Source organism: Emydura macquarii, unplaced genomic scaffold (assembly GCF_026122565.2).
Source record: "Emydura macquarii macquarii isolate MOO-44397 ecotype Brisbane River unplaced genomic scaffold, CSIRO-AGI_Emac_v2 contig_1477, whole genome shotgun sequence".
Classification (NCBI taxonomy): domain Eukaryota; kingdom Metazoa; phylum Chordata; order Testudines; family Chelidae; genus Emydura; species Emydura macquarii.
In genome coordinates, this window is record NW_027131614.1 from 4,562,125 (window position 1) to 4,850,482 (window position 288,358).

At 42.3% G+C, this 288,358-nt stretch overlaps 3 protein-coding genes and 2 long non-coding RNA genes across 11 annotated transcripts; 3 read left to right on the forward strand and 2 right to left on the reverse strand.

Moving 5' to 3' along the window:
* The first annotated feature begins 18,898 nt into the window (after nucleotides 1-18,898).
* ZNF704 (zinc finger protein 704) lies at nucleotides 18,899-155,641 on the forward strand. 5 transcript variants are annotated; one of them, XR_010920850.1, is made up of 11 exons: nucleotides 18,899-19,626; nucleotides 52,319-52,566; nucleotides 119,316-119,419; nucleotides 123,023-123,255; nucleotides 126,174-126,274; nucleotides 127,429-127,693; nucleotides 130,530-130,634; nucleotides 137,259-137,356; nucleotides 139,306-140,258; nucleotides 145,620-145,667; nucleotides 153,632-155,641. XR_010920850.1 is itself a non-coding variant. In XM_067553566.1 (9 exons), exons 1-9 carry the CDS (start codon nucleotides 19,336-19,338, stop codon nucleotides 139,415-139,417), a joined length of 1,557 nt encoding a protein of 518 aa, XP_067409667.1. In that variant the 5' UTR covers nucleotides 18,899-19,335; the 3' UTR covers nucleotides 139,418-141,225. The 5 variants fall into 5 exon arrangements, 2 of the variants coding, with proteins under 2 accessions (XP_067409667.1, XP_067409669.1); XR_010920852.1 differs by lacking the exon at nucleotides 18,899-19,626 and adding an exon at nucleotides 28,888-29,023; XR_010920851.1 differs by lacking the exon at nucleotides 153,632-155,641 and having other exon boundaries at nucleotides 145,620-145,703.
* Nucleotides 69,725-80,786, forward strand: LOC137156796 (uncharacterized). The gene is made up of 3 exons (XR_010920895.1): nucleotides 69,725-69,885; nucleotides 72,130-72,167; nucleotides 80,754-80,786. It is a non-coding gene; the product is annotated as an uncharacterized lncRNA (long non-coding RNA).
* Nucleotides 130,154-179,372, reverse strand: LOC137156681 (uncharacterized). 2 transcript variants are annotated; one of them, XR_010920853.1, is made up of 3 exons: nucleotides 179,256-179,372; nucleotides 131,054-131,108; nucleotides 130,154-130,662 (listed from the first exon to the last, which is right to left on the reverse strand). It is a non-coding gene; the product is annotated as an uncharacterized lncRNA (long non-coding RNA). The 2 variants fall into 2 exon arrangements; XR_010920854.1 differs by lacking the exon at nucleotides 179,256-179,372 and adding an exon at nucleotides 131,793-131,911.
* Nucleotides 179,373-197,714: 18,342 nt separating this feature from the next.
* LOC137156679 (trichohyalin-like) lies at nucleotides 197,715-232,085 on the forward strand. The gene is made up of 9 exons (XM_067553570.1): nucleotides 197,715-197,775; nucleotides 198,098-198,210; nucleotides 207,298-207,412; nucleotides 209,007-209,191; nucleotides 218,306-218,460; nucleotides 219,716-219,878; nucleotides 225,207-225,365; nucleotides 227,226-227,393; nucleotides 228,502-232,085. Exons 2-9 carry the CDS (start codon nucleotides 198,205-198,207, stop codon nucleotides 228,667-228,669), a joined length of 1,119 nt encoding a protein of 372 aa, XP_067409671.1. The 5' UTR covers nucleotides 197,715-197,775; nucleotides 198,098-198,204; the 3' UTR covers nucleotides 228,670-232,085.
* A 4,884-nt stretch (nucleotides 232,086-236,969) lies between these two features.
* Nucleotides 236,970-276,410, reverse strand: ZBTB10 (zinc finger and BTB domain containing 10). 2 transcript variants are annotated; one of them, XM_067553572.1, is made up of 5 exons: nucleotides 274,614-276,410; nucleotides 264,149-265,049; nucleotides 247,823-247,924; nucleotides 242,008-242,183; nucleotides 236,970-239,096 (listed from the first exon to the last, which is right to left on the reverse strand). In XM_067553572.1, exons 1-5 carry the CDS (start codon nucleotides 275,598-275,600, stop codon nucleotides 238,791-238,793), a joined length of 2,472 nt encoding a protein of 823 aa, XP_067409673.1. In that variant the 5' UTR covers nucleotides 275,601-276,410; the 3' UTR covers nucleotides 236,970-238,790. The 2 variants fall into 2 exon arrangements, with proteins under 2 accessions (XP_067409673.1, XP_067409672.1); XM_067553571.1 differs by having other exon boundaries at nucleotides 247,823-247,960.
* Between the last annotated feature and the right edge of the window lie 11,948 nt (nucleotides 276,411-288,358).

A 288,358-nucleotide genomic window follows, 5' to 3' on the forward strand; every position in this document is an offset into this window, starting at 1 on the left:
GGGGAATGGAGAGACATATATATATAGCTGCATCTGAATTATTCAGTACAAAATCAAATGGTGTTGGATATATCCTATATAACAGCCCTGCAAAATCCTGTCTCTAAAGGTCACTATTTTTTTATGTGAGCAAGTAGAATAAATGTTAGGGGCTTATCTGCCTGTGCCTGGCAAGCTCCACCAGCACAAATTTTCTCCCCCTCTCCCATTTGCTTCCCCTGCTAAGTTTGGAAAATAGGCCTGAACGCCACTGGCACCACCCCCTTCACTTCCCTTCCTTATCTGCTGCCCCTGCTGCCAACTCTTATATTTGGTGTGTGTTTTGTTAAGGCCCAGCTCCTGGAGTCATGTGATATGTGGTAATACAAAACCCTGAACTGCATTATATGAAAATCTAAGCACGTATTTAAAAAAATATGTATAGCTGTCATGGTTGTGGAGAAAAGCTTGAAGGTGGGAATCCTAAAGGCGCCAAAACCAGACAAGAAATGAGAGCCCAGATCTATTATTTTTTAAAATCATGATTTTAGGGGGGCCTGATTCATGATTTGTTAATGCTTGGGGTTGGCAACACTGCTTGTTCAGCTCCCTGTCTTTGTGCTGCTCCTTCCTTCCCCATGCTAACCTTTCCATGTCCCTGAACTGGCTGCTGCTCTTTTCCTTGTCCAGGACTTAGGGTTCTCTCCGTCCAGGCCATATAACAGGCAGGGTGTCTGCCTCCCTTCTTCCTCCTGCTTCCCAGCCTGTGTGTCTCTCTGAAACAAGGGTTGAAAGGAGCAGAAGCATCCACTATGGAAAACAGAGTTTGGGAGAGCAGTGCAAGCTCCAAAGAGGAACAGGGCAAGCAGCTGCAAAGTGGTGAAGAGAAAGAAGCAAGGAATGGATTGGGAAGCAAAGGGGAGGAGGAGGAGGAAACCAAGGCACAGACCCTCATTAACAGCAAGATAAATCATTTCAGCAGGCTATGGGTGTTTGTCACACTACTGCATTTCCATAGGGATTTGCTGGGCTGCAATACATAGTAATGCTCAGGGAATAAGTTAGACCTGCTACTTTATTTGTCTTAGCTGGCCCACTCTGATCTCTTTGCAAACTTTTCTTTGCATTTGCAATGCTGATATTGGTGCATAATCTAGTAGCTCACAGCATATAAAGCTATTGAGTTTGGATATTACGTGAGGTGCAGTGATGGGGCAGCCATGAATAGAACATCTTAAGAAAAAGAAACCTGCCAGTTGCAATCCTTTGTGAGCCGGCCAAACTCCTGCCAGCTGATGATCCGCAGGAAATATGTTTGTGAGAAAGAGGTCTGAGTCCTGTGCTTTGGAGAGCAAATTAAGACTCTAACTATGAGTCTGTTTGTTTGTTTTGAAAGGCTTGCTCAGAGGAAACCTTCTAAAATGTCATCAGTAAACGATACGCTTTCAGCCTGAGTGCCAGCAAAGTGCAACAACTCAGCAACGCTATGAATTAACAATAGCCTCACTGAGGGGCAAATAGCATGGAAATCGATGGAATATTTCAGCTTCATTTGACTTAGGTAGGAAAAGGGGAATTAACATCTGTGTTGATGGATCTGAAATTTCACTAAACTAGCGTCTCTGAATTCTTCTGCTTTTTTAGTTTCTTAGGAGGGGGTGGAGGAGAAAAGGATTTACGGTCTGTGTCCAACTTCTGGAGCTAAAATTTTGCTTTCCTCATAAATGGACTTTTCTAGCTTCCTAGGGCAGCTGAAATAGAAGTCTGCTATTAGAGTCGTGTCTGGCAGTAGCAGACAAATGGTCGGGACTCCATTTGTTTTCTGTAATTCTAGCCTCATATTTTTAAAGGGTCTATAACTAGGCCTGTCTCAAGATAAAATAGCATTCCTAGTCATACCTCTCTTTAAAAAAAAACAACCCCAAAACAGAAAAGGTTTCAAATAAGCCACTTTCCGCTAGTGCTTTATTATGTAAGTATGTTCTCAGGATATTTTCAGAAGCTAAGGGACAAGCCCATAAAGTTGTGTGTGAGAAATTCAGCTGTGCAATTCTCATTAACATGAATGGGAGTCTCCTGACTAAATCCCGGTACTCCTCTCTAACATTTTGCCCCTTCACGTACAAAGGTATCTCCAGTTTCTGTGTCTCTGTAAAATAGTTACGGCCATTGAAATGGGTTAGTAAAATAAGACCCGGATTCTGTCCCAGGACCACACAGGCAGATCCCTCTACCCACGCGGATAGCCATCTACAGGATCCCAAGGGGACAGGGTAGTGCTCTCTTTTGACTGAAGGAAGGGAAGTCCACGTGTGGAGAGGTTCTCCACATGTGGATCTAAGTGAAACTGGGGAACCAGCTGGCCCTATGCTAGACAACATTATTGGACAGTGCTATTCATCAAGTTGCCATGATCATGCCACTGCCAATCAAATCTTCTAATCATATCTGGATCCATTTTTACTTTCATTCCCCAACATTTAACATACTGATGTATCTGACATGCACCTGATTCTCTATCCCCAGCACTACAGTGGAAGGTGGTTGCTAGTTAACAATCCCGGGGCATACTGCACAACTCTTCATTACTGGAGGTGAAGAAGAATGCTGTACGCAGACGAAGCTAATAAAAGGTATTTCTTCTCTGTTCATCACCATAATATCTGAGCCCCCGAAGACAAATGATAGCAAATACTGTGCACTGGTGATGGTCTTCAACTGCAAATGAAATTCTTTAAGCTAATATTTCTACAGCTTCCATGTCATATAATCTCCTGTACCTATGTCCTATCTTGGGAGGAAAAGACAATTTTTCACTATTATAGAATGTCCAATATTAAAGGTGTTTTGTTATCATTGAAGTTTGTAGGAACCAAGGATTTTATGAATCAGTAAATCCAAGCTTTGGGATGGTGAACCCCTAAAATGAATAATTCAGTTTGGAACAAAAATTGTCCCTGGAACAAAAACCATACCTGATATTATTTTAATTTGTAAGCATGCTTCTTCTCAAAAGCTTTTTAATTTACATAACAAATGTATAACATGTGCAGGAAGAAGCCAGAAAATAATTCACATCTCCAACACTTATCGGTGTCTGTAATATCTGTTTTTAAATGAATATTTACTACGAATATTACTTTAGATGAACCTGAATGTTAATAAGATTCACAGGTTACATGCTGAAGTCTGTGGTTACTGCCTCTTCATATCTGTTGGAAGTTTTTTATTCCAAGAGTGTCAGAATTCTGGGAAGGCGTAAAAAGGAGGCCAGCATTCCGGAAACAGAGGGCAGTTGAGAGCTTGTCTTCCTTACCCCCCCCCACCTCTCAAAAAAATCCATCACCTCAAAACTAGGGAGCCACATGAATATCCCAACTAGAAATCTGTAGATTAGTTCTAATGCAAGATCAAACCTCTAGCACTGCTGAAATCAATGGAGGTTTTTGTCATTTACTTCAATGGAAGCAGGATCTGATCCTGACTGAATATTTTCTTAGACACTTGAATTCTCTATATCATGTTTTTTTAAACGCTTATCACTGTTTCAATATCTCCACAATGGTGAGTGGTCCTGGTGTGTCACTGAGCACTGGTATTTTACTGCTGTTTCCCAGCAGGAAATCCAGTTGTTTTATATAGGCAAACGTTGCCTCTCTTGCTGTTGACCTATGTAGGATTCACGAACCTCTAAGTTTGCACGGTCATCCTTCATTCCCAATTTTACCCCTCAACTCTTTTCGATATCTCCTTCCCTTTTCCCTTCTCATTCTTTTTCTTCTATTTACTCTCTTTCCCCATTGTCAGGAATGAGGAAAAGCAAATAGGGCAATGGTGAATCTTCCTTCAAATCCTTCCTCAAGCCCTATGTCTGCTTGGGTGCCTACTGGAAATTGCCTACTGGGAATAGCTTGGCAGAGAACCAGTGTGATAGGGGATTGGATTGCTGATATTTTAAATTTTAATACTGATTTGGAACCATGAAGTCGTGTACATCCGCTAATCTACGTGACTGCACATCTTAATTAGTAAGACAAGGTGGCTGAGGTAATATCTTTTGAGCTCCGTAGTGGGTTTGTGGGTTTGCATAGGGCCCTCCTGTTGCTCGGGTCCTCTGCACCCATAAACTAGTCAGGGACTTCAGCTTTGTGCTCCCACCAGTGAGGTTTATTTACAGTTTGCTTGCCCACCACCTTCTATTTACAGACAGTTCAGCTTAACAGTCTCAGGAGCCTCGCAGTCATAGCCACCAACCAAGAGGAGCTCACCCCTCTCCTTACTCTGTGGCTTCTCCCTTTCTTTCTTCCTTCCTCCCTGTGAGCCTTTTGTAGCTCCTGGCTAACGAGGCCAGCAGCTGCTCCCTATTGGCCCACTAAGTGGAGGCTTACTCAGCCGGCTCCAATTCTCTTTCCTTAATTGGGGCTCACATGACAGAGGGCTGGCTCAGCTTTCCTTTGCCTAGCACTCTGTCACAAGCTCCACAAAGCCCCGACCTGAAGAAGAGCTCTGTAGAGCTTGAAAACTTGCCTCTTTCACCGACAGACATTGGTCCAATAAGAGATTTCTCCCACCTAGTCTCTCTCATATCCTGGGACCAACATGTCTACAACTATACTGCAAATATCTTTTACTGTTGCCTTTGTCCTTCCTCCTTTATTCCTTCCTATCTTTATTACAATCGTTTGCTGCAGCTTGTCTTAAACTAGACTGCAAACTTTGCAAGCCAAGGACTGTGTCATTTTAGGTTTGTACAGCCCCTAGCACAATGGGGCCAGATTCCTAATTGTCACTTCTGGGTGCTCAGGCAATACAAATAACAAAGATAAGTATATTTTTGTCACTACTAGGGTGACCAGATAGCAAGCGTGAAAAATCGAGACAGGAGCTGGGGGGTAATAGGTGCCTATATAAGAAAAAGTCCTGAATACCAGGACCGCCCCTATAAAATCGGGTCATCTGGTCACCCTAGTCACTACAGTCTGTAGATATGGCTCTAAATACACAAAAACAATATATCTATTGAGTATCTACTTTTCCGGGAAAACTACACCTAAAAACAGCAGGCGGAGGAAGGGGGCTTTCAATAAATGTTCACAAAACTTCTTGGTTAGGAGTAGTGCAAGAATAAAATAATGTAAGAAACCTTCATAATTATAAGTGATATGTGGCAATATTATTTATCATGGTTGATACATGCAACCTTATCTAACTTGGAAAATTAGAGAGACCAAAATGATGGATCTCTGTAGTGATTATGGATTACAATATGTGAACCTTTCTAATGATTCCTTCATAAGGAATAAGTTTCCATCTAGATTCGGTTTCTATTGACCTAAATGAGTAAATTAGAATAAATTAAGCCAGGAGCAGAAGTGGACAACAACATAATTTTTATGTGGTGGAGAAATCCAAAAAGCAGCTTCATGAAAATGTGTTTCTGACTTCAGACAGATGATTTAAAGAGAAGTGAACACAGTTGAAACAGTGACTGTAAATACCTGTGACAAATATACATCTAAACATACAAATGCAATCTGCATGCTGTTATCCATTCAAGAGTAATCGGAGAAGTGAGTAATGTTGAAGCTTATGAAAACAAAACAAAAAAAAATGAATGAAATAAATCTGTTGCCACCTAGGGTTTCACAGTTGTCGCTCTTCTGAATACCCAGCCGGATAAGACATGTGTTGACAGTAAGGGATATAACAAGAAAACCCCTCCTCCAAAACCTCTGGCCCCTTTCACTTAAATTGAAGGAGAATCTATGACAATAGTTAAAGGGCTTATGTCATACAACTGTAGTTATTTCCATTCTGTAGAGGGCGATAGCATACAAACACACCAACAAAAGAAAACACCAAGATAAAAAAGGTTAAATGCTAGAGTTCAATGTACAGTCCACTGTACTTACAAATCTTGGAAAATAAGACGAGGGAAGGAAAAGCTTTGAATTAACACTATTAAACAACAAGGGAAATAAAATAGCAAAGGATGGCAAAACTGCTGCTGTATTATCGATTCAAAGGGGAGAACACATAAAAAATGACTTGTGCATCCATTGTCACAAATATCCTTGAGACCAGGAAAGCAGAGCTATTTAGTGAGTTGGCACTGCTCAAAATTAACTAATCTCCCTGAGCAGACTGAGATTCAAAGCAGACCAGAGAGCAGCTCTTTGTTAATCATCATAAAGAATTTGCTGTATTCAAATGAAGTTACAGCAGAAGTGGATACATGCCAATGCAGTATCCGTGTTCCAAAAGGGAATAAAGGCAAGCTAGGAAATTATATACCCTTCATCTCAGTGTCTGCAATTTGCAAAATAATGGATACAATAGTGGAGTAAGTTTGCAAAATGCATGTGCAAATGACATATCGTTCTCTGTAAGCTAGTAGGAAATAACTAATCGGGATAGATAGTTTTGGTTAATGACCTACTTTTTTACAAAACTAGAATACACTAATAAATTGTATTTAAATATTTGGAATAATAATTCATGGGACAGACTACTTGCTTAGTTATGGGGCTTGATGATAAAAAAATTGACTAAATCTACCTTAAAAAGGAAGTAAATTTGCAATTTGTAAGAGGAACTTGATGCTTCTATGCAAAAATATTAATCTAGGTCCCAAGTCCTACAAGACTGGCATTTGCAGGCTACTTAGATTTCTGAACTGCACACAATTAGGACAGTTGGGACCACAGAGACAGAAAAGAGTGAAACTATTTGTACCGTTTTCTAAGGGCCAGATTCTGCCATATTAACTTGCATTGAGTAGTAGTTTACCCCATTAATTGTCCCATAGGAAGGGGTACAAGAATCCCAAGGGCCTGGATGCGGGGCATGGAATAAGGGCAAGGAAGGAGGCATCTGTGTGTGTGTGCAGGGTGGGTGAGTGGTCAATGGTCAGATATGAAAGGGCGATTTGGGATAAAAGAAGATAAAACAGAAATCTCTTTCCCAACTTTTCAGATGATGGAATCGTGTGCAGGCCACTGGAGAGCATATAGAGCATGCAGTAAGGCAGGGGACAGCAGGATCTGGAGAGCGGGGGAAAGTAAGGGAGACTTCCCAGGAGATTAGGAAGACACGGACGGAGATGGTCCAGGGGACTAGACAAAGACATGAAAGGGTGGCACAGAGTGTGGAGTGCAGAAACCAAGTGAGAGATGGAGGTGGGATGGCTGCTGGGGCTCAGGGGAAGCTCTGTACTACATTTCAAACATTCTGATTTGTAGATATAAAACTTCAGTGGATTAAAGTTTTCAAAATGTTTATAAAAACCTCCTGTTCTCCCACTTCAATCCCTTTCCTGCCCTCTTCCAGGTACTACTCTACCACCTCCCCAGGCCATGTCCCACCTTGTCCCTGCACACTGCCATCTATGCCTCTCCCAGTCACTGCACACATTTACAATCCCCACCCCATATTCCCTGCTCCCCTGCAGGCCCTCATATGCTCCGCTCTATGGCTTTATCCCTTACCATTACTCTTCACCGCTAATCCCCTGCACCCCTTTCCATATCCATCCTTTATGTCCCTGATCCCTAATTCCACCCTTTCATGATCTGTTAATCTACTGCCCTCCTTCATAACTCGCTCGAACCTTTCCCAGAATGCCTTCATTCTGTCTTTGTCTAGACTTGGATTTCAAGATGTGCTGTCAGAAGGTGTCCACCAATGTGCTCTGACTGACACATTCCATAAGTCTAGTGTAGACAAAGCAGTGGGTGTTTAAAGCTAGGCTCTTATTTGACCAGCTAGCAAGTGTCAATGCATCGACTGCCTTGTCTAAGGCCTTCTTACAGCACATCTTGAAATCCAAGTCTAGAAAAAGCCTCTGAGACTAAAGAACACAGCTCTGTTCCAGCCCTCTACGTGTCTCCCAATCCTGGCCCTTCCTCATTTTGCCCCTTGAGAGGGAGTATGGACCTGTAACCTAATCCCCAAGGTGTCTAGCAGGAGGTGCCAATGTGGTCAGTGTGGCCCTGTCACACATGGTGGAGAATGTGGGCACATGGTCACCCCTGATATAAGGGGAAGATAGAGGACTGAGGGGACGATTGCCTGTCACAGGGATTTGAGAGATGTTGAAGATGGACACGTTGGAGCTAGAGGGTGAAGAAGCCTTCATTGCGTAGGGTTCTTGTGACCTCCCGGGATGGACTGCAGAGTCAGTGCCTCTGCAGAAAGGGCTGACAAGCAGCAAGGGTAGTTTCAGGCCCTGTTGCTTCAGGTACTTGAAACCCAACAGAGACAGCGGGAGGCCCAGGAGTACTTGCAGGCCTACAAGGCACAGCTAGCTGAGCAGCAGTTGTATATAATCAAGCTCCTGCAGAAAGAGGTCACTAGAAACTGCAGAGAGTGAGAGGGGAAGCAAGACACCAAGGCCAGGAGACCAGGAGCTGGGATAGGGCCATGTTATGCCTGTGGATGACAGGATGAGAATGCCCCTAACGGGATGGGAGACAGAAGCCTCCCCCAGAAAGCAGGAATAAGAGAGCCCAGGAGAGTCCCACTTGTGAGGAAAACAGGGAGGGGACGGGCATGTTGGGCCTGTGGGCAACAGGGGCACCTGCAGAGGGAGTGCCTGTACACGAATAGCAGAGTCAAGGCTAGCTCAAGGGAAAGGGCAAAGCAAGGGAAGAACAGTGGGAGTCCCATGGCCAAGGAGAGGCAAAGGATTTGCTTTTGATGCCATAAGAAGGGCCATATAAAAAGACATTGCCCCCTTAGGAGCAGGTGGGGTAGGAACGAGGTGCCCTGGAATCTGGCTAGATCATAGACGTTCAGGATCGACGTGGCAGTGATGATAGTGGACCTGCCAGGGAGCCATCTCCCAACCCCGGGTAGGGGTGGTAGGAAGGCAGTAGATAAGATGACTGGGCCAGAGAGGGCCCAGGCAGACAAGGGAACCCACACAGGCGCTGAGCAGGGCTACTGTGGGGATCCAGACCCTGAATGAGGGGGTTGCCAGGTGCTCCTCAGGAACTGCAAGCCAAATTAGCAGTGGCGGTGCAGGCCCGCCTAAGGGCAGAAGGAGACCTGGCACACCTGAGGGAAAAGTCTAGGGATGTTATGAAGGAGAAGGAAGATGTGTGTTTCCAGTCAAAGGAAACAGAGAAATACCAGGATAACTTAAAGGGGCATCTCAGAGTAGCACAGAGCAGGAGCCATACCTACCCCTGAGGGTTGCAGGCTTAAGGCGGGGGGGGGGAGTGATGGGGCATTGGGCCCACATTGGCTTCTACGGAGTCAATAGAGCCTAGGATCCCCTCCCCATTCCTGCTGGGGGGGAATCACTCAGTTTTCCAAGGGAGCCGAGAAATCTGGGCTCTAACTGCCCAGCTCCAGAGCCGTGAAATTGACAAGAATGACAGCCAAGGGCCGATGTAAGGAACGCAGTGTATACACTGACACTGTGTCGCCCTAACTACACCAACAAAAGCCCTACACCTCTTGTTGAGGTGGTTTAATTGTGTGGGCATAGCAGGGGAGTTTCATCAGTGGGAGGAGCATTTCAGTGCCTACACAAAAGCTGACTTTTGTCGACAAAACTCTGTAATGTAGACCAGCCCAAGTCAATGCTGTGTACTTAACAAATCGTAATGCCTTAAGAAAAATAATAGCCCTATGAGACAGGTGGCTGTCCCATTCCCTTACAGCCAACCCCAAACATTCAAAAATCGTGAATCAGGCCCCTCAGAGTATGAGATTAGATCATAATGATTTTGAGCCATTTTAAAAATAGTTTGGGCGTTCTTTTTTTTTGCCTTTTGGTTTGTGAGACTTTATGCTTGGGTCAGATTTTAAAGCTTTTCTCCACAAGCGATGAAGGCTAGAAGCTTTCTTGTAAAGAAAGCTGAGATTTTCATGAAATCACTTGTTTCCTGGTGCTCCGGTTTTAAGAAAACAACAAATTTAGCCAGACACGTGATAAAATCGTGGGAGTTGGCGGTGCTGCATTTTACAGGTGGGGAAATGGAAGCAAGAAGAGGTTAAATGACTTGACCAGGCTTGCATAGGAAATCTGCTTCACAGCCAGAAACAGAACCTAGCTCTCTTGACATCTCAGTCTTGGCCACAGGACCATCTTCATAATAAAAATGCAGGTAGTCATAATTATTGGGAAGCATTTTAACTAGGATGATCAGATGTCCTGATTTTATAGGGACAGTCCTGATATTCAGGGCTTTGTCTTATATAGGCACCTATCACCTTCTACCACCTGTCCTGATTTTTCACATTTGCTATCTGGTCACCCTAATTTTTAACGGATCAAAATACTGTATGCTTCCACCTGGAGCTACAAACCATTCATAAGAACCCACTGCCTAATGTTCACCTTTATGGATTAAACAGTTTTATGGCTGATGCAAATATAATTTGTCATGTTGTTTTTAACATAATCTTGGAGAGCCAGAGAGAGAGAGCTGCCCGGATGACAGCTCTGAAACGTTCTCTGGGTGTATTCCTTCCTTTCTCTCTCCATAGACTGTGCAACAGCCTTGCTATTCAAGCTCATGTTTTTGTTATTGAACAAAAACCTCACTCCCAGCTGTGGCGCCAAAATCTAGTGCACACTGTAAAAGTAACTGACAGATCAGATCTGTAGTGTAGTGGAGCCCTGGAGTGGATCTACCAATGGCAAGCTCCCTTTCTCTAACTACACATTTACAGACAGCATTCTGCCGGTAGGAGGAATAGTCAGAGTAAAACCCTGTACAGGATCCTGGGCAGGAGCATGGATCGAATGCATTGTGAGTATTTGTGACACTGGCAAACTGATACATCTGCTCAAATGACTTCAAAGCTGATGCTAAAACAGTGGAATTTCAAATAGGAGGATTAAACACACACAACTGCACTCATCTTTGTAGGTGAGAATATACACAATGTCGTTTTTCTTAAATGTACAAAATAATTTCTATGCAAGTTAACTTTTCTAAAAAATTATGTGCATTCATTTTTGTGGGGTTAAAAAAGGTAAATTCAGATTCTTCCAAAGGTCATGATGTCTGAACAGTAGAACTGGTCAGGAAAAAAGGGGAGGGGAGAGGGAGAGTTTCTGTGAAAAATTTCAACAAAAGATTTTTTTTTTCTCAAAAATGTTGAGACTTGCACTGAAAAAAACCAAAGATTTTTGGCAACTGAAAAATGTTTGGAGTTTTTTTAATTAAAGCCCCCAAAATGATGAGGAAACAGACATTTTCTGTGTTAAAAAAAATCCATCAAAATATTTCAAATGATAAATTTCAGCCAGTTCTAATGAACAGTATATACTGCTGTAAAGCTCACTATTTTTATGTGACACATTTGTCCTTAACGTCTTCCTTTTTATGTCCTTTAAGGTAAAGTTGATCATATTTCTAAAACTGCCAGTATGAAAATAGTCAATTGCATCATAACTTAGCATTTATCTAGAGCTTTTATCTTCTAATGCTTAACAAACATAAATTATTCCTCAGGTAGGCAAGTTAAGTATTATACTCATTTTATAGATGGGGAAACTGCTAATGTGGGTAAAAGAACATACACTGACTTCAGATTGTTCATCAGGAAAGCCAGAATTTTTTTCCAAAGCTTAATTTTCTTACTTGAAAAGATAAATTGCTATTAAAAGCAAGGATGTAAAATTACACTGGTGTGAAGGGGCAGATTTGTTAGACAAAATGGTGCTGCTATTCTATGGGAGACTCGTGTAGGGTTCATCTCATATGCAATCAGACACTGAGGAGAATTCAAATGGTGGATTCAGCTTTCCATTGGTGTATGGCACTGGTGGCACATGAGTTATCAGGCTGATTAATTTTCCCTTCAATTCTGACACAATTGTAATGGCCACTACCTCAAGAACTGTTAGAAGTAGAACAAATGTGGTACATAATCTAAAATCTTCAGATCCCAGTTTTCAAAGGTAGTTGACATTCATTCCTAATACCAAGAATTTATGTAAATCATGACTGCTAAAAATATACCAAAACTGAAGTCAGGACATTGGGAAGGCAAGATGACAACATAAATAATATAACTTTGATGATTATTCATAGTAGTATTGTTTAAAAGTGTGTATATCACCTAATTTATTGAATTCATTATTTTGGTATTTTCTCTGTTATTGATTGATAATTGTGTAAAAATGTTTGGTGGCATCACAAACCTTATAGTGCAGTTTTACCCTAAAAGGTGAGTTTGTAAATATGCCATTGTGGGTTTCTATAGTTACTGTGTCTTACTAAACTCATGATCAGTTCTGCTCATCTGGCAAGGAAAAAAGGGTAGGTTGCTATTTTTTGCTTTTTTTAACCACTAGCCCTGAAAATTCAGCCTAGATTCTGGGACTCAAGATGAATTGTTTCCATTTCACCAGTAAAGAGAAGTTAATGGCCCCAGTCCTACAAATGTTTAAGCATATGCTTAATGTACTTCACACGAGTAGCCCTACTGAATCATGTTTTGAGTAAACATATGTTTAAGTGTTTGCAGAATCAAGACCTATAACTGTGTTCTTCCCACTCTTGGTATCCTATCCCAGTAAAGTCTGAGTGGCTGTTTTAGTCCAATGCTGCTGTTAATGTCATAGCAGTTTCTGTTTCTTGTTGGCCTAAGTAAGCTAAGAGGTGAAAGCATTGGTCTTACAATTTTCTGATTTCTCCCCTTGTCTCTCTCGTTGTGGCTCACGTTTAAACATGGAAACAAGAAGAGCCCATGATGTCAGCAGTAGCATGAGACACAGATCCCCTCTCTGGCTTTTCTAGGAGAGGAAAAGCAGCACAAATATTAACTATAATTTTTGTGAAATTATTGAAGATTTACATAGTTGACAAGAAATAATTTGGAGTGTGTGTGTTCAGGGATGACCCTTTAACTTAGATGACACCCTTTCTTCCCGGTCCAATCTATTATGATCTGCCAAAGCAAGAAACTCCTTGTAAAAATACTTTCAGGATTGGTAAACTCTTCTAAGTACTGACCTTGTACCAATGATCAGAAAGAGAAATGTTTGATTGCTGATTAAAACTGTTACTATTGACTTCATTCCAACACATGATTACTATTAGAAGCTTCTTAAAGTAAATGTAGCCTTGACTGCATGATGGAATTGCTCCACACAATAGCCAGATTCAGAAGCAATCTTATGCTCCCCATTCTTTAGATAAGTGGGCACAGGCATGTCACAGAAGTGATGACTTGTGTTACTAAAGAGAGGGTGGGAAGGTTGCCACCTCTTCTTTTGAGAAGCATCTGGGGGACAATTTACAGACTAATGTTGTCAATCATTCCCTTCTTCTTGAAGGTGCCTGACTGTCTTCCCAGCTGGAGGGACAGCTTCAGTGATCACTGCAAAGCTAAAAGAATCAGAAGTTCACAAAGGGGGTGGGGAGAAGGCAGGTCCCCAATTAAAGAAGTTGGCAGCAGCTCCAACGCCTGGGACTACCAGAGAAGTAGCAGAATACGCACATAATAAATGTATGTGCTGCTTTTAAAGGTACAGCTCAAGCAAATACACCTATATTTTTATACACTAAAATTAAGTGTTAGAAGTAGAGAAATTGGGATCATAAAGGAGTTAGGTCTTCCCCTAACCCCCGTTTTCTGTACAGAAATGTTCCCTGCAATATACTTCCATACAAATTTACAAGATATGGTGATTAACCGGGTTATAGATTAGAACAAGGCATTAGAATGAAGCAACTCTGAAAATTCATAATATAAGATTAAAATGGGGGGTTTTGGTGGAGACAAGAAGTGTTTGTTTTTAACACAATGTGGTGTTCACATAACATATATCTAGGTGGTTATGATTTATTTCTTATGCTGCTAGGTTTAAAAAAAATACAGAGAAGAATTGAAGTACAAAATCATTGCATGGGGAGCGAGCTTGTCTCTGGTGACAAAAGCCAACATTAATAACCAAGAGTTCAGACAGGTACAGATAGACTGGGAAGAATCTTGTGCTATAGGATTTCTGCTAGCTAGGGTAGATTCTCCATGGCGGGCCAGCAAGATACACGGTTGTCTGCAGCTTGCTGCTCCTGTGTGTAAGAACAAAGTGCACCCCTACCAAGTGCCCTTGGTGCTGCTGGCAAACTAGCCAACTGGATTGGCGACAGACAACCCTAATCTGCCAACCATGTCCCCTAATAGAAACAGTTTTGGGACCAGTGAGTTAACTGACTGTCTCTTAGGGCCTCCATGAGTGTTCTGGTGAGTCTCTCTCACTGCTTTTTAGAAGAAGGGGCTCCCAAGGCTGTGCACAGAAGGCAGGATTTAGCTCAAAATAGGATCACAGTATAAACGAACCAAATCTGGACTGAAGGAATGATAACTTTAAACAAATGAGTGAACAATTACACTACAAATAAGACATACATAGTTAAGAAATGGGCCTGTAATGAATTCAGTGATGAAAGTTAGAGTAAAATAACTGTGAAAAAGATGTAGTGTGAGGAAATTCTATCAATCATTTTAGCTTTACCAATCCCTGTCACGCATGCATCAGAAATACAATATTAATCATTACAATACTGAGTTTATATGCTTGTTTCGAAAGAGGCTATGCAATAATATAATAATAAAATTGCTCTCTTTAGCTGGGTGTTACCATAACACAGACTGAGCCTTTTTACCCTACCAGAATTTATTCAGAACTAAATATCTGGGGGATACATGGTTTAAGTAAAACAAGTCAGGTAAGTGTCTTCTAAGGAATCATGTAGCTAGCCTTCCCCAAAATCCTTAGGCAAACACTGTGCCTGATGATCTTTTAATAGAAGGCAGGAATTAATTATGTCTGGGGAGGAAGGATGGCAAAAAAAATGTAATGGTTTCTCCCCAAGTGTGAAAGCTGACTCTGAGGTAAGGAAAGAGTTGATTGGGAGACAATGGATTCTGTTATGCATTTGACTCCTAACACTTAGTGGACCTAGAAAAATAAAGATTTAGAAGTTCTGTGGAAGCTCTGCATTTATGATCCCAAAACTCTTATATATTTTCTTGGGGCATCTCTCTTGCTTTTTAATTAATCTCTCAGAAAATCTGTGTTGAACTGCCATTCCAGATGTTGAATGAGAAATGGGGGGAAGGGTAAATAGAAAAAATAGTTATTTCTATCCTCCAAGTATACATGAAATATTATGGGACTATAGCAAGAGTTGCTGCTCTTAATCTGGCCCAGCTGGGAAGTGCTGAAAATCTCAGACCAGTTTCTGCTGGTTTACTAGTCTAAATCCAAGGCAAGGACAAGAATTAACGAATCCACTGAATGCTTCCATTATTCTGGGGAGAAACAGTCTGACTAAAGGACTAAATACATAGAGCTGTATTCTGAAGTTACACTGAAGTTATCAGTTTTACTCTAGCTTTACCCCAGCATAAATGAGTAGAGTTTATGTAAGTATTTAAATAAATTTGCTTTCCTGAACCAGATCACTAAGTCTTTTTTCAGTCCATATTCTAGCTGTGTGGCTGCATAACCTTAGACTTGTGATAATGATGAATTCAAACTGCCTATCATTTGTTTTCCCATTTCCCTTCTATTGTATAATTATGACTAAATCATATAGGGAAAGATTTTGATCTCAGCTCCATCACTGTAAACCTTGAATAATTCCACTGAAGTTCATTTACTCAGTGAATTTGAATTCAGTGAAATCACTTCAGATTTATACCTGTGCAAATGGGATTAGAATGTGGCCCACTATCCCTCATAAAGTGTTTAGAATTTAAACTATTGTGGGCTTCCTCATATGCAAAGTCTTTTTTGGAGATAACTGTGCTCTACTTAGTCATAGTATAGCCAATTAGTTCATTTTATCATTCATTATGTGATGTTATAGTCCATTCATATGCTATTTCATATATAATCAATGTATGCTAACTAGATTTGTTACTAGGGCATTGGCTTAACAATGCTTGACATGAGTGGGTGAACTACGAATAGCCGTGTATGCCAGTAAAGTCACAAGATTACTTCAAAAGATGTGCCAATAGGTGATGTTACAAAACATTAGATTGCAATAAATGGAAATATTGTCCAAGATCACGAGACAACTGATTGTAACATCCTGGAATGTCCTGTCCTGACCACAGGGTACATGTTAGATGAAAATGATAATGAGAATAAGAGGAAGTAAGAACAACCTATGAAAACTGGGGCACCCCAATATTCATAGAGTGTGGAAGCACAGATAAGGTGTTGTGGTCAGAACAACAAGATAAGAGGTTTCCTGGTTGGGCAAATGTGGGAAGGCCCAAGGAATGACCCCACAGGAAACCCCAGCAGGAACCATCCTTCTATTGATTGTCAGTCTAGAGTTTGATAGACCTCTCAATCTTTGAGGATGTGAGTATGATTACAGTCTTAGTCATTCTGTAGGATTTCTATATGCATGGGTAATTGTAACTTTACTTATTGCTTTAATAAAATTTGTAATACAGATAAGACTTTCTACTTGTGACTGTGTCTGTGGTCACTAGCTTTGGACTTGGAGTGTTTCTAGAGTCTCCAAATTTGAGAAAAGCGCCAGAGGTAATTTTCATTCTGTTGAACTTGAAACTGTAGCAACAGGAGCTGAACTCATGGTATTTTAATACAAAATTACTAAATTAAATTTAAATTACAAAAAGACAATAATAGTGAAAGTGACCCACAGCTTATCCTTGACAGATTCTCAGAAGCAATTAAACGGTTTAAATTCACCATCAGCCTGGAAAAAACTAAAGTCCTCTTCCAACTGGCTCCCTCAACCTCTGCCACGGAGACAAACATAACCACTGATGGTACACAACCAATGAATGCCAATAACCTTGCATAATTTGGCAGTATCATCTCAAGTGATGGTTCTCCAGAGACTTTGCCCTAGGACAGAACCAATATACCATCAAACTCTCAACAAAACTGATGACATACAATGCAGCAGTGAAAGCATCCCTTTTATATGGGTGTGCAACATAGACCATTTACTGCAGCCACATCAAGCAATCTGAAAAATTTCACATGGGCTGCCTTTGCTCTCTTCTGAGCGTCCACTGGCAAGACAAAGAGTTGAACATTAACATCCTTGAAAGAGCAAAATCAATCAGCATTGAGGCAATGACTGTCAAAGCTCATCTTAGATGGACAGGTCATGTTATGAGAATGGGTGCTGATAAACTCCTGAAAACAGTCCTTTCTGGCTAGCTGAAACTCAGAAAGCACAGGAATGGTGGTCAACATAAACACTTCAAAGATACCCTTAAGCAAAATCTCAATTCATGCAACATAAATATTGATAACTCCAAAGACAAAACTAAGGACCGGCCTGAATGGAGAGCAATGCTTTGAGAGATGTGGAAAAGTGATTGGAAAAAAAAGGGTCAAGTGTCATGTCCAGTCTGCAGCAGAAGCCTACACGTGCCGATGTGACATCTCTTTGCGACCTTACTCCTTGCAGATTGGACTATGCAGCCACAAGAGATGTTGTGATATCATTATAGTATACAACAGACAGCTATGCTGTGGACTTAAGGTATTATGGAAGATCAGAAATTAGATTTGTGATATTCAAATACATGAATGTACTGTGTGTGTGGATTTGCTCAGTTTTTAATCTTTCATGGCTTGGGCATGATAGAACCCAAAAGTTAAACCTGTCTTTGGGCTTCCTTTAGAGTGTCCATTTTGCCTGTCAATTTATGTGATTAGAAGTGAAAAGAAGAGGAATTTAATTTTTTGTCTCTTTTGCAAAATCCACTCCAAAAGATCAGGACTGAGCCACTAAATACAACAGAGGTAAGAAGCTAGATAATCATATAGTATGTCAGAAAACATGCAGAGAACTGCACATCTAATCAGTGACAACTATTGTCAGACTTGTCAATCCCCAATTGAGCAGATTTTTTGCCAGTGTATCTGGCAGCATCACATAGTCGTATTACTGTATTTTGTTAAGCATGTGGTAAAGCAACAAAACAGCATTGCATTATACTTGGTAAAAGAATGAGAAACTACAGCAAAAAGTCTTCCAAGTGTTTGCAGTACCTACTGTGGGGCTCTTGGAAAAATATCTTGAATAAGAACTGCTATCTAGGAATTGCCAATGGTCAATCTATTCACAGATTTTGTCACAAATGCAGAAGGATACAGAGAAAGGTGTAAAATCCCTACCTAATTACACAGGAGCATGAGGCAGAGCAAAAAAAGAAAGTGGCTTGTATTAACAGCACATAATGAATTTAAAAGTGAAGGAGTGGAGAGACAGCAGAAGTGAGGATGCTAACAGTTGCCATGGTCCTGCAACATTGGCTAGGGCTCCAATTCTTTAGAACAGGTGTTCAAAACCCAGGGTTGTCCATCTCAAACTGCTGGTAGCTCTGATGCAGGGAGCTCTTTTAAAAATAACAAAGTACCTTGCTCTGGCAATGTTGTTGTTTAATCAATGAAAGTGCTATATCAGTTTTAATATAGGACATATCATCTACTAGGACAATATTCTATCCTCAGAGGGCTGGATTTTGGGGGAGAGGGGGATAATCTTATTGGAGCCCCCTCTCTACCTACTGTGATCCTACATACATGGAGACGCACGTTGCTGTATCATAGTTCACTGAGTCTTGATTCTTTCTGCTGTAAATAACTTTGTCACAAAATGTGGGACACCCAATAGGAGTAAAACACAGGGCGCTCTGGGACTCAGATGAATGGTGCCCCGCACCATGAGGTAAGGTGGAGAGGGTTCACTCCCGAATAATGATTGTTTTCAGAATGACAGTTTGCTTTTTTAATGGTGGAAATCTACTCCTCCTCGGTCCTATTGCGATCGACAGCATCCCTCCAGTGTCACCATGGGGCAAGTCAGGGGGCAAATGTTAACCACCGCTAATCCTCTCCCCGGGGCTGGCTCGCTCTCTCCAGCAGGGAGATCCTTTCTTCCCTGGCCGGGAGGCTGGGGCGATGACAGCGCTGGAGAAGGGCCTGGCTGCGCGGGGAGCGGGAGGAATCCAGTCCGGGTTTTGGGGCAGGGGACTAGTGGGCTGCTGCCTGCAAGAGGTTAGTAAAGCAGGAACGCACCGCTGCCGACAGCTGGGGCAGAGGGGACAGGCAGGCCCGCGCCGAGGGCAGCGGGAGCAGGTGGGGAAGCGGCGGAGCCGGGGCTGCCGAGCCCCTCCACAGCCGCTCGCTCGCTCGCACCCGGGCTCGCCTCCCCCGCTGGCCCCGATGGCTGCAGCGCGCCCACTGCACCGACTCGCTGCCCCCACCCGCGGCTCTGCCCCCGTGTGAGCGCCGCCGCCGCCGCCTCCCGAGCCCCGGGTGTCTGAGGGGCCGGCGCGGGGCCGCCGCCCTGAACCGAAGCGCATCCCGGGCCCCGCAGCATGCAGGCGCGGCGCTTGGCCAAGCGAGCCAGCCTGGGCAGCCGGCGGCGGAGCGTGCAGCCGCCAGCGCCCGCCCAGGACGGGGGCCGGGCCCCCAAGCCCGAGAGCGGCTGCTGGAGGCCGCCCCTGCGAGAGGGCTCCGCCGCGGCGCTGGAGGAGGAAGAGGAGGAGGACGAGGACGTGGTGGTGGAAGTGGAGGAGGAGGAGGAGGACGAAGAGGAAGGCGGCTTGGAGAGCCCGCCCGCGCCGCTGCCCGTCCACGCCAAGGGCCCCGGCAGGGGGAGCCTGAAGGTGCGTCCCGGCGACTCCCGGGCCGGGCTGGGGGGACCGCGCGGCCGCTCCCAGTTCGGGAGGGTCTGAGTGTCCCCCTGCCCTGGGCTCCCCCCACCTCTGCTCGGCTGGGAGCGGCTGGCGAGGGGTCCCGGGGGCCGCTGCCTTGCCACGGGGTGGGGTCGGGGTGGCGGCGGCCGCTCCCACTCAGGAGCCAGACGAGGGGCTGCGCCGAGGAGGAGGCGGGGCCGGGCTGCCCCTTTCTCTGGGGGGCTGGAGACGGGTGCGTCCTGGGTGCTGCCCCCTGCCCGGCGTGGGGCGGTCGGGGCGGGAGAGAGGATGAAGAGGGCGACCCTCAGCCCGCCGTGAGTGCCACCCTCTTCTCTGGGGTTGGGCTTGGAGAAAAAGGGGAGGGTGGTGAGGGTTATGGGTGCCACTCCCTCCTCCAGGGGTGGGTGCACCACCCTCTCCCTGCCCCACCCTGCCCCTTTCTCCATGGGGGATGTGGTGAGTGCTGCTCCCCTCTCTGCTTTGGGTGTGTGTGTCGTGGATGCTGCCCTTTTCTCCAGGCTTGGGCACAGAGGGGGCATTGTTTGTGCTGCCCCTTCCTCTGGGCGAGAGGTACTGTTTTAGCTTAAAAATGCTGTTGAAAACGGCAGTAATATATAGTCAGAAAGATATAAACAAGGGGATCTGAAAATGTAAAACAATCCCTTGGTTAGATACAAGGAGCTATGTTGTTGACTCTTTGCTGTTCCTTAGCTCTCTGAAATGGGAGAGGTAAAATCATGGGGGTAGAAAATGAGGAGCTGTTTTCCTGTGTACAACAAGTGTGATCCCCTTTTTAATCGGCTCCTCCATTCAACAAGTATTTAAAGCAATTGTGAGCTTTGCTTCACTAGTTCTCAGTGTGGTTAATAACAAAAACAAGCTTTTTTTTTAATTGTTGAGGGCATAATTTTACGGGGATTGTTGGTTTCTGAAATAGTGGGTACAGCCATTTTTCGGAAATAGGAATTAGCATTTTATCAGGGATTTGGAAAAAAACAATCAAAGTCATGGGAGTCTTACAGTTAAAATGGATGTGGTGGAGTCTTCTAACATTTTAGGTAGTTTGGAAGACTGAAAAAACAAATATTCCCCTTGTTCAACATATGTCTTAAGATTTATCTTCAGATGATGATGAGAGATATGTAACTTAATTTTGACCATCCCTCTAGATTTTTCAGGAGTAAAGCAGGACTTATAATGCCCGTGTGTCACATGAGACACATTGCCAAGAAGTGCTAGGATAAAAGGGTAGCTCTGGCAAGCTGTATTAAATGGGTGATTTTAAAATAATGATAATTGAATTTTAAGATTTACTGAATACCTAGACCAAATGTTTCCAAACTGTGGGGCATGTCCTTTTACAGGGGGGTGCAGAGGAAAGTTCGGGGGAGCGAGCGGTGACGCCAGCTCTGCATGGGCGGACTCAGCGAGAGTGTGCCAGCTCCCTCCCCTGACTCACCTCAGGAGGCCACTTAACCTTTGGGTGAATGTCAATGCATCCATGCCCAGCGCTGGCTCCACCCCCAGAGACCATTGTACACTCCTTTACCCCACCTTGAAAACCCAAAGGGTGAGGGGCAGGCAGTGGGAGGTGCAACCAAAGATTAAAGCTCCATGGGAGGCTCAGTTCAGAGTTTGAAAACCGCTGTCCTAGACCCTGTGTAGAGGCCTGATTCAAGTCCACCAAAGTCAATGTGATTGTCTCCATTAAGTTCGGTATGAGCCCTCTAGAAATGCCCTGAAAGACTTATGCACTTAAAGTATGGGCATTCTAGAAAGCCCTGAACCTGCAAAGACTTTTGTATATGCATAACTTTACTGCCATGAGTAGTAAATTCAATTCAATAGTGATTTCAATGAGTCAACTTGTGGTTAATAATAATGGTAGTAAAGTGAAGCATGTGTATAAGTCTTTGCAGGATTTAGGACACAGAGAGGCAGAGATGTTGGACATTTATATTGAAGCCAGAAAATAGATACACTTTTTAGTTTTAAAAATTCCATATAATGGTTTCTAACAAACAGGTTAACATGAGTCCTTTGAATAGCCACAGAAAAAAGCACAAGAAAAGCAGCAACAATGAAAGCTAACCCTGTGCTATTCAAGTGTTTCAATCCTTACTCAGAGGAATTGTAGAAGTGCGAGGGTAAATCCAAGCAAGTTCAATCATTGACCTGTCTGCATAGCCTTTCAGCAGATGTGCCAATTGCAGTGACACATCACTATGATCTCGATTGAGACCACCAAGCCATATTATTCAGGCTTCCAAACAGCTGACACTTTGTAACTATTTTGGCACTACAGATCTATGTGACACTTGAACTGGTAATCTAGAGATGAAGGGCTCTATGATCAATTACTAATCCCATGAATCACCCCATCCCACTGTAATTAGAATCATTAAAGTCTCTTGCAGGTGGCATGGAAAGTGAATCTTTAAAGCATATGATATGAGGCAAATTACATCTTGTATCACATGAGAGAAGGAAACCAATGGGGAAATTCTAAAATGGCATACTGTAAAATTAAATATTATGGCTTATATAGCTATAAAGTGCATACAATGTGGATTTTCTGAATATACTATTTTCTGTATTGGCAATCAGTATACACATTCTTTTGAAAAGTGTTATGTGAATACATATAAAGGTATTTAGATGTGTGGGTTTCTGTCTTGCATTGATTGTATTTATGTGCCCAGTGTTCACTGACAAGCACGTGAGCCTTATAGACCTGATCAAAAACCAAAATTACTTCTGTCATCTGATATTGTTTAATGTACTTTACTTTGTCTCCTTTGGTCTAAAGTTTATGTCTCTTTCACTGAGTAATGGCTTTCATTGAGTAGTAACATAGGTGCTGGTATATTAGAAAAGAGTATGCATAGTTGTCAAGTGCAGGGTTTTAGTGTTTTATTCTTGACTAAATATGATAAACGAAGTAATGTTATAATTTAACATGTACATGTGTATAAGTGGGAATGCGCTTATTTATGGAATGATAACATATGCACCCATGAATCCATTCTCAGGGCTTTAGTTCAATAATTTTAAAACATAACATATTAAAAATAAGGAAACAGACAAAGTGAACTCAGAATAGAAGTCCCAAGTCTCACTCTGGCCCCAAAACCACAGGAGAAAATAGACCTTGGTCCATGTACTAAAGGCCAGCAAATTTGGATTCCTGGCAAATTACAGAGCCAAGGACCCGTGACCAAAAGCATGCTACCTCTTGTTCCCAGAACTCAGAACTGGGGACTCTTAGCAAAAGTGACTCTTGACAAAAGTGGCCATCTACGAACAGACTGCGTGGGGAATGCAGGCAAAGGGGTACATTAGGGAACAGTAGCAGTGCCATATGAAAGTAAAGGAACTCTGTGAGGCATGCCACAAGGCCAGGAAGACCAACAATAAATCTGGTGATGAGCTGCAAACCTGCTGCTTTTACAACGAGCTGCATGCCATGCGTGGTGGAGATCTCACCAGCACCCCGCTGGCCACTGTGATGAAGGAGCCAGAATCCTGAGAATCCTGCTGTGAACAGTGAGGAGGGTGGGAGTGGGAAGAGGGCAGAGGAGGAGATGCTGCTGGGGGCTCCAGCCATGCTATGAGACAGGAGCTGTTTGAGATTCTGTCACAGTCTTGCCAGGGGAGCGTGGATGAGCCTGATGAAGGGGAAGGCAACTCGGGTAAGTGTGTGCATGCATTTTTCCTTAAAATGTCTAAATGTAAAGATGGTGCTCAGCCCATCTCCAAGTTAATAAGACACAGATCTCAACTTTTTATTGTTTTACTCTATGAAAAGAGGTAGAGGTACAACAAACAGAGGTAGCGTTGGTTTCTGCTTCTCAGCCCCGTGTTGGGGTAGGTGGGGCTTGGGGAATAGCCTGCAGAGCACTTTGTTTATGTACATAGGGCCCTTTTATCCTCCTCAGAAGTCTCGATGAGACTTTCATGGAGATATCCTGCAATTTTCTCCTAAAGGCTTCTATGGATGGCAGCCTTATTTCTTCCTCCATGTAGGGCTCTTTCCCACGCCACTCTGAGTTTGGCTGGCACCATTGCAGTAAACAAGCCTGGGCGTGGGCAGCTTTGGGATGCCAGCAACAGCTGTATTCTGTGTGCCTTTGTTAACCTCAGGAGTGAGATACCAGCTAAAGCCGCCATCACCATCTGTGGAAAATAATGCCAACATTCAGTGCCATTTGCCCTATACTCAGACCCATGGAATAGGGTTTGAAATTGCTTCGTGCAACAGAAAAGCGTCCCTACCCCTTCCCTCCCACCAAGCCGTATGCACTATGGCTGGGGTTGGAGGGCGGTGCTGAGACCAGGCGCTCTAAAGCTGAAGCATGAATAAGCAATTTTTATTAAAAGTGTTTATGAGAACACGGGAAGAAAGTTTTGAAACTTACCTTTCTCTTTCCATTGTGACTGTGAATCAGTGGCACATCTGCCTGTTTTTATCAGCAGATTTTGGCATGAAGGCCTGACCCTGATGAGGAGGAGAAAGAAGAGGACTAGGGAGGACATGTTCTGTGAGATCCTGCAAGTCAGTGTTGCATCAAACTATGATCAAGGGGGTTGAAGGGCCAATATGACTGACAGCATGGAGAAGGAAAGTGAGGACAGGAGAAAATCCCAGCAGGACATGGAAGGGGAAATGCACCAGGACGTAATGGATCTTCTCAGTCTGCAAACCCAAAACTGTACATCCTTGACCTACAAGCCCCCAAATCCCAGGCTCCCCTCCCTTTGCAGAACTCCATGGTCACTGCTTCCTACTCCTTCCCACACTCCATGTGCCATCATGGGCCGCATCCTTACTCTTAGCACTCCACACAAGGCGACAGCAAGGAAAACCACAGCTTCACATACACTTCAAAGGCACTCACCTGTGAGAACTGCAGGTGGCATGTGTGTAACCACAATGGACTATATTTGTGCAGTGAAATAGACAAAAATGTTTACTCCTCTTCCAGTGTTCAACTTCCACTCTGTTAATATATGTTAAAAGTTTGTATACCATTGTTTTTCGGTACTGTTTTTCCTACTCAATAAAGTTCTGTTTTTTGAGAATCAAATTGTTTTTATTATTTCACAACACATATTGCAGAATGCGTGGTGGTACTCAAAGCAAACAGTACTTATAAACATTCAGCAAGCACGCAATTCTTAGCAGTGCCCACAGCTCCACGCCTGGAGCACAGTCTAGCACAGAACACTATTGTGGCTGACAGTTAAAGTGCTCTTTCAAAGCCACCTTCAACTGCATAGCTCCCCATTGGATTCTAGTAAAGGCCCTTATATCTAGCTGTTCATGCAGACAGCTGCTTCACCTCCATCCTGGCAGCAGCTTTTCCCCCTTTGCCTCACAGAAATTATGCAGGACACAACAGGCAGTTATAACTCTTGGGATATTTTTCTTGCTGAGATCCAGTCAAGTGAGTAAACACCGCCAGCATCCCTTCAATTTACCAAAAGCACATTCAACTGTCATTCTCCACCTGCTGAGCTGGTAGTTGAATCTTTCCTTGGTACAGTCAAGGGGGCCAATATATGGCTTCTTCAGGTCCCCTAGAATTACTATGGGCATTTCCATATCACTAATGGAAATCCACTGGTTGGAAAAGAATGTCCCTGCTTGCAGCTTTCTGAACAGTCCTGTGTTCCCTGACCAGGCAACACTGATATCTGTGAAATGACCCTGATGATTCACCAATGTTTGCATAACCATAACTATCGATACACTCTGTGGCAAAGTGGGCTGGTTTCAAAATAGGGATATGTGCCCAAACTGCAGTTTGGGAACCCTATTGCTGCAAATCCATCTGTTATTCCTGCGCATTGCTGAGAGTTACAGTCCTCTGTAGCAGGATATGATTAATGGCCCTCCATGCTTGCATAACTACAGCCCGGCTGTGAATTTTCCAACTCCAAACTGATTTCCCACTGACCGGTAGCATTCCGGTGTTGCAAGATTCCAGAGAGTGACCACCACTCATTCTTCTACTGTCAATGCAGCTCTTATTCTGGTGTTCCTGTGGTGGAAGACTGGGACAAGCTTGGCACACAGATCCAGAAATGTGGCCTTTCGCATGTGAAAGTTTTTCAACCACAGCTTGTCATCTCAGACCTTCATTACAGTGCAGTCCCACCAGTCAGTGCTCATTTCCTGAGCCTAGAGGCAGCACTGCACAATCTGCAGCTACTCTGTGAATGCCAACAACCATCTTGAACTGGTTTTTTGCTATATCCCTCCATAAATTGTCCTCGATGAGATTGTCATGTCTCCCATTGTTGCAGCACTCCCTGCAGGTCTGTAGCTATAGGCTGAAATTTGCCTTCTGTATTTGTAATGTCCATGAGAACAGCGCAGAGCTCTGTGGGCTGCACACTTCTGTCAGAGATGGCGGACACCGAAAAATGCAAAGGCGGTTTGTGGGATTTAAAAAGAAAGCCATGAAAATTGTGGGATGTGGATGGCATTATGGGACAGAGAAAGTTGCATGCTTGCTCCCAGAGATCCCTGGATGAGTCATTTCTATCTCACAACACATTGCCAAAAAATCCCAAAAGGCATTTTACCAGATGGCTGCTTGTGGCACACTAGGATATCTATCCCTGATGCATTGCACTGTGCATTGACACATACATTCCTGGTGAGTATGCTCAGTGTTGATGCACGCAGCCACACATGCACCTGCCTGAGCGATGTACAAACTTCAGCAACTATACATGAACCCAACTTGCATCGGCCAAGGTTTGTAATGTAGACATGGCCATAGTTAAGTGGAAACTTTCAAACTTACACTGTTTGAATGGGTTCAGACTTGGGAAAAATGGGTTTATGCATTCCTGTTGGTTAGTTGTGTGCTCCCTCATTCAGCTTTCATGTGTGCTTTGCAATATACTTATATAAGGGGAATTTACAGGAGACAAACTTCTACAAAGTGAAAACTCTTTATTTCAGTGGGTGGGACCATGCAGCTGTTATGAACAGTGAAGGGAGCCCTAAATATCTGATTTAGCATTGTACCCCCCAATGAAACTGGCCAGAGAAAACTGAATTATATTCCTGTTGAATGTTGACTGTATAAAAATTAACAGCAGTAATTAAAATCAGTTGTGAATCAGTGTAAATTGAAATGGCACTTTATAAATATAAAATGAGACACATTCCCTTCCCCTGAAAGAAGGGTTTGTAAGTTGGTATCTTTTGCAAGGTAGGTGTGGGGAGGTATTTTTGCTGCTTGTTGATGTTTTTACAAATAGAAATTCAGGCATTGCATACTCTTGAAAACTAAGAGAACAATTAAGATTATGGTACCTGAGATGTCCAGGAAACAAAACTATTCAGACTGTTCTAATCTTAGCTTTTGTTTGCTTTTAATACCTATTTAAAATACTTTTGGAAACAGCTTTTTTTGGTTATGAATTGAACTCCTCACTTCTTCAGTTAAACAGTTTTAGTCCCTATTAGCCTGTAACTTACTGGAGGTTTTCAATTGTGTAAAACTAATATGATAGGAAAACACACCTTTTTAAATCAGTGCAGAAAGACCAGCCCTGAGAGAATTTCCAGTCTGCATTTGAGTCATTTAGGAAATGCTCCACAAAAGAGGAAATCTGACATTTTTGGTATTTCTAAGAAGAAAAACCCAAACAAGCAGACACTAACCTTTTATTTTCAGGCTGCCTTTGTACACCCAAAAAACCAAAACTGGTCACAAACCCTATTTCCCTTCAGTCTACAAGACACACACACAAAAAGAAGAGGACGAAGAAGAAATGGTGGAGGAGGGGAAGGAAACTGTGTGTTAAATTCTGTTAGTAGCTATAGACCCAATTAAGCTTTTGAAGTAAGGTGAATGAGAGAATAAGGGCAAGTTCTCACCTTTTGCTTCTTCTGTTGTCTAGCTGGAGACTTTTTTTGCTTGATTTTCATTGCATTCTTGATTTGCATCTTTGCTGTGGAAAAGACAGAAACTTTAAATTAAAATTTAGAATGTGCAAAATTTAGTACAATGTAATAAAAATTGCAGAATGATGTTAAACGATGGAATACACAATTTTTCTGCCCCAATAAACTTCTTTTGGTTTTGATGAGATTGTTTTCCCTCCCGTTTGTCTTTGGAGGATTTTGCTTTGTGTTTTATTTGAAATACTTAAATTTTCCATCATTTAAAATTTTTTCCAGGAACAACACTTACACCTACGGGGAACTCTGTCAGGCCAGGGAGGATTCAGGTGCAGTGTGGAAGAGGTTAGGACACAAGACTGGGACTTGGGAGAACTGGGTCAATTCCCTGCTCCACTGTCGACTTCCTGTGTGACCTTTGGCAAGTCGGTAGCTTCTCTGTGCCACAGATCCCCATCTGTAACATGGGGATAGCAATACTGCCCCACCTCATGGGGGTTTTGTGAGGATAAGTACATTAAGGATTGTGAGGCACTCAGATGCTCTGATGGTGGGCCATGAAAGAAATAGATATATGTTGTACAAGGGCAATTCATGAGTTTCTGCTAATAGCCTTAGTAGTTGCCTGATGGGAATGTCCAAAAGTCATTTTTCAATTTCTTGTAAGTTTAAAAAAACATTCCTTTCACCATTCACAAGAAGAGGCTCTAGGCCTCAATGAGAAATTAATATGTTTGTGCTACATTTCTAATATCAATCAGTTTGCTAACCTCAGAAATCCTGGCTCAGTGCAAGTCAATGACAAAACTCTTATTGACTTTGCTACTAACTTTATTTTTAATGTTCTATATATTTTTCAAAGGTGTGGGGAGGGGAGGGGAGGGGAGGGGAGGGGAAGGTATGTAGAGGTGACAGCAGGTTGTGTCCACTTTCCCGTAACTCAAAAGGACAGTATTTTGCTGACATTATATTTAAAAAAAAACACTACTCACCCTCCCACCTCTGTGGAAGTTTCAGAGCCAAAAGGGAATGTTTTGGAAAACTACGAATATGTGAAAATAAAGGATTGTAACTGAAATTATATAGCAGCTTTAAATACAATGGGTGCTGTAATGGAGTGTATCTGTCATCTGCCACTTCTTACAGGAGGCCCTATGATCCTACTACACCACACCCCAGGAAAGGAGCAGCGAAGGTGGGTCCTCCAGGCCTGCCTAGAGAGACCTCATAGAAGCAGCCAATCAGAGCTAGTAGGCTCAGATAAAAGGAGCTGCAGGGGGTTAGCATGTCAGTTCCTGTCTGGGATAGAGGAGTGAAAAAGAGTGCACTTCTTTGGCCACAGGACCTGACAAGTAGCCAAAGTTTATGGTTGTCTGAATGTGCACTGAGGTTGCAGAGGGAGGATGCTGGCCCTGAGATAGAGCTGGAGATAGAAAGGACCAGGTAGGAAGAGGCTCAGAGAACTAACAGTGAAAGATTGAAAGGAACAGTACATGGCTGCTGTGTGTAGGGTCCCTGGCTTGGAACCCAGAGTAGTGGGCAGGCCCGGGTTCCTCCATCACCACAGGTAAAGTGGCATAAACCCCAAAAGGGGGCCAGGGTTATTTGGCTGCTGAAACAAAGAGCTGAATTTAAAGCTGAAGACCCTAGTAAGGGCAAAGAGCCTGTTTTATTTGCTGGACTCTTTTTAATACCCTGGAAGTCAGTAATTTGTGAATTGGCTGAAGGGCCTACCCACTGAAGACTCCTCTCAAGGTCAACTGGCAACCTGCGGGGGGAGGGATGCCAGGAGGGAGAAAATGACCCAGCTATTAGAAGGCATTCAAGAAGGGAGTGCCCCCATTACATGTGCTTATAGGATCCTGCTATTCTTATAGAATGGAGTGAAATTGAGAGAGTAACTTTTTTTTATTTGATTTATTAGTTTATTTACAATCAAACTCATTTAAAAATTACTGTCGATAAACTTTTGAGACAGTGGGTAACTATATAGTAATAATTGAATAGTAATAGACATTTTCTTCACAAGTGAGAACATACGTTGTACTGGTGGTAAAAAATCCTTGAGAGTATTTCATAAAGTACAGGGATACCATATTTGTAAAGTTTCCAAAGGAGTGGTTTGTTTTTGAAAGAGCGATAAGCAGTTGGGCCGTTGCTAAAGCTTACGTCATCCAAAAGAATACTGAAAGATGGTAGAGTAAGGGAAATTCTGGCATTAACATTTCATAATTGCAATTATATGTGAAAAGAAAGTAATTGATTAAATATGAACATGATTGAATATTACCCAGTTTAGCTCTTACAGATTTGTACTGCCACTGTAGTCTGTAGCTCTCTGCAGAACAGAACATCCAAGCATTTTGCTTTTATAATGCTAATGAACAATGTATAATTTGATGACTTTCACTATTTGGCAACTTGCCAAACTTTCTAACTTGTAATAATGATTGTGATGACATTTGTCTCCCAGTATTAAAAGTACATGGGTGGGTGGTATAGGTTGTTTGACAATAAAACTAATGAAGGCAGGAAATTGACACTTTAGGTCAACTTCTGTGGCTTGAACTTTGTAAAGAGGGGAAAATAACTTTTTATACGGTCACTAATTTTTTATAGAGAAATAATCCAAGTGTGAAAATCATGATTGCAATGAAGTCAATGGCAAAACTGCTATTGACTTCAGTGGGGCCAGGATTTCACCTCTGAATATGTTGACCACCAATATGAATCCAGTACCCACATAAATTATTTTTAACAATAGCCTTAATATTTTCTATTTTAAGTGTATCTTCAAACTACAGTAGACAATTCCAAATAATCATTAGGCATAGGATTAAAGAAAAAGGTAAAATGCTTATGTGATTAATTACTGAAATATGTAACTTTATAGACAATCATTTCACAGTCATTCACTGAGATTTTTCTTAAAATAATTTGAAAGAGTTTGCTTTGAGTTTTGATAAGCAGTGTGATTATGACAAGCAATCATAAGATTGAATTTGGTATTGGATGGTTAATTAGGGAATTATCTGCTTTAGTAGATACAGTGGTTTATGCCTGCATCACACTTGCACAGAGCACACAAATTGTATGATAATCATATTTAAATCGGACATTGTAAATTGGTTATAAACTAAACATTTGATCTCCCCTGATCATTTTATACTGGATATCACTTTGGAAATAACTTGAAAAGATGAATCTTTGGATAGCTAGTGCTTGTGATTGCAGTGCTGTCCTTGCAAGCCAAGCGTCTTTGGAGTTAATTGTAACTGACCTAAGACCTTCCAATCAAACACAAATTTGAAACTAGATGTTTGCTACATATGAGCTAGAATACTCCTAAAGAAAACACTCCTGCAGGGGTACTTGCTGCTCTCTGTCCAGATAATTATCCTTATCTGATATGTACTGAGGTAGAGGAAAAAGATTTGCCCTGTGGATATTTTTCTTTTCTATATTGATAGCTTCCTCTGCTGACACATGGAAGCACCATGTACTTGATGGAATCCCTAGTGTTCTCTCTGGAAAGACAGAGGTTACTTTCTGTGTGCTTTCTGAGGCTCTCTTTCAGTAAAAATGTTTATTTCCTTCCTCCAGTTTACCAGCAGTTGTTAGGAAGAAAGTCTCTCTTTTCAGAAGCAGGGGAAGAAGGCTGAGGTCTCCCCTAGCCCTAGTGGTGGTTTCTGCAGTGCTTCCAGGTGATAACAGCAGTGTTCTGAAGTGAGATTTAAAGGCCTTGCTTCTGCTCTCAGACAATTTGTATTGGGATTCTCTCCCCCCTAAAAAAGCAGGATGGATCTTTGAGGAGCATCTCTTGGCTGTTCAGTGCTCCTGCCAGCCAGTCTCCTGACTTGTTCAACTCCCCTAAGGAGCATGCATATCTTCTGTTTGTAACGGATGTGGTCCATCAGAGAGGAGAATATATGTGTGATGTGGATCCCCTAATAGTCTCCCCATGGTGGTCTAAAAAAGGGTCTTGGCCCTGGAATCAGTACCCAGTATTGACCCTAGTACTTTTAATTGACAGTACCTGTATAAATCAGGCCATTCCAACAGTGGGACACAACTAAGAACCAGCACAGCTCCTCCCCTTGCATTGAAACTTCATTATCTAAACAGCCCCATTGATTCAGATGAAGACTGCTTTTCCTCCCTCCTGTGGGCAAGTAGGTTAAGATTTCAGACCCTCCTAAGAGGTCCTGCTTCACTTTCTGTCTCTCAGCAGGCCCCTTGCAAATTTAGATTATGTGGAAGCTCCTGGTCTCAGATTTTTGCAGACCTCTCCAGAAAGCCCGCCCTCTTCCATCTCTGTTTGCAACAGATCTTGAAGACGTATCCTCTTAGCCTTTCACCCCACACTGGAACTCGATCTGAAGGCCTTTAGAAAATAGATTGAACAGCCGAGCATTACTTGCTAAGTCAGTTAGGCGATAAAATCATGTCTGCTGATGAGGGGGAAATTTCCCACTTCCTCTGGGATCATTCTGAATTTGATGGCTTTCGTCTCCCTTTCCTGCATGCAGGGCTGGATTTACATTATACATGCCCCTGGGCACAGCCTCTTCAGCGCCCCCCTGCCTACAGCTGACCTTTGTGTTTTCTGCATGGGCATTGGGGGCCCAAGCCAGCTCCGTGCAGGGAGATGGGTGAGAAGGGAGAGGGGCTAGAGCGACCAGCTCAGCCAGGTCTGGGTTGGGGGAATATGCTCACCCCTGGGCTCTGGCTTCTGGCCTGGCCAGGGTGGTGGGATCCTGGGAGACAGGAGGAGGAGCAGGGGGTGGGACCAGACCCCCAAATTGGCTGGGGCCCCACTGGCCCGTGCGGTAATTCGTCACTGTTTAGGCTCCCCTAGAATGCCGGTGCCCCTAGGCATGTGCCTACTGTGCCTAAATGGAAATTCGACCCTGCCTGCATGCAATTATTGAGGATTCGATGGACTTTATCAATTCCATTTTAGAGACTGAAGAACCAACCTCTCGGTTTTCACTGTCCCAAAACTCCTAACGGTGATAAGTAAAAAAGACACCGCAGTTTTTCCTGTTCCTTGTGGGAAAGAAGAGAGGGCTTGAAATGGTTGAAACTGGAGAGGAAGAAGGGTAATCAGCACAGCCTCCTTAATTAAACCAGTGTAGTATACCGATGCAAAATAAGGCAATATATAAGCCAGGCTTTAACTAATGTAAGAGTATGCACACAGAGCTGCACCAATTTAAACATATCCCGTTTAGTTATACAAGCAGAACTTCTGTGTGCAGACACGCCTTAAATCAGGTACAACCAGATCAGGGTGCTACATTTTCACTGATCCCTTCATCTTTGCATCTCCCCCAAGATCACTTTTAGCTTGTGAAAGTCCTGATTTAGGTGAATGTAACAAGGTTTCCAAAGGACTTCTGGTGGCTCACAAGATAGAAAATTTCCTGAAGTGGGGCTTTGATTCTTAATCCAATGCACTACAAACAGCCACGTGATTGCAGTCCAAACTCAGGGTATATCTACACTACAGTGGCACAGCTGCAGCGCTGCAAGTATGTCATTGTAGTGTAGACACTTCATGCCTTGATGGAAGAGGTTTTCCCATCAACATAGGTAATCCACCTCTCTGAGAGATGGTAGTTATTTTTACAGAAGAAGCCTGTGCTGGGAATTAGATAGATCTAACTGCCGTGTTCAGGGCATGACATTTTCCACAGCCCTGAGTGATGTAGCTAGGTTGACCTAAATATTAGGTGTAGACCAGGCCTCAGTCATGATTAACTTATGTTGTGATCAAACATAAGCCAGAGTTAAACGATGACTATATTCAGGAATGTTTAGTATGCAAAACTGACTTTGGCAGTCACTGTAGAGGCAGAGAGAAAGGGGTTATGAAATCTGTATGCCAATAAACATGCTGTAAAATAAAAGGACTGCCACTTCCCTTCTTTAAAAGGTTTAGCTAGGAAGCCAGACTTATTGGTGCTTCAGAGAATCTCTAATGACTTTTAAAAAAAATAAAAATAAAACAAAACCGTGGCTCTGTGTGTTCATATTTAGATCCTTCCAGAGTTTGTAGGTGCAAAGACCCCCTCTTTAAATAGATCCACGTATTAGAATTTGCAGGACTCAGATGAGAAGGGGTTTTTGTGGATTTTGGTGCAGGTTATCCATTAATCCACTTTGGATCAATATAAATTCAGATACAGAACAGATGCCCAAAACTTAGATCTTTAAAAGCTGGTTTCTGATTTTGCAACCACATTTTGAGAATCTAAACATTGAACATTATTCATTAGTCATTTTCAACTATTGTGACCTGTTCTCTGGCTTCCCTGCATTCCACTGTTTCTGTTTCTGTTCATCCTAAAGAGTTTCTGACAGTCATCTTCCTTGCCTACAGGACAATGTACATCTGTGCTCATCTTCTCCTACGAACCCTTTCACTCTCTCTATGCCTTGTTCAGATTTGTCTCCTGACTGCTCCTTTTTGTCTCTTGCACTCATTTCCTTCTTCCATTTTACTCCTTGTGCTTGGAACAGCTTCCAAATTAAGGTTCCTCCCCCCCAAATTACAATAATATGTATGCAGTGTGTAGCTGGGTTGGTCCCAGGATATTAGAGACATAAGGTAGGAGAAGTGTTATCTTTCTCTCACCAGCAGAAGTTGGTCCAATAAAAGATATTACCTCACCTACCTTGTCTCTCTCATAATATAGAGACTAAATTTGTATTGTGTTAGTTTGGATGGGCAGCATTCAAATGTATCCAGTCAAGTAGGGTTTGACAGAAGGCTTCCATTTTGAATTATTCCACCTCCACCCAACCATTTTTTAGGGTTGTTGTGGGATGCTAGCATTGGTACCTGCCTATTTTTATATTTACAGCACATGTGATTATGTACCTTAGTAAAATGCCTGCTAAAATAATATTTTAGATGGGAGAAGGGATCTGTAACGTGTTTACTTTCCCATCTCAATTCCTATGTCCATAGCATGCACATGACTCTCTGGAATGATGGAAATAAAAGGCTAGTGATGTATGTGAATTATTTTTGTTTCTATGTGTCCGAGAAGGAGACTGCAGAAAAGGGCCCTAGTGGCTTTCTGTGGCCCTGAGGTTTTTCTTGGATCTAGGCTATTTTCATTTATCCTCTCTGCTGCCAGTTCTCACAAAAGGCTTTAGGCAAAGAACAGCTTCCAGTTATCTCCAGCTGCTGGCTGCCCTGCATGGGATAGGCATGTACCTAGGTAAACAATGGAGTCAAACTTCTGTTGCCCCTTTTTGACCTGAATGGCTAGTCAACATTTGGGCCCTGGGGATGTTCCAATTGGATCCTCAGTCAGCAAAGGTGCCGATGCCTTCATTGTCTTAGGTGAAAGAGAGAACTAGGGTTTCTTTTACCCTTTCTATAATATTCCATTGAATCTTTGAGAAGGATATCCCTCAAAGTAAAGTTTTCTTCAAGCTGTGAGGAAGGCAATGGGATCTGGTAATGCTCCATGAGCTTTCTTCTCCCACTAGTGTTTGCTGAAATGCAAATTGTTCTGTTTCCTGTCATCTCCTCCCCCTGCTGTCTTGATGATCATGTTTGCTACTTGTATGTAAACTGAGGTAAACACACACGTTCCTTTTTTAGGATAGACCTGTTTAACAACTTTTGCCTAGGCAGGGCTGTTTTTGAATATGTGCTAATAATATTATAGAGGGGAATTCATAACTTAACATATAATGTTGCTACATACATTTCATTATGATGATATTGACCAGTGAGTTATAAGTTTTCAAATGATACTTCACAAAGCATATTTTGTACAAAGATTATTACAATAGAGTATGGATGTACTGGTGCTTTGGGCCACAGTGGGGTTGTTGATTAACTTAACCTTACAGTTATGCTATTTGAAGGGTGCATTCATACCCATCAACTCCTGTAAGGTTTTAACTCTGCTCATGTGTGTGTACACATTCACTTGGGTACGTGCCTGCCCCCTCCCTTTCCCACACACACATCCAAAAAAGTAAAATGGTGAATGCTGATGCCAGCCCTTAGTGCTGTGGTGTGGAAAGGAGGTATATTAAACCGTTGGATGTCTGGTTAACTGTTGGATAGGCTGTATCAATAATTTCTATCTTAGGAACTGTGGGCTCCCCACTGTTTTAGTTACAGGGGTTCTTTTATGTCTCTTAGGGTACACCAGGGTCAAGACCAAGCAAAATAGCCATAATTATTAACTATGCTTATCTTATTATTAAGGAAAGAAAACATTAGACAAAACACAGAAGACTGTACACAAATGATGAACTGGTTACTTCAGCTACAATTTCTTCTGTATGTCTCTCTGTGGATAGCTTTTAACAGAGATTACACCCTTGAAAGTCAATCACCTTTAGTGGTGGGAGGGGGCGGCAGGGGGGAAACTTTGGTAAATTACCAAAGTATATCGTTACCCTCAAATTATTGTGAATTCTTTCATTAGATGTATATCCTTAAATAACTAAGCGTTTACAGATGGGCAAAATTTTGTTTCAGGGCAGATAGACCTATTGATTATTTATAACCAGCCAGTTTGTAGTTGGGTAAAGTAAACAATCTTGTCTACATTTTATGAAATAGAAGAAAATATTTAAATCTGTTACTTAGAAGAAACCATTTAAGGAGCTGCAACAGGCCAGTTATGAATATTAAAAATCTTCAATCCAATTAAATCCCACTTTTTCTCTGTTTACCAATGTTTAGCCACTTTCTCCTCTTCAGAAGTACATGGTCTAACCATCTGGCGAGTACTAGGAAAAACTGTTAATATTTTAAGTCACAACAACAATTTCATGTCCCAGTGAAATCGTTACAAGAGTTTAAATCTAATCTCTTAGCAGCATTTTAGTTAACTTCTTCTCTCCAATCAATGCTGACGTTTTGGGGAGGTTTTCCTTGGTTTGGTTTCTTCTAGAGTCTTTTCCTTTATTTGTTTGTGGTAACTTGCTCGTAGAGATGGACAGGATGAGTTGTGGGGTGCTTGCTGTTCAAGCATGATAACAGAGGGTGGGTGTGTGGGTGCATGTGCAAATGCATTCACTTCAGAGATTTTTAATACTCTTCTCTTTCCAATTTCCAGGAAGTTATAGGAAACACAATCCTTCAGGCTTGTTTGCATTTAAAGTTTGTTGCTGTCACTCTTCCATTGACTCCATGCCTCTGGGTTTGGCTAAGGTGACCCCCTTCGGCTCTTGAATATGCAGTCTACCTCATGAATATGCAACATTCTTTAATTACCTTTTCTTCCTGTGGTAGGGAGGCATCAGATAACTTTTAAAGTTAGTTTTAACTATTTTTTGTTTGTTTAGTCCATCTTCTGAAATATTCGATTTTATTAAAATTTGACAGGAAATCAAATTCTATTTTCAAAAAGTCCAAACACTCCAACTCTTATTATAGAAGTTTTTAGTTCTTAAAACAGTCTTTTTAAAATTAAGTAATTCTTAGGGAGTTTTTTTCTTAAGTTTGTTGATTTGTATGTAACAATTTTTGGAAACATGATTTTCTTGTCTTCATTGGTGGGGTGAGAGATGCTTGAGGACTGCCAGTAATAACTAATTTATCCATTAATATAAATATTTTATATTTTAAATGGCTTATGTTAGTAATTAGTTTAGCATCAAATGAACTTGATATATTTATACAAAGAACATCTTACTATTTATATAACAATATCAGGCAGTTGTTATATGAAGACTTGTATTTAGATGCAAATAATAGCAAATATAGACCTCAAAAGAAGCTTATGCCATGTTAAGCATTTGAGAGACAACAAAGGCTTTCATCTTTTAAGTAGAAACATGATTTGGAAATAACCAGTATCTTCTGGAAAACATTTTCCCACTATAAATGCTCTCCAGACTTAAAGAATGAAGAATTTAGTCTGTTTATAAAAGAAATCAATTTCAGTAAGGATACTTCTAGAATTCTTTGTGGATTCTAATTAAGGTTTTTCTTTGCAAAGATTTGCTTTTATGACTTGGTATATTGCTCTGATAACACATTATGAACATTACTTCTTTTTAAAGTTTTCCAAATAAAACACTGACTTGTTCTTTTACACAACTAGGCATCCTTCTCAAACATAAATATCTTACAAAATCTGTTTTCTTCAGATAAAGATCATATCTATAACAAACTAATATCTTATACAAGAGGGATATTGTCCTATTCTTTGATAAGACACTCTGATTGGCTTGTTTTGCTTTTTGCTACATTTACAACCTACTATTTGCAATATGTTGTTATAAGACTCTTATCAAATATTCTGTATAAAGCAAAATAACACTTATATACATCTTACAAAACATAGTATAAAAGAAAAAAGTATAGAATGTTAAAGTGAAATAGAAGTGATCAAGCTGCATTCTAGAATCTGTCTAAACACCCTTGGAGGCAATAAACATGGCTATATGGCTAAATAGAGTTTATCTTCCCTGATATTTGCTGTTTCTTGGGAGATAAACCTTCTGGGATTCTTTTGGTTAGCTTGAATATGTGCAGAGGTACTTTCCTCCAAGCACCCTATGTACGAAAATAATGATAAATCTATCATAAGCTTTAGTAAAGGCATAGGCAAGTATAATGACAAATTATTTTATTAATATCACTTTTGCATTAATGTTCACGTTTCTCTCCTACAGAGCCATAGCACTGTCTTGGGAAGCCCACAGAACATGAATTTTTTATATGTATTTAATATTAAATACTGATGACTATTGGTATTCAATCAAATAATGAAGATATGGATTTGTCCTAGCCATAGTTTAAAAAAAAAATCCAGTCCTATTTATATATTAAGAGAAAACGTAAAGTGGTCATAATAATGCATTATTTCATGTATTGTTAGAGAGTAGGAATTTACAAATGCTTAGAGTGATTAGATTAGACTGACTTGGTTTATGCGTAATGAGCAGCCACTAGTGATGCAAATAATTAAATGCAAAGTATAGTCCAAAACGAAGTAATAAATTAACATTCAGGGCAGTGCTTTTCCAAACATCATTACAAGAATCTATCTTACTTCATTGTATTCTTTGTGTGACTAGAGACTTCTGGCTGAATAGAAATTCAGATTGCACAATGCAGTTTTTTTCTTCCAATGTTGCTGCAGTCTCAGGGAGGCAAAAAGTGAGACTTTACCTCAGATGAACGTTAAGAGAACTTGAACTGGAAATGCATTAAAAAGAAACTGAAACCTTTATTCTTCCAGGAATTAATGTTTAAAGAGTCTGTTACTCGTTTGATGTTGTCTTGGTAACAAGAGGTGCCTACCCTATGCTTCTTGTTGCTACTAGTTATATTTTGCTATGAACTGTACTTCTATTTTTTTCTTATATAGAAAAAGAGAGATGGTTATTACTGACCCCAGAACACAGCTCCGTTGGCTTAGGCCCAATCTATGCCAAAAAGTTAGGTCGATCCGGCTACATCTGTCAGGGGCGTGAAAAATCCACACCCCCTGAGCGGTGTAGTTAAACTGACCTAAGCGCCAGTGTAGATGGTGCTTGGTCAACAGAAGAATTCTTCCGTTGACCTAGCTATGGCCTCTCAGGGAGATGGATTTCCTATGCCAATGGGAGAATCTCTCCCGTCAGCATAGTTAGTGTCTACACTGAAGCACTAGAACAGCACAGCTGCAGTATTTCAAGTGTAGACAAGCCGTGAGACCAGATTGTGACCTCAAATAGTTTTGCAGCTGTCTGTTGCCCTCTTTGGCTGAACTGTCCGTCCTTCTGTCCCATTACTATTATGCTGGAAGCTGCTAATGGCTGCCAGCAATTTGATCTATAGTTCAAGCTGATGGGCATGCTAGCCACCCTTCATTCAGGCTAAATGGAAGAAACAGTTAAACTCCATTATAGAGTAAGATAGCTGGAGAGAATAAGAAGGCACCACACAAGGGACTGGGCTGCATGGGAAGGCCTGAGCAACAGCTAACTCAGGGAAAATCAGAGGGGTTTCCCTGGAACTGACTGCAAATTCAGGAGCTGGGGCTTTGATTGTTTGCAATTGTGTGTATCAGAGACAGGACAATTTGCAGTAAGCAACCAAAAAGGAATGAGTGAGCAAAGAGGAATCCAGCAGATATGAGAGAAGCAGTTGTGTGCATGGCACTGGGAGGGGGCAGAGAAAGAGCTCTTTGGGGTGCAGTACTGGCTGGAAAACAGGTTTGGATTTTTGCTCCCTGTTTGTTCCTACTGTGTTCACAAAGCCTTGTTTCCCCTGTACGTTCTTGGTAAATAAAAAGGATGGCATCAGTGAAGTACCCAAGCTCATATCAATTTATGATATGGAAACATCTGGAAAAAACCTTGCAAAGCCCCGAGTATTGGTTAACCACTTGGGACAATGGGCAACAATATAGTAATCCCATTATGGTATTTAAGAATTCGTACTAAGGTTGAAATTTTAAGGAATTATTTTTTTGTCAGTTCTTGTACTTTCTGCATTATGGGTTACTGGCAAAAATTGCATGACCCCACTTCTTCCTATTACAGACCATATGGATTTTTGTTAGTAACCCATAATTCAGAGTACACTTACAAAATCTTGTCTTAAAATTTCAACTCTGGTTTGCATTCTTAAATGTGCAATACACTAATAGGACTTCCTGATTTGGTAACCAGATAATAAGTATCCAGCAGATACAAACTAAATGAACTTCCAAGGACGCAGAGAGGGGTTTGTAGCAAATGAAAATCAAAGCAGAAGACTGGGTAGCTTATTAGGGCTTGAAAAATCCACTGGAAAAAGAAGCATAGTATAGCAAGAAGGAAATCTTGGGGAGGGTCAGGGGGGAAATTTAGAGGAAAAATACGACAGAAAGTGCATGGGAGGAGGTAGAGAATGATAACAGGAATGGGAAAGAGAGAGAGAAGGGAAAGGAGGAAAAAGAAGGAAAAGGAGAAAGACACTAAAGAGAACTTGAGAAATTGTACACCAGGATCAGTTATAAGAAAGAATAAAAAGAGTGATGCCAAGAAGAGAAATCACTTACAAACAGAAACAAGAACAGTGTATTAAGTAGAGCTGACTGAAGAATATGGAGCCATGCAGTGGGTATTAGTGTTTTCACTGTTAATTGGAAGGAAGTTTAGAATGGAATCAAATAAACAGACTTTATAGTGACTCGCATGAAGGTTAAGAATCCCTGTTAAACTAGGTTGCATCTTTCTTTAAACTTGTATCCTTTTAAGGTTGTACATAAACCTGGATTTCAGAAGTAGGTTGCTGATTATTGAGCAAGTAGACCACGTTGATCTACACAAAAGAGGAGAAATGTGGCGGAGTTAGCTACCTGAGAGTCAGGGGAACTCAGGCCCAGATCCCCAAAGGGACTTAGGTGTCACATCATTGAGCATCACAACACCTAACTTTTAGGTCCCTAGGAAATCACTGGAACAACACAGCGATCCACAAAGCCTGAGTCCTGTGCTAGGCTCCCTATACAATGCATGGGGAGAGAATGTGATCCACAGAAGTCAGCATGCCTAGCCCATGGGAGATGCTAACAAGAGGAGTGTCTTAAATTCCGCACCTTCCATGGAAATAGGTGCCTGAGGCTGATCTGAAGGGGGGGGTACCTATCTTTGTTTGTGACCCACAACCAGGAACGCTTCTCCTCGAGTCAAGTGGCTTAGGCACCTAAGTCACTTCTTCTGAGAATGAGTTAGGCACCTGCCTCACTCCACACAAAATAGCAGGAGAAGGAGGAAGCAAAGTGGTGCCCACCGTATAACTTTTAGCCCACTTTGGATAAGTAATAGAAGAGGTATTGGAGCAAGAGAGCTGGACTCTAGGTCTCCCATCTTCCAGGTGAGTGCCCTAACCACCAGACTAAAGACTCTTGATCTGTCCCAATGTCTCTTTCATTATTTATCCAACGTGGAACAGTTTCAACAGGATAGATGGAGGGATCCCTCCATCAGACTATCCTATATCTCAGTGATTAGAGCACTCTCCTGAGAGGTGGGAGACCTCTGTTCATATTCTTTAGACAAGTGGGGGAATTTAACCTGGATTTCCCACTTCCCAGGTGAGTGTGCTAACCAGTGAGTAAAAGTGATAAGGTGAGTTTCCCCATCGTCATTCCCCCCCGTCCCTCCATACATGCCTACTTGATCAGGGGTCAGAAAGGTGGATGAGCACCCATCTTCCCCCAATTCATAGATTGCTCTGGGGCTTAGTCAGCAAACAGGCATCTGGATGCCTATAGTGAAGCAGCTCTGTGCATGCTCAGAGGCAGGGAACTTTTACAATGGAAATTTAGTTGCTGAGCGAAATTAGGCAACAACCATGTAGGAGTTTTGTAGACCAGAATGTCATCTAAATACATTTGTGGAGCTGGACCTCAAAGAGCAACTGAGTTTGGTTTAATAGGGGTCTTGTTGTCCCTAAGTGGGGTGGAGTAATTGAATGGCTCAATTCATCAGTGGGCTGTTAGGGCTCTGGCTAAAATGATAAAAGTCTCACCTTAGTGGCTCAGAAAGAACATGTGCAAACATGAGCATATGCACATACAAAAGTTTCCTCTAGACAGCTGTTCCCCTGAAGCATTTTCCCTAGAGGCATTTTACTCACCAGGTTTGTCTACAGAGGCTTTCCTCAGAGACTTTCTTTTTCCCCATAGATGAACTGATTTGTAGTATAACAATTTTGATGAATTTTCCAGGTATGTTCTATTTTTGTATGAAGTGCCACTTTTTTTCCCCCCTGAAATTAGCACAGAATAGTCATAGCTTTGAAGCTATCTAATTTACTCCCTGCCTGAGAAGAATTCACACTGTGTGTTGAATTGGGTTTTCTCAGACCTCATTTAGTCATGCCCAATTCCTAGTAGAAATCTGTGAATAAAGAATAAGAGATGAATTGTCCCTGGAGATCAGAGAAGTCTGTTGGCCTCACACTGCCATGGTGCTGCTTGCCAGAACATAAGCAGTGTTCTGCCAGGCTTCTATATGCATGTTTCTTCTGCATGCAGGATGCTGTCACACATGCAGTGAGGTCCTTGGCTTATGTAAAATGGTGCAACTCTGTTGAAACTACGTCAATTTACATTAGACAAGGGTCTGGTCTATAGTGACTTATGTTGCTTATACAATTGACAGTATAGCTTGATGTACTTTTATCATATATACAGTACTGTGATGCATTTTATCATTTCCATGGCTCCGTCAGTATATGCAGGACTTTACAAAGCACATTAAAGAATAATGTTCGCTGTCCCATAGAGTGTGCACACTGGGTATGTTTACACAGCAAAGAAAAATCTGTGGCTGGCTTGTGCCAGCCAACTCGGGCTGCTGTGTAGACTTCTGGGTTCGGGCTGGAGCCCGAGCTCTGTGGGACCCCCCCATCTTGCAGGGTGAAAAATCTACACCTGTGAGTGACGTAGTTACACCAAGATAATCCCCAGAGTAGAGAACTCTGTCAATGGGAGAAACTCTCCTGTTGGCATAGCAGCGTCTTCACTAAAGCGCTGCAGCGGCATAGCTGCACTGGTGCCACTGTCGCAGTGTACACGTAGACAAACTCTATTTTTAGTTGCTTATGAATTTGTCAAACTTTAATGATTTGGGTGGAAATTTTCAGTGCTGGATATCTGCCTCAGGCTGAACTTTTTGGGAAAACGTTCAGCCAAAGTGCTTCAGTTATTTCAGAGAAAGAGGCTGGGGGGGAAATGTTGTTTTGCCCCTGTTAAAAATATTCTGGTGAGTTTTTCTCTGAGAAGCTCCAGCACCTCATGTTTGGGAGCAGGAATTGGTAATTTCTCAGGGGGTGGGCCTTTGTGTTAGAAATAGGCCTTTGGCTGTCCTCAAGAAAATCCACCCAAATTTGGCCAAGTTGTAAGTCGGGAGAAAATGCAGTTTGCTCAGTAGAGACTTCTTAGATTTTTCCAAATTCCATTGCCCTGGGCATGTACTAACCTGGTGCTGAGCAGGACTTTTCCTGCAATTGCAGCTCTGTGCTGGATCCAGGTCTGGGCACCTGACCTGAGAGTAGAGAATCTCTCTCTCTCCTGTACTCTCAGTGACACTCCCCACCCACTGTTACAGGCAGCGTTGAGGAAAAAACTGTCTGTCTGATCTGAATGCAGAGGGGACAAGAGCCAGACGGGGTGGGTGCAGGACAGTAGATTGGGACAAGGAGGCTGATGGGGGAAGACTGGGACTGGTTGGGGCAAAGAGACTGGATTAAGGAGCTAGAGGCAGGACCCTCAGATTGGATGAGGAGCCGGGGATGGGAACTTGGGACCAGAAGCCAGCTGGGCTGAGGAATGTGTGTGGGGCGGGTGACTGGAGGCATGATCAGAAAGGGAGACAGATTTGATGAGTAGCTGTTGCTGGGAGGGAACTCAGGCTGGGCCAGGAGACTGGGACTGTGGTGGGGATGGGAATTAGGATGGGTGGGAGTAGGAGTTGCTGAGCAAGGAGACTGGGACTTGGATGAGAAGCCTGAGGAGTGGAGAGTGGAACTGGCTTGGTGAGGAGAATGAGCCTGGGATAAGGAGCTGGAGGTAGGAAAGAGACAGGACTGGGGTGGTATAGGAATAGGTTGGAGGGGAAGTGGCAGACGAGATCACGCTTGAAGGTGGGGGAGGGACAGAAGGGGAATGGGCAGAAGTCTGTGCTCAGTAGGTCACACTCTCCACCAGAGTCTGGAATGGAACCCAACTTTCCTGAGTCTCACCATTCCTCTGCTGTCTGCAGAGATCTGCAAACCCACTGGCAAAGTGACCTATTCCCCTCTGGTGCTGGTCCACTTTGAGGATGACAGCCTACTACTGCTGTTGCATGGAGCTCAAGTGGCAGAGGTCTGTGCATCGGATCTAAAGTAGAGGTTCCCATACATTTTTGCTGAGCCTCCCTTTGGGGATTCATGTATCATGCTTACCCTCCCACCTTTCAAGGGGATGAGGGGAGAAGGATGCCTTGTACCTATGGGGACTGGGGGGAGGGAGGAGGGTGCCCAGTACCCACAGGAGCTCGGGGTGGTTCTCACCCTGTGTTAATTGAGGAAGCCTTCCACTCTCTGCAGAGTTTGAGGTGCCAGGAGCTGGCTCCCTGCCCATCTCACTCCATCCCTGCATAGGGGAAGCGAACGGGGTCATACTGAAGGGCTGGGGTCAAGAGAGCAGTTGAAGGTTGTTGTACCCCGTGAGTATTGGCCCCCCCTGCTGGACAGAACCTCCTCTGACCCTGGCCCTCTGCACTCTCTGGCTGTATCCGGCAGGGGAAGTGGATGGAGCTCTGTGCCCTGAGGCTGTGCTGTAGGTCTGGGGTCAGGAGAGTTTTCTCTCTGGCAGAGGGGTCGGTACTCCCAGGGTACAGCCTTCTAATCCTTGCTCGCAGAGTCCCCACTGGCCTCCTCAGCAGAGGAGAGTAATGCTGGTTGGCTGCTGCTGCAGCGGTGGGGGAGTGAAACAGGCAGGGAGCCTAGTCCTGGTGGCTGAGACCGCTTTGCACAGAGCCTTGTCCACTTCCCCTGCTGAACGGAGCCTCCTGTTGCCCCAGGTTCCTCAGCGTGGCCCTGTCTGGTCCTCGCACCCGCTTTCCCCTAGGGCGTGTGCCCCATAGTTTGGGAACCTCTGATCTAAAGGTTTCCAAATCTGGGTGATGACCTTTTGTAGATGGCACTAATTCACATGTTGGAATTAGTTTTTCAGGGTGCTTTTAAAAAACTAGGAAATTACACACACACACTACATGACTAGAACATTGGTAAGGTGGCAAAGTCAAGCACTCAAGAGTTAGGAAATGCCAGGATTAAAGTCACATGTGCCATCTTAATTTGACCCCCTTGGGCATATGCATTATGGATAAAGCCTCTAATTACATGATCACGTCAGTTTTTTCCACAAGGCCCCAGCCTTATTCAGTGCACAGGGAGTATCTGTGCTGGGGATGAATTGGTTTTGTGGTGATGGCAGCTGTTCTCTGCAGGATCCCTGTCTTGTTTGTTACAGAAGTTGGAAGATGTGTAGTGAATGAGGCCGGGTATTGTAGGATGGGGAAGGTCACTGCCATAATTCTGATTGTTTAATTGAATTCTACTCCTGCCTGTGCCACAGAGTCCCTGTGAGGTCCTAATCTGCATAAACCAGACTTTTCACAGCAGGCCACTGATTTTCCTGTGTTCCTGATTTTCTGGGTGTCTGACTTGAGACACTCACCACTGCAACTGAGATGAATGGAAGCTGTGCTTTGTGAAAAATGAAATTCTAGGCATCTCAGATCGGGTACTCCAAATTAGTGGATGCTTTTGACCTTCATCTCTCTGCCTCACTTCTCCATCTGTAAAATGGGGATGATCAGTACCGCCCCTTTCACAGGGGTATTGTGAAAATAAATTCATTAATGTTTGTGAAGCACTTAAGATGCTCTAGTGATGAGCAACATAGAAAAGCCCATGAGGAAATCAATAATTATGCCTTCAGAGTACGGTTTGAATAGTGTCAAAGTAAATACGGCATGGGGACACACATTGACCAATGAGGAGAGCATCAAATAATGAATCATTGCTCATTATGTGAGCATTGTCCATCCTGTGCACTGAATATGGTAGAGGTCCCGTGGAAGGAAGAATGTGATCATGTATTTAAATACATCATAATCCTGGGGGGGGGGCAGAGAGAGAGAGGGAGAGAGAGAGAGAGAGTGTGTGTGTGTGTGTGTGTGTGTGTGTGTGTGTAAAAACATTCTGATCCGGCAGAAATATTGATGAAATATGAGGGCGCTCTCGCAGAATGAGACTCTTAAGGACAGACTTCTTGTCTATTTTTAAATGTTTTTTTAAGTATAATCACCATTACCACAATCAAATTTATACCATCTGAATCTTATTTCTTAATTCTAGTTGTTTACATGTTGAGTGTTTTGCTTTCCAAGACGGTGGAGAGGCAAATTTTCTCAGTAGCATGTCAACTGGCTGTGTGTCAAGAAGTATAACATGACTAATGCTTTCTACTATTTACGTTCTTAAAGTAACTGTTCCAGTTTTCTGTTGAAACTGCCAACAGTCCTGCCATGGAAACATTAGAATGAGACACACATTAAATCATTTGTCCTAAGTATTTATGTGCCTGTGGTGACATGTGCTTTTCATAGCAGAACAAACTTATCTTGGCATAATTATCTTTCCTGTGAACCAAAAATAACACACCATTCTCGTCTCTGCTGATGTTTAAAAACTATACATAGAGATGTTTGAGAGAGACAAACATCTCTCTGTTCTGTTGTTATTAATTTGGTGGGAGATGTTTTTGGAGGTGTAAAGAGGTAGTTTACTTAAAACTTCTAATGTAGACCTATCTTGTAAAATTTCTGCTGGCATACAGCTGCCGACATGGCTATATCACTGGAGTGCATTCTCACTTGTCTGCATTTGCAAGTGAGCCTGTCCTCACAGTGACGGGTTGTACTGACAAAAGATGTGGGTAGGTATCCCAGTGTCCCCTAATGCCAATGGCCAGTGCATTGCCTTCTGAGAAAATATTGCAGTGCATTGTGAGGTACCAGTATTCCAATGACTGAATTATGGGAGTTTTGGGGTCAAATTCTCACCAGTCCCTCTGTACCATCCTGTAACCTGCTCTTCCTTGTGCCCGTTTTCAGTCTCTGCCATCTTGCTGTGAGAAGTATAGATGCTGAGCAGCTCAGCAGAGCTGTCTTGTCTGTTTTAGAGACCAAGCAACTGGTTCTTCTGTGTTTGCAAAACTTGGACAGTTACTGTGACAGCTGGCTGTGCATTGTAGAGAACTGAGGATGACTGGATGATGCAAGCAATGAATGGCCTTTGCTAGTTGCTGCAGCCATTCACTGACCAACTGCACATGGTAGTATGGCAGTTCTGGGCCCATAAAACTAGCATGGGGAAGTGGGATTGGATTGGGATGCAAATATGGTATGATCAGCAGTGGCAGTGGGATTTGTGGAAGGCCACATTTCTGGTGGTGTTTGGTGAGCTTGTCCCAACCCTCCAGTGCAGGCACATCAGAATGAGATCTGCTTTGACAGTGAAGAAATGGGTGGCTATTGTAGTTCTAGAAGCTTGCAAACCCAAATGGCTATCAGAGGGTGGTCAATCAGTTCAGTGCTGGAAAACTCTAGGTTGGGATGGTTATCATCCAAGTGTGCAAGGCCATTAAACATGTTCTGTGGCACAGGATGTAATTCTGGGCAATGTGCAGGAAACAATTGGATGGATTCAATTAAATGGGCTTTCCTATTTATGGTGTGGTCATGGATGGGATGCATACTATGAACCATCCATTCCCTCCCTATCTTCTCCCCTCACCCCCACTTCTGAGTACATAAACAGAGAAGGGGTATTTTTCCATGGTTATTCAAGCATGGGTGGATCACCATGGACATTTCACTGACTCTAACATTGGCTGGTCAGGAAAGGTTCTTGATGGTCACATCTTTAGGAATATAGGATTTCTTAACAATCCTCAAGCAGGGACATTTTTGCCCGACTTCCATATTCACAATGGTGGGGTTGCCATGCCAATCGTGATACTCAGAGTCCCAGCTTATGCTTGCTTCCTTGGCTCAGGAAGCCGTACACGGGGCGGCAGCCCAGCAGGAAGGAAAGATTGAGTTGTTGCCTGAGCATGTGGTGAATGAGTGTGGAGTGAGCCTTTGGCAGATTAAAGGGCCAGTGGTGATGTCTAATGACGAGGCTGGAGCTTAGTGAACTAAATATTCCTGTTGTTGTTGCGTTTTGTCTTCTACATAGTATTTGCGAGACCCAGGGGGAAATGTTACTGGCAGGATGGAGGAAGAAAGTGGAAAGACTGTCTGCTGATTTTGAGCAGCCAGACATAAGGGCAATTACTAGAGCCCTCTGAAGCATTGTGCATCTGAGGGAAACTGTAAATGCAAACTTTGATAGTGAGCCGCAGCCAGACAGTGTGCTACATTGTGTGGTATTTTGGTTTACTTTGTGAATTTGCATTATCTCAGTATTATAATATAAAAAAAGTCAATCATGGTTTTCACAAAATAGAACTTTATTATGCAGAAATAACAACAAATAAATCACTACAAAAATTAAGTGCCAGGTGCTGGCTGCTCTGGGCTGCATTCCACATCGGCATACGTGTACTCATAGCAGTTCTGCTTATTGTTCATTGGAATTGAGTTCAAGGGATACAGTTGCAGGCCATGCTAGTGCCTTCAGGTGGTATGTGGCCCTGGCCCCAAGAAGAAGGAATTGTCCGTACGGGATAATGGCTGCTGTGATACAGGCTTTTGGACGTTTTGCTCCATAATGCTTTGGAGCACCTAAGTTTCCTACCTCAGGAGCTGCATGAGATCTTGGTGCACATTTCAATGCACCTCTTTGTCCTTCAGCCTTTCTCCCATATGTGTTCCCTGGTCTCACAGGCTCCAAACTTGAAACTCTAGAGAAGATCCAAGAACAGGTCCTCTCCTGTCTTTTTTTTTTTTTTTTTTTCTTCCTTCCCTCCCCAATCAAGGTCAGTCTTTCAGCAGGCATGACTGGGGTGGCCCTTAAAAATATCACAGCCGAGAAGTCATTGATAAACAGCCAGACAGGTGCCCATTGTTAGATTTAAGAGGTTAGCAGTCTGGCAAAAAATATTTCACATATAGATCTGTGTAAAAATGTGACCAGGGTAACACTCACATCTTCTTGCTTCAGGCTTGTGCACCAGCTCATGCCATGTTGAGTGTCTGGGCGTACTTTTCAAACCGTTTAGTTGTGACAGATGCCGGGGCTAGATGTTGGGGTCCAGGGTAAACGTAGGGATAGGGCAGTAAGCACTGTTGAACTTATTAGAGGCTGCTCTTCCTAGAGATGCACGGGCAAAGTCTTGCTGAAAGTTTCCCCGACAGTGTGTCAGAGGACAAAAAGCATGTTCAAGCCAAGGTAAACCAGAAAGTCTGCAAGCAGAGGAGAGTTGTGGTAGCTGACTAGTTCTGTGAGCCAGTCCAACCCCCCGAGACAGCAGCAGTTTCTGCCTCTTTCCTGAATCTAAGCACAGCGTGCAAATATTTTGTTTTGTGCTTGGATTTTCAGACATGAAAGGCGAAATACTGTGTTTATGGTCTAGAAAACCTTTATCACATAAGTTTACAAGAGTATTTCTGCAACATCATGTAGTGAATGCCCAGGTACTGGATTGCTTGCAAGCATTGTTTTGTATTTTTTTGTATATTTTTGTATATTAAATGCCCAGGTATTGGTTTGTTCATTGTGGTTTGGTTTGGTTTTTATTTAAAAAAAAAAAAAATTTTTCTTTGAAAGGCTTCCTACCAAAGCCTTCTGCCAAAGCATGTCTTTGGGAAAGCTTTTTGGTATCTTAAAGAATTTTCCATAGTTTTAGACGATTACTGCCAGTGTGTACCCTTTAAAATGAACCACCCCCTTTAAAAACAGAATCCCTTTGTTCTCTGCCGTGTGCAGTTAGCAGCCATTTTGAGAGGGAGATGGGGGGGGCAGAAAAAGGGGAGTGAAGTGTATGGGGTCATAAAGAGGATTTTAAACAAAGTATGCATTTATGGGGGCAATAAAATGTCCCTATCCCCTTCTGGCTCTGGGTCCAGCTGTATCTCAAATTGCTCCATTCTGTCTGTGGGCTCTGCATCCTCTATGTCCCCCTCCTCAACGAACTCTTTCTCTCTAGGCATTTCTGGGGTTTCTTCCTCTGGATGTTGCGAGGTGTCCACTGTCACAGGTTGGTGGTGGGGTCCCCGCTCATTATGACATCAAGCTTATAGAGACAGTTTAGGGGGGGCAGCACCAGACTGTTTGTTGCCCCACCTTTGCCCAGTCTTGGAATTAGTCCCTGTCATACCCTAGCTTCTGTATCCTTTTCAATGTCCAAATAAACATCTTTATTCCTGTGTGAATTCTGCAGTTCGGCTTGCACTGCTTCTCCCTTCCTTCCTGGACCAGGCAACAGCACAGGGTTTTGTTGTAGCTTTACATGGAGCCATTCCTGTGGGCTTGCAAAGATGGGCTAGCAGGAAGAGAGGCATTTCCAAAACATCCTGGGGATTTTAAACATGTGATAGTGGAGAGGATGGACTTCTGGTTACTGTGATCTCTGGGCAGCAGAGGACAAAGATTCAACCAGAGCACTCACATGTGGGATTATTGCTGGAAGACTGTTTGTGTTCTCCACTTTACTGATCAATAAGAATTCAAGTGATGCATAGGTATTCAAGAAGTCAGCCCCTGGATTTCTACAGTATGACCCTTGACATCTTCCTCTCTATTACAGAAGTGCAGCTACTCAGAACAGGGTGACCTATGGTTTCTACAGACTGCAACTCCATATTAAAAAGCTGTATTCTGGTTTATTTTTGCAGTCTGAGTGCATTCCTTAGACTTCTGACAAGTGACCAGTTCGTGAGCTCAGTGGCAAACGTTTGGGTGCCCTGAAGTAACATGAGCAGACCCTTCTAACTAACTCCTTGTGCCAGCCCAGCCCTGCTCCATTCCCCAGGAGTGGCAGGAGCCGGGAAGCTGAGAGAGGATGGAGGAGGAACTGGGCAGATTTGTCCGGATAGCAGGAGACACTTGTAACTGGGCCTGAGAAAGTTAATGTGTAGAGCTGGTAAGAGTTGAAGGCTCCTCCACCCATATAAACTGCTAGCATTACCCTCTGGGCTTTTTTTCCCCTGGCCCAGTTCCGTAGGGTACTCTTATACTTGGAGAGGGAGAAGTGTCTAAGGCCTCCTTTGTGTAGGGGGGAGCAGAGAGGAGGAGGATTGCAGGGCGGGAAGGCTCAGAGTGAATTCTGACCACTCTCATGTATTTAAGGGACACAACATTTTGTAACCCTGACCCATGTTGTGTGGCTGGGGCCAGGAAATAATGGCTAGCCTCTTAACAGCCCTCCTGTATGTTTGCACCATTACACTGCCAGGGTTTGAATCTCCCTGTAGAAGAGGCAGGTGGTGGCAAATTATCATAGCTGCTATGAAGCAGCCTCTTTGGAACTGCCAGCTTCCACTTAATGATCAAACAGGTTCTGGAATGTATGGTCCTGCAACCAGGAAGCAGGCACTTCTGTGGGGGATGGGAGGGGAGGGGGGGAGGAGAGAGAGAAAGAGAGGCAGGTTTAAATATGTTATCTTTACTTTCAAGCAAAAAACAAATTATTAAATGCTTCCCAGAAGCCTTCAAGTTGTTTAAAAATATACCTGGAGGTGTAAAAACACACTTTAAATTCCTTCCAAATCATAATACTTACTGTTGTGCAGTGCAATAATTTTAGTAAATATATAAAGTTTTGGTGGACTAACCATGTTGGATCATAGCAAATTATTTCCCTGTTCATGGAGAAATCCTGGTTTTTTTTCCAGTTAGCTGCTGTCAGAAGTTTTCTATTACTGGTTACATCTCTTGGTTTCATTTTTAGAAAGACATCCATATAAATTGTGAAGTCTCGTGTGCGTGTGTATGTTGCATACTTTACTCTTGGGTTAAGAATTATGAGTTATCCGAAGCTGCTTACCTTATCAAGCAGTCAGGAATTGCTTCCCAGAATGATGACATTATTGTCTAGACTGCCTTCGTCTTTTGAAGAAAAATTGAGAGCAATTTTAAAGTCTGAAGGAAAAAGAGGTGGTGGCCTAGTTCAGAGATGCTAAATAGAAGTAGTTGCCTTACAGGTGTTGAGTTTTTTCCCCCTTTAAGAAAAAAGAGGGAAAATTTAATTACAATTCCTTTTAATTTTGCAGGCTGCCAGCATTAAGCGTGAAATGACCTTCACTACATTTCAACAGGATGACCTAAAAAGTGACATCAGTCAAAAATTACCAGACCAACAGTTTCTCCTGTTGGCCATGAGGGAGGAAGATTTAAAAACTGCAGACACCAAAAAAGCAAACAGAATTCATGAGCATGAAAAAGAAAACACTCGTTCTGTCTGCCTTCTTGAACAAAAACGCAAGGTTGTTTCTTCAAATATTGATGTGCCTCCAGCAAGGTAAGGACAAATGTTTAAAAGCATGTTTAGTTTTGTTTTTTAATGGAAGAGGGGAAGAAAGTCTGATTACTGGTAGTGCTGGCACAGTGAGGCTAAGACGCATCCTCCAACAGTTCAAACTAAAGCATTAAACTGTTCTTCTGAAGTGTCTGCTGGAGAACGAAACATACTAATAACAAAAAACTGAAACAGAAAGTATTTGAACGTTACAAGTAGGTGTTGCTTCTGTTCCCTCTCTGTCATTCAATGGTTGTGCAGAGTATGGTGAATTTCAATCTGCTTAGTTGCACTACTAGTAGTGTGATCTGGAAAAGATTTTTAAAAAAAGAGTGCCAATAAAGGGAAGTGGGGGAAAGAAACATGGAGATGGAAGAGGTATTAACAGAGAAGTGGACATAAATACAGTGTTAGATTGTCATTTTACATCTAGCCCCCAGTTTGGTGTAGTGCATAGCTGAGTCACCCTAGAAGAAGCCTAGGGAAGGAACTATGCCCCTGAAGAGTTAGAGACTGATGACTGAAGAGCCCAGGATCTTCCCACGCCTGTCTACATGCTTGCTGTCCCGCACCATACCTGCACTTGCAGTCTGGAGAGGATACTCAAGGGAGGATGTGTGGTCTTACTCTCCATTACACTCCTGTGTAGGTGCCTAGGACTGGATCATAATGTGGCCTATTGAAGAGGAGGAGAGAGGGAGAGAAAGTGAATGAATGAATTGAGGAAAGTAAATATGGGGGGGATAAAGGAGGGGCGAAAGGTAACAAAGGAAAGAAAAATCTGTGTGTTCCCAAGACGTGGGATGGGGTGTGGATAGTACAACTAAAAATATGTTTTTGAGCCATTGCAGTGTAAATAGTTGTGTATTTTACTTTGTATGTTTTGTTACACCTCTCCTGCCTGCTGTGGAACTCCTGTAAATGCACAGTGAAGGTAATTTTAGCAGTTTTATTAGACAATTACGCTTTGTGTTAAGTTGCTCAAAATGAGTATTTGGAGATAAATAATTGTTCTCCAACTTGATACATGCCCAGGTAAGAATGAGATGACAGTATGATTAGTTGTATTTAAATAACAGCTAGAGAGGGAATTTCATGCTCTGTGTCTATAAAAATGTGAGTGGTTTAGAATCTTCTGGCACTTTTTAAGGATGAGAGCAAGAGAATACTTCCTCTAGAAAATTAGAATGCTAGAAAATATAACTCTCACACGTGTGTGTTTGTAAAGTTTCTGTGATGCTTCAAACTTCTCCTGAGTCTCTTCTCTATAATGGCTAAAAACCACTATAGGTAATGTTGAGGTGAATGTCCTGGGCTCCTTGTTAACCTGTAGTGTTGTTTTTGTATGTTTTTTCTTTATTTCATTTGGGCATTGAGGTATCAACTAAGGCCTTGTAAAATATCTACATAGTAAATTGATTTGTATGTAATGTTCAGTGGAATGCTTTCCAATGTGTCTAGTTGTCCAAGTTCATTTATTACAAGTTCTACCTTTGAAATACAGTGTGGGATTGGGAGTGTAAAAAGGATGACGGGATTGAGCTGCAAAGTTCATGACTGGCTCAGAGCTTCTCCAAAGTCCGAAAGTGGTGGTGTCACTGGTTTTGCTCTGGCCATTAGAGATAGAAGCCAACTGTGGAAGCCCATGGAGTTCATGAATGTCCAGACCTTGGATTCTGTTTCAGCCCCGTCTCTAATAAACAAGTGAATGTTTAAGATTTGAAAACTTTAATGTATATGAGTGTTTTCATGATACTCCTCATTGTATTATCTCAATTCCACCCAAACGTGACTGGACTAATCTCAAAACATCCCTGTGAGTAAGGCAGTATTAGTGTGTCTATTTTACAGATGAGGGAACTGAGGCACAGAGCATAAGTGCCTTTCGTTCAATCATAGAACTTAGGGCTTGAAGGGACCTTGAGAGGTCATCTAGTGCAGGCCCCTGCAGTGAGGCAGGACTAAGTAAACGTAGGCCATCCTTGATAGGTGTTTGTCCAACCTGTTCTTAAACACCTCCAGTGATGGGATTCCACAACCTCCATTGGAAGTCTGTTCCAGAATTTAACTACCCTTGTAGTTAGAAAGGTTTTCCTAATATCTAATCGAAATCTCCCTTGCTGAAGAATAAACCTATTACTACTTGTTCTACCTTTAGTGAAAATGGAGAACAATTGATCACAGTACTCTTGTAACAGCTCTTACTGTATTTAAAGATTGCTATCAGGTGCTCCCTCAGTCTTCTTTTCTCAAGACTAATCTTGCCCATTTTTTTTAACCTTTTCTCATAGGTCAGGTTTTCTAAAATTTTATTGGTTTTTTGTTGCTCTCTTCTGGACTCTCCTGCAGTGTGAGGCCCAGGATTGGACAGAGTACTCCTCTCCAGAGCTTAGGCCTCACCAGTGCTGAGCAGAGCAGGACAATTACCTCCCATGTCTTATATGTGACATTCCTGTTTATGCACCCCAGAATATTAGCCTGGTTGGCAACTGCATCACATTGTTGACTCCTATTCAATTTGTGATCCACTATAGTCCCTAGATCCTTTTCGGTAATACTATTGCCTTGCCAGCGATACCTCATTTTGTAGTTGTGCATTTGATTTTTTTTTCTTCCAAAGTGTAGTACTTTGCACTTATCTTTATAATATTTCATCTTGTTGATTTCAGACCAATTCTGCAATTTATCAAGGTCATTTTTGATTTCTAATCCTGTCCTCCAAAGTGCTAGCAACCCCTACCAGCTTGGTATCCTCCACAAATTTTACAAGTATACTCTCCACTCCATTATTGAAGTCGTTAATGAAAATTGTGAATAGTACTGGACCCAGGACAGACTCTTCCACGAACCCACTAGATATGTCACCCCATTTGACAGTGAACCATTGATAACTATTCTTTGAATATAGTCTTTCAATCAGTTTTGCATCCACTTTATAGTAATTTCATCTAGATTATATCTCCCTAGTTGTGTATGAGAATGTCATGAGGGACTGTATCAAAAGCCTTACTAAAATCAAGATAGATCACGTCTACAGCTTCTTCTCTATGCATGAGGCCAGTAACCCTGACAAAAAAGGAAATTAGGCTGGTTTGGCATGATTAGTTCTTGATGACAAATCCATGTAAATTATTCCTTATAACTATGGTATTCTCCTCTAGGTCAGGGGTTCTCAACCGGTGGTACGCGTACCACAGGTGGTACGCGGAGGACGGCTTGGTGGTACACGAGACGTACCTTGCCGCTGCCGCCGAATTCCCCCCCGCCGCCGCCGAACACCCCCCCCCCGCCTAAGACGCACAGCCCAACGCCGAATTCCCCCCTGCCGCCGCCAAAACCACCCCCCCCCGCCGAAGACGCACAGCCTACCGCCGTCTGCACCCCTGGTGCCGCCGAAACCCCCCTCCCCCCACCGAAGCCTCACAGCCTACCGCCGGCTTCTCCCCGTGCTGCTGCCGAAAAGCAACCCGGCCGGCTCCGCATGTTTGAAACCTTGCCACCGAAATGTGGTTAACGGCGGGCAGGATTCGGCGGAGGGTATTTCCCCCCTTTTTTTACTGGAGTACCACTCGGGTCAGGACCAGCGGTTCTTGACCTGACCCGACTGGTACTTTGGAAAAAAAGGTTGAGAGCCGCTGCTCTAGGTGCTTACAAGTTTGTTTTATCCTTTTGTTCCACTGTCTTTCCAGGTATCGAGGTTAGCTGACTGGTCTATATATAGTTCCCCAGGTCCTCTTTGTTCCCCTTTTTAAAGATTGGTACTATATTTATCCTTCTCCAGCACTCTGGGACATCATCCATCCTCCATGAGTTCTCAAAGATAATCACTAACAGTTCCAAAATTTCTTCAGCTTAAAATACCCTATGATGAATTTCGCCAGGCCTTGCTGACTTCTATACATCTAATTTATCTAAATATTTTTAGCCTGTTCTTTTTCCTATTTTGGTTTGCATTCCTCCCCTCTTGTTATATTAATTGTGTTTAAATATCTGGTCACAACTTAACTTTTTAGTGAAGCCTGAAGCAAAATAGGCATTAAACACCTCATTTGTCTTGAAGTCACCATCTGTTATTAGTGTTTCTTCTCTGTTAAGTAGTAGACATATACTTTCCTTAGACCCGGTGTGTTCTACAGGGTTAGATCAATGTAATCTTGCATTGACCTAGCTGTGGAAATGTCTTCGCTTAAATTTGACTCTCTATGACAGTGTTTCTCAACCTGAGGGTTTAGAGGGGTCGCAAGTGCAGAGCTGGTATTGGGGGTGGCAAGAAAGGCAATTGCCTGGAGCCACAGGGGCGCCATGAAACTAAGTTACATGCCTCAGCCCCGTGGGGGTGGGACTCAGGCTTCAGAGGTACAGTAGTTTGGAAAGGTTAAGAACCACTGCTCTATGACATAAGTGCCTCTCTACCTCAAGTTAGTAACACCACCTCCCTGAGTGGTGTAGGGTGACACAGTGTCAGTGTAGACACTGCATTGCTTACGTTGACTATTACTGGCTTTCAGGAGTCATCCCACAATGCCCCACATTGACAATACAATCGATATTGTACAAGTGCTCCTGGTGAGGACATGCACCTCCGACACAAGTAGCCAAGTGTGCACACATACACAAGCAATTTAATAACTGCAGTGGCTGTATGCTGACATAAGTTAGGTTGACGTAATTCTTTATTGTAGACATGGCCTTAGTCTTTCTCTTGTTCTTAAGATATTATAGAACCTCTTCTTATTGTCTTTGTCCCTTGCTAGGTGTAGCTCATTTTGTGCTTTAGCCTTTCTTGTCATATAGCAAGTCTGCTAGAGCAAGGTATAGAACCCCTTATTTCTAAGTGCCAGTCAAATGTACCTTCATCACCAGAAGACTATACTTCATCAGTGGGGTGGGGGTTTTCCACAAAGAAGGAAAAGAAAGAATGAATGTAATGTTTACCAGTACCTTAGCAGAACTAATTGCAATTTGAAAAAATGCGTCTGTTCATTTAGGAACCAGTGAACTCGAGATATTTTGCATGTGTGAATGCAGGATGCTAGAATTAGCTTTTGTATGACAAAGGAAAGTATTCTGATTGCCAAAATCTCCTCTAAAATAGTTTAATGATGCATTTATGCTATAAGCAAGTAAATTAGATCATTTTGCTTGCATGAGAGGATTGTTTTATGTTTATATATATTCCAGTCAAGCTAGTGTTCTAGCAGAATTAGTGAATGAAAAGGAAAACAAACCTAGGTTTCAGATCCAATATTGCAATGGTGAATACCTTGATGACAATTGCTAGAATTTTGAGGCAAATTCTAGTAAAAATTTTAATTATTTGGGAACTAATTATTTGGGAACTGATTATTTTCTTCACTTCAGACTATATTGTTGCACTCCTCCATAGTGGACAGGAAACTCTCTAAGGTTCTGCCAGGGGAAATGTCCAGTGTCTTTTTCTACAACCCTCTCCAGCAAAGTGACTGGGAGTTTGGGTCCAAATTTAGTGTATTAGTTGAAATTGCTGCATATGTGGGGAGCTCTGTGAAGTCCCTGTGCCTTTTCACATGATCTCTGTCAGCTCTCCGCTCCAGGAAATCCTTGCTGCATTTGGTGGAAGTAGAGGAAGGGGGTAATTTCTCAGAGCAGCACTCTCCGTCCAGTAGTTGCTTGTCTGTATTTGATCGGTCTTGTCTTCTCCACCTCAGGAGGTTTTAATCAATCTACTGTATGCAAGTTGTAGCAAACTAAATGGCTTGTTTATTTGCATGATGGTACATTTAGCAATCAGAAACTGGGCAAGGTTTGCAGTAAGTTTGTTTATACAAGGCATCATCCTGTTTATTTAAGATCTGCTTACAGTTTAGAAAAAACACAAACTTCTGCAACTGTGTATTAGGACTGACTATAAGGATACAGAACTCTACCGAAGAGCTGCTTATTTATTTTTTGTTTTAATATTGTAGTGGAGATGATTTAAGGGGATATAACTGAGGAACTTTGTTTTTTGTTTTTGGTGCCAAAGTCAACAATTAAAAAGAAACTTTATAATAGCTTGCCAAACAAAGGGTGGTGTACAAGGGATAAGAACTTCAGAGACACAATGATAGTAGCACAGAATTCTTAACACAGCATACAAATACCTTAAAAGTAGCTCTTTAACATAGGCTTCTTGAGAATTAGCAGTGTACTCAAATGAGTTAATATCCCTTCCTTTAAAAAAACCTAAATTAAACTCAACTGCTTATTATTTCCCCCATAATGTATATGTTATAAAGAAGTAGGTAATAATTTATTTCAGTGAATAAGAAAGGTGGTCTTGTAATGACAAAGAATCATTCTGAAAATACAGTCATTTATAAATGTCACTTGACAAAGGAGAAGCTGCCTTAGGGCTTGCAGCTTGATTATTTTGTTTGGATTATGAAACTTTAGAAATGTAAAAAAATCTTAAATCCAATCCAACAGCTGTTTGGAAGTTTAATTCTTAGGTACACTTTAGTTCCACTAGATGGCACTGCAGAGCACTTTGGTTTTGGGAAAATGTAACTTGATCTGCCCAGAAAACAAGAATTCTGTTTCATGGGGGGGGAATTGAGATTTTGAAATTTGGTTTTGTTATAATGTGGAATGAAACCAAGACCTTTCTCTTATTTTTTTCATGGAAAATTAGGCAGACAGATTCCAGAATAGCCTGTAGTTTTGTGGCTAGGGCACTCAGCAGGGATGTGGGAGATCCAGGTTCAAGTTACTGCTTAAGATCAGGCAGGACTTGAACTTGGGTCTCTCACATCCCAGGTGAGTTGTTCTAGCCACCAATTTCTGACCAGCTATCAATGTAGATAGAATAAAAATATAGTTTTGTGGTTTTTAAATCCTTTAGATTATTACATGTGAAAGAATTTAAAAATCTTACTTACATTTCAGCATTAATGCTGATTATTTACTTTTTTGCATTTCACTGAGATTGGACACTCTCTAGCTTTCAATTCATTATCATCATGCTGCAGTTTTTGGATTGCAAATGGGATTAAAATAAGAGAAAATCATAGAAGCTTTACTGTTGATCTTAGGTTTTGTTTTTGAAAATGCGGGACTTGCATAAGGTGACCAGCTAGCAAGTGTGAAAAATCAGGATGGTGTGGGAGTAAAAGGCATCTATATAAGAAAAAGCCTGGAATATTGGGACAGTACCTATACAATTGGGACATCTGGTCACTCTAGGTTTACATTAACATGAGAATTTCATTTTTAAGATTATTATATTTGTATATAACATATGTTGCCACGCTAACCTACAATGGTTTGAGCTGGATACTTCTTTCTGTTTTAAAAGTTTGTATAAATTAAGCATTAAGTAACATGGAGGGCTTTTTCTGTGCAATTTGAAGGGAGAGGAAATGCAATATTAACTCAGCAAGAAGACTAGAAAGAATTTGAGGGAACTATCAGCTATTAGCTGAATATCCCTTTCTGAAGTGTGGCTTTTTCCTCCATGTAAGTGCCTTTGTGTTTATTTCAGATTTAGTCAGCCTGCATACTTCTGCTTTTGTATGTGTATTTGTTGCATAATTGTTTTGGGGAGTCTGGGCTTAATAACAAGTTTTTCCAGTTGGTCCAGGCAAAAATTAGGGGCTCATTCATTCAGGGTAAACTTTTCCTCCACATTCTCTTTATTCAGCCTGCTGCTGCTGTAACTAGTTTTCACAATATCACTTTTGTTAAACCGTCATGTGATTCAACAGGTTACAAATTTACACCCACGGTGCCACTGTATAAGGGAGGCTGAGTATTACAAAGTGTAACTTTTTTTAGCACCTCACATCATTCTGAATTTAGCCCCTTGGGTTTTGTGCCCATGTTTTACAATGGCAGTCCGGTTCTGGCCCTCACAAAAATGACTTCTCGTGAAATTAATGAGAAAAATGTAAATATGGCAAAATAATAAATACGATCAAGTTGAACATCATGACAAAGTCTCCTATGTGTTGGCCATAGAGTTTGAGATAGTTTGATGTGTAAGGCTTCAGAAGCAGACTTAGAAAATGGTATTGTATTTATGTAATAGGTTTGCCATTCTTACAAAATTCTTGCTGTTGAACACTGAAGATGGTCTACTATGGCCCTCATCCACTTGTCTCCATCTGTAAAAGTGGTTAGCACCTTTTTCCTACCAGGTGTCAAGAAAAGAGGCTGAATTGTTTCCCCTGTTTGATTATATAAAGTTGCCAGCAGGACTGTAATATCATTACCAAACATATTCCAGGGAATTTTTCTAATGTGCACAGAGGAGAAATGTCTCTTAATTGGCAAAGAACATTTGGCACTGGTTCTAGAAGAGTTGCAATCAGTAATATTGCTGCTTTATCCATTTATCGGTAGCCATCAGAGTGAATTCATGTCTTGTTCTCAAATTTCAATTCTTCAACCAAAAAAAAGCATGTAATTTCATAATACTGCTAAACAACTGGCAATATTCAATAAAAGTAGCTTCCTTGCAGCTTGCATTAACTATCGTACAAAAATATCATTGTTGAAATGCCTGACATCTGTGCTTCTCATGCAAGAAAAAAGCCAATGGGTGTATGTTTTATCTTGTGCCTCTATGAAACTTACAAGAAAACATTACCATGTATATAGGTATGTTTAGATATGTTCATGTCTATAGTGAATTTTCATAAAACATTTTCAAATTGAAAAACCAATTGCATCCTAGATTATACAGTAGTCTCTCATGTTATATTAGGTGGTCTGCAAAGATAAGATTAGTATTCAGACAGAAGATGTTACTCTCTACATGATAGCAAAATTGCAAACAATGATCGTTTCTTTTTAACCAGTTTTTAAAAGTTGATGAGTTTCTTCATGAAATAGCAACTCTGAATATTATGTGCAAGATTCACTTTATTACAAACTGGAGTTGGGAAAGGTGACAATTGTGCATATTTATAGCAATGTTGTATCTGAGGTTTTTTTAATATGTTTTATTTATAACTGTAAGACCAAACTCTGCACTAATAAATGCCCTTGTAATCGTATTGCTTTCAGTGAGAATAGAGTAAAATATGACCAATGGTCTATATAGATGAAGGGTTACTTTTCAAAGGTCCTTTTTATTGATCTGAGTAGTAAATATTTCCTAATTACAATTGTTACAAGAAGTTTTGCATACATTAAACATCCATTAAAGACAGTTAGATACTCGGATGTTGTAGTGGTGAGGGACATACAAATCAGGCATTTAAAATAATATGGACATCCATATATCAAAGTGATTTAAGATATATAGGTAGGTAGAATATTTATTATTTAATGTTCTTCTCTTTTACAGTAGAATTCTATAAAAGGATATATTTATTTGGGGCAGGTACCACATCTTCCTCTGAATTTTGAAAGTGGCTAGCACAAATGCAAACTGAATAACAAATCCTTGTAATCATAATCATCCATTTGATAGTAAATATTTTTTACAGTAACATACAAGGCACGTGTACTGGATGAGATGAATTAGATTTGTTTAAAGGGATGCATACTTTCTCCTGAGCTGCTAGCATTTTCTTTGAAAATATCATACTCTTGTATATTTATAACACACTTGGGAGGTTTATGTATTGTGCAAATGGAGTTAGTCAAAAGCTTTCTTTTATTTTTCAGTATGAAATGCATATTCATTTTCTGTACAGATGAGTAACTTTCTCATAAGCTTGCAGTGGTTATTCTGTTTTGTTCAAGATCCTTTCAATGCATTTTACCTGCCAAATGGCTGATAATTTACCATTTTTTCTTGAGAATATAGTGGGCAACGTCTCTGGTTTTAAACATATTAGCTGAGCTCATTGCTTAAGCACTTTTAAGACTTTGCATAAGCTTTTTATTTTCAATTCAGTGAATGCTCTCCTAGTACTGTCAGTTTTTGGTCCTGTCAGTGCCAAATATATACCAAGTAACTTTAATCAAACTCTGGTTTCCAGAGTTTTGAGAAGTACGTATGTTCCATTTGTTCGGGGAAGGGCTGCCTGCCTAATTTCAACATGGCTGACATACAAGTAATAGCAAATATTGAATAATAGAATGATGGTTAGTAAGCAGCAGCTGAAGCACAGATGATGGTGGTGGTCGTGGTGGTATCTGATCAGTTCAGGCTTCAGAACCTCTTGATGTATATGGAGAAAAAGAGACAGGCCATAATTTTACAGATTTAACAGATTTCCATAATGATCTCCATATTGGACATTTGTACGTATACCTGACTATACACATAATGCAAGTACAAGATGAGAGCGTGTGTGTCCAAGTGTGTCTGAAATATCCACTTGAGTGGTTCACTTATGGGCATGAGTGCACATTAACCTTCAGCCTCTCCTTTTAGGTAGATGTTTGTTAAATCCAGGCCCAAAGAGTACAAGTCAGGGGCTAGCACCTTCTCCCCAACTTGTTTTTTTTCTGTAAGCAGTCAAACCTCTAGTCAAACCCCATCAATTTTTAAAAAATTTATGTACCATTTTCCATCAACCTTTCCCCCCGCCCCCCGTATAAGACATTCTTTCTCCCCTATTTTTACCTCAACTGAACTAGGGATGTAAAAGGTTAACCGTTTAAACGGCAATCAGCTGTTTAAACGTTTTGAACAGCTGATTACCATTTAAACTGGAGGGGGAAGGGAGCAGTAGCTGGGCTGGCTCCCTGCCAGCGAGAGCAGCTGGGTGGTTCTTGCTGGCGGGGAAGTGCGGAACCCAGCGCGGGGTAGCCACAGCTGGGCTTGGCTCCCCACGAGATTCCCCACGACCTGCGGGGAGGCGCGGAGCCCAGCGAGCTGCAGCATGGCTCGGCTCCCCGCAAGCGAGAGCAGCTGGGCAGCTCTTGCTTGCGAGAAGGCGCAGAGTCCATCCAGCGGGGGGAAAGGGGGAGCCGCAGCTGGGCTCTGCTCAGGTCCCAGTGAGTGAGAGCTGCTCAGCTACCGGGGGAGGGCGGGAAGGGGAAAGCCGCAGCTAGGCAGCTCTCACTTGGCAGTGAGGAGCTGAGTCCAGCACAGCTCCCGCCCAGCGTTTAACCGTTCTATTTTTAGAACATTTAAGATTTTTAATTAAGCCAATTTTTACATCCCTAAACTGAACACAATCCCTCTCAGTTTCTCCCTTCATTTGCTTGCTTTGCTACTGGCTGTCTCCTCTCATTATGTTTTCTAGTTTTGTTTGTTTGTTTCTCCTCCAGGTCTATTCGTTCTTGTACCTTACCAGCAGCATATTGCTCTGTGTCCTCTGTTTCCTCTTCCCATCTCAGGTACTCTGTTTTCAGTCTCTTCTCCCCTCATTCTCCCTCAGGTCCTTTCTTCTGTTCCTCATCTCTGTTGTCTCCAGTTTTCTCTCATGCTTGCAGAGTCTGTCTTCCTTTAACGCTGATGTACATGGCAAGGGAGGGTTAGTAAGAAAAGAGGGCAACACTGACTCTCTCCCCTGCACAGTGCTATTACAGGGAAGGAGAGGAAGCACTGCATCAGATTCAATGTAAGATGACTTCTTCTCTGGTCAGTTCCAGAAGGAAGGAGAGGATAACGGAGATGCTGTGATTGGCCAACCTTAATGTGAATTTTTGCTGAAAAGTGTCTGAAATTGGGAGCACTTTACTCCAAGATCTCCTTACTTGGGTGATTTCAAACAAACAAACAAACAAACATTTTTACTCCTGTTACCTCTGCAGAACCAACATAGCTACGGCCATGTCTACATGGTACTATGGAAACGCCACCTCCCTGAGTAATGGTAGCTAGGTTGAGGAAAGCATTCTTCTGTTGACCTTGCGGCAGCTACACCAGGAGTTAGGCTGGCATAGTGCTCGGGGTATTGATTTTTTTTATGCCCCTGATTGCTGTAGCTATGTCAACCCAAGCTTTACCAACAGAGCAGGCCTATACGGGAGTGAGCAGAGTTCTGTTCCCAAGTGAATAGGCCTGCGTTCAGCTTTGTTTTTAATCTTATCTTGGGGCACATGATTTGGTGTCCTTGTTACTTCCTGTTTCTTGAATTAGTTCTTCTGGATCTTTGCAAACTTCTCAGTATCTCTTTCTCGTCCACAGCCTTGTCTGACTTTTTCACCTTCTCCCTTCCACTTATGTATCTGAGATACAAGGTGGGTGATGTCATATTTTTTTATTGGACTAACTTCTGTTGGTGAGAGAGACATGCTTTGGAGCTACACAAAGCACTTCTTCATATGTAGGACAAGTGGTCCCAGTGTCACAGCTAAATACAAGGTCAAACAGATAGTTTAGTGTAAGTAGTTAGCATATATTCTAATGGACTATTTAAAATGAAGTGGCCCGTTAATACCTCTATAGTTGTGGGATAAAAAAGTGTGTGGAGGGGTTTAGTGGGTTACAGATTGTTGCAATAAGCCATAAATCCAGTGTCATTATTAAGACCATGATTTTTAGTGTCTACCAAAGTGCTTTGCTAACTTTTTTTTTTCTTTTTGTTAGACACTAAAAATCATGATCTTAATAAAGACACTGGATTTATGGCTTATTGCAACAATCTGTTACCCACTAATCCCCCTTTTTTGTCCTAGGCCTTAGAGGCATGTTAATGGGCCACTTCACCTTGAATGGTCCCTTAGTTTAGCATAAGTAGTTTAGAATATGTGCTATCTGTTTGACCTTGTATTTAGCTGTGACACTCTGACGACTTTCCCAGAACTGAGGAAGAGCTCTGTGTAGCTCGAAAGCTTGTCTCTCTCTTACCAACAGAAGTTGGTCCAATAAAAGCTATTGCCTCTCTCACCTTGTGTCTCTAATATCTTGGGACTGACACTTACAACACTGCATACACTGTCATTAGTCTTCTTCTTAAAATCTTTCTCCAGCTACCTTTCCCACTAATATGTTGGTGCAGAACAGTGAAATAGTTCAGTTGGATGGAGAACTGGAAGAGAGTGTTGCACGTAGACATTGCTTACTCTCACTAGTTCACAGGCAGCTGAATTAGTGATATCCGTATGCTGTTTCAACCAGGGTTTATGTTCTCATTATTCCTTGTTTAAAAAAATGTGGTGGTCCCCTTTTTGATGAACCAGTCCCAATCTGCATAAGTGATAGCACTATACTGCTGAATAACTGTTAAAAGAACCATAGTCACATTCTCTCTCACACACACACAATGTGCTAGACTCCAACATCTTGAGAAAACCCTTACTGTATTTTAGCCTCTGTGCCTCAGTTTTCCCTATAAACAGGAACAACAATACTTATGTACCTAACAAATATGCTGTATGGATTAATTAGTAAATATTTGTAAAATACTTTAAAGGTGAAGAATGCCATTAGAGTGTTTCTGATAGTTTACTTTTAATCATATAATTGTATTTATTTAAATGTGATTTTACATTTTGTAGTATACCTTTTTTATGATTGTAAATGTCAAGATTACAAAAAGGCACATTTAGAGCATTGCTTTTCCATAACTATTTATTAAAGCAAAAATATAGTGCAGAATAATGTCAAAATGTCTTCAGGATTTTATTAATTTTTGAGTAGAGTAAGAAATTTGAAGAAAGATGCATTGAATGAATAAAATATAATTAGTATTAAAACTAAATAAATTAACACTAAATTAAGTACAAAACCATGTAGGTTCTTTTATCTTTTTTTAAGTTCAACCATGCTATGTGGTATGAAGATGTATATTTATATTTGCTATGCACAGGGGAAGCTTTGAATTCCACTATATTGCCTGTAAATGCAGTTTAATTCTCGTCCTTACTAGTTTGTTTCTGGTTTTTATTTTTGCAAAAAAACAGTGTTACAGAAGTACAAAATATCATGAAATGGCAGAGTGAGACTGTCATTGTTATAATGTAGGAGTTGCACGGACAAACTATATGTTATGTGACATTTTCTGTTCTCTTTTTCATCCACAAAACCCCACTGAGGTCAAGTGGGATTGCATGGTTATAATGAAGGACACAAATTGGCCCTAAGAGATGAATTCATTGTGTGGATCTGGTGAAATTTAAAATCCACAGAAGAGAAGCTTTGTGTCCCCGGAATCTTTCAGCACAATTTCTGTCTCATAACATACTTTTGGGTCTGTTATTTTTTTCTCCCATATGTGATACTCAGAGTATACTTTAAATCAGTGCTTAATTTGTAAAGAAAAAGATGCGGTGGCTCAAACAATAATAATACTGCTGCTGGTGGTGGCAATCCTTCGGGGTTGATGATGATCTCTTTTACTGATTTTATTTTATGTGGGTCTTTGGTGATTGCGAGGAGTCTGATCCTTAATTCTCAGACTCATTGGCAGACATTGCAGGTGGTATTGGAAGGCAGGGTTGGGCCACTATTGCAATATGACTGTTTGTCCTTTTCTGGCATATTTCTGCGACCAGGGCAAGGCAATTTTCGTCAAAAGTAGTCATTCCTTCTCTGACAAGTCTTTGCTAGTTAGCCCTGTCTTGGGCTTCTGTCTCCCTGTGTGTGGTGTCAATGCCACATCTATTGATGTTTATCATGAGGGTGTCTTTTGTCACACATACCAAAGCATTTGTTATACGCCCAACTCACCAAAGGAGAAAGGAAATGGGGAGATCAAAAGAAACGCTTCAAAAACACCCTGAAAATGATGATACCATTCCTAGAACAAAATGGTGTCCTTCCACAAATGGTGACCTGATGCACACCTTGCATGCAAGTATAGAATTGCATGCTTTACGAAAGATGTAGCAGCGTGCCACTGACAGAAGAGGTGTCAGGTCTGTGCCTTGGCATGAAAAGAGGTGCCAGGGCTGATCCCTGGTAAAACCCAGCATAAATTAAGCTGTGCTTTAATCAGCATTTCATAGAGTCATAGAATTGTAGAACTAGAAGGGACCTCAAGAGGTCATTTAGTCCAGTCCCCTGCACTTATGGCAGGACTAAGTATTATCTAGACTATCCCTGACAGATTTTTGTCTAACCTGCTCTTAAAAGTCTCCAGTGATGGAGATTCCTACAACCTCCCTAGGCAATTCTTCCAGTGTTTAACTAGCCTGACAGTTAGGAAATTTTTCCTAATGTCCAATCTAAACCGCCCTTTCTGCAATTTAAGCCCATTGCTTCTTGTCCTATCTTCAGAGGTTAAAGACAACAATTTTTTTCCTCCTCCTTGTAATAACCTTTTATGTACTTGAAAACTGTTATCATATCCCCACTCAGTCTTCTCTTCTGCGGACTAAACAAACCCAATATTTTTCAATCTTCCCTCACAGGTCATGATTTCTAGACCTTTAAGCGTTTTTGTTGCTCTTCTCTGGACTTTCTTCAATTTGTCCACATCTTTCCTGAAATGTGGTACCTAGAACTGGACACAATGCTGCAGCTGAGGCCTAATCAGCATGGAGTAGAGCTGAAGAATTACTTCTCATGTCTTGCTTACAACACTCCTGCTAATACATTTCAGAATGAGCTTTGCTTTTTTGCAACAGTGTTAAATATGAGTCAACAACGTATCTTGTGATCCACAATAGCCCCCAGATCCCTTTCTGCAGTACTCCTTCCTAGACAGTCATTTCTCATTTTGTATGTGTGCAACTGATCGTTCTTTCCTAGGTGGAGTACTTTGCATTTGTCCTTATTGAATTTCATCCGATTTACTTCAGAGCATTTCTCCAATTTGTCAGATCATTTTGAATTTTAATTCTATCCTTCAAAGCACTTGCAATCCCTCCAAGCTTGGTATTGTCCACAGAATTTATAAGTGTACTCTCTTATTTAAATCACTGATGAAGATATTGAACAGAACTGGACCCAGAACCAATCCCTGCAGGACCCCACTCAATATGCCCTTCCACCTTGACTGTGAGCCACTGATATTTACTCTCTGGAAACAGTTTTCCAGCAGGTTATGCACCCATTTTATAGTAGCTCCATCTAGGTTGTATTTCCCTAATTTGTTTATGAGAAGATCATGCGAGACAGTATCAAAAGCCTTACTAAAGTCAAGATATATCACATCATCTGCTTCACCATAGCCACAAGGTTTGTTACCCTGTCAAAGAAAGTTATTAGGTTGGTTTGTCACGATTCCATTCTGTTACTTATCACTTTCTTACCTTCTAGGTGTTTTGCAAATTGATTGCTTAATTATTTGCTCCATTATCTTTCTGGGTACTAAAGTTAAAGTGACTGGAATGTAATTCCCCATGTGGTCCTTATTTTCCTATTTATAGATTGGCACTATATTTGCCCTTTTCCAGGGCACAGTGTTGGCTGGAGCAATGGGAAAGTTGCACATGTGGCAGGCTAAAGTAATGCCAGGTTTAACTCCTCTGACACCAATAGTTACACCAAATAGGAATTTGGCTCTGTTATTCCACACCAAATGATAAACTCCACTAATTGATGATGTCTGAGACAGTGTCTGGCCACCAGCTGGTGCACACAACAAACTTAAAACACATAGCTGTGGGTCTCATAAAAAAAAAGGCTATTGAAAATTGTGCTAGGATTGCTGAACATTTATTTTTTTCCTTGAAACCATATAAAAAATTGCAATTTACTAAAGATGTTATATTGAAGCTATTGAAGAGGAAAATGACCAAGTATGCACTGTGAATCTAGTATGCACCTGTGAATCTAATCATGTTGACATAGAGAGTTTAAATTGCAAAGTATCTTTGCAAACATTTGAACGAATCTAAAACCCCAAATTTATACCAGATCCTAACTTTTTAGGGGCCTATCTGTTTTGTTATATAGTTAATTGTTATACTGGATGATTCTGCAAACTACATCTTCTAGGAGAGAATCCAAAGCAAGCAGGTAGCATTCTTGCCAGACCTCAGATATATTGCCAGTCTTCTCATGCCATCTTCTCTCCCAAATGCTCACTTCATTATACCAGCAGCTCAAACAACCTCATTACAGAGATGAATCTTGGAACTGTTAATGCAGTGGATAATCACCATTTATATATGTTTTTGGTTGTTTCTTTTTTTAAGGGTGGGGAAGAGAGAAATTCAAGCGGGATAACAAACATTTGCTGCTATAATTACTGGGCGATCAGTCTGATATCATTGTACAGTGTCAAGGGGTGGGGGAGGAGTGCCATGTAATGTTTACTTAGTCACTCTTCACCACCTACATGTCTCCAAAATTATAATCTTTGTTCAATACACTGAATAGACTAAATGATTTCAGTGGTATGTACTCAGTCTAGGCTGGTAATGGGATTGATTGGGTGGCAGCTTATTTTTCCTCTCTCCCCTGGCAGGCCAGTTACCTCCACATTAAAGTGATGGTTCCTGTATCCCACCAAGTTTCTCCAGAAAGGAAAGATATGATGAACAAGTGGCATAGTGACAATTTTAGAAGTAGGTACAGTATAAATTATTGACAGTGCTTTAGAGGGCCAAACCTTGACTGTATCCGTTTCCTCTCTACAACCTACCAGTGGATTCTAAACAGTAGTTTGGGAAAGTGTGTGTAAGCATGCATGATAATGTTCTCTGTCCATGGATCCCTGGCAAAATTGACACACACGGCCCAATCAGCCTTCCAAAAAGCATCATCAATCAGCCACTCCAACAAAGGATAAAAATCAGTAATCAAATCAAGTAAAATCAGGGATCAAATACCCACAGTGTTCATTGAATATCATATTTGGAACTTAAATTCAGCCCTTCTTCCATTGTTCTAAAGCTAACAAGGATAATGACCTTCCTTTATTTGTGTTGGGAAATATAGTTAATATTTTAGCAGGAGTATTGTACTCAATAGTTTTAAGATTTATATAAAATAATTTAGTTAAAAACCATTCAGTATTGCACAGATATTATATTGCTAGATGTGCCCTGCTGAAAGTCCTGGGTGGTTAAATACTTAAACAATTATTTCGTCCTCCGGCCATTTTGCCTAGAGTGAGGCAGGCACCTAACTCCTTCCTGCAAGAAATGCACAAGCTTCCTGATTCCAGGAGAAGGATTGCCATTCATGGATCGCTAAGCGGAGATTGACACTTTCCTGCAGCCTATATTTAGGTGCCCATCTCCACGAGAGGGGCAGGGCTTAGCTCACACCTCTCATCACATCTCCCATTGGCTAGCATAGGCAGTTCACCACCTCATGTGCTGGACCACATTCTAAAGTCCACATTCTAAGACACTTGTCTCTCCCCATGCATTGTATTGGGAACATCGGCACCTAGCTCAGGCTTTGTGGGTTGCAGAGTGTTCCTGTGATTTTCTAGACACCTAAAAATTAGGCACCATGGTGCTCACTTTTGTAACATCTAAGTCCTTTGTGGATCCAGGCCTTATCTCTGTATACCCCATCTGTAACATGGGGAACAACAGTGTTTTGTTGTGAGGATAAATACATCAGAGGTTGTGGGGCACTCAGTTACTGTTGTAATGGGAGGTTACAGAAGTATGGTGGATGGAAGGAAGAGTGGTATTTTTCACAAGTGGATTGTTGGTCTTTCACTTTTTTGTATGGCTCAGTACTGGATCTAACCCAATTTGTTGTAGTTTGAGTGGCTGAAAGCCCAGAAATACCAGTTTTGTGCACCAAGCTTTGGCACTAAAAGTAGTTTTAGAATGGATATGAGCATTTTCCCTTGACAAAGCAACTGTCCTACTGTAAGCACTGTTAGCTCTGCAACTTAAACTGAAATATTGGGTTGGTCTTTTTATTTATTACATTGCTATGTCAGGTGGCTGGAGTTTAGAAAAAGGTCAACACCCGTTTTTCACTTCAGTTACAACCATCTTAACTATAGATATTCATTACAGAAGGCTGTTGAACATTTGCTACTTTACCTGCTGTTTTTCTCCGACAGTTTAATTATACTTCTCATGCTAGTGCTGCTGGACTACAGAGGAATGTTTTGTATATTCTGCTTTGAGCACTGGTTGTTTACAAAAGGTATAAAGCGGATTCATTGTTTAGTGCTCACCAGGAAGTGAAGGGGAATTTTGCTGGCAATTGTCCACATGTCCAGCTTTGAAACTTGATTTACCATTCATGTGAACATTGAATGTAGCTTTTCTGCACTGTATAGTTTTTGATAGTGGACTCTGTGGAACACAAAAGGGTGGTGGTGAAGAATGAAATCATTTTTCAGAATAAAGTATCAAAAGATACCTTAAGAGTCTTATCAATATGAATTTGAAAAGGCCACATCTTGAGGTGCCTTGGATGAATCATAAGGATGACTTCTGTCCCCCCACCCACCTCAAGAAGATAAAAGGCACTCTAATTGTATGCTTCATTGGAATCCTATTGAAATTAGACTTGGAGAATCCTGAATACGTGATCTCATTTGTCTCCCTATTACTGGAGGATTTTTCCCAGCTAAATACATTCCCTACTGAATATTTTCAAATGCTTTGTCCAGTTGAAACTTACAGCACCTGAAAAATAATCACTTTGATGATGGCCTTCATTGCTATTTGTGTGACTGGGCTGTAGGATCAGCTTCCTTATGCATTCCTGCATATGCATGTGTATGTTATGTGTTTTATCTGAGCATGAAAGTATATAATATTAACTGACAATAGAATTTTGCTGATAAAATGTTCTCTGTTTTATACCTGAATGTCTTTATTTTGGAATAGGAGAATGGCGATTCACTTGAAAAGAAGCTGTATTTCAGGTAGTGATTGTTTTTAAAAGATGTAGTGTCCATATTAGTACGTTTATGGTGGCAGCTCAACTAATAATGATGCCTGCAAGTGGTTCAGCATTTTGCAGATAAAGGGCTCTACAAAATGAACTAATTTCACCATACCTTAGTAAGTAAGCATAACCATTTTACAGATTTGGGGAAACTGAGGTAGAGAGATTTAGGTGGCTGCACAGTGAGATGGTAGCAGAGCCAGGATTAGAAATTGGGACTTCTATCTCTCAGCGACCATCTCTTATAGATGATTCCTCTGTCCCCTTCCAGCCCCCACAGCAGTCCATCCCTGTTGACACTCTGTCTGCTTGAGGTCCTTCCTGGAAATCCCACCATAACTCAAGTTGAAAATAACAAAAAAACAAACTCCATCTAAACCCTCTTTCCTCTCCTTTATCTCTTTCAAAGCCTCTACCTTCATTCCTCTCACACATGCTTAATTACTTATTGCAATAAAACACATACTAGTGTTCAAGATTCTTGTGTATGGGAATCTGCTTTGCCTTTTCTCTTTTTCCGTATGGGGAAGCTGGGATCCAAAGAGGTTAAGGCCAAAACTATAAAAAATGTCTATTGGTTTTGGGTGCCCAACTGGAGACATTTTGGTCCTGATTTTTAGAGATGCTGAGTGCACACAACTTAAATTGACATTAGTGGGAGCTGCAACTGCTTAGAACATCTGAAAATGAACCCAGTGTGTCTCACTCAGGACCAGTGGTGACTTTTTGAAAATGTTAGCCTAAGTGAATTGTCCAAGCCACTGAAGGAATCTGTCAGAGCTGGTAATAGCTCCAGAAGCTCCTGGCTCCGAATCCTATTTTAAACAATTGTAACAATTGTTGCCATTACATAATCAATCCTTTGGAAAATAAAGATGAGGTGTGAAGCAGTTAAAGTATGGCTACATGGTGCTCTGAGCATAGAGAATTAAGAGAAATAAATCAGTCCGTCTTATGTTTTGTTTAAAACAAGACCTTCGGCCAGAATGTCAGGTGTAGTACATCTGCTTTCGATCAGGCCATTCTTCATTATCTGTACTGCGGAAGCATCAAGCTACCAAACCAAGCAAGGATCAAACCTCATTGTATTAGGCACTATACAGACACACCGTTTAAAAAAAAAAAAGACTATTCCCTATCCCAAAGAACTTACAACCTCAGGAATGACAAGACACATTGGATTCATGACACAAACAAAGGTGAACAGTAAAACAGACTAAAAACTATAATGTTACAATTTTGGAATAGGACAATAAGCAGGAGTGTCACCTTACTACCTTTTTAGTCAGCTGGCTGAAAAGCCAGCATAACTGGCCAAAAGAAAATCAAGGCTGGGGTGATCTTCTGGTGCTCTATGCCTATCTGTTGCCTATGCCAAGGAGTCATGCTCATCCCTGTTGCCAGCCTAGAGATTGTGGCTGAGAAGCCTCCAATTTTCACCATTTCCCAGCTGCTATTTTGGCCCTTTGGATCTGTTGGCAGCAAGCATAAATTAGAAGCGCCTCAGAGCTGTTTTTGTGCTGGCTTGAGGGAGAATGGCCCAGCACACAGCAACCCCGCTGCTAGGGGAGCGCAGAGATGAGCTTTGCGCTCAGTCTCATCACTTGTGCTCCATGTTCCTTGGGCACAGTCAAATACCTGCCCCAGTGTTTTGTTGTTTTTTGCTTTGTTTTGGGTCATGTGGTGCTCATGGGCTGCCAGCAGGGATTTGTGCCACATAGTAAATTATTGTAAGCTACTTGGGGCAGGGACTGCCTTTATTATTATTTTTTTAAATCTTTTTCATCTCCAAACATGTTGGTACCTTTTTAAAAAAAAGTAGGTTTAAATGTCAGAAGGGATCGTCTATGATCACCTAGTCTGATCTCATGTACAACATCAGCCATAGAATTTCACTCAATAATTCATGTATCATGCTTCAATCTCTTGTGGTGGAACTATAGCATATCTTTTGGAAAGACAACCCACATAAAAGTTTCAAAAGCACACGAGTCTCGTTTTCTAAAGAGTTTGTAGGCACTTCAGAGCCAAAGTGTAATGGAAAGTCAATAGGACTTTGGCTCCTAAGTCACTAAGGTGCTTTGAAAAATTTACTTCCAGTCTTAATCGAAAGATTTCAAGAGCTGAAGAATCCACCATGTGCTTTGGTAAGTTGTTCTAGTGGTTAGTTATCAGAGTTAAAAAAAATTATCACCTTATTTCTAGTATGAATTTGTCTAGCTTCAACTTCTAGCCACTGGATTTTGTTATATCTTTGTCTGCTAGATTCCCCTCGATGGCTTGGATAACCACTGCATAGGATTCCCCTATTAGTCCTGTAAATATACCTCTCCTGGCCCAGATTTCCTGCAGACTTTGTATGGTTTGGTGGACTTCTAAAGTCCTTGCAAGGTTCAGTTAAGCTAAAGTACTTCACATCAAACAGAGCATTCAGGTATGTTTTAGGATGAGCAGAAAAACTTAACAGCAGAAGCAACTGCACATAGGTATCCCCAATATTCTTAGTTGTAGATTGGGTAAAAGACCGTCAGCAAATCCTTTTGTGAATGTGTATGTTTGGGGAAGGTCTATACTCAAACTTCAAAACTTCCGTATTAGTTTCCTTCAAACTTATATCTCACTGAGATCTACAAACCAAGCAAATTGTGAACAAAGTAGGTTAGTCATGGATTTTTATACATACGCAAATTTTGAAAAAAAAACATATGGGAAAAGTGGTCTGTTTTTGTACTTGCAGAACTCAAACTGCTGAACAGATTTAGCTGAAACGCAGTCTAAACAACCCACCCACCCCTTTGGGTTGAAACCAAATCTGCAAAATTTCAGGCCAAAAGAAATTTGTTTGAGGACGTTTGAGCAGCTGAAAAGGAGGGGGAGTATTTATAATGAGAGATTCATTTAAAATGTGACAATAGCTGTTCCTAGTTATTCAGTGGGAGAAGTGAGATCACAGTTTTAGCTTCACTGACAAGTGGGGTGATGGGAAAAACTCATGATGTGGACTCGGAAGTGAGCTGTAATGTTTAACCCCCATGTTCTAATCACTCACCAGAGTAGATAAAACTAATTTTTTCCACCGCACATCATTAAATACGACAGAACCATGTGGATTTTTGAAAGAAGACTCAGTGAGAAGAATACAGATGAAGAACATCTCTGTTACTTACACTTTAATATATTGGAAGCTAGTTGTCAGTACACTCAAGTATGTCCCTGCAATTGCTGTTCTCTGTTTCAACAGCTCTGATGTACAGTAGGTGCATGGACTAGAGATATCAAAAAGGTGTTTGGGCTGTTGGGAGGTGGTCTGGTTGACGGACCGGTACTGCTGAGTGTTTTTAAACTTGAAGCACAACCATTTGAAAAGACAAGTATTTCATAATTCCTTTGAACCCCCATTAAAAGTTACGGCTACACAATATCGCATAATATTTTTAGGAAGATTCCTATAGACAATACTCTGGTATGCTAGTGGCCAAGAAGTGCCTCTGCCCTGTCCCAAAAGCCTAGCACTGTGGTAAGAGCTGTTACTGATTGATAGTTGTAAATAGCCCTTGCTACAAAAAGAGCCCTTCTCTCAGCTAAGAAGCAAAAGCTGATACAAAACACATTTTCTAACCCAAGTATTACTTTGCATGATTACTAAAAACAGATTTTATTTTCACTTTCACAAACATTTTCAGAGTGCTTCCCTTATGACCTTGCAGATGCTTTGCATTTCTCTGGGTAAAAAAAATAAATCTTGTAAATGTTCTTGGCCAAGTGAAAAATCATTAGAGAGTGAAAAAGGAGTGTCCAGATGGCTTACTATTTAAAAAAAAAAAAATTTAATAACGCAGTAATCAAATGTTTTCACACTATGGCCCACTTCTTCAGATAGATCCTTTTGTGGACCACCTTCCCATCCAATCTTAATATCACACATTAAAGAGACAAGTGAAAACAAGTTCTCTTTAAAGAAACAGAGGTACGTTTTTGTGTCAGCGCTGTTTATTTCCTCTTCATTTATTAGTGCCAAATTTCCCATTGTTGTCTGCAGCCCCTCACTGCTCTAATCTCTCCAGGTCACTAATAGCTTGTTCTCAGTTTGCTTGCTACACCTCTGATTCTGATGTCATCTGCATATTTGATCCTGTTTGAATTTACACCAAATAAATATCCAACAAAGACATGAAGCAGCTTCTCAGAATACAGAGTTGCTTGATTAACTTTTTTATTAAAGTTTGTTTAGTCAAAATGAGCCTCTAGACTGAAATAGGTTGCATGTAGCAGTCATTGTGACAGAGGTAGCTTTGTGCGCCACCGTTGATTTGATGGCCATAGTCTGAGAACCATTGTAACAGTGTTTTTGAAGGGGGGGGGGGGGGGAAGAGGGAGACTTTTTTTTTTTTTTTTTAAATCAGGCTCCACACAAAGCATCTCTTCACTAAATAAATATGTCGTGAAAAATTCTCAAAAATGCTAACCACGGTGTAATAACCTTAATAAACGTGCATAAGCTATTTTAATGTGCAGAAGAGAATTCCTGAATGTAATTTTGAAGTCTGGCATTAGTCAAAAGAAGTGAAGCTACTATATTTCATACTGTAAATAATTATATAATAGGGTGGCTCGCCGAATGGAAGACCTATATTTAATAAGTTGTGCAACTAAGTGGAGAGACATGTTCCTATCCTGTAATTCTTGACTAATATTTAACTAGCATCAGGCATTAAAAGAAGTCCTGAACTTCCAAACATAAATTGAAGTATTATCATAAAGATTAGGGCTGAAAGGGACTTAAGGAGATCATCTAATCCAACCCCCTGCTCAAAGCAGCACCAACCCCAACCAAATCATTATCTTCTTGTGGCTGAAGAAATTACATTTAATCAAAACAAATAGAAATTAAACATAGAAGGAACTTGAGAGAGCAGCTTTGAAAAATTAGCATTATTTTGATTATTGTGCTGGTGTATGTCACAGTTCAGGGCAACTGCACCTGTATTTCCCCTCAGTGGTACATCAAAGGCTCTCAGGCTTCCAGCCCCTCAGCCATTGCCTACTTTGGGTAGAAACCAGTGTGTCTCTCGTTTCTGACCAGGGTACTCCTAGGCTGCACAGTTCCCTACCTTCACTGTGTTTTTCCCAGCAAAGATGGTCTGCCTAAACAGACCTGCTTGCTTTTTCTTCAGAGACTGATAAGAGGGATTGCTACAGATATGTTACCACACAGTTCTTTGTAAGCAAGCCTACTTTATTCTTAATTTAAAAAGCATTACAGAAAAAAATATTAAAAACAATAAAAGGAACCTATACGCATGCTAATAAGCTTAGTAGAGTTCACCCAAATTCCAACATGGGAGGTGGCAAGAAAAGTCTTTTAGCGCCTCATCCTAGGGATTTCTTCGTGGTTACAAGTTGATCAGCTCAGAACAGATACACTCATGACTGGTTTAGTCCACCCTTGTATACTGATTAAGGGTCTTTGATCTGGAATTTCCAGAAGCAGGTAATAAATATAGAATGGGCCTCTCTCCCCAGGACTTATCTTCAAAAGGTTGGCTTTGAAGGGGAGAAGAATTTGCACTGCTCTCACCTCAGGGTGCATCCTAGGAAATCTACTTCAGACATATTGTTCCAGAAAGTGCTAGTGCCTTCCAGAGATTGCATTAATCTTGTCTTCCAGTTAAAGAAGTTCCATACAATCTCATGATACTACATAAACTTTTGCATTTCTAATACAATGTACCCCAAAGGTATTAAACCTATTTGGTAAGGTTTAACTTAATTCAATAAAGTTTATTCAGGATATTACAGGATATTGTGAGTCTGTCACACTCTATTTTAATTGTTGTGGACCAGTTCTCAGATACCATTAAATAGTGTTCAATGGCGCTGATCAAAATATTTTGATAGAGCTACATTCTGTGCATAGGTGGTTCGTCTTCTAACTATTCAATTACTGGGCTCAGGCTACTGGTTTTAAAATGATTACTAATTTAATATTTCCCTAGCACTTTATAGGCAAATACTAGAAAACCAGCTCCCAGGCTCAAGGAGAGAAATTGTACAAACAAAACTATAAAAGAAGTTGATGGGAATCCAGAATTCCTTTCCTTCAAGAAGGGAATTTCTGAAATCCTGTACTAACCTGATGACTCTTGTACCTTGCCTGCCAGTCTCCTCTGGTGCCTCTGTGTCTTTCCCACTTCTCCCCTCCCTACAGCTCTTGATGGCCCTCAGGATCTGTACTTTTTTCCCTCCCTCCTTTATGCATTTTCTCTCAGTAACTTCATCCACCGCAGCTACTTACCTTCATGCTGCTGATCTAGTAATCTTCTGCTCTGCTCCTGAACTTTCCTCATCTGCCCCATCACACATCTCTGCCGGTCTTTCAGTTTTCTCATCTTGATTATCCCACCATTATGTGAAACTGAGTACGATGAAATATGAACTTCTCTTTCCTTTCAAAACCTCCCTTCTCCATCACAAGGCATAACGGCACTATCCTCCTATTACTGAGACTTGCAGCCTAGGAGCGCTTCCACTTCCACTTGCTTTAACTCGACTGGCTCTTGCTAAGTATGATCACTTAATCTACAGTAGAATACCCCTCCAATGTCTTCACTCAGCCTTTCTTTCCCTTTCTGACTGAGCTGCTGAAACCTGATTCAGGCCTTGGTTATATCTTGTCTTGACTTCTGCAGCCTTCTCTGTCCTGATCTCCTGCCTCACCAAAATATTTAACAGTCATCATTTCACTAACAATCACCTTCCTCTCCCACTGTTATAGCTGTGCTACTCCATTGTCCCTTAATACTTCACTGACTTCCTCTCCTGTTCCACTACAAAATCATGCTCTTCATTCTCACCTTTTTAAAGGAGTTCAGTTCCATCCCTGCCTGTATCTGTTATCCTATATCCTTTCTTACACTTGTGTGTATGTGTGTAATATTATATATATACATACTTCCTAGTCCTCCTTGATGCTTCCTTTGTTGCCTATGTCCTTTTACAGTTCTATGCTTTTCCCTATGCCAAGTACAAACTATCTTGTCCTGTATGCCAAATCATCCCTTAAAAACTCTTCTTTTGCCTGGCCTTCCATTGTGTTTGGACAACTGGCTGTTTCATCCCATATACGTAATCCTGTAACTGATTACACTACATGTGTCCATTTAGATAGTAAGGGCCGCATCCTCAGCTTGTGTAAATTGGCATGGCTCCTTGAATTGTGCCGTGTATTACTCAGATCAGGAAACTGTCTGACTAGTTATATGCTGTTGTGTAAAGCCCTTATAGAAAAGTTTTATAGAAATTAATATAAAATTATAACATTTCTATAGGGTTTTTTAAGCATACTGTAGTATTCCATAGGTAATCTAATTTCTGCTATAGAATTTCAAAAAAATGATTAAAAAGATCCAAAGGAGATCTATTACATTCTTCAGATTTTTAGAGTAATTTCTATGAAGAAGAAAACCTAGCTCTTATTTAGTGCTTTGCAAAGGAGAGCAGTTTCATGATCTTTTATAGGTGGGGAAACTGAGGCACAAGGCAGTAAAGTGACTTGTCCAAGGTTACTCCGCAGCCCAGCAGTGGAGCTGGGAATAGAACGTAGGTCGCCTTAGTCCCAGTCCAGTGCTTTATCCACTAGGCAACCCTGATTCCTTAGTATAGTGAACAGGATAGCTTTCATCCTTATTAAATGCTGTAGGACTTTTCCAGAAGGCTACAAAACTATTAATAATAAATAATCCACTAATCAAATTGGGAATTGTTTTGTGTGTTTGGTGCAAGAAGCAGGAGCACAAATCCTGCACAAGGCCAGCTTTTGAATAGTGCCAATCAGTGATACTCAGACCGCAGTAGTTCAGGAGCCAAATTAGTGATCAGCATTACCCAGAAGAGCCACAGTAGTGTGAATTCATTGTGTCATTTACTATTTATATAATTAATATATATAATTCTCACAGCAGAAGGACTGACCATGTATTATTATTTTATCAGCTGCAATTGGTTAATTACATAGTAAAAGCATCCTGACTGGCTAATAACTTAGGTCGGTTAATAACTAAGTCACACAGTGTTTTGCTATCATGTGTTGGAAAGAGCCACAGGAGACACATTAAAGAGCTGTTTGCGGCTCCCGAATCCAGTCTGAGTATCATTGTGCTAGATTGCTCAGTGTTGTGGGGTAAATAGTAGAAAGATTAAATGGTCAGTATTGATCACTGCCACAGAGATGTTCTATAACTAGGCAGAAGAATGACAGCTGAATTGTAATGACTATCACAGCAATAAAATGGCCAAATTACTATATATTGACTTTATCCCATATGCCTTTTTTCAGTATTGGGGCTTTTTCCTATTTACATATTTTTCGCTTTTTAAAGCTTATCAAATGATAGCTTTTAGCTTTTAAACTAAAATCAGATGAAAATAAAGTAGAAGGTAGCCTCTAAGTTACATTAAATCTGCTGCTTGGGTGGCAGGGAGGAAAGAGTTATCTGGGGAACAATAATTGAACAGATAAAAAATTAATTTCTAATTTCAGTAATTAAAATGTTTTTTAATCAAGGTGCAACTTCCTTAGGGAGCCATTTGGATCATGTCTTTCAGTCAGAAAGGAGGTAGAGATGGAAAAGACCTATTGATTCATCTAGTCTCTCACCATCTACTGTATATTTCAAAGTGCTTTCTCCAATGTTTTAAATGTCTTACTACTTGATTACTTTCTGGATTTTGTTATCATTTATATGGGGAAGGTAGAGAAAATGTACACTGAAAGAGTAATGTCTTCTAACTTGTGAAAGGCCCACAGGATTTGGATACTGAACATCTAAAATTTGGGGATGGGGGTTTGGATATCAGATCTTTTAAACAATTCACTACAAATACAAGGTGTGTTTGCAAAATTCTGATCCAAGTTCAGATTTTGAAGAGACGTGGACTTTAGTTAGACCCATCTCTTTCTAACATTCTGCACTGTTTGAGATCCCATGAAACTTGGAACAAGCACAGGACTACATCAACTTACAAATGACAAAATAACATAATTACTGTAGGTGAAAGAAGACTCAATGAAGAATTAACACTTCAAAGAATTAAATCTTGATACTACCATTTGTTCTGTGTTTGCACAGCACCTAGCACAATGAGGTCCTAGATTATGAATAAGGCTCCTAGGTGCTATGGTACTCCAGATGATTAACAATAATAATTAATACACACATTACTTTATTTATTCTGATTGTATTTTGCTATTATTGCCTCTTGGATCGAGCGGTTACCCAATATTCAGGGTCTTGCCAGGTTGTTTCCATTAGAAGGAGAAATTGATGATACAGGTCCAGTATTTCTTTAGTGTAATCCTGTTTGTATACAAACAATGTACACAAAGTCATGTTTCCTCAGACACAGGAGTAATTAACAAGAGTTAGTTTTCATGTTCAGAAATCAGATCTGCCTTTCTCAGCAAATACCGTGCCCTAGCTGAAGCTGAAGCTCTGGCTCTGACTCTGCATCCTCTCAGGGCCATGGTCAGTTCTGCTTCTCTCTCTCTGCTGGCTTTTTCTTGCTTTCTGGTTGCTTTCTCCTCCTGACACGCACAGACTCATCCAGTTGTAACTTATCATAGTCCCAGCCCCTGCATTTGCAGTCAGTCTCCCGGGAAACTCCTTGGCCCATATGGCTTAGCTTCTGCTCAGTCCTTGCCATGCTGGCGAGTGTCTTGGGTGGTGTCTTCTGTTTTTTCAACTTTCACTAAACAAAGAGACATTTAATTGCTCCTGCATTTATCCTGAATGATGAGTGCTTAGTACATCTATTGACTTCGTTCAAGTCTGTGATTGATGTCAGCCATTAACACCTTACAACAAAACACTATTGTTTATGTATGCATTCTGCATGTATATGTATTTTGTTGTTTTTTGTATTCTTAATCTTCTAAAATATCCTGAACTAAAATTAGCCTCAAGCTTCCACTTCTTCTTCTGGAAGACTATTCCACAGATTTGTGATTAAGGAATCTCTATTGTTTTATTTATGTTATGGTTGCACCTAAAACGTTCCAGTCAGGATGGGGTACCATTCTGCTAGACATTGTACAAACACCTATGAAGACATGGTCCTGAAGAGCTTACAGTTGGCTCCTTATCTTTCTTTGTAACATAAAATTGTGGATCATACACTTTCATTTGTTTTGAAACTCTTTTCCCCTCTTACTATAACACATGGAACATCCATGGGGCTATTCTTTACCACCTTCAACAATTGTGTTCCCCTTTCATCTGCCAGATTATTTCATATGGTTATTCCATTTGTCCGCCAGATAGATTTTTCTAATCCTCCACAGGCATTTCTCTTCAAGACTTTCCAATATTCCTTCTGTTGTGTTCCCACTAGCTTGGTGCTCACAACATTGTATCATTAGGATAGCAGGACATCGAAGAGCCCGAATTTTATTTGTGCACAATATTTTGTTTTGCTTCATAAAGCCTAATCTCAAGGTTTTAAATGCATCTGTAGCATATGTAGTTCCTTTTTCCTCTGGTGTAAGACCACTACCAAGATGTATCATGTTACAACATATTTTCTTGAGTGCTCCTTTATTTCTATTTTATTATTTTAATTATATCTGTGCCTTCATATTCTTTTAATTTTCAGGGTTATCCACTTTAGTATGTTGTTGGGCTAATGCTGCATTTCCTGATTGCAGTATACCGAGGTGTATTGCGCACACAAGATTTTATTTCATTTGTAAGACACTATTATTAACAATCCATTGTACATTTTCTCTCTACAAATAGAAGCACACTCAATTCCCTGCTAAGGATTCTGGGTAGCGTAATCCAACAGGCATTTCCTGTTACAAAAAGTTATAAAATGTATTGTAATTTAGAACTACCACTAACAAGCCTTCAAGTCACCAAGAGCCAGATTCTGTTACTGTTTCTCACATTGTGCAGTCGCTTGCCCCACTGAGTTGAGTGGGGCTGCTACAGGGCTAGAAATGAAACATCATATACTAAAACTGTGTTATTCAAGTATAGATAATGACTGTGAGCCGCCAATGCAATGTGGCTGTGAAAAAAGCAAATGCGGTCCTAGGATGCATCAGGTGAGGTAATTCCAGTAGAGATAGGCAGGTGTTAGTATCGTTCTACAAGGTGCAGGTGAGACCTCATCTGCAATACTCTGTGCATTTCTGGTCTCCCATGTTTAAGAAAGATGAATTCAAACTGGAACAGGTGCAGAGAAGGACTACTAGGATGATCTGAGGAATGGAAAGCCTGCCTTATGAGAGGAGACTCAAAGAGCTTGGCTTCCTTAGCGTAACCAAAAGAAGGCTGAGGGGGGAGATATGATTGCTCTCTATAAATACATCAGAGGGATAAATACAAGGGAGGGAGAGGAATTATTTAAGTTCATCACTGATGTGGCTGGAAGCGTTTTGGGTGGTTCTTGCCTACAAACATATCCAACCGAGCCATTTTGCATCCACATGCTCCCTGCACACAGAGCCAACATGGATCCCATCCAGGAGGAAGAATGTCTCTACTTCATTGTCTCAGTCCTATTTCGGGACACAAGATGAGCATCTGTGAGATGCTGGTGGACATTTCAGCCGCAGGTTTTGAACTGCTAAATGCATCTCTCAGAGAAGGATGCTGACGTGTCAGCTTTGAACCAGCTGATGCTCCTTATACCTGTTGTTGCCTTAGCTGCTGATTTCCCCCTATGTAGACCTGTGTTTCTGGAGCACGGCCACAAACACAGACTGGTGGGATCACATTGTCATATAGGCCCGAGATGACCAGCAGTGGGATCCAGAACTTGTGCATGAAAAGGCAAACATTCCCTGAGGTTTGATTGGCTTGGCCCGTCCCTCCAGCACCAGGACACCAACATTTAGGGCAGCCATGCCAGTCCAGAAGTGGGACACTATAATCATCTGGAAACTGGCTACCACAGAGAGGTATAGGTCTGGAGTTGGCAAATCAACTAAGGGGTCTTGTGATGGCAGAGGTTTGTGAGGTGACTGGGACTGTCATTTACCCAAAGATGGTGGGTAGTACCAATGTTCCTGAAATAATTGCTGGTTTTCAGGGAATGGGCTTTCCAAACTGCACTGGGGCCATTGATGGGACTCATGTGCCTATAGTTTGCCCACTGCAAGGAGTATATGAGTATATAAACCACAAGTACTACACCACTGTAATGCAAGCACTGGGTGACCATGGAGGCAGATTCAGGGTTGCACTGGGAGGGTGCATGATGCCAGGATGTTCTGAAGGTCAGGACTTTACTTTCATGGAGAAGCTGGGACATTATTCCCATCGAATGACATCATTATAAATGGAGGCACTGTCCACACTGTTATTCTAGGGGACCCCGCTAATCCCCTGTTGCCATGGCCTGTAAAACTGTACCCTGATTTTAGAGGACCTAGCAAAAGGAGGCACAGCTACACACTCAGTAGCTGTAGGATGGTGGTGGAATGTGCATTTGGCAATTGAAATCCCATTGGTGCTGCCTTCTAAACCATCTGGATGCCAGTGTCATTAATACAGTCTGCATTATTGTGGCCTTCTGTGTTCTGCACAATCTTTGTGAGAAGGTGAACCTTTTCGCTAGGCGTTGGCTCAGGACACTGTGAGTTACCTGATCTGGTGCACCCAGCCAGCCAGTGCAACTGTCATGACCGGTGCTGGTTCCAGATGAGCAATGGAAATCAGGGATATTTTGTGTGCCTACAGAGTCGGTTTGCATGGTCCCATGCATGAAGGGAAAGGGAATGGTATTTGAGGCTGTTCTGTGATTGACATTTTTGTAAATATGTAGGTATTGTGTATCATGAATTCTGTAAACAATTTCATGAAATATATGATGTTTTATGCATTTAATCCATATTGGCAATGTATTTCCATTCAGTTTATGGATTACTGTGATGACAGTTTGTAAATATTTTTTATGAAACTTTGACCTGGGGTATATGATGACATGCATTCAAGTTTCTGCCACTGCTATCATTACATATAATAAAACTTGTAGCCTTGCGTACAAATCCAGCATTTTATTTTACATGGATATTTAAATGCTGCAACAAACAGGAATGCAGACCAGCTGCCATTATGGCTTGCTGCATAATAGTGAGACCAGACTTTGTCCAAAAACAACAGTCAAAGGCCCATGTTCTCCTTGGCCTTTCAGGCATATTTTGCTTGTACAGGCAATGCCTGGACAGGGGTGGATGAATGCACAGAATACGTTTGTCCATTCCATGTGCTAATGTTTGCCTGTGACATTGTCTAGCCACCCTCTCAGTTGTCCAAAGGATGGATGCTCTGCAGGGCTCAGTAGTGCAGGGGATTCAAGTCATGGAACAGGAGTTACAGGTTGCTGTGGAGCCTGCAGTCTGTTCACCATCAGCTCCTGTAGGTATTTGAACAGCTCCAGCAGAACTGTGTTTTCCTCCCTGAATCTGTCTGCCACATCTCTCCTCATGATGTACAGCCTCTGTCTCTTATCCTTTTGGTAGTTGAGTTGGGCCTGCTGGACCTGGATTTGCCAATTCATTTTATCAAGCTGATCTTTTCCATCAGTTCATTTCAGACTCAGTCTCTTCCCCTGCTGTAGGGGGGTCTGCACACCCAGGCTGGTGCCGTGTGTTACCCCTGTGGAGGTGGAAGGGCTTTGAAAGGAGAAGAACAGAGAATATTATTGCCTGAGTATGATAAAATACATTTCACAATTTACAAAAGGGGCTACTTTAATTCAAGGTCAAAAGATGATACTTTTTATCTATGGGCTGTATTCTATTTTATTCAGACAAAAAACTCGGTCCACTTCAAACGCCCTTTGGAGCAGCAACAAAAACCGGCAGACATCATGGTAAGACATACATGCAAAACTCAGTTCTAATGATTTCTATTAGAGGGATATGTAGGGGTGGTTTGGTGGGAAGGGGCTGTAAGTTATGACAGGTCTGGTTACAAGCAATGATTATTCAATCCTGTCAGGCAGGGCAAGCTCTGGAGAACGTTGATATTCTGGAGATCCCTGAATGGAAATGTGAACTTCTTCTTCATGATGTGTTGCTCATGTCCATTCCACTATAGGTGAGTGCACGCCATCATGCACATTTTCCGGAACTTTTTTCCCTTTAAGAGACCCCATAGGACTGGCTCTGGTGCCCCCTGGAGCCCCGTGCACATGCCATGGTATATGAGGCACTGCCGGACCTACACCCCCTCAGTTCCTTCTTTCCGCCCATGACAGTTGCTGGAACTAGCCTTGCTCTTAGCAAGTTCTAGTCCCCTTTGATCTGTTGTTATTTGAAGTAGTTTTAAGTAGTTAAGTGTAGTTAGATAAGTAAGTCCCTCTGGGGACTTAGAGCGGCTGGGCTATGTCCCGGTCGCCGGGATTTAAGCCATGTGCCTCCTGCGGGAAGGCCTTCCCGCTCAGCAGCCCCCACGATCGGTGCCTTAAGTGCTTGGGGGAAGAGCACAGGAAAGACAAGTGCAAGATCTGCAGGGCTTTTAAACCGTGGACTCAGAAGGACCGAGAGATCTGGTTAAAAGCCCTGTTCATGGAGGCAGCTCTCCACCCGGCATCCAAGCCATCCCGCTTCACCTCGGCACCAAGCGTAACCTCGGTGCAGAGTGCACCACCAGCACCGGGCTTGACTCGGCATCAGCAATATCTCTGGTGCCGAAAAAGAAGAAACAGCGCATGGAGCTCGGACACTCCCCTGCGTCGTCGGTACGGACAGGGTCAAGTGCGGAGATGCACCGACTTCAGTCGAGTCCTCTCCGATGCCTGCATCTCTGTGCAGGGAGCCTCCCCCGACTCCTGGGAGTGGGAGAGTGCCCCTGCCGACGCCATTGACACCGGAGGCTTTTCGGGCAGCAAGAGCTTTGTTGGCCTTGCCTACACCACCTCTGCCCCCCACCTCCTCCGCCAAGGGAGAAGGGGCCGGTGTCCCGGGGCAAACCCACATTGGGTCCCCTTGAAGGGCAGGGGAGATCCCCAGTATGGGGAGGAAGATCTCCTGCTGAACGGCCACCGGGGGTAGAGTGAGGACGCTCCCCCAACAGTCGATCCAGGTCAGCGTCGTCGAGCCAGCCTGCTTTGACTCAGGCTGAGGAGTCTCCCTCTCGGCGCTGACGTCGGTCCCCGGCACTGGAGGCAGCGCAGGGCAAGAGGCAGCACCAGTCGAGGTCTGCCAGGCGGCACTCGGACAGCTCCTGTTTCAGATCCCCAGCACCGAGGAGTTCGCCTGCACCGAGGAGGTGCAGAACCCAGTCACCGTCGGAGGACCCAGCACCGAGGAGTTCGCCCGCACCAATGCAACACAGAACCCAGTCGCCATCAGAGGACCTGGCACAGCAGAGTCCCTGATACGGAACCTGTGCCGGAGTCCGGCTCAGCACCGCGGAGTTCCGAGTGGCATTGGTCTTGGTCACCAAAGGGCAAGCGGCACCACAAGTCGTCAGTACCGAGACTACACTCCGGTACCTCGAGCTCTTTGGAGCGCACTTCCGCTCGCCAGCACCGCTCGCAGTGACGGAGGCAGTCCTTGTAGTCCTCCAGGTCAGAGGCGTTGAGTGGACGGTCTCCGGCACGGAAGGGCACCCGGGACTGAGGATGTGCACGGCGCTGCTGGTCCAATGGCTTGGGGTCCCCACAGTGGGGACAGTCGTTGGGACAGCTGACGCCCCCAAAGCACCTCAGCCAGTGGTGCAGTCAGCCTTGGGTTGGCCCCAGAGTCAATGGCCGCAACAATGGCCTTATTGGGCCCTATGGGGCATCCAGATGGGGCTGGGGCCACAATCCATCCTGTCATCGGGGGTTCAGTCCATGCCTCCAGCACAGGAGAAGGCCCATACACACCACTCCTTGGACGAGGCGTCGGATCCCATGGAGGGACTCTCTACGGGTGTATCCCTTCGTCAGGTGGGGGAGCACCCACAGCATGCTCCTCGGCAGTCCTCTTCCTCCTCACTGGACGAGGCACTCTCTGAACCACATGGCACCACTGGAGGATTTCAGGGCGCACCAGGAGCTGCTCAAAAGGGTGGCCTCTAACTTGGGGCTGGAGGTGAAGGAGTTAGAGGAGGCTGATGATACCCTCTTCAATGTGCTGGCAGAGGCTGCCCCTGCGAGAGTGGCCCTACCTGTCCATGATAAGGTCCTCAACATTGTAAAGGGCCTGTGGCAAACCCCTTCTTCGGTCACCCCTACGTCAAGGATGGACGAGAAAAAGTATTATGTCCCGGCCGAAGGCTTCGAGTATTTGTTAACTCACCCGGCCTCAGGAACCAGCAGGACAGGCAAAGTCAGCCAGGTTCCACTCCCAAAAAACAAAGACAATAAAAAGCTGGATTTGTTTGGGAGAAAGATTTATTCCACAGCAGCCCTGCAGTTCAGGATTGCCAACATCAGGCCCTCTTGGGCAGATATAATTTTAACTTGTAGGACTCCCTCAGGCGGTTTGCTGAGGCCCTGCCCCAGGACCAGGCCACAGACTTTACCACCATCCTGGGCGAAGAAATCACAGTGGCTAGGGTAGCGCTCCAGACGTCCAGTAATGCTGCTGAGTTGGCAGGCAGGGCCATAGCCTCCACCATTTCCATGAGAAGGTGCTTGTGGCTGCAATCCTTGGGCCTGTCCCAGGAGATGCAGCAATCGATTCAGGATCTCCCCTTTGATGGGTTGGCCCTATTCTCCCATCAGAACGATGTGAAGCTGCATGGTCTGAAGGACTCCAGGGCCACGCTTTGCTCCCTGGGCCTTTACGTGCCCCAGGCTTCCAGGTGGCAGTCATGGCTCCAGGCGCAGCAGCAACTAAGGCCTCCGCCTAGGCCCTTTCAACCCTACAGAAATAGGGACAGAAATAAGGGGTTTAGAAGACAAAATCAGCCCCCCAGCTCATCCTCAGTGCCCCCCCAGGGGGTCGGGCAATCGGAGGAGACAGTTTTGATGGTGCGCCCGAGGGTGGCGCCCCTACTGCTTCCCTGGATCCACCCTGCCCCTTCCTAAACAGGTTAAAGCCCTTCTATGCTGAATAGGCAAACATCACGTAAGACCATTGGGTCCTTGGGATAATCTCAGGGAGCTGCACCCTACAGTTTACATCTACTCCCCCCCCCCCAACAATCCTCCCCCTCCGACAGCCTCCTCCTGTGTCAGCCTGCAGCCCATCATCTGGGGCTGAAGCCGAAGAAGTCAATGGAGATCTGTTGAAGTCTCAGAATCTGTGATCTCTGTGACCAAACCTAAACCCTTACTAATAAACGTTGGTTTTAACTGTTTGTTGTTTCCAGTTGAGCAATCCATATGGAAATGAAGGGATAAATGCCAAGCATCTCTTTTTGACCCAGGACATTGCTGCTTCTTCCTGGAAGTGAGTGGCAAGTTTTGGAATTGAAGGGCTGGAAAGCACAACCCAAGGGGATTGTGGGACAGCGTTGGCAGACTCTGCAGACCTGCACTGGTGACCTGGACTTGAGCTGTGTCCACATTGCAAAATGCCTGGGCTAAGACCTGCATCACAGCGGGATTCAGACTCTGCAGTTTTTATGTTATGTAGAGAACACATTATGATTTACTATAAAGGTTTTCTCAGCACCCATCTCCTCGATCAAACCCTTGTCTATTTCATTCCTGTATGCTGGGATAGTATAGCATAAGTCTCATTCAAGTGGAGGAAAGAAACCTAATCTTTGTCTGATTCATGGTTAGAAAGCAACATAGGAGTTAGAAGTGCATCCTGTTCTGTTTCATTTTGGGTCACATGGACTGTAACTAGCCACTGATCCATACTATTTACTCAGTTGGTGTTTTTATTAACCTATGCAGGGATGTAATAACATTCATTTCTTAAAGAATGTAAAATAGATTTACTGGCATTCTTTAATGATAGTGTATTTAACTAAGCATAATAAAAAAATAATTGGAGCTGGGCAAGTGTACACATAGCGATGTATTTGAGAACTGGAACTCCTCTTCCTGTTGATCAACAAACAGACTTGGATTAATACAGTTTAGTATGCAGTATTTGAAATGGTTTACTGAATGCTTCTTTCAAATGTGTTTCCACCTATGGGCTTTTCATTAATTATGTAGTCTTTGACTATTAGCCATTTATTATTAGTAGAGTCTGACTGCTCTTACGTTGCCCAGTATTGTTTCTACTCCTTAAGTGATAGATGACTGCAAAATTTATGGCGGAGAATAAAGAAATCAAAGAGATTACAATATGGCTGGACGAGTACTACTGTCAAGAACCTTTTGTTCAAGCACATTTGTACTAGCACTTGTGAGACTTTTTTGATTTCTGTGAACATACTTGCAAGCAAAAAGTCGCAGAAATTAATGTTTACAGAAAATCAAGTGACAAGGATAAAAATTCCATTGAAAAGTATTTGTGGATTTTATTTCAGTGCATGTTTTTAATAGTTTTTTCAGTATTTGCCTAGCTCTTCTGGTAAGTATGCAGTGTCATTCTTTTACAGGTAAAAAAAACATGTCTTTTTGTATCTGTCAAAGCTATGAGAGACGTAAGAGGAGGGGGAAAAAATCCCTGTATACAGTGGAAGGCTGCATTTGTTGCTTTTTTTCTTGTATGGAGAAAAGCTGTGTGAAGAAAAAGCAGCTGAGGTTTCAGATATGAGTTATATGGGTATAGAGCTTTATAAGCATGATGTCATTCTAATTTGCACTGCTAGGGGATGAGCTCATCTAGGCGTGGCCTTGCAGATTTACAGCTGTGCCAATTCATCACTGTTGTGATTAACATTCTCCAAGCTTCCCTCTTGAACTAAACAACAGACACTCTGTTATGAATTATTTAAAGCCCAGAGAGAGCTCCTACAAAATATAATCAAACATCAGTCAGAAGACACAAAAGAGTGAACTCTGTCTCTTGCTTGTCCTGCATTGTAAGCAATGGCATAGCTGTTGTTCCCAAAGGGAAAAACATAATTACACTCTGTTTTCACACTTTGTTTTCCTAATATTTTTGGGCCACTAGTTTTTCATGGCAATGAGACTTGCATTATGTTGGACAAACAGTGTATTGAGCTGTGTATGGGTAGTGTCTAGATGGGTCTTTTTGTTGTTGTTTTATGGAGATTTATGTGGATATTTTGTTCCATCCTTTAACTGGCATCTCCACTCTTTAATAGGAATTTATAAGAGAAGCAGAGGCTATTAAAGCTTGGACTGCCAGAAAACTAGATCCTTATATTCCTGGAAGACAGACTTAGACTCATTAGAATATGTGTTTTCCAAATAAGCCACAAGGAAGCCTTGTTTTGTTTCTTTGAGAACTAGTTAGTTTTGCACTTTGTAGTTTTATTGTGTAGTTATGACAGAAATGTGACCACAAGATAGACAAGTAGGGTAAGTTTTCACTTTACAAATAAAGAAGTTGAGATTAAATATTCCACAGAGGAGTTCTGAACAGATTTTTGCCTCTTAAAATACTCAATTCTGACCTGAGATCCAGTTTGATTTTTCCACAATGGTCATGTCACTTTACAGGTGGGCCACAGCAGCAGTTTAAAATCACATAGACTAAATGGGAGTTACTGCTCCTATGTGCCAGCTCACAGTTGGCTGCATTTTGGAAATGGAGGATGGGATTAAAGTATTTGTGTGAGGCAAAATTTTGTTCTCAGACCCCTTGGAGGAGTAGAACATGAAGGTTGAGGACTGCTGTTCAAATGTGTGAAAAGAAATTTTGACAGCATTTGTAAAATGCTTTGGGATCATACAACAGTGTTTTATGAAGGAATGCTAGATATTATTGCAGTTATTCTCCAATATCTCTTGTATCCTACTTCAGAACAATGCATTCTAAAAACACCCACTGTCTAGGAGGAAAACAGGGCAAGCTGCCATCTTTCATGAGCCCCGATGATTGTCTGCTACGTTATTTGTAGCAATTTTTTTTTTTCGGATGTGAAATAACCCAGGTGTCTGATATTCCTCTGTTCATCATTCAGGAAGGCTCCTTTCTGGTGGCAGGTGAGGGGTGTTACTTGCTGTGGTACAGTAAGCAGTGGGAATAAAATGAAACATGAAGTCAGAACATAAAAAAAAAAGTAGAGTTTGAGGAGTTATGCATGGTTTGTATTTAAAATTACCCCCTTTCCATTTTCCTTTATGATTCTGTTAGTAGTGGAGCTTGGCTGAATACATGAAAACAAACAAACAGTTAAGCATTTCATCTGGGATTTGGAAATGCTATAAGAGGACGTTCTTAGATGAAGTAATTTAATACAAAGGCCAAGCTGTTTTTACTGGTACATTCATTAAAAAGTTGCTCAATTAGAAAATTCTAACTTCCCTTTATTAGCAGCCAGTTATAATATGTCAGTGTTACACTATTTCTCCTGTCCAGAAGAAGGAAGGAAAGAATATCCTCTATATACAAGAGGACCACAGGCTATGCAGAAGATAAATTAAAAACTGAATTTGCACTTTGATCCTCTGTAAAATGGCAGAGTAAGAATTGCCACTGGAGAACTCAAGAGACTTAGTATAATTCCTCTAGTCTCCTTAAATCTAACAAATGAAGAGACAGCTTATCTTCCATGACAGTATTCTGAAAGCATGGGCAGAATTTAGAAACACTTAAGTGGCCATGAAGTACTTAAGGTTGGAAGCCTGTCAGCTTTCTCTGTCCTTTTCCTCCACCTTGTACATTATCAAAGTCTGAAGTACAGCAAATGGAATTGCAATTTGAGAGCGTAGCTCCTTATAATCAATGTTATCGTTAACAGAAGAATTGGTTACCATGTTAGCGTGTGTGGTTTCAAAATAGTAATCTCTTAATTTCACACTGTGAATGGGAGGGATGCCAAACTTTACTTATTCAGAGGTGAATTCTTCAGCAATGAAAGTATATGATTATCAACCCAGTATTTCCCACTGAACAAAGCCCATAATGCTGAGTAAATACTGTTTAGTTTCCAATATCTTACAGCAGCTTATACACAGTTACATTTTTAAATGAACTTAATGAGCAGTTTCCATTTAGAGGCAAAAAGCCTATGATGCAATTTCAAAAATGGCAAAACAAAGCCCCTCATTAACAAAACATTACAATAATCTCCAAGGTACACCTAATTTATTTTGACAAGTCTCCTCGAGAATTTTAATTTGGGAGCTAATGTAGTAGAGAAGGCTCTGCACTGGGAGTCAGGAGGAACTGGGTTCTGTTCCCAGTTCTTCTATGACCAGCTGTGTGAAGTTGGCTAGGTCACTTCACCTTTCTGCCTCAATCTCTCCATATGTAAAATGAGGGCAAATATACGTGCGCATCCTTTTATATGCGTTCAGATCAACCGATAACCATTGTATAAGCGTTGTGTTATTTTATATTTTAATTATAAGGATGTTAATTATAGGACATGCATAACCTTGTCAGTCAATAGTGAGTACTTCTGCACATGTTATTGGCCAAATGCAGGAGAGTGTATTTCTTCTTCTTAATAAGGAAATTGGCCAGATTTCATGTATATGATTTTTTAAAAACAAAACAAAACCCTGCATGATTTATTGTCTTGACAAAACTGAGATTTATTTAAAAATATCTACAAATTACATTTGGGTTAGGCTGACCTTTTTGTAAAGCTCTGTGGTTATCATTAAACCAGGCATCTCAACCAAGAGTAACTAGTTCATTTTTGTAATTGTTAATGTTACCTGTTAGAGGCAGGAGGTCATGATTTGTAAGACTGGATTTATACAAATACCCAACCCTTAAAAATAGCCCCAACCCTTTCTAATGTTTCCCTTGACTGAAAGCCGTCCCCATGCAAGGCCTGTAGGACGGAGGAGCATTGTGCACGTCACTGACGGTCACACATTTTCACGCATAGCGGTTAAAGCAATAGGCGGGTTTATGTGAGTTTGGGGGCTGGAGGGAGATTTAATGTTGCTTTCATGCTTTCAGCACTGATACGGATATGTAATTGTTTTCTGAGGAGCAACCAGAAAGTGTCCCTCAATTACAATAGTTAAGAAAGCATGTGGAAACTACAAATGAAGTACTGTTGGAAGTGGCTTGTGGAAAAGTGAGAACCATCAGTGTGCTAGACTATATCTCGTTTGTTTCCAGGTAGCTAAATTAACCTAGTTGGAGGGGATATATATTCCATTTTTAAAAAACTAAAAAAATGTGGACGTGGCTCCTACATTTTTAGCCAAAGCATACTGAATATTTTAAAACCTCTTTTCCGTCGTGGCCTTTATTTTGCAAATAATGCATGTAATGTATGCAGTGTGTTACCCCACTGCCCCCCTTCTCCCCCCCCCCCCCCCCCCCCCCCCCGTGAGATCCTATAGCTTGGTTTCACATACTTATGTGAACACAAGGTGGTGTATTTAATATGAAAGGGTTCTGAATCCTAAGATTTGGCTAACATTTCCTATGAACTTCTAAATTCCAAGTAAACACAAACTTCACCCTCTTCCTACTGCTGAGCCCTTCAACAGAATCAAGCCTTTCCCCCACATCCCTTTCCACCCATCTCATGGACTGTAAGACATCAACACCTTTAGCTGTCCTCTGGACCTGCTCAACATCCTGCAGACCTCTTGCTACTCAGTGTCTTCTGGGGCAATCAGCTGGCTCTTCTGAATTAGGGAACTAGGTAATAGGCCCACTGTCCTCAAATCCTTGGTCAGCATCATCAAGGGGGTAAATTGCCATTTTGCTCCCCTGCTCACCCGTTTTCCCCATAACCATTCAGCTGGAGTGTGAACAGCAAATATTCTTCCAGTTCTGCTTTTGTCTTTTACAGCTTCGCTTGCATCATTTAGAATTCAAAATGACCTTGACAAATTAGAGAATTGATTTCTTTTCAACGAGATGAAATTCAGTAAAGACGAGTTCAGAGCACTGTGCTTAGGGAGGAAAAATTAAATATACAAATACAAAATGGGGAATAACTGGCTACATGGTAGTGCTGCTGAAAAGGATCTCAGGGTTATGGCATAGTGGATCACAAATTAAATATGAGTCAATAATGTAATGCAGTTGTTAAAAAAGCTAATATTCTGGGGTGTATAAACAGGAGTGTCATATGTAAGACATAAGAGGCAATTGTCCTGCTCTTCTCAGCACTGGGGAGGCCTCAGCTGGAGTAGTGAGTCCAATTCTGGGCACCACACTTTAGGAAAGGTGTGGAGAAACTGAGGGAGTCCAGAAGAGAGCAACAAAAATGGTAACAGGTTTAGTAAACCTGATTTACAATGAAAGGTTAAAAGAACTGGGCATTTTTAGTCTTGAGAAAAGAAGACTGAGGGGTGACTTGATAATAGACTTCAAATATATTGAGGACTGTTAGAAAGAAAACTGTGATAAATTGTTCTCCATGTCCACTGGAGGTAAGACCAGAAGTAATTGGCTTAATCAGCAATAAGGGTTTAGGTTAGATATTAGGAAAATCTTTGTAACCATGCAGGTAGTTAAACTTTGAACAGGCTTCCAAGGAAGGTTGTGAATCCCATCTTTGGAGTTTTAAAGAAAAGGTTGGACAAACACCTGTCAGGGATGGTCTAGGTTTATTTGGTCCAGCCTCAGTGCAGGAAGCTGGAGTAGATGAGGTCTCAAGTTCATTTCCAGCCTTATATTTCTATGATTCTATCATTCTGGGGCCTGAATGCACTAAATTAATAGAAGATACCTGTATAAATTATAACTAACTGCATCTACCTGCCTTGAATGTGTAATAATATATAGCATTAACATAGTGCTTTGTGCTCAAAGCATGATATGAACATTATCCAAAATTTTAATGCTTAAGAAGATGACCATACTCACAGGCCCAACCACTTTGTGCTCCTATTTAGGAATTCAGTATTTGGGGGGCTCTCTTTTAGAACTCTACTGAAAATTGTAAGTGCACATTAATGCAACTCTAGGCTCAGTCTCGAATGCACATTTCGCTGGCGTATATTTTTCCAAAGATAGTTTTAAACTGATGGGGAAGGTCTCTTGGTTTGTAAATGTGCAGTGTTTTTTTTTTGTTGCTTAAACCATCACTCCGTTATCACAGCAGAAATTAAAACCAACTAACCAACCCACACACCAGGTTTTTGTGGCCAGTTTAATCATAATCCTCACTGTTTAGAGCTCTGCTGGCTCTTCAGCAGCAAGTGATGCCTTACTAGTCTTAGCCCCACAGCCAGGCTGACATCAGTCAATGCTGCTGACGCACAAATGTATTTTGGGTTCAGATCACCTCTTTCTGAATGGAAGGGCTGTAGCTGCACCACCGTTAGTTGTGCCTGAGGAAGTGCTTAATGCACTGATAGTTGGTCTTCACTATAAGCTAACTATGTATGCATACAGGGGCGAAAAGGGGAAGAGACCTTCCCTTATGCTTCTGCCCTGCCTCCCTGGACCTTGGGTCTGGGCATCCAGTGGGAATGTTCCCTGTTGGTTCTCTGAGCAAAGAGGGAAGGAATGGCTTTCCCCGCGCTGTGTGTACTGCCCAGCAGAGCTGAGTCACTGTGGGAGTGCAACAGCCTACTACAGATATTGATCCAGTAGCAATGCACCACACCATACACAGGGCTTGGGATGAAACCATGGTTTTCTAGGCCAATGTAACAGTGAATAAGGCGTGGAACAGGTGTCAGCACTATGTAGCTGACTTGTGAATCATTCTCTTCCATCTCATGTCAATTATTATTTAATAACTATATTCCAGTGGTGCTCAAAGGTTCCAGTCAGGTTCAGGGCTCCACTGCATGGGGGGACTATACAAAGCATGCAAAGGTATATGTCACCTACCTTTGTGGCAAAAAAACCAAAACAAACCTTTATGGCAGGCCTGCACTTCTTCATCTGCAATCACTGACAAAACTCCTAGCCAGACATGCTGAAGCACAATGATCCCTCTTGTGTGCTATTGGTATAGAAAGCGTAGAACTGTTTGCCTTTCAAGAAAGCAAAACTGAACTACTTTTTAATCCTTTTACCCTTTGCAGTTTCTATTTTAAGGCAAGTGAAGTAATAAACAAAGTAAGCTAAGGCCAGATCTTGCAGCCTTTTTTCCTGGAAAAAAAAAAAAAACCTTCACTCAAGTGAGTAGTCCTAACAGGACTTCTGTAGGAGTATTGACATGCATAAAGGTTTGTGGGATTGGGTCCTTAATCTTTATCTCAAGTATTTAAATAAAAATAAAAGTTTTTAAAGGGCAGATTTGTTCATTAATCCCAGCTCTCATATGTTATAATGTAAGATTTGCTCTGTAGAGTTCACATGTTGACAACACCACTCCTTTTTATTGTCTCCACTAGGCTATTCAGAAAGTGTATAGAATAGTCAGTGAGTGATACACGAGACCATTAACATTTAGCACATTTGGCTGAAAAACTGCACAGGGAGAAAATCACTCAGAAACAGAACCAAACTGTTTGCAGAACTACTTCCTGAGGGTTCTCTGCTTGGAATTTCTGCTGTGAAAAATTAATGGAAATTAAATCAAGTAGCAATTTACCATGGCTGTCAGCTGATTTCTAGGTAAAGCAGGTATTTATTTTCTCCTTCAACCGATAACTAAATACCTGTTGCAACTATAAGGGAATAAAACAATATTTTGCTTTTGCACATTAACAAATTGAGCTGCAGCTTGTTCAATTTTGTCAGTTTCCATCTAACATGAGAGATGGAAGACAGGATCTAACTTTATAAAATGAAATATTTCTAAAATGTGTGTGTGTGTGTGAGTGAGGGGGGACTACAACTACCCATTCTTTTATCATGACTACATTTTACTTAGTAGCACAGTGAGCTGCAGAAAATCTAAATAGAGTTTCAGCTAGTAGGTTGATCCCAATTGAGTATTGCCTGGGAAAATGCAGTCTGCATATGAAGCAATGTGACAGAATTCTCCGGTTTACACACACCCCTCCTAGATATGTAGCTTTCGAAAATGCAGTCTAAGAGCATATATGATTTGCATCTCCTAAATCTGTGTCTGAATGGTATATTTTGCCCCCCGAAATTATTTGTGGGTGAAAAACTGTACCCAGCAACTAATTGCACCCACAAATTAATCGGCACAAAACATGAAGCAGAAGTGAGGTGCCATTCAAAAACAGGGTCTTGAGCTGGAAAAGAATAAGTATCTGCCCCCAATTTCATCCAGATGTGCAGTCTTGAACAAAGCCTAGCCCAACCAACCTCAGCAATCACTGATAAATGACTGTTGTCTTTCATGTGTATATTTCCTCCCTGATTTTTGGGTAAATTGTGTTTTTATAAGAACTGCTTTTGAATGTCCTCAATATGCTGGTCATGACAATTGACTAAGATTGGCTTCAATGTTGCAGCCATTTTAGCAATATTAGTAGGTACATTATGCCTTTATTGTGAAGATGTTGTACAAAATATCTTATTTAGAGGCATGAAATCCTGAAGCTCAGCCTTTTTTCATTGGCTTACACCCTCTCTCTACCCTTCAAATTACCTGCCAGAATTTTATTGCATTCATCCCTAAAAAGATGACACAATCTATTAAAGGTTAAATAAGTTAATGTTAGTCCATTTAAAAAACTGGCAAAAAACAACCTATTCTTGACTGAGAAAAATGAACTGTGACATTTAACAATCCCTATATTTGTTTTGTAATTTTACAGTGCATCTGTAACATTCACCTTAGCAATAATATATCTCTAAAGTTGTGAAGGATTATTAATTTTAACCCATTTTAATAAGAGGTTAATTTATAACTCAAAACAACTTCTAGCCTGAAATGTGAGATGCACAGAAGCCAAATTCATCCCTGGTGTAAGAGTCCATCAGATTTTGGATGCCCTACTCAGTTCCTTTTATTGAACCTAATTTTCAGAGTGTCATTGCTCAACACTTTCTGAAAATCAGGCCTCTTTAAGATAGCTCAAGTTGAACACCCAAAATCACTGGTCACTTTTGAAAAGTTAGGCCCATGAGCACACATTTTAACTATCATAGCCTCTTGTTTTTAAACATCTTTTAAAAGTATAGTATAAAATCATGAAATTCCCATAATTACAGTGGCCTGCCTCGTTAAAATAATTTGTATAGTCATTTGAGTCTAGGTGCTGAAAGAACGTTCTTCTACTGAAGGCAGTTTTTAAATGTGAATGTTTGTTTCAAATAGACATGGTATATTACAGGGCCATTCTTTACATGTATCAGTGTCGATGCACTTCGATGTGTGTTGTGGGTGGTGGATGTGAGTGAGGTAATGTGGGGAGGGTGATATCATAGTTGTGAGTTGCAAGGGTTGCATGAAGATTTAACTAGTGATTTCCTGCCTCTTTTTATGCTTGCGCATAGTACATAAACTTTGAACAACTTTAACTGTTTTTTAACAAAGGCTTTTTGTTTGAGGGAGATATAGCTCAATGTATCTTCCGAGATTGGTACTGTATGTAAGCGAGAATCAGACCGGCAGAAATAAACTGTTTCAAATGATCTGTACATAGGTATCTCTACACAGCAGCTGGGAGATGTAATTCCCAGCTCGGGTAGACAGACACGTGCTAGCTTTGCTCGAGCTACTGCGTAAAAATAGCAGCATGGCCAAGCCAGCACAGGTGGTAACTCGGACTGGCCGCCTAAGTATAATCCTGCCCTACTCCCTGGGCATGTAGCCTGAGCTGCTGTCTGTGCTGCTGTGGGCACTGAGCTATTTTCACCATGTTAACTTGAGCAGAGCTAACATGTGGTCTGCCTACCTGAGTTAGGAATTAAGTACCTTTTCCAGCAGCTATATAAACATAGCCTAAGAGTGAGAGAGAGAGATTGATGCTTCCTTGCTAGCTTGAGGATAAACCAAATGTTTGAAAGCTCTGCATTAGATAGGGATATTACAAAGATAGGTGGAATGTTTCGGTCAGCTAATGAAAACAGATTGGAGCAAATCCTTTAAGTAACCCGTGGTTTGACTGTTGCACCAGTTGTGCACAGACAACTCCCGTTTAAGTCAATGGGAGTTTTGCATGCACAAGTGCGGGATAATGAGGCCTTTGATGGTGTTGGGAAGGCAGAAGGGAAGGAGCACTGGAGGAGCATTCTGTGTTTTAGAACAGAGATGTTGCAGGAATGAGTTATCAGGTTTTAGATCATGGATCCATGGAGTCCGTATTCCAGGCTTCCTACCCCCTCCATCTTCCTCGAAACTCCGCCCCTTCAAAGGATCCTGCAAAGGAAAGCCAGTGAGGTTAACCCTGGGAAGCACTGTGGACACTTGGTTCCCATTCTGTGGGATGGTCTGATATTGCCCATACATGGTGCTCTAGTTCAAAAAATTGAGTGATTGGCATAATGCCTGGGTTCCATTTGTTTTGATACAATGCATTACATCAATTAAAGAAATTGGTATAGCACAAACTGATTGTATAAAGTTAGTAAGGAAGACCTTTTACAATACAAACATAGGATGTGTGATGAGATTAAAGTAGTGTTTGAACTGGACTTGCTTAGCTTTCCCTTAGGCAAACAGTCAAAGCCAACAAACAAAACACAGATGGATATGTTGCATAACTACCCTGCTGATCAGCCATTGATGTATTGTTTGTGACAGAATATCCCTTCAGTGTTGCACTTAGTATGAAGTACAGTTAATAGAACAGACGGATTTTTGAATCTGCCCTTGAGTTTTCAGTTCTTGAAAACGCAACCTTTTTCAAAAAGCAAGAAAATCATTCCTACAGTATGAATTATCCTTTCAATAGTATTTTGCTTGAGAAGTAGTTTCAGTGGAGGCTGAGACAATATGTAGGCTTGGTTCAAGTTGTCTTGTGTTGAACGTGGCTGTCTAGCCATAGAACTGAAAAAATATTACTTTTTAGTAACAAGTTCTACTTTAGGATTAAATGCTGACATAAATATCTGACTTGTTCATGTACTACTGTGAAATTTTCTGTTGTGAATTCATGCTTGCTTATTCTTTTTAAAATATTGCTTTACAAGAATTAATAGCAAAAGAAAAGTATAGCAGTTTGTTATACAATACTTACCATATATTAGCATACCATAAATTTATCTAGATCATCCTAAAATTATACTCCAGGTGGAAAAAAGGACAAAAACAAAATTAATAAATAAAAATAAAAGATGAACATAGAATCATGCCATTGTGGGTAAAATTCATTTTTCCAGCAAATGAAATCCTTATGCCTTTGTTTTTGTTTCTGCCTTTACGTAAGCACCATAAGTTCCAGTTCTGCACCTTCTGAAATCTGTGGTAAAACATCGATTCACTTCAGTTTGTGCAGGATCTGCTCCATTAGGAGCCCATATTTCTTCAAAATTAGCCCAGCCTCTCCTGAAGTATATAACATCCATTCCCGTTCTGGTACTTTCAGCTGCTGTAAATGCTATTTTAATCCATTGTAGTTGGCAGGTGTGTGGGTGTCAGGGAAATTTTTCAAGCCCTGAGCCAAGGTATACAAGCTCTTTTTCTCTTTTCTATTAAGTCAATGTCTGAAGCTCATGATTATTTTTGTTGGTCCTCTCTGAGCTCCCCCCAGTTTGTCAGTACCTTTCTGATAATGTGATGCCCAAAACTGAATGCAATATTCCAGGTGCTGTTCCTCCAGATCCATGCAGAGGGAGTAGGACCTTGCAGCTCTGTACAAAGGGAAGTCTTTTGAATCATTATGTAATGTGAAAAGGCATCCAGAGTAGGCAGACAGCTATATTGTTCTGGGGTCACACTTTGTATCTGAAAGCTGTTACATTACTACCATAATGGACTACAGTTCACAGAAGAAGTCACAATTAGGATGAGAATATGGCTTTTGAGCTCTCCAGCTGAGTTCAGTGTCATTTAGCTAAAGGAATAATTTCATAAATTCAAGCCAGCATAATCTGTTAAATTACTTACTTACTTAAAACATGCTGTAAAGAAAGACATTAAGACAGATTATCTAGTCTGTGAAGGCCACTTCATGCAAGCAGTGCAAATCTGTCTTAAACTGGCTGGAGATAGCTGATGAAAAATTCCCACTACCCAGTGGAACTTTCCACAAGTGGAGAGTTGACAGGTGCAGCTTCATAGCCCCTTGTGCCAGCCAGCCCCCCCACTGTTAGTATAAGGGCAGGGAGTGGGCATTGTGGGACGGGGACAAGGAGGTGAATGAGTATTGGTGGAGTTCCACCATCAGTAGTGGTGTAATTAAGGGTTGCCCATATACCACTGTAAATTACCCTGTGCCAGATAACCTAAACCCAGGAGCCATTGCTGGTTTACTACTGCCCCCTAAGCTCCACTTGGATGGGGGGAGAATCAAAGCCTTTGTGGGGTAGGAGGAAGGAAAAAAGAAAAGCAAGACAATATATTAGTTCTTTTTAGAAAAGTAAAGAAGCATAATGAAGAAAGGAAGTCAGGTATCCCATGCTAGTAATCTCAGTGAAATAGAGAAATAAAATGTATAGCTGTAATTGAGGGTTTGAGTCTGTAGCTATAAATTCAGACCGGGGGGAAATAACCATACAAGATCTAAATTCAAGGTACTGGTTAAACAAAAATGTAAAAGTGTGAAATGCTCAGCTAATTTACCCCCAAACAAAGCTTCCCACACTGTACAAAGTCCATGTGATATATGTGCAGCATGCCAGTGTGACCTGGCCTGGAATTGGTCACCTCTGTATCTTTAATATCACAGCCAGCCAAATGTCTTTTTCAAATCATTATTCATGTAAAAGTAACTAATTACCTGTAGGCCACCTCTTCTCTATCTGAAATAGCTAAAATCCTAACCAGTCTTGTCAGTTTCTAGTGAAGGAGGGGGGTTTGCCTGGTATTGTATGGCGGACTGGGTCACAGTGGATATCTGGCAAATACAGCATGTTGACCATCAGCATCATGGAGAAAAAACTACTTTCAATCTATTAAAGTTAAAACTTTATTTTTATAAAAGTTTTGTTTATAGCCCTGAACTCAGAATTTTCATGAATTCTAGCAAGATTTGATTTTTATACTGTAGTGTGATAGTGAGGATGCGGGAGCCAGCCACAGGGAAGAACTACAATGGAGAAGAAAAATGAGGGGAGAGAGAGAGGTACAGGAAGAAAATCAAGGCAGGGAATCCACAAGGGAGGATGGAGGAGGAGTGTGTGATTTTATTCAAATGATGTAATGTTTATTCATGAGATGTGCATTGCTCTAATTTGCATAAAACCTCCAGCTCTTTGGGTCTACAGTTTTAACAGGAATGCTTTTAAGATAGTAAACTAATAAATTACTTTTCAAAGGCATACCTTCAAAAGAAAGATACTCTCCTAAATGTGTATAACATAGATGCTGAGAAAATTATTAAAATACAGATTTTAGACAGAAGAAAAATCTAATGGCCGCATCTTGAGAGATCCTGAATACTAGCAACTCCCTCTGAATTAGTGGAGATGGTAGGCACTCTGCAGCTGTCAGGATTAACAAATAAAGATAAACTGAACTATGAGGACAGTAAAGTTAGTATAAGACCGAACAAAGGGGAAAATATTATAAGATATTCTATGTGGGTATTTACTAAGGTCGTAGAAGAATTTATATATTATATTATTTGGGAAATATGTCGTCTTGTAATTAAAGTCTTTCTCATAATATCTGTGTAAAAATTATCTGAATTAAGATTACACATCCAACCATAACTTTGGCATTTTCTGATCTTGAGTCCTAGGCTTGGCAACGCTAACATTCTCTTAATATATGTATTTTTGTATGGAATATGACTTCTACAGGACACTCATGGAAATTACACTATATCCCAGTGCGATTGTGGGGGGGAGGTGTTGTGGTGGTACACCAGTATAAATCAGCTTACTTCAATGGAGCGCAGAACTGGTGCAAAAAAATGATTGGCTATTGTATTATTTTATGATTATTTTATTATGAATGATATTATGCTTGTTGATATAGCACCACTTTACAGACAAGAATGAAGATATACTTTCTACCCAATAAGAATGAAGATGTACATTGTACCCAACAGAATTTGCAATCTAAAAAGAAAAAAATTATTTTAACTAAAATACTTTTTCTCACCACTTTAGTGGATTCTACACAAAAATGTTATAATACAATATCTATAAACAGTCACAGAGCAAAAAGGAGGGTTAGCAAGGAAAACAACTTCTGTCAGTCAAGACTGAGCTAATATGGTTAGATAACTATAGGCCATGATTTATCTGGTTTCCTGTAATAAGAAATAGATTAATTTAGGCCAATAGCGCTGAACAAGGAGTTAGAATTAAACCAAATGCATTCTACTGCGAGTAGAAATTGCACCACTGACTCCATTGTTCTACACGCAGAGCGTTCAGGCAATAAACAGGCTCATATAACAAGCACAATACACTGATATGAATGTTTAATGTTAAAAGCATCTCAGAAAAACAGTTTTATAGAGAGTACCTATAAATAATCCTGGTATCTCTTTATGTGTTTTGATCCACATGGGTTGACCATTTTACCTGTTCAACAGTGCTTTACAGCTTATATTACAGAGTGCACATTTACTAGAATTTAAAAAGTTTTTGCACTGTTGTGCTTTCTAAGAATCTTTTATTTTTTTATGGGTTCTATCTTCAAATGCTAAAATTGTGTATGTATTTTGTTAAAATATAAATATATGCACTAGTTATCTTTAGCTCTAACCACATTACAAAATCTTGCATATAATGTATTTTTAATAACTATCGAAATAGAGCACTCAAATAATTTGTAGATAATAAAAAAGAACCCATTCACCCCCATTATAATGCAACTGCATCCTACCCGCCCTGTGATTTTTTTCAAAGGCTTATTACACAATCAGCACAGTTGTCACAGGAAAATATGGAGGATATTACAATGTCAGATTTCAGCTTTCAAATCCTATTCATTTTGGCTACAGAGCTGTTCAAGAGAGCAAGTGGGATTATTTTGGTTTTATAAATAATATAAAATATGGATTTTTTTCCATACTAAAAAATGTACTAAAAAATGGCTGTGCAATTTTTGTTCAAATTTTCAAAAAATATCACCTCAGGAATACCAAGGGTAGTAAATTTCAGCTGAAAATTTTCATAATTTTATGAGCAATTTAAAACAATGAGTTTATAATAGAAACAGTTATGCAACCTTACCTGTAGTGGGTCACAACAAATATTCTGCTATTTTTTTTAAAGTTAGTGCAGGTAACCTCGTAGGATTAAAGGTAATTTGTGTTTAATCTGATTGCCTCATGAGTTTGTTGGTAACTTTTCCAAGACTGAAATTTAATAGATGAAGATCGTGGAAAATCTGACAAAGACACAATAATGTTTTAGGACTGTCCCATCATGGAGATGCGTCATTATAACTTTCTTAACATACTTAAAACAACACAATTCAGGCTCTCAAAGCTCCTCTGGCAAAACAACCCTACATGCAGTGCCTCAAAGTTCACTAAAAAAGTATGTGTAGTCCAAAACTCCACCAGATGTCAGTGCTACATTTTATATTCTTTATTTCCTCAGCAAAGGCCCAGTGCTATATCCCTTCTTTGGTCCGTGAGCTTTTCAGTTTTATGCCACTCCAACAAGCACTAGCACTGCTTGACTTCATCATACCCAGACCCATAAATAAAGCATATGGGGTTTGCATAGGCAAATACCTGTGTGGAATGTTTTGATGTGCAATTTAAGGCGCAGTTTTGCAAATTTAACTCATGTAATCTAGAAAAGAAAGGCCTCCAAATGGAACATGATGACAAATGGCTTTTGAGATGCTAATGTAAATCAAATTAAGGAATTATTTTGCCATCTTTGATGATGGTAAAATCTTAATCTAAAACAAAGATTAATCATTCACATTAAAATGTGTTAGGGAACAATTCTAAATCCAGCTGGACAGCAGAATGCAGGCTATCAGTAAGTCACCATCACTGGAGTCATTAAAAAACAGGATAGACAGACAGTACAGTAGCTGGAACAATCCAGTGAACAGCTCTGTAAAATGGGAACAGACATAATGTTCCTTCTTTTTGACTCTACAGAGAACTACTAGAGAGGATCATAAGGTCCTACTTTGCCATATTCAGGATATGACAAGCCATGGATTAGTTGGCTCTATTTGAGGGAGAGAGGGTTGGTAGTGGCAGAGTGTGAATGACCCCAAAGGGTCAAAGAAGTGTTCTGAAGGCAGCCATTAAAAATAGTGTTTAAAGTGAAAAATAGAGTCTGCTTTAAAACATAGATTTGTTCAGAGAAAAACCAACGATTTTCAAGCAGCACTTTGCTTGTAACAGCTTGTAAATATATATATATTTAAAAATGAAGGATTTATACTGCAGAATATTTTTCATTTTGACTTGTTTCAGTCTGTAATACAGTCCACTTGTTTTTTTAAATGTAGTGGGCCCAATTCTCAGGTCTGCTCCAGCTTTTTTATACCACTTGCCATCTGCAAAGTGTTCAGAAAGTCAGCTTAACTGTGTCCTGAATCCCCATGTGGCATAAAGCTAGCATAGCAAAGGCCCAGGTAATCCTGTATTAACTCTATCAGACCACATACTATCCACCCCTTACTGAAAATGAATACTACTATTTTTTTAAATAACCCCATCTATTCCAGTTGGGCTATTTGAGGAGTAAGGTACTACGTTACATCGATAAGGTTGATAAAATCTGACCCATAATTGGTAACCAGCCCAAATATCTTGGCTATCATACAGTTACAATGTCTAGAAATTGCGGCATGTTTTAATACTACTCTCTTAACTTCAAAAAAGTTGGATATTTCTTGGCTCAGATTGAAAACACTTAAATGCTAAAACCTGTCAACAACCCCTGGGGTCAGTTTGGAAAATGACTCAGTCCTATTCCTCATGCTCATGTGAGTAGTACTGTACAGCTGGCCCTTTGACTTCTTGGCAGTTTCTGGACTATAGACTTGCAAATTTAAATATATATTTTGTTAAAGTGTGTGTGTGTGTTTATTTATTTATTTTTGTTTATTTATTTATTTATTAGAAAGTTTTAGCTGTTCTTCGAAACTTTCAATATTTGAAGGATCTTGGGAGAAGAAAACAACTGAATATTATTTTGAAATTATAACAGTAGCTTTCTATAGATTAAATGTTCTGTGTAGAGGTTATCTCAATGTCTACATACAATACTTCTGGACATGTTTTGGGAATGCTAAAATTAATCTGGGTCAAAGTGTCAGCTGTAATTGGGGAAAAATTGGAAACAATATACATTTGCAACCTTCTGTTAGTTTTTTGTCTCATGCTTTGGGAAAGAAAAGAATCCTTTTAAAAAACTGGGGGTGATGATACTGACCTCCTTTGTAAAGTGCTTTGAGATATACTGATGAAAAGAGCCCTATAAAAGCTAGGGCATCATCAAGATGACTTTCTGTTAGACCAGCTACTGCTAAAAGGATTATTTTGGAAGGTCAAGGAAGATTTCCTGAGAAATAATTTGAAAGACAGCATCATCATATGGAATATGGGACAGTGTGATATTCGTACTGCTCCTTTTTTATTGAACAGACTGCTGCACATTAACCAGGAGCAAGGGAGAGATAACACATACTGGAGATGCAGGATGTCTTCTCTTTTCTTAAATTCATAGATTCCAAGGCCAGAAGATACCACTGTGATCATCTAGTCTGACCTCCTGTATAGCACAGGCCATAGAACTTCCCCAATATAATTTCTAGAGTATATGTTTTAAAAAAACATTCAATCTTGATTTAAACATTGGTAGTGATGGAGAAAACAACCACAACCATTGGTAAATTGTTAAAAATTTACAACTTATTTTCAGTCTGAATTTGTCTAGCTTCAACTTCCAGCCATTGGATCATGTTAAACCTTTCTCTGCTAGACTGAAGAGCCTATTATCAAATATTTGTTCTCTATTGTCCCAGTTCTGGGGTGCAGTGCAGACCAGTAACGAGTTGTGTCACCACTTGCCCTGCAAGCCTGGGTACCTTACAATGCTGTGCTGCTGTAGCTTCCAACCTGGGATGCTCTCAACTAGCCTACCAGCATGTACGTCACACCCTGAGTGTCCATGTCCTATACAGTCCTAGTTCAGCAGCTCTGACCCTGGCAGCCTGTCTACAGTCCCACAGCTCTACTCTGGCTTCCACCAGCCTTGGTTACAACCAGCAATCTAACACACACCCCATCCCGAATTTTCCCAAAACTTTGTGTTCTGCAATGTCCAGCCCTCTCCTGGACAATTTGGAGAAATACTGAGGTTACTTTTGTTCCTTTAAAGACATAAGAGAACATCACAGCTTATTGACTTAACTGAGGGAAATACACTCTTCCCCTCAAACACAGCACCGAGTTGATTTATAGTAAAAATAAAATAGATTTATTAAGAATAGAACATAGGCAAAGTGGAGCCAAGTAATAGGAATTAAGTTAGAAAGGGTTCCAAGCAAATAAAAGTGAAACAAACGTCTAAAAGTCTAAGACTTAGACTAGTAAGGCACAGGCTTTGCTCAAGATAATTTACCAATCTTCTTTTCAGTCCTGGCTGACTTTCCCTCAGTTAAGACCTTTCACAGAAGTACAAGAAGCTGCTTCCCTTGTCTTCCTAGGTGAAAGATCTTTGCCTAAGCAGGTTTCTTACCTGTGTTTAGTTTCCAGAAACTTCAACCTCCCCTTGGTAGAATGACTCATCTTTCTCAGCCTTAAAGACATCTGTTCCCCTGTGTCTATCTACTGATGGATGCCAAAGACAGCTTCTGTCCTTGCTTGTCCAAGTTCCAGAGTGTCTTTATTTCAAGAGGCAGGATGACCTCATGCTGTTCTTCCCTTCCTGTGGGCTTCCCATCCCTCTGTATGTAAATGGAGCTTCCATTGTTTTGATTCCATCATGCTTAATTTTCATAGGAGACAGGTAAATAACTGCCATCTCTCTTGTTTTCCCCTGTTTGGCCACAGACTTTAAAGCATAATATCATTAAATATCCATATTTCCTTTTATAGTGCTTTTCCTAGTCTGATAGTGTCAAGTTTGCATGAGTTCCAGCTCTGCAGTTTCACGCTGGAGTTTGTTTTTGAAGTTTTTTTTGTTGAAGTATGGCAACTTTCAAGTCTGTTACTGAGTGTCCAGGGAGATTGAAGTGCTCTCCTACTGTTTTTTGAATGTTACCATTCCTGATGTCTGATTTGTGTCCATTTATTCTTTTGCGTAGAGACAGTCCGGTTTGGCCAATGTACATGGCAGAGGGGCAAATGCAAACTTTACATATACAAACTTGACACTGTTAGAAATAAACGAACAGGTTGTCCCTGGGGCAGACTGGGGAGACGGAACCCTTTATTGCCTGCTCGTGTCAACGCCGCAAGTTAGCAACGAGGGGGTTACTTTACAATTCTTTATACATTTACATACTGTTATGGATAAATTTCCAGCAACTCCCCATAGACCCTTATTTGGTTACACTGACACCTATAAAATGAATATTAACAACTACATGATGAATACAATTATACCTGCCCCTGTTTGTTGTTTACAGGATTACCATACAGAGGGCAGGCACATCACCTTAAAACCTATTAATTTTATACTAACATTCTTTGAAGTAAAGGTATGCCGAGGGGAAGGAAGATAATGCTTTTTTCCCACCAAGGCCTTGCGCAGGAGTGGCAATAGTGATTTTATTAGCCTCATCCCATGTGCAGATGGCCTGGAAGGGAGGAAAAGGAGAGATAACAGACTCTAATTAGAATTCACACCAATTAGTAGAAACAAGGTTTGCCCGTGCCATAACCCAGTTCCCTGTAACTTAGTCCTGACCATTTATCCAGCTTTTAACTCTTTACTCTCCTACAGACACTATCAGACTAGGTCTGAATAGAGACTGGGAGTGGCTAGTCTGCTACAAAAAATAATGTTCCCTCTTTTGACATTCACACCTTCTCATCAACTGTTGTGAACAGCCTCCTCCACCCTGATTGTATTAACCTCGTTAACACTCGCCCTCCTCACTGTGATGTAACTCACCCATCCTTCCATGTGTATATATATCTACCAAACTGAAGTTCCCACGTCATGCATCCGACGAAGTGGGTTTCTGCCCGCAAAAGCTTATGCCCAAATAGATCTGTTAGTCTTTAAGGTGCCATAGAACTTTCGCTGTTTTGCTAAAAACAGACTAACACGGCTATCGTTCTGGAACTCGTATACAATGTTGATTCAATTGCTTATCACTTGAGGTTCAGCCCCTGTCTGTATAGACTGGTAAACCTTTGAAATGGATTCTTCTGAGGGTTACCTCTCAAAGTAAAGTTTATTCAGGCTGTGAGGAAGGTAACATGGAATGTGGTGTTGAAGGAAGCTCTATAATCTTTCTTTGCTGGAGTTTGCTAAACTGCAAATTGTTCTTTTTCCGGCAATATCCTCTTCAGGTTAATTTGATGACCAAGTTTACTACTTATATGTAAACGTACTTTCTTTGTGTCTGACTGATGACTGGGCCAGTCAGAAAAGTAAACACATTCCTTTGTCTAGGGGAGACCTGTTTACCAATTCCCCTTGACATGCCTGGCTTTAAACATTTGACATATGACATAACACCAGCATATGCCCATAACTCTCTTAATATATACTGCATGCATATATTACACAAGAATATTATTTATCAGTGAGTTATTAGTTTTCAAATGATACCTCACAAGATATATTTGTACAAAGATTATTATAATAATATGCAGGGTGTGCATATAGGGGTACTTAGAATCACACACACACACGTAGATACTTATAGACTGTAATCAAGTCACTCCTTAACCTTCTCTTTGTTAATCTAAATAGATTGTGTTCCTTGAGTCTATCAAAGGTTTTCTAATCATTTAATCATCTTAATGGCTCTTCTCTGAACCCTTTCCAATTTATCAACATCCTTCTTGAATTGTGGGCCCCAGAACTGAACACAGTATTCCAGCAACGGTCACATACTACTAAATACAAACTCTACTTCTTTTACCCAAAATTCCCCTGTTTATGCATCACATTAGCCCCTTTGGCCACAGCATTGCACTCGGAGCTCTGTTCAGCTGATTTTATCCACCATAACCGCCAAATCTTTTTCAGAGTCACTGCTTCATAGGTACAGTCCCCTATCCTGTAAGCATGGCCTACATTCTTTTTTCGTAGAGGTATATATTTAGATCTATCCATTTTAAAACACACATTGTTTAAAGCATTAAAGCATCCAGCTTACCAAGCAATCACTGAGGCATTGTCTACACTAGCACTTATGCCAGCAAAATTTTTGTCAGGGGGGGGTGTGTGAAAAAACACTCTCCTGAGTGACATTAAGATTTGCCAGCATAAGTGCTTGTGTGGACAGCGCTGTCAGCAGGAGACACTCTCCCGCCGACATAGCTACTGCCGCTTATTTAGATGGTTTTATTATGTCAACAAGAGAGCTCTCTGCAGCTGACATAACGCAGCTACACAAGCACTTTGCTCAGGGGTGTGGTTTTTTTCACACCTCTAGACCTTGTAGTGAGTGGCCCAACCAGATGTTTTCCAATATACACACTAGTGTTTATAGATTTAAAATTCCCTTTCTGCAAAGTCACTACAGCATAAGCTATCCACTTCAGATGAACATGCCTGTGAATAAACTCATTTGCTAGAAAAGCAAACACAAGGAGGGAGGGAATACAAATTAAGTGAGTTAGCATAAAATTTTTAAATGATTATTGGCTGATGATTTCTTTTATTTATCCGTCTCTAGCTTCAGTGTGCTATTAACCACTATTGTTATCTTCGTGAATTGCTTTTTTGCATTAACAAGTTGTTTTAAGGATAGTTGCTATGGCACATAGACATCATTTCAATGACAGCCACTGACCATATTTTATTATTCCTTTTTAAATTGAACATTTGCCTGGGCCTAACATTTACAATAATTATCATTCATTTGATCTCTGTGTTTTGAAGTGCACTAGTTTATATCTTGTTCCTATTTCATCTTTTATAGTTGCCTTCAGGGCTCTTCATCTAATTAGCCATCCTGATAATTCAGGGCTGTTTCAAAAGCAAAAAATGTTTATTGAGTCAACTTTTCAGGTAAAAGCATAAATAAAAACTGATCATTACAGCTACAGCTTTTCTCTGTGTTGCTGAAGGTAAGTTTTCTCTCTCACTTAACTCTTCCCTTACATGAATTTAAAGGATTGTCTACTCCATTATCTCACCAGTTACCTTAAGAGCTTGATTTACTATCCTCTTTTATTTATTTTTAATGTATTGCATCTTGTACACTGGAGCGTGAGACCTGGGGCTCAGTCCTGTTCCCATTTAAGTGAGTCTGACATTCCCGTTGACTTCAAGGGAGAGGACTGGGCCTTTAGCAACCAGCATTAATAATTCTGTGTTCATAAGGGACTTTGTGTACGTGAAGACTTTGCTTACTCTAGACTTGTCTGGGGAATCTTCTGCTGTTGCACTAACACTGGTGTGGCTCCTCTGCGATAAGGGTAGTGCTAGTGTAGACCATGCACAGGCATCTGCTTCTATCGCCTTGTAGTCTAGAAAACACAGAAAAGAAAATACTGGAGCCCTGGCTATGCTAGTACTGCTGCCTTTTCTGCCTTGGTAGTTGTGCCTCCGTGGCAGTGCAATATCGTAGTGGGAGAATTCCCTGAAAAGATCTAGGGTAAACACTAGTATTCCATTACTAAGAACACAGGTGTGAACTGTGTCCCAGCAAAGCTGAGAAGGGAATGAGAAGGGACAAGAATCCAGTGGAGGACCCTTGCAAGTGTCACAGCTTGCTTGGGGGAAAGACTGGCTCCCTGGATGTCTGTCTTCCTCCAATTGGCCTGAGAGGGAACAAGCAGCAGAGGGGGAGAGGGAGACTTATATGGAAAAATCCTATAGTATTTAATAGCCAATGATAACCTTTCTATAGGTTTTGTGAGCCATCCTATAGAACATTTCTCTGCTATAGAATTCTATAAGATAGCTGAAAAAGCCATACTAAAAGAGATCATTCTTAATTACATTTGTTTGGGTTCTGTAGTCATTGCTATAGACCTATACTGTATTTTTATAGTCTTACTGGTTTCATTCCTACATGAATGTTTCCTTAAGGGTGCAGCGGCTTGCACTATTAATGTAGTTAGAGGAGAAAGACTTTGAAAAACACTCATTTTTTGCAAATTGGCTTCTCCTAGACTCTTCTGTCAAACATACTTTTCATTATAGAATATTGGGATCAAATTTGTAAATCCGTCTCTTATCCTATCACTAATTAATCATTAGGGGCACCATATCATCTTTAAACCATTAAAAATCAGGCACCATTGAAATGTCATGTGCATAACTTACTTTGATGTATTTTTATGTTAAAAGTCTCCTCAACCACTGACAGCCTGCAAAAGAATAAGACACATCAAGCTTGGGAAAATCACTCGAGCACTTGAGTAGTAAAATCTGTCATCTTGGTCAAGGAGAGTTGGAATGCTCCCTGGGGCCCCCTGCTACTTGTTTCTTAGTTCAGAGATGTGACTTTTGCAGGAGAATGTTGCTGATTTCATTATAGAGATTTTCTGGGTAACCAATTTTTAATGATTGTATGTAAAACTGCATTTAACTTAAATAGCAAAGGGATGCAGAGGATATCCATTCTACAGGTGAGTCTAAACTTGACAATCACAGGATTAACTTGGGAAGCTGTTTGACATTGGCCACTAAGAACTGAGACTAGAATCCCAGGTTTACCACAACTACACCATCTCAACATGTGTGCCTCTATATGTCAAAACACTCGTGCTTCTCTTGTTATGCAAACCATAATGCTACATTTAGCTCACATGATGTAATACCAGCCATGCTGTACTGATGCATATATTAAATCTGTGAAAACACATCCCTTTCCCTTTTGCTTTATGGGAAACTGTAACAGCTCTTATCAAACAGTGCTTATGTGTGTCACTCCCTGTATGTCTCTAGCTAATTTTTGCTTGTGTTTCTATTTGACCAGCAGCTTAATTTTTACTTTTCTTGACCAATAATTAGCAAGATCAGCTCATTTACTTGCAAACACTTTTTGCAAATAGGTTGTCTGTGACCTAATAAGATTTTAATGCAGGCTATGTAATGGATTCATAATATCTTAACACAAGCATGTGGATTCTTATGGTCCAGCAATTTGCCCAAGACAGCAGAGAAATTGCTTTTATGATGTAGCGGCAATTACTTTAGAATTCTGGGGCCATTCTAGAAAATAACCACACATTGAGTTAGACTTACTGATTTTTCAGAATGCTGAACACACACAATTAATAACTGAGTGAAAAACCACGCCACCTTTTTATTGTGCACATGAACTATGTGTATATTAAGAATTCCTTGTCCTTTCCAAAGTGCCAAATACTATGCAGATTTATGGTAATGTGAATCATATTTTTAATACGTTGAAGCCTGTAACAACATGTTGATCATTCAGCACTTATACTGTAATATAGTCATTGTAGTATTTTATATGTATATGACACCTTTCTTCCTAAAAGATTACAGAGCTTCACAAACCACTGCCATGAGGTACCTGTTGCGTGGACAACAGTAGACGCCAACACACACTGTATAGTGATATTTTGCACTTGTAAAGCACCTTTCATTTGAAGAGCTCAAAACACTGTGCAAATGTTCATTAAATCTAACAAGATCTCCGTGAGATAAATAGTCTCATTTCCATTTTATAGATGTGGAAACTGAAGAATAATAGTGGGAGACGGGGCATTTTGGGCCAAAATGCCAATTCAATTTCCTTGTAAAAAGCTCCACGGGGGGTGGAGCTGCCAGGCAGGTCATAATTAAACATCTCTTTTTCTCCAAAATTTGAGAAAAAGAGTTGAGAGAGAGAGAGGTGGCAAGTTGGACATTTGCATCATCTACTCTTGGGAGAATTCTGTGCCACTGTACACACGCAGAATACATGACCCCCACAGATTTCTTTGCTTCCCTGCAGAAGAATGACTTTCAGAAGCAAAGGAAGCTGCAGGAGTGGTCACATGCCCCTCCGCAGCAGCAGTCCTTGTGGGCGTTTGCCGGTGGAGAGGTAAATCACTGCACAGGACAGGGGCTGGGGATGCCTTGGCCAGTGCCAGATCAAACCCACTCCTAGTCCACCCAGCCTCCATGCATATGGACCCCCCCACACCCTCCTGTCAAGCTTTCCCCCCACACAGCAACCCCGGTACCGAAACCTCTATCCGGCTGAACCTCACACCACCATCACCCGCACCCATGCCTCCCTGCCAAGCCCCACTGCCCCTGCATCTGGTTCCCTGCCGAGCCTTTTCATCTGGACCCCACCCCCTGAACCCAGATGACGCCAAGCCCCACCCATGCACCCAGACCCCCTCTGCCAAGCCCCACACTCCTGCATCCGAACCCCAGCCCTTGCACACCCAGACTACCCCCTACTGGAACCCCCAGCTTGATGAGCCCCACCCCCTTATGCATCTGTACCATCCCAAGAAGCCCCCTACCCCCAGACCTAACCCCACCCCACCAAGCCCCACACCGACTCCCCAGCCAAACTCTATCCCCCTCATCCAGAACCCCCTTACTGAGCCCCAACCACCTTCACCTGGATCCCCCCCTGCAGAATTCCATTCCTCCTGCACCCAGAACCCCCCAACAAACCCCTGTCCATCCAGATCCTCCCTGCACCGGGAGCCCCCACTGAGCTGCCCATACCCTGATTGCCCCACATACAACCCTCTCACCTGACACCTGGATCCCCCTCCCCCCCACAATAAGCCCCTCCACACTTAGATGTTGCCAGGCTGAGCCTGCCTGTCCACCCCTGGTGTGGAGGGGCAGGGCCCCAGGGTGTTTCTGGGGCAGGCCTGGCCCTTGCGCTGTGTCAGGGTCAGGTGCAGCCTCACTGCCAAGTCTGTGTTTGGGGGGGGGGGGGAGGGGGGCGCGGGTGAAGGACTGCAGGGTGATCTCCAACCTCCGTGCAGCTAGTGCCCTGTGTGCCCCACTGCCATGCTGGAGCCTCCATATTTATTTATTGACAAATAAAATGTGGAGACTTGCAGAATTTTAAAATAATGTGTGCAGAATTTTTATTTTTTTGACACAGCATTCTCTCAGGAGTAACCATCATCTCCTCTTTGAATGTTCCCAGGCCTTTCAAACACACGGGAACAGAGAAGGTCCCATTGACATCAGCCTCTTAGGCAAGGTCTATATTTAAGTTTTGCTGGTATAGCTATAGCATCAAAGCCTTCCTAACATGGGCATGGTTGTACCAGAAAAAGCACTTTTTGCTGATATAGTTTGCTCTGTTTTGGTGAATAAAATAACCTATGCTGGCTAAACACTCCTTAAAACACACTTAAAACTGTGCCTACAGCAGGACTTTTGCTGGCATAATTATGCCATTAAAAAAACCCAAACCCCTAAGCAACATAGTTATGCTGGCAAAACGTTTACATGTATGCATGGCCTGTCACGTTAAATCCTGTACGTCATAAAACAGTGCCATCTGCAGGATGAAATTACTTTATAATGATTGACCTTAGCATAGCCAACTTTCTGAAAACCGGACATTGAGCACAGGCACCTCCCCTGCTCTGCCTCTTCCCCACTAAGGCCCCGCCCCTGCTCCATCTCTTCCCGTGAGGCCCCGTCCCTGCTCCCTGCCCCCCATTGCTCTCTGCTCTCTCCATCTCCTACCCCCCCACCAGCTGAGCAGGGCTCCAGAGGTGGGTTGGGTGACTGGGGCGGGGCGGGGCGGGGGGACAGGGGAGGGAAGGGAGAGCCGTCCTCTGGGGGTGGAAGGGTGACAGGGGCAGGATGGGGCAGGGCATCACGGAGGCTGAGAAGAGGGCCTGGGTGGTGAGCCCAGCCCCCGGCCCCACTCCTCAAACACCGCATGCTTCAGGATCCCTCCCCCCGGGCACCAGCCACCAATATCTCCCGTCGCCAGAGCTGGGCAGTTGCCGAGTGCTCCTCCAGCTCCAGCAGCAGCTGCTTTTCCTGCCCCCCCCCCGTCAGCAGGATGGAAGCTGATTGTGGACGGTCACTCAAATAATTGGATTTTCCCCCTTTTCGACCGGACACCTGGCATCCAAGACATCAAGAGAGTTATTTTGTGTTTTAATACACGGTAGAACCGCACTGAGCTAGATGCTTTCAAATTCACATAAAAAATTGGTCGTCTCTTCCAACTGCCAGCAAACATGTAATCACTAAGGTCAAGAGTTTTGTCACACTTATTTTTAGTAAAAGTCACAGACAGGTCACGGGTGTCCCTGAATTTTTGTTTATTGCTGGCGACCTGTCTGTGACTTTTACTAAAAATAGGGGGGAGGGCTGACAGGAGCTGACTGTGAAGCCTGAGGGGGGGGGATGAGATCCCAAGTCTCACCCACGAAGGCTGGGAGCTCCATAGCCAACAGCTCAGAGCTGCAGGGGCCACCCGTGGGAGCTGTGGGGGCCCCCCTGGCTGACAGCTCCTGCTCTGCTGCCTGAGAGCTGAGGCAGAAAATGTCACAGAGGTCTCTGGGAGCCCGTGACCTCCATGACATAATCTTATCCTTAGTAATAGCAAAGCCTTGTAATGATGTCTTGTTACCAGGAATTCATTATTTTTAAAATTAATGGCCAGAAGATTTACTAATGGTCTATGAAGTACAATAAAAATAGGAATTTAACTATAATTGGCAAATTCAATGAGCAAAGTGCATTTTGGAATGCATGAACCTTGTTTTTTATTGTGTATGCACTTGATGACTGATTTGCAAAGTCCGGTGATTGGCAGAGTCTCATTAATGTGAATTTTTGGGGTTCTCTTACTTAGTTGTGAGTTTTCTCTCTTTGCTTTTTGATAGAGCTGCTCTGTGACAGCTGAGTTCACAGCTAGAGATATGTAATAGTTTTGTTTTGGTGCATTCTACTTTCAGAAATTTCTTTCCATTATGTTTCCATTTTCCTAATTGTCTGTCTCTTCGAGTAGTTGGCAGAATGTAAATGGAAGTGCTATTTGAAATACACTGAAGTGTAAAGCGAGCCACTTTTACAGCCACAGAAATGGAACAAGAGCTCTGCCCTGAATATAAATCTGTATCTATTCTAGAGGCTTGATTCATCTCTGCTAGTGCACACAAACCATGCCTGTCTAAACCAGCAGGAGACACTCTGCCCCAGGCAGCGTTTGCATTTCTGCTAACTCAGAGGTTCTGCCAGGCAGAGGGCAGCTTTTTAAATTGAAGTTCAGGCTACACAGAAAACACACTGATGGAAGTTGCCTGGGACTCTGCTCAATCACCTGCCCTCACTCTCCCTGTTACAACCTTTATCTTGGTAGGCTTATCATCCCCTGTGCGCCCTTATGCTGAAAATCATTCTAGGACCGATTCAAGCCCCAGATTTTTCAAAGATTTTGATCTTAAAGCAGGTGCTTACTTGGTTGGTGGGTCTGTTGTATAGCCTAACTTGTCTTTTAAGCTAATGGCCAAGTATAGAGAGAGAGAGAGAGAGAGTGTGTGTGTGTGTGTGTGTGTGAGAGAGAGAGAGAGAGAGAGAGAGAGTGGAGTTGAAGTAACTGGCTTGTAAACCTGATTAACAAATTTACTATAGGCTTTCAAATAGGGTAAAAGTGACTTACTAGCATTAATCAGAAGTAACCAAATAAATAAAATCTGTCCCATTCAGTTTTAGCTTTGAAATTAAAGCGTGCTTCCAGGTATCTTGTTACTCTACAGAGAGTGCTGCTTATTTTATCTGCCCTACTTTTGCTTCTTTAGGCCTCAATCCAGAAAAGCACTTACGCGCCAGTAGTTGAAATCACGGGGCCTCAGTGGGTTAACCGAGAGATCCACGATACTACAGAGAGGTTCACAACAATCCTGACATCTTTCATGCAGACCCATTTTCCTTTCCAGTATTTTTCCCTTTGATTTGAGCTGATTTGCTAAAAGTAGTCAACTTTAGTGTACAGTAGGTGATTGACACAAGCTTTCAGATCTAGTTCTTTTCTGTTTCTCTGGTCAAGTAGTGTTGTTGCTGTGTTCTACTGTCCTGTGAAATAGGCCTGCCATGAAACTGCTGAGTATGTCAAACATTTACTGATGTGATTTTTGCCTTCCTTTCACTGTGTTTCAGAAAATCTTCAGAAGAACTGGACATGGATAAAGTGACAGCAGCTATGGTACTAACCAGTTTATCCACCAGCCCTTTGGTTCGCAGCCCTCCTGTACGACCCAATGGTAAACTTACAACATAATACTCTGGGGTGTCGAAAGACGCGGTAGGAATACATTATACTGAGAACTTGAAAGTTACTTTTCCACTCCGTGGCAGGCACTTAGCACACTTGAATAAATATGGTAGGAATAAAGTATTCTTACCTGCCCCAGGAGTAGTAACTCAACTGGAAAAGAAAAATAACTGCATGATTGTCCTGTTGTACCCATTGTAATTATCCACTGGGGAGCTAGAGGCAAGCTTGATACCAGGAGGACTGCAGTGAGAGAGTTCAGGTAAGTAAGGAGGAGAGGTGTAGAATCCTTCTCTGGAGGGGACTGTGATTTACTCTGTGTTTATACTGTGCCTAGCACAGTTGGGCCTTGACTTAGTAGAGGTGTCTAGGTGCTATTGCAGAAAAGCCCCTAAAGGAGAATATGGCTTCTGAGTGGCAGCAGAATGCTCTAGCCTCTGTAGCCCTAGCTCACCCCCTACATGGGAGGAAAGATCAGAGGAGGATTAATAGTGTTGGATCTTCTGACCCCCTGAAGTGTTCGCTCTCCAGAGGATCAGATTATTTTAATACGTACACGTGAAATCAATATGGCAGTGATTCTCAGCCTTTTCTATACTGCCTCCCTCCACCCCATATCCTCCCCAGTCAGGATCTAGTCAGGACCTACTTTCCAGTCAGCAATATGACAGCAGGGGAGTTGTGACCCCAGGAGACCTGATTGCAACTCCAAGGCTGAGAAACCGTGCAGGAGGGTTCTGCATAGGTACAGGTCCACACACACACCCCACCCCCATGCAGTTATGGTTGCAGTATTGGAGCCTTACTTCCCATCCTGTACATCTGCCTCCAGGATAATTTCTTGGAGACAACATGCAACCAAATGCATGAACCTCATAAGAGACAGTTGATTACATGAACAAAACACAAGTATGAAACAATTCATACATCTGATAAGCAATTGGTGTTTTCAACATCTGGCAATGAAATTGAAAATGTGATTGATAGTTTGAGAGGGTTTGTAAGGGCTTAAAAATCTATAGTATTATATGGCAGCGTTCCTGACACTGTGATGCACTTGCTGGTTGTTCATGTGGTGCTGATTCTTCCTCCTCACTTCCACCCGCTAACTATATACTAAGTACTCTCCAACTAGTCTGTAAACAAGTGCAGTAGTTGCAGGAGGGATATTAACTGGTCGTGAATTGGTGAAAGGGAACCGGAGTTATCCACTAAACAATGTTTCTTTTAAGATGAAGCCACACTTTGAAAGCATGTGAGAAACCCCTGCTTTAGAGGTTTCATAAGAATAGCCAATTCTTCATCTTTCATTAAAATGGTAATTTCATCCACTCAGTTACAACATGCCCACTGCCTGGGAATCTGTTTATCTAGATAATTAGATAGCCCCCTCAGCATAGTATCTGAGCACCTTCCAACTATTTAAAAACAGAAATAATAACAAAAGAGCATCAAATGCATGCTATCTAGTAGCTTTTGATTGATCAGCTCTCCCTGTCGATAAATTCTACTAAATTGTAAAATATGTAAAAGATCGTGGCTAACTGAGTTTGATATTTATTCTGATGCAGTTTTGAGTGTCCTGTGATATTTCTCAATATACAGTTTCAGTATTTTCTAAATATTGGAAAGACTCAAGGAGGAGAGGGAGGGACGGACATGATAATGGTTTTCCCTTTTCCATAAAAGGTTGTTAGAAGGAGGAGGGAGAAGAATTGTTCTCTTTAACCACTTGAGGATAGGACAAGAAACAGTGGGCTTCAATTGCAGAAAGGGCAGTTTAGGTTGGACATTAGGAAAAGCTTCCTAACTGTCAGGGTAGTTAAGCACTGGAATAAATTGCTGAGGGAAGTTGTGGAATCTCCATCATCGGAGATTTTTAGGAGCAGGTTAGACAAACACCTGTCAGGGATGGTTTAGATAATACTTAATCCTGTCTTGAGTGCAGGAGACTGGACTAGAAGACCTCATGAGGTCCCTTCCAGTCCTACGATTTTATGATTCTATGAATTCAAACATTTTTGCAGGAATGATGGGCCAAATTCTGAAGTCCTTACTCAGGCAAACTTTACTACTGCTTGAATGAGAGTTTTGCCTGGGTGAGTCCTTAGAAAAGAGTGAGTAAGGATTTAATAATCTAAATCTGTTTTAGTATTGCTGGAATATACTACAATTATTTTGATGTCAGTAATGTAAGAAACTACAAATGTAATAGTCATGAATTGATTGGACATGTGCATTTTTTTTCCAAAATAGGAAGCAACTAGCACTGTAAGAAACGGTTAGCATTTTGCTTAGTAGTTTAAAAAAATAGTTTTAGTGTTAGTAATTTAGGTTAAATTCTGCTCTTCAGTAGAGCTGCTCTGGATTTTCCTCTGTGTAAATTAGATCAGAATATGTCCCCTATTTCCCATAAATCAGTAATATTGGGTCTGATTCTCATTTACAGTTAGCCTCCTTTATACCACTCTGACAACATAAAGGGGCCTTAAAGTGGAAGTAAATTACTCTATTAAGATATACCTATTTTAAGCCTCCTTTAACACTGCTAAATGGGTTAGTGTAAATGAAAATCAGGCCCACTGTGTTTGTTTTCTTCTTCTTGTCAACCTCACTCAAGTGTTTTCTTTTGTATATTATTTTTTTCAAAAGTGTTCTTGATTAAATTTCAATCTCACTAAGGTAAAGGGAAGCTGTAAAACAAGAGAACACAAAGCACTGTGATAAATATATCAGAAAATTATATTTGAAAGTATGTTGTTTCCTTTATTTTTCTGAACAAACAGCTTTTTTAAGCGGTATTAAGTTCACAGGCTGATACCAGATGTGTGTCTTGGCTTTGTCATGAGACTGAAGTGCAAATCATTCAAAAATAGAAAAAAAAGGAGAAATGCACAGAATTTCTGAAGTTCTGTAACCACAAACTGAAACAGTTGTGCATTATATCCTAGTGTATTGTTTTGTGCTTCATCAACAATGAGCTAATTATTTGTACATTTTAAAGAAATTATGGATATCACTAACTTGCCTACATTTTGCATTCTGACCCCAGTCTCACAAACACTTAAGCACATGAGTAACTTTACACACGAGTAGTAATGGGGCTACTGAAGTAAATATAATTATACATGAGCTTAGTGTTTGCAGGATCGGGCCCTGTGTTGTGAGCTATGGATATTTTTAATAATTGCTCATGCTTTAGGGCCAGATCCAAAGCCCATGGAAGTCAGTATGTCCTAGGAATTCTTAAAGCTAAGCATGTGCTTAAACGCATTCCTGAATCCGGCACTCATCACCATGCTATCTGATTGCCTGTTATGGGTTATGGTCCAGAATAATTATTTGTCTTCCCACTACAGCTTTTTCTTTTCTAGAAAATTAGGTGCGAAATGTAAGTGCTCCAACAGAGACAAATTTTAGTAAGATGTCAGTCTGTCCTCTTTGAAAACTGAGTTCTCTGGCTTTTTTCTGCCTAAGGTTAAACTACCTGAGCATGGTAACTGAACATCAGATAAAAGCAAATGGATCTCCTCAGCTTTAATTCGTGACACACAAGCATTTGTTAACTCCTGTGGTTATTCTTAATTAACAGAATCCCTGAATGGATCTTGGAAAGAAGGAGGATTTGTGCCTTCTAGTACCAGCAGTAGTGGATACTGGAGCTGGAATGCCCCCAGTGATCAATCCAATCCATCCACCCCATCTCCGCCTCTGTCTGCTGATAGCTTCAAACCCTTTCGAATGCCCTCTCAGCCAGATGACAGCATTGATGAAGCTGAAACAAGCAATCTCCTTTTTGACGAGCCCATCCCTAGGAAGAGAAAGGTTAGCCTCATCCAGTTCCATACAGCTACGCATCTGGGATTCTGTTCTTGCTAGTTCTGCTGGGGAGGGGAGGAAAAAACCCACAAGAGACCACACAAGCAACTCTGCTGGGAGTTTCAGCTGCTAGGCAGACACTCTCCATAGCACCCAGTGTATGTGCTAACCCATGCAGCATGTGCCCATGGGAACAAGCCTAACTCCACGCTTCTGGCTAGTACCCAGGCTGCCATCAGCACCAACTGTTTGCTGGCAGATGTTGGAGACGCACGTAGCTCCTGCCCAGAGAAGCAGCAAGATACTCCCTGCAGACCCCTGTCCTCCTTTGGCAAATTCCTTTGGGACAGGCTGCAGTAGGCAGCCTTTCCCTATTCCCTTTTTGCCATCACAGGGCAGGATTTGGCCCTGTATTTCTTGTTCACTGAAAATGCTGTTTTTCTATCAGGGGCCTAAGGTGTGAAGCACTCTCAGAACAAACCTCAGGGGAGGGAATCTGATGCTTTCTGTATAGTGTCATCAGGCCAAATTCATCCCTGTTGGAATTTCACTGAAATCAGTGGTACTCCACCAAGGATCGGTGTGGCCATTCGCAACTAAATAAATGAAACTAAACAAAATGCCTTGGTTTGGTATGTAACTCCCCTCTCTCCATCATTCTGCCAGCAAGCAAAGCGCCTCTCTTGAAGAAGCAGCAGAAGGAAACAAAGAGATGGCATTTGTCCAAGCTTTCCTCACTCCTAACACAACAGGATAGATTTTACATAGCAGGATGAAAAAGAGCTCTCTGTGAGGAAAGAGGAAAACAAGGTCTTTATCCTTTCTTAGTGACTTCTCTGGATCAGACTGAAAGCGATAATTGCCTCGCCACTGGCAGGATGAAGTTTTAATGATTGTTTAAATCGGATCAGATTTATCTCTTTGCTACAGGAGTTGCTCATTTGCTGCCCCACTATCGCTCTTGCCTTTGCTGAGATGTCTTTGAGAGGATGGTATAAAACACTGTACCTCTTCGCTAAATAGAAAAACAGTATGGAGAACACATTTGTTACGAAAAATTAACAGTTAGTTAGTTATTAAAATAAATCCAGACATGACTTGAGGCGGGGAGAGGACAGAAAGAGAAAAAGAAATGTTGTGATGCTTTTTACTACCCAGTTAAAGCTGAGCTTCTCATTGTCATTCTTCTGATTGTTCAGCAATGATTAGGCAGATGGTTTTATAACTGCATTTTTACTGTTCCATTATTCATATTTTACATACGCTCCACAAACATTTTATACTTGATTTTGGTGCTTGCAGTTTTTGGCCTGTACAACAAACATCAAATTTGTATAACAAATGATATTACATAGGGTTCACCTATAGCAAATTCACTTTCTCCTATCTTTTCATTCTGTCCCTGGTTAATACTTGTCTGAGGCTCTCTCTACACTAGCACTTATGCCGGCAAAACTTTTGTCACTCAGGGGTGTGAAAAAATACCCCCAAGTGACATAAGTTTTACCAGCATAAGCACTTGGGTGGACAGCGCAATGTCAGCAGGAGACGCTTTCCTGCTGGCATCGCTACCACTGCTCTTTTTGGTGGTTTTATGATGTCGGCAGAAGAGCTCTCTCCCTGTTCCGATACAGCTGTGCCACTGTTAGTTTTATGTGTAGACTCGCCCTGACTGTGATCTTTCACTTTGGAGAAAAATATTTATGTTCTAATTACTGGTTGGTTAGCACTGTCAGACCACAAAGTGTAAATGTAAAAATAGAGCAATTGATAACTTCACCAATTAGGAGTGACAGAATGCTTAATCAGTTTGTGTCAAACTACCCCAGCTTCATGAAGTCATGTCTTAGAAAATGTCATGTCCTCCACTTCCAGTCCTCAAGAAAGTTGAATATTTATATTTTGCCATAAATTCAATCTGTTCTCCATCAAATCACTTACTTATGTCTGAGTGGGAGGGATTATTATAGAGTACTAAAGAATGATCAGACAGTCGCGTGACTGGCTTAATATTTTGTACTCACTAATTTGGAGAAGAGAAGGTGCCTATAACAATAAAACAATTCCTATAGAATTGTTCTGTTGCCTCTGCTGGGGAAAGCAGTACATTCTTGAGAATTGGCAGGGTTTCATGAGATCCAGTCTCAAAATTTATCATTCTACGAAGTTAGTGGGTTTGTTGGAGGGGGCCCTTTGTTATACTTGACACTATTTGTATGTGTGGCCTTATTTTCAAAGATGCTGAGCACCCACAGTTCCTATGCAAGTCATTGGTTATTAAGCTCCTTTGAAAATCAGGCAGCTCACCCTTTAAGTGTTCAAGAGCCAGATTCTACCTTTTCACCCCATCTAGCAGGGGTGGCTAAACTTTGGCTCATGGGCCACATGCGGCTCTTTTACAGTTTATGTGCAGTTCATGGAGCCCTCCCCATTCTCTGCCTAGGGGAGAGCTCGGAGCTTCTGGGGAGCTCAGCGCTTCTGCCCTGTGGCAGGGTGGTGGGGCTAGAGGATTCTGCCCAGCGAAGAGGGAGGTTTCAAGGGGTCAGTGAGTTTGGCCACCCTTGCCATATATGTTGACTGAAGTCAATGGGCTGCAAGGTCTTTAATTAGGGGTAGAATCTGGTCCTAAATTTTCTTGCAAAATAATCCCAGAAGTATTTATTTTATGCCAGAGGGATCCCACTTTCTGCTGTAATTACACCAGTGTAAATCCAGAGTAGCTGTATTGAATTCAGTGGAATTACACCAGTGTAAACAAGTATACTTTGGATTTACACTGGTGTAACTGGCAGCAGAATTTGGCCCAGTTTATGATGGAGTAACACATAATGATGGTATATATCTGTATTTTTTCCTACCTTTCATGTGAACATATGAATAATAGAATATTTTTTTAAAAACTGCTTTTTCTTATAACTTGTCAGAACTCCATGAAGGTAATGTTCAAATGCCTTTGGAAAAACTGTGGAAAGGTACTGAGCACAGCTGCAGGGATTCAGAAACACATCCGGACCATTCATCTTGGGTAAGAGGACAATCGTCCTTTGCAAGTCTGAAGAGATTTGGTACTAACGCGTGTTCAGATTCTTCAACGTGCACACAAGCAGGGCCAGGTGAAGGCATGGGTACCCTAGACCAGCTTCTGGAGTCAAGTGATTACATCAGAATTTAAGCTGTCATTTAAAAAACAAACAACTATCTCCCACTCCCTACACACATCTGGTCTGGTTGCAAAGAAAAGCTTGGAAATATGACGTGTGTAACCAACAGAGTGGTTTAAAAAAGGAATCATTTTATCTGCTTCTAAATCCTAAACTCTTAAATTTCCAACTTTCTTGAAAACTCAGTCTGTACACTAAGGCCTAGTCTACACTTACCTGGCAATTTGGCGGCAGTCGACAGGAGTTACACAAGCTACGCAGAGTAGTTTGCATAACTCCCATCAACTGCTGTACTTCTGTTCTACGTGGTGTCTTCACTGCACTGCACCACTTGAGGAGGTGGTTTTACTAGGTCAACTTCCAATCGATTAAGCGGATCTTCACTGTCCACTCAATCGATCCAGAAAGATCAATATGACAGTGGCGACTTTGCCACTGTCAGTGTAGACATACCCAAAGAGTAAGTGGGGTAAATTTGGTGCAGCAACGCAGTGTTTTCCATATGTAACAAAGGGATTTAATCATTTTAAAGTTGAAATTTCAACAGAGCCTTTACCACAGATGAATGACTGATGCCTGCACAGTCCATTTTGGGGATTTCTAAGGCACCTCTCATTGTAGAGTCAAAGTTCCATTCCAAGCTAATGGAAGTGGCTTTCAATACTAGTAGAAATACTGCCCACCTTTGCTATCACTTCTACTAGTTCTACCAATACTCTGCAACGGGTCCAGAGCCAAAAAAATAATTCAGCAGCAGGGTCACGAAGGCCATGCAGAAGCCTGATTCCTAGTTCCCTGCTCTAAAGACTACACAAGACTTCTCCCAACCCCTTCCCTGCAAATGAGTAAAATGTTTACATGGTGCACATCACTTTTTATAAAGTAAGCACAGCTGAAGCTTAAATTTTCATATATTTAATTTATTTGCCATGTATCCAGGACTTTAAAAATTAACCTTGAAGTTCAGCAATGTTGCGTTAGTATAGTAATACGTGTTCTGTGTCTTTTCTTGATTTAGACGTGTAGGAGAGTCTGATTACAGTGATGGAGAGGAAGATTTTTACTACACAGAAATCAGGCTCAACACAGATTCAGTAGCTGATGGCTTAAGCAGCCTTTCTCCAGGCTCTCCATCTCTAGCATCTCCTCCTCCTCCTTTTCCCATCCAAGATGCAAACCGTCCTGAAACTTCATGTGCCAAAACTGAGACTAAATTGATGACACCTCTGAGCCGCTCAGCTCCTACCAACCTCTACCTCGTACACACGGATCACGCTTACCAGGTAAAATTAGGGATGATAAACTAACCTACATAATAGAATTTAGTGATTACTCACCTGCTTTAGTTTAACAACCAATTTACCTAATCTGGATAATTTTTTTTGTATGAGAGACACTGGGGGAGACTGATACTGCCTGGCCCATATTGGATTTTTCTGCACAACGAGTCCCATGGCTGCCAGAAACCATTCCATTTTTTATTTGTCTATTGTGAGGTGGGCAGCTTTGCATATATGTGGTTGAGCAGGAAAAATAAAAAGGTTATAACATCCACTGCACTTACTGGTAATTCTTTACAAATGGCCAAAAAAAAAAAAAAAAAACCCAAGCAGATTCCAGGCTCTTTTAGAGAACTTTCCAACTTAATTCACACAGCATGCATTCATTGTAAAAATGTGCTAGAAACGAGCTTTTGAAAACTCTTCATTTTGACATGCTTTGATCTCTTGGACACCATGTAATTTCTAAGAAAAATATAGGCTTTGAAGTATTGGGGCCCATGGCCTGCTTACGGACAGGAAAAATGAATTCTTACCACATCTAATAAATGTAATAACTTTTTCATATATTTGTATTTTGCACAAACGAAAAGCCTCGGATCTGATATCTATTAGTGAGACCACCTCTAGCTGGATGTTAGCTACAAGCCAAATGGAGATAGGCTTGGTCAGTACTTAGGGTTTTCCTTGGAGGTCTCTCATAATAGAAGTGATGACACTATCTGAGAGAGCATTGAACCAGTGCTCCAGAATATTGCTAGTGGATACACCATCTTCCCTTCAAACAAGCTGTTAGCCACTTGATATGCTAATCTTGCCAATTATCTTCAGGCTTCAAAGTTTCCTTTTTTAAGGAAAATTATTGCAAAGGTTGTGATAAAGCAATTCTGGTATAATTGGGAGTTACCAGATTTCCCTGATAACTTTCAGTCAGGCTTTCAGCATGGATATGGCACAGATTGTACTGACCTCACTGGCTGATGGCCTCCTACCAATAGATAAGATGTGTGTCTGCGTTGATTCTCTGAGATATGTCAGCAGCTACTCATGTACAGACCTTAGCTGCCATAGATGTTATCGTTCACACAGTCCTGCTCCTTTTCCCTTTGTGAAATCCCAGAGGCTGGCTTTAGAAAAGTGCTTATCTGTCCTGAGGACTATCTTGTGCAGGAGTCCGCAATATTCTAGATTGTCATCCCTGCTGCTGAACATGACTGTGAGCCTAGGGAGGAAGATGCTCAGAGAACGTGAGTGGCTGCAAACAAACACGGTATTTTAAATTGATAGTGCCTGGTTGAAACAACTGAAGAATGGAAGGAAAGCTCACTTTTAAATGGTCTAAATGTAAAACAAGAACCTTTATGACGATAAAAGTTGATTCACAAGAGGCATTGGAAACCAGTGCTAAAGGCAGCCACTCATTCACCCTGCTAAGCAGAGAGGAAACAAATTGTGCAATACTGACTGTATAAAAGAAGAAAGGATTTAAGAAGATGTTGAGGTTGAAAACCCAAGAACCTCAGGAGAGTTTTATCCAGGTTCCAATAGCCCATAGGGAGAAGAGGCACCTCAAAAGAAAGACGCTTATCATCAATGTGATGAGCACATTATAAGACCGAGGTGGAAAGAAAATGAGTGAGCTGAGAGGACAGTAGTGTTGTTTTTCAAAATCTTGATTTAGCTTTATTTTTTCAATAACTGCCCTTAAATTCTGAGAATGATTTCAGCCTACTGTTTGTAGTACGGAAAGCTGTTTTTCAGCACGTTTATCTTTTCATTGCAGAATAGCTGCCTCACATTGTTGACCATTAACCATTTTTGGTATCTGAAATTTCTTTCCTTCCACTCTTTAGTAGTTTCAACCAGACAGTACATTAATTTAAAGTACTATATTTGTTTTTGCTTATTACTGGGCTTGCAGTCATTCCAGTTAAAGATTTTGTTAGTGTTTGCCAGATGCTAGTTTTTAGAACTTTCTTTATGTGGTGGGAAAGGGGGAACATACTTGCACATGTGGTGGTTGTGTCCAGGAATTAGACAGTTTTGGGAGGAAATTATTAAATAGATTCATTTTATGGCAAAATGCCAGCTTCCTAGAGATTCCCTGACATGCTTATTTAATGCTCCAGTAAAAGATTTACATTGTCAATAGAATGACAAAGTTATTTCTCTTTTTACTGGCAACAGCAAGACTTTGTGTTACACATAAAAATGGGACTTTTCCTGCTATGGAATTGTGGTGTAGTAAAATGTGGATTGTCCTTTTAATGGAAAAGCTTTCACACCAAGTACATAGACAAGAGAAGTGCCCCCCAAAAAAAAAGGATAGATATTTAGAAATTTGGTCACCGTTTTTAGTGTGCTCAGTGGAACAAGCCAGCAAGCTAGAATCTTTCGCCTGGTTCTCTGATTTTTAACCTGGTTTTAAATAAGTAATGCATGATGAAGTATGTTAAAGGTTTATTGTAATTTTGCCTTCATGAAAAGTTTCAAAAGGGAAAAAAAAAACCCTTTTATACATAGATTTCTGAGTTCATACCTAGTGTTGTTTATTATAAGACCTGAGCTTTTAAAGGTTTCTTATGGAGGCCATTTCTCGGGAGAGCTATCACCTTTTTCTGAGCCCAATTAAATAATGATTGCATATAAAGATGTTGTTCTTTCTTTGCTGCCCTATTCATGCTTATTCCCCCAGAGAACAATGGCAGAGTGGAATTGTGGAATTATTTTGAGCCGCTAAAAACCTGATTGATTTGCCATTACAAAGAGCGAAAGATCTTGTTGCAATGCTTTGGAAGAGGAACACTTCTTTTTACTGGAATATTTTCTTTTTAAACAGGCCACTCCTCCAGTGAACATTCCAGGGTCAACGAAGTTCACTCCCAATGGCCGTAGCTTTAGCATCTCTTGGCAGTCACCTCCAGTTACCTTCACCGGCATTCCGGTAAGTGGAAGATGAACAAAAAAGATACCTAAGCAATGGAAAGATTTAAAACTTACCAATAATGCTCTTATGACTGAAATGAAATGCAACAGAGTGGGAGTTAAAGAGAAATAGATAAAATCCCACAGGTCCTAATTCTCCTTTTACACCTATTTTACACTACTTTATAACTCCATTGATTTACATGCAGTTACTCCTGATTTACAATATGTAAACAAGTGGAGAATTAGGTCTTGTAGTATATTTTTCAAAGTATCTGCTTACAAAAGAATGAAGTGGATAGCTGCAGTGCCTGTAAAATCTTCTGCATTTGCCATTGCATGTGTCCATTGTTTATATTTCTAAAGGATTATTTGTAAAACTAGAGGCAACCATCAATTTGATTGTTCTGTTAGAAGGCTAATTAGAAAGGTACTTACATTTTAAAGACGCTAACAGAGGTGCGGATATCCAGGAGTTAGAACACTGCAAATTCTATACAAAGGAAAGAAAATAATTAATTTTCCTGACAAAATTGAATGGTGTAGTTTTAAGTCCTGATTCTAGCCTCAAATACATTCATGCACTCATACACTTCTGTTGATTTCACAAGGGACAATTTTGCTTTTATATGAAAAACATGCACTTAGTACATATTGAAATTAGAGTTCCAATTTATTATTAGCATTTGATTGTTAATGATGCAGTATTAGATTTCAAGTTCAACTTTGACAAAGATTATAAAATACTCGCAGGGCATTGTGGTGGTAAATTCGTGAAATTAAATGGAAATTTTGCCTGAGTAAGGACTGTTGAATCAGGCCTTTTGCTTAATTATAGAGAGACTTTCAGCAAACCCATCCAAAAAAAAATAAAAATCAAACCATAAGGATCTGAATAGTGGAGAGGGAACTAGATAATACGAGGTGTCAGGCATGTAATCCAGTGTGTATCAGAAATTAAATTAAAATCACTAATTTCTTTTTAAGATGCAGAAAATCTGCTGTTGAATAAATAGTAAATAAATAGGTCCAGTGTATTCCTATTTTAACTTTTATAGAAAATGTTAATCAGGCTTGTGATCAGATGGCAATCTGATTTATATGTTGGATATCAAAGCATTTCATTTCAAATTACACAATCAGAATTTTCACAGTTTATCACATAATGCACACTAACCATCCAGAGAGTCACATAAGGCTTTTTTTCTGACAACGTATATTAGACACGGTGATAACAGATACAGCCTCCCTCTCCTCTCTTCACAAAGTGAATCACAAAAGCTTCTTACTGTCAACCTCTGGCAAGTCTTGGAGATTTTTTGCCATGGCAGTGGTCTCCTACAGAGCTGATAAAAATGAAAGTGGCTCAATCAATTACACTGCACTCTGCCAATGAATATTTATTAAATTCCATCAAGGAACAACTAACAGTGAAAGACATCATGCTGGCAGCAATTTGAACAAGAGTGCCTCGACAGAGCCTGCCACACGTAAAGTACTCTCGGAATTCGATTTCACAACAATACAGTTGATAGAGTAATTATTAAACTAGCTCCTTTTGTGGCATAGCAGAAATTGGCGCCAGTAGTATTGGGAATCCAAGAATGCAATTAGCGACATTGTAAATCAGACACTAAAAGGAAGAGACTAGACATGTAGGTATTTAGTTGACTTCAAGCAATAACATTGATCTTGCAACTATAGTGAGTGAGTGTTCCCAAAAGAATTTAAGAAACAAATAATCATTTTCTGGGAAATTATAAGAAGATGCCAGTGATTTACAGTGTAATTTAAAACAACCTCCTAAAAACCCAGAGTAACAATGTTGAAAGCACAATCATAGGCCATTCTGGGGGCCATATAGACTGTTTTTATCCCTCTTTCTCCTTGCAATCTTGCAAATGTTGTTAGTGCAAAAAAAACCAAACAATAAAAACCTAAATCAACCACACATCACCACTACAAGGACACATTTCTCTGTTTTATAATTCTTAATAGGCATAAAATATATAATAAGGTGAAATGGACATGAATATTTTAAAGACACGGTGGCTGTTTTCCTCCTCTTCTTCCAGCTAAGAGAGCCTACAGGCTACTACTATTAAAAAAGGGTATTCCAAGCAGTGCAATATAGTCCATCATTCTTGTTCTTATTGTTGTTAATTACTAATGTTTAGCACATAATGCAGTTCAGAGGACTTTGCACACAGTGTTTTGGCCAGGCCCTAGCTAATGATTACTAGAGATTTCAGGCCAAATCCTCAAAGGTACTTAAATGCCTCTCCGGCTCTTGAGCCTCCTAAATACACCATTTAGGCGCCACTGACATTCTCAAAGCTGCTGCTTAGGTGACCACCGGTCAGCATATGCGAAGCCGACTGAACCCTGATGCTGTCCCACAGCTAAAGTGCAGCTCTGACCCTGGCTCATGCTGAAACTCCAGGGACAGGATTCTCAAATTAGTTGTGGGCGCCTGTCTCACCACTCCTCAGGGCAGACTGCCAAGGAACAAGGCACACACCTCAAACTGGTTGTCTGTTCTGTAATTAGATTTCACCAACCAAGTAACAAGCGTGAACCCGTAAAGCACTCTAACACCCTTAACATGGAGTCAGACAGTCCCCTTGGGCACTCCAGTTTATCTTGTCACTCGGGCAAGTCTGCCTTTGAGATAGTCCAATGGCGTACAGAGATGGGGGAGCGGGGGGAGGCCATGCTCCTGGGCACCGGCCTAGGGAGGGGCGCCAGCCAGGCCCTCGGAGGAGGAGCCGCCCCCTGTCGCAGGCAGTCAGGGTGTCCTCCTGGCCCCTCCACCCCTGCACTGGGCACAAGGAAAGAGCCACAGGGACCAGAGCCTATCCCGCCGCCCCCCAGCAGGGAGAGAGCGGGAAATAGACCCCCACACACACATCCTCCCTGGCGGGGCGCTGCTGATGCTGCCACCTATGGGGGGAGGAATAGGGAAGAGCGGGACATGGCCCGCAGACACCCCGTGAGGTGCTCTTGCCGACCGGGGGGAGAAAGTGGGACATAGGTCCGCAGGACCCGCCCCCCCCTCACAGGGCGCTGCTGCCAACCGGGGGGGAGGGGGGAATGGGGAAGAGTGGGACACAGGCCTGCAGACACCTCTCCCCCCCCCCCCCCCCCCAGCAAGGCGCTGCTGACGGGGAGGGGGCAGGGTGCCAATGCAAGTATGGCTCCCAGGCGCCAGAGACCCACAGTACGCCACTGAGATATTTCCTTACACCAAAAATCACAACAATATTCAGGTTACTTCCAGTCCCAGAGGACCAGTCACTTACCCAGGTCAGTTATACTTCAGATCTCAAACCAAAGACAATGCTCATAGCCAATCCTATAATACTAACTAAAGATTTATTAATTAAGAAAAATAAATAAGTTATATACAAGATTAAAGCAGGTAAACATACACACACACGAGATACAGTCTTAGGTTCCAAAAGATAATAGTAGCTGCTATAATATGCATATTCTATAGGTTCTTCAAGACTAACACAAGTCAAGCAGCTTGGGGATCCTTTGCTTATGCTTAGAAATATTGCCTCCTCTGAATTCCAAGCAGCATAGTGATAACAATTCCTCCTTGACAGGGTTTTTTTATGCCCTTCCCCCAGTATTCAAGCTGTGATGAGACAAAGGCTTGTGCACATATCCTCTTCACGGGCATGGGGGAAGCAATCAGCAAAGTTTGTGGCAACCGATGTTCTACAATGGTTTGTCTGGATGGTAGCTAATAAGCCTTCTTTTGTTGAGGAGAAGGTGACACCTCTTGTTGTAAACTAGCATTTCACTCTTAGTAATGCTTCACTATTGCCTGTGGGGTTTTATAGTTTTAGCAAACTTTTATATTTACAGAGCAAAAACTTAAATATTATCTTGTAACGTGGGATACCAATACTATAAGTCAGATTAATACATGCCGCATCCTACAAGAATTTCATGAAGTCTGAACACATTCTTATAACTCTAATATCTTTTTAACAATACTAACACACCAGTGAGCCATACTGGTTTCCAGTTACGCATTTGCCAGTGTTCAGTAAGGTCCAGGGGCCTTGGCAGGAGCTGGCACCTGGTCTGCCAACATCACATGTGCATCTCTGCTGTGTAGAATCAAACTCTTTATGCCATGAAGGTAAATCATTGCAGCCCTTTAGAAACGAGGAGTGGAACCAGAGAAAATCTGTGAGTATGGGATTTCATTGATATAGACCTTCCCTCTGGATTTTCCATGAGTACAATTCCCAGTAGAATCAGGAGCTGAAACCTTCTCTCTAAGTTCTCTTCTCCAAATACTCATGATGGAGGCCATCCCCAACAGGAGAGAAACCAGTTCTGATGCCTCCCTCCTTCTAGCTGCCAGTGTAGGGCCATTTTGGGGAAGTGGTTGGAACACACAGCGCTCTGGCAATCCCCAGCTTGAAGATCATATAGAGCAGGTGGTGTTCAGTGCAACTGCCCGGCATAATGCAACTGCATCAAGGCTGGGACAGAGAAGCAGGGAGCTATAATCATCTCCCTGGCAGCTGCATTTTTGATACACCCAGCATAAGATGGATAGTCTTCAGTAGAAGCATACTGGAACATTTCAGCATAGTGCCAACAATTTCCCAAACCATTGCGCAAAAATAGGCTACAGACTTCAGCTGAGCTGTCCACACAAGTAAAACTGTGTTTTTGTAACCAAACATCAACAGTCTCCTCTGATCCATTTGTAACAACACAGTTAAATTCTACTGAAACAACAGCTTCCCCCCACCCCAACACAACCATTTATCAACTGAGATTGTGCACTACACCTTCCTGCTTGCCTGTGTATATCGGAGCATTCTGGTAAAGTCTGAGCCTCTACCCCAGTAACTTAGCAGAACATGCAAACAAACCATCACCAGCAGGACCTGGGCAATGCACTCTGGGATGTCCTGCCACACAGGGAGCTGGGAGGAAGATGGATTGCCCAAGTCAGTTGTGCGAGCATACTTCCATCCACATGGCACAACAGTTTAACTAACTGGTTACAGAATAGCAGCCATGGGCCATCTTAGGACTCCAGGAAGGGCAAACGTGGTTAGTAGGCATCGTTTTCAATCAAGTATTTACCATATTGCATATGGTGACATGCCATGTTTAGAATCAGCCACATCACTAATTGGTTGGAGTAATTCCTGATTTACACCAGCGTAACTGAGAGCAGAATCTCATCAGAAATCAGACGAAATGATTAGTTGTTCTATTGCTGTAAACCAGAGTTTTCCTTGAATAGACTGTTCTCTGCTGTGCCTGCAGGTAGATAAGAGCTTTCTGTTCAACAGATGCGAGGGAATGTAGAAGCTGTGTCTGTTATATGCCAGCAGCGTTACAAAAATTCCCTATGGGTTTGTAGCAGTGGAGTTGGCAGAAAGCAGTTAGCCAGGCTGAAACAAAGACTATGCAGTTTCCCTGCCCTGGTCAGGTCAGGTCTAATTCTTCAGAATGGATGGCATGTGAGTTCAAAAAGGCAGTGGTGAAAAATGATAATTTATAAGGGACTGTTACTTGCACTATCTGCAGTGATGTGTTGGAATCTAAGCCCAAGAGCACTGTAATCTCCATGTTCAGAAACACCTTAAGGAAAACGCATTTCTCTGTGTACACCAAACTTAGCATTCAGAGACATCACAGACATTTAACAACTCCGCCTAGGGTTCTTGTAGATGTCTTTTACGTTGATCTCCTCCACACAGGAGCAGAATAACTTCCAGAGAGGTCAGAGTTCATAGGAAAGGTTTCGGGCCAAGGTGGGTATTAAGTTATATTCCTACTTGATTTGAGTTGCCCACAGCCAGGCCCTTGTAGTAGGTTTGCTTGAAAGGGTGTGTGTGGGCAAAAGCCACCCACCACCCTGCTCTGCCAGGGGCCCAGAGCCACCCAAAGAAGGGAAGACTGCTAAGGAGGCTTTGAAGGCATGGGCAATGATGATGATTCAGTACATCTCCTTGGCAGCCTCTGCCAGGAGGCTTCCTAGGAACTCATAAATTAGAACTGTCATCCCTGGTGGAACCACTAGGGAAGGACTCTGGTCACAGTTATAGTGCTCCCTCCAGCGTGAACCCCACACTGATGCAGCTGTCCGAGGGATTCAGGTGTGTAAATCACACACTACCGTAATACGTAACACCTTCTGATCCCCTCCCCTGACTTAGGTGCCTGATCAAATGAGAAGTCATTAACTATTCATCATGACCATTCACTACTAACTGTCTCAAATAGTGAGAACTATTTAGAGCTCTTAAAAAGAAAAACTCAATCATCAGTTTTCTTTATTTCCCAAAATACACAATCATGTTGTTCTGTGCTCTGGTTTATTCTATTCATGCTTCTGGAGTTTAGGAAGAGGGAAGGAAGTTCATCACGTGCAGATAAAGCTATGAGGACACTTTTCAGAACGGACCCCCTAACTTTTGGAGGGTTAGATGTCACATACCGACCATACCTGAATATCTTTCCCACCATGCACTAGGATCTGGGATTTCCTAGGAAACAGCCAGTGGTGGACATGTCAACTGCAGTGCCAAATAATGGGTTTATATTGCATGTACATACATGTGTGCTTTATAACCTGCATTGTTGTGTGTGTTGTCAGGTCTCACCAACTCATAATCGTCCTGCAGGGACTGGAGAGCTGAAACAACAGACCCACACAGTTCTCTCATCACCACCCAGAGCATCATTTGGCTTAAGGTATGAGACCATTAACTCCTATTGACAAAGCAGTAGGTTCAACGTTGGGAGGGAGGCTGTAGGCAGCAGGAGTACAGAAGAATCAAATGCCCAGAATCAGAAGACTGGCACTGCCTGTCTTTTGGTGCATTTCCTTTTAATAGACCACAACAGCAATAGGCGCTTTTTTTTCTCTTTCATTATTACAGACAGTAAAGGTTTTGGGGGAATTTAATCACTGGGAGTTTCAAAAAACATGCTATAAGGCAATACCCCAGCTGAATCTGACCCATGAAGTTCCAGTTCAGATCTGAATTTCACTAAAATTCACTACATTGCCTTGCATTTTCCCTTGGACCCAGGGATATTTCCATGCTCATCACCATTCATGCCGTATTTTTACTTAATTCATCTAACCATGGAAAACGTATCTTACAACAGATAATATAGGTCAAGATATTTTTGGTTTCACACTTTGCTCTTGGCTGTGGGCTTGCTCCACCTCTTTTGAAGTCAACAGATGTTGAATCAGGTACCACATAAATTCATGACACCGTTTTTGCATTTTATGTTCAAAATCCTATGTTGGCATGTAAATTTCTAACACTGTAAGAGACACAAGTTAATTCCTAATAACCCCAAGTTTGATTGTACTCTGAAGAGACTTAAAATGACATAAAAGGAGATACCTTGCTTATAGTTTTTCAGGTCTTCCAGATGAAATCTGCTCTATTTACCAGACAAAAATGATTTTCCTAATTACATACACTACAAACTCAGCCTAGGATTTGGCTGGGTTATTCCTGGTTTGTGCGCTATTCCAAATAGTGAATTTTCAGTAATCAAAATGTTGCTGCCACTTGTATTGCTGATGTAGAAGGCAGAGTAGAATCCAGGTAACGCTCCTTCAGATGTTCTGAAGTATTTACAATATTAATCTTCACAGGGACAAATCTGGTACTAGTGTAATGGTTCAGCTACTTTAAAGTTACAACTGCTTACACTAGGGCTAAATGTAGCCCGCAGGATGCAAATATATTGAATAGGAAGGTGCCATTTTAACAGTTACTTTAAGCTTATCCTGACATTTATTCCACACTGTGGTTTGTTCTTTAGGATTTGTAGTCACATATCTTGAACAATCAATCCTTGCTGCAGTGTTAGCTTTGGAATATCAAGTGACTTACAGAGAGCTACAATTAAAACAAAACCAACATTCACTACTTTCTATCACGTCAAATACCACACTAGTCTGTTTATAGTGAGAGTCAAAGTAAATCCAGGGATAGGTAAGAGCATGTAGATTGTTTTCTGAATTTAGTGGCTTTTCCCCTAAATGCAATGCCTACATCTGTGCAAAATGTGTGTACCGTAAACCTCTTGCCTGATGTACTCCAGATAACACAGCAATAATAGTTGTGATTTTCTATTACTGCGTGGTGATCTGTGGCTCCAGAACTATATGTACTATAGGGATTAGTTCTGGATTGGCAGAGATGGACAACGTGATCTAATAAATCTTTCTGGTTGCTAATTTTCAGGATTCTCTGAAAGATGCATCAGTGGAACCAGAAGAATATTTTCTAATCTTAGTTTGTCATGAATAGGAGGGGAGAAGAAGGCAGACTGCCTACTCCTCTCACATGCCTTACAAAGGACTGGGGCTAGAGGCCTACTTGCTGAGCCCTTGAAGCAATATAAAAGAACAGGCCCACCAGCTACTCTCTGAAAACTATAGCAGAGGGGGGAGTGGGAAGGTGAATCATTCAATAGCAGGTTTCACTCCACTCCAAGTCAGACAACTTCAGCAGAATCCTACTAACTTGAAAATAGTAAACATCCCATTGAAAGTATCAGGCTCTTTCAATGTCATACTGCATTTAGATGATTTTGTCCCTTTTTAAAGGTTTGTGGTGATGAGGGATGGCTAAAATCCTCTTGTTAACTAGATGTCCCTTTATCTCCGACAGGAAACCTAGAGGGGAGGGCAAAAAATGCCGGAAAGTGTATGGGATGGAGAACCGAGATATGTGGTGTACTGCTTGCCGTTGGAAGAAAGCTTGCCAAAGGTTCATCGACTAAAGACTGGAAGCACGGAGGACCCAGGGATGGGGAGTACAATAACAGGATCTTGTGGCTGCAGCTACCCCTGCCTACCCTCCAATGCTGGCTTTTAAACAGATGTGTATTTCAGAACAAAGCACTTGTAGCCAAGGAGAAGCACTTATCAAAACCTGTATGGAGCAATGGAGCAATAGAGCAAAAAACCATCTTATCAAGTATTGAACCCAGAGCAGCTATTAGTGTTTTTCTTTAAGACAAACAAACAAACAAAAAAAACCCCACCTGTTGCTAACTCTGTGAACTACTTGCTCCCCGTGACTGTTTTTTAACCGTGTCAATGTCTATGCTGTGAACGTCTGTATCAGTTGAACCAAGCAAAGTCTCTTGCCCCCAAATGAAGCTTTCTTTTTAAAAGATTTTTAATTAACACTTAAGACATATAAGCTACAGTTCACTCAACAGCTGTCGTACCAAGAGTGGAGCCTGCTAAATAATTCTGCTTATGTGAATGATCTTGGTTAGATTCCTCATTTTGGGTGTTTTTTGAGGAATTCAAATCTGGATTTGCCAGAAGGACATGTAACAGCACTCCTGGATGATTTTTTTTAAAAGTGGTCACAAACCAGAACAACAGTGGAGCTAAGTTTTAAATTAGTTTGTAATGCTCCAGAGAAGAAGAAATGATGGAAAAATCACCAGCAAATCTCAGTTACAAGTAAGACCAAGATTTGAGAGAAGGAGTTTCAAGGATCTTTGAAACATATAGGAATATAATTTGGGTCCAGTATCTTTTCTTATCATCTGTCCCTTTTCCTAGCAATGACCATCTCATGATGCTGTGAAGCCCTATTAAGAACTGGTAAATGCAGCCATTTGGATTACATGTAATATCTATTCAGGGATGTGAGCCAACCCAGCAGTTCAGCTCTTGGTTCCTTTTCTCCTGTATATAAGATGGTTACTAGGTTAATGGGTCACACATTCTTTCCATTAGTAATGTCAAATTTCATTTATGCAAAAAATGTATAGAAAACAAAAACACCCGAAACATGCGCCCACTGCATCATCCCAGCAAGTGAAACACGGCAGCAGTGGAGCAACATATGTATATGTTAAGTAAAGTCTTTTTTTAAAAAAACAAAAGTCACTGAGGTCAGAAATAGCCAACTTACATGCAGAGAGCACTTTGATGAGTTTGTGTGCTTTGGTGTATTTAGTGCTTTCAGTCCGTCAGAGACTGTAAATCTAGAGAGCTGATGTTGTATCCTTAGATAAATGGGGGTTATACATCAATAGTTATTTTAGTGGAAAATCAAGTAAGGCGGAAATGCCGTATGAATGTACATCACCAACTCCTACCTGTTTAAAAAAACCAAAACAAAACATAGGCATAGGCCCCTATCATATTAATAGGGCTATACTGGCCCATTACCTGCTGGGCTTGTTTTTCATGGAGTCTGATAAATTCGATCACAAAGTCTCATGACAGCTTTACTTACTTTGCATTGCTGCCTATGCCTATTTAAAGAACAAAAGTGCACAATTTAAAACGCATATAGACTAGTGTTAAAGAAAAGGCAATACATGTTGGAATGGAAAGTACAAAAGTATAGTAAGAGCCTGATCTTTTTAAAACAAATTATTTGCTCTACTGCATGCCTAATTTGAGCGTGTTATTTCTGTGACTGTGTTTACAGATCATGTAATTTTCATGCACAAGTGGCTAGCAAAGGTCACTTGCATGCATACAATTACCTGATTTTTATGCACAACAGTGCACCGAACCTATTTAAAAAAATCAGACCCTGAAATCCAGCCAGGATAATTTATTTCATGTTTTGTTTTGTTAATACCACAGAAGGTAAAAGTTGGTGGATATACAGAGCCATCTGCACTCTATTGTTTGTGCTGACTTATCTTTTGGTGAAAGTCATATGTCATGGCTTTTATTTTTGTGATTTTTTTTTTTTTTTTTTTTTTTTTTTTTTTTTTAAGATTTCTTTAGGGAAATACCTCTTGGCAGCTTGTAACTGTTTTCTAGTCACTTCCTTTTAAAATGCTGACATTGTTGTCAGTGCCTTTACTTTGGTGGGGTGCAGAATGTGGATGTTACTCCACCGATATCCCTCTTTATTTCTAAACCTTCTCAAGATGCTTGTAAAACAACAGTTAATGACCTCTGTTGGCCCCATATTTATTATTATCGCCAACATCATTGTTCCCCTCTTTGTATTCCCCTTCTCCCATATTTGCTTTGATCTCTTGAATTTTAAGAGGATTTTTAAATTATATATATTATTGTAATTTGTGTCTAAAATGTACAGCATCATAAGCACCTTGGCAGGGGGCACTTTATAATTGAACATATTAATAAGATCATCCCATTTCCACTCCATGGGGCAAATTCTGGTTGGCACCAGGCACAGCGCCCCTCCCAGCTGTAACTTTCACTAGACACTGGAGGAAAATGAGTTAGAGAGAAGGCACAGACCTTATTAATTGCATGTATACCCAGCTCACTTTGCTCTGGCTGTTGGAAAGATCTACTTCACAGAGGGCATACTCAGAGGCTCAACATAAACATTGGCAAAGTCACTCCCGTACTGCTAACTTTATCTTTAGAAGGGTAGACCCACAAATACACTGACAAAGCTGTGTTACTGTCCAACTCCAGCCAGAGTTACACTCTTTCATTCTGTTCTTCATAAGAGTAAGATTATTTACAAGAAGCTGCATGAATGGGCTACTGCCTGGCTCAAGTGCTTGGCTGATATATGGACCACTTCCGTACAGTGATTAACCATACCATGTCACACTCCTCTGGAAGGTATATCAGGTGTCCCCTGATTTTTCAGAGGAGTCAGAATCCGGTGGCCAGTTTCCATCATGCATTCTCACGGTTGGCACTGGGTTCTTTGGTGGGTGTATACCTACACCACTAGCAGCCAGAATTTGGCCCTTAAAATATAAAAATTGAAGGATGTATATAATTCTTTTACCCATTTAGTAGAAATGATGCTGGTGACAGGAGCTGGTATGACATGTTCTTATCAGACTTTTATATCAACAGATATACCACTGGGCCCTAATTTTCGCTAAAGTGACTTTCCTGCTACAGCAAAACAAATGTCTTCTTGGGGAAAAGTAGTCTGAAACAGGAAATTTCAAGCAAAAGGGGGAAATTTTAGACAAGCAAATTTTAAACACGACTAGCTTGTCTTGCTATTTCTGTATAAAATGCCAAATATGGAAAATATATAAAATTCTGATAAGCTTATTCATACAGCTGTTTCCATCGAATGGATCTGATTCTGCATTGCCTTGCACCTTGTGCAGTCATTTACAGGTGTGCAAAGTGAGCAAAACTCTTCCATTCTGATTTGCATATTTACACCTGCTTTTCACAGATATCAGTTGCCATTCAGGCTGGTGCAAACAAGCCCAGTGGGTCTATCTGTGTGACTAAGGTGAGCAGGCTTCATACCTGTTCAGGCTGCAGGGCAGGAGACTTTATGCAATGCAATCACCTAATTGGAATATCTGAAGGCCGACTCTCTAGTGATCAATCAGTTCCCTGCTCCCCCTCTGACTGTTCGCAATAAGCGATTTGGCAAGAAGGCAGAGATCTTTATGGAACATGCATATAAACCAATGTTACATGCTGCAACCTCTGTTTTTCCAGTAGTAGCCTGGCCACCAGCTTGCATATGTGAGCTCCAAGGGTCACTCCAAACTGGGGTCCCCCAGAACCCTGAGCTTCTTTCTTTCTTTCTTTCTTCAGTCCCACTCATTTCTACTACACCCTCAAGTTTCCCCCATTCTCTCTGCTCCCTCACCTTCTACTCAATATGGTGAGAGTGACACCCTACATTAGCAGTATGGTGTCATACTAGCCCTTTCTCTATTGCCGTGGGCTGCTCAGGGACTATCTAGAGAGACCTTGCCTAAAGTTGTGGCGGGTTAAATGTACAGATGTAACCTAGAGCGCTTCCCTACAGCTCCATTGCTCTCCCATAGGTATGCTGACAGCTGCTCAGGGGCCTGAGAGAGGGATGTGAAATCAGAAGTGTCCTGGCCAGTTGGGAAGCCTTAACAGGTTATAAGATCTTATCCCCCCACCCTTGATAGGACCAAACTGCATAGCGGTCATCACTAAGAACGAATTACACTGCTTTTCATTATAAAAAACTGGCTGGAAAGAGGTTAATAAAATGGCATCTTATTTTCTATTTACACTTCATTGAACTCACCTAGCAGTGGCACGGCTGGAACTGAAATCTGAATAGAGTAATGGATTTAATCCCAGATTGCCAGGATTTGTCTTGTACAGAGTTACTGTCTGTTCTAAAAATAGTTCTAAAACATTATTGTTGTGAAGCTTCGTGTTGTTGTGGGATTCCATAAGGGTTTTACAGCACCATCAGGAAAACAATAGGAAAGTACGGCATTAGCCATTTCGGTAACTAGTCAAGCTGACAGTTTAGGTACAGAAGGTAGATGCTAAATTAAGCCACTGGTGGCTGCAGGATCCTTGTGCTTCAAAAGCCTTTTTCAAGGGTGCAAAAGTGGTGTCTTGAATTGTAGTTGATAGCACCTGCCTCCAGCATTCCCCAGCTGGTACTACAGTGGCTTTTTTACATGGACTTCTTTATCCAATTTCCATCATATACAAAAATCTTTGTATCTTGTAACTTTCAGCAGGACAATTTCTTTCACTATCTGAAAATCAAGCTGTGTTCTTTGTGCTTCATACAGTAGATCATCTCTAATCAATCCGAAGAGATTCTACAGTGAGAAGATAGCTGGCACTATTTTTGATGATGCACAGGCAGAAAGAAGAATACAGCTCACTTATCCGTACCATTGTATTTGCCACATTGCTGACAGTAGTAAGAACTCTTTTTTGTGAATAAACTTGTCAGATAACACATAAGGGAATAGACAAACATGGTGACAAGCCACATTTCAATAGAACTGCTTTCCTAACCTTAACCAATTTTAAGAAAAAAATTCTGATAAAAACCTTGCATCCAAGTTTGAGATGAGTATTGTATGTTTCCCTGAGAGAAATAAAGAAATAATAATAATATGAAAAACAAATTAGCAATAGAAATATAAATTTAGCTTTCCTAATGTATGGGACTACTCACATAAATCAGGATTGCAAGATTATGTCAAAATTCTTAAAATCTAACCCAGTGCTACAAATGAGCTCTTACATTACATATACAGATCATCTTTCCCCTCTAGAAAACTTAAGAATTTTATCTTTTATTTTACACTACTCTACTGTAGAAGATAGGGATATCCCTGACTTCTGAATCTGTATCAATGACGTTGAGTTTTCCCCTTTTGAAGACTTCTACAAAATCTTCCTTGTCAATTAGTTATTTCAGTAGCAAATAGTAATGCATTTGGTATGTAATGTTCAGATAAACAGAAATTACTAAAAGTGTACATAGAGAAATACCTTGAGAAAAATAACAAAATGATATAAATCATATGGACTTCCTCAGGGAAAATAAAAGGGCAGTAGATGCAAAAAATAGGTCTGTTTGAACCTACAATTACTAAGAATTTTAATATGTAGTTTATTTTATTTTTCTGGACAGAATTATTTAATGAAATAAGGACTATATTAGCATTTGAATTATTAAAATTAGAAATGAGTGCTTATTTGTGAACATGACCTTTTCTTGCTAACAGTGTATTTAACCCTGTGTATGCTCAAATATTAAAAGGAGAGGGGTTTTAGTTGATGTGTAAAGTAGAGGAACTGAGTTTGAACGATGACCTGATATAACAGGTGGTCTAAATATTTGTATAAAGCTTTCCAGAATGTACTGTAAACATGAAGTCTTCTTGTCGTTACACAATCACCCAGTTAAAGGTGTGTTAGTTATCTACAGCGGGATTACTGTTCATCTAAGTGGCTCACAACAAAAACTGATACTTTGTAGCATTCTAGCCTGCAACTACTAAGTACTGGGGTTTGCAAGGTGCTAGTTTCCTTATGGTGGACTACATATTTTTAACTAAGCTGTTTTCGTATCTGTTCGGGTGCCAGCTTAAATGAAACCACAAATCATGCATGCAAATTGGATTGTATTGAAATGCATGCAGTTCTCAAATTTCTCCATGTGTACATGAAGTAATAACCCATTTTTATTTTTATTTTTTAGTTTTGTTGTAATTTCTCCTTACCAGAATCTCTTTACAGAATCTGTTTACATCATGACCAGGGACCTAATTGTGCAGACATGCTCAAGTGAGTAAAATCATGCATGTGCATAAGTATCTAAACATTTTAATAAAGTTTTTAACTTTTAAGTAATTCTCATCCTGACACTGTTAATGATAGAAACTGATCTTTCTCTCTGGATGTAGGTATGGTAAATGTGCAGAGCAGGGCCCCTCCAAACTTAATTAGAGGTTGAAGAGGTGTAGTTCAGTAGCAGAAAAGCACTTAAAGCACATGAGAGTCTCATCAGTGGGACTACTCACATGCTTAGAGTCAAAATTTGCTTGCATGCTTTGCTGACTCAGGACCCTCCAGTGAGCTTATTCTTTTAGTCTTGTTTTGCAGTGTATTGCAAAACAACCTGGCCATTTGTAATTTTGTGCTGTTTGTCTTAGATCCAGAATATTTTCACACTAAGAAAAGTCTAGTTCAGATAACTGGCTTTTTAAAAAATGACATTGTTTAGAAGTTCAAAGTTGCCCAGTCCCTATCAAACTCAAAGAAAGCCTATCAGAACACAAACAGGTCACTTACCTTATGACATACAGTTCAATCTCTGCATTGCTTGTGCACCCAGTATGCCCATTGACTTAAGTAGAAACTCTGGGTGCACAGGAAACAAAGCATCAGGCCATAGTTCTTAATTTGTCAGTTCACCTAAAAACTAGCAATATGCAAATATTTTGTATCATTGTGATTGTTGTTGTTTCGTGTAGATTTTAGTGTTTTTAAGAAGTCATCATATTTGTACTGAAAAGGAAACAGACAGCAGCCTTATTCATATGGTGCAAAACTTGCTTACTAAACAAAGGGCTAAACTATAGAAACCAGTGGTGCAAAGCATGCTTTTTAAAGTTAACATCAATAACAGTAGGTTACTGCAGGCAACACTGCAGAGTTGTAGCAACGTTGGCATTATTTTATATCAATTTACTAAAAACTGTGAAACAAAACCCAGATTCCATGAGTGAACCCAGAGGGATGTTGCTTTACAGAACAACAGCAGAAGATATAATCTAAAACACCTGGAAGGAAGTTAGAAATACTGACTATCAAACACGTCTTTCTGAAAAGAAAAATGTTGCTCTTGGTAGAATAGAGATAATTTAGTCTGAAATTAACATTTCAGTGTCATGAAGACAAGTCTACTCCATGGACATGAATTCAATGTTATGAAAAGAGATTTTGCTTGGGCTCTCGGTGGTTTTACTGTGTTTATAGTCCCAGTTGTAAAGTTCTTCTTAAAACTGACAACTATTCAGCGTGAAGGAGTCATACATTTTGACAACGATTTCTGAAATGATTTCTTCTTTCAGATAAAATACTGCATCTTACCAGTTTGAGTTTGATCCTACAAGGTGACCTGCTCAAACTTCAGTGGGACCCCGTGCTAGTATAAAGGTCTTCCCAGGAAGATCATTTGCAAGAGCATTGTTCCCAGATAGAAACACTTTTCATAGCTGGAGCAATCAAAACACAAGCCTTACAGATGTTCTGGTATTATTCATCATACACAGCTTTCACTGAGTTTATTAAAGGGACACTGTCACATAGGTTAGGACCCACAATTTAGAGGTTTGAAAGGGGGGGGGGATTTACACCAAATAAAAATGTCTTTAGAATTTTAAATGTCAGTGTAAATGACTTGTTTTAACTGGATTTAAGCATCGCTTGCAGAGCTAGCAATTCATCCATCGCAGCACTGAGTTCCGGAAAGTCAAACTGATTCTGTATTTCACTCTTTAAATAATGAAATATAGTAAAGTAAAAAATTGAACTTTTAAAATCTAATTTTACTGTTTTACTAACCTGAGGCAGCAGTTACGGAAGGAACATTAATAGTTTACGAAAAGAACGGCTCTGGAGCCGGATTCTGGGCGCTGCTCTTGCGGTGCAAAGCAACCATAAAGCCAGTAGATCCAGATTCCTGTGAATTCTCCCTGGCTAGGGAATCTTTTGAGTGCCATAGAGCCACCATAGCAGTTCTTGTGCCCACCCCCCCACCGCCATCTGCTTCCTGGTATTGAAGGGTTGGAGCCAGGGGAAAGATGGCATGGCCAGGTATTCCTACCCCCCATCAAACCCTGGCTGTCAGAATCCCTCACATATGTAATGCCACTAGCATCAAAGATTGTCTGCAGCAATTCCATGAGCAGGAGTAGTACCATGGTGATGTGCTTTGTGTTGAGGAACGAAAACCAATGCACCTGAAAACTAATGAAATCCAAAGCAAGCTGGAGAAGTGTTCTCTCAGCCTAAGGACTGCCATTTTACCAAAAACTGTGCCAAGCTTCATCTTGGATAGTGTCGTAGCCTTCACAAGCCCATGCCAGACAAAAAAACTGCATGATGGCCTCAAACATCAGATATTGCCTAGTGGATCAACAATGCTGTTAGCAGCACACAATCATGTATCCACTTACCAAATAGTATTCTTCCAGCGTTTCAAAGTTATGCCAAAAACCATTCAACTGCTGAAGTAATTCATGGGAAACCCATCTTCCGACTCTGGAAATACTCCTCAAGGAAGGATGGTATCACCGGAGGCATCTAAGCATATTTTATTGTCAAGCCACATCTAACCCCCACTTCATAGTGCTGGGGAACTGCCATTTTGTCTGCTTCAAACTCACTCTGCCCCAACCACAAAGCTGTAGGCATGGCACTATTAATTGAGCCAGGAGTGCCCTGGAGCAGCTTCATCCAAAGTCAATGGCAGCATAACTCCCAGAGAAAGTAGCATTCAGGGTGGGCAAAATGACAGCTTCAGAATGATCAAGTGCAGACTCTTCATGTGGGTGAACAGGAGAATAGCCCCTCTCTGTCTCACTCTGAGTTTCCAGCAAAATAATTAGAGATTGCTCAGTGTGGGACATCGTGCAGCCTTGTACTTATATCACATTTCCTAAGCCACACAAAAGACACATTCTCCCATCCTCCAATTCATATATTTGCCTCGCTCTGAGAATCCCGATGTTAACTCAAGATTAAGATAAATAGCGAACTGTTAAGCAGAATGTTTTGTTGCTTCACATTCAAAGGAACATTATCGGGGCTTTCTTCTAGATGAAAGTTAATGAGCAGACTCAGTTATGCATGTACTTCTTGAGGAAGGCTTGAGTCAAGAAGCTACGATCTGAATCCAAATAGCCTCAGAATTGGAGCATGGTAGGATTGAAGTGCTGTCTTTGGGCCCATCTCTACTTATCGCACAAAAGCTGTGACTAATGCCTTGGGGAGGGCATAGTAGACCGAGACACCTTGTACCTTACAGTATGCAGCATGACAATCTAGTTTGGTTACGTCTGGTTAGCACATCTCTGGCCAGATACTTGTGGCCTCCTCATTGTAATCTGAGTAGAGGTTCTTGTCTCCTGCCAAAATATTGCACTATTCTCAAATAACTTTTAAGTAGAAGATTCCGTCAGTGCTCAACCCCACTTTTATTTACTGTTTTTATAATGTAATAGTCAAGAAACTTACCAAAAAAAATTATTTATTAGATTAGGTCACTTTTTTTCCTCTAAAGGACCTTAAAGCAAATGTGATTTGCATGTTTATTAAAAGGCATTACTTATTTGTATACATGTACATTTTTAAATAACTACTGTAAATTAATTCATGAAAATGAGCGTTTCATGCACAAAACATCAATATGATGGCGTTTAATATGATGTTTTGTACAGAGTATGTCAGTGAAAACAGCTACTGTGGGTTATTTTAAAATAAGATAGTGTAACAATAATTAGCACTAACATTTCTGGGGGATGCAGGGAGAACAGCACATACTGCACAGTCTCAAGTCCATATTAAACTAGAGGGAATTTTCTCTAAAGCCAAGAGGTCTGACGCTGCCGTGTCTATTACCATCACACAATTGCAGTGTATTACAGTTGTCACTTGCACAACTCATTTTTACAAATCACAATTGTGTTACAAGGCTTTATGTCAGTATCGTTATGACTGAATAGCATTGTAGCTAATTGTAGCCCAATCACGCCATCTCTTCACATGCCTACTTATGTGAACAGCCCCATTGAAGACAATGGGACTATTCATGCAAGTAAGGATTGTTAGAGTAATGGTTGCAGGATGAGGGCCCTTTGTTTTCACTTGACACTAGACATTCCTCCAGAAGTTTGTTTTTTTTTTAAAAACAACATTATGCCAAAAAGCTGGGTAAGTAGAACTGTAGCGTCTCTCCCACATTACTCTGGAAAACAGGATCTTGCTATCAGTATTTATGAGAGGAAGGATGGTCTTGAGGATAGGTATTGGACTGTGGATTTAGGAGATCTTGGTTCAGTTTTGATTTCCTGCGGGACTTTGGGCAAGTCACTTAATCTCTTTGTGCTCCTGGTGGGGATGACAATACAACCTTCCTCCAACCATCTATCTGTCTTGGCTATTTAGACTGGAATCTCTTTCGGGCAGGAGCTGACTCTTATTGGTGTTTGTACAATGCTTAGCACAATGAGGCCTAACCTTTCACCCTCCTACTATTAGTATTTAATTTGATTTGGGAAGCGAGTGTGGAGAGAGAGAAGTGAGGAAAGGAGAGTGGTTAGCCATAAAGGTATGTAAAATGAAACACATGACCACATCCTCAGCTGTGCCAGGGCTCCATTTGTCATGGCTTTGAGTGAGCAGCAAGGGTGGCTTTGAACGACCTTTGTACCCCCGATTGCAGGGGCTGCCAGCAGCCATTTGGTCCATGGTATAATCCAGGGAAGTCTAAGACGCCTCTAAATTTTGCCAGTTTGTAATGGCCCCCCATGTCCATTATGTTAGCTGGGATTATGGGAGTGGAACAAGCTATGGCCACTGGGGCTGGTGGAGGTGGCATAGAGCTAGTTACACTTGCTCTATGCGCATCTGGGATTCCTTATGCAGAGGGGACTCCTCAGCTGGCTTGTTAGTACAGCATTCCAGCCCCTCTGTACCATTAGAATGGCATAAAAGGGTATCTAGGATTGAGTCCATAATGTCATAAAGGAACAAATCTGTCCTCACCAATGTCAAATTGCACTAAGTTTCTTAACAACCCACAACGATGAAGAAGCAAATTAAATAAAAGTTCTGACCTATTCTGTAATAAAGGAGTAATATTTTAATGCACAGAAAGAGAATATTTATAATATGCAGTAGACTGGGTATGGCTTTAGTGTAAGCCAAAAGACCAAATATTAGTACAGTATCGGCCCAATCTTGCCATCCATATGCAGGCAAAATGTCTCATGAAATCAGTAGATATTTTGCTTCCATCGGGACTGCAGGATTCAAGTCCACATGTTCTTATGGTTGTTTTCTTACAATAGGAAAATATCAATCTCTGTTCAGTGTTTCTCATCTTGATGCTTTGGAGACTCTAAAGTCATTTTGAAATTTTAAAAACATGTTTCAAGAAGCAATTCAGCTTTTTTTTAAACTATATTTTTTAAAAAGTATTTTTCTCTTTCAGGCTTGGTCTACACTTACCTCGGCGATTCGGCAGCAGTCGACTGGAGTTACGCTAAGTATGCAAAGTACTTGCATAACTCCCGTTGACTTCTGTGCACCGTCTTCACTGCACTGCGCCACTTGAGGAGGTGGTTTTAGTACGTCGACTTCTGGATTGATGGAGCGGGTCTTCACTGACTGCTCAGTCGATCCAGATAAGTCGATCTGACGGCGGCGACTTTGCCACCATCAGTGTAGACATAGCCTCACTCTGTGCAAAAGAAGTGATCTTTAATTAGAGCTACTCAGCACTGCACTTCTTTGTATATATTTTTTCCAAGTTGTTGGACCACGTATTTTTTGATATACTAAACAATAATTAAGAGAACTAGATTTTTTTAAATCTTTTTATTATTGCCAGCATCTTGCAGAGCTTTTACCTATAATTTTTAGAAATTTATCCAGAAATATGGAGAAATCTGATACTAAAACATGAGTATGAGTAGTATCACAGAAGCCAATGACTACTCATGTGAGTAAACATTTGCAGGATCAGCTCTTAAAAGCTTATTGTCCTCCATCACTCCCCATGTCGAATTTTCTTTGCATTAAAAACAATATACGGCCCTAAAGCTTACATGCAGTTGGATTTAAGTTTTTTTCTTTTTTCTCTTTAAGATGAGCACCTGTTGCTTTAAAAAGCAAACAAGGATCATCAAAGGCCCCAGTGTAGGTGTTGTAGAACACACTGAAAATAAACACTGTCTAATTGTTTACCTCACCCAAATTGTGTTCATTCCAAATCATCCCTTGAACTTCAGAGCACTAGGGTCTAAAGTGACTGGAAGCCAGAGCAAACTGGCTAAGAAAAACGCTTTATTTTGCCGCCTCAGTTTCCTTCCAAGGCCAAATCCTTTCTAAATTCCCTTCCTGTATCACAACCACAACTGGCTGAGGATCACCCTACGCTCTGAAGAAGGTCTTGAGATTATAGCATGGAAGAAGAAGGAATCTGAACCCCTAATTCCTTCCAAAAGATACACACACATTCCTTCCTCCTCACCTGTACCACCTGAATAAGTAGATGATGGTACAACAGGTAGCTTCCTTTGAAGCGGAGCCTGATACTCTGCTAACTCACCAGTATTAGTTGATCTGCAAAGGCACAATCTGCAGCTGTTACCCTGGCAAACTCTGAAACCTCAGGTTTGATTGTTTTGCCTGAGTAGTAAAAACAGGATCGATCCCTACCATGTGTCATATTGCTGTTTTCTTTCCCTGCAAAGGCTAAAGATGTCTGGGAAACCCAACTTCCACTTGCCCAAGGCTGGTGAAACTTGCTCTGAACTGGAGCCCCCCTGCATGGCAGCACACAGAACAACTTTGCCACTGAGCAAGTTTCTGCAGCTAAGTTAGCACACCCAGTTACAATTAAGTTTAATGTAGATTTAACCCTCAACACACATCTGCTCACCCACTTCTATATCCATGTAAAATGCACAGCAAGCATCCTGAACTCTACAATTCACAGGATTAGGCCCATAATTATTAGCAATGCCTCCATGCATTCTGCTGCCAAAATGGTTTTAGGGCTAGGCTAAGAATGTACAGATCGGGGTAACCCGAAATTCCTTTGTGACGTTTGCTATCACTTTGTGTGAAAAATTTTTATGCAATTTTGATTCTTTGTGCCCGCATGTGCATATATTTGCATGCTAAATTCAAATATTTCCAATACACTTTCAAAGAGTCTTACGATGTGTGAGGCAACAATTCTAAGCACAAGTGATAGATGGCGCAGATGTTGGAATGCTAACTCTGCAGACTGTGCTAGTGAAGGTTCAGAGTTGCTCAGGACAATAGATAGTCTTAACAGGAAAAGGCTAGATTCCAAAGGATTAATGAAATGTAAGTGGTAAGCACACTTGGTAGCATTTTCAAATACTCAGCCATTGCCAAAAACAAATAAAAAGCAAGAAGCACTAGTCTATGCTGAGTACTAAAATTTCAGCATTTGAAATCAAGCCACTTTCTAGCAAGCTCATAACACCATATTTAAGGTCAAATTTTTCTAAGGCTTGTGTCTCCACTGTATCAATAAGGGCAGCATAGTTCTAAATCCCAGACAAAGCAGGCTAAATGCGGAAGTGTTGGCACACCTGAAGTTTAGCAAGAATCCACTATCATGGATCTGAAGATTGTATGTTCTAGTTGATCGTGTAGCCTAGAAGTGACAAAATGCTTAAAGTATCTCACAAAAAAAAAAGACAACGATGAGAGAAAAGTAGCCAACCCTTTACTCAAATAACACTGTTCAGTGACCATTAATTTGCAAGATATATGTTGGTCACTGATTTCATGTAAGCTTGTCAAAATGTAGTTTTGTTGCAAATAGATGGTGATTAACTTGCATAGCAGAAGAAGCTTCCTTTGATCATAGTGAATGAATGTATACAACTATAAACTATGCATTTTCATACAGTCATTTACTGTATTTTGTATTAATTCAAAGCCAGACTTTTTTCTATATATCTCTCATATTGCTCATGAAGGGGCCCAACTCCACTGGAGAAATGATTAGAAGGTGAAAGGAAGACATGGGAAAATAAAAAAAGGTATTGCATTTAATATTAAACTACAGGCAGTTGCTTCTTCTGTAAAACATGTCCAACCATTCTGGTGAATGGGTAACATATTTCACCTTGCAGGAGTAAAAATAAAATGTCAGATGTGCTAAGAACATTGTTGCTTTAAAGGTACAGTAAAATAATATCTTAACCAGTCTAAGCTGGTTTTTGCTTATACACAATCCACTCAAATGCAGGATAGCCATATAAATACAGCAGTGGCGATATTTTTTAATTTATCCAGAAAAGTATATGCTTCTAGGGTGTACTCAGTTACAATTTCAAAAATAATGTATTGAAATGTTTTTATTTTACGGACCAACTCACTAATTTTGTAGTCTTTATAAAGGTAGCATGAAAACTATATTTTCCCACATATTTTGCAAGTTACATACATATTCCCTCATCTATTGTGTTGCGTGTGTAATATTCCCATACCTTCTAAACCTTTTCTGTAACATTAGCCACTATAGTTTTGGTTTTTTTTTTAACCAAAGCTTGTGTCTGTTCTCCGCTATGAAAATCATTTTTCCTGTCACTACAGCGGCCTTGATCCTGCAGTGTGATGCACACTGGCCTTGCACCAACACTGAGCCCATGGACTTCAGTAAAGATCTGGGCGAACATCTTCAGCTGGTATAAACTGTCATAGCTATTGAAGGTATGACCATTTGCACCAGCTGAGGATCTACCCCCAGCAAGGGCACATACGTCTATCTCCATAGTTCCTCGGTGCAGTCAAGGGAGATCTGTGGAGACCCAAGTCTAACTACACGTATCACTGCTGGAGCAGGGCCTGTGACAAAAATAAAGAGGTACTATTACATTTTACTGCAATCTTTGGCTGCCCTTTGGTCTGACATAGCTTCCACTGCAGGCAGTGACTGCAGTGGGAACAGGTCAGGCCCTTCGTCGTCAGTCAATATCACAAAATTCACTTTTTAAATATGAGAAAAAGAGCTTCCAACCCTGGCGCTAATGGAAATATTGGCAACTTTTAATATATATTTGGAAAGTATTTGAAAAATAAATGGTCTGTCTTTTTTATATAACTTTTAGCCAAATACAAATATTCTGATAACTACTTCTGTGGATATCTATCCGACTGTACATAATCTTATAATGTTCAGGTATATAAATCTGGAGGAAAAAATGACTGTTCATCAGCTATGCGTTTTGCTAGCTATTTGGCATATTGTGTATATATCTATAAATAGAGATGGTAATGTGCTTAAATGTTGGGTGTTTTTTATTGCTGTTCCTCTACAGAAAGACAACTTTTTTTTATTTCTTGTTTTATCTTTTATGAGTTAAATGAAAAATGAGTTTTCTAACTTTCTGCAGCAGAAATGGATAAATAACTGTTGCTATGTGTATCAGGACATTAATTTCTGATTGAAAATTTGAGATTTAAACTGGCCGTAATGGGCACGCCAGTTAAAATGCACTTTTCCTGTGGCACACAGTACATTCTCTCTGAATGGGTTTTCAAAGGACCATCAAATGTTTATATTTTTTTGTTGCCCATTATGGTTTCAAACATTTAAATGGCGTCCCTGAACGTAGAGAAAGATCCGATGCATTACTGATTTACCAGCATCCCAGAATGGATCATACAGTTAGATGAAATAAGGAATTTGTACAAATACCATTTTAGTGATAGTTTGCTAACATTTGGGCTCTGATACTTTGTGATGCTTTGATGTGACAATAAATATGCTCTTGCTTAGCTAGTCTAACATCATTGTAGACCTGTAAGTTACTGTTTATTGTTATGCCATGATTTGCACTGGCTTGAATTCAGTCAGAATGCTGGCCATCCAGCCAAAAGATTCAGACTGTTATGATGTCCACAAAACATTTAATTAATGCACTTGTAATTGATTAACTACTATGGAGTATGTTGAACTATTTCATGTAATAAAAAGGCTTTGTGTATAACTTCTACTTGTAGGGTGTTTGTTCAGGCAAAGTTTAATTCTTTTATAGTGCAAGACTGACAGCATACTGAGCCCAATCCAGCTCCCACTGAAGTCACTAGAAGTGGAATTGGGTCCATTATCAGTCTGGTCATAAGTCAGATATTTACAGGTGACCTCATGGTCTACAGGAATAACTTGGGTCTTGAAATTTGGACCCAGAGTTTTAATTTTAGCTGGGGCAGCTCGCTTGAGCTCTATTCTTCCGTTTCCCCATTTCAGATTTGTGCCCTCAAAATACAGATCTCTACCTGCTGAGTGAAAGCAACAGCTCCTCCCTCTCAGCCTATTTATTAGCTGCTCTACACATGAAGAGGGCTCATAGCACCTGCGTTCCAGTGAAAGCTCCCAAAATGCAACATTTAACCTAGTAAGTCAAAGGGGCAGCTTCATTAGCTTTGCCAAGAAAGAGAATTGCCATACACAAGACAAGATCTGAGATGCCTTCCAGCAGAGGGCAGTGGTACCTAGTGATGATCCATAAAATATAACTGTGGGTAGGAGCAGCAGCATTAAATTCCCTTTTTTCATTATTGTGAATGTGTAACCTAAAGAAATATGAAAACTAACTTTGAACACTCACAGTCATCTCACATACTTCTGAGAACACAATCCCAGGATAAACTGTGGGCTGGCAACCTAACCACAGACTCCCCTACTCAGATTTTTTTTCTCCCATTTTCAGAGTTTTCCAACCAGATCTGGAAAGGATTGTCTCAAACCTCAGTCCTTTCTCTGAACCAAACTCCAGAAAGATTTAGATGAGGAAGCCCCATCCTTTCCACCCCTACAACCATCCAATACATTGCTGGCTTCCACCAACAGGCATCTGACAAGATTTCTATTCATTTTCCAACTAGCTCTCATCCTTCTAAGTGCTATTTTGCTCCTCTTTGATATTTATTTTGAAACCAGCAGGGGTCAGCTATTACTGCCATAGAAAGATGGCTATTTGGTGGCCTACACACTAAAGGAAAAATTCCACTCCTGCAGGAAAGTCTATAGGCGCTGTAGCTGGTAGTCCCAGTACAGAAGTCCAGGACTGAATGGCATGCAGAGCAAACTACCCCATCGCTCTTAAGGATGGTTCCTCTGGAGCAAGAGTGAGGTACAGCAGCTGTGCAGTGAAGGAGAAATGATTTGAGGTAACATATCTTGTGACTGCAGATGCTCTGAAACAAATGTTTGATTAAATTCAACTACAATAAAATCATCTTAACATACAGTATTTAAAAATGTATCCTGATTGTACATCATGTTCACAGTGTGAAACTGTACTTCAGTAGTTAGATTAGCCTCTGTCTTGAACCTGGGGGTTTTCGTAATTCTTCCTGTCTGTGTGCTTTGTGGTACATTTTTATGTTCTCTGATCAAGAAAGAGACATGATTCAGCCCTGAGATGTTATGCTCCATTTAGTGGATAAACTCAAGGGGTGACCTTTCTCTAGCTACATGGCACTTCTTTACTTAGTAGCAAAGATGAGGCCACCTAGCCACTTCAGAGTTGTCACTGTGGTCATCTGGATAATTTGCCACATCACCTAGGATAGAACTCTGGTCCTTCTGCTCCCAAAAGAAAAACAGTTTTGGATTCTCACTTATGCCAAAGAAGAACTTCAGTAGCACTAGCAGTGCCAAGGCCTATGAAATACATCTATGATCATATGAGTCAACCAGGTAAAGTTCAGTGATTATAAAGAATTAGCAGCACATTATAATACAGATTAATGTTACAAAGTTATTGTAATACAATCCTATTTTCCAGTAAATTTCATAATAGAAACCTGCTGCCCTGCAAGTCACAACATATTATTAAGTAAAGTTATTTCATGTAACATTATTTTGGAGCCCCCTAACTCAGATAGGTTTTGTTTTAGTTCATTTACTTAGACAACCATCTGTCAAGATTGCTAGCAATGCTCAATCTGGATAGTTTGGAACCAAATTAAAATATTTGTGGTTATAAAATTGCAATGTTGGTTTGAAGATTGAGCTACATTTCTTTGCACTGCTGCCAAACAGGAAAACATTCTGTTAAGGTTTTGAATCTAGCGCTAGAGATGAATGACAGAGAAAGCATTTGCACCTTCTAGAAGTTTCAGATCATTCCTCATCCCAAAACTATCCATGAGACACGGGAGGTTTTTTTTATATTTGTTGGGGAGGGAATCGAGAGGCGAAAGAGAGACTTTAAGCTCATTCATTGTAACCGTGGACAGGTGCGGTACAAGTTTCCCTTATAGCTCTACATCACAGTCCTATCTTGCTTACTAGCTTCCTGGCTCAGCCTCCTGTACTGTAGTTACCCGAGTGCAGTGGCTTGTTCTGAGCAGAGACTCAGCCATGCTGAACTTGGCCAGGTTGTAACGTGTTTTAGGGACATAGGAACATTTATATCAATAAAATCTACAACATGACTCTGAAGATCCAGAGTGGTACGCCAGTGAACGTTAACATCTTTGATTCATCACAAAGATGTAAACCACATTTTCTCTGTTAAAACAGATATGTGCCTTATGTTCCCAGCCGTAAGGCTTTGCAACTTTGTTCCAAAGTGCACTGAGCACCATCATGTTTATTCTTGTTTTAAAATGAGTTTGACTTCTAAATGTGGTATTTTAAAGATGGTAAAACAGCAGAAAAATTGAGAGAAAAAAAACTAAGAAAGTCTAAGGGGAGGAGGCTTAAACAAGTCGTAGTTCGCACATATTTGAGATGCATCTGTGCTACATACTTCTGGCTTTAATTTTAGAGGTGCTGAGCACCCACCAACACACTGATATCAATGAGAGCTGCAGGTCCACCGCATTTGTGAAAATCAGGCCATTCGTTATGTGGATACACCTTTATCACGTGCTGACCTCTTGTGGCATGTAGTGGATTTACAGTCTCTAATTAACGGAGTGGAAGTAGATACAATGCTAAAAGTTTTTGTGGAGATGTGTGTACAAAAAGTATATTTCACCAGGATTTCAAGCACTATAAATTGGAACTGTAACACTACTTACATAAGGTTAATAAAAACACTCCTTGTGACTCAGAAGCTAACAATGGATGCTTGTCTTCAGTCTTGTTCTCCCTATCTGTAGAAGCAGTGACTCAAGCAACATGGCAAAAAAACTACAGTAGCGATTATAAACACCCCAATGTGGGCCAACCAAAGTGTGATGTCCACTGTTAATGAAAATGTTGATATCAACTCCAATTTAGTCCCTCGGTCAGACAAACTGGTAAAAAACCCAGCTACATCATCCCCATGTCTGCCCGGGATTCCCTTGCGCCTTGCAGCATGGAAAATTTCCATGGGAAAATTCTGTCTCCTCGGCATTTTGGGAGAAGATGCCAACTTTATCAGGGACTAATGGGCCCCATGTCCAGTAAAAGGTAATGGACCATCATGGGGAGAACGGGATTGCTGGTGCTCTCAGTTACGACTGAATCCCATTCCAGTAGATATAAATACAGCCATTAAAGTCTTGTTTTTTGTCTACCAAAAAGATATGCTATTTATACAATAGTCATTTCAGAAGACGTGAATTCCTCCACAGCGAGTAAAAGCATGTTCCTAGGTACACTCCAGGCTAGAATTTCTGCTTGCTCATCACTTTCCCCATGTAAGCAAGGTTTGAGTGGCACTCCCCTTGCTCAGCCAGCTGTAGGGGGGGGGCACTTTATTTGCATGGGCTTTGTATTCGCATGAGTACAATTAAATACTCAGCATGATTGCGTTGTATCTGCATAAGCACACCTAGGTGCTGAGCATGATGGGAAGTGGTCAGCATGCCTGCTATTGGGTTACACATCACTTTTGTGTTAATTGCCGGGGTAATGAAATGTGGTCCTCCAATTGTATGAACAAATGGCAGCAGACTGTGTTTAGACTGTTCTGATAAAAAATTCACTCTCCTCTAAACAGAACTCAACAAGGGTGGCGTATCGATGCTCGAGCATTGTAAGTGGTTGGGAAATCTCTTGCTGAGGCTGCACTAGTCCTGGCAAAGGGCTACCTTTAGGCCTGGATTGACTATCTCCCTCCACTGTTAAAAGGTAGAATTCATTATTCCTTTTGGAGTCTTTTGTTTTGTTACAAGCAGGGATGTTGCTCCTGTGTCAGTAGAAGGTTTTCCCAAGAGCTGAAAGCTGAAATTTACTAAGAGCTGAAATCACTAAAGGAACTGGGAAACCTTGACAGACAACCAGCAGGGTCTGGAGATGACAGCAACCACCAGCAGGCGGCGCCTGCAGATGGCAGGAGCCAGCAGCAGAGACTCGATAAGGCCCAGAGGTGGCAGGAGAGGAGACAGCAGTGGAGGGGGCCCCAGGCAGTGGGAGCCAGCAGCAGTCAGGGACAGCAGAAGACAGCAGCGGAGGGGACGGGTCAAGCTCGCGTCTGGCAGGAACCTACAGAAGGGGACTGGCTGAGTCCCCAACCGAGAGGTGGATGCTGCAACTACGGCAGTCAATAGGGTAGGGGAAAGCGAGAAGGAAGAGGTGAAGGAGATGCCCCGTGTACTCTGGGGTGGGTTTGGCTCATTGAGTTCATGAATTCTGTTTCCCAAACCAGTGCTGTGTTACTTCGTTCCTGGCATTAAAAGATTTACTTTCTACACTCAGATTCTGTGCTTGTGAGAGAGGAAGTATTGCCTTTTGGGCACCCAGAAGATAGTGTCTGATTTCCCAGGTGACCGGGTGGGGGCTCCAGCCGGTTTGGTGTTGTATTATTGACAGGGACCCCTAGATATAGAACCTAGCCCTTACCGCTGCCAACTCTGTCTGGCAGAAGGGTTACACCCACACAACTGGAAACATAAATCAGAAACCAACCTCAGAGAACTTCTAGCCCAAACTGGCCGCACTTCTAAGATTCACAACCTTCACAGACGTAATACAGATCAAGGCTTTCCTAACACTTCTTTCCAGCCAAATGGCACAGGACCACCAGCACATCTGGTCCTTTCTGCAGTTTGGTCCAGAGAAAGGACTTAGGTCTGAATCAATCCTGACTATATTTGACTGGAAAACTCAAAAAGGGGAGAAAAATGATTCAAGTAGATGAAGCTTTCTTGCCAAGAACTGGCCCTATGTAGAAGGCTGTAAGAAAATCGTGGGCTGCAATTTTGTTGCAGAAACTGTAACTTTCAACACTCACTGCAACTTATTCACAATGCCATTCACTCAAATTTGGCCTGGCTGCCCCTCCATCATGACAGCAGTGACCTCCTGTGAGACCTCGAGGACTCTGCCCTCCCTGGCTGCCCAATGATGCCTCCAGCAGAGCACAGGGCTGATATGGGAGCCTCAGCAGTGCCAGCCCCACACGGGATCTTCAGGGGTTTCTGAGCTGAGGCTGGTTCTAGGACAGAGCTTGGAGTATCCCTCCCAGGAATCAGGGGTGTAGGGGTAAATCCAGCCCCCGGCTGGAGGTAGAGGACCCTGCTACCAACTCAACAGCTAGGTCAGTTATAAAACAAGAGTTTAGATCCTGCATGTACCCCCCAGCCACAAACACGCACCCGCACCCCAAACCGCAACTTTAACAAACTGGTCACAACTTTTGAACCAAAAAAAAAAATCCCAACTCTCGTAAAGCCTTACGTAGGTATAATTTGCTGCCTGGTCAGCACCCAGCCCCTCAAAGCAGAGAATGAAGCTCCACTCCTGATTGCCTCACCTTGCACTATCTTGGTAGCAAGACCGGCAAAGTCGACAATGCAGCAGCAGAGCCTGAGATAGCCGTGGCTCAATACTCCATCAGAAGCGTGGTCACCATAAGCCTAGCACGCACACCAGGGAGTAGACGCTCTTAAAATAACCGTGGCTAAAAAGGTTATTTTTCCAAGAAATTGTCTCTAAAATTTACAGTAGTTTTAATAATCCCAGCTGCACGGACCCGACTGTTTGACTAGCATCATAATAAGTTTCCTGCCTTTCCGTGACATGGCGATTTTACTAGACCAGTGCTTCTCAAACTTTTTAAATGGAGCCTCCCCCGCCCTGTGGACTTTTGTCGAACAATCGCGCCCTCTTCCCCTGAATCGCGCCCTTCTGAAAGGGGGGGAAAAAGGGGGCGCTTCCCACGCTGTAGGTGCTGTTTTTTTCTTGAAAGGGAGAGGTTTGGGGGAAGGGAGATGTGATTGTTGGGGGGGGGGCGCCTCCCACATTGTAGGCCCTAACAATTGCGTTCCCCTTCCCCTGAACCCCCTCCCTTTCAGAAAAACAACAGGGCCTACAGCGCGGGAAGCGCGGCAGCAGCAACGCGGGGAGCAGCGGCAGCAGGGAGCAGCAAGCACCAGCAGCAGCGCAGGAAGCGGGGACAGCAACTGCAGCGGCAGCGCAAGGGCAGCAGCAGCACAGGGAGCATGCCCAGCAGGGGGCTGCTGCTGCTGCTGCAGGAAGTGGGCAGCGGTGGCAGCTGCTTCTGTCTCCAGGGAACATGGAGCTGAACTATCTCTGTCCCCTGCCCCCCCCAAATAATCCATCTCGCCCTAAAGATGCGTATTTCCATTTTCCAGGGCCACTGGCTCATCAAAGGTCAGCCTGAGGGCCAGGTCTGATGCAATATTGCAGTGCTGTGGGCGACTTGCCAAAACCTGGGCCTGCTGGTAGTAAACGAGCAGAAGTCCACGTTAGTGCCTGTACTAATCTGTTCTTGCCCTTTGAGTCGTCTAGTACAGTCTCCTGGATCCAGAGAGGGAATGATGGAGTCTAGGGAAACCACACGGAATTTTAGCTTCTTGAGATACTTGTTGAGACGTTGCAGGTCCAGTATGGGTCTCAAGCCTCCTTTGGCTTCAGAAAGTAACGGGAGTAAAACCCCTTCCCTCTTAGACGTAAGGGAATTTACTGTACAGCTCCGACCCGAAAGGGGGTTCACATGGCCTGTATGAGAAATTGCTCATGAGAAGGGTCCCTGAAGAGGGACGGGGATGAGGGGTGGCAGGGAGGGGTAGAAATAAATAGGAGGGTGTGATGGTGCTTAGGACCCATTTGTCGGATGTTATCGCTGACCATGCAGGGAGGAAAGGAGAAAGGCAGTTTGAGAAAAGAAGCATGAATGGATCCTCTTCTGAGACTGCTAAGTCGCCCCAGGTGCACCCTCAAAAGTTCTGTCTGACACCTGATGGGTAGCAGCTCAAGGCTGGCTGAGGTACAGAGGAATGTTGACCATGACAGAGTCTAACTTTTTTATTCCTCTTTCTATAGGGTTCGCTCCTGGAGTGACTTGCAAACCATTGCCGGGGCTGAGGTCGGAAGTGCTTCCTGGATGCCCGAGGAGTGTATAACCCCAGGAAGCGTAGTGTGGCTCTGGAATCTTTAAGTCCATGCAGCCTGACGTCCGTCTGATCAGAGAAGAGGGCAGTGCCGTGGAAGAGGAGGTCCTGGATGGACTGCTGGACCTCTGCCGACAAACCAAACAATTGTAGCCATGAAGCCGTCCTGATAGATGCTGCCAACGCCATGGTTCTGGATGCTGAGTCCACAGCATCGGAGGCTGTCTGGACAGAAGCCCTCGCTATTGTCTCTCCTTCATCCAGAATGGCCCGGAACTCTGGTTTCGACTCCTGGGGCAAGGAGCCAGCAAATTTGGACATTGAATGCTGGACATTGAAAGCATATCTCCCCAACAGTGCCTGCTGGTTGGAAATGCGAAGCTGTAGGCATGCCGTTGAATACAATTGCACCCAAAGAGGTCCAGTTTCTTTGCCTCTTTATTTTTAGGGGTCAAGCTCGACTGCCCCGGTCTGTCCCTTTCATTGGCTGCTGACACTACCAACAATCCTGGAGATGGGTGGGAGTAAATACTCAAAGCCCTTCACTGGGATGTAATACTTTTTCTCTGCCCATTTAGATGTTGGGGGCAGAAAGGAAGGGTTCTGCCATAGGGCCTTCACCAATTTTCTGATCCCTTCATGGACAGGGAGGGCCACTCTAAAAAGGGGCTGCCGCCACCAGGATGTCGGCCGGGTGCTTCATCTCTTCCACCTCCAAACCCAGGTTGGCAGCCACCCATTTGAGGAGTTCCTGGTGGGCTCTAAAATCGTCCTGGGGGACTGTGGGTGGGAGGCCTGTCACTGCCTCATCTGGCAATGAGGAGGAGGATGGTGGTAGTGGAGGGGTATGTGAATGTTCCTCCATGACTTTGATTTCTTCCTCCTGGAAGGACACTGGCCTGACTCGGCTCATCGTCCGAAGCTGGGGGAGGCCGTGATATGGTCTCAGAGCGATGCTTCGAAGTCCCCGACATGGACTAGTGGGAAATCCCCAGGGGTTCCAAAATTGCCAAGGGCCAGTCCATTGTGTTGGTGGCCAGGAATGGAAGGGGGGAAAACTGCGGCAGTGGAGGAACGACCATGACCTTTACAGGAGGGACCTTAGCCTGCCTCTGACTGTGAGGCGGACGACCATGGCGACGCCGTTCTTGCCTCTGGCTCCCTATGGCATTGGGCGTGGTGTTCCGGTGCTGGGGAGCGGTGCCAAGACTCAGGCGATCAGTGCCGAGCATCTCCGGGGTGCCGATACTGGAGCAACTGATATGAGCAATTTCTAGAGTGTGATCTCGAATCAGGGAATTGGTGCCAGGACCTCTAAGTTCTATGCTGGTGTTTAGATGATCAGTGCCGTGGGACTGGCGAGCGGCCCGTAGAGCGCCGACAGCTACTGCATATTGGGGACCACATGGTCGTCAGCGACCAGCGATGAGGTGTCAGCGGGTGCTGCAGAGACAGCAAACAGCGAAGCGACACCGGCAATCCAGGTGGGGCCCCCATCATGGGTTTGCCCCTTGAACTGCTTTTAGCAGATTGGCCTGGTACAGTGTCCCGGCGCCCAGGTCTATCATCCTGGGGGATAGGTGGTACCAGGAGGGACAGCAAGTCCATGGCTGCCTGGAAGGCCTTGGAGGTGGACGGGATTGCCAGGTACCGGGGGTCTCTGCCACTACCGGGAGTCAGGGGTGGGTCCCAAGAAGGGCTGAGAGCTCTAGAGGGAAAGCCACAGCTGCCCCGGTTTCCAGGGGAGAAGAGCAGCCTGACGTGTGTCTCAGCTCATCACCCACTTCCAACTTGCTCCGTTTAGGTGGGGAACGCCCTCTGTCGGCATGGGTTTTCTTATGTCGCTTCTTTGGCACTGGTGATGGCGACCGGTGCCGGGATGAGCCCGGTGCCAATATAGGTGCCAAGGGAGTACTTCTTGTCGACGCCAATGTACTAGGTGCCGAGTCTGATTGGCCCGGGTTGGACATCGGTCTGAGTGCTGACTCCATTAGGAGCACCCTCAATCTAATATCATGGTCCTTCTTCGTGCGGGATCTGAAATTCCTGTAGATCCTGCACTTGTCTTTTATATGTGCCTCACCCAGACACTTGAGATAGCTCTGGGGAGGGTTGTTCACGGGCACTGTTTTTTTGCAGGTCGCACAAAGCTTGAAGTGCAGGGAGTAGGGCAGGCCCTGTGCCCTTGGCTACCCCGTGAAAACAGGGAACAAATAGCCCCTAAAACTACTAGGAACTACTAAAACTGTTAACTGAACACCGATCTGAACAATAAAACTATATACAGTAAAGAAGAATTAAAAACCACTGAGGAATTGCTTGCCAAGGCCAGGACGTTCCAGCACCGTAACAGGCGGTAAGAAGGAACTGAGAGGGAGGGGGACCAATGGCCCCCTATATACTGGCGTGTACGTGCGCCACTGCAGAGGGCGCTAGAGCCGGCCCTATGGACACCACTGCGGGAAAAATCTCCAGCACTGGTGCACGGCCCACACACCCACCTAACGTGGAATGGACATGAGCAAGCACTCGAAGAACTCCCCCTGATTTCAGTGGAAGTTAGACTAGGCTCTCACGAGGTTTCAAGGCTGAAATGCATTCCTAGTTTTAGCATGAACATTATGATACTGATTTTGTATTACGTGAAGAGCATAAACCATAGAGATGTAGATTCAGTCATCCCTTTTGTTTGGGATCCATCCTGCTCCCAGTGAAAACAATTGAAGTTCTGCCACTGACTTTAATGGAAACATAAGACTGGCCATACTGGGCAGACCAATGGTCCATCCAGCCCACTATCTTGTCTCTGACAGTGGCCAGTGCCAGGCATTTTAGACAGAATGAACAGAAAAGGGTAATTATCAATTGATCCATCCCGTCATCCAGTCCCAGCTTCTGGCATTCTGAGGTTTAGGGATACCTAGAGCATCCCTGCCATTGATGGACCTATCCTCCATTCACTTTTTAATTCTTGTTTGAACCCAGTTACACTTTTGTTCTTCACAACATCCCCTGGCAACGAGTTCCACAGGTTGACTGTGCTTTCTGTGAAGAAATACTTCCTTATATTAATTTTAACATAACTGCTGCCTATTAATTTCATTGAGTGACCCCTAGTCTTGTGCTATGTCAAGGGGTAAGAACACAGGACTGATGGTTAATTTATCCACTCAATTTTTTTCCCTTCATTAAAAATAATAATAATAATGTATTTTTTCTCAAGGATCAATACAGCAATTCACACAAAAGATTCTATATGTGAAACAGATTACTAAGAACAATACAGGAAATTCCAGTAATACACTGGTCCTGATCCTCAGGTCTGGCCCAGTTGTGCTTGGTCAGGACCTGGAGAAAGGTGGCTTTATACAGGCTATAGACTCCCCTTTCACCTGGGGATGCCAAGGACTGGTTTTGCCCACAGCGTAATTAGAGCAGCCTCAGGGCTGCTGTATCTTACGGTGAGTAGTAATAGCCAGGGGTTGTTTCACCAATGTGCAGCAGTAAGTCAGGCACATCTCTTTGGGGTCATGCTGTGGGCATGGCCAGAGCACTCCATTAGATCAGAAGGGGCAGGGCAGAACCAGCTATACCAGCCAGGAATTTCCCTGTGTGAGGGGGATTCACAGCAGCCCACTTAGTGCAGCTTTACAGCCCCTTTGTGTCATGGGAGCAGTGTGAAGGGACCACGGTGTGACCTGGATTCTGGGCTGCTATATCTTAAGGTCTTTGCAGTCCACATGGGTCAGCCGATGTTATGAGGTAGATTGTCACAGCCCGTACTTGAGCTGACAGTGGAGTAAGCCCAGCCCCTCTTCCTTCACTCCCGCCTGAGTAAGGGCTGCTCAGATGCAGACCCCAGATGCTGGGGCAGCTTGTTCAAATGCTCCCCAGGGAGTAAATGGGAAAGGAAGGGATGGACGGGAAAGATTTTTGGCTCTGCCCCACCTCAGCTTTCTGGCTAGCATAGCTGGTCAGGCAGCTAGGGCCAGGGGGAGTTAAGCTGCTCCATAAAAGGAGTGAAGTAACTTATTCCCTCTCTCAAGCAAGCAGGGAGCAAGGAGTCAAGCCTCTGGGGGCTTGTGCAGGGCTAGGTGCAGGAAGCACAACCTAGCCCAATGGGAACCTCGAAACCAAGTGGGAAACTCTGAGAGGCCGTCAGTTCTTAAAGGCACGGCCCTAGCATCGGAGGGCAGCTGTTTTCAAACCTTTTGAGCTGAGCCTCCCTTCTCCTCCCCTTCCCCCTTTGAGTTACAATTTTTGGTTGCGCCCCCTGCAACCTAGACAAAAATAGACAAATATGTCTGATAGCTGCCTACCCGTGAACCTATCAGAGACCTTCACACAACTGTCATCACATTACCTACCCCCGCACGTTTCAAATACACAGATACTGACCAACGGCACAGCCAAGGCTTCCTCAGCCGCAGGCAGCTTCTGGCTTGCCAATGCCTGCCCCTCTGCCCCTTCTCCCTCGGGTTTTCAGGGTGGGGACAGGCACCTGCAACAGTGTCTGGGGGAGGAGCCAGCGCTGGGTGCGGATGCTGCTATGAGGAGAAATTGGCATGACCGCAGCAGATGTTGACGCTGACCCACAGGCTGGGTGGACCTCTGAGATGAGTTAGGGGGTGGAGGTGGCGCTCCTCCTCACCCCCATTTGGGGCTGGCCCGGGCCTCATCATGCAAGGTTGGCCCGAGCTGCCAGGCATCATCACTCGCCCGCCCAGATGTTCCTCCATGCTTCCTCTAGGGGGGCGTGCCCCACACCTCTGTCGTAGAGATTACTTCAAATACTACAAATCCCTCTTCTAGATAATTCTATCCATCAAGCCCAGACCAGAGACTTCTGCCTTCTCTCACCAATTTAAAGTTACAAAACATAAAAAGAATTCGTAGCCTGGTTTTTCTTCTGAAAATAGCAAGAAGTCATTGTTTCCACTCTGCCTGGCGAGGGAATATTGCAAAGACAACGTTTCTTTGTGTTGTTTTTAAATATAGTCCAGCAACATGTTGCTTGGTATTACATGGATTCCCACATAAAGATTAAAACTGAAGTCAAATGCAAGTTGTTTTGTGGGAAATAATTTTAACTTGTCTCTACAGTTGAAGAGGCAGAGCCTGATGGAAAATGAATGGGTTCTTTAACTTATTAATTTTGAATAAATTCCTATCGAACACCTACAGTAAATCTGCAAGTTGCTAAATTAAAAAAATATTCAATAGAAATATATATTTCCCCTTTGACAGCTGAAATCAGCTGGAATGCATTTGCTAGCAATCCTCAGATTTAAACTCTAGCCCTAGGCTCTATACATTTTCCATAAGGCTTATGCTTTTCCTTCTTCTTGTGTGCAAAGTACCTGTCAATGTCCCCTGAGGTGTGTCTTCTGCCAGACTCTTGCCCACATTACTCGTCAACAGCTTCAAAAGTTGACTCCTCAGTCTCCTAATTAACTGCAGATTAACATTTCTTATAGGGATTTCCCCCAAACATTCCCCAGCTAGAAACCAGGGGCTCTAGTTATTTTACAAGGAAGTGTTCACTCCTCCCATCTTCACAATTACTTACAAAATCAAGTCACGATCCCATATTTTATTGCCCCTAATAATTTGCTGCCCTAGGTGACTGCCTCCTCTGTGGTAATGTTTTTCATTACTGATACAGAGCCAGAGTGTGCTAGGCATTCACACTCCTGTTAGCCCTGCAGCACCAACACTGGCAACCCTTCTCTTTGGAACAAGAGCCAGGGCCTAGAATGCAGCCAGCTCCCAAAGCACTGACTCTTTCCAAGCAAAATTCCCATGGATTTCCATTCTTTTCTTCCATGGGAACTTTGGATGAGTCAGCACTGAGTAAGGATCTATAGACATTAGAGATGAAAGCAAACTTTCAGGTCATCTACTTCCTCCTCCTGCTGATGCAGGTATGTTCCTCAGAAATATACTGGGTCAAATTTTGTTCTCATTTACACTGGTGTAACTCAGAATAAATCCACTGATAGCAATGGGAGTTACACTGGTTTAAAACTGGGGCAGATGAGCAGAGCATCCTGTCCATTTTCTAGTACTCTTAGTTTAAAATGTTTCCTAGGAAGAGACTTCAGCCACATAGCTTCAAATACTATATAACAGAAGATCCAGATAATTTACAAGCAATACCATGCATTGCTACAGACTGGGGACCAACTGGCTAGGGAGCAGTTCTGCAGAAAAGGACCTGGGGGTTACAGTGGACAAGAATCTGGATACGAGTCAACAGGGTGCCCTTATTGCCAAGAAGGCTAATGGCATATTGGGCTGCATTAGTATGAGCACTGCCAGCAGATCAAGGGAAGTGATTATTCCCTTCTATTCAGCACTGGTGAGGCCTCATTTGGAGTATTTGTGTCTAGTTTTGGGCTCCCCACTAAAGGAATCATGTGGACAAATTGAAGAGAGTCCAGCAGAGGGCAACAAAAATTTTTAGGGGACTAGAGCATAGGACTTATGAGAAGAGGCTGAGGGAACTGTGCTTATTTAGTCTGCAGAAGAGAAGAGTGAAGAGGATTTGATAGCAGCCTTTAACTACCTGAAGGGGGGTTCCAGGGAGGATGGAGCTAGGCTGTTCTCAGTGGTGGCAGATGACAGAACAAGGAGCAATGGTCTCAAGTTGCAGCGGGGGAGGTCTAGGTTGGATATTAGAAAAACATTTTTACTAGTAGGGTGGTGAAGCACTGGAATGGGTTACCTAGGGAGGTGGAGAAATCTCCATCCTTAGAGGTTTTTAAGGTGCAGCTTGACAAAGCCCTGGCTGGGATGATTTAGTTAGGGTTGGTCCCGCTTTGAGCAGGGGGTTGGACTAGATGACCTGAGGTCCCTTCCAACCCTAATCTATGATTCTATGCTTTCACAGTAATACAAATATTCCTGTTAAAGATCACAGACTATTAATGTTATCAAGCCAACAAATGGCTGCACGCCTGAGGGATGTTTGAGGAGGGGAAAAGTGTCAATCCAACTAAAGGCTTTCACTACCCTCTCTCACTTTAGCAGCAGCAAAAAGCGGTGGCAGAGATTCTGAGCTGCAGATGAGGTGTGCTCAGCAGAGATCAAGCATGTGTGCCAAGGTGGCTCTTAGTCACTTTTGCACTGGCCTCATCCTGGGACTCTGAAGATTGTGCCCCCTGCCCCGCCTGATCCACTGAGGAAACATGAGTCTGTTACGGCTCTTAGCTACAGTCTGAATCTCTAGCTCAAGCTGCAGAGATGCATGTGTTTAGATCTGGAGGTCTCCAATTCAATCCCTGCTGACATCAGACCAGTCCCTGGTATAAACTAGAAGAGCCCCCAGCGCCATTCCAACACCTGAGGATTGCTGGGACAGAGAGATTCCACAGCCAGGCCCCCTCTGCTGGTAGCCAAGAGGCACAGGGCCAATATAATGGCTTTATACCACTCAGCCGGTCCTCATATGCATTCTCATTCTAGTGGCCAGATCCACTCAGGCAATTTAGGACTCAGGATGAGATTATAGCAGAATCACACAGGGAGAGAGAAGTGCTCAGAGATAGACAGGTTTCAGCCTGTCATGCTTCAGAGCTTCTTCTTTTGATCTCATACCAGTGGTCACAATCTAAGTCCATCTGAAAACCCACTGCTTCACAAGAGATGGGATAATCTGGCCTAGGGTAAAGTTTGAAGTTGGGTGCTGTTGAGGTCTTACTTCTTCCAGCCAATAGGCTAAAACTTAGTCTATTTTAAAGAGAATTTGGGAATAATGTGTGTGTATATATATGTACGTACACTGACAGACACAGAGTGTATATTTCATGTAGAAGGATTTTACAGACCAGAAAGTTTTACAAACTATATATAGGACCTTCTTCACCACTGCCAACATACAGCTGCCTCAAAGGTGAAATCCAGCCAGAGTTTATCACATCACACCACTAAACACAAGAATTTACAAGGGGAAGTGAAGAGAATATTGCATCCAGCTAACTTGCAGGAACCTAGACAGGTGGAATGTAATCCAGATGGAATTTGGCCAGGATGCTGAGGCTACATATATTCCCTAATCAAAAGTTCCCTGGGAATGGGGTGGCCCATTTGTGACTGTATACAACAATCCCAAACTTCAAAGAAGGTGCCCCAGGTGGTCTTTCTCCCTTGCACACAAGAGTAACCAATATATTGTTCATATCTGATCATACGGTTCCACATGGGGAATCATTAGTTAAATTGGAAAAGATGGGGATTAATATGAAAATTGAAAGGTGGATAAGGAACTGGTTAAAGGGGAGACTACAACAGGTCATACTGAAAGGTAAACTGTCAGGCTGGAAGGAGGTTACTAGTGGAGTTCCCTCAGGGATCAGTCTTAGGACCAATCTTATTTAACCTTTTTATTACTGACCTTGGCACAAAAAGTGGGAATGTGCTAATAAAGTCTGCGGATGACACAAAGTTGGGAGGTATTGCCAATACAGAGAAGGATCGGGATATCATATAGGAAGATCTGGATGATCTTGTAAATAGGATGAAATTTAATAGTGGAAAGTGCAAGGTCATGCACTTAGGACTAATAACAATAATTTCTGCTATAAGCTGGGGACGCATCAATTGGAAGTGACAAAGGAGGAGAAGGACCTGGGTGTATTGGTTGGTCACAGGATGCCAATGTGATGATGCCATGAAAAAAGCTAATGCAGTCCATGGATGCATCAGACGAGGTATTTCCAGTAGAGATAGGGAGGTGTTAGTACTGTTATACAAGACGCTGGCGAGACCCCATCTGGAATATTGTGTGCAGTTCTGTCTCCCATGTTTAAGAAAGATGAATTCAAACTGAAATAGGTGCAGAGAAGGACTACTAGGATGATCTGAGGAATGGAAAACCTGCCGTATGAGAGGAGACTCAAAGAGCTTGGCTTGTTTAGTCTAACCAAAAGAAGGTTGAAGGGAGATATGATTGCTTTCTATAAATATATCAGAGGGATAAATACCAGGGAGGGAGAGAAATTATTTAAATTCAGTGCCAATGTGGACACAAGAACTAATGGATGTAAACTAGCCATCAGGAAGTTTAGACTTGAAATTAGACACAGGTTTCTAACAGGAGGGAAGTTCTGGAATAGCCTTCCAAGGGGAACAGTGGGGGCAAAAAACCTGGCTGGCTTCAAAACTGAGCTTGATAAATTTATGGAGGGGATGGTATAATGGGACAGCCTAGTTTGGCAATTGACTGATATTTTACTTCTGGTGGTAGCCAATGATCTTTTATTACTAGTGGTAGCCAATGGCCTCTGAAGGGATGTTAGATGGGGTAGATTCTGAGTTATTACAGAGAATTTTTTTGTAGGTGTCTGGCTGGTGAGTTTTGCCCACATGCTCAGGGTATAACTGATCACCATATTTGGGGTCAGGAAGGAATTTTCCCCCAGGGTAGATTGGCAAAGGCTCTGGGGGATTTTCGCCTTCCTCTGTAGCTTGGGGCATGGCTCACTTGCTGGTGGATTCTCTGTACCTTAAAGTCTTTAAACCATGATTTGAGGACTTTAATAACTCAGTCATAGGACAGGGGTCTAATACAGGAGTGGATGGGTGAGGTTCTGTGGTCTGCGTTGTGCAGGAGGTAGACTAGATGATCATATTGGTCCTTCTGACCTTAAAGTCTATAATCACATGAACACCCTTAATGCATAGATCAGATGGGGGGATGATGAAGCATGAACTGCAGAAGAGATTCAGGGCCCAGGAAATATTGTATGGTTTCCATAGCTGGTGATCCAGACAGATGAAAAAAATTAATGGATTTTCATTGCAGGGAAATGGGAAATTCACTGGGAAATTCAGTGCAGCTGTCTTGAGACACAGACAAAGACAGTAAAATAGAGAAGAGCAGTCAATCCCCCTGAGGTCACATTCAGGGGTTAGATAGCCTGAACAGGAATTTAAATCATTAATAAATTGGGACAGTAGAACAGAACATGTAGTATTGCATAGAGATAGACATGCTACCGCACACTTCTGCTTCAGTTTTACTGTGATATATTCCCTCTTACTAGTGTTGTCTCTCAAATCTATTTAAAACCAAATAGGTTTTAGGACTTCCAAATCTCACACGCTCAATCTCATCCTGTTTTATGATATTTCAGTTTTATTCTTAATGTGCTTTTAAAATCTGATTTTCATACTCATTTTGCTTCTTATTTTCACGTGTCTCTGCTTTTGCTGCAGATGGGAAATAAATCAGTTATCAGAGATGGATATTAATGTGAGATGAGAATCAAGTTTTAAGTGACATTAGTCCCATGGATATTATTACAGCAAAAATTAATCCAACTTATTATAGCCCTGTTAAGAAAGAATTCCTGAACTATATTCACTAGCCCAGATTTTCAAAAATAGGAGCCTAAATTCAGGCTCCCAAATCCATATTAAGGCCTTTAAAAGCCTGGTCTGATTTTCACAAGTGCTTATCCCTTGAGCATGATAGAAATTTTCTATTAAAATATTTTTGACAGAAAATGCGGTTTCCATAAAATCAAAATTTTCTGGAAAACTGAAATACTTAGTTCCAGGTCTGATCAACCCAAATCAAAATATTTTGGGTCAATTCAACATTAATCTACATTCACCTGAGCTGCCACAGTACCTCATGAGAGTTGCAGTTTAGGAGCCTTTTGTCCCCTTTTTCCTTTCTGGGTGATGCTCCCTGGCTGGACTACATCTCCCATGATGCACCACACAGTCTCCTCTCTGGGTGAACCAATGCAGCACATCACAGGAGTCATGTGCCCATCATGGGAGACGGAGCCCAGAAAAGAATGTGGGGCATGTGGCACTTGAAATGTACAACTCCCATGAGGCACCACGGCAACTCAGAAGGACACAGATTAGCATCTAATCAAGCCAAAACTAAACATTATGATTTGGGAACACCAATATTTTGGAACTTTGTATGCTGACTTGAACAAGAACAAATGCCAAAATATCAGAATTTTCTGTGGGATGGCAATTCCAATTTTCAACTTGCTCTTCTCAACATCATCTACAGCTCCCATTGACTCCCATCTCAGAGCTTCTGAAAAGTCATGTCCTAACCATACAATGTATATCACAACTCAGAGCTATGCTGAAAAATGCTGTCTCTCAAACAATACCCATGTGGTGTACAAAGAGTCAATCCCATGTAATATTCATGTGGATCTTTCCTTAAAATGCATCCTTTCTTGGAACAAACATCTTGTTTACACAAATCGCTTTAACTCCCTTTTGCACTGCTCAGGCAATAAAAAGGAAACAGAGACTTGCCACAGCCCCTTAGTTAGCAATTCTCCCTGCATGAGACAGTCCCCAGGGGCACATGCAGAACTGGCATAGAGCTTGGCTGCCAGTGTGACAAGGGCTAGATCTCATTCAAAACGCAGAACCTAAATTTGTGGTCCAAAACGGTTTCTGCAACCTCATGACACCCTTGAACCTGCACAGTAATCTGCCCTCAAGGAGCTGAGCGGGAAACAAACTGGACAGAGCACTGATTTTTGTAGGCCACCTTGTTTTGTAATAGAAAAAATAGACTTATTTCCACCTGACAAAGCAATCTTGAGGCCATTTCTCCAGGAAACTCTGAGGCTATGTTTACACTGGTGGCGGCGAGATCGATCTTTCACGATCGATTGAGCGGGTCAGTGAGACCCGCTCAATCGATGAGGGAGTCGACTTAATAAGTCCACCTCCTCAACTAGCGTAGCACTGAGCCGACGGGAACGCTTTTCCTGTCAGCAAAGCACAATGTGAACAGCGCGCAGAAGCAGTCTACTCTGCGTAGTTTGCGTAACTCCCGTCGACTGCTGCCGAATTACTGGGTAAGTGTGAACAAGCCCTGACACATTCCTCTTAAAATATCACTCAGTTGGAAAAATTAAATCTAGCAGAAGATTGATTTTTTTAAATAAGACAATGGGAGATTGAGGTCCAGAATCTATCAAACAGATTAGCAGAACTGGAGATATCCTATTGTGTGGTAGCCACTAGCACGCATCACACTGAGTGTGCTCGTATTTCCCTTCTGTTCCACATTTGACAATTCCTTATGCCACCTGGACGTACGATGTGCAGGCATTTGTGTGATCCTCCACAGGCCTGCCCTTAGGCAGGGGCAGTAAGGGGTGACCACTTGCACTTGGAGAGGTCCTGTGCTTTTGGGGGGCTCCCCATATAAACATGCACCTGTGACCAAATGACCTCGTGGCTGCTCTCTGCAACTGTCTGCTTTCTGTGCCTAGAAACCCCTCTCCATCTAAGGCTGAGAAGCTGAATCCAATTCTTGCACAACGTGGGTTCACAATGCCCCTTCTTCACTGACAGCCTGTCACCTTATAGCCCCAGGTGCCGCCCCACCCTCTGAACTGGTCAAACTGAGAGAACCTGTTCCAGCATATGGGCACTGGAGTTGCTTTATGGCAAAGGGCCAGTCACCCTGTAACAGGGGCCATTTCCTCTCAGAATGTTTTTAGATGCAAGACTCCAAAGGCTAAATGCTTAGCTACTTCAAGGCACTTACACAAATGGATGTAATAAAAGTCTGTTTGAAGTTTCTAAACGATGTCATCTAACTCCCCATGTAAATTCTCTACAATATTCATATTGGGTAACATCAATTATTTGGGAGTTTTCCCTCTTCTGAGTCTGCTAATACAGAGAAGATCGAACTAAAACTTTACCTGCTTCATTTCACTCAGGCTACAGATTCTTGCTGTACAGTAATTTTTCTGACCAGCATGAGAGACAAATGAAGTGACACTTATCTCATTTGAGAACCCCTGCAAACGTATTTGGGCCAAGGACTTGGACCATACCCTCTGTGACACAAACAGGATCAAAGAGACAAACAAACATCAGACCTGCTCCAGACCTATCTTGGACTCCTACAGCGCTTAAAGAATAATTCAGAAAATGTATGAAGACTGGGATTTTCACAAAGAGCCAACAGTAGTTATTAGGTAGGCACTCAAATCCCTCTGGAAGCTAGACACCTAACTCCCTTCGGCTCCTCTGAAAATCCCAGACACACAGAACAAATCAAACTATGAATTCAGTGCAATCTGTGCAATCTATAAACTTCTGGACTAACACCTTATCATTAGCAATTAATTACAACATACAAGTGAAAACAGCTCCCTGTAGCAAATACAAATCCGTTTCTTTAATGTCTGTGCCCTTCTGAAAGTAAAATAAGGTTAGAAGCTTGCATGTTGCTTAACTGATATATTTTTAAAGGCTTGTTATTTGGAGCAGCTGTCCACCATTTCTGCAGTACTACAAATGAACTGTTCTGGGGGATGTGATTAATGCACTAATTAGGCCTTGAATCAGCAAGTTGCTGAGGCACTTTTGAAAATCCTGAGTGACTTAGGAGCATAAGTCACAATGAAACTCAACAGAACTTGTGCTCCTAAGTCACTCAGGCACTTCTGAAAATCCCATCTTTAAGCACATGCCTTCGTTTAAGCATTGGAGTCAATGGGACTGCTCACATGTTTAAATTTAGGCATATGTTCAGGTATCTTGCTGAGTCAGGACTATAAAATATTGCAGCTGCATTCATTTTCTTATTTTTCAGACATGCAGTTTTAAGGCACTGAGTCTAAAGCATTCTTATTCCCTGTGTTCTATTACCATGCCCAAATTTCCTTTGTTAATTCTAATGTGCCATGCTTTGAAGCAGACTTACTGAAGTGCTTGGAAGTATTATCCTAGTTGACAATCCTCTTATCAAATCTTGTCACTGGCTGAGCAAATTTGACCTAGTCCTAACCTCAACCTTAACCCTGTGAAAATGTTAATAATTGCTCTCAGCCTTATTTCATAGAATAGCTCAGGATGATGTACCATGCAGATTCTTTCAAAAAATCAGAATTCTTATTGAGGTTATTTCATAAAAGGACCAATTGTTATACTAGACCTCTGCCTTCCTCTGGTCTTTTTCCCCCCATCACCACTCCTGTTATCTGAAGGCCAAACTATGTAATTTTCTAGTGGAAGATATTTGTTATACAAAATGACTATGGTAAGTGGAAAAAATTGACACATGACAAATAGGTGATCACAGATATTACACACTGTACTGAGAAATGTTTGTAAAATGCATTTATTTATTCTACACAGCCTGCAGTTACAATAATCAAAGTCTATCCATAGGTGTTGCACTAAAATCTCAAAGCTTTAAAATCCATCTAATTCTAGACATATCCTTAAAGGAGGAGCCCTGATTTTAGACAGTGAGTGGAAATACTTTTTTTAAAACCTTGCGTAAACCTTCAAACTAGAAAATTTATTTGTTTGTTTTTTAAAACCCACACAACAGTTGAGAAAAGCAGTTCCTAGTGGAAGCTAGATGCTCAAAGAGATTGCATCATTGCGGCATATAAAGTAAGATTTCAACGGTAGGTCACTGGTTCCAATTTGTCTCAAGTCAGTAGAAACTGAAAGACAATACCACTGTCCAGGGGTTGTTTGCAGGCTTGTGTGAGATAAACTAGTGGTCTCAGTCCAGAAGAAAGATCCCAAAAGAGAGATTTCTATGTCAAAAATCTACATTAACTCAGCAGGGAAGCCAAGGCTTGTGTTAACATGGAAACCATTACCCTTTCCCCCTCTGGCTCAGGGCTAAAGAATAATGCAGGGATACGGTGGCAAGCGACAAGCTTACCCTGCCATTGCCTGTGCTGTATTTGTCCTATTGGTAGACTGAAGATTTCAATTTCCAAGGCCTTTTTCACAATCTGCCACTTTGCACACGCCCTAATTTCACTTTTTCAAAAAATCTAAGTAAAAGAAAAGTGCTCAAATATACTTGATTGAATTGAACCTGTGACTCAAATCTGTTTTATGTTTCTAGAATGGACCCAATTCTGCAAAGAGCCATGGCCAACAGACCCAGGCATTCACAGAGCCTCATGGGCTTCACTGGGGGGTTCTCCCACATGGTTCGCTTTGCAGGATATGGGCCATAATTATTAATTATAGAGTTAGGCACAGACCAGAACCATGATTCACAAATTCTGGAGCATTTGGGGATGAAGCATCAAATTTCTTATGATATTTAGGATATGGGCAGCACTTCACAAGTTTGTTTGGTCACCTCAAATGAACATTCTGATAGGGCTAACTGAAACAAGTACCAAACTTGCAGAGTTAAGACCCCAGCTGGCAAGTAATGGCCTAGTGGACAGACCACTGGAGTGAGACTGGCTTCTATTCCTGGTTGAACCAATGGCCTGCTGGGTGACTGTGGGCAAGTCATTTCACCTTAATGTGCCTCAATTTTCCCAACTGTAAAATAGGGACAATTAAACTGACCTCCTTTATAAAGCATTTTGAGATCTACTGATGAAGGGCTATATAATTATTACTATTATAGTTTTAAAGGGGGGAGGGATTGTCCCCTTTTTGCTTCTTTATGATGTATAAAGAAAATTCTGAGAGGGATTTTTTTTTTTAAATGCAGGCTCATAAAGAGAGGAACAAAAATAGGCAGAGTGTGGGGAAGCAAAAAATAAAGGTGAGGGAAACACCATAGGATCCTCTGTGTCAATTTTTGGAATACCAATTACAATTTCCTGCATTTTAGAAAATTTTAGACCAATTTTAGGAACCAAAAAACCCCAAACCTTGCACCCTATTAGTCATTTTAAAATAAACTCTCACTGGAAAATCATGCTCTATTTTAAAATGTCACTGTCAAATGTAAAGAGGGAAAAAAAATCACACTTCTAAAACCTTCTTACCCACTATTATTACAAACACCACAAACTGGAAGACATTAGAGGGAACATTAAAATTCCCTTTTTTCAGTTTTGCTTGGTGTATTTGACAGCATTTTGCAGACAGTCCATTTCCCCTGTTATTTTCATGCCTCTTCCATGTAACAACAGACAAGTGTGATTGCAGAATCATGATAACAAGCCAGGCAACGCAGAGGCATCTGAAATGACCCTTACTTCAAATTGAAAGTGACCCAGTCATCATGCATTGGAAATTCTAGGGCCTGCGGCCCCCCACCTACACACACAGAGTCTCCTTCAAAGATGTGTCACCACTGGGTATGCGGTCCCATTTGATTGATCCTTTGCCCCCTCCACACACACAAGTCAACTGAACATGTTCCCACCACCTAACTGATGCTACCTTCCGCCATGCCTAGAAAACTCAGCCTGGGCCTCCTCCAGATACGATGCTCCCAAGCCCCTTCTCCCCAGGAAACTCCCTGTGTCCACCCCATAAGAAGCAGATACCGGGCTTCCCTCAACTCACCTGGAGTTACTTCCAGGGGGAGAAGAACTCAGTCAAAAGCGTCACTCCTGGGCTGCAGGGCAGGGAACTAGACTTCCCCTTAGGTGCAGGCAGGGCCAGTGGAGCACCTATCCCACTGCCTGAGGCGAGATCCCCCTTAGAATTGCTCTTGCTCCTATTTCACTGCAGTACAGCAGAATGGAGAGAGAGCTGGACTCCGGACTCTCCCCAGAGCCAAACTGCCGTGTGGGGTGCTGCAGGACACAGCAGAAAAACTCCATTTAAATCAGAAGAGCCACCTTTTGCCAAAAAGATGTTGTGATGGGAAAAAAAAGACTATTTAGGTTGCAAAATCAAGCAGTCAAAATTAGTAAATGTCAGAGTGACAGGTACCTGGGCAACTTTAATTCAACTCCTTGTGCATGCGAATCATCTTTAATTACAGGAGCATGTACTATTTCTTCCACCAGCCCCTGGCATCATTCAGTTCACAGGCAGCGCCAATTTGATATTTTGTATTACCCTCCCTGTTCGGGTGATGGCCACATGCTTTATTTACGGCACACCATTCAAACCCTGCTCTGAATACAGAATGATTCATTCCTCCAGGGGCTCTTCTATGGTGCTCATAACCACAGCGTTGCAAACATTAGTGAGTTTAAATCTTTGCAACACCCCTATGAGAAGAGGAAGTGCTAGTACCCCGAATTTACAGACAGGAATTGCTGCACAAAGAGATTAAGAGGATCCATTAATTTTGGGTGCCCAACTGGAGATACCTACAACCTGATTTTTCAGCGTACGTAGCAGTATATAACACTCTGTATGTTCAAAGCTCTCAGTGGCAGCTGTGAGCGCTCAATGCTGCTGCAAATCAGATCCCAGGTGTCTCAATTTGAGCACTCAGCAAGTGAAGAACACACCATTAGTGACCACCTGTGAAAAGTTTGGTGTCAGTGACTTGCCCAGAATGCGCAAGAATAAAAATCTGACTCTTTTTGGAGGGGTATGTTCTATTTCCCACTGTGGCATGGGAGCCGAAGGAGCTCTTGCACACTCTCCCCCCCATGGCCCCAGGGCTGGAAGAATTCTGGGCCCCCACTGATTATTGTGGGGTCCGTGCACCTGCTTGTCCTCTCTTGTGCACGCCCCTGGCTTAGCATCACACAGAAACTCTGGCAGGGGCAGGGATAGAATCCAAATCATCAGGATAGCATTCAAGTGCCTTTACCACTGACTGAGGCAGGGGTCCTGTGGAAGAATAGCATGCAATCATGTAATTAAACACTGTAACATAACATAACATAACGAATAAGGATACGATTCTGTCACAAATTCTGTGACTTTCTGGGACCTCCGTGACTTCTGGGGCAGGGCTGGAGCTGCTGTCTGCCTCCCGGGGCTGCCAGAGCAGCCGCTACCATTGCTGCCGAACAGCTGAGCAGGGGTGGCTCCCTTGGACCCCCAAACAGCTGATTGGCAGCAGCTGCCCAGGACCTTCTTGAACAACTGATTGGTGGTAGCCAGCCCTGGGGCCCCCCGAACAGCTGAGCTGACAGCTAGCCAGCCCACCTGCCCAGCCCCGCATGCAGCAAGTCCCAGCCCTACCCCAGAGTATTTTTAGTAAAAGTCAGGGACGGGTTACGGGCTTCTGTGAATTTTTGTTTATTGCTAGTGACCTGTCCCTGACTTTTACTAAAAATACCCAGGGCCAAATCTTAACCTTGATCATGCATATGCACAAGGGGGCCAACCTTACACAGGCAACCTTAATTCTGGCCTTTTCTAAATTTTGAGTGCTTGACATTGCAATCTTAATAGTATTCTTTTAACATCGTTTTTTTAATGTAACTTCCTGGGTTTTATTAAAAGCAAACTGAGGAAACAGGAATTCCATCATGTGAAATCATACTGACACCCACATCGTTCAGCAACAGGGTTGGAGCCTTTAGATCCACCACACAGACCTCTGCTATTTGAGCTAACAGAGTAACAGATAGCAGTAGTGGGTTATCACCCCTGTGTAGAACAGCACTAGAGTGGGGTGAGACGCACACTTTCCCAATGGTTTTAGCAGCTATTTGCTGACGCAAGAGGACTGGTGAGACTCAGGAATCTTGGGTTCTATTCCAGAGGTGAGGTGAGTGTGGTGTAGTGGTCATAGACCTGCCTGCCTCTCTTCCCCCATGACCTGAACCCTTCTGCCCCATCCCTTCCAATCTCTTCTCTTCCTGTCTCTTCTAGCAACGTGCCCAACATCACACAGCAGTTCTCCTGCCTCCCAGTCCAGCTCCCTAGCCACTTCCTGTCTCTTCTAGTTTCCACCCTCTGGCTTCTCATCCCAGTCCAATCTCCCCGTCTAGACAACTTGTCCATGTCCCAGGCTTCCTTGCCACCGGGCTCCTCATCTGATCTCAATCTTACCCCTCCAGGCTCCTGTCCCAGTCTTCTTGCCAAGCCAATCTCAGTTCCACTCCCAATCCCCTGGTTCATTGTCCGATCTGTCTTCCCCACTGCCTCCTAGCTTTTCCCCCTCTCCACAGGCTCCTAGTCCCCAGTCTTCTTGTCTACAGTTCCGTTTTCCCTCTATCCCTCAATCTCCTGTCCTACTGTCCTCCCAGTCCCAATTCCCACCCTCCTCCAAGTTCCTTGTCCCATTCTATTCCACAGCAGCCCTTCAGATCTGCTTCTTGTCGCCTTTGCATTTGAGTTAGGAGGCTTCCTCGCTCCTTGTTGCCTGGGCACCAACAGAAGGAGCATTGATAGTACAGAGGTCTGTCTGGTGTCACAACAACCAGGAGTAGCAATTGCAGGGAAAGTCCTGCTTAGCCCCTACAGATCTGGGATGGAGCATGCTCAGTGCAATGGAATTTATCTGCCAAATTCTATAACAAGTCTTTGCTGAGCATGTGAAAACCGAGATTTTTTCAGAAATTTATAAACTGAATAGTTTTTTCCTGGGAACAGCAAAAGGCACATCCCTGGCACAAATGCCACCCCTTCTCAAGTCTCAAACACATGCTCCAAAACATGGAGGCACCAGAGTTTCTCAGTGAAAAGGTTGTATAACTTCTTTTGACACGAAGGAGAAAAAAATTTTCATTTTCCCCCTAATCTCATGTTCAGAAATAGCAGAACAATTTTTCCTGAAACTTTCCCAAAAGTTTTTCAAAAGGCTGGCATACAATATGGGAACTTTCAGCCTAAATGGTTAAATTTCGTGAAGTTATAAGCAGCTGTGAAAAGAGGGTCTTATAATGGGAAGTGATGGGAAACCTTGAGATTGGGCCACAATATCAGCTCTGCCTATACTAGAGAAAGCAGAAAAGCTAAATAAACATGACGGTTTCAGTAATCTGTTGCCAGCTCTCATAATTTTATCGCATGTCTTGCAACATTTGGTGTTTTTTCTTAAAACCCCAGATCCTGGAGTCCTGTGATTCCATGAGAATTTCAGCTTTCATTTACAAAGTTTCTAGCCTTCATGGTTGTAGACAACCCTGAAGACTCAAATACCAGGAGGCAAATGAAAAGACCCCCAACGTTTTTTTAAATGTCATGCTTTTTAAGCCATATCTGTGATTTCTGGGGGTCTGACTGATTATTTTTTGAACTCTTGGGACTGGCAAAACTGCAGTAGTTTCCTCAGGCTGCCAAGATGTAACCAGTTTACCATGTAGCGTCCCCACTCAAAGACAGTCACAAATGGAAAGGCATAAAATCGTATTACGTAGGATCTTGGATACTCCTTTGGCAGCTGATTTTCTCCACAATCTTCCTATTTTTAATTTTCTTATTAATTTCATTTTACTGTCTCAGCCAATCAATTGCGTCCACAGTTGAAGGGGAACAATACTATTTTTTTCTGCCCAAATCCATCACAGCAGCCACCTACACTCTTCAAAAACCCTACTGCTCATTAGATCTAGTGAACTGAGCCCCCAGTGGCCAATGTAAGTGCAGCACCAGGCCTCTCTAAAGCCAGCGTCCCACTTCTATTGCAGAAAGCAGTCTGCACTGGAAAATGGTTTCTATAGCAGCAGCAAGGTTGACAAACAGGGCTGGGCAGAGACAGCAGGAGTTTCCAGCCTCCCAAAGCATTTAAGCTGTTACTCCTCTGCGCTGCTCCTTCTTCTGAATACTACATGTAGGAGATGCAGCCTGGTAAGTCCTGTCGCCCAGAAATGTTGCCTGCTTGTGTGGGAATGACTAGTATGCTGTCTGCTGGGGGAGCCTGTGGGGAAGACTAGATTGTGGATTGGGACTAGATAGAGGCAAGTTGCAAAGGAGACCAAAGGGTCATTTTACTTTATTTTCAGTCAAAAACGAGCCGTGGCGTAGAACAAAAATGCCTCCAGCTGAATCAGACCTGAAGCACCGAACAGGTAGATTCTATTTTATGAGTAAAGAAGCAGGACAGACAGTGTGGGGGAAGGGAGAGGGTGGTGAGGAAGGAGGAATGATAATAATGACCTATATTTATACTGCACCTTTCATCTGGAAGGATCCCAAAGCACTTTATTAACTTCTAGCTAATTCAGCATTGACACTCCTCCTGCACAACACAACTGAATTCAATGGGGTTTCACAGTGTGCAAGTTAGGGCCAAATTCAGCCCTGAGGATCAAATCCTGAAATCCTTCCCCACATAGGGAGTTTTGACTCAGTAAGGACTAAGAACAGTAAATTAATTAATTAATTTAAATTAATTAACTCAGCAATGTCTCTTCAACAATTCCTAGTGTAAAAGGGCAGAACTGACTGGACTGTGTCGTTTCTAATTTCAGAAACCTCAAAGAAATTCACTGCTTCAAAACTGACTCACATACGCAACCCAGCACCTACTTTCAAGTGAGTAGACCAGCAGTGTAACGTCCCTTAGAGATTCCCTGTGAATTTTGTTTCAAAAAATACTTCGGCAATATTTGGATGGACAGCACAGTATTATAGTCTGACTATATACACACACGTTACCCACTACTGGAGCCCACTTGGCTGTTTAATTGTACAAACCTGTCAGACCTTTTGCTTCCTATAAAGTTATTAACCACTCTTCCCCAAATTAATTACCTTTTAAAATTGCTTTCCTGGCATATGTGAAGATTAGAATTCCCTTAGTGTTCCTTGTTTAATAGAAAGGTTATTTATATAGCCCCAAAAGTTTGCTAAGTGCCTTTTAGACAAATGTCACAGAGTCCTTGTCTCAAAGAGCTTTCAGTCTAAGGCTATGTCTACACTAGAGACCTTACAATAGCACAGCTGTACCACTGCAGCTGCGCTACTGCAAGGTCTCCCATGTAGCCACTCTGTGCCAACGAGAGAGAGCTGTCCCATCAGCATAATTAAACCAAACCCAACAAGTGGCGGTAGATATGTCGGTGGGAGATCATCTCCCGCTGTCCACACTGGCGCTTCTGTCTATAAAACTTATGTCAGTTAGAGGGTTGTTTTTTTCACACCCCTGACTGACGAAAGTTTTACTGACAAAAGTGCTAGTGTAGACAGAGCCTTCGACAATGCAGAGGAGGAGGAGGGGGTGCTACAGAAGTTAGGAAACAAGCTACAGACTAACAGTTTGGTTTTGCAATGCGCTGAGCACTCTGGCCCTGATCTAACAAAGCAAGTAAGCATAGGCTTAATTTTAAATAGGATTAATTCCATTTGACTCAGTAACACTATTCATTTGCGTAAGTGCTTTGCTGGATCAGGGCCAGAGCAAGGATGTTAAGCTTTTTTCCCCTTCCCTTCCTATTTTTCTAAGGCCAGGTGTACATTATAAACTTACATCGGTGTAACTATGTCGCTCAGGGGTGCGAAAAATCCACACCCTGAGCGATGCAGTTGTACTGACCTAACCCCCAGTGTAGACAGCGCTGTGTTGACAGGAGGGCTTCTTGCACTGATACAGCTGCTGCCTCCCGTGAAGGTGGATTAACTACGCTGACAGAAGCAGCTCCTCCCATCCGCGTAGTAGCGTCTTCACTGAAGCGCTGCAGCTGCGCCTCTGCAGCGTTTTAAATGTAGACTTGCCCTACCTCTCCTTGATGGAGGGGAATAGGTGAGATAAGGCTCACCAAAGAAGTGTTTGTTTGCTTTTTAAGATGACAGTGGGGGTGGGACTTTCACAGTCAGTGGGAGTTCGGTGCTTAACTCCCTTAGGCACTTTTGAAAAACCCCACCTCTGCTCAGAATGGGCTTTCCGGCCATTTTTTTCCTTTCCCCCCCCCCATGACTGGAAAGGGTTAATGGGCCACTTCACCTTGAATGGTCCCTTGAAATGTGTGTGAACTCCTTAAACTAAACAATCTGTTCCACGTTATATTTAGCTATGATGCTCTGAGTACATTTCCCAGATCTGAAGGAGAGCTCTGTGTAAGCTTGTCTCCCTCACCAACAGAAGATGGTCCAATAAAACAGTGGTTTTCAAACTTCTTAGGCTGTGTACCCCTTTCCAAATAACACAGGCTACGTGTACCCCATCTGAGATAGGGTCATCATATATCTATAATCAGATCACCAAGTCTTACTAAATAAAGTGCGTTGTCTGCCATTACAGGATTTTTCTCACCTACCTCCTAATGAGAGCTCACGTTCCCTTTGGGATACCTGCATCCCAGTTTGAAAACCACTGCAATAAAAGATATTACTTCACCCACCTGGTCTCTCTAATTTCCAGCCATAGGGGAGCCCGCAGAAGAAAGCGTAAGAGAGAAAGGCGTATGTCATACAGCAGAGTCATTAGGAAAATGTTATTGTATTGTGTGCACTGATGTTGTGGTTTGTGACCCTCATCGGGGGTACCAATGGTTGTGAGGCATTTATGTCTTTAAATGAATCATTTCTCCCATAGCCTACTATCACAAAACTAGCGTTTTTCTTTTTAAGGAAGCTTGAAATTTACTGTTTCGAGATAACATTGCTGACACCTTTACACTCACTAAAAGAGGGATAAAAGAGAGGAACTTCATTTAAAGGCCTCAGATTTAGCTTATGTTTCTTTCTACAGTACTTCAGAGTAATAGCAATGTTTCCATGATTTAAAATCCCATGGAAATAGTGTTTCTTTAAGCTATTCCAGTTTTTGCAGACCAGCCATCAGAGCATTATGATAGCGTATAAATACTGAAACCGGCTAGAAACAACATTGAGACAGTTTTGTTTCTTTTCGTTGTCTAAAATAAGCATAATGCTGAACAACAGACAATCTTTCAGTACGCTTTCATTTTAATAACATACAATTAAATTAACAAAATTAGCCAGGAATTTTTTTAATGCTCTATTGGATTAGCTCACTGCCTTCTCTGCAGGAAGGGGGCCTGAGAAGCTCTGCACTCCTCCTTGCAGCTTTCTGTTGAACATCCCCTCATAGGGAAGGAGTTGAGACCCTATGAAGTTTGGGGGGGCCAGGTATATAAACCCTACCCGTGGCTCTGCAGCACTCCCGTCTCTCCCACCCATTGGTAGCCTGGCTCTGCTAGACGCTCTTACACCCTTCCACACCTACCCAACCCCGAATTATGGAGGCTTCAGGACAAGGGCGCAGGAACCTTTGTAGAAGGGAGGTGGGGGGGCCAAGGCCAAAGTGCCCCCTCCCTCTCTGCAGCTGGCTGCTCCAGCAGTGAACTAGCTGCCCTCTCTTCTGGTGCCACAACAGCACCTGGTGGGTGAAAGGTGTAATTGCAGCATCTCCTCACCACAATCTATTATTCTGCGGGGGAAAAAATAATCCGCAGGGGACATGAATTCTGTGCTTGTGCATTGGTGCAGAATTCCCCCAGGAGTGTATAGTGCATCTCGGCCTTTAGCAGCATGATCATATTTTTTCCACAGCACATATGTTTCTTTTGTTAAAAAGTGGGTGGGGGGCCTGGCCCTCCCACTTTTAAAACATTGGCAGCCCTGCTAAAACATATACATGTGCCTATACCAGCTCCCACAGCAACTCAGAATCCAAGGGAAGAGGGGTGTGTGATTACAAAGATACATGAAGTCATCTTCGCTCAGCCCCACCCCCAGGCTGTGCCTGTTGCACTGTGGTGCAACTGTAAAGTGGTGCCTCGTAGTTTAAGCTGCAGATGCAGTGACTGGATAGATAGAGGGGCCGTCAATATTGTGAAATGGTAGGTGAAGAAGTCCCAAGAGGATGAGACACAGCTGCCAGAACGACCCTTGTGGCAGGGAGGGGATGAGAATGTGACTGCAGTGATTCAGAAGAATGAGCACAGCTGAGAGAACTCCGGGATGTGGCGATCACAACTAGCAAATAGTAGCGAATGCTTAGCACAGCCTTCAAACTGTTAATGCCAGACTCTTTGTCGGAGCTTTTGAAAAGCATGGAATACGAGACATGCAAAAAGCAAGCAGAGGAAGCATTCTAACATCTCATAGGTTTAGGTTTCTTCAAGCCAACCACACCCCTCTCCCATCTACTTCATTTATTGATTGAGCCCCTGCTGTCAGCAAACTGCCACCTGAGAAGTGTGGGAATTCCAGGTTGCAGTAGGCTGGACATAAACTTGAATCAGACCCTATCTCTACACTGCAGTTAGACACCCACGACTGGCCTCTGCCCATTGACTCAAGCTCGCGGGGTTCAGGCTCATGGAGCTGTTAAATTGCAGTGTAGAAGTTCAGGCTCGGGTTGAAGCCTGGGGTCTAGGTCCCTGCAAAGTGGAAGCCCGGTCAGCCACCCGTTTTTAACTGCAGTGGAGACATACCATAAGAGGAACCATAGCCCTCAGCCTGAGGCAGAGTTGAAAGGTCTGCATGCTGGTTCCAAACAGCTCTTGAATTTGGATAGTGGAGGAGGTGGGGTTTGTTTTTGTTTCTGTTCTAATCTAAGATGGAAAAATGCTTATTTGAAAATGTGTCAGTAAGGATGGATCTCAGAAGTACATGTTCGGTTTATGCTATAAATATTGAATTGCCATAAAAAAGACAAAAAGTGAACTAAGACTGGAAGTTGCCTGAAGTACATAACCTAAAGCTCTAATATACGAGTCAGAACTAAAGGCAGAAAATATGGACTTGCATATAGATCGCATCACAAGTTTTTCTGTCCCAAAGATTGCAAACTTGTGCATTAAGGATATGATAAAATAGAACATGGCTTTGCTGAAACCAAAAGGTCTGTTCCATCTAGTGGCTCAAGGCTTATTACCCAAACACAGACATGTAGCAGTCTTTGACCTTGATTATATTGCCCTCCCAAGGCCCATTACTTGTTAAGAAGAGCCAGTTACAGAAAAGCAGAAGTTTAGACACCTAACCTTCTCCCTGTTTTTTGCAACAGGTTTATTTGCCAACTTCCATAAATGAGACAGTTACTTTCATAGGGGCTAAGGTTGATTTTTAAAGGAGCAGTGACAAACAAGTATCATGGTGGGTACAGCTTGTAAAATATTGGAATATGCTTTGAAAAAAAACTTTACCTTAGCTTTTCTTTCTCCCTCTGCAGACAAAAGGACATGCTGAGTTCAATTGAGGCAGAGTACATAAAGAATTTACAGAAGGAAGTCTATCTACTGGAACTTGAGACATCATTTCTATATCCTTTAACAAAACCAAAACTTGATTGTTTAAAGAGCCGTTTATTTTCCCTGCCAGGATATCATATTGTATTTAATAGAGAATTACAGAATGTTGCAGTATTCATTTGGGGAACCGTACTTAATTCTTCTGCTAGGGAAAAAAAACATAGCTGAAACATTTCATTTACTATAGGACAAGAAGGTGATTCCTTTTGTTTGGTGCTCCAGGAATGATTCTTCTTTGTTTGGAATGTGTGTGCAAGTCCCCTTATTTGGGAGAATACATCTGAACCTTGAAGGTTTCATGGGTATGCTCTTATCTTAGTTTGAGAGCAGACTGAATTCTATAGGGAAAGGGCTTTCTCACCATTGGGGATGGAGAATTGAGAGACTGAGATAGGATTTGTGCCAGATTGAACTTTTGTCTTGGATACAAAGTTCAGTTGCCTGTCCAGAGAGTACGGCCAAGTCTACACTACAAAGCTAGGTTGATACAAGACAGCTTATGTCAAGCTAGTTGTGCATGTGTCTAAACTAAGGCCTTGTCTACACTACAAAGATAAGTCGACCTCTGTTAGGTTGAATTACAACCATCGCATTAATTACTGCGGTGGCTGATGTCCACACTACCCTCCTTGGGTCGGTGGGGCACGTCCTCACCAAGAGCCCTTCTACCAACCTAAAAGGGGCAGTGTGGGGAGCTGAGAGCCTGATCTCTCAGCTCTGCTGGCAGCTCCCTGCCGGAAGCCTGGCTGTCCCACTGGTTCCCTGTGAGTTGCCCCTCCCCACTCCCTGTTCCCCACCGGGGGAAGCTGCCTGTGGCTTCTAACCCCTGAGGAGCAGGGCCCAGCTGCCTCAGCTTCTCCCCTCCCCATTTCCCTCTGGGAGTGGGGTCCAGCCACTCGGGGCTTTCCCCGCTCCCAGACTGGATCGGGGTCCAGCTGCTCAGCTCTCCAGGTGAGCGGGGGGCAGCTGGGCTCTAGCTGCCCAGCTTTCTTGTCAATGTCATGGCTCCAGTCCATGTAAGTAACACAGTGTCTACACTGACACCCCCTCGCCCTAACTACACCAACATAAGCCCTACACGTCTCACTGAGGTGGTTTTATCATGTCAACATAGCAGGGGAGTTGCATCAGTGGGAGGAGCATTTCAGCATGTACACCTCCACTGTTTTGTCGACAAAAGCTAGCTTTTGTCGACAAAACTCTGTAGTGTAGACCAGCCCTTAAATTGGTCTCCCACCATTGTAAGCACCTCGTTATGCTGACATAGTAACACCACCGACCCAACTGGTGTAGAGCCACGGTTAACGTACTTAGGTTAATGCAATGTGTGTGTAAGCACTGCGTTACTTATGTCAACCCTACTGTCCTCCAGCAGCTGTCCCACAATACCCCACACTGACTGCTCCGGACACCACTGTGAACTCCACTGCCCCGAGGTCACAGAGAGCAGAAACCCCGTCCTCTTTAAAGCCCTATGAATTTTTTTTATTTCTTTTTCTGATTGCCTGCCTTGGTGAACACACCTAGCAGCTCTCCATTGTTGTCCACAAGTGGCCAGCTGATCCTATTTGCTACATGCTCCAGACGCGCGCCTGCCTGGAGTAGACAGGAGATATTGGATCTCCTGCACCTGTGAGAAGAGGCTGTGCAGGCACAGCTATGGACCAATGGTAGAAACGTCGACATCTACGAGCAGATTGCTCAGGAGATGCCGGAGTACGACAGTGACCAGCAACAGTGCCACATGAAAGCCAAGGAGCTGCGGCAGGCATATCAGAAGGCCAAGAAGGCCAACAATCAAGCCAGTGCCCAGCCACAGACCTGCCACTTTTACAAAGAGGTGAATGTCATACTTGGCGGAGACCCCACCACCACCCACAACACCATGGATACCTCCAAAAAGCCTGAGCCGCAGGCCTCTGTCATGAAGAAGGAGGTGGTGAGCGAGGAAGAGGAGGAAGAGTATGGGAGACAGGTAATTGGGTGATCCAGCTGCGCAGTGAACCAGGATCTGTTTCTGATTCCATCACAGTCCAGCCAGTCCCAACAGTTGAGCATGGGTGAGGTGAGCCCAATGCAGGGGAAGGAACCTCAGGTAAGTGTGTAGATACATTTTCAGTTTCAGGAATGGCACCCCGCAAAGCAGCAGGTCACATCTTTTGACTTTTCATTAATGTACTTGTGCTAGAAGAGGTAGTGGTACAAGCAAGAGAGGTAGAGTGGCTATCTTTTCATTCCCCTCCAGAGTTAGGCAGGATGGCCCATGCAGAGCTGTTTGTTTATGCACACAGGGATGTCCCTTGACTTCGCCAGAGACCTTGATGAAACGTTCAGGGAGGTACTCTGCAATCCTCCGCCGCAGGCGTCTAGGACGGCTGCCTTATTTCTTCCTCTGCGATAGGACACTTTCCCATGCCACTCAGCGATTACTTCAGCAGGCACCATTGCAGTGAACAGGCTAGCAGCATACGGGCTGTGCTCTCTCTGCCTCTCTTACCCTCAGCAGTGAGAGATCAGCCAGAATCCCCACTGCCTGTGGAAAACAGTGCCAGTATTCAGTGCCACTGCCCTAGACCGGTGGTTCCCAACGTTTTCTCTGCCATGGCACCCATCAAGCTCCGGATGCTCTTCTCTCTACCCCCAGCTGGCAGCTGCAGGAGGGGAGTGGAGGGGCAGAGGAGCCAACCCATTGTTCACACAGAATGGGAGGAGGGGAAGAAAGGGAGATTGAACTCTGATTGGTTGCTCCGCCCCTGGAGGACGTGGGGCAGTGAGGCAGATGGCCAATCACAAAGTGGCTCCCCCTTCCCCACTCTCACATGTACTTTTTCAAAATATTCCATTGCACACCTGTTTGGGCCTGATGGCACAATGGTGGGGAAACACTGCCCGAGACTAGAATCATGCAACTGAGCTATTCCCCCCTCCTTTCCCCAACCCCTGGTGGACCATCCTCAACAGGGCTGGTGCTGTGACCGGCGCCATGCACAAGCAGTTCCAAGCAAAAGTATGTAGTGCCGGTGAAGGGATTGGTGTACGGCTTCATGACCCAAGGGAGAAAGAGGTAGGCTGGCTCCCCTGGGATCACTATTAGCATTTCAACATTCCCAGTGGTAATCCGCCAACCTGCTTGTAGCTTTCTGAACAATCCTGTTTTCTTAAAGATGTGTGCGTCATGCAGCATCCCTGACCAGCCCTCACAGATGTCAGTGAAGTGTGCCCGGTGATCCAATGCTTGCATAACCATAGAAAAGCAGCCCTTTTTGTTGAGGTAGTCAGTGGCAAGGTGGTCAAAATAGGGATATGCAGCCGTCTCTCTCTCCACCACACTTCGGGAACCCCCATTGCTGCAGATCCATCCGCTACGTCCTGCTCACTGCTGAGAGTCACAGCCCTGCGTAGCAGGAGGTGATTAATGTCCCTGCACACTTGCACAACAGCCCCCAGGGTGGATTTCCTGACTCCAAATTGATTCCTGACTGACCGGTAGCAATCTGGCATTGCAAATTTCCACAGTGTGATCACCACTCGCTTCTCCACTGACACTGCAGCTCTCATTTTGGTGTAACTGCACTGGAGGGTGGGGGTAAGCTCAGCGCACAGATCCAGGAACAAGGTCTTGCACTGCCGAAAGTTCTGCACTGCCTGTCATCCCAAACCTGCATTACGATGTGATCCCAGCAGTCAGCTCTTGGAAGCAGCACTCCAGCATCTGCAGCTGCTCTGTGAATGCCACCAACAACCTTGAGTGGGTTCTCGCTGTGTCCCACAGCAAATCTGTCTTCCAGGGAATCCTCATGTTCCCCACTCATTCAGTTCTTCTTGCGGCTCTACAAATACTCCAGGATCATGTGCCTTGTGCTTGCAGTAGTGCAGGGTGGTGCAGGCTCCATGCATCTGTCAGAGATGGAGGACAGCAAGGAGGACTGTCCGGGTTTGTGAGATTTTGAAAAAAGATGCAAAAATTATGGGATACAGGTAACATTATGTGACGGAGACAGTTGCAAACTGTGAAGTTGACCCCATGCTCCCAGTCACCCCTGTGCGACTCATTTCAGCCCCATCATGCATTGCCAAAGCTTCCCAAAAGAAAGTGGGATGCCTACTCATGGTGCACCATACTCTGCATCAATCCACGTACTCCTAATGAGTATGTGCACCATCGACACAAGGAACCAACTGTGCATGCGCACGAGCGATGTGCTAACTGTGGTGGCTGCATGGTGACGTAACTTGAGTCGATATAAGCTTGTAGTGTAGACACGGCCTACCGAATGACCACATTACTTCTCCCTACTCCCTGACAGAAACCTGAAATCAAATGAACCAGGGATCTAATGAAACTTTTATCTATTCATCTTACACACCATGAGGGGTTGGTTTACACTGAAAAAGTTACGTTGGCATAGCTACAGCTCTCATGGGTGTGAAAATCCACACCCCTGAGAGACACAGCTAAGCCAACATCCCATCCACTGTAGACAGCGCTAGGTTAACAGAAGAATTCTTCCATTGACCTACCTACCACCTGTTCAGGGTGGTAAATTACCTACAGTGATGGGAGAACCCCTCTCATCATGGTAGATAGTGTCTACACTGAAGTACTATAGTGCTGCAATTGCAGTGTTTTAAATGTAGACATAGCCAAGGTTTGATTGGGGAAAATAACACAGACCCACAAATGACGAATAATTAAGCTGGTTTAAACCAAGAGCATGGACTTGGTGCTGCATTCCATGTTCACCCAGCTGATTTCAATCAGTGTTTTAGATGATGACATTACAAGGATCAGTCCCTACCTAAAAATCTAGACTAAAGATTCAGGTCTTTACACACGGTAATTAAATAGAAGTTATCAAAAACTGGCTGAAAAAGAAAATTATTTCTTGGGGGTTGTGTTTTGGCTGCATGTTTAATTAGACTTGCAGAAGAAAATCAAGTTTCATGGCACTATAAAATAGCAGTCAGCTGAGGCACAAGGTCCTTATGTAAGAAGGGTAATAATGCTACTGTACACTTGCTAAGGTCCTTGTTTTTAATGTAAAAATGTGCTCTGGGCTGGAATTTATTGCAATTGGAGTCTTGCAAGAAAAATAATTTCTGGGGGCTCATTTGCTCCCTTCTGCTTCATATTAAGAGGGGAAAGAAAAAATCAAAGCGAGGATGTAGAAAATTGGTAACAGCACCATACAGAGGGCAAAATCTTGAAGTCTTTGCCCCCTCTGCCACATAGATATTTGCAACCCTCTTTGCCACCACAACACAAGAATTCAGCTGGACCTGAGTGTTCACCAGAGAGGGAGAAGTCAGGAAACAGCTGTTCTACTTGGCACATTTCCCTTGAAAACTGGCATATTATTTCTCTAGACATCAGAAGCTTCCCTTTTTTTGGCTTTGCAACACCCTAGAGTGGATCCTACATGCCTGGGGGACCAGCCAATGGGAGCAAAGCAAATGTGAGTGTGGGGTGGGAGGCGGGGCAGATTGCTGCAGGGCTTTTCCCTGCAAATACAGGGATCAGGGCTCTACCAAATTCATGGCTGTGAAAAACACGTCATGGACTGTGAAATCTGGACTCCCCCATGAAATCTGGTCTTTTGTGCACTTTTACCCTATTCTACACAGATTTTATGGTGGAGACCAGCATTTTTCAAATTGGGGGTCCCGACCCAAAAGGAAGTTACGGGGGGACACGAGGCTATTGTGCAGAGGTCACGGTATTGCCACCCTGCTCTGAAGGCAGTATCCTGTGAGCAACAGCAGAGAAGTAAGGGGTTGCAATACCGCACCATGCCACCCTCACTTCTGCGCTGCTGCTGCTGGCAGTGGCACTGCCTTCCACGCTGGGCTTCCAGCCAGCAGCCCTGGAGCATCCTGCGGAAGTGGGTGGGGGAGGTTCCCAGAAGTGGGTCTGACCCCTCCCTGGGAGTAGCCCATGCAGGGGAAGAAGAAGTCCTGTCTCTCCCCGTCCCAGCCAGGACTAGTAGCTGGAGCCTGGCACCCAGTAAGAGTCCCCAGCTAGGGAGCCCCCAGCCCTGCCCCTCCCCAGTTCTGGGCCCAGCACTCGGGGACTAAAGGGGCCTTCAGCTTGCTGGGGGGGGGTAAGGGGATGACCACAGAGTCCCCTGACCACGTCACTTGCCCATAAAATTGGCCCTGTCAGCCCGAAAAAGTGATGACCCCCCCATGCCATGCCAATCTTATTTCTGTGCTGCTGCCTCAGAGCTGGGCGGCCAGAGAGCAGCTCTGAAGGCAGCGCCCCACCAGCAGCAGCACAGAAGGAAGACAATACCACGATCATCCACCAATAGCCTTGTGACCCCTCTCGGACCCCTTCTGAGTCAGCACCCCCAGGGTTACAACACCCTGAGAGTTCAGATGTAAATATTTGAAACCGTGAAATTTACCATTTTAAAAACCCTATGACCGTGAAATTGGCCAAAATAGACTGTGAATTTGGTCAGGCCCTAGCAATGGTCCACATCTCCTCCTGGATCTGCAGAACAAAAGCCGTGCATCTGGGTTAGCAGGTCCTCCCTCCAGCACCATTTTACCAACACAGGGCAGGCCAAAAGGCCGTGGGCTTTAATTGTACATTATGAATAAAGTCAGTGTCCCAGTATTTGTTTAAGTTTGAGGGGGGAAGAGGCCACAGGAAGTGCTGATGCATCTACAAGACGCTCATTAAAATACACTATTTAAGATCACATGAAGGGGGAAATTCATCCCTATTATGTCAAAAGCCTATGCACCTCCTGAGTGCCACTTAGGGCCTCAAAATACAGCCTCTGAAGGACTCAGGAGGTGCATAAGCCATGTGCTGGTCTTTCTCCGTAGGGGTGAATTTCCACCTAGCAAAATAAAATGCATGTCTGGAATGGTTTAAGACATGGCACTGCACTCTGTGCTATGTTGTAGAGCCTTAGCTCCTAGCAATGACTTAAGGGAATTAGGAATCTCGGGGGGGGGGGCAGATCAGGGAAGGCAAAACATTTTGAAATGTATTTTCCCTCCCCTTACTTTTAAACCTGAACGTTTTCCATGAGTGTGAAAGACACCCAGCTGCAGAGGGTCTGTCCAGGCCTCCCACACTCCCATTTCCCCTTGTGGGACGCAGGGGAACAGGCCGTGTGTCTCTGTTCTTTACATGTGCGCCACAAAAGCAGGCCGCAGTGCTGACTAGGTGGTTCCGAGTGAACCATTATGGGTAGGCATGCCGCTAATGCCTGAAACTGGGGTAATGTCACAGTGTAGCCAGCTGCTCCTAGAAAAATAGGAGGACTCAAGTTTAATGCGGGAGTTAAGAACTCCACAATGTTACCATCTCTCACAATACTTGATGTTTTACGTGCGGCCTCTGTTCCTGGAGAGAAGTGAATACATCAGAATCTCAGCTTTCATAGACAAAGGCAACTTTCTAGCCTCAGGGTTGTGGAGAAAAGATTGAAAATCTCACCTGAGTACACCATAGAGGCTCAAAACCCCCAAAAGTCAAATAACAAATCCCCTCTTCCTCTCCCCCCAAACCACACACGTTTTTTAAAATCTGATTAAGCCAATCTCAGGATAAAAATGATTAAGCCAATCTCAGGATTTTGCAGTACTGGTGACTTCTTGGTGGAGATCCTTTAGTAGAGGTCAAATAGTTGTTTCAGTCCTTGCCTAGATTCTAAATTCAGATTTGCTATCCACACTATTTAGAGGTTCTGTTCTATCTTTGTCAAGATTACTCAGCCATCAAATAAACTTACTTTGTTGTCTCAAGCAACAGCTCTGACTTTAAAAATTCCAGCAGCTTTAAAAAAAATCTTTGCTCCAACTGTACATTTAAAAGACCCAACCCATCCTGTTCACCCAGTTGTGAACAAACCAGTGCGTGCACAGACAGTCTGCATCTCTCACTGAATGGGCAGTGGAGTGAAAGATTTGTTTTTTAAGTTTAGCACTTCACTAAAACTCAGTTTTTTAAAACTGATTATTGTAATCCTTGAGGTGAGATACTTGGGATAACTATTGGGGGGGGGATGAATTGTGAGGAGTAACATCCTATCACCATTGTGAATTTAGTTGAAATGTTACATATAATGCTAAAGAAAGAAATACATATAAGGTAATACTGTGAAATTTCCTGACTAGCTCTGACAAAGTCTGCTTTAAAATTTGCTTAAGATGGTGAAAAATATTTAGGATCAGGAAATTCACTAGTGTTGGCAACTCACAATTTTATCACAAGTGTATTGCAATATTTGGTTTGGTTTGGTTTTTTCTCCTAAAAGCCCCAGTTCCTGGAGTCATGTGATTATCTGAGAATCTCAGGTCAGTTGTTTGTTTTAAAGAAAGTTTCTAGCGCTCATGGCTGTGGAGAAAAGCTGAAAACACATCTCATAAAGGCTCACTAAAAAGTTTGGCTAAACAATGATGAGATTTAAAAAAATATTCTCATAATTTTGGGGAGCCTGACTCATTTTGAATGCTTCGGGTTGGCAATACTGTAGCTGGTACAGGAGTAGACACTAGCACTAAAATGGCAGAAGATATTACGCACAAAAAAGGAAAGGAAGTTTGCAAGTAGAACTTTAAAATCCGCAGGATTTATATTCTTAAATTCAAGAATTTGAAAGAGTAGCTGATGCTGAATCTTGGATGTATAAAATGTTGGGATAAACATACTCAAACAGGAGTTCCGGGAGCCATGCAAAATAATGCCTTCAAGTCACTATCATCTGGCACTAGTCTAACAAGCAACCACCTGTGACCAAGCTCACTATGACTACTAATTTATATAAACAACCTGTCTCTGCATTGGCTAATTCTCCCCATGACTCCCTCCCCTCCCCCATTTGTTTATTCACTTGTTGCAGTGCTGTAATGATTTTTAAACCATAGGATTGGGTTCTTTTTATTTGCCTTCTGCTCTGAGCCTTCAAAGGTGCTCCCCGGGGGTCATATTTTCAAGCTTTGCCTGCCATTGTGAGAGCTAGATTTTTTTTGTTTTTTAATGAAAGGTGAGAGAGTCTTATGAAATCCTTTGATTCTAACAGCTGCAGCTTTAAGGAAAAAAACACCAGCTACAAAGAGACCCGCAACAAAACACATGAGAGTTGGCAACACTTTTGTTGCATATTATTTAAAATCTAGATTGTGAACTCTTGCGGGCAGGGACTGTGTGTGTGGTTGTGTATGGCTAGGCCAGTGCTAGAATTACAATATATATTCTGATTGTAGTAATTTTAGCAAGAAATGAGAAACCCACTATTAATAAGCACCCAGTTATCAAATGCATGCTGGAAATACTAAAACTGTATTACTGTCTGATCTTTTGCCCAGCTGAACAAACTGTTCCTTAACCATCCTTGTAAACAAGAGAGCGGGCTAAAAAGGCTACCAGTATTCAACCAAAAATCACCACTCAAGCAGAAAAAGTGTTGCAGAAGATGAAGGTAGTTTTCTAAAGTTGTCTAGATTTCTTTAATTCCTACTCAGACTAAATCTCCTTTTTAAATACAACCCTAATGCAGCACGCTTATCTGCTTCTTCAGTTCTGCTGTCCTCTTGCTCTGGTATGCTCTGACTCCCACCCACTCCCTGTTCTTTTAATTGTACATTCCCTAGCTAGCTCCCACCCCCCACAACCAGTTTGACCAGGCAGTAGCATACAGTCACCTCAAGTCACTCCAGCGAACAGGCCTTATTTACTCTGGAACTCTGAGCTACTGCTCCTCCAGTTCTGGTTACAAAGGTTCTGTTCTGTAAAGAATCTGAAAATAAAGGTACTCACCAGTGGGCACCCACTGCATAGCCACTCCCTTATACCAAACATTAGGAGAGTTGGTTAGTTCTCTCCCCTCCTCTGAAGTGCAAAGGGGGAACATTTAGGGACTGTCCATAAATTACACAATGCATTTTGGGGTGGTTTTTCAACACCAACCCATCCCTCGCAACACTTTGAAATGCTGAACTAAACAAGCAGAATTAAGAGGCCACCAACCCCCTAACAAGTTACCTAATTCATGGATAGCCCCTTATAGCAACACAGTCCATTCACGAAAACTGCCTGCAGGGCAGTTACAGTAACCTTGGGCCCTACCTCTGCCAAATGGGCCCTACCTATGTTTTAACAATGGCTCTATCTTGTGCAATGCTTTGGCATGATTCAGGAATAGTATGGAGAGGTCTTGTTTAATACTACAAAATGGAAGCGTGTTGTTACCAGTCAGAGGACAATTTTGTATATACCGGCTCTGCTTAGGAAGCCTGTAGTATTCAAGATGCAGTGTGGGACATCCACAGAGAATAGAAAAGCAGGTGGAATCAGGAGCCAAGCAGTGATGAGTATGGTCTGTACTATGTTACTGCATTTGCTACTCATGCAAAAACTGTAGCAATAACAGCTAACAACCTAGCATCACCTAGCCCCTAATCAGCTGTTACTTAGGTACATCAATCCCCATACCCTCAGCTGTGGCATTTAAATAGGGACAGCCATTTCCTGAGCACCTAAAGAGTGGCTTTTGTCCTTGTCTTCATATGCAAATATACAAAGGACCAGTGCAGGACTCAGGAACTGGCTGAAAAATACCTACATGCAGAACTTATGTTACTGTGGCACCACCATGTTCCCACTCACCAGCCTAGGGTCTCTCTGCGAGTGAACTCTTTCCAGTGAACTTTTTAGCCATGGCCCTGTCCACTCTAAATCTAAAGGCTGACCCCATCTATGACATTCTGGGGTGCAATCCAGACCAGTGAGGTGCTGTGTACTCCAGCCCTGCAACCTGGGGTGTCTCACAATGCTTTGCTGCTGTAGCTCCCAACCTGGGCTGCTCACAAGCAGCCAGACACCATGCAGCTCACACCCTGAGTGTCTGTGGATAGCCACAGCCCTGATCCAGCCGCTCTGACCCTAGCAGCCTGTCAGCAACATACCAGCCACACTCGGGCTTCCAGTAGCCTTGGTTACTATTTGCAGTGTGACTCCACCCCACTCCCATTCCTGGTTTCCCTCCCCCAAGCAGGGCCCAAGCATAATTTTTTGGGCCCAGTACAAACTTGTAACACAGGCCCCCTCCCACACACGTATCCATGGGGGTTGCAGCCTGGGTCGGGCCCCCCAGGGCCTCTGGGCCCCGAAAAAGTGTACCCTCCCCCCCATGTGTGTTTTGCATTGTCCTGCCCTCTCCTGGTTAGTCCAGATATACATTAGGTCCGTTGCCCCTCTAAGGGGATCAACATACAACAGTTTGCTACCTTAAATGAAGTTACTCAAACAATTCACAAGACTGGATTAGTTTTAAAAAATAAAATGAGTTTATTTAACTATAAAGAGAGAGATTTTGAGTACAAGTAATGAGGCATTAAAGTCAGAAATGGTGACAAGAAAAATAAAGATAAAACACTGCACAATTTAACCCCTTTCCAGTAGCAGTTTTAAGCATAATATTTGGCCTATGTACAGTGCCTCCCATTGCAGGATTTCAAAGCACTTTATAAACATCTGTTAAGCCTCAGTACACCTGTCAAGGTATGTATTATGCCTATTTTATATTTGGGGAAATTGCGGTAGAGAGATCAAAGGTTCAGACTGGCCAAGTTTGTGGATTCCATCCTGTAGACACTTGGGCCCAGATCCACCAAGGTATTTAGGCACCTGAGTGTCAAGCTTAAGCACCTAAGTCCTAGTTTTGGCTCTTCTGCGATCCACAAAACTCTCACCAAAGCCTATAGGTGCCTCAACTCATTCAGCACCTAAGTTTTCAGTCTAAGGGCATGTCTACACTACAGAATTAAGTCAATCTAACTTATGTCGGCATACAGCCGCCACAGTAATTACATCGCTTGTGCATGTCTAAAATTGCTCCTTGTGTCGGCATTGCGTGTCCTTACCTGGAGCGCTAGTACGGACTGCACTGTCAGTGTGGGGCATTGTGGGATGGCTTGAAAGCCAGCAACAGTCGATGTAAGCAATTCAGTGTCTACACTGACACTGCATCGACCTAACTGCATCGCCATTGACTCTATGCCTCTCGTGAAGGTGGAGTTGTTAAGTCAGCATAGCATGGCAGTTACGTCAACGGGAGCAAAATTTTAGTGTAGACACTTACAAAGTTAGGTCGATGTAAGCTACCTTGCATCAACCTAACTCTGTAGACCAGGCCTAACACTTCCCTCAGCAACTAAGTTTCTGCCTCTGGCCAGGTACACTGCTGCCTCCCTTTGGGTACCTATCTCCTCACCTAAGCTCCCGAGCATTTCACAAACCGGGAAGACAGGCGTTCAGCCAGCTAACGTGTGTACAGGGCCCGCTCTAGTAGAATTGCTCAGAGGCTGTTTACGAGACCAGGTGTCAGTCAGAATCTGGCCCCCTGAGACAGAGGTAGTGGCACTGCCTGCCTTATCAGTTGCACCCAATAGTTAGTGCACTCGCCTGGAATATAGAAGACCCAGGTTCAATTCCCCCTTCCATGAGAAGAGAGACCCCTGTTAAAATCCTCTCTCCTGGCTGACAGAGAAGAGGGAATTGAACCTGGGTCTCTGACATCCCAGGTGAGCACTCTACCCAGGGAGCTACAAGTGGTAAAATGGGTGGTAGTGCCTCCTGCTGCCATTAGTTGCTGCCAACTGATTCCACAAGAAACTGCTTAGGTGCCTAAACTACCTGAATGGGTTTTCATTCAGGGGTAAATAGCAGAGAGAGGGGCCTCCCTGCAGCCTGGACTTAGGGCTGCCATGGGGAGAATGGAGTGTGCAAAAAAGGCAGCAGTTTGCCCCAAGCCCCACATTTCAGAGGGCCCCCACCCCAAACTGCGATTTGATGTATGGGGTTGCTATGCTGCTCAAATTTGGCCCAGTCACTTCTCCGTCATGAACAGGGAGCTGGGCCCCACCCTGCAGGACAGGAGCTGCCTCTGCTGGGCAGGCTTGCTCTCCAACCCTTCCCCCCTGCCTGAGGGTCTCCCCTCAGTGTTTCTGCACACTTGGGTTTTGTTTGTTTGAAAGGGTGCAGGACCCTGCAAAGCTGTGTATGGCCCTGGACTTTGGCCTCTATCTCTGAGAGAGGGGGGAGGCTCAGCACACATCCTTGTCTCAGTCTCTCCCTTTGGCTAGCTGGAGCACCTTCCTGCCTCGTGTGCTAGCTGTTGCGGATCTCATTCTAAGGAGCGTTCCAGAGGGGTAGCTGCGTTAGTCTGTATCCGGCAAAAGCAACGGGAGTTCTGTAGCACTTTAAAGACTAACACATTTAATTTCAGCAGGCATAAGCTTTCGTGGGCTTCAGCCCACTTCCTCAGATGCAGTTGGTAGAAATAATACAGCAAATATTGGCAACATATATAGGAGGCAACATATACATATCCATTCTTCTCTCATATCCATGTATATGTTGCCTCCTATATATCAATTAGCATTGATAAACATTGCTAAACATTGCTAAACGTGCTTCTTTATAACCTGAGCAGGAAAAGGTAAATAGCAATATTTAAGTTTATATTGCATATTGTAATACCATAGCTAGACTTTGTTGAGTAACCAATTAGCTTAATCGAACTGATTTGCTCCAGTAACAAAAACACTGTTACTATTAAGAGAAAAAGCCATTGCTTTTCCCTTGCAAGAGTTGGCAGCTCATAAATAAAGCATGAGACATACAAAGGGAGTAAAACACTGCCAGTCCCCAAAGCACCTTAAGGTTCATTTACTTGTCAGAAGGATTTTCCCGGTGAAGAGAATAAATTGCTCACGTGAAACAAAAAGTGAAGCAATTTACATGTGTATCATTCATTCTTTCCCATGTAATTTTTCCATTGCACTATAATTTACTGTGTCACAAGCCTTGATAAGGTCAACAGCTACGTACTGAATAGATTCTGATTACATCAGTAACTGCGAACAAGTCTTGGTTTTTCACTACTAAAGAGTAAAAGAACATGATGTATAATTAAATCTTTGAAATCAAAGATTTGTCATATAACATACCACGACCTTGTCTATACTAGAGTTTTGTCAACGCAAGTTATGACGACGCTCAAATGGCGTTATAATTCTATCATTTGTACATGGGCGGCAGGTCCATAAGGCCAGGGAAGGCTTATCTCACCAGCCTCTCCCCCATCCTGAAGTGGGATGGTGGTGGCACTTGGCCCGGCACTCTGGGGCTGGGGCTGGTGCTCCGGGGCTGGGGCTACCTGGCCCGGGCCAGCGCTCTGTGCTGGGATGGGCTGGTGCTAAAGTGGGCCGGTCAGGGTGTGGGCTGGTGCTCTGGCCAGGACGCACAGGCCTGGCACTGGGGTTGCCTTGCCTGGCCTGACACTCTGGGGCTGGGGTAGGCGGTGGTGTTCGGCCTGGTGCTCCAGGACCAGGGCCACTGGGGCCTGGGGCTGGTGATGGTGCTCAGCCCAGTGCTTCGGGACTAGGGCCTGCGGCAGCACTTGGGATGGCCCTCTGGGCCTATGGCCGTCTGGCCTGGGCCAATGTTCCAGGGCTGGGATGGGCCAGCACTAGGGCAGGCAGGCCAGGGCTTGGGCCAGTACTCTGGGGCTGGGGCTGCTTGGCCTGGCCTCACCCGACACTCTGTGGCTGGGGCAGGCCGGCGCTCTGGGGAGAGAGGCCAGGGCCCGACTCAGGCCCACAAGAGCCTGGGTGGGGTCTGGCAGGGGTGGGGGGCAGACCCTCTGCTGGAAGGGGTGTGATCAAGGGGGCTAGCCTCCCCGAATGGGCGGGTCACACACTGCCCATGCACTTGTGCATGTTCACACAAAGCTCCTTCTGTCAGCAGAATGCGTCCACAGTTAGTGCTCTAGCACTGACAGAGAGAACAGTGCCCTGTGAGTAGCTATCCCACTGTGGAACTCTCCACCTTCTGCAGCTAGGAGCTGTGGGAATGCAGGGTGGATCACAGTGCCTCTTGGGTGTGAGCTCCATGTCCATCATTCCATGGGTTGCCGACTGCATTTCACAACATTTTTTCAGTGGCCCCTGTTTACTGTGCGCCCACCATCTTTGTCTGAAAGGATGGATCCTGCACTGGTCTCCATTGTTGTGGTCACCATTCTGAACACATTGGCAGAGGATTGGCAAGTGGTTCCAGGAAAGTTTCCTAGAGATCTCTCTGGAGGATTCCTGTGAGATCTCGGTGTGTAGTAACACACTTTTCCACCACACTGCTTAGCTGCACAGGGAAATATGAAGTACACACAAACACAGCTAGTCTTGTACGTTTCTATCCCTTCACCCACTTCTAGAATATAACAAAGCAAAGGACAGCTCTACCTCATATAACCAAATAGCATCAACTAAAAAAGATTACTTACCAGAGCTCTCTTGCATCATGTGTCCCAGAGATGGAATATTGGGACTAGCTTGAACCCTCCAGGGTCAAGAAGAGGCCCTGGCTCCTCACGGTACTGGACAACCCTGTCGCCTGTCCCATCTCATCTTCCAACTCGACTTCCCGATCCATGACTTCATCCTCGGGGTTGATTCCGCTGTCCACGGTCTCCAGTGTCACTTAAGTATCTCCAGGGCTCTTGGCAGCAAAGGTGGGGTCATCGCCGAGGATGACATCCAGCTCCTTATAGATGCAGCCAATCTTTGGCGCAGCACCAGAGTGATGGTTTGACTCCCCAGTCTTCTGGTATGCCTGCCTCAGCTCCTTTATCTTCAGATGGCAGTGATGTGTGTCATGTTCGTAGCGCTTCTCCAACATGCCACAAGAAATCTGACCAGAGGTATTGAGGTTCCTATGACTGCAGTGGAGGTGGGACTGCACAGCCTCCTTTCCCCACAGAGCCAGCAGATCCAATAGCTCCAGTGTGCTCCAAGCAGGAGATCATTTGTTGCATGGAGCTGCCATGGTCAGCTGGGAAGATGCGATGTCAGGTCTCCACGCTAAGCAAATAGGATGTGGAATTTCAAAAAATCCCAGGCCTTTAAGGGGCCGGGGGGGGGGGGGGGGATGCCTGTGTACCTGGGTGCAGGGTAGTGGCGGTCATACTATTGACTCGAGTGGTCAGGTTGGGCATTGTGGGACACCTCCTGGAGGCCATTTACAGTGACATAAGCACGCGCAGCATCTACACTGACACTTTGTCGATATAACTTTGCCACAAAAAGCACTACACACCTCTTGTCAAGGTGGTTTTATTTTGTCAGCAAAGCAGGAGAGTTTTGTTGGCTGAAGGAGCATTGTAGTGTGCACACCTCCACTCTTTTGTCAGCAAAGAAGTCTATAGTGTAGACAATGCCTTAGAGGGAGAGGGCTGGGTGATGTATGTTTCTAAGGCCAGGTCTATACTCTAAACTTATATTAGTGTAACTACGTCGCTCAGGTGTATGAAAAATCTGCACCCCTGACTAACGCTGTTATACCAACCTAAACCCTGGTGTAGACCGTGCTATGTTGACGGGAGGGCTTTTCCTGTCAGCAAAGCTACTGTCTCTTGCGGAGGTGGATTATTACTCCAATAGGAGAAGCTCTCCAGTCGACATAGTTGCATCTTTACTAAAGTGCTGTAGTGGCACAGCTGCACCGGTGCAACTGCATTGCTGCAGCTTTTTAAGTGTAACCTGCCCTAAGCAACTTGCTACTGCTGAATTAGGACCCGTTCAGCTTGAAGATAACATTAAAGGAAAGCAGCAGGCTTCCAGCTACTTTTACAAGGCTTTCAGCTTTTAACCAGCTGTGGTTCTTTTTTTCTGGCGCTACCCAGACGAGAGAAAAAATACTGCGAACTCCACATGGATTTCTCCATTTAGTTTGTTGGATATTAGTAAGAAATACAATTTTCAATAGAGGTTAATGTTTGCAGTAGCTTCCCACCCTCATGTCTCTTTTTTCCCCCCTTCATCTGCTGTATTCCACTTACAATTTGCTCCTACAAGGTGCTGGCAACCTATGAGAGCTCCAACGCCCACTGAAGCTAATGAGAGAGAAAGGAATCAGGATTGCAGGGCACTGGACCCTTAAATCAGAGAGTGCAAAAAGATTTTAGCAGCTGAGTGCGAGTATTTATAGAGGGCTTCTTTTGACCCCTGTTTCCCTACAGTGATAAGTGGGAGTATAGTCTAGGGAACCAAATTCTAGCTCAGTTACCCCCATGCAATTCCATTGATTTTCAAGTGCAACTGAGCACAGAACTAAAATTCATAGGTTAACATCTACGTCATATGCCCTGTTGTTCCACACAGTTCATGCTCTAAACCATTTAAAACGGGCCCTGTCTCATCAACAGCTTCTCCTTTTGGCTTGTCATTATACATTCATCCTCCATGTACAATATCTGTTTAACCACCAAATCCAAGAGGAAGACAAATTACACTAATAGATTTACTGTATGAAAACCAGGAGCAATAACCATTGTCTTCCATTTCCCCTACCAATCCCAACGCAGTATTATCTGACAATGTAACAGAGATCAGGTTCCTGGAGAAATTTGAACAAAGCATCCCAGTGACCAACAGTTTCAATCCCCCTTCGAGCAAAGAGAGCCACACAGACAGACAGCCCTAATGCTCCTGAATTGTCCCAGTGAAATCATTGGGACGCCAGATAGGCATAAGTGTCCGGATAGGCAAAAAGATCCTTTGTGGGACTGAGGCCCTAATGACTGCAGCTTCAGCTTGCAGAGGTTTTGTACCACAAGAGACACTGGGTGCTCTTTTCAAGTTTTAGCAATATAATGAACTGGTGCAGTGAAGACATTATCACTGGAGGATCTGGCTGTTACTGTCTACCCCAGCTTCCAGAAAAAGCTTACTGAAGGACTTTCGTGTGCATAGGTGGATTTTTCTTTATTAAGCATTTTTCAAGCAGAAGTGACATCAATGGTTAGCAGTATATGGACTCATACAGCTACATATATAGCATAGGTATGTCTATAGTTTCCTGAAAGAAAGTTGTACAGATTTGTTTTAATTAATGCATCTTAATTTTAAAATAGGAAAACTAATTGGCTTTGTGTCCGTCTGCTGACTTTGTGTGTGGTTAAGTGATTTAAGTGTCTTGTTAGCTTCATTTTTGTTGAGTTTGTGGGCAGTTAAATGAGACCCCCTTTTCACACTATACTGTATAAACCCAGCAGCAGTGGATACACAAACATAACAGGTACCAAGATGGATGTGCACAGAATAAGAACTTAATTATAATGGCAGAACCCACATAAGTCTGAAGGAATCCTACTTGAAGGCCAGCATTAACGGACGATTTCCTGGGAAGCAAGAGTATTGCTAAACCCTTAGCAGCCCTCCAAAGTCCTGGTTGGCTGGTACACTTTGTATTTGGGAATCCCACAATGGAGTTGTTTGTGGTGTGGGAGTAAAGAATGGATCAAATGAGAGTGGAGTCCTTGTTTTTAATTTTAATTATTTATTAAACACTTACCCATTTTTCCCAGCCAACCTCCTTTTTCCTTGCTTTGGTTCTCAGTTTTTAACCCTTGCCTACTTTTCTTGCAGCACCCCCAAGATTAGTACATTTACATTAACCTCAAACACAAGTACATAAAATTCTTATTCCTCGTTATTCCTATCTGTAGGAATTACAGTCAGAAATAAATACTGCTCAGCTGGAACTTGGAAAGAAAGAGCGCAGCACCAAGTTTTTCGAGGCAGAAGATCAAGCCACGCAAAAACGTCTGCAAACTCTGTCAGGTACTAAAGAATCATTCTTGTGTGTGGTACTTATCCAATAGCTCATCCTAAAGATATAAACTTACTGAGCCTCTGAGCTGCACACAACAATCTTCAGAAGTTTGAGAGCTGGGATGTGCCTGCTGGAGCTTGGGATTTCAGCCCTGCAGCGGGATGGTGGGGCTAGGAGCTTCTGCCCTGCAGGGAAGGGGGTCTCAAGGCTCCAGCCCTGCAGGGCTGGAGCCCTGAGACCGCCCCCCTCTCCACTGGGCAGAAGCCCCTAACCCCTCCACCACATCACCGGGCAGAAGCCCCAAGCTTCCCCCCGCTCCCCAGTCTGGTAAGTGGAGAATGGGAGGAGGGGCCTCTGCAAACCACACTTTAACTGTAAAAGAGCTGCATGCGGCTCGCGAGACGCCATTTGGCCACCCCTGATATATACATACCTACTCTGAACAAAAGAAATGATGTATGTGAATGTGTATGTTAAATAAAATAAAATAAAATAATAAAGTAGGATGAAGTGGAAATAGCAAGGGCTTATTTTGGAATATTTGAAAATAGTCTGTCATAGAAAAAGCAAAATTGGTGCTAGAAACCAAAATTGTGCTAGATGCTGTACGGAAGGCAAGGCATCTGCCCTAAAGATCTTACTATCTAATGGAACACATGTCAGCTAGTGAGCGTAACAAACGCCATTGCCTTGGCTATGCCAGGAGAACTATCTGTTGCTGGTAACAGGTGCAGCTGAACTGGTGCGGAACATGTGGTAACCACAGATGCAGACAATTAACCCACGATTAGCACCATTTTCAGAGACCATAGTTAAAAGCAGCAGCTATTTCCATTTCATCATGCTGATTATTTTTATTTAGTAACTGGAGGTTTTAACTACACAGAACACTCCCAGTTAAGCTGTGTTGTGCACCAGCTGAGATCTACCCGTGGATGACACTTATTGTCTGCAATGGGTACGTGTTTTAGTGCTGACCAGACCTCTGGGGAAGGGGGTGAAGGATAAGGAATAGAACCTCATCGTTACTTTGTTTTGGCACATGCACATCTTGCTGGTCCCATATAAATTATTGGCCAGTCTGATTAAATTAGCTTTCTTCTTTTAGGTAATATGGAAGAGAATTTTTAGGTGGGCTTTGAATGAGAAGAGTGGTAGTTTGAGAATTCATTCAATGCATAAGAGAAATAATTTATTAAAATTTATTACAGTCTTAATAGTGACTATCTTTTAAAAAAAATCATAATGGTGTTTGTAGTTAAATTATTTAACAGTCTATAGTATATCAAAGTAAAACAGGTTGATTCTAGATCAAAACGTTAGGGAATCTTCTAGTTTTTAAACAGTAATCAATTGATGTCTTTAAACCATGATTTGAGGACTTCAGTACCTCAAGGTTAGGGGTCTATTACAGGAGTGGGTGGGAGAGGTTATGTGGCCTGCAATGTGCAGGATGTCAGACTAGATGATCATATTGGTCACTTTTGACCTTAAAGTCTCTGAGCATCCTACTAAACAGTTTCAAAACTCAGTGTGAAGATTTAAAGAAAACTGATTTTCGTTTATGGAACTAGCATCTGAAAGACTGGTGATTTCACACAGAGGCAAATGCTAGAGAAAAGCTGTTACTAATGGAGGATGTTACAAAGCTGAAGAAACTTGCTGAGATTGTCATTCAGGACATTTCACACAAAGAAGCAGAGCTACTAGGAGTCCAGCAAGAGCTACAGAGGGCCATGAATTCCGTGAAAGAAAAAGAGCATAATGTCCATCATTTGGAAAACCAAGTAAGTAATCCCCACTAAACGCTTCTTTTCAAGATTCAATTTATAAATCAGACTCTCAGATGCTTAGAAGTTATAAAGGGGAACATCTGTTAAATCTTTGAATCCACCCATGCACAACTGTTCCCCTATCTGGCCTAGTTTGAAAGTACTTGTAGGAGGGCGAACTTTCACCACTCCCTTTGAAAGACATCTACATGGTATAATTAAATCTCATTTCTCACTATCAGAATATTTCCCTCCTATATCAAAGTCTTAGTGGACAACTGAAAGTGTCAAGGAACAGCAAAACCTTGACAATCAGTTGAGATTATCATAAGCATCATCTCAGCAAGACTTCAAAGTCTGCTGACAGTTCTCCAGATAATAGACAGGCAATCAGAACTTCAGTGTCTACGTCTCTGTGCACTACATCCTGCTGAGCTCCTCAATAGTTTAGCATAATCAAGGATATGCAGACTAGTTCTGTCAGCTCCCTTGATTATCCATCTACTCTCTATGGCCATGATTCAGCAAAACCCTTAAACCACATGCTTAGTTTTAAGCATGCATGCAAGGGCTTTGATTTCAGCATATTGACCTGATTCAACAAACTTCATAGGACAAGTCTGCTTTTGGTGAACCAGGATTCAGGTCAGAGAGACTGGATTTTATTCAAGAGTTCTAAAAATTAGGGTGAAGAATCTGGAATGAAATAAGGTCTCTTTTATCTAGCAGTTATTGAAGAATCTTTGGATGCAAAGAATAACCTATGAGAGCAATGATTCGGTACTGATACATCAGAACACAATACAAACAAAAAGAAAAAAAATTAAACAAAATAAAGGAAAGTTTGGCCACATCAAGATGCGATAACTTGATTAAGAGCCATGTTAGAATTGAATTAGTCACTTAAATAAACAAGGTAATCTAGACAAAATTAAGGTTAATTCATATGGGAGTTTTAAATTGTCATCGTTAGGCTTCAATGTTAATATCTCATTAATACAAGTGAGATAGCTCATAACTTTAAAGCTATCGTTTTATGCTGCTTGTTTGCAGACTGCTGTAGTTGTTCATGTTTTGGAAGATTTATTAACGTTTTGGTTTTTTTTTTTAAAAAGTTTGGATTTTGAAGCATCAGATTCCACAGCTGTAGAAAATGGGTCCCTACATATACTCTCACATTATACAGATCTGCTGATATGAAAATCACAACATGGTCTACCAATCCAGAATATTTATTGACAGTTTCCTGAAAGACATTTTTCTCAACCTTTTGAAATTGGGTCAGTTTATTGTAAAAAAGTAATATTATTCATACTTCAAGTGAAGTCATGGGAAATTTATAACCATGTACGTTACACCAACACTCAGAAGTTCATAAATTTTCAAGTCAGATTCTAGTCTGACTTACATAATATAGACCATAGAATTTCACCAAGGGTTTCCTACATAACTTCTGGTCAAGCTAGACCATATCTTTTAGAAAGATATCCAACCTTGATTTATGTCATCATGTGATGGAGAATCCGCCACTTCCCTAGGTAAGTTGTTCCAATGGTTAATTACCCCCACTGTAAAAGACTGCTTTGTTTCGAGTCTGAATTTGAGCTTCAGCTTTCAGCCATTGGACCTTGCCTTTGTTTGCAAAATCAAAAAGACATCTACTCTCTTCCTTCTGAATTGAAAGTCCAAAACAGAATCCAATGACTTGCTGTCAATTATAAATCTAGATTTCAGTGAAGAGCTCAATGGGGTAAGTGATCTGTTAGCCATTGCCAACCACCAACGGTGGGGCTGAGAAGGCTGGAAAAAAAACATACCCAGGAAAAAAATTAATGGAAGTCTTTGCAAAGGTATTATTCCAATTCTTATTGAAAAGATTTTTTGGAAGCTTTTGTATTGCAAACCTAAGACCCTGTCTACACTTACCTCCGAGATTCAGCAGCAGTCGACCGGAGTTACGTGAGCTACGCAAAAAACTTGCGTAACTCCCGTCGACGTCTCTGCTACTCTTCTGCATGCTGTCTTCATTGCACTACGCTGATGGGAACTGCGTACCCGTCGATGCAGCACTACACCACTTGAGAAGGTGGTCTTAATACGTCGATTTCTGGATCGACTGAGCAGGTCTTCACTGACCGCTCAGTCGATCGAGAGAAATTGATCTGACGGTGGCGAATTTGCCACTGTCAGTGAAGATGTAGCCTAAGTGTTCTGCCACCCATTTTTCCCCAAACATTGCTTATCAGTGAATTGAAAGGACTTTAGAACACCTCACTTGTGGCTGTCCTATGCAAGCTGGCTATTGGCTTCTCTTTGCCACAGTTCTCTTATGGATTGCTACCGGCAGGCTACCTGGAATACACAACAATCCATTTCACTTCATAGGACATGCCACAAATTGCTGTAGCTAAGGAATTACATGCATATATGTGCCGTTACATTTTAAGGTAATATTGTTTGGGAAAAATCCATTATGGTACAATTCTACCTGTTATCTTGATTTTCCACTGCAAATGTGTTTCATATAGTTAGATAAGAGCTGATAGAAAAACAAAAACATTTAATCAAAATTTGTATTTTTTACCTCTTATATCAAAGTTCAAGAATCAGCATCAATTTAAACTCAGGATTACGTTTAATCTATATTCAAGTGTGGCAGGAAATTAAAAACCATTATTTCTGTCTTTGCCAGTGAGAAACCAACACACAAACAAAATGTAACAAGTCACCCTCACACAAAGATGAGTCTAGTTTTTCCTGAATATTAATTTTATAAAGGGGAAGCGTGGATCTGGGGAACATACAATCTTTTCACAGCCACAATCCCGACAAACAGATAAAAACAGGAAAAGGAAGATTAAAAGTGAAATCTTTGACCAAATTAAATTTTGTTGTAAATACATGCAGTCCTACTGAAGTCCATAGATATTTACCCATATAAAGCTTACAACAGGGTTAAATTTGACTCAGTCTGTCTAGAGAGCATAGAAATCTGCCTATGGTTCTCCTCAATTTCACCCTTAGGAGATATAAAGAAGTTGGTGGTTCTAAAACAGTACTCAGTTTAAACATACATCTGAGAAAAAGCTGGGTAATATTTTGCTTCTGAACACCATGTGCAATACAAAAACATTACTTTCTGTAAACAGATTTATCAAAACTGTTCCTTAAATTAGTTTGTAACCATATTCCAGCACACTACATTGTACCTTTGCTAATGCATTGTGATAGGATTGAGAAAGTTACCTTTGCCATGAGAAATAGTATTGTTTCTGGAGCACAGAATTTAAGACAATGGATACTCACTTATGTTCGGTCAGCTGTAAAAAGAAGAGCAGGTCAGGGCTAATTCAATCAAAAGTGGGACCCTTGAAAAGTCACTGAGATGGACAAAGCGGTGAAGCTGACAGCGTGCAAGATTAGAGCTGAGTGAATAATGGATTTTTTCAGTTCAGAGGCTGAACAGAAAAATAAAAAAATATTGGTTGGATTAGAAGAAAAATATTACTTACTGTAACTAGGATTCTCTGAGACGTGCTACACACATGTATTCCATGCCCAGTGCACCGGAGCTAGAGAACTTTGCCTACCAGTATCCATAGAGGGGCAGTGCTTGCGCCGCATGGCTGTAGCCCCTCCCCTGGCAATTCAAGGCGGTGCCACCCAGACCTTCCCTCAGTTCCTTCGTTCCGCATTCCTGGAAACAAGACTCTGATGCAGAGGGGATGGAGGGTGCAGTATACGGCTGCATCACATCTAGAAGAACCACAGCTACAGTAATTAACCATTTCTTCTCCTTTGAGTAGATGCATCTGTGTATTCCACTTAGGTGACTCACAAGCAGTACCCTACCCAGAAGGCTGGGCTCAATGTTTACCTAACCAAGGACTGCAGTACCACTCTATCAAAGCTTAATCTGCCCTGGAGGCTGCAGTTATGGAGTAATGGATTGTGAATGTATGTATTGACGACCACGTAGCAGCCCTACAAATGTCTAATATGGCAATGTCATTGAGGAATGCTGTGGATAGACCCCCATTGAATGAAATCACATCTGCAGAGGGAGGATAGCCGAGGCTATTTCATCTGCCACCTTGATGCAGGATGTTATCCGTTTGTGAAGAGACCGCTTGAGCCTTCATGCAGTCCACATGTGACACCAACAAATTAGATGAAGCATGAAACGATTTAGTCCTGTCCAGATAAAAGGCTTAACGTCACCTGACATCTAAGGTATGGAGACGCTGCTCCTCCATAGATAAATGTGGTTTAGGAAAAAAGCACAGGTAAATATAGCACCTGGTTCAAATCAGAGATTGCTTTAGATAAAAATTTTGGATGTGGTCGTAAAGTCACCTTGTCTTTGGAGAATTGTGTCTAAGGATGCTCTCCCATCAGAACCTACAGCTCACACGCTTTCCTTGTGGATGTTATCACTACCAGGAAAGCAGTTTTTTGATACAAGAGTGGAAAGAGACAAGATGCCAGGGGCTTGAATGGAGGACCGATCAGAGCTGCTAGGACAATGCTGGGACCTAACTGGCTCTCAGACTGAAGGATGTAGACAAAAAAAGGCCCTTTTAAAAATCTCATTGCCTTGGCACTGGAGAAGACTGAGGAAATGCCAGTATCACTGCCAGATGCACTTTCAATTAACTAAGTGCAAGTCCCATTGTCTAAAGGTGTAGCAGATACTTTAAAATGTCCTGGGTAGAAGCCAATATCAGTTGGATTCCATGGACTAAACAACCATACTGAAAACTGCTTCCATTTTGCTGAGTAGGCCATTCTGGTACAGGACTTTTTACTGTTGAGCAGAATTTATGGGACAGCCTCCAAACACTGCTCTTCCTCCTTAATCAGCCACACAACAGCTATGCTGTGAGATGCAGGAAGCTGCGTGCGGGATGCAAGGTGGGCTGTGATTCTGAGTGAACAGGTCGGGATGGAGAGACAACGATACAGGAGGCTGAATAGACACCGTTGGAAGGTTGGAGAACCAGCAATGTCTTGCCATGCAGGGGCAATGAAAATAAGTTTGGCCCAATCCACCTCGCATTTGAGGATGACCCGAGGGATGCTTGGGATAGGGAGAAAGGCATATAGGAGAGTCAACTGCCGACTGTGGTGGACAGCATCGGCCAGGGTCAGTAACACGGTGAAATGTTCCAGAACATGGAGCAGCAGTGATCTTGGAGCCCAAGGGGAATCTCCAGCCCATTAAGGGTCTTGGTACCAAAACAGGCCGCATGGACTGTTCAAGTAGGGGCTGCTTCAGACAAAGGTCCCGAGTCAGTTGAGTCTGTTTCTGAAACAATCTGAAGATCACACAACACTCCTTGGTGTGGGCCGTGCCAGACAGAAAAGCACAGCATGGGGGGATCACTTCCCCACAGGCAGGACAATGTTTAAAGCTGGAGAGGTCATCACCAAGGGAAATGGACTATTACAACTAACACTAAGGGTACTACTAACTATACACAACATGAGAAAAACTAAATTAGTTGAGAGGCTGAGCCAACACAGACTTCTGACTCCAGGGCCGCAAGAAGGAACTGAGGGCAGCACTGCCTTATGTAGCCAGGGGAGGGGCTGCAGCTAAGCGGTATGAGTGCTTTGCCTCTACAGACAGTGCTAGACAAATTTCTCCAGCTCCAGCGCGCAGGGCGTGCACTCACCTAAATGGAATATGTGGATGCATCTGCTCGAAGAACTGAAACCAATTTTTTTTTAATTTTTTGTTTTGTTTTAATCCTTTCCTTTTTTGTTTGTTTTGTTTTAATTGGCTATATTTGAAAGTGAAATGTCATTTTGGAGTGAAATGTTTAGATTTTTTCAATATTTCCCATTTTTTGCTGTTAAATCGGACCTGATCTTATGAATAATTCAGGGGCTTTGAAAAATGAATTTCTTGGCAAAAATTTGATTAGCTGAAAAACATTTTGCCCAGCTCTACCCAAGATTCAGTAGTTAGCTTCTTTTCCTGCCTCCCTCAACCAGCTCTGTCACTGCAAGCCAGGGCTCAGTTGTCAAGCGTTGGGATGATCTCTTGGGAATGTGAAGAATTAGCACATGTAGTTTACAAGAAGGAGACTGGGCATTTCAAAAGGGCCAAGAGCATAGTCTCCAACTCTCTGGGTGCTGAGGGACAGAGGCACCCACATAAAAAAAAAGTGGGTGCACAGCACCCACCAGGTGACCATCTGCCCAGGTTGGGATGATAAACTGTGGGCAGGAAGCCAGCAGCTCTTTCACACAGGCAGCTGCAGATACTGTTTGGCAGGCCAGGCCCACCCATCAGCTGTTGTTGGAGCCAATTAGCTGTTAATTGGTTTAATGTGTTTTATGAGCCCCTCTCTGCTCCAGCAGGGGCTGAGTCACTGAATCACAGCACAGTCCCCTGGGGCTGCTGCTCCAGCCAGGGACACTGAGGCAGGGCCAACTCCCAAGTCATGCCCCGCCCTCCCTTGGCACTGTGTAACAGAAAAAAAAAGGGTAGGGACAGAGTTCGGTGTGGTCCTCCTAGGTCATCAGCACGTAGGACCAGCCAACCCTTGCTGCTGCTTGCTCACCTGGGGCCACACACTGGGCCACCCCACGCCTCTCTCCAACCACCTCCCCTCACACCTGCATGAATGTGCCTCGTGGGCAGACAGTGTGTGTGTGTGTGTGTGTGTGTGTGGCTGCAACCTGCAGCTCCCCTCCTGGCACCCTCCCAGGCTCCAGCCAGGAGGTAAGTCGCAGCAGAGGGAACCTGACTACTAGGCTAGGGCGAGGAGGGTGAGTGCACAGTGGTGGCCAACATAGGGCCACTGGAAAATTGGGCACCAGCTGGCACCCCCAGCAGATGACGTCCAGAGATGGGTGGGGGGGAACTAAGCCCTGGGCCCCAGAGACCCCCAGCAGAAGCCAGAAGGGTGGAGGAAAAAAAAGCCCCACCAGCCACCGCTGCTTGGGGAAGCCACGGAGGGAAGGGGGAGCTGGACGCAACACCCTGGCCCCAGCAGAAGCCAGGCAGGCGGGAGGTGGGGAAGAAGCCCCATGGAGAAGCCATGCAGGGGGAGCTGGACCTGACCACTAGCCCCGGCAGAAGCCAAGCGGGGAGAACTAAAGCCGTGGGGAGCTGGACCTATGCAAAACCAAAAGTCAGCACCTATGGCCAAAAGAGTTAGGTACCCAATTTCCATGAATAGACAATGGGATTTGGGTGCCCAACTCCTTTAGGCCTCTTAAAATCTCCACTGGAGTCTTCCTGTGGGAAAGGAGGAAATGGGAAACCTAAACTGGGCTCTGTCCCAATACTAAGCTTGGGAGGCGATATCATGGTTCTCCAAGATGCTCAGACTGTACTGCTACAGAGAGCCGTCGGTCAGCATTCAGCAGAGAAGGATAAACATCCACACTAGCATCAGAACCAGTCCCTGCTAGGCTGAGCCCTTTCTGACCAGACGCCCCACTTCTGTGGCACATGTGGCACCTTGTCAATAACACTTCTCAAGTAGGGAATGCTGCTCCTGCCCTGAATGTGCTTCCGTAAGGGAATCTCAAAGTACGTTAGCGCATTGTTGCTCAACCTTTTAAGTAGCAAGTATCCTCTAACTTCTGAAAATTTTAATAAGGACACCAACATTCAATTTTCCATTCTGAGAAATACAATCTTTTCCCCCTTTACCACTGGATGACTGTATTTCTCGTAAAGCAGGAGAGTTCTGCAATGCTGTGTGGCTGTGGCAGATCACAAAATCCACTGCTGTTTCTACCCTCCTTCCTCCTCCCCTTCCTCCATATAGGAGCAAAGGTCAATGCCAGCCAATCACTATGGCCTGATGGCAGGGTCACCTGGTATTCTCACACAGGCAGGAACTTGTGAGGTCTGAGCAGGCACTAGCGGCCCACCAGAGTGGATAGCAGCACTCCCCATGGCCATCCCTAAGGGGGTGCGGGTTTGGAGCAAATCACACCGTGTGGGCCCCTCTTAGGATTTGTATACTGGTAAACTTTGAGGCTGTCATAGTTGTCAGTTTCACTGCTCACCTAGAGCAGTGAAATTGACAAGTAAGTCTGCTGGTAGAGCCTGGCTCTAGGACGGCCCAAGCCGCTGGGCTCTCCGCCTGGCTTTCTGGGCACCGGGCTTTGAGCCGGGGAGGGGAGCTGCCACCTGGGCAAGTTGCAGGCGGCTGCCGCCTGCCTGTCAGCCCAGGAGATGGGCGACTGCCACCTGCTCCGAGCTAGGGCGGAGAAGGCTTCTGCTCAGGCTAGGACCTGGGGATGTGGGCAGGCGGCAGGCAACTGCTGCCCATCTTCAAGCCAGGATGGAGAAGGATGTCTCTCAGCTCAGAGTCAGGGCACGGGTGGCAGCCACCCAGCTGCGAGCCCAGCTCGCAAGGCGCAGGAGGCTGTTGCTGGGCTCCCACCTGGGAGCTGGGACTGGGCAGGACATGGGTGGCTGCCGCCTGGCTTCCCAAAAAGCCAGCGGCTGCCAACCAAGCCAGCGACTGCCACCTGGTGTGCCAAGAAGCCCGCGACTGCCGCTCAGCTTCTTAGGACGGGGCGGCTGCCGTCTACCTCCCAGCTAGGAGCTGGGACTGGGCAGGAAGTGGGTGGCTGCCGCCCGGCTTCCCCAGAAGTCAGCAGCTGCCGCAGCAGCTTCCCTTCACTGGGTTTTTCACCGCATACCCCCTGCCTGTGTCTCACGTACCTCTGGGGGTACACGTACCACAGGTTGAGAAACTGTGCTTTAGTGAACATGTGCCTCACAATACCTTACGAGGTAGAATAGGTCAGCATTATCCCCATTGTAGAAATGAAAATTGTCCAGAGAACCCTAGAGCAGTGGTTCTGAGCCTTTACCATACCATGACCCCCATGTTATTAAGGAAAAGTGTTTTGTGACCCTCTTGCCTCTAATGATTAAAAGACGAGGATGGCTCCCCACCAGACCTTTCCATGATTCACAGAATGAGAACCTGTGGCCTACAGAAGGCTCACAGAAGGAGGTAACAGAGCTATTCAGAGTGCCCCTTTTGCTTCCCAGACAACATGCCTGTGCTTCCAACATTATGTTAAAAAAAATGTGGAAAAGATAGTTTTATATGCTCACTGTGTCTTTAATCACTACGTTGTGTTCAGCTCCACCAGCAGATTCAGCAACATCAGGATTTGGAAGCAAAACTTACGGAAAATAGATCAGAATGTTTAAGAGCGCAGGCGTTGCTCCACCAACTGGAGGAGAAATACCTTACTGGCTCCCAGTCCATGCAGCAGCATATTGCTAAAGAACTTCGGTAGGGACAGTTGCAAACTTACATCAGAGCTTGTGAATCACTTGTTTCAATAGTTAATTTGGAAGGGAGGAGTGGCATTGTTTGGAGGTGCTGAGCATCTGCAATTCCCGGTGGCAACAGGATCCTTGGTGCCAGCAAAATTGACATAATGGCACACGTGGAGAGCACATAATATTTATTTGGGGACATTTTAAAAATGAATTTGGTGTTCAAGAAATGTTTTTATTGATAATATTGTAAAACGATCTTCTCTTTATCCAGGCATAGCATCAGCCAGAACAATTTAAGCTTCCCCACACTGACTTCATAGGCGTGTGAGGACAGTTCATAGGCTTGCCTATTCCTTACATTGAGCGGAATTGCAATTGTCATGGAATTGCAAATTATGGCAGTGGTTTGGGCAACATGGGCACATAAGGTATATCTATGAGGCATGAGATGGAGACTATCCAGGTCTTTTCCTGGCTTAGTCCCAGAAGAGCTAGGCTTTCACCATGGAGAGAGTAACTCCTTGCTTTATGGGGCTGATGTTGCGCCAGGCTCTTTAGTGGCCAGTTCTAGAGAATACAGGCTTCTACATTGTCCTCAACCCTGGGAAGAATGAGGTTTGTATACAGGGAAGAGGTAGGACACTCACTCTTCTCTGTTGTGTCCTCATGTGTTGGGTTTGTTTGGAGGGAGTGAATCAGATCAGGAATCTTGTTGTCACTTGTTCTTGTGCTGTTGTACAGCACCAAGATGCTTTGGCTAGCGGGATTCATGCGGGCAGTGCAGTGATATAATTTATTTCAGATGGGAAATGATCTTATTTAATGGCCAAATAGTCATTTTATCATGGCAATTCTTGAGCACTACCAGACTGATTCAAACTGAGAAAGTAAAAGGTTCTTCTACTTAATCTTGTGAGCCATTCAAGCTTAGAATTGGACCCAGTATGTCTGAGAACAGCAGCACAAGAGGCATGGCAGCTCAGCAATCAGTATAAAATGGATTAGAGGAACAAGCTAGTCTGTTTACAAACATTACCAAAGCATCAAACCAACCCAAGAGGCACAATTTAGTCTTACAAAAATTGTAGTCCTGCAAACACAGAAAAAGACTATGAACTGCAAACTATCTTTTCCCACAGAAAACAGGATCACCACAATTTAGATCAAACTTTAAAGTCAATAAAACTGCTAATGTAAGATTGCTTCTTATAAATTATCATCAGCAATAATAGATTTGGGGCTAAAATTGGAACTATTTTATTTAGCGAGGAAACTGAAAAACTAAGACAGCTGCTCAAAGAAAAAGAACTTTCTGCTGATGAGGATAAATACTTACGCAACAAAATGGCAGAAGATTGTGGATATCTGACAAAAGAAAATGGTCTCCTGCAGTCTCAAGTGCTGGAAGCCACCAGGCAGCTAGATAGAGTAAGTTGGGTTTTATTTATTGTTTGTTTTAAATAAGGTCATTAAACAGCAAGTAGCAGAAAATGACTAACCTAAGTGTATAAGAACTGTTTTTAAAAAGTGTGGGTTTTTAAAATCTCTACTTTAAAAGCCACAATAGGTACAATCAGCTGGATCCAATAAGCCCAACACTCCTTTCTGAACTTACTGTTCTGCAGGTGTACTTTCCCACTACAAGTACACATTTTGCTATGCTGTACTGTGCCGATTAGTACTAAAGTTGTTCGTAGCAGCCTCACTTGGGAATGGGGTGTTGGGATTCCTTCCAAGATGTCTTTCCACTAGGCTTCCCAAACACTCAATTAGACTCCAGATTTTCCCACCCAGGTATCGTTATGTGGCATACAGCAAAGCTACGCAGAGTTGATCAGACTCACGTGTAGGGGATGGGCATACAGTGTCCCACACATCCAAAGTTACTCAGAAAACAGCTTCCTTTATATACCAGGCGTGGCCAAACCATGGCTCATGAGCTGCATGCAGCTCTTTTACAGTTAATGTGCCATTCATGGAGCCCCTCAAGACCCCCCCATTCTCTGCCTACAGTTTGTGGTGGAGCTTGGGGCTTCTGCCCCATGGGGTGTGCCAGGGAGCAGGGCTTCTGCCCCACAGTGCTCCAGCCCAGCACACTGGCAGGTGCCGCCCCACGGGACAGGTTGTGAGGCTCTCGAACTTCTGAAGATTATTGTACGTGGCTCGGAGGGTCAGTAAGCTTGGCCACTGACTTGGCCTGTTATATACGTTTACACATTACATTGCTTCACATGTTTTGGGACTGGCTGGTTACTTTGTAGGAACCCACTCTTATATAGCATGCTCGTCCATGCATTGTTCATGTATAACCTGATCTTCACATTCTGGGTTTATCTTGTCCATTGTCCCAAGCACCAGGGTGGTTCTTGCTTATCTTAGCTAGCAGGGACATCCTGACTCCAGCATACTCTTTGTTAAGGCCCTATTTACAACTTAACCTTCCATGCACCTCCCCAGTCACTCCCATTAATAAATGAGAACAGTTACTTATGTCAAGCCAGGTCTACATTTCCACTCCTTTTATTTTCTTGGGTTTTTATCTTAGTATTCATTTCATTCATATCCTATTCCAGTCTTTCTGGGCTCTTTTTCAAATTTACCAACCAGCAACATATCCACAAGACCAAAGTTGTTGCGATCATTTGTCCCACCATTAATATTAGGCTCAAAGTACAAACCAGAAAGTGCCAGCACACATCCTCCGGCAGAACCCACCAGGAAGTAATTCCACAGAATAAGTTGCTGTGCTTTTAAAGCATCCTTCAGTAATTTTAACTTTGCTTTTATTTTAATGACATTTTGAAAAAACTGGTACTATACAAATCTTTTCATTTATCACCACAGGAAATTTAGAAGCGAAACGGAGCATAGGCCAAGTAAAATCACATTCTTCGTGTCCTTACCAGAAGTAGTCCTCTTCAGCCACCACACAATACTTGTCATCACCAGCATGAGCAGTTTTTGCTTTACCAACATGCCAGTGTCTCAACCATACTGTGCAAATTTGGAGGCTGTTTCCTCCAACCCACCTGCCGGCAACTCTGACGTGACCCCTACACATACGTGTGCCCCATGTGCAAACAGCGGTACCAGTCTGGGGCTGTCATGACCTTGCATTGTCTTGCAATAGTATTTAAGAGAAAACTTCTTCCACACCATATGAGTTGTAGTGCTTTCCAGTACTTTCACTGAAAACACTCTGACCAAAGTACCCCCCGCTCCCAACCTTCATAGTAGTGGACCCTTCTAGGTTTTCTTACCCTGTACTAATGAGTTCTGCCTCCCTTGTACCAAAGTTTTAACTTTTCTGTGAGGATAAAAGAGGGCAACCTTCTTTGTTCTATGTCACATAAGGACTCTTACTTTACACAGCATATACCTTATATCATTGGTTTTAATTTTTACATTTCATGATTGGAAATTAACGATCTTGTACATTAAAAACATTTACATCATCATACCTATAAAATAGTTAAAAATTCTATGAATTAATTCTTTGCCTTGTTGATTTTCAAAGTACAATACTCTAGATGCTAATTCTGGCCGAAACACTTGCTCATGTAATGGATGTAGTACTTTTGCTGCTAGGTTCTGTTGAAATGCTTGTTCATGTTTCCACAGCATCTCTGCCAGCTTGGTTTCCGAGTGACATACCAGTCCCAAACAGCTCAGCTCCCATGTCAAGCTCCCTCTAGTTTTGTGGCTGCCCCACCTTGGCAGGCTTATGCATTTTAAAAGTTTACTTTTGTCCATAAAGTCTTTTCAATAGTTTTAAAATCATTTTTGACAAAACCCTAGTGACTGCAGATTGGTTAAATTCAATAACACTTGACACAGTAATAAACTGAATAATATTTCTTTAATAGCTTTAACCCTAAGCTATTATCTGAATTTGTTTCACATCTAGGGGCACTTCAATTTTTTATATCATGGCTCAGTTTTAATACAATTGGGTTTTTTTTTCCATTTACAAATCATCATCATACAGGTTCTTACTTCCTAATAACGTTTACCTTACACTGCAGTTAAGCAGGACTTTTGGATAAGTGTGTTAATGGTTAATCTTCATTTCTTATACTCACTGATCTTTCTTGGTGCTGGGTTGGTTTTTGCTTCCAAAGCACACAGCCATCTGAAAATCTAAAAAAACCAACCTTTTGTGGCTCCCCTTTGGAGCCTCTATAGGATTTTAATTAACTAGCCTTTCTTTACATTTGTTTGATCCCTTTTACGATATACACTACAGGTTCCAAAGGAATGCACCTTCCTTCCGTAATATAATCCTTAGCCTGTATTTGCCATGAATCATGTTCACCATTAATTTTCACATGAAGTATAACTGTTTGTTTTTGTGCTTAAAGAGTTTCCATGTTTCCATATCAAAGTCATTGTCTAAGTTCTGAGAGTCACCTTAAGGCTCCGTGTTCCTAACATGGCTGCATGTGACCACCCCTCCTCTTGCTCTACTTCAGAGGTGCACTCGCTCTAATGTTTCATTCTTGTCCTGCAGCTCTTTCAGCTGCTACCTCATTAGTACAACAGGATCCAGTCTCTTCCTATTATCCTGGTCTAGTCCCCCCTGCCACAATCACATTCTCTAGTCCTTATTTAAAATGAACTTCATATGAACGTCATAAAAACATTAAGGTAACAAAGCCAGATAACATCAGCTACCTGTGTTTGGTTTGAGAAAGGATTTAGCAAAGACGGCCAGGAAACACTGACAGCCGCTCAAAACGGGTCTGTCAGTTTTTGCAACTTTGAATGCAAGATTCAAATGGAATCTTTTTAAAAGCCAATTAACTTTAAACATACAAAATGGGATTTTACAATTTGTTTAAAACCTTGCGCAATTACACAAAAGTTCTTCATTTCTTTTAACTATTTTTCTCAACACTGCTTGTGTTGCCCTAATTATTTTTTTACACAAATGTACCCAGATTACATTATCTACTTGTCCATTCAGAGGCAACCAAGTTCAAATGGGAACCCCGTATTTCCTTTTAGTGATTTTAACTAAATTGTCCATAGTCAAATGAGTCTCATCAGTTTCGAAAGCTTATGCCTGCAAATATTAAATTTGTTAGTCTTTAAGTGCCACAGAACTTCGTTGTTTTTGCTGTATACAGACTAACATGGCTACCCCTCTGGAACTCTCTCATCAGTTTGTTTTTCTGCCTGCAGCAATCATTTTCAATTGATTATTTAAGACCATTCCTTTGGGAAAAGGGTCCATTTTCTTTCAGAATGACTGTAAAGGATTCTGGGGACATGAGTATAGTGGTGTAGTTGTTACCACCTTACCTCCTGTTGCGTAATTTGTTTGACTACCAGGGTTCCAGCAAGACTGCGCAAATTGGACTGCCATAATCAGGGATTTATTATCAAACAAGCGTTTCCCCCCCTTATTTAATATTACATCCAATACTTTTACTCCACCAACCTGCTTAGTCCCTGCAGCACTCTGTAAAGTTTGTAACATCTGTGTAAATGAACCATTTAACTCCTCACTCTCTTTAATTCACTTCTCCCTCTAAGTGACATTTCTCAGCAGATTTCTCTCGGCAGCTCTGAGCTTATCTTTGTGTTTTTCGCACTCCTTCTTTAGCTACATTTACTGTTCTCTCCATGATTGCCCATGGGTCTTCTTGTTTAAAGTTTCAGAGTCATTCCACGGACCTTTTTTTCTGTGCTCCGCCAAGCATTCTTTTACATAGGTATTCCTCTTATGTGACTGTATTTCTCTTTAGTTGAGAACAACGTGTTTTTTTTGTGTGTTTTTCTTGCATTTCTTGTCTAATATGTGCTGAAGTTCCTTTTCCATCCGATTCCAGTCTGCCCATATCACTTCCCTAGGGAATCCAAAGGAACCCCCTTTAGATCTAACCCATTCCTCCAATGCCCTGGAAATCTCCTCAAAATTAAACCCTTCCAACACCATTGCTACACTGGGTTGCTATCCTTGATAATAAAGCTATGCATATAATAAACTATACATTACCTGCACCAGACATATGGATCCGAGTCATGGCAACACTATGTTGGGAAGCCAAGTGGAAAGAGGTCTCGGTGGGACTCCCAAAAACTCACTTCAACTCCAGATTTTCTCACTCAGCTATATTTATTTAATATACAGCAAAGCTACACTGAGTTGATCAGACAAGTGTTGAGGGTGGATATAGGGCATACCACACATCCAGAGTTATACAGAAAATCTTTTCCTTTATATCCATTTACACATTGCAACACATTTTGGGATTGGCTTGGTTATTTTGTAGGAACCAATCCCTGTACAGAAAATATAACCTGGTCTTTCCATTCCAGATTTATCTTGTCCAATTTATTTTAGCTAGCACAGACATCCTGACTCCAGTACTGTTTGTTAAGCCCCTATTTACAAATGAACCTTCCATTCACCTTCCCAATCACACCCAAGTAATGAGGCCAGTTACTTATGTCCAGCCAGACCTACATTTGTCCCCTTTTAAAGTTCAGCTCTGCCTCAAAGCAAAGTGTTCTCAACATTAACAAATGTTAATAAAATGTTACTCTGATCATCTTGAATGCCAAAAGGCCAAGCTCCCCAGAAATGGTCTCCATTTGTGTTTATGCAAAATGTTTCCATAAAGTTTTCAAGCCATTATCGTTTGCAAGCACATCTGTAAAAATGGGTTTTGAGAGCGTAAGTTCTAACATCTGCACAAATCATCCAAGTTAAACTAGGTATAATAGACTTGCATGCATGATTTGCTGCAGGAGAGGCAGCTGAGAGAGGAGGAAAGCACCTGCCATACAATGAGGATTTCTGAGCTAGCCTATGAAAAAGAGAAAGAAAGACAACTTGAGCTGGAGCTCACTTACCTGAAGAGACTATTGCAGAATGAAAGACAGAAGGCTCTTACCGCACAAGAACAGGTATTGCCTATTTGTTTGGACATTTTCAAATTAATTGCACTAAATACAATATTCACCCCCCTGGTACCTGAACAGCTTTCAAGAGCTGAAGTTCAAGTGAAAGATTAATTTTGTCTTGTTAGATTTCTGATTAATATTTTTAACAAAAATTCAGAGCTCAAAAAAGAGCTTAAAAATCAAAACCTGTCCTAGGTCACTGGTAACAAGTTGCTGGGTTAGGGTTACATTGTATTAAAATAGCTCTTGTATAATGTTAGAATGGATGGCGGAGCGGTATGGAGCTCACATTTGAAATATCTAGACTCCCTAGCACAAAAATTCAAATTCCAACAAGGCTGACTCAGTCCCTTAACCTTCCAAAGCCGTTAATCTATATACACATTATTTACAAAATCTGTGATTCTTTGGTATTAAGGAAACTTTACAAGTTAAATAAACACAACGTTTCATTTGCAATTATAGCATATAAAATTAGTGCAAGTGGACTACAAAAACATATGAATATACAAAACTGTATGTACTACTAAAACTACTATAGCCCAACTGCTTGAGAGAGCTGCTCCAAAACATTATTCAAACAAAAACAAAACAAAAGTCATAAACTGAGGTATTTTTTGGTTTGCAAATCATTCACTAACCATTTTGAGCTCTGTGAATTAATCTGGCACTCCAAAGTAGTCACTGAATAATTTGTGAACAATCTGCAACTTTTCCCCTGAAAGTTTAGTTTAAACTGTCTCATGAGCTATTTACTAGTATTTGCCATGAATAATTGTATATTCTTGGTACAAATGAGAAACCAAAACAAATATTTTCATGAATACCAGTAATGTCCTCACAGTTAAGAGCAATATAGGCTCAAAAACATTTACAAGTCTTTCAGTTCTTTGACTACCTCTAGATTAGTATAATCAGATTTGCACGCTCATTAGTATAAATTTTGCCACTCTCCACTCAGTTTGAATATTATGGACCTGATTTTCATAACTCTGCCAAATCTGTGAGCAGTTGTCTTCGGTTACTGCAATTGGATTCAAATCAGAACTCACTGTGCATGCAAACATCTTTATTTGCATATATAATCATACTAATGTATGAATTAATTAGATGTTTGTGTATAATTTTGAGAGTCATTTTTAAAATCATTTGAATTGCAGGTAAAGGCAAAAGGTATAAATTCTCCCACACCAGGAAAAAAAAAGACATTCACGTAAACAGCACAGAAACACTAGTGCATCAGACAAAACTGTTTGAATTTCTGTGGGGAAGTTCTTAAATAAGGATTGCACTATGTCTAACTTATGACAATTCTGTTGCCCATCCAGCACCTTTAAATTGTTTATTTAATAAATTAAAATTAAAAAACCCATAGGTAATGCAATGGTGACTGGGCAGTACAAGGTAGCACTCCTATCTCTCACCCCCCAAAAAAGGAACCTTCATTTGTTGTGCATAGACCATGTCTTTAGGCCTGTACAAAATATAAATGAACGTTGCCCCATCGCACTTACACTTCAATACAGACAAAAGTTCCCCAGGAGACCTAGAGAAGAAGATTCTTTCTGGGAAATTTTTGATAGGGTGAGTAGCAATAATGGATGGGTAATGCATTTTCACTGGCTGTTGACTTTCTACCACCTAAGTTTTAAATTCTTGCATTGATTGTAGCTGGTCATTACATTATTCTGAATGCAAAATATTAAGATTACCTTCCTACAGAAAGAGGGTGAGGCAGACGACCATCTCTAAATTAGATTGCTGGCAATCTGAAACCACAGGAAATGAAATATGAGTTTGTTAATGCTTCTATGGTACTTTGGAAATGTAACTGCAAACTAAGTCCATTCATTATATCAATAGGTACGACGTCTCCAGAAAGAAAGAAAATCTGTAGATCTAAATGGACAGTTGCTTCAGAGCCAGCTAAAAGATTTAGAAAGGAGATGCTCAGGAGCTCAATTGGAAAATTCCAAGCTGCGAACAGAAAAAACGCATTTGGTAGAGCATATTTCTCAGTTACATAAACAGGTAAATAAATTCACTGCTTTTTAAAAAACGTGGTAGAAATATTACCCTATGAGTGAGTCACCTTCCTTCATAATGAGTATACTACAGAAAAATATGAAGTGGTAATTTAAAACTACACATAGTTATAGACAGCCAAAATTCTCTTTTCCAGACTTACATCAGTTTAATAGCTGGAATAACTTCGAGCATTTCTTATTTACACCACTGGTATTTAGTCCGTGGCCGCTTATTATAAGTGGTGCAGGCAGCTACACCTATTATTAAAGATGGCTTAAAGCTTACCTTAAGACACTGTTTTCAGTTGCTTATAATTTCACCAAACTAATGTTGTGGGTTGAACTTTTCCTGATGGTGTCTACTCAAGCTGAATTTTTTGGGGAAAATTTCAGCAGAAACAGCCCAAATGTTTCTCAGAATACGATTAGGGGAAACACCACTGTAAAAATTTAACATGGGCAAACAATTGTTTATCTGAGAAGCTCTAGTACCTCCATTCTTCACAGTAGGGACATGAAACTTGGAAAGGGCAGGGAGATGCTTAGGCAAGTGCAAAAAATCCAAGGAAGAAAGTCTGGCTTCTAACTGGATTTATACTTCACAGATGTACTGATAAGCAAGGCTCTAGTTTTTAGATCGTGTATACATTCCATTCTCTTTTACCTCATTCAAAATAAAAATTAAAATCTAGGAAGAATCTGGGCAAAGTGGTATCTTTTATTGTGTAATTCTGTACATAACTACTTTACTTGCCATTGGAGCAAATGAGATGAATTTTCCCACCCAGAACTATTTAGAAAAACTTCTGTTGTTTTACACTGTTTCCTCTTCACATAAACATGTAAACCAAAAGGCCCATATACAAAATAAGGGATCCATTATAGATACGTGCTTTGCAGCAGCTTAAAAGTAGGGTTAAATGTAGGGTTTAATTAGGGTTAAATGTTATGGCTTTGTTGAAGAAACTTTAGGAACATTTACATTAGGTCAGTTTATGTATGCTTATATATCAAGTTTCACCCTAGAATAAAATTTTAGAGCAAAGACTCTTCCTAGCCCCTAAATTATATTATACGAAAACACTAATGTCTTTTTCTTTTCAATTACCTAGATTTCTGGGAAAGAAGATGAAATCCGTCGCATGCATGGACATGTTAATACTATGTCCTATGACCTCCATAGTCTGAAATCTCAAGTGGAAACAGAACACACCTTGCAGAGAGAAAGAAGGAGAACATTCTCCAATATTCTAACAGCGTACAAGTCACCTGCAAAATGAGCTCTATTCAGGGAAGTGCTTATTGAAATGGAGCTAACCTAGTAATTTTTTTAAATGAAACTGACGCTTCTAAAAATTAGTTTCTTAACTTCCCATGGTAAAAAATAAAAGGTATGTCTTGAAGCACCTATATAAAGCATACTGCTCTTCAAAAATAGCATTCTGCATTTCAACACAACAAATGAAACTAGGCCCCATCAGAGTCACTTGGAACCTGGGAAGGTGGGCTAAGAACACTGCGTAAAGGCAGTCTCAGCCCTTGTGAAGCTGGCTTCTGTCAAGGAGTGGTGTTTCTTAATTCCAAGGGTAGTCCCATGCAGTCATCACTCCTGTCCTAACCAAGGTGGCCAGCCTTGACATGAGCCCTTGAGGGGACAAACATGCTTCTGGAATTTAACACGAACAGTGATGGATTTTCCATTTCATTTTGAATTATACAACGAGAGAGCTTTATTTAAATGAATGTCCCTGCCACACAAACACTAACATTCTCTACCAAAAACAAAGGCATCAATACGTATAAGACTATGCTACATTTCTAAAGTTAATTGTGGGAACCTTCTTGAAAGCCCGAGAAGTAAAAGTTAGTGAGCATTGGGGATCCAGGATCAACAGGAAAAATTCTCTGTTGAACTAATCGAGTGTTATCTTGCCTACAACTCTGAAATTAAGGAAGAAATGGCAAGTTCATTCTCAATTTTCTCAGAAAAAAGTCCTCTTAGGTTCAAAGTAAATTAAAGTTATTTAAATAATTTATTTAAATAAATTAAGTAAACAAAAGCTGACCATTTTGGAAGTTTAGAACAATCCATTTAGCCTTTTTCAGATGAACAGAAAACAGTTTCCATAAGAAAAACATGTTTGCACTTAATTTGAAATCTGCTTCAGTTTAAAGTGTCAGACTTCACAACTCTACACAGTTAGAGAACTGTCCTTCCCAAAAGGCAGGGAAATTCAAAAAAGTTAAAGGTTTCTATAGCAATTTTAGTTCTGCCAAACTGCAGTTACAGATGTACATCTAGCCCCAAAAAACCTTCATCACAAGAGGTATTCAAATATTCCTCAAATCCAACGGCCTATTCACTACACCATTACTGACTCCTTGGGTTGATCTTTATTAAGTTTTTCCTCTTTCATCATTTCCTCTTGGCACCAGAAAGCACTCAGATCACCAGAATTTATCCCATCTTAATTTCTCGTCAGGTTTCCAATTTCAAACTTCCCAAGCCTTTTAAAAACAAAACAAAATGACTAACCAAAAACTGGCTATTCCTGCAAAATGAGAAAAGCAACTTGTTTGCATAGTGCTCGTTTTCATGAGCTCCTACTCCGTTTGAGGTCCCTAGGCACTACAGTAGAAACGTTTTAGGTAAGATGGGAGACCCATTTTGCTGACCAACATGGAAAGGCAGTAGTCCCTTACTAACAAGGTAGGATAGACTCATAAGCTTAACTACTTTAGATGGTATTTGGTTAAAAGATTTCTTAAAACCCCAACTATAAGAAGTCTTCATTATTAAACCACTGCCATGGGTCACACAGAGACTGTATCTACTCTACAAACCATAGTCAATACAAGTTACATTGGCATACAGTAGTGTATATTACTTGGGTGTGTACATACTTGGCTGCTTGCATTGGTGCTGCACACACTCAGCAGGAGCAATTGTTTCAATACAGATGTGCTGTGGATCATGGGTAAATACCCAGTGTGCCACATGCCATTGTCTGGTGCAATTTTTTGGGGAAGTTTTTGTAACGTGTTGGATAAAAATGACTCACCCAAGGATCTTTGGAAAATAGGCAGTTTCCAGCATGCAACTTTCTCCATCCCATAAAGCCATCCATAACCCAATAATTTCCATGCATTTAAAAAAAAAAATCCCACACACCCATTCTGCATTTTTCCATCTCCACCATCTTTGACAGAAGCATGGAGCCTGCAGAGCTCTGCACTATTCTTATGAATGTTGCAAATACAGGACACACGATCCTCCTGTATTTGCAGTTGTGCAGGGAATACAGCAGCCATGGGAGACATGACAATTTCTTCAAGGACAGTCTGCCAAAGGACATAGCAAAAAATTAATTAAAAAAAAAACAAAAACCCAATGTAAAGGTTGTTGGGGGCATTCTTGGTGCAGCTGCAGATTAAGTAGAGTGCTGTTTCTGGGCCCAAGAAACTAGCACTGACTGGTGGCTTGTATTGTAATGCAAATTAGGGATAACAAGTAGTGGCTGCAGAACTTTTGGATGTGAAAAGCCACATTCCTTGATCTATGTGGCCAACTTTCCCCAGGCCTCTAGCGCTGGCACAGCAGAATGGTAGCTGTGTTGACAGTACAGAAGTGACTGGCCAATGCACTTTGGAAGCTCGCAACACCAGTTTGCTACTGGCCAATGGGAAATCATTTTGGAGCTGAAAAATCCAAGGGAGGGTGGGAGGAAGCAATTGTCATGCAAGTGCATAGGGCCATTAATCATCTCCTGCTATGCAGGACTGTGACTCGGCAATGTGCAGAATATCATGGATTTATGCAATAATGGGGTTCCAGAACTGCAGTGGAGCAATAGACAGCACAAACCTCCCTCTTTCGGAACCAACCCACCTTGCGACAGATTACATCAACAGAACAGGCTACTTTTCCATGCACATGCAAGCACTGGATAACAGGAGATGCTTCATTGGTATGGACATGGGCTTGTCATGGAAGGTGCATGAGGTTTGCATCTTTAAGAACATAGGACTGTTCAAAGTAAGCTTTAAGCGGGACATTCTTTCCTGACCAGCAGATTACCACTGGCAATATTGAAATGCCAATAGTGATTCTGTGGGACCCAGCCTACCCCTTGCTCATGAAAAGATATACACTCACCACCTCGACAGCACCAAGGAAGGATGCAGCTACCAGTACTGCAGCAGGTGAAGGACAGTTAAATATGCTTCTGGTAGATTGAAGGGAGGCTGGCGGTATTTACTCACTAGGTTGGATCTCAGTGAAAAAAATATGCTCATTGTTATACCTGCTTGTTGTGTCTAGCATAGTGTCTGAGGCAAAGGGGGAAAAGCTGCTGCCAGGGTGGAGGCAGAGCAGCTATCTGCTAACTCTGAACAGGCAGACACAGAGGCCATTACAAGACCCCCATGTGGAACTACACAGCTGAAGGAGGCTTTGAAAAAGTACTTTAACAGTGAGCCACAGTAGTGTTCTGTGCTGGACAATTCTTGGGGCATGGAGCTTTGGATGCTGTTAAAAACTGAGTAGCACTTGCTATAATTGTATAACTATGATGGGGTGTTTTCCTGAAGCTATGAATTACGTGGTGCTTGGTGTGCTTTTGCAAGTACTGGCTGCGTGGAATACTGTTATGCATTCTGCAATATTTGTTCTGAACTAATAAAGATAATTTGATTCTCCAAAAATAGAACTTTATTGACAGACAAAAACAGTGCGGAAAAACAATATGCAAAATAACCATAGGCAATAATATTTAAGTTTAATAAAATAACAGGGTGAAGCTTTAAAATTGGAAGCGGAGTAAACATTTATGTTCATCTGAATGAACAGATATAGTCTGTTGTGGCTTCGCATGCACCAACTGTAGTTCACACAGGCCAGTGTATATGAAACTGGTTTTCCTTCCTGGCTCCCAGCATAGAGTGCTACGGGTAAGGTTGCAGCCCGTGATGTCACTTGAAACATTGTGGAAAGGGAAGGGGGAAGAAAGGTGTAGTAAGCAGCAACCATGGAGTTCTCCAAGGACTGCAAAGGATAAAAAATTTGAGATTTTTGAACCCAACCAAGTTTTGCAGCATTTGTGTTTGCTGCCTGGGAAGACCCATTATGTTCTGGTGCATTTCCTTCTCCTGGTCCTGTTTCCTGTCCTCTTTCCTTATCCATACTGTTGGTCATATTAGCCCTCCAAGCTGTTTGTTCATGGTCCAATGCAGCACTGGCATGCGGGATTTCGCAGAACAAATTATTCCTGGTCCTCTTTCTCCTCTTCATCTGGATCATTAGGTTCTGCAGGTATGGAGGGGGCACGGTGGCCACACCAGAAGCTGCTGATAAAGACAGACAGTTGTGCTAATTGGATTTACACTCAGTGAAAAGATATGTTTCAAGACTCTCTTCCCTTGTTCCCATAAACACTTTTAATTAAAAAATGCTTATGGACACTTCAAGCTTTGGTGTGCCTCAGCTCAGCACCTCTCCAGCATCAACCATGGTGAGTGTGGTCCACCAGGGCAATCGTAGGATTTTCTATTGCATGAAGCTATACAATTTCGATCCCCGTTTCAAAGAAAGAATATAGGGCAATGGTACTGAAAAACTGGCATTATATTCCATAGGCAGTGGTGATTTTAGCTGATCTCTTCTGCCCCCCACTATCCCTAAAGGATCACACAGGCACAGAGACTACAGCTGCTACCAACATCCCGAAGCTGCCTGGGCCTGTATATCACTAGCCTGTTTACAGCAATGGTGCCAGCCAAACTCACCAGAGAGTGTCATGGGTAAGTGTCCTACTGCGGAGGAATAAAGCAGCTGGGCCTAGAAACCCTTGTGAGAGGATTGCAGACTCTCTCAGGAGGATAAGAGGGACATTCCAATGTACACTAACAAAATGCTCCACATGCCCCCTACTCACAACCCTGGGAATGAAAAGCAGATATCAAATCTACCTCTGTTGGTTATACCTCTACTTCTTCTCATAGGAGTAAAATCATGTGACATCTACACCTGTCTCTCGTTAATTTGGGGATGGGTGTCATCTTTAAATTTAAACGTTGTAAGAAAAAAATGCATGTATACATTTACCCAAGTTCCTTTCCCCTTCGTCAAGCTCATCCATGCTCGTCTGGCAGGACTGGCTAGACTGTGGCAAAGTCTCAAACAGGCCTTGGTGGCAGCTTGGCTGTCTCCTCCCCCTCCACCCCCCCAATGTCCCCATTCTCATCAGGGGTGTCTTGGGCTCCTCAGTGACCCGTGGGGCTCTGGAGAGGTCTCCATCACATATAGCATGCAGTTTGCTGCAAAAGTGACTAGTCTGTAGGGCAGCACTAGATCTATTGATGGCCTCCCTGACCTTGCGGTAGCTCTGGCAAAGATCCTTTGTTTTCATGCAGTACTACAAGCTGATCCCATCATACCCCTTTGCCTGCTCCCCACCTGCAATCTGCTTGTGGATGTCCATGTTTCTACAGCTGGCCCATAGCTATGCTTGCACAGCCTCTTTGCCTTATAGGCCAAGGAGATCCAATACCTCCTGTCTTCTCCAGGCAGGATTGCATCTAGTGCACAGAGCTGGCATGGCTGTTGAACACTAACCCACAACCATTAAGGGCTAGCACACATACCAGCTTATCTCAAACACACAAGAGGGGAGATGGTTTCTGTGACCTCTGGTCAGTGGACTTTACAATTGTGACCAAAGTGGTCACAGTAGCAGGGAATGGGGCATTTTGGGACAGTTACTGGAGGACTGTTAGGGTTGACACAGGTCATGCAATGCCTATATTCTCACTGCATCGACTGCAGTAGGCCGACCATGGCTCTATGCTGTTCAGGGAGGTGTTTGGGGGTTATTTTGCCTTGTAAAAGGGTGCTTACATCAGCCAGAGACCCATCTTAGCATAATCTGAGTACAGATACATGCATAAATATGTAGACGCAAAGTGATTTGTCAATCTAACTCTGTAGGATAGACCAGGCCCTAGACTGGTTCAATTAAAGACTAGATGAAAAACTGACAATTAGCAAGTATACATTCTCCTAACACTCCTGGGCAGTCTGAATAGGAACTCCCAAAACAGAACCAGGTGCTAAATTAGAGCGTATTGCTATCAAACCACTGCACACAAATCCCCCCTCCTGCAGATATAATTTGGCAATACATCTAGCTTTTATTGTAGCAGCAAGAATGTCTGAAGGGATGTCTAAGTTGCAGATTGTGCAAGCCCTGGCAGATGTGCTCATCCAATGGGCTCAGGTCTCTAGTGGAATACACTCTGAGTGTTGTGGGGAAGGGAGGGAAACTGCCTATCTGTCATATAGGCAACAACTTTCATCCATCGGTAAATAAAAGACTTCTCATTACAGGTTAAGCAGGTTGGTCACATATTCTGTTATCTAGATTATTTATGTAGAATCTAAGCAGATGCAGAAGCTTTTATGTTTGCATGGAGTTTTAAGAACCTTAGACAACAGGAATTTTAGAAGCACCAACTATACTGTTCTCTGATCCACTTGGAGGCAGTCTTTCCATCAAAATGTCCCCCCGAGCCTAGTGGTTCAGGAAGGAATCTTAGAGAAACAAGCAGTGACTGATCTCAACACCAGTTCCTTGGAGACAGATTAAGTAGGGGCCTCTGTAGTAAAGGGCCTCCCCCAACTCTGGTTAAACAGAATTAAGAGTCTGATATTAAAAAAAACAAACCCAAACCCTCTCTGTTTTACTAAGAATATTTTAGTAGAGCTCAGCGATTTAAAACCAATGTCAAATAACTAACAATACTTTCCTCAGCTGGACAGAGCTATGCCAGCTGTTGGGAGACAGGAAGTTTATTGATACCGGTGTCCAGGACTTAATTTTCTCTTATTGGCTAGTACCCATTCCCTTCAAAATGGAAATCAAAAGGTTCTGGTAGTATCAAGCTGTAAAGAAGAGCGTTGCAATGTATGTATCCATTTAGAGAGGCAAAAAAAGTGTTTTACTATTGTGACTGGTAGCTTCAACACCTGCTGCCTGGGTTATATCTATTGAGGATCAAGTGTATCAGTTTCCAGAGTGCAAAAACTAAGCTCACTTAGGGGGAGGGGAGCGGAGAGAAGGATGGATTAACTCCTACAACAAATTCTTAACTGTGAATTTCTTGTGTGATGGAAAAAAGTCCATCTTTGTGTTTAAGACATTTAACATTACAATGGGAAGATGCTCCTTGGGTACGGTATGCTATCAATATGTTGTTAAGACATTATAAATTGCTCATACATCTATGTTTTTATCTATTTTAGCTGTAGCATATCTAGTTTGATAAGGAGAATGAAATTACTAATCAAAATTGTGTTTGTTTGCATCCTATGAATTTTATCACCCTGCCTCACGAACAAGTGATTAAAAAGAAAGGACCTACATGAGCTTCTAAAGAGCAGCTATCACAGCTTTGCAAAATAAAAAACACTTTCTGCACTATAGGCAGCCTGAAAAGGGAAGGGTTCATGTTTTTTTTTTTTTTTTTTTGCTTCATGATATATAAAAGGTGGTTAAACAAACCCACTTTCTGTCCCTTTTCAATTCACAGCCCTTAATTACGTTATCATTTATTTAAAATGAAAGATACTGAGCAACAATTAACTCAGAGTATTCAGGTTTTAAACCATGTTCGAAACAAGCTCCTTCACTTCTCAGATGTGAGAACAAGCACATATCCTGTACTTACCTATTTCATACCAGATGACTAAAGAGTGCCTCATGTTACATTAAGAAAACAGAATTTCTGACACCAAACAGTTAAACATTAATAAGCATATAGAGATTGTCACAGTGCAACAGAAGAGTCTAAGGCCAATCAATTATAAGAATGTTTGAATATTTATAAGTTACACTCAATCTATAATAAACCCTGTTTTTCAAAATATAACCAGAACAAAAGCACAACAATTCTGTAGTGTACCAAGTGTATATTTCAATTTACTGTATGCAATCTAACAACAAATTTGGTCATAATTTACCAGATATACATAAATGATTTAAGTAGTAAAAGAAGATTCAGTTTCAAGAGAATAAGTTCATACCTTGAGAAAAAAGTAAAATACATTAAGAATGTCAAGCCAGGTCCAGTTTCTAAGCATTAAGTGAGCTGTATTCTAGTAAAGCAGATTTAGGTGAATTTCATTTTTATATATATATATATATAGTATGTGTATATATATATATATATATATATATATATATATATATATATATAAGGAGAGGGGGGGAGAGAGAAAGAGAGACAGAGACAGACAGATCTACCTGTTGTAAACTATGGTTTTAAAGGGGATAAATGGGATGGAAAAATCTTTATGCTATACTTACATATTCACAAAGCAGAACATTACTTTAATGTTTAAAATACTTTTCATTCATATGATCTTTGCCCAACTAATTTCTACTTTGGACCCCACCAGAATTACACATTTCAGTCTAGAACAATGATAATAAGATGTATGCTTCAGTTAAAAAAAAAAAACACAAACAAAAACTAGTAATGTCAGGTTTATAGTGCTGTGGAAACTACCAATGAAACAACTGTATCATAAAAAAAGATGCATTTTAATACCCATATAACTGTAGTTCAACTTATCTCAGTTTCATCCAGCAGAAACAGTGACTAATATTAAATCACTGTTCTACTGAAATAAAAGGACAACAGTAAAGCTTGTCTCTTTAAATACATACCAACTTTGATCAGATGGAGCACCATTAAGATTCTGTCCGACAAAGCATAGTTCAGTTTTCCACACAACTACCATAATTTAATTACCTGATATAAAATAGGAAAATATACTCATTTTAAAATTAAAACAAAGCTGAAAATATGGGGACCCTCCATTTTTTTAATACAGTACAGTCACACTGGCCTAGCTATATGTTATGATAAATGCTGTGCATATTTATTCATTGTGACATAATAATACATCAAATGCAGTGTCCAATGATCAGCTAATTCATTAAGCTAGATGAAGTGAAGGAGTTTAACCTAAAGGTGCAATACCCTCCCCTCCCTCAGGAAGAGGCCTGAAATCATTGGTACAGTATCACAAGTTTAGAAAAAAAATGTCCATGGCTACAAAAATTCAAGTTTCAATGCCTCCTCAAAAACTGAAGTAAAGAGTGTTGGGAGTGGAGCATTCTATAGGGTGAACTCAAATATCACTTTGCTTTTGGTTTTGTTTTGTTTTTTAAAAATATGTTCCAGCAAATTAAGCCACCAAGTTAAACATAATTTAACATTAAGCATTAGAAACACCCCCAGAAAATACAAAAGAATTAAAAAATTAGATCATTTGTGTTCATTTTAATGAATAACAATGGGCACAACAGCCTAGTGTCTAATTCATACTGCATAACAAAACTAGCCAAAAGCAGACATTTACGGTAAATTAACAAACAAAAAATCAGATGTCATTTAATATTTCTATGACACTCTTTCTCCATTTCTGGGATTCTTTGAGCTTTGTGTTGGACTGAGGTATACACTGGAGAAAAAAAGATGGTCAGCAGGGAATAATGCCAACAAAAAGATACCTAGAACAGGCAGCAACGCCAGAAAGTGTCTAATATAGTAAAATTTGATAAGTGGCAAGGAAAAAGTTATTCATACTCTAATACTAGGAGAATTGTGATTAGTCATTTTTCCTTGTGTGATTATTCTGCCTTTTGCGAAAGAGAAATAGCTTTCTTGCAAATTCAAAGTTGTCAAGAAAAAGTCAGTAAATTAATGCCAATATTATCTTCTCCAGTGCTTGTCACCTAGACCACAGGCTGACTTAAGGCCAACCAATATAAATCAATTTCATTAGCATGTTGGTATTACTTATACTGCATATTTAAGTTACTGAGTTTACAACCATTAAGGATAAGGGGGGGGCAAGAGTGGTATAGCAAAGCCCTATTCTTGGAAATAAGAGCCACTAGCCCAAATTAGCCTCACTGGTTCACTGAAACTATGATTGGATTTGGGGAAGCTGTCATCATATTTCCATACCAAGATTGTAATTTTCTTCATTCATGTTGACGGATACATGAATGTGTAACATAATAAGTACAGTTACCATGTTTGAATAGGACCCAAGTAGCTATATCCTATAAATAATAAAAAATACATTTTCTTTTGATAACTGACTAGATGAGAGGACTCTGTATAATTCAACCAAATAGTTGTATGCTGTACAGTCCTGTGCAAATATCATAAAAAATTTAATAATTCTTTTTTGCTATAAGGCTTTGACCCTACAGTTTTCACAGCAACATAACTACCATCCAGCCTGTACCATACTTTGCAAGCCTTCAGTCAAAAAACTCAAATTGTCAATCCACAGTGTCCAACTGCAGCATCCCTAAGCAGTACACCCTCAGTCATCTAAAGGCAAACAGACTTCCCCAGATTCATCCCATCGAGACTGGTCATTCTGCTCTTCCACATCATCAACTAGCTCTTCATCAGCTTCTCCTACTTCATTTTCCTCATATTCTTCATCCCTAGGGAAATCGGTGTCCTGCACCTGGTCTACTCCCTCTTGCCCTCCTGGTTGAGATTTATCTGCACAGTCTACACAAACTCCATAGCGTCGAGATCCATGTCTTATTCCAACACTGGCTGCTAGCATGAAGATCTTCTTACACACCATACACTTGTACTTTTTATCCTTTTTATGCACCTGAACAGGAAGAGAAATGTTATTTAGAAGCAACATATTTTCATCCTTTGGAAAAGCCTGCTGAATTTGCATGAATTGTTTGAGGTCAATTCATGTGTTGAGATTCTCAAAAGAGTTTTTGACAAAAACTTTGCTAGCTAAAGGCTGACCGGGGCGACTAATGGGCCTCTGATGGTTGAGAGTCAATGTTTTCATTGTCTTATCTGTTGCCTACAGATTAAACAGCTGGTTGGCATAAGACTGACATGATTCTTGTCAGTTTCACTGCTGTACAGAGTTTTGTATAGACCAGTGTTTCTCAAATGGTGTTCCGCGGAACCCTTGAGTTGAAGGGTTCCGCGAAGAAGCGGAACTGTGCCGCCCAACAGCTGATGGGGCTGCGCTGCCAAATCAAGGCTACACCGCGCCGCTGAAAAGAGCAAGATTTTCTTGACTTTTCGGTGGAGGGTATGGCATGGGGGCGCAAGGGTTCCTTGGGTATGGTAGGGGCGCACAAAGGTTCCGGGGTAGGAATGAAATTGAGAAACACTGGTATAGACACTTGAAAAAAGACACTATATCAAGTTACTCTTCTAAAAGAGAACCCAGTGTGTTTTTGCAATTCTAAGGGCTAGAAAGGAAAAATAAATTAGCTTAAATCCTATATAAATTAATGGCATATTCCACTTCATTCATTAGGGAAAGTTTCCCACTTCTCCATGGAGAGATTATTCTCAAGACCTGTATATGGGATTGAACTGCTTATGCATGCAATTAAATTAATGTGTTTTATAACTAGTCTGTTATTGTTTAAGGATAAAATATGAAAATATTTTTCAACAGTCACTGAAACACAATTTAAAATCAGATGGAAATTAGTTGAAGGGAAGGTATTTCACCATAACACTTAGGCCTCAATTACATGGGAATATGTTACATTGCTACAACCATACCAGCATAAACACTGATATTTATAAGAAGAATTTGTTTTTGTTTAGTTTAAATGCCTTCCCAAGCAACACAACCTAAACAAATCTAACTATTTGTTTAAATTCTCAGGTTTCCTCTGCAGACAAGAATGAAACTGGTACTCAGTCCAAGGCAATCAGAGAGGATGATGAAAAAATAAAAATCCATGCAGATGATACAGTTTCAACCCATGTGTAGAATCAGTATAGTTATCAGAAGCTCCAGATTTTGTTGTTTTCATAGTTTAGACTCATTAGGATATTGTCCCACAGATAGGGCAACAAAATCCCTTCCTCAAATGAAAATTTATTTATTAACTGCTGCTGCTGATTACAGTTAAAGCCTTGAGTGGTACTGAAACTACACCACCACTTAGATTGAAATATCTTCTGGAACAGTTATAATTTGGTATACATGACTAATATAGTATGTTCTCTTTTACTCTGAGCTTAGACTAAGCCAGTAGACAGCAGCATGGTGTACCAGCACCTCTTTCTTACTGTTTTCCTATTCCCCAGAATTTACACTTTAATTTTTTTTAAAGTTTGCTGAAATAGCATGTAAAAAGACAACTAAGTTTAACAGATGCAGCTGATGTTCGCAAAACCTGGAACTCCTCCAGCACCCACTAAAATGAATAGGGCAACTAACTCAGCTGCTCATTGACAATACTTTAAATATTGACATTGTTAACAGCTTCACTGCTTGCTGAAGCATACCTAAGGAAGGAGAGGGAGGAGAATATTAGGAAGGTTTACAAAAGACACAGAGCAACATCTCATTTAGAAATCTTGAATGAACAAATTCTTGTGTGCTACCACTGTCCCTTCCCTCATTCAAGAAACAGCCAACCCCAAGGACCTAGCAGAATGCAGCAGAACACATCTCTCCAGCCCTTGCAAAGGGGAGCTAAGCTCAAGAAGCCCAATAGGGCTTACGGGCTTGAGCGTCCCCCTCAATGAGGCTCAAACAAGCCAGTGGAGCTTGTGGGTGTATTCGGATCAGATTGAGGGGGAGAGCCAACCCCAAGTCATTCAGAGAATCTGCAAATATTCAAAATACAAATCACACAAGTGGTATCTCATGAGGGCAGTACTTAGAAAAATACCACCATTTTTCTTGCCACCAATTTGACCCTGCTTTTACTACTCCCTTAAAACTGAAATGTTAGTGCAGCTAGGATTTATACAACCCAAGGATTAAAATAAAACCTGACATGTCTCATCTCTTGTAAACTGCACAGAAAATACCAATCAAAAAGCCTAGAATATAAACACTTCTCTGGCTTCTCATCTTGAGGTGCTGTGATTACCTTGGTTCTTATAGCCATTTAGGCACATGCACATATACAGCATGTTAGTGAGTGAGTAACTGTTCAATGGCATTTTATATTAAATAAGTGTCAGAAGACAAGCTTCATTTTCAGCATCAGGTTGGAAATACTGGTCACCCCAACTTGGATTTTTAAAGTGTATATTACATCAACACATCAGATGGTCTTTGGATGAACATAGCTGCAACTTCAACACCGCACTTGGAGAAGCTGACTAGTGAGTTATCAGTTTGGGAAGAAAATGGTGAAGAAGTACAGATTGAAAGGATGTTATATTCAACTGCTGCCCTAATAAGGGAAGGTTTCTTCCAGTCTACTAAGCTTGTAAAAAAAAAAAAACCCACAATTCTGCTCTTATTCTTCTGTCACTTCCTCAATTCTCCTGAAACATCTGCCCCAAAACTCTCGTGCCATCTCCATGAAAGATTGTGGAAACAAATTTTACTGACAGAGCATTTTCCAGATGGGAATTTAAAAAGAAATATAGTTGTCCAGGCATCACAGACAAACTTGGTTACCTTACTGTAAAATAGATACTATTCACATGTCAAATCTCTTATGAAACGGTTTCTACCAAAGATTAAGAAACATTTCAAAGTTTTAAAGACATATACAGAAAATGTTACCTACCAAGGAATGTCTTTTTACATGCTCTCTTCGAGTAAACAGCTTTCCACAGATGTCACAGCTAAAAGATCTCACCCCTGTATGGATGAGCAAGTGTCTCTTTAGTGTTCTTCTGTATTTGGCTACATAATTACAGTGTGGACACTTCAGCTTGTTCATGATTAAAGCAGATGAATCACCTAAAAAAAAAAAAGTCCAAGTGTTTAGTAACAAAAGAAAATGAAACAAGACTATCCTGCAATACATTCTAGTACAGTTGAAAAAGCAAAAAAGGGGGCTTTTTCCAGACAACACACAGATGATATCAGAATCATGTGTCAGAGCAGTATTTATTGTCCCTCAGCCCTCTGACAATCCAGTAAGTGGGATGTGACTGTAGGTGCCTATCTAGTAAATATGGACTTTCTATAAAGTCTCAGTCTCATATTAAAAATTCTAGAACCTAAGGACAGACCAATTCTTTTAAACTGAGGGGAAAATCCTGTATTTTGGTTCATTAGACTAATAGTGAGTTGTATTATAATTTTAGAATAATCATAATACTTAACTTCAGTAATTCATTTCCTGACTATTGCCTGCACAGAACCTCATTTACCTTCCCTCCTTCTTCAGAGCTCAGATACAGCTTCTAGAAGTAGTGAACAATTGGGGTATCATCACGAGGTAGGAGAGCTAGTTGTACCCTAGAACCAGGGATGGTAGAGCTCAATGGCCATGCACAAACAAACTCAGAATTACAAGAAATGTTAAGATACTACACTACTATATGACAAAAGGAAAGGAATGGGTCTTATGACTGCTGTGCAGTTGGCCAGAGCAGAACTCAGGAACCATTACGGGGGCTGGCTATTCATATGTTCATACAGGATGATAGGAACTCAAGATATACACACACATAGAAGCTTTGGTGGCAGTTAGGTCTAAGGGCATGGGGCTATGCACAGAAAGGATTCTGCGCAGTGGATGTCAGGAAGAAGAAAGCAAATAATTCCATGCGTCTAAACAAAAGGTACTGTTCTCTGTGGCAAAGCCTTAATTAATTTGTACCATGGATTTTAAGTATTTGTAGTATTCAGAAAATCAGCTTGCAATAGCTGAGCACTCACACTTGCTGCATCTAACAGACCCATAACGTTAACTAACTTATTTTTATTTGCATTCTAGTCACCTTTAAGAAATCTAAACCCAGAAATGACTACATCTGTACTCTTACGCATCCAGGTATTTTATCTTTAAAAGTAAAAAGACAGTTACGCTGAAAAATGTGCCATAAAACCCCCTGAATAAAAATGATTAATTTAAAAAACCTACTACTTATGTATGTCAGCAAGGATGGGAGGGGGAGAAGCAATTAAAAAACTCAAGTGTAACATTAAGATCCTGCTTATGTAGGTCCCTATGAAATCAGTGTTTTTATTGTGGATTTATTATTTACTGATTTCATTTTTTCCATTTAAAAAAAATTAATTTAATCTCCTCTGGCTCCAGGACCATGGCGAAGCAATGTCTTTATTTTTTGGTATAGTGCTCATTTTTTTTTTTTTAGTGCTCAATTCTGTGTTATTGTTTTGATTCCATGATTCTGTGTTCTTGTTAATGCGGATTTCATAGGGCCACAATTATGTTGAGAAAGTTTCTCCTAGTAGATAAAATACTGGATTGGGACTTAGGAGATCTGCCACTGGCATGCTGGCAAATGATCATGGTCATGTCATTTCACCACATTTTGCCTCAGTTTCCCCCATGTCAGGAAAATATTACTTTCTTCCTTCATAAAACACTTTGAGTTCTGATAAGGGCTCTAAGACCTAGATATCACTACCAAATGCTGTATGTTCCTAGAACAGCCTCTTTATTGAGAAGGGATATGTTTTTATTATTAATATGATTGTTACACGAGAGTGTTTCTTTGTATAGCCTCAAAATTTTCAGAGAAGTTGTCTGCAGGTAATCTCCTAGCTAGGTCTATGTTTTGTTGTTTGTTTTTTTTTTTTGGGGGGGGGGGTATGATGTTGCTCCCAGAAGGCCAAGACCACACAACATGGATCTCAAGAGACGATGCTTTTAGCCATGCAGAAAGGCAATATGAACTGCACTAACAAAAATGTAATATGCTGAGTGACAATTTTTAGAGAGTTAATCACTATAGAATTATAGAACTGGAAGGGACCTCGAGATGTCTTCTAGTCAAGTGTCCCACACTTATGGCAGGATTAAGTATTATCTCTAGACCAGTGGTTCTCAAACTTTTTGTATTGGTGACCCCTCTCACAGAGCAAGCATCTGAGTGCGACCCCCCCTTAGAAATTAAAAAACATTTTTTATATTTAACACTATGTTCAATACTAAATTTAAACACTATTGCTTAAAATGAATTTATCTTTTCTCACTGATTTTAAATTAAGACTAGAACATTTTTATCAAATTATTGTTGTAAGCGTAAGTTATTTTTTAAGTATAATTTTATTTTACTACTTGACAGAAATTAATCACCAGAAGCAGCCAAAAATCAGTGAGATGGATGATGCTGTTTATTTGACACAACAAGTTTTATTCTTGGCATTGTTTTAGAAAGGGAGCATCTGATATCATCCTTCACATCAAATCAGTTTCAAGATTTTGTCTTTATTGTGAAAAGGCTGGAAAATCCACTCTCACATTTGTAGGTAGTGGGAAATGGCAGATTTTCAGATATTAGCGGGTATTCACTTGTAACTGAGCACCAGAACTGGTTTGGAGTGAGCTGTGTGAATTTTGCTTTCACTTCATCATTGATCATGTTGATAAACTGTTCCTGTGTGTGAATATTCTCAGTAGGTAACTGGTCTGCTGTCACGCTAAAAGGGCTCTTTACCAAGGAATGAAGTGCTTCTGGTAGTGCAGAGAAATAGTGTGAGAACTCTTCGTGAAGGGCTCTCAGATGTTCACTGACAGCTGACTTGAGAGCACTATCGATGTTGACTTTCTCCTCCTCGCTGAATGTGTCAGAAACATGCCATGTCTGTCTGTGTCCAACTTCCTGCACCACAGATCCAACTTCATCTGGAAAGCTCTGATTTTATTAATCAGGTCTATTAATGTTGAACATTTTCCCTGAAGTGACAGACTGAGGTCACTAAGGCTATCAACAGATATCAACTAAACATGCCAAGCAGAGAAGCCATTTCTTGTCACTGAACTTTTTGTTCAACTTGTTTGTCCTTTTGCAGGAAAAACTCTGCCATCTCTTCACGAAGTATAAAAACATGCTTTAATGCATGTCCCCTAGAAAGCCATTGGACTTGAGTGTGGAAAAGCAGAACTTCGTATTCACAACCCATTTCGTTGCAGAGGTCTCGAAAGAGACCACTATTCCGAGCACGCACTTAAATGCTTCACTGCTTGTATAACAACATCCATCACAGCATACAGGCACATTGGCAATGTCTTTGCAGCTAGGACTTGATGATGGATTCCACAATGAATGACAATCACATTAGATTACATGCACTTACCTTCTGCTAAAAGCCAGTCTGTGCACCCATCATAGCTGGATGTTGCATTGTGACCCCCAGTTTGAGAACCCATTACTCTAGACCATCCCTGACAGGTGTTTGTCTAACCTGCTCTTAAATATCTCCTATGATGGAGATTCCACAACCTCCCAAGGCAATTTATTCCAGTGCTTAACCACTGTTTTTCCTAATGTCCAAGCTAAACCTCCCTTGCTGCAATTTAAGACCATTGTTTCTTGTCCTATCCTCAGAGGTTAAGGAGAACAGTTTTTCTCCCTTCTCCTTGTAACAACTGTTTATGTACTTGAAAACTTATGTCCCCCCTCAGTCTTCTCTTCTCCAGACTAAACAAACCCAATTTTTTTTTCCCAATCTTCCCTCATAGGTCATGTTTTCCCATGTGTGTTGCTCTTCTATGGAATTCCTTCAATTTGACCCCATCTTTCCTGAAATGTGGCGCCCAGAACTGGACATAATACTCCAGTTGAGGCCTAATCAGTGCGGAGTAGAGTGGAAGAATTACTTCTTATGCCTTCAACACTTCTACTAACAGTTCTCAAACTGGGATCGGAACCTCTCAAGGGATCATGAGGTTATTATGGGGAGGTCATGAGCTGTCAGCCCCCAAGCATGCTGTGGCTGGGGCTGAGAGCCCTGCACATGGCTGACAGCCAGAGCCCTTCAGAGCTGGATAGCCAGAGAACAGTGGCTGCTGGTCAGATGCTCTGAAGGCAGCACCGCCCCCAGCAGTAAGGGTGGCATGACATTGGGGGGTGGGGGGGTTGTTTCTTTTGGTTGGGTGGGGTCATCACAGCCTGAAATATTTTCAAAGGGGGTCCCAGCAAAAAAAAGTTTGAGAACCTTGGTACCAACGCACCACAGAATGTTTGCTTTTTTTTTCTCTCTCTCTCTCTCCCCGCAAAGGCGTTACACTGTTGACTCATATTTAGCTTGTGATCCACTATGAGCCCCAGATCCCTTTCCGCAGTACTCTTTTCTAGGGAGTCATTTCCCAATTTGTATGTGTGCAACTGATTGTTCCTTCCTAAGTGGAGTACTTTGCATTTGTCCTTATTGAATTTCATCCTGTTTACTTCAGACCATTTTTCCAGTTTATCCAGATCATTTTGAATTTTAATCCGATCCTCCAAAGCACTTGCAACCCCTCGCAGTTTGGTATAATCTGCAAATTTTATAAGTATGTTCTCTATGCTGTTATCTAAATCACTGATGAAGATATTGAACAGAACCAGACCAGAAATGATCCCTGCGAGACCCCATTTGATATGCCCTTCCAGCTTGACTGTGAATCACTGATGATTACTCTCTGGGAATGGTTTTCCAACCAGTTATGCATCCACCTTATAATAGCTCCATCTAGATCGTATTTCCCTAGTTTGTTTATGAGAAGGTCATGTGAGACAGTATCAAAAGCCTTACTAAAGTCGAGATATACCATATGTACTGCTTACCCCCATCCACAAAGCTTGTTATCCTGTCAAAGAAAGCTACTGGGTTGGTTTGACACCATTTATTCTTGAAAAATCCATACTGACTGTTACTTATCACCTTATTATCTTCTAGATGTTTGCAAATTGATTGCTTAATTATTTGCTCCTTATCTTTCTGCGAACCACATCAAGCTGATTGGCCTGTAATTCCCCAGATTGTGTTTATTTCCCTTTTTATAAATGGGCACTATATTTGCTCCTTTCCAGGCCTCTGGAATCTCTCTCATCCTTCCATGACTTTTTGAAGGTAATTGCTAATGGCTCAGATATCTTCTCAGTCAGCTCCCTGAGTACTTAGGATGCATTTCATCTGGCCTGGTGACTTAAAAATTATTTTGACAAGTTAAATATCTTCAACTTGTTCTTACCCTATTTTAGCCTCATATCCTACATCATTTTCACTGGCATTCATTATGTTAGACGTCCAATCGCTACTTACCTTTTTGTTATGATTAAAGATCTAATCTACTTTTCTCTGTATGCTAATCCATGTATTTTACATTGACAGTAAAAGCCTAATTGACAGTAAAGCCTAATGTTTTTAAAAAAGCCTAACTGGCTAATTCTTTTGGGAAAAGCTACTGTGACATTGTCAAAGAGAAGATTATGTGTATCTACCTTTTTTTTTTTTTTTTTTTTTTTTATAAACTCTTTCATACAAGAATTAATTCAAGGAAATCCTATGGCCTATGCTAGGCTGAGGTCAGACTAGACGATCACAGTAGTCCCTTCTGGCCTTCTACTCTATAAATCATTAACAGTACAAGACATTGGACCCAAAAAAGAGGCTTTAAGGGAAAAAAGATTACTTGCCATTTTCCCAAGCTTCTTTTGGCCAAGATTCCGGCAACAGTCCATACTTGAAGTCATTTGAAGTACCCGGCAACAGTCCATACTTGAAGTCATTTGAAGTACCTGGCAACAGTCCATACTTGAAGTCATTTGAAGTACCTGTTACAAGTAATGTTATTTTAAACTTGATTTATACAAAAATTCTACAAAGAATACTCTAAAGAGTTATATTTTTAAACAACTGAAAAACTTTTCAAGTAGTGTTAAATCTAAACCTGTATAACTTGATTACTGTGATAATTTCTTTTAAGTAAAGATTAACCAATGTCACCAAGATGTGGAATTTTTAGACTACAACCCTGGGCATTTTTTCCTCCCCATGCTGGGAGATATTGCAAAAAATTTTCATACAACAAAACCCCTCAAGGATCAAGCTTTACTCATGTAGGTCCTAATTCTCCCACTCTTTGACCTCTTATTTTTTCCATTTATGTATGCCACCAAACTCTTAGTGTAAACTCCCAGGAGAAGAACATCTGCTGACGTTGCTTGTCAACATAGCTAATGTCTTTGTGGGATGTAGTGAAGCGATCTTTGGTCAGCACAGTTGCGTCTACACCAGCGGTTTTGCCAATACATGTGTTGAGCAGTCAGCAGGATTTTTTCCTCATATCCAGCCAGTGTAACTATGCTGGCAAACTGTGTAGTGCAGACCATGCCTCATACCAGTATAAAGCTGAGTTAAACAGATGTAACTTATTTCTGTAAGTCTACAGAAGGGATAAGCTATATTGGTATAAGCACCTTAATTTCCACTATAGAAGACAGTTACTGAATTTTTGTAACTATTGTTCTTTGAGATATGTTGCCCATGTCCATTCCACTTAGGTGCTGAACATTTTTTCCTTCAGTGGTATCCATAGGGTCGGCTCTAGCACCCTTTGCAGTAGCGCACGTGTGCCGGTGTAAGAGGCGCCGCTGTCCCCTCCCCACCTCTTCAGTTCATTCTTGCCAGAACTCTGACAGAGGGAAGGAAGGTGGGTCATGGAATGAACAACTCGAAGAACAGTCAAGAAAGGTAAGTAACCATCTTTTCTTCTTCGAGTACTTACTCATGTCCATTCCATGTTAAGTGACTCTCAGGCAATGCCTCTGGAGGTGGGCCACGAGTTCACGGATGTGCCAATTGTAATACCACTCTGCCAAAACCAGCATAGTCCCGGGCCTGTTGAATGATGGCATAGTGGGACATGAAGGTGTGAACAGAGGACCATGTCGTGGCTCTATAAATGTCCTGTATTGGAACTTGAGCTAAGAAAGCCACTGATGAGGATGCCTGTGCTCTTGTTGAATGAGCAGTCAGAATGGCAGAGAGTGTTACCCTTACTTGCTCATAACAGATCCGGATGCAAGAGGTGATCCGTGAAGAAATTCTCTGGGATGAAATTGGTAGACCTTTCATCCACTCGGCGACCATGATGAAAAGCTGCCATGGATTTTCAGAAAGGCTTAGTCCTTTCAGTGTAGAAGGCTCGTGTGACATCTAAAGTGTGCAGGCATTTCTCCTCACTAGAGTTGTGAGGCTTTGTAAAGAATATTGGCAGGAAAATGTCCTTGTTGACATGAAACTCCGATACCACCTTTGGCAGAAATACCAGGTGAAAATACAGCTGGACATCATCCTTGTGTTAAAAAACAAAACAAACAAACAAAAAAACAATGGGGCAGTTCTGATGACAATGCTTTGATTTCAGAGACTCATCTTGCCAAAGTAATTGCTACGACAAAAGCAACTTTCCATGACAAGTGAAGGAGAGAGCAGGATACTAGGGGTTCAAAGGGAGCCCAGTGAAACTGGACAAGATTAGGTTGCGGTCCCATGGAGGGACCAGGTCCCTGACCTGCAGAAAGAGCCTCTGCAGCCTTTGAGGAATCTGACATTCATCTCATGAGAGACGACTGATCTGCTCTGCATATGCAGCTGAGAAACAGAGCTGGTCCTCAGGTATACCCTGACCGACGATAACACCAGACCTTGAAGTTTCAAATGAAGTAAGTACTCCAGAACGGAGTATAATTGCATCTGGGTCAGGGACAGGTTCCGTTTGGCCACCCAGCAGGAGAAGCATTTCCCCTTAGCCAGGAAAACAGTTCTAGTGGAAGGCTTTCTCCTTTCCAGTAAGACTTTCTGGACCTGAGAGTGGAGCACGCCTGCTCCTTGAGGCTTAGCCATGCCGCATCCATGCCATCAGTTGTAGGGAGGCGAAGTTCGGACGCAGCAGCCAACTGTGGTCCTGCAAAATCAAGTCCAGACGGTCTGGGAGCGCACAAGGGGTTGTCATCACTAGAACATGCCGAACCAGTGTTGACGGGCCATACTGGAGTATGACCCATGCTTCGTCCCTCATTTTTATGAGGAGATGTGGATGAGAGGGACTGGTGGAAAGGCAAACATAAGGACTCCTGACCAGTGCAGAAGGAATGCATTGGAAAGCAAGCCGTTGTCGACTCCTTGCAGGGAAGAGAAATAGTGACATTTCCTGTTCTGTTTGGTCGCAAATAGGTCCACCTAGAGAGTTCCCCAGCTCTTGAATATGACCTTGACTACCTCTGGGTGTAGGGACTACTCGTGGTAAGAAGAGAAGGACCTGTTGAGGTTACCTGCCAACATGTTTCTGACCCCCAGAAGATGCGAGACTTCTAGGTGGATTGTATGTTCCATGCAGAAGTCCCACAGACGGAAGGCCTCTTGGCAGAGGCTGAGGATCTCGCTTCTCCTTGCTTGTTGACATAATACATTGATGCCGTATTGTCTGTCAACACCTGTCTGTCCCTGCCTGTCTTTCATTGGCGGCCGACACCAATGATCCCAGAGATGGGTGAATGTACAAATATTCAAACCCTTTAGCGGGAACATAGTATTTTTTCCTGGCCCGCTGGGATGTAGAGGACAGGCAGGAAGGAGCTTTACATAAGGCTTTGACAAGTTTCATGACCCCTTCATGAGCTGGAAGGGCTATCCTAGAAGGGGCTGCTGCCAGCAAGGTATCAAAGAGTGCATCAGCAGGCTCCTTTAGCTCCTCCACCTGCAAGCCTAAATTTGCAGCTACACTCTTGAACAGTTCTTGGTGAACTCTGAAATCATCTAGTGGGATTGTGGTGGAGGGTCCTGCTACTGTCTCATCAGGTGATGATGATGAGGCAAGTAAGGGTGAATAGATGACTTCCGCCCCAGCCTCTTGTAGGATTACCACTGTAGCCTTCGCAGCTTGGTCTGGCTCCTCATCCAGGTCTGAGGGCAGGTGCGATACTATCATCGACCATCTCTCAGATGCTACAGAGAGTGATTGCTGCACCTGTGACCCTGGGACAGCGGGGAAATCCCCATGGGTTCCAGAACTGCTATGGTCTGAGCCATCGCACTGGTGGCCACGAGCCTAGGGTCAAGTCTGCAGGGAAACCTGCAGCTGTGGCTGGATTCACTTGTCCCCTGGGCAAGGCAATCTCCTCCCCTTCTGAGCCCAAGGAGTCCTCTCCCAGCAGCCATGGCAGTGCCAATCTCATCTCCACCTCTTGACTGTGCCAGGATGTTCAGTGTCTCTGTTCCAGGGAGCGGTACTGGGACTCCAGATCGGTACCGAGCATCTGGAAGCCGGCAATGATATTTTGGCAATTAGTAGTGGCACTCTGGAGACTGATGACATGGTTCCAGGAATCAGTGCTGAGATTCCAGTAACCGGCATTGTGACTCCAGGGACTGGTACTGGGAATCCGGCTGTTGGTGGTGGTTCTCCAGGGACCAGTGACAGGGTCCTGATGACAGATGTGGGTCTGGAGAGTGGCGTTGCAGATTGCTCCAGAGGCCCCATCGTGGGCTTGCTCTTGGATGGGCCCTTAGTTGGACACACTGGCATAGGATCCCTGTGCGGAGGTTTCTCTTCCTGAAGAGTGGGCAGCACAGAGAGAGAGTAGGTCCATAGCCGCTTGAAAGGTGAGGTGCCAGGTACCCCTACCATTCCTGGAGTCAGAGGAGAGTCCCGGACAGGCCTGGGAGGTCTAAGAGGTGAGGCCATAGCCAACCTCTGTTCTGGGGAAGACAAGCAGCCCAGCGCAAGTCTCTGCTAATCCCCCGCTCCCTGGGGCTATGTCCACTGTGGGACTAAACTACAACTATCCCTGAAACTATGAACTCTAACTTATCTAACAACTATATACACTAATGCTAAAAGGAAACCACTGGCAGTAGTGTTTGCCGTGGCAAGGGATGTTCCAGCACCATCACAGACTTCTGCTTTTTCTTATGTCTATTATATAGCAACAGGAAAGAGAATAATTTTTAAAGCTGATTAAATCCACCCACCCACAGAGCAGGAGATTCAGAAGTAAGTGTAAAATGCGAAGATGTCATTAAGAATGGTTAAAACTACATTTAAAGTTGTATCTCCCTTTAAAAATGTTAAAAATAACAAGCAGTCCTGTTGAACCTCAATGAGGAGTGCAATTCTATTTCTAAATCTAAACCCGCCCCTTACATACACACACAAAGCCACACACCTAGTATCTACTGTATGTGTGCAAGAAAGCCTTGAAATAGTCTCCACCACAAAACAAGTTTGTATGTACTTTGTATCATTCCTCTCTTCTCCCATTCAATGTGTATTCGTCTCCCCACTTCTCTCTCTCCTTGCTTGACTTTGTTTTTTGTTTTATTCCTTTTCTAGCTACCAATGATGAAAAAACTACTCTTAGAAACCATCATACCCAGAAGCCATATATTGTGGTGATCCTCCAGCAACTAACCGGGTACAGGTCCCTCATCTATTGTGTTTCTTTAGTCAGGCATAAGGGGAACAAATCTTTTACCAAGGGCATATCATGTTGGCATTGGCAACATCGCACTCCATTCTGATACATGAAAACAGATATGCTTTAGACTGAATTCTAATGGGCAGCCATAACATCATTCCTACCCTTCTCCTATACTTGTCCTTCATTGTAGATGGGTGTTTTAAATCTCGAGGTTTGTATTCCTGTCCTACCCTCTTTTGTGGGGTGGTTAAGTCCTGAGCAGGATGGTAATAGTTATGTCTGCACTTTTGTAAATTCCAGCTAACAAATCCATTTGCAGGTAGGGAGTCCACGATATACGGGATGATATGACATGCCTTTGACAATGCTAAAGCAGCAGACAAGTGACAAACTTTCTTTCTGTTGGGCAACATATGCGCAGAAGCATCCAATGCACATTAATTTTTCACTACTATTGTAGAATGAAAGTCCCCTCAAAATCAGACTGTATGAATCAGTTTCACTCTGCTGCTTACACAGCATTATGGATAACGGTTGACAATGGTAACTGCAACTGCAGCATGCATGGGAAGACAACTCAAAGGGAGCCCAAATGAAGTTAACAGGTGTCTGAAACAAACTGTCAAACAGCTGGGCAGCCGGCTGCCAGCTGTAGTCCATGTGGGATCATTCATGCAACTGACCTCAGCAGCTCAATCTCATGATCACAAAGTCTCAGACCCCAATGAGTAAACGGGAATTATTCTCCCTCTTCTCACAGGGCTTGTTCTAAGGTGGTTGGGTTTTTTGCTATTTTTTCCAGAGGGCAGGGTAGAGATGAAGAGGAGAACTCCAGAATTTTTGCTCTCATAGCTGGCTATTAGAGGAGAGGAAGTGACAATGTAACTTTCCTTCCATTTCTAGGAGTTCGGTAGAGAAAGAATGAAAAAGTTACTGCAGGAAGATTGTTCTTTGAAATTTTAGATCATACCAGATAACTCTTATGTCCATGCTCTTGCACACAAACACAACACCCTCAGTTTGAAGATTATATTGTTGATTCCAGCACAGGGATCTCAATAGCTTACGTAATGGAACACATACCTAAGTGTGCGCGCCAACTTCCTATTCCTTTGAATAGGTAAAATTCCCATATATACACAAAGTCCACCCTTTGTGGTGAACAGTATAGAAGAATGGTGATCTGCTATACCCCACACTTGAGAACTAGTAGTCTCCAGGTCTCTCAAAAAATAAAATAAAAAATAAAAAAAATCAAAGGACTAGACAGATAACAAGGACAGGTAAACGTTTTAAACAGCAGAAAGGATAAGATAATCTGTTTTAAAGCTCTTGGTGTTAAGATCAAGGCTCTTGGTGTGGATCCACGGCTAGAGACGGCGCTGATCAACTGCCCACTGCGGCACCCCCATGGCGGGTTTGCCTTTGGATATGGGTACCCTTGCTGGCTCTGGTGCAAAGGATAAATCCTGTACAGTAAGAGGCATTGGCAGGGCCATCAAGTCCCTGGCCGCCTGAAAGGCCTCAGGGATTGATGGCACCGGTAGGAGACAGGGTCTCCTTCTGCTCATGGGAGTCGGGGGTGACTCCCTCAGGGGGCTCCTGCTCCTAGGCGGTGAAGCAGACTAACTGCTCCAGGATCAGATGTTGGTCCGATGCAGGTCTTTTGCCAGACTACTTTTTCAGTACAGGAAAGTGGCCCCATTGCTTCTTCTGCCTCTTCTTCCTCACCGGCGATGATGAACAGTGCCGCAAAGACTTCAGTGCCAGCAGGACGCTCTGCACCAATGCTGATGTGCGTGGTGAAGAGTCCAAGTGGGAGGGCTCCGAGGAAGATCTGAGTGCCACCTCCATTAACAGGGCTTTCAGGTAGATATCCCTGTCCCTTTTGGTCTGTGGCAGATCCTACTCTTATCCCTCATGTGTCACTCTCCCAGACACTTCAGGCACTTATGATGAGGGTCATGAAGCACAAAGGGCTTGTGGCATTCTGTACACTGTTTGAAGCCCGGGGACCAAGGCATGCCCTGCTGCTGGGCAACCATCCTCCAAAGGGACCACTACTCTTAACCTACCACTAATCTACAAAACTAGAATAATAACTATTTACAAGACTACCTATTGAACTGAACAAAAATCCACTAGGCACTTGTGAATGCAAGAGAAGATCCATTCCAACAACTGTCCCATGTGGAAAGAAGGAACTGAGGTGGTGTAGGGCCAGTGGCACTTCATATACCACAGCAATCTTTATTGTGTCCAATGCATTAAAAACAACTGATTCACTACACCAAATAAGAGATCATTTGTGTAGATCTGTCACACACTGGCTTCAGTCAGTGATCAAGTTTTGCTGTCAAGTAAACTAGGAAAATCTGTAGAATCCTGCCTTCTCTCAAGACTTCCTGGCACAGTGAGTCTGTTTATTTAGAAGACAGTGACCTTACCGTCCACCTGAATCAGGACCATCTTGAGATTACCTAAAGCTCCTTAGGGCATTCAGAACCGCCCAGAACATTTAGGAGCAGATGATCCTGGCAGCAGTAAAATGCCTCAGCCATCTTTTAGACCAGAAAGCCTCCCTTGCTTAGAGTTATGGGACCAATGTAGTCTTTGACAGAAGGGATTTCTTTTAAGCATGTAAATCCAGGAAGTGAAGAGCTTCCTTCAGAAGGGCTCTAAAGAGCCATTTTGGAGGCAATTTAGTAGAAGAATTTCTATAAAGCAAAAATCCATATCCCAGGAATCCAGAGCCTTTTGATGTACAAGACTCTTAATATTCCTCTAACAGATAGGTCCTCTAAGGCAGGCATCACAGACTCGTTAGTCTTTCTGAAAACCTTTCAAAGACCAAGCAGTTTTTGCTGTTTGTATTTAGGTGGCTTTCCTTGTATTAAGAGAGAGGCCAAACACACTTGATTCTGGATGTATTAAGTACACCTATATCAAGACTATTTAATCTTTTTGGTCAAAGATACCTGGACAACAAACCGACGGAAATAAAGGGTGGCTTCCACTTCCTGAGTCTTTGCAGAAAGCCTCTATTTTCCTCCCAAAAGAAAAAGAGTATTTCCCATAACACGACAGATCATTATGCTTTTATTGAGCCCCTATGAAGGTCTGATGAACAATGCAGTCATAAGTGTTTTCCAAGATCATGGCCAGAGAGGAGATGCTGTTGCTACCATTTACCAACATAATGGATACCTGTGCTCAATGTCTGGCAGCCTCAATACCTTCACGTTACCTTCTTGAATTAACCTTAATTCCCTATAGAAAGGATCAAATACACAAGTCTCCTTCTACAGTTTGAACTGGCATATGTGACAGATGAAGGGTGGTATACCCTATTGTCTGACAATATACCAGCATATGAAGTCAGGAGTGTGGCTGGCCAATGTTGCCTCTGGTCACTGCAGCATTCACCACCAGGCTCTCTTATGGAAGTATAGCTGATTGATTTCTAAGTAGAAGATACTTCCATCTGTACCTTTGATACAACCAGATCAATGGATGGTGCCTGATGGTATGGGTCATCCATACTACCTTTCATCCCCAAAGTGTTATGTACTATATCAGCACTAGGGCCAGGGAGCATAAAGGCTGCCAGAGCACACATCAGTGTACACTATACACTGATGTCTCAACTCTTACTCAGTGTTTGTCTTGACTGTGCTTTGAGTTAGCACTTAGCGCTCACAAAGTTAAAATCTCACGACTATCACTAATATCAGGATATAGCTTTGGTCAGCACAAAACTTTTGACACAAGATGGCTGAATGAAAGACATTAAGCTGATCATTATTTCCTTCTAGCTCCTCTGACTGAAGACTGTCTTCTTGGCACCAGCATAAATGGACTTGAGATAGCCAAAAGCTTCAGTCACTATTTAGGACCGAATCAGCTACAGACCAGATGTTAAACGGGCCTTTCTCAATATTATTCCAGTTTGGGACTTTGGTAACCTTTACCTTCAACTTAAGATTCCAACCTGAATTGTTCAAGGCTGAAACTGTTAACTTCAGGAAATGGAAAAAGAAACTAGAACAGCTTTCAGGTACTCTGGAACTTTACTTTCTGCAGTGATATCTGTGTTCAAATCTCAGAGCAGCAGATATGCATATGAACAGGCACAGGTATATCTTCATTTTAAAATCCTCTAGTTTGTTCTCTCCATAACAACAAGACACCAATAATTAATTAAAATGTCATTAAAAATGGAAAACAATTAAAAATTAAACAACCTCCGTTTTTAAAATAAACCTATTTGCCAATTTCAAATTTAATTTAATTTGAAATTGGCAATCTATTAAAATCACTTAAGTTAAATACAAAAAAAATTAAAGCAGTACTAGGGATGTAAATATTGGTTAAAAAAGTAACTGTTTAAACTGTTAAAATTATAGTGTTTACCCATTTAACCAATATAATTTAGTATCGCCCCTCCCCAACTTGCCCCCTTCACTCAGCCCCCAGGTAGTGCCCCCAGCCCAGCTCTACAGGGGACCTCCCTATCTCAAATCCATGGTCCCCAGTGTTTGGCAGCAGGGCACTCCACAGCGCCTGCACTGGAGCCTCAACCTCCCCAGGTGGCAACAGCAGTGCGGCCGCCTCTACCAGGGCCCAATGTCATCACCATGGAGATGGAGAGCCCACACTTCTGATTAACCCCCATGAGCTGCTGGTTAACAGATAAGTATTATTTAGTCTAAACGGTAAGACTAACACTTAACAGTTAACCATTTAGTATTTTACATCCCTAAGCAGCACATGTTTGCTGACAAGTTTTAAAGAAAGTCAGACCACTGAAGTGGTGGAAGTCACTGACTAAGCACCTGGAACCAGAGTTTGAAGTCCTACACCCAGCTTTAGACAGTAACTGTTTCTCCTGCAGGTGCAGAGATAATCTTTTCTTCATTTCAATTTATTCAACTAGTTCATTAAAAGTTAAGTAACCAACTGGGAACTGAAAAAGGCAAGAAAGATTTTAAAAGGAAAATGAGCTATGAATGAAAAGTAGTTCTAGGATGAGATCTTCAAGACTTTAGAATTTAGTAGGACAGGGTGACCAGAAAAATCTATTTAATTCACTAACTACAGGTAATAAATTAAACAAATGAAGAATTAGATTTAAATGCAAAACATGAGGCAGAACCAATATACCTAGACCATCCCTGACAGATGTGTGTTTGTCTAATCTGTTCTTCAAAAAACTCCAACGAAAGGGATTCCACAACCTCCCTTGGTAACCTATTTCAGTGCTTAACCAACCTTATAGTTAGAAAGTTTTCCCTAATATCTAACCTAAATCACTCTTTCTGCAGATTAAGCCAATTCCTTCTTGGCCTTCCTTGAGTGGACATGGAGAACAAATGATCACTGCCTCTTGTAACAGACCTTGACAAAAGAAGACTGGGGGGAGACCTCACAAGTCTTCAGATCTGTTAAGATTAAACATCCCTAGTTCTGTTTTGTTTTTCAACCTTTCCTCATAGGTCATGTTTTCTAAATCTAATTTTTGTTGCTCTTCTCTGGACTCTCTCCAATTTGTCCACATCTAAAGCGTGGCACCCAACACCAGGCAACTTACTCCAACTGAGGCCTCACCAGTGCAGAATACAGCAGGACAATCCCCTCCTTTGTCTTACATATGGCATTCCTGTTAACATAACCCAGATTTATACTCCCCCCCCCCCCATAGTTGTTTCACATTCAATTTGTGGTCCACTTTAATCCCCAGGCCCTTTTCTACTTCCCCAGGTCCTAAATTACTTAGTCGCCCAACTACAAAATGGGGTTTGATGTTTTTTTCCTGTCATACTTCACACTTATCATTGAATCGCATCTTATTGATTTCAGATCAATTCTCCAATTAATCAAGGTCATTTAGAATTCTAATCTTGTCCTCCAAAGTGCTTGCAACCTCCTCCCCCAGCATGCCAGCTACAAGTTTTATAAGCATACTCTCTCTCCCTAATCCATTAACTAAGTCATTAATGAAAACAGTGAATAGTACCAGAACCAGGACAGACCCCTGTGGGACCCCACTAGATACGTCTTCCCAGTTTGACAGTAAGCCACTGATGACAACTCTTCAGGTATGGTTTCTTCAACTACTTGGGCGCTAGCCTTATAGCAATTTCATCTAGACCCCAATTCCCTAGTTTGCTTATGAGAATGTCACGTAGAACTGTGTCAAAAGCTTTACATAAAAACTCTCTCTATTTTGGCTGGTTTCCTTCCCCCTTGTTGTTAATGTTAATTGGGATAAGCATGTGGTCACAATTAACCTTTTTCAGTGAAGACTGAAGTAAAATAGGCATTAGACACCTTAGCCTTCTTGGTGTCAGCCATTATTAGATCTCCTTTCTTAGCCAAGTAGTGGACCTACACTTTCCCTAGTCTCTCTCTTGCTTCTAATGTATTTACAGAATCTCTTCTTACTACCTTTTGTGTCCATTGCTAGGTGCAACTTATTTTGTTCTTTAATCTTTCTGATTTTGTCCCTACATGCTTGTGCCATTCTTTTGAACACATTTTAGCAATTTGTCCATATTTCCTTTATTCGCAGGTTCACACCCGTCATTAAGGAGCTCCTGGTGCGGTTACATAGGAAGAGGCCAATTCTTCCTATCTCTTTTTTTTTTGCATCGAGATATTAAAGGCACAACAACAAACTACTGTCTCCTTCAGAAACTGCCAGCTCTTTTGAACTCTGTTTTCCCTTAGATTTTCTTCTCATGGGAGCTTACCTATCAATTATCCTGCTGCTTAGCAAATAGTACCAAATTATACCCATGAGAATCAATCTCTCTTTAGAAAAATATGTAAAAAGTACAAATGAAAAAAGATGAAAATCAAGGTTTCCTGCCTGCTGGTTTAAAAAAAAAAAAAAATCACAATTCACCCATGTGATCATTCTTGTAACATCCCCATGCATACTCTCAGTGTCCATCAGAAATCAAGAGGTGCACAGGCATTCAGTGCCATGTAACCCCCATTCTCTGTTCTACACTTCTACCAGGAGTGAGTTACACTAATCTGGTGGCACACATCACCAGGTCCCACAAGGTTAACTAACGGTATTATCCCAGAGGGAATCCCTAGGATAAGGATATTAACATCTGGTAAGTTTTTCATAGTTTGTCTGGAGTAAGTAAAGAGGCCAAGTGTAGGATGTGCCTAGCTAGCTCATTGCTGAGCCCAAACTCAACCTTTATCCTAGTCAAGATAAAACCTGACAATTTTCTCCTTCACACACAACACTTCTTTACTCTTTACTGTTTCCACATGTCCAGGAATGGTATAATTCTGAGACCTCTCACAAGAACTTGATGGGGTGGGGGCATTGCTCAAAAGGGACTAAGTTAAGGTTGCATGGAGACACTACTATAACTCTATTGTCAATTTTCAGAGCTATACATTTAGCCACCCTTCCAAGTGCTGGAAAGGTATGAGGCAGTAATAGGCAATCATGATTCTGTTCTAGGAAAGTCCTTAGGCAGTTAAATTCCCTTGTTTTTTTTGAGAAAAATTACACCTGCCTTAGTGTCAAAACTAAGGAGGCACTCATGGACATACCTCTTGGCCACTCAGCTACCAGCTCTACCCTTTCTATGTCTCTGTAAATTAGATAGAGGCATGGAGAGAAGAGAGTAATGGAATTGTGAGGAATGCATGTGCCAGCTTGAGACAGGATGGGGAGGAAAGAGAGAGGAGCTCCAGAGATCCTGCCCCAAATTTGGGCCTAGTTTATTGGGAAAGGGGCTCTGTATAGCCCTCTGCAGCATAAGAGACTCACAGAAAATTGATATAGTAATACCCCATGGAGATGAAGACAGCCTGCAAAAACAGTTCTGAGAGGGGTGGCCTACTCCATTAATCTCAATTGGTGTTCTCAGTACTCTCCCCCAGTCTCAGCACTGTGCACCTGTGCATTTCTGTTTCCAGCATCATGTCTACTGCTGCCTGGCAGGAGTTCAATGATTCTATTTTATAAGTTCTTATACCAGGCTCATCATCACAGTATTGAGCACCTTTCGCTAGTGCACTAAGCAATGTGGGTAACATCTGAGTGAGTGGTTGTTCGCTAATCCTCCTGCCATCCCCCCGGAGAAGTATGATTAGGGGAGTGTTTTGTTCACATGTACAAATAATTTCCTCTGGTGCACATTCCCTATATGTACCTGTTTATTTAGAGAGATCAAATCCAACTTTTTAAATACTGCTTTTCCAACCCAGAACTTGTTGCTGGAACTAGCTGAGGTTGAATCTGAGCAGGTAAACTATTTGGTACAGAGCAGTGTCATTGTTTTAATCAGATATGCACACATGAGTTAGAAGAACAGTCCAAGTCCATTCATAAGCCCTTTTTTCACCCTGAGAACTACATCTCTGGGCCTGAATCAAATCATCCAAATTTGCACAACTAAACCTTGTTTTGGACCACAATGAAGCATACCAATTTTCAAGACAACTGAATATGTATATGGGTTTTAGAGCACTTTGAAACATCAGCTCTTGATATGGAAGCTTGGCTCAACCTTAACCATAATGCACCATGAGCTGCCTTCCATGCTGCTTTGGACCAGACTCAAGCAGCATAAAGGGAACAGAAGCCACCCTAAAGTCCCTTGCTGGGTTTACCCCAAAGAAGATGTGGCAGTAGTTCCAGCAGGGGAAGAGTAGGGGCATGTTAAGGGCAACGAAAAATTAAGTGCATTGCACTGCAGCTATTTTCAGCTGAAACACGGCATCCATGCTGCTGCAGCTGGTGTAAGTTAGAGCAGCCCTCTGGCTGTTCTAAGCTGGGTTGGGGCACAGGATGAAGGAATTACAACTGGTTGAGGACTCTCAGCTCTAACTCCTTCCCTCTTCTGAACTATCCTAGGTGTCTCTACGGGCACTCTCCTATGCTTACAGAGGCAGTTGATTTATTATGCTCTCACAGGCCTAAACAGGGAAGTAAAGGAGTAACCGCAGGCACACTGGTCCCTCTGCTGCAAAACAGCATACAGCTACCATGGAAACTGCTGGGAAGGGATGGGGCAGCAGCTGCTCAGAGCACTCTTGGCTCATATCATGCAGCAGGTATAACAAGGTGTAACGTATTATGCAGCCTTGTAACAAGGCTAATTCAAAAACATTTCTCTTTTAAAGAGCCAAGGTTCAGCTCAGGGAACATTTTCAACTCACAACCTAGTACAAATATTGTTAACAGTTGCCTTGAGGACCACAAGCAGCCATGAGTGTGCTACAGGTTTGACCACCACTGACCTATTAATCCTTTGAGCTGGTGAAAGAAATAGTGGATGAAGGAGAAACAGCTGAAGTTTGTGTGGACTTTCCTGAAAACTATTTGATGAAATTTCTCACAAAAAACTCTTACAGGAAGCTAAGCACTCATTGGGGTAAGAAGCAACATGCTAAAATGAACTGGAAACTGGCTGGGAGAAAAACAAGCAGGATAAGTAGATGGTTTGTTTTCAACATGGCAAAAAATTAATTGCAATATTCAACCTTGGAGCATCCTACGACTGGTATTGTTTAAAATATTTATTGATTATCTAAAAGGAGGGGTGAACAAAGAGGTTGAAAAATGTGACAATTATTTTGGTTTGTGCCGCTAAGACTAGGGAAGGCTTTAGACTTAGAAGGGCTGAATGAGTGGGTAGTATAATGGCAGATTAAATTTAATATTTTTCCAATGCATGTTACCTCACATTTATGGAGTAATTTGAAATCTCAAACTACCTACTTGGGGCAGTGGGAAAGAAGACAGACATTCTTGTGGGCAGCTCAAATGAAAACCACCTGTTTGTTATGCAGCAGCAGTTGATAAAGCAAACAAAATATATACATGAAAATGTGATGGAAGATACTGAAAACTGTTATGCCAAGAAATACTTTGAATAAAACCCACTCTTACCTCCTCCAGTAATATGGGTTTTATTGCTCTTTCCGGAAAAATCATTTAGAGCAAACTCTTTGCTGGTTACTAGCTGGGAACTTTGACACAGAGTCCACTCTCATTTTGAGTGAAGTCAGTAAGCATCTGGGTCACTCAAGTCCCCCAATGGTGACACTACAAAAGCAAACTCAGCAAGATCTGAGAATCAATAAAAAAAGTGTGCTTCCTGAATTCCCTAATATTTTAATCAAGCAATGTTGTCAGTTATCCCTCATTCAGGCAATACAAGAGGAATGAAAGTTACCCACAAATGCTCCGCTACAGACACCTCAACATGTGGAGAATAAGTCCACAACAGCACAGATCCAACATAAAATGGTTCCTACACACTCTGGTGCAGTCCCCTGAACAGAGGACAGGTTGGAGCAGGGAAAGGAATAGTTTGAGCATGCTGTGCTGCAGTTATTCCCACCTGGCATACAGTTGCTTAGGGACCATTACTAGTTGAAACAAATTGGAGCTGCCATGATCTGGGCAGACAATTGGAGACCTATAACTCACCGAGTCTCAGTTTCTTCTTCTCTTTTCTTAGGCTCCCCAGCTGACTGCATGGGGAAGAAGCAGCTCTCCTTTGTTAGTCAATCCTCTAAATTTAGGCAGAGTCAGTCAAGTTCCTATCGTGTTCACCTTGAAGCATCCACAGCTCAACAAGGAAGTCGACAAAGCAACTCTCCTTCCTCTCATGTAATACAGCAGGAAGCCAGCTGGGGACCTACTATGCAGCTACTCAGAGCACTCCTGGCTCACATCACAACTACTCCTTAAGAAAACATGGGAGGCGGCTGGAAGTGATCCCCAACACCATCAGCCCATACCAATAGGACAAAACATTCACCACACTGCAAATGGAGCTCATTTCCAATTCATAATAAAAGTGAAATGTCTCTTCAAGGGCCACAAGTTGACCACCACTGGTGTGAAATCGCAATGCAATTTCTCCTTACACCGAACAAAGATGATCATTCAAAAGATAATCGCTAGCAGATGCAAATTTACAGACATTAACCTTCCCACCACAGAAGGACTTCTGACCAAGGCAATTAAATTCAGTTATTTTCAAGATAAAAGGCAACTGCTGATTTTAAAACATAGTACAGATTAAGTTACAGATGGTGCAGATAGCTGAAATGTGCTAGACAAGAGAAGATATAAATGTTTAATTGTATGAGCAAAATAAAAAAAACATTTGAAGATGTTTTCCCCAGTTGATGTTACACTGTGCGATTTATTTGATAACTAGCTCTTAATAAAGTGGATTACTGGAAGTAGGTTTTCACCAACGTGAACTATAAATTTTAATACTTTTTGTCTACATGTATTCTGGCAATAGTCTGCATCTACACACAAAACAGACATTAAACCTTTTTTGCTAATAGAACAGAGTAAGCATGTTTACATTAGATAAGACTCACTGCAACATAGTAAGTTATTTGCAATTCATTTGGTCTACTGATTTATAAGTTGATGCAGGATCTTATCCAATTCATGTTTGTAGAAGTGAGGTTATCCTAGAATGGATAAAGTTTAACACCTGAATAATCCAATATATTAGTGGAATAAAAATTTACCTGGTTCTTCCTTAATAAACTGCAAATCTTCTTCTGGGTATGGGACTGACGGCTGCATCACGGAGCAATCTTCTAAGTTCTCTTCATTATTAGGTGGTATATTATAAATAAATCTCTTTGTAGTTTGGTTTTTCCTTCTTGCTTTTCCTGGTTCTTGAACTGATTGTCCCTGTGAGCCCATGTCATTCCACACAAAAACTTTTCCTTCACCTTGAGATTCATTTTCAGCCATTTCAGGTGAGCTGTCCTGGACCCAACTACAGTCATTCATTTGATAGTTTTCAATTTGGCCCTCATCAATACAGTAACCATCATTTTCAGTTTTTATACTACTTGCCAAGTTAGTAAGATTCCGTGTTGCCCAGAAACTAGCGACTTTCTGATCCCTTGATGAAGGCAGACCATCTCTACTAACAGATCTTCTGTTATAATCCACTACTACAGCCTCTGGAGCTTCTGATTTAATGCTTATATTTAAGGCATCTTTAATGAAATTGCGGCAGGACTGAACAACCTCAGTCATTTGAAGATAGCTGGCCACTGACATCACTTCAATGGCATTTTGGCTCGTAAGCACAAGGTTACCAGAATATAAGAAGTCCAATATGACAGAAAAACCTTGAACAGCAACAACATCTAAATAGGTAACAGTGGTTTGGTTACGGCTTTCTTTGTTTGTAAAGCAGTATAGAGTCTTAAAGAAACGGCTGCCTGCAACCAGGATGTTCTTGTGAGCTCTGAAGACCCTCCCACTCACCACAATATTGACATCACAAAGAATGCCTTTCTTCCTCTGTTCATTTAGTTCTTGCAGCAGCTGATAGCAATAGGAGTTCTCATTTGGCCTACTGTTGTAGTCGCAGTACCCCTCATTAGTTAATTCTGATGGTATTTCTGACTCCTGCAATTAAGAGAAAACAAAGTTAGCTGTCAGTTAATTTCCTTCTTAGTTTTCCCAATGCTGCCAATAGGATATGAAAATATACTTAAGTTAAATATGTAATACAGAGGAAAATGGGGTTTTTAACGTTTGTTTCTTTCTGTCATAAAGGCAGTGTGAAATACAGAAATTTCCAAAAAGTTTCCTTGAGTATTAGAAACTCAGATCTCATCTACCCCTTTTTTCCTAAAACTGTGAAAAACAATTAGTAGAATTGGACTAAGTACCATAGAAGTTAAATGTAAGCCACTGAAGGAAAGATTTTTAGTTAGGATGTTTAAAATGTTTGTTTTTGTTAACACCAGTGCCTGAACTAGAAGTTAGAAGATTTTTCCATTAAAGATTCAACCACCAAGCTGTTCAGATAAGGGTTAAGAAAACTCCCTCACACCAATTCTCTGGTCTTTCATAGAGATCTCAAATAAAAATGTGGGGACAAGACTAACGAATTCTCAATACATCCTTCTTCCCGCCTTCTCCAGCCTTTTACATTCTATAAATGAAAGCAAAATTAATACAAATGCCACACTGCCTCCTTTGCAGATAAACTATATTCTAATGAAAAATTATACAAATTGGTGCACTAATGGACATATTTTTTACTTCTAAAAGGTATTTTAACAAGTACTTAATTTTCAACTGCACTGTGGCAGCCTTCACCATTGTACATTAGTTCAGCAAAACAAGTGGAGAGAGTACTGAAGGTGATTACTGCAAGTGTTAAAATACCACAAAAGCTTGAATTACATTACTGAACTAGAAAGTATCCTGAAAAGGTGTTCCATAAAGATTTGTCATTATAGAAGTGTTTAAATGTGTAACAAGTGTTAACCAGGGAATTACTACATGCTTTGCATTGATATAATATTTTTCATCAGGGTATCTCAAAGTGGCTTGTAAATATTAATGAAGAGAAAGAATAATGACAAAGAAGCACCAGGCAGTGAAGTATTACTACTACAGGTTCATGCAGAAACCATGTGGAAACCAGTAAGTAACAGACAGGAGAGTTTTGAGCTGAATTTTAAAAAGGGAGGGTAAAGTCAGATGACTTGGTGCCAGCAGCAAAAAAAAATATTCTCTGAACAAGGAGGACTGGAAAGAAAATTGGAAAGGGCAGGGTTGGTAGACTGGGATATTCAGGGTGGCCCTAATTTAGATGGGCATTGCCATGAAGAGTACTAAGGAGGCAACAGCAGTTTTGTAGCAGATCAGTCAGAGGTGATCTTTCAGGACATGGTTGATACAATTCTATTTCTATTTATCAGTTAGAAAAGGGCCACAGGTGTTTCAGAACCAGCTGGACTCAGGACAAGTGACTTAGTATGCCACAGGCTAGAATTTCAGTAATCAAAGTGTGAAGAGAAAAACATGCCCAGCATAATTAACAGATTTTAATGCCTGAGGGACTAATTACATCATCTAGTCTGACCTATGTAACACATGCCAAAGAATTTCACCCAGTTATCCCTGCATTGAACTCTACAACAACTTGTTTTAGTCAAACATATCTTCAAATCAAAACTGATGCCTTTCTGGATGACATCAAGAGATGGTTATGGTGTAAACCGACAATAAAAGAAATCACTTTCCACAACACTCCAATAACTTGCATATTTAGTCAGTGGGTCTCAACCTCTCTTAAGGTAGCAGCTATTACCCCAGTGGGACAGAAACGGAAGAAAGATTGCTCCGCAGCAGCCGTCAGGACTCTCAGTATCTCCCTATCGTGTGTAGCATTCAACCAGCTCTAAATTTTTCTAAATCACGCCCTCCTTGCAGCTGACCTCGTGCAAGATGTGCAAAGAAAAGCAGAGCAGTCAAATATGGATGTGATAACCACAGATGGATGTTCTCTTTTGTTTTCCCAACCCTGTCACATAGCTCCCAAACTCTACATGTTGCACACCACCAATATAAAACGCCACCACCTATAGTACCACCAATGTATGAAAACCGTCTTAAAACCGAAGTGTTGTTAAAGCACATTGTATTAATAGTATGGCTATGTATATAAAAAGCTATAGTCTTGCATGTGGGAGAGAGTTGGGGTGGGGGTGGCTGCTGCACCGTTTGGGGCAGGAATGGCTCCTGGACAGGGCGCTAGGCCCATGTGGGAAAGGGCCAGGGCCAGGAGGGAGCAGCCACTGTGCTGCTTGGGGGGTGGGGCCGGCATGGGAGCGGCTCCTGGCCAACCACTGTGAGTGTGTTTGGGGGAGAGAGGAGACACAGGACGATGACAGTTGGGCCACCTGCATGGCCGAGTGCCACTAGAGGCTCTGAGGCCAGCTCCCCAGCAACACAGATATTGGTGGAACCGGGCCCACATTCTTGTACATTGGTGGAGCCCGGGCACCACGGGCCTATAGAACTCACCGCCTATGGTCAAGATAGAGTGAAATGATTTTAAAAAAAGAATTCTGCAGTCTTAACTAGTCAGTGGGAGGTGGCCTGTGTACCACAGATGGTACATGCACCACAGTTTGGGAACCTTAGAACACCCTTGCTACATCCACTCAATAATATCTTAAAACCTTCTATCACAGCACCCTGTATTCCCCACCCAGAGTACCCCACGTTTTGCAGCAACTAAGTCCTCAAAGAATTTTGGGACTGGAGTTACAGCAATGAGACAGTGGCTGGTTTTGAAGACATAGGTAGACAGACGCCTTGCGCCAGATACAACAAGAACAAAAATAACTGAGGGTGAAAACACTTTAGGATTCTTGATAAACATACCGGGTTACTAGACATTTAGAGTGCTCACTCAAACCTTAAAGCTGATACCATAGTAGAAGTTCATTATTTGAGAAGACTGTGGCAAGTTCTAAACAGAGCATAAGTGAGCTTCACAGTTAAATTGCACCATGAATAGAAAAAGGCTGGGTATTTAATTGGGAAGGGTGAAAGCTTAAACTCAAATTGAGCCACAACCAGTTAATAGAGGATTTAAAACAAGACTTACATAACTTAAATCAGCTTAAAATGGTCTGAAGAAAACTTGCAAGATTGTGTGTATGTCATATACGAAGAGCTGAAATGTTTGTTATGAAGACAAAATGTGATGACTGAGTGAAAATAAAAAAGTAGTGCCTGGCAAAAACTAAGCAGCTTGAGCATTTATTAAACGGATGCTTGAATGATGACTAAAGGGACATTCATTTTAAAGCCAACATTAGGTACTGTAAAATTAATTTCTGCAAACTCCTAAAATTGCCAAATTTTCATGATTTTTGACATACCAAGTTTTTTTGCTTGTATGCAGTCTAGTGTTTACAACCCAAATGTTATGTTTAAAGAGGAACTGAAAGTCAGACAGTTTGATCTTGATTCACAAAACCACTGAGGCACCTAACTGCCACTTTAGGCACCTAAATCCCAGAATCAGGCCTCCTATGTTTCTACCTGTGCACACTACAGCTCCATGCCAAGTGTCCAAACAGGCCAGATCCAGCAAGCATGCTTGCCTATTGGATTGGGCCCCTCTGAGCAAACTTGCATAAACTCTTCCTAAAAGAAAGGATTTGAACTGAGATCTACCATCACTCCAATGATTATCCTAATCACTGAAATATGGGATAATCTGGTGTAGAGGATGCCTCAATCTCTCCTGTTGACATTTTTCATGATATATTCACAGTGGAACGAGTCTCTACGCTAGAGAGAAAGCATGAGAATGACTGTAGTCTAGTGATTACAGCACTCATCTGGGAGGTGGGAGACAGAGCTTGATCCAGTGATAATTATTTTTTCACAGAGGAACAATCCAGTCATCCAGTGCACTCACCCGAGGTGGCAGATCCCTGTTCTAATCCCCACAGGTGAACCAGGATCTTCCAATACCCCAGGTAGATACCCTAAACACTGGGCTAAAAGTTGAGAGGGGCAGTACTCATCCTTTCTCCCCCACCCTCAGCTTCTTGCCAAGAACAAATAGGCACCCTACTCCAAGAACAGGCTTGCAGCTGAGTATCCCAAGCAGAAGATGGTGCCTACCTTGAGAAAGGGTGGGACTCAACACATACCCTTTGGCTTGACATCTCCCATCAGCCAGCTTTGGTGAGCAGCCATCTAGCATGCTGGCTTGTGAATCCCATTCTGAGGCACCTATCTCTCCCCATTCATTGTACAGGGACCCCAGGTGCCTTTGTAAATCCCAGAGATTGTTTAGGCACCTAAAAGTTAGTGACAGCAGCACTCAGTCACCATACCTAGATTTCTTCAGGAGTCTAACCCTTTTGTCTAAACCAAGTGAACAGCAAGTTATAAAAGCACCACAATTAGGGAAAATGAAATATTGGTTAAAATGAAATATAAAAAAAAAATCTTTTCACTGGTTACCAATAAGTGATCTAATGCAATAGTCTCTTTAATGATCTGGAATTGTATATCAGAAAACAATTCTGGGAAGAGTCTAGAAGCCATTTGTCACAATGTATATCTACAGCACACACTTGTGCTTAACTGTGGTCTCTCCTAGAGAATGAAGATGCAAAGACATTTGCCTCAATTCAGATTAAGATATGATGAACTAACATGGAGCATGACTTTAAAGCACAAATGATTGTAAAACCAAAGAAAGAAGTTCTTAAAATGAAGCAAGACAGTGAGAGACCTTGAACTAAAACAGAGATTCTTGTTTGACATGAATCTCTGCTGTTTCTTGGGAGCAGGAGAGGACCAAAGGCTCTTGCATCACCTCTATACGAGTGCATAAAGAGTAATGGAGTAGTAGTTATCCTTTCAGAATCCTCCATATTTTGCTTTATTTGCCTTGCAGCACCTTTCCTCTTCTATCCCAATGAGTTAGTTCTTTCCCATCAAGTGAACCTGCCCACTACAGACCATTTCAGAAGAGTGAGATAGTAATTTCCTGGCCACACCCAGTGTTCTAGCAAAACACTCTGTCAGTTACTTAAGGTGAGGCTCCACATTATAGCATATTCACAAAGACCTTGCCTTATTATTTAACATTTATATTGTGGTAGTACTGAACAGACAATCAAGTTGGGCCCCATTATGGTAAATGCTATAGAAAGATATAAGACAACCCCTGCTTCAAAGAGTTTACTTTGAAATCAGGAAGTAAAGATGGGGAAGTAATCCTCAAAACAGGGATACCCAAACATATATATGAATGAAACAACATCTGCTATTCGTGATTCCATGATATCTGAGGCAATTACAAAACGTGGAAAAGTAATACAACATCAACTGCTTTCACCTTTTAGAGAACTCCTGCCTTTAACCAAAAACTACTTCAGACTTGGGAGCTTTTGTGGTGTTAACTGGCAAAGCCCTAACTTCAAAAAGTGTTGGGGGAAGAAGGAGTGAAGAGAAAACTGGTACCCGCACTACATGAATTTATCTAGAACAGCAAAAGGAACACAGACCACAGTAAAGCATTTTTTTAAAAAGAAAAACCTATTAACTAAATAAATTTGCCCGAGTACAGGGAGTCCAAATTTTAAAAAACTTGAAGACAGTCAGTCAGACTTACCATAGTGGATAAAAATTGGTGATTTTTTTAAAAATTGAAATCAGACTTATTTTGTGATTTAAATTATAGTATACTTTTCTTTTTGAAAATTAACCTATTTAAAATAAAATTTGAATTGAATACAAGATATGTTCACTTAAAACATTTAAATGAAAAATATAATGCTGACTCCATGAGCCTCTATCAAAAACTAAAGTTAAAGGCTGCTTTTCTATATAAAGAAAGATCATTTTCCCCGATTCTAACTTTTGTTCTTTATAAACATGGCACAATATGACAGGTACTGTATCAAGGGCTTGTTGTAATAAAAATAAATTTTATATGTTGTTGTGTGTATTTAATTAAATTCCAGGTTCCATCTTTAACGTAGCTTGACAGATTATGGTTTAAAAGTTATCTACTAAATAAGCAATATATCATTCACTATTTTCTAACACTAAAAATGTACAATTACTAAGAATCTAAAAATATTAAGCTAAATAATTACTTAAATAATTGTATACAGTTATAGCAGCAAACCCTCCAAGGCAACAAAAGGAAGTACCAGATTTGGTGTAAAGACTCTATTTAGTTGTAAATCAATGTGTTTTAATGCTAACATCAACCAATGAGAACGCACTCTTCTTTAGAGAATAATTGAAGTACAAAAGGAAAAAGTGATTAAAATCAATTATTTAATTCAAGGCTTTCCAAATAGTGATTTAAGTTGTATTTTAAGGCCTATAATTGTCTATTTAAAACTAGGTTACAAGGAAGAAGAGTCAAGATTGGTGCCTCAGTAAAAGGTACAGAATTCAGCTCAATACCCTTGAATTTACAGCAGCTGCAACCACTTGTGAAGTATTTTGGCATTCCACGTGAACTGTATCTTTAAAATAAATTGAAATCACTGCTCTCATTTTTTGAGTCTATTGCCCAACAGACTCATAGAAGTTTCCACTGCTTTAGTGTCTAATACCCACAATTTCCTTTTCACACTTGAACTGTGGTATTATGCCAAATGTTTGCTATCAGCAGCTGTTGAACATACCCTCCAGTTGAAGCTTGTCATGTCAAGAATACATGTGCACTGTCTCTAGGACAATCTCTCCTAGCTTTTAACAAACTCTTAAAGGCCTTTCCCGCCTTCCCCCCCCCATGATGTAGGCTCTTTGGTGTTTCACATGAAAATTTAGGAAAACATGCTAAGGCACACATATTACCTACTTAATATTCCAATATTCTAAATATTTGACATCATGGAATTTTTTTTAAGTACGTATTGTTTTGGTATTATCAGATTAAATTTAGAGATGGAGAGAAATGGAAACAGGTTAGGGGTGTGATAACACATGGAAATGGAAATAACAGAAAGAAAGCACAGTTTATTAGTTACATTTGGGATTAATGGCAAATATGATTTAAGAGACTTGACTACCCACTAAAACTACATTAATTTTTTGATCATTCATACAAGTCAAAAACTTGCAGCAGAAAAAAAGGAGAGAATCACACAGCAATGTTTCAAGGATACAGAGATCAATGCTTTCCATTTGAAAGTTCAACCCTGTAAAGCTACCCTCTAGGGGTTCCACTTATTCAGCAATAGTACAGAAGAGGAAAATCCTATGTTTCACCATAACAAGTGTTTTCATTTGAGTGAGCAGGTATAGAACTAGGAAAATTTCAAGTCTATTAGCAATTTACTTCTATTTTAGGTCTTGTTATATTTAGAAGTATTTGAAAGATCAGTTTGCTCCCTCCATTTAGAATATTAAAGTGTTACTATGTCCCACCTATTCATTGTTTAGTTTGTGAACAAGCTCTGATTGACAGTTTACAGAAGAAACAGATAAGGCTGATTCGTGTTATGAAAACCCCCAACACACCGAAGTACAGCTCTTCAGTGTGTGTAATAGCTTGACTAACTTCAACAGAAGCTATGACAGTATACACCAGCTGAGCATCTGTCCATAGTGTTTAAAGGTCTTTCTGTAGAATACAACAAAAGTCAATCTGAAGGAAAGCAGTAAGAAGTCTGTAATAAATATGTAATATATGACTATGTAAAATATATTTCATGTACATTTGGGTAAGGTGATGACAGAGGAAATTTTCCTTTATCCAAAAATTTAAAAAGCTTAACATATTAAAGCAGCAAAATACTGTGACATATCAGGACTGAATACTGACAGCATAGATACCACTTCTATAAATTAAGCTAGATTTACCATTAGAAGATAATCATCCAAAAACAATTTTAAAATATAAATAAGAAGGGACGGGAATGGCTGTAGGATAGCTAAGGAGGTAACAAGTAGCAAGGAAAAGAAACATTGCCATAAAGGAAATAGAAATAAAACATCAGGACAGGATAATGGAGACAGAGGAAACACCTCAAATTGAAGGACAATAGACAAAATATGTTTGAGAATTATGACAGATCACATTAGCAGTCTCAAAGCATCATGTTTCTGAGAATAATTTTACTAGAAAGATACAAGATAGTTCACCTTTAAGTTGAAGTAAGATGAAATGTACTATAATCCAAAAATGCTCATAGATAACTGAAGTCACTTTACCCATCTCTGAAGTGGGCTGCAACAAAGCAGCAGGGCATAGGAAGTTTCACATGAAGTGAAACTTACATATCCTATCCAATTGAAACTACAGGGGAATCCAGATTTGCTTACCATACCTGTCTTTAAACCCTGGTTTATTGCCCAAATTTAGAACACCTGGTATTGCCAGAAGTGCCATAGGCTCTTTAAAGAGCCCAAGTGTCAGCTTAATTACCGAACCAGTTCAGCTCTAACTTAGGGAGAAAAGAAGTCCTGCAGAGAAGTTAGTGATTCAGCAGGTTTAGACATTTCTTGAGTCTTTCTCATCCACCTACAGGGACCAGAGTTAACCCTGCCTAGTTTCAAAGATCTAATCAAAATCAAACCCAGAGACAATACGCTGAAGGCTTTACATTTTTCTGGATGTTCCTTTAGACAAGTCTATATAATAGAAGCCATTTTCCTTATGCTTGACTTAAATGTTGTGATCAGTTTACTCCACTATATTGTTAGCCACTTTAGCCACAGCATAGGATGCTGTCAGAAAATAACAATGACAAGAAATTAAGTACTCTTTGTAGACAATTAAGCACTAGGTCCAATAAAAATACAGCTTTTATGTCAAGCACATGTATTTGTTGATATTTCACACACACACTTTAGACACCTGGTAGATATATTAAAAGAATCTAAATGTTGTTGGTGACCTTGCAATAAGAGGTATAACAGCTTTTTTTCCCCAGGGTTGTAGGGGACAAACACATTGTTCACTGGTTTCAAAGTATTAAAAGGTTAGGTGGCATATTAACTAGGCTTTCAGGAAACCACATGTTTATCTCAGATATATGAGATGCAATTGCAGACTCTTTATGCAAAGTAACAGATGAAATCTAAGTCAGCACTGTTGGGGAAAAAAGAAGTAAGAAAGAAATAGCACCCCATACAGCATCTAGGAACGAAACCAAACATGCCCTCTGATTTCATGCTAATGTCTAGAGGATTTTGCACGTAGCTGTTTTTGGGACATTGCTATAGTTTGCCCCAGACCAGAAGTTATACATAGTTTTTAAGATCAGTGCAATAATATATTCACACCATTTTTTTCCATAAAGACACCAATTTATCTTCACAAAATGAAATGAAAAGAACAGTCACCAATCCCTGAGCACCGAAGTATTACATATTACTGAAAGTATTACATGCAGTCCCCGCCACCAGTGTGTCTGGACAAACCTATTGGATGCTTCAGTCTGAAACAGAAAGTAAGGTAATGTACTTACTGCAGGCAGGTGTGGGAACTGGAGCAGAATGTGCCCCGCACCCGTCCCGGACAGTGGGAGCCCGAGGAAGCCATTTAAACTATACATGTGGGCATAGAGACATGTGAAAGAGATACTCCGCCCAACACTACCCTAGGCCAGGAGGGTGCCACCGCCCCCAGTCCCTCATACTCTCCCTCTCCCCCCAATCCCTGCGGCGCCATACCTGCTCTGCAGTGACCGGTTCGTTGAGGCGGTGCTCGGCGGAGAGGTGGTGCCTGAGAAGCAGGGCGCGTTTGTAGTTGCGGGTGCCCTTGCAGAGCTCGTCGTGCCCCCCCGCACCGCCTCCGCCAGCCATGCTGATGTCGGTGGGGGCGGAGGCGGCGGCAGTGCACCAGGCGCAGGACATGAGGCCGGTCTCCTGGCAGTAGTGCAGCCATGGGAACTCCTTGAGCCAGGAGCCCTGGAAGGAGACGTGCAGCTTCTGCAGCAGGGACTTCGGCCTGGCCGCTAGCGGGAAATGCTTGATGCTCTCTCCCTCCCCCGCGCCCACGCTGCTGCCCTCCGCCTCGTCCCCCCCATCGCCTCCAGACCGCCTGCTGCTACTACAGCTGCCGCCCTCGGCGCCGCTGCCGTCGCCCAGGCTGCCCCCCTCGCCGTCCTCTTCGTCGTCACTGCTGTCGCTCAGCGAGCCCCCGTCCTGGACCAACTCCTTGCCCTCCAGCAGGCCCTCGGGCTCCAAGCCCTCGGCGCCCTCCAGCTCCAGCTCCTCGTCCGCCCCCCGCCCATTGAAGTGCCTCCGCGGCCAGGCCGGGGCCTCGCAGCCATTGTTAGCGGCGGAGGGGCCAGAGAGAAGCCCTCCGCCGCCCCCCCGAAAGGCCAGAGTCCTGCGGTTCCTCTCGGCGAACATGGGGCCGCTGGCGGCCGCAGGGGAGGCTGCGTCCTGGGGCGGGGGCAGCAACAGCAGTTCCTTCCCCTCCACGGCGGCCTCCAGCTCCTCGGCCTCCAGCCCCTCCAGCTCCACTTCCTCGTCCGCCCCCCGCTCATTGAGCTGCTCGGGGTCTTGCCGGGCCCAGGCCTCGGCCGAGTCACCCCCGTTGTTATTGTTCGAGGAGCCGCCTCCGGCGGCTCCCCCGGCCGCCGCTGCGGCCGCCGCGGTGACCAGGCCGCCTGCCCGGAACGCCAGCGTCCTGCGGTTCATCTCCGCGAACATGGCGCGCGCGCGCCCCCCGTCCGCCTCGCGCCCCCCGCCTCGCGCTCCGACTCCCGGTCGCCGCTCCCCCGACCGACCGACTGCTCTCTCTGCCCGCTGACGGGGAAAGTGGGACCCGGCCTGCCCAGAGAACAAAGCGAGCCCAAGGGGCGAGTCCGGCCCCGGCTCCGGCCTGTACCGCCGCAGGCTCCCCACAATGGATCCGGCTCCGCAGCGCTTCCGTCCCGATAGGCCCCGGCCCAGGTCGAATGGCAAATGAACAACGGACTACTCCCACAATGCACCGGGGCAGCAGCCAGCCACCGCGGGGGGAAGGGGGGAGAGCGCAAGCGGGGGGTGGGGGAAGATCGCGGGAGGCCGAACAGCTGGTGAGTGTCAGGTTCTAGTGTGCGCTTTTTGCACCCCCTTCCAGCGCCGCTTCGGGCATGATCCCCAGGGCACAGCGCAGCTCCTTGCCTCCCCCCTCACACCTCAGCTCCCCGCACCCCACGGCAGCGCACAGCGCCGCTCCCTGTCTCCCCCCACCACACACAGGACAGCAGAGCTCTCCCCTTTTCCCTATGCTGCTCTCTCTAGCCATGAGCCGCCCATGGAGTCTTTTTAGCCCCCCTAGGGTGGCCTAACCGTCCCAAGCTCCATGATGTTGCTCAGAAAGGGTGGCTGCAGGGCACTGCCTTCTTAGTGTGGGCGCAGGTGGCGACACCCTCCCGCCTCTGCGGCACAGTGTGCCAGGCGCTGGTAATTGCTGCGAAATGCACTGCCCCGAGTGCCTAACCTTCCTGCGCGTATTGTGAAATGGGAATGCAGAGAAGGTCACACACGTGCTGAACTGAGTGGGGATGATTACCGTGGTTGTTACATCACGCACAGCCAATTACAGAGCGCCGTGCGTGTTTATACCTGCGCAGCCATACGCTCTAATGACAGAGATTTTACCAGGGATTCCATAATCCAGTACAAGGGGGGACAATGGTCTCAGCGTGCTCTAAAGGCAGTAATCATTAACAAATCTGAAAACACAGGTTATACTGGTTCTAATAATTGTCTTGTAGCTTTTATAGCAGTCCCTGCTGCATTTGTTTCCTAACTTCACCCACAATTGAGCTAGTGATTCTTAATTCTTTTCCATTTGTGTGCTATGTTTATGGACACAGACCAAAAGTTCACCCTGTAAAATAGTCAGGGCACTATCTACTCTACAATACCAGTCACTGAATTTGTAGAAGATTTTATGTCTTGCGAAGAGTTTAAAACCTTTTGCGGGGAAAAATTGTTTTCAAGTTCTGAAAAAAACCTTGAAAACATAAACCAAAAGTAAGCTGATACAGTGAAATTTGCTTGATACTGCATATGGCTTGAAACAATAGCTCTGAATTGCTCCATTCATCACAGAGGGGTGTTAACTTTGCTTAATGATGGGCAAGTCTACACTTAGGTTGGGTCTTCTACACTACAGACCTATATCAGTGTAACTACATCACGCAGGGGTGTGAAAAATCCACATCCCTGAGTGACATAATGATACCGACCTAACTCCCTGTGCAGACAGGAGCTGTGTCGGCAGGAGAGCTTCTCCCACTGACATAACTATCGCCTCTCCGGGAAATGGATTAACTAGGCTGATGGGAGAGCTCTCTCCCTTTGGCTTACAGCGTTTTCATTAAAGCATTACAACTGCACATGTACCACTGCAGCATTTTAAGGCGCTGTCTATACTAGCACTTTTGTCAGTAAAACTTTTGTTGGTTAGGGTGAAAAAAATAACCCTCTGACCGACATAAGTTTCACTGACAAAAGCACCAATGTGGACTGTGCTATGTCAGTGGTAGATACTCTCTTGCCAACATAGCTTCTGCTGTTCATTGGGGGTGGTTTAATTATGCTGGTAGGAGAGCTCTCTCCCGTTGGCATAGAATGGCTACATGGGAGACCTTACAGCAGCACAGCTGCAGTGGTACAGATTTTTGTCAACTAAAGTTACGCCGATGATCAAAAAGCTCTATAATTACATCAATTGTTCATGTTCACACAACACTTCTTCTGTCGGCAGAGTACATCCACAGTTGGTGCTCTATCATCAACAGTGAGAGCACTGCATTGTGGGTACCTATCCCACTGTGCAACTTGCCACCTTCTGCAGCTAGGAGTTGTGGGAAGGCGGAGTGGATTGCAGTATATCATGGGTGCAGGCTCAACATCCCATGAGGCAGTTTTTTCCATCCCATCGTTCCATGGGTTTCCGACTGCATTTTGTGGCATTTTTCAAGGGCCCCTGTTTACTGTGCGCCTACCATCTTTGTTCGAAAGGATGGATCTTGCACTGCTGTCCACTGTTGTGGTCACTGATAGGAACACATCACAGATAATCATACAGTATATCATGAACTCCCAATCTGAACAGGAATTAGGGATGCCTGATCTGCTGTACGCCATGGAAAGAAACACTAGATTACTTTTGGCATTCACAGAACACCTATGCAGGGTGGACCATCGCTTTTGTGCTCGGGAAATAAACACTGAGTGGTGGGCTTGCATTGTTATGCAGGTCTGGGATGAAGAGCAGTGGCTGCAGAATTTTTGGATGGGGAAAGCCACCTTCCTGGAACTGTGTGCAGAGCTCACCCCAGCACTGCAGCGCAAAGACACCAAAATGAGAGCTGTCCTCATGGTGGAGAAGTGCGTGGCGATTGCTGTGTGGAAACTGGCAACTCCAGACTGCTACCGGACAGTCACGAATCAGTTTGGAGTTGGGAAGTCCATTGTTGTGACTGAGTTAATGCAAGCATGCAAGGCCATTAATCTCATTTTGCTACGAAGGACTCTGTGACTCTTGGAAATATGCATGAAATAGTGGATGACTTTGCAGCAATTGGATTCTCTAACTGCGGCGGGGTGATAGATGGACGCATATCCCAATTTTGGCCCCAGATCATCTTGTAATGGAGTACATCAATAGAAAGGGGTACTTCTCTATAGTATTGCAGGTGCTTGAGGATCACCGTGAGCATTTCACTGACATCAACGTGGAGTGGTAAGGGAAGGTGCAAGATGCATGCATCTTCAGGATCACTGGCCTGTCAGAAAGCTGCAAGCAGGGACCAAGACCAGAAGATTCCAGTGGGGGATGTTGAAATGCCCATAGTGATCCTGGGAGACCCAGCGTACACCTTACTCCCTTGGCTCATGAAGCCTTATACGGGATACCTAGACAGCAGCAAGGAACAGGTACAGGTTCAACAATAGGCTGAGCAGATACAGAATGACCGTAGAATATGCGTTTAGCAGATTAAAAGCATGCTGGCGCTTCCCTTATAGCAGGTTAGATCTAAATGAGGAAAATATTCCCATGGTCATAGCTGCCTACAATGCGCTCCATAATATTTGTGAAGCTAACATTGAGAAGTTTCACCCTGGGGTGGAGCACAGAAGCAGCTTAGCTGGCAGCTGATTTTGAGCAACCAGATATAATAGCTATTAGAGGGACACCACAAGGGGCTATTCGAATCAGGGAGGCCTTGAGGCACCATTTTGACAATGAGCACCAGTAATGTGTCTTTCTATACAGCACTCTGCCATGCTTTGTTAACTTGCTGTCTTGCATGACATTTTGGATGATTCCTGACCCTGATTTGTACTCTGCAAATGATCCAATTGCCACTGTGTATTAATTTCAGCATCAACCATCGTGTGTAGGAGACAAAGATTGATTATCTTTCAAAGAGTATGTTTTTCTTAATACCAATTAACAACACACACAAAACGCTTGGTGGGAAAGGAGAAAATAGTGAAGGGCAGTATAAGTTCTCATAGCTGTGTGTAAGTCCAGCTATCATTTTGGAAGCTGTCCGAAGGGGTGGAGTGAACAGGGTACCAAGATGGACCAAGAGGTTGGAAGTAATGTTTTGGGAGAGCATGTCAAGCAGTTGTCTATCAGCTGGAGGGGGCGGGTAAGCACACATGAATTCTTTCTGCAGCATGATTAGGGACTTCAACATCTTCGTTTGTTCATCCATCACTTTTATCATCCGTTCCTGGTCCATTAAAATTTGCTCCTGGCTCTCCTTTCTGTCCTGCCTGTCCATTTTATAATTTTCATTTAGTGTGTCTCAATGTTCTGCATTCTTGTTTTTTGGCTTCTGAGGATTGGAGCACCTCTTGAAACAAGTCCTCCTTGCTCCCTCTTGGTCACTTCCTTATCTGGCAGAGGCAGTCCGCCGATGCATAGGGGGTTCCCCTGAAGGCCACGTCTGCAGAAGCACAAGAAGCAAGAAACAGAAGCATGATTGTTAGTGCACTCACAGCATAGAATCATTATAGTAAAATACACCTCTTTCTCACGGTTCTCTGGCAAGCATACAGTTCAGTGAATGCCCCAATTATGGTGAGTTTGGCCCAAGGTAGGGGGAGGGTGCACTCAAGATGGAGAAAAGAGTCTGATGGCTTTCTCAGGGGATCACTGCAGGTGACTAGAGACATAATTGTAAATTCTGCCACCATTTTCCACAGGCAGGGGTAATAGACGCCAATATCTCACTCCTAAGGGTAAACGAGGATGCAAGGGTGCATCTCCTGCATGCTTGGGACTTCAGATCATATGTTGCTCACCTGTGTGCTGCTTTGGTCTCTGTACAAGCGATTTCTGATTGGCAGGGTAAGTTTCCTACAATGGGGGAAGGAAAAAAAGCAGCTCTGCCAAGGAACCTTTAGCAGAGGATTGGCAAGTAACTCCAGGAAAATTTCTTAGAGATCTCTCCGGAGACCATGAAATCTCGGTGTGCATTAACACACTTTTCCACTACAGTGCTTAGCTGCGCAGGGGAATGTGAAGCACACGCAAACATAGCTAGTCTTGTACATTTCTATCCCTTCACCCACTTCTAGAATAAAACAAAGCAAAGGACAGCTCTACCTCATATAACTGAGCAGCATCAACTCAAAAAGATCACTTACCAGAGCTCCACTCTCTTGCATCTTGTGTTCCAGAGATAGAGTACTGGGACTGGCTCGAACCCTTCGGTGTCAAGAAGAGGTCCAAGCTCCCCACAATACCAGACAACCCTGTTGCTTGTCGCATCTCATCCTCCAACTTGACCTCCTTGTCCACAACTTCGTCCTCAGGCTTGAGTCCAGCTGTCCACTGTCTCCAGCCTCACCGGAGTATCCACAGGGCTCTTGGAGTTGGAGGTTGGGTAACCGCCGAAGATGGCTTGCATCCGTCCTTATAGAAGCGGGCAGTCTTTGGCGCAGCACCGGAGCGATGGTTTGACTCCCCAGCCTTCTAGTACGCCTGCCTCAGCTCCTTGATCTTTGCACGGCACTGATGTGTGTCCCATTCATAGCCCTTGTCCAACATGCCTCAAGAAATCTGACCGGAGGTATCGAAGTTCCTACGGCTGGAGTGGAACTGGGACTGCACAGCTTTCTCTCTTTATATACTCAGCAGATCCAACAGTTCTGATGTGCTCCAAACAGGAGAGCATTTGCTGCGTGGAGCCACCATGATCAGCTGGGAGGATGTGATGTGAGCTCTCCACGCTGAGCAAACAGGAAGCGGAATTTCAAAAATTCCCAGGCCTTAAAGGGGGAGGCGTGGATGCCTGTGTACCTGGTGTAGGGCAGCAGAGTTTGAACTGCTGACCAGAGTGGTCAGGATGGGTATTGTGGGACACCTCCTGGAGGTCCTTTACTGTAACATATAACAGTATAACTTTGCTGCTAAAAGCTCTAAACCTCTTGTTGAGATGATTTTATTTTGTCGGCAAAGTAAGAGCGTTTTGTTGGCAGAAGGAGTATTGTAGTATGTGCAGCTCCACTGTTTTGTCGACAAAAGCTGACTTTTGTCGACAAAATTCTGTAGTGTAGACCAGGCCTAAGTGTAGACGTGCTCTTAAAACACTGTGTTAGTGCAGCTGCAGTGCTTTAATGTAAACGGATGGGAGAGAGTTCTCTCGTCATCATGGTTAATCCACCTCCTCAAGAGGCGATAGTGTTGACTGGAGAAGCTCTCCCACCGACATAGCGTCTACAGAAGGAGTTAGGTTGGTATAACTACATTGCTCAGGGATGTGGGTTTTTCACCTCCCTGAGTGATGTAGTTATACTGATATAGGTCTGTAGTGTAGGCCAAGACCTATGACAATCCAAATGTCACATTATTGTTGATCATTTTAGCAGAAACATCCAACTAATGTGTTTGTCCTAAATTGACTCCCAGATCTTTCCAGGTGCCAGAAATCCCAACTATCTCTTCACCAGCTGCCAAAACCTCCTGTTCCCCCCACCAACACTTTCTATAATGCAGTTATGTTTTTAGCACAAAATTCTGCAGCACATGGCACAGTGTTAGAGAACAGAGTTTTTGCTTTAAGTCTTTGCTCATTGGGCACTGTCATGAGACATTTTAGTATTACACATTTTATACTAAAAGGTAAAATACTTAAACTGGCAATTAATTAAGATTAAAGAGGCAAAATAATTAAAATTAAATCCAAAAGAATTAAGTTCGCTAAATTACGCAAAACCAAACAGCACCAAGGAATCTGGTATAAAAGACAATTCAGTGGCTCTAAAGTCAGACCTCCAAAGCAAAAAAATGGATCAGTTCTCAAATGATATAAATTATAAACTTTTTTAAAAAGTTAGCATTAAATATGAAAACGAAGGAAGAGGTCCTAGAATAGACAAATCAAAATAAATGGGACTTGTCATACATCCAGGAGAATTGTGGAGACTACTTGAATCCATAAGAGGAGATAGGAGATTGATGGAAAATATTGAATGGGTGATAAACAGTCGGAGGGAGGCAGAGCCATATGGACCCCCGGATGAAGAAACATAAGGTTTATATTGTAAGGCAGATACATAGAAGTGTTATCACAAATTCAGATGTTGGCCCAGACATTTGCAAAGTGGTCTAGAAGATTTTACTTTACCAAACATCCTGAAAGCCAGTGGGAAACTCACCTTGCTAAAGAGTTTATAAGAACATCTTCCCAGAGAAAAAATATTAAGAGGAAGACAATAACCTCCACGTATACTAACTAGAACTGATCAACATTTTTCCAACAGAATGTTCTTCTGTCAGAGAATACTGTTTAATTGAATTCAAAACTTTCCATAGGAACATGCTGATCTTGACAAAACTTTGAAGAGTTTTGAAAAAAAAAATCAAAATGAAGCATTTTGATAAAGAGAAAAACATCCAATTTTGACTGGAATGTCCAATTTTTAATTTTGAAACAAATTTTGATTCCAATTTTTTTTACTATTACTTTATAAATAATAATATGTAATAAAAAATCAACATTGAAATTAAACATTTTGATTGGCCCAAAAGAAAAATAATTAAAAATTTTAATTTTGCCAGAAATTTCAAAATTCAACCTTTCATTCAAAACAAAAACAAACTTTGAAATTGCAGAATGTCCCATGAAATGGAAATTCCGGTTCTGACACAGCTCTAATAGCAACATATAGGACAAGTGCCAACACAATTCAACAAATGGTTCAAATATAAGTTACAGCATGAAAACAATTCTCATTTACCATCAGGGAACAGGGCCCAGATGGAAGAGCTATCGAGAGAACACTGTGTGCTTCATGGCATAATGGGACCAAATTCCACTGCAAGCATTCCTAAATTCTGCAGGACTCCTAAATTCTGGTAATGTTAAATGATTATTTCAGTAAATGTCCCTATCAAATACCCTTCATATCCATCCTTCCTACTTCAGACACACATGCAGCTATGGTTCATAGTTAAAAATACTTGTCGATGTAAAATTGGTCAGTGATTATTTTCAGCAAAGATTATTTCTGACAATGTATTTTTTCTCTGTGTTCTCTAGACAGCAAAACTGTTTGAGCTTGAGTAGTTAAAACATTGTCTGGGTGTTACAGCTCAGAATCTCCTTTCTTCATCCCATACATACCAGGGAAGGGAGGAAGATGTAAGTTTCAATGGTTCATCTTCTCAGCACCTCAGGCCTCAGATGCTACTTACTCTCTAGGCAACCTAGTTGCCCAGGCTTAACATCCAGTTTGCTCTTTGCTCCCTGAAAACTGGACTCTAACTCTACTTTCCTGATTCACCTTTGGCCTGGTTCTATACAACAGAACATTAAAGAGAGCATGCACTTTAATCCAATTAATCTCCACCTGTGGGAAAAGTGCAGGCAGGTTTCAGCAGGGAAGGGAGATGGGAAAAAAATGGTGGATGCCTGACTGCTGAAAAATAATTGAATTGTGCAGCAAAAATGATGAATTCAGTGGTATCTTGGAAAATGACAGATTTTAAGACCATAGAATCATGGAGTCCATAGGGTCCTGAGTGAGATGATCTGGGCAGTTCACACCTCTCAAAACCACTATCTGAGCACTGGTTTACACCTAAAACTTATGTCGACCTAGCTTTGTCTCTCAGTGGTATGACACCCTAGAGAGACATTGTTAAGCTGATTTAAGCACTGCTATAGACAGATCAACCTAGCTACTGCCTCTTGGAAAGGTAGATTTACTACAACTGAATTTACTTCAGTGGATTTGCTACTACTTCCATCACAGTAGCAACGCCTAGTCTACACTAAAAAGTTAGGCTGACCCAGCTACATCACTCAAGAGTGTGAAAAACCCACACTTCTGAGCAACAAAGTTAAACTGACCTAACCCCCATTGTACACAGCGCTAGCTTCCATTGACTTTGCTACCAACTCTTGAGGAGGTGGATTACCTACACTGACAGATTACATGTGCCGCTGTAGTGTTTCTAGTGAAGACATACCCTCAGACTCTTTTCAGACACAGGGCTGGACTTCACTGCTGAGGTAATTTGGGTTCTTACTTGGGTGTTGCCCCTGACTTCCCATCCATACTCAAAAGCCTCTCACCCAAGTGTGGTGGTAGCTAACCCATCCTGGATATAAGCTAAAGGCCAAGTGCTGCTTGCACTAAAGCTAGTCCTCTAATGCCTTTCCACAATTCCCCCTGTGTGTCCAGAAAAACAGACAAGTTCTCCCACAATTCACTGGGAAAGAATCATTGAGTAGCTCCCAATAGTCCACACAATAGTGAACAGGAGAGAGGCTAGTCCATGAGATAATCTGTTTATTCAAACATGGTCTTCAGTATGACACTGTTTGTGAATCCCTTTCTTCCAGTGGAGCAAGAGAGCAACACAAAGCAAAATGGTTACTAAAAGGTGAAATCCTGATCTCATTGAAGTCAGTGGGAGTTTTGCTATTAACTTCCATGGGGCCAGGATTTCACCCTAATACACAGCACGTGGGTTATTAAGCAGAAGCACATTGGCCCAGATCCACAGAGGTATTCAATGGAAATTAGGAGCCTAACTACCTCTGTGGATGTAGGCCATTGTGTTCGTTATTGAATCCAATAACATAGCTTTAACTATTACTGTCTCTGTTCTACAGAAGCATTAACATTTCTTAAAATAACTGTATTTTAAAAATATATTGTTAGCACTCAGAAAATCAAAACAGGTTTAACAAAATCCCTTGGTTGTTGGATGAAGTCCGTTACCAGAGTGTCAGATGCCTGGCCAATAAGGAGCTATGTCAGTACTCACCCATATATACGATAGATAGCACAATGATCTCCTTCTCGTAGCTGCTGCTGCTGCCACGTTATGTGCAGCTCAGCCGTGGCAGGTGCAGTTCTTCTCTTCTCTTTAATTCTCAAAATCCTGTGCAGGTGATGCCTCTCACCAAATCTCCCCTTCCCAGGTATATTTGACCTTGCCACACTGTAGAAAAGACCCACGTTGCTGGATAGCACATTTCAAGCCTGGCTCCCTCCTGCCCCAGTTTGGAAGCTGGTTTGGTTGTTGGCATACATAAGGCCAAACTATATTCAAAACAGTTGTCAAAGCCCATCTGTGGTGTTTGGAAACACATCCTCTCTCTACCCCACCCAACTCACCCCATATCTCATGTAGCCAGGGCTGAGGATATTCCTCTTTACTACTTCTGTGTCTGAAGCTGTCTTTTTCCAGAAGCTCTTCTCACTTCCTTTCCCATCACCCCTGAACAGGGAACCAAATTCTGTTTCCATGTTACATGAACATTGTTCAATTGCTTTGTTTCTCCCTGAGCAGACTTGCCCTCCCCTAATCTTTCTACCCACTTCACTTTCTCTTCCTCACCTCCGAGTCCCCAAACAAGGCTCATACATGCTGGAAGAGGAGACACAACAGAGCCCAGTTCCTTGGATCTTGGCCTGGTCTACACCTAAAGCTTAGGTCGACTTAGCTACATCGCTCAGGGCTGTGAAAAGTTTCACGTCCTGTGCGATGTAGTTGGGTCGACCTAACCCCCACTATATGCAGGAAGGCCAACGGAAGAATTTTTCCATTGACCTAGCTACTGCCTCTTGAGGGGGTGGATTTACTACAGTGAGAGAAAAACCCCTTCCATCACTGTAGGATGTGTCTACATTACAGCGGCATAGCTGCAGCTGTGTCGCTGAGCACTGGTAGTGCAGACATACCCTGATACTGTCCCTCTCCCCAACTGCCATTTCCCAACTGTCATGGAACTCTCCAAGCCAGCCACCGTGCCCCTCCCTGACATGGAATGCCAGCAGGTATTCCCAGCCCTGTGGCACAAGTTAAAGGGATCCATACTTTTGTTCCATACTTGCTGTATTACAGGAATATTATAATCATAATAATTAGTAAACAACTTAGGATCCTATTCAGAAGAAAATATTTGTGGCCTTGGGATTTGCTGGCTGTGAGGTGGACTGATAGTTGTGTGAAATGGCTAAATAAATAGGACTCGATTCACTCATACATTCTGGCTAAGACAGGTTTATGCATCATTGGAGTGGCACAAAGCAACCAGAACATACCAATGAATCTGGCCCATAAATTCCAGCTTGAGTGTGAGGAAAATTCATGTCTCCCATGCACCATAGCTGCCTGTGCTGAATCTATGCATATGCCCCAACTGAGGCCACACTTTCCATAGGGGCTATCAGGTCTAGAATAACTCACACTCTGTATATCCCTAGTGGGACAGATGAACAGTTCCCAGACTTAGCTTCCATTTTGTTAATTAAAAAAGAAAATACCAGCCTTCAGTTGCAGTGGTGTCCCTTGTTTCTGGAGAAGTGCAGCTGGGAAAGATTTCTGTGTCCATTCTCTGGAGGTTCTGGAGAACCCTCAAGTATGTCCCTCAATTAGTGAAATACATATGTATGTCTTAGCATGACTATATTTAAATATCTGCAAAAAAGCACCTAGACTTTGGTTTAGTCACTTTGAATAAGATATTTGGGGGGAGGGAGATAATATCCAAATTGAAATAAATAAATAGATAAATAAAGATGACCATTTTACTTGAAGAGAGTGGTAAATTCTTCCACCCAGTAGGTCTCTTTCCTCTCCATAGCTGAGCTCAGAACAGAGCTGCCAGGCAAGGAAACACCATCTTCAGGATGTTTAGCTCTTTTAAGTGTCTAAAATCTTCTGTTGTTCGCTTTTCCTGCTACAACCTTGAACTTCCTCTCCCTCAGAATGTAGGTTACACAACCTACATTCACTTATGCAGATTTACTGGGCCTGTTTTGCTACTACATTGCTTCCTTTTTATGCTGGTATAACTGTATTGAAATCAATCAACTTATACCAGCATAAAACTGAAACACCAGGAGTAGTGAATCTAGGCCAATGCTATTTCACTTGCACCACTAGTGATGTCACCACTGATTTTAGCTCTTAGAGTTCAAGAAGTTGCAAAAAAAATATCAGTGGGACTTTAAGAGTTCCATTGGAACTGCAATGAGAATTTAACAGTCTTACAATTTGTTCCTGGATGCAATTCAGCTTGTTGGCCTTGACCTAATAAGTCCTTTGTTGCTTGAGCACAGAAACCACCTCTTTTCTAATATGCTAATCTGATAGTTGAGGTCAGCTGAGTGTTTTCAGAGTGACGGTTCTTAGGTCATATTTACAGTATCTAAAATGGTATGTTTTTACAAGATAGCGAATGCTTTGTAAAATCCTAGTGTAGACAGGGCAGTTGTACTTTAACTTGGACATAACTGGTCCAAGTGAACACTAGGATTTTACGTGTTAGCTATCCCATCAGAAAAACACACCTATTTTTCCTAATGTAGATGTAGCCCTAGAGTTGTACTTTGGGGGCAGTAGTAGGACATTATCAATTAAAGGAACTGGCTTTTGGGTGCTGCAGAACTTTTCCATTCCACTTTGAGGGAAATAGGAATGTAAATGAGAATCTCAGCTTTTGTATTTTACAATAGTACATCACTAGCTCTTTTCCTCACAAAGATAGCCTAGAGAACCCAGACCAACATCTTCAGGACTGAAAGAAGAAAGCAGCTGATTTCCACATTGGTAACAGAATGCTGATGGAACCTACATGTTCCCCATCCACCATACACAGAGAGACACTTTTTCTGTAAAATTAGTTAGTTAAGTTTGGGGCATATCCCAAATAATAATAAGACTAACCAAAGCCTGCTATAATGGTGTGATAATGAAAGACAGGAATCAGTTATGTTTTGGGGAGGGGCAGTACAATTTTTTTCACAGACCTGGCCAAAAGTGTTTAGGTTGTTTAGTGGAGGGCCCTTGAAAAAGATTTGTTTCCATGCTCAATCTAACAGAGCCCAAATTTGTTGAGCTGCAAAGCACATTTCAAATCCTATTTACTCAGGCTTTTCCTGTGGGTTAAGTGGAGGGTTTTTTTCCCCCTTTGTATCTATGAGCAGGGACA

Bases quoted from the DNA above. Each gene is read 5' to 3' on its own strand.
- ZNF704 (XM_067553566.1), top strand. From the start codon at position 19,336: ATGCAGGCGCGGCGCTTGGCCAAGCGAGCCAGCCTGGGCAGCCGGCGG. The intron at 127,694-130,529 runs GTAAAATTAGGG...CTTTTTAAACAG, and splicing joins ACACGGATCACGCTTACCAG to GCCACTCCTCCAGTGAACAT. The intron at 130,635-137,258 runs GTAAGTGGAAGA...GTGTGTTGTCAG, and splicing joins TTACCTTCACCGGCATTCCG to GTCTCACCAACTCATAATCG.
- LOC137156679 (XM_067553570.1), top strand. The intron at 207,413-209,006 runs GTACTAAAGAAT...GATTTCACACAG, and splicing joins ACGTCTGCAAACTCTGTCAG to AGGCAAATGCTAGAGAAAAG. The intron at 218,461-219,715 runs GTAGGGACAGTT...TATTTTATTTAG, and splicing joins CATATTGCTAAAGAACTTCG to CGAGGAAACTGAAAAACTAA.
- ZBTB10 (XM_067553571.1), bottom strand. From the start codon at position 275,600: ATGTTCGCGGAGATGAACCGCAGGACGCTGGCGTTCCGGGCAGGCGGC. The intron at 265,050-274,613 runs GTATGGCGCCGC...TCTTAATTGCAG, and splicing joins AACCGGTCACTGCAGAGCAG to GAGTCAGAAATACCATCAGA. The intron at 242,184-247,822 runs GCAAGTAATCTT...TTTTTTTTTTAG, and splicing joins AAAAGAAGCTTGGGAAAATG to GTGATTCATCTGCTTTAATC.